This window comes from Cryptomeria japonica, chromosome 5 (genome assembly GCF_030272615.1).
Source record: "Cryptomeria japonica chromosome 5, Sugi_1.0, whole genome shotgun sequence".
In the NCBI taxonomy this organism is placed as follows: domain Eukaryota; kingdom Viridiplantae; phylum Streptophyta; class Pinopsida; order Cupressales; family Cupressaceae; genus Cryptomeria; species Cryptomeria japonica.
Genome location: NC_081409.1, coordinates 154,936,016 through 155,224,373, shown reverse-complemented (window position 1 = coordinate 155,224,373; position 288,358 = coordinate 154,936,016). Strand labels below are relative to the sequence as shown.

The 288,358-nt window shown below is 36.6% G+C and overlaps 1 protein-coding gene across 4 annotated transcripts; it reads left to right on the top strand.

Annotated features, from left to right (window-relative positions):
* Positions 1-129,057: 129,057 nt before the first annotated feature.
* LOC131067632 (uncharacterized) lies at positions 129,058-270,962 on the top strand. Of its 4 annotated transcripts, XM_058002721.2 has the most exons (13): positions 129,062-129,175; positions 129,351-129,546; positions 129,656-129,787; positions 142,007-142,122; positions 142,275-142,290; positions 142,471-142,628; positions 181,221-181,327; positions 201,704-201,799; positions 201,916-202,012; positions 212,936-212,984; positions 243,303-243,434; positions 269,938-270,014; positions 270,107-270,962. In XM_058002721.2, the coding sequence occupies exons 2-13, from the start codon at positions 129,411-129,413 to the stop codon at positions 270,224-270,226; spliced, it is 1,236 nt and encodes a 411-aa protein (XP_057858704.1). In that variant the 5' UTR covers positions 129,062-129,175; positions 129,351-129,410; the 3' UTR covers positions 270,227-270,962. The 4 variants fall into 4 exon arrangements, with proteins under 4 accessions (XP_057858705.1, XP_057858704.1, XP_057858706.1 ...); XM_058002723.2 differs by lacking the exon at positions 129,062-129,175 and having other exon boundaries at positions 129,528-129,546; positions 129,656-129,717; XM_058002722.1 differs by lacking the exon at positions 243,303-243,434 and having other exon boundaries at positions 129,058-129,546.
* The last annotated feature ends 17,396 nt before the right edge of the window (positions 270,963-288,358 follow it).

Sequence of the window (288,358 nt, the reverse complement as noted above, 5' to 3'; positions counted from 1 at the left end):
TAGTGATGTTGTTAAATATTGTTTAATATCAGTTAGATCAGATTTAAAGTCTTTTGGATTGATTCACCCAACCCCACTCTTAGCGCTACTATGAATTTAACAATAATAGGATGAAAAAGAAATACCCAAAGGATAAATGATATCAAATGTTTTAGCTACAATAAAATAGGGCACCATGTACTCGAATGTTTGGAACTAGAATAGAAGAAGAAATGTCCCTTCTAGGGAGATGAAAATAACAAATTGTTCAAATGTGACAAAGCTTTGTGTAGAGACCCTCCCCGATCAAGCTTTGGATAACTTAGTTGACCAAGGTTGACCCTATTAATAAATACAAAAAAAAAAATCAATAGGATGGGCTATGTTAGATGGATAGATTAGAGAGAGAAGTAATTAAACCAGGTTATGAAGCATTTTACCTTGCGGTGCACATTTTGATGTGTTATGGATTTAGATCTTATAGGATCCACTAATTTGATAATCTCGATATGACATATGCCAGCTATATCTAAATTTGCAGGACTTTATTATGATGTTAGAAATTATGACACATGCCTTATGAATGGCTGGAATGTAAGTGGATTATGATAATTGCTTTATATGGATAGCATTGTTTTATGGTATATTGATTTATATGATGTCCATTGTATGCAAAGTGATTGATTTGTATTCTTATTTATGTGTTTAATATTATATGAGGCTATTTGGGAATTACTAATGTGTAATTGAGATGCACAGAAAAGTTATCCATGTGACCATGGAAACATTATGGAGAATCAAACCTAGACCTATGTACATTCGTAAAACCAGGGGTTGTCTATTTGGAGAGACAACACCCCGTATGTATCGTATTTTATTCGTAAACGTAAATGTTTGCATGTGTGTAAATTGTATTTATTAATTGGTTTAAATCATACAAGAGACAATTGCCACGTGTATATTAGTGATGTGAAATTCTTTTGTAGTGTCACTTGACACATATGTTGTATGTTGTGTTGGCAATTGTCATGTCACCTTTTTGAGAGATTTATTTTTTGTTTTATTGTTATATTTCCAAATTATCCTTGAAGGTTCCAATAAATCTAGGATAGTGAGCCATTAGGAGGGTCAACTCAGAGTTGACCCGTAGGTAAACTTTAGGTGGACTTTCAAAGGGTTAAACCTAATCCTAGAGTCTGTTTTGGAGCATTTTTATTGGGCCTCATGGGGTACCTATGGGTGAAGGCCAAATTTGGCCATGTGACCTTCCCCTAGGACTTGTTTAACCTCCCAAAAAAGTGGGTTTTCCTAGATGGCCGAATTTCATCTTTAGGAGTGTCATCCTTGAGTAGATAACCTTCTTGGTATGTGTCATTCCTCTTCTCCATTACATTCCTCTTCATGAGGTGCCTTGGTTAGGGAGTGTGTAAGACCTAGGGAAGACCAACCAATGGGAGCCTCTCGCTCTATCCAAGAAGTTGGAAAGAGTGGGAGAAGCCTTCTTAGGCAAGAGATTGAGACTTAGTGAGTTAATCACCCACTCTCCATCTTTGGACATGAGTTCTTGCAATTTTGAAACCAGATAGAATAGAGTTTTGGCTAAGTGTTGCAGAAAAGAATGGAGGAATTGGGTTGCTCTTCTCCAAGCTATCCCTAGTGAACCCTTGGGTAGATTCAAGGTTGGGTCATTTCTTACTTCGCATGTTAAAAATGGTCTTGGGGGTGGAAGGTGGAAGGTGGAAGGTGGAGGGCAAAATGGTCTTGGGGGTGGAAGGTGTTTGACAACCTTGAGTGAGAGGCTCTCTTCAAGAGAGTGATCTCAAGGGTTTGTTTATGTGACCCTTGTTGTATAGTTTTGTTTATGTATTCGGGGGTCATAAGGGGAGAAAGTATGGCATGTATGTCTTGGGGGTCATAAGGATGTTGGGTTAAGATGGACTTATGTTGTGTTCTTGGTTTCCATGAGTTGGTTGTGATCTACTATCTTGTAGTTCTCCTCAAGATACTTGGTCCACTTCCACCCATGTAAACATCACATTATGTGATGAAGTTCAACCTTGGGATGGGAATGTGTTTGTTGAGTTTTTCTCATGCTTGTTTGTGTTTGCTTGAATGTAACCCATCTAGGACTTGGTTCTCCAAGCTCGGGGGTGGCTTCTAGTAAGCCTAGGCTGGGAGGTGAGCACTCCATGGTCACAACCTTAAGATTTTGTATGCAGATTTGCTTGGAAAAGAAGAAAAAGGAAAGCTGGGAGTTGCTGATTCTATTTTAGTTGCAAAAAAAGAATAGGGATTAAAGTATTGTACTTCAGTTGCAAAAATGAAAGAGAATAGCTTTATGTTGTATTTACATTAAAAAGGAAATGTGCTATTCAAGAAGGCTTACCATGTAATGTAGTGTATTTACTAAAGATGTTGATTTTTTTTGTAAGGAGAAAGCATTTGAATAAATTCTGCAAAGTTAAGGCTGTTGTCTTTTATATGAAATCTGTCATTTATTCAAAATCTGTTAATTATCTTAAATATGTCATTTACTTGAAATATGTCATATATTGAAATCTGTCATATATTTATCTCTGTGATTTATACCAAAAAAAAATACAGAAAGTAAAATGGAAATATTAGGAAATAGAAAAGTAGAAATGTTAGGAAGATAAAAATAAACTGTTAATCCTATTTATTTAGTTCCAAATGCAAATATAGATAAATAGATTTTAGTATGAACAATAAATGTTGCATTCAGCTTGATGATATAGTTTTAAATGAAGTTTAGGCTATTATGTTGATGTTATAATTTATTTAATTCTATTATTTTTCTTTTCTTTATTATTGCAGAAAATAAATCTAGATTTAATAGTCTATCTCTAAAGTTAACTATTAGAAATTTAATATGGAAAGGAATACATTTATTTAAAACTGTTAGTTTTAGTATAGGGGAGAGATCTAAGTATTTTTCTTTAGATTTAACAAAGGAAAATGTAGATGGTTTTAGATGCTTGCATTAAAAAAAAAAAAAATTAATGTAAACACCTATTTGTCTTAATGCCTTATACTCAAGAAAAGAAATATATATCAACTTTAGGTTGCTGTTTTATTTCCATGACAGTCAATATTATAGTATTATATTTTGCATATTAGAAAAGAAAAGAAAGAGACTAAATAAGATAAATCCAATATTTGCTAAATAGATTGATGTTCATTTGTATTGAAGAAATAAGCTATTTGGAATATGTAACATGCTATTTTATTTATTGTAATTATTTTAATGTTGTATATTAAAATGAAAAAAAGAGAGAATGCAGTCCTTTTATCATATATATATATATGTACGTGTGTGTGTGTGTGTGTGTGTGTGTGCATACATATATATGTATATGTATATGTACATACATATATATATATGTGTATATGTACATACATATATATATATATGTATGTACATATGTATATGTATATATGTATGTACACGTGTGTGTGTGTGTAAGATGTGCATTAAAAAAAATTTTAAAAATAATAATGAAAGAAAAATATATTACCATAGCAGACTCGGCCCCACCGTGGATAGCCACAGTGGGCGGCACCGAGTCCGCCACTGTGGGTATCCATAATGGGTGGTGCCGGAGTCCGCCACTGTGGGTATTCATAATGGGCGGCACCGGAGTCTGCCACTGTGGGTATCCATAGTGGTGCGCGTCGTCCTCCACCATGTTGCAAGCCAACTTCGCCCTACCCCCCTCGCCATGGCTGCCTCCATCGGCCTCCTCCGTCGTATACCATACATACACACTCATCATAAAATATAAAAAAAAACCCTAACCCAATTTCGGGTTAGGGTAAAGGCAATGGATAGAAAGGAGATTTTGATGAGAGTTTATAGTTTTAACAATAAAAGAATAAAGCAAACCCTAGTTAGGGTTTTAAAAATGTATTATTATAAAATAATGTGAGGAGAGGAGGGAAAATGCTCCTCAAAAATTTGAATGAAAATATCCATTTAGTTTAAGTTATTATTTAGTTTAATAGGTTAGTTTGGAGATTTAATGGAAGATGTAATGAATTATTTTATAGCATTATTATTATCATATATGGGTAAATATATATATATTTTTTAAATGTTATTGAAAAGTCTAAATAAGTATGGTGATTAGAATTTAGTTTAAGCTTTATTTTTAGTTGTCTTTCATTGAATATTAATAATTATTAAATTTGGGAAATTGTTAGTTATACAGAAGTAATATACTCTTTTCGAGTAATTTTATTCAAAGGGTTTATTGATGGAAATGTTATAAAGTTTATTGATTTAATTTTAAACCTAGAGGTAACGCATATGTTGAATATTAAATATTTATATTAATATTTGTAGGATTAACATATTACGACTTGATTTAAGTTGAATAGATATTTTTAGAAAGTCTATTGATTTTTATAATTAAATAGAATAATGTAATATAGTTTCTTAAATATTTAATTTAAGAGGATATTGTAGTGGCGTAATATATTTTCTCTAAAATAAATTAATGGACTAAATCCTGCGAACCTTGTTAACCCAAGTGGAGCCTTTTATCAGATAATTTAATTATCATAATAATGCTCGACACTTTAATTTTATTCAATTAGATAATATTAATACATTGAATTTGTATTAATGTTGAATTAATAAAAGCAAGGTTTAATTAAGTTTTAAATGAAGAATATAATATCAATGATGGAGGGAACTTGATATTAGATAAATAAATGACATTGATTTAAGTAATTGTATTAATGTCATTTTAGTAGGGGTAGGGCTATTTTAAGTATTATAAGACGCATCTTAAATGAACGGGACATTTGAGTGGATTTATTATTGTCCTTATAAAATTAATTTGTCTCGCTTAATGATAGGAGTCGTCGTAATTGTTACGTAAGTAATATTCTAATTCTATTGTCAAGGAGTTTTATCAAAACCTAAGGCCTCTAGTTAAATTATTATTCATTGCTCACTTTAGAAACCCATTTTAATATCACTTAAGATTACATTTGGAACAACTTGTTTAGTTGTCACAACCATTTAAGCATGGGTTGCATGTAAGTAAGTATTCAAAAAAAAAATTGTAGTTGTGTTTTTTGCCCAAAAGTTTGGGCATGTCATTTTGGTATCAAAGCCCTAGGTTCATACACTGGTGAACATGGGCTACATTCATAACTTAGTTGAACCGAACTATGGCTTCGAAGAATAACACCTAGATGGAAACTTGAGAAATAACAAAGTGAAACATAAGTGAAAATTATTTAAAAGCAACGGATCAATATATATCAATTCAAGGGGTTCCAAGGGTCACTAAAGCCCTGGAATTTGAAACTTATTAGTCATAATGTTTATGGCATAATAAGACCCCAAAGGCTACGAAAATTTCAAATTATTTGTTTATATGAAAATATATTTGGGTGTTTTATAACGGAAACTAGATCCTTAGTGCTTATGAGGTTACCATTCAATTGGAACCTAAACGCACTAATTGCCCTAATCAAATCAAGTATGAGGAGTTAATTCTTCAATAAAATACCTCTGATGGTAACTAAGAGAATGTCATCCATCGAGGTATGTTATTGACATAACAAGTCAAGCAAGCTAGTTAGACATGAGATGAAGGCACAATAAATAAGATCGAGACAGTTCAAATTAACTTTTTAAGCTATGTGAAATTATGGTGGTTTGAGAACCGGGGCCACCGTTTGAGGCACCAATGAAGAAGAGTTAATAGGTACTCTTGCAAATATCAGAATGAAACATTAACCTATCCTAATGAATGGGTACCTTAAGCATGGGGTCATGCTTAGACAATTCTCATATCAATGCAAGAAGCTAGTATGGATAACCCTGAAGATAAGGACCAAAATGATGAATGCATGTCTCCTTGACAAGAGAACCCTAGTGAAACTATAGAAGAAGTAAGTAAGAAGAAAGGAGACATGAAACTCTTGGGTTAAAGCATGTAATTGCAATAAACCCTAAGGTCCTTCCATGGATATATAATTGGGGAAACAAGCAAGGTAAAGCCACAACTAGTTCCCTTATGGGAAGATAGTCTTGAAAGGACTAAGTAAATGGTGAAAAGAGTAGAGAGAATTTGGGAATCATGAAAAATCCATATTGAAGTACAAGGAGTGTAGAAGAATCATGGTCCTATAATCTAGGAATGATTAACTTATATCCGTACAGAACCTAAGGAAAAAAGTGCAACCCAATCATGGCTAGTCACTAGGTACAAGACAGTTTGGAACACAATTTAACTGCTTGGGGCAACCGAAGTAGGTTTGTAGATATGGCACTCAAGTGTCAAAGTATGTAGCATCATTCAATTGGAAAGAGCTTATGGAAAGATAGTATAGCAATATTATAATACCAAAGTTTTAATGAAAATTAATTGGCAGTATAAAATGTGTGGTTAGCTAAGGGAGAACTTGGGAATTATGGGAGCCTTAATACATTGGTAATTATTGGACACCTTTATGTTATGTCGTAATTGGGTAACTTGATATTATGATGATAAGGTGGTGTATGTGGATTGAAGAAAATCGTAAGATGTGATATGTCAGAGTCGGCTAGTAAGTAAATATAAACAAGTAATATGAAAAGAGATAACTTCTTTTTACCAAATTTCAATTAATAGGGTGAGTATTGGTCACTTCTCGAGTGCACACCCCCTTGTTTTCATAAGTTGCATAAGTGAAGTAGGAGAGAATAAGTCAACTCCCCGCATTGTTTGAAATATATCATGAAATATGTGGGTAGGAATTAGTTGTTAACCGTTATTGATTTTACTTGACAATTATTCCATCCTAAATGGTTCTTAACCATAAGTGTTAGTAATTTGGCAACAAGCTCCTACTTAATGAAGTCAAGTGAATGTTAGAGGTGAAAATACAAGGAGCTAGCATAAAGTGCTAAGAAAACAAATGATGTCCCTAGTAAAATTATAAGATTACATTTTACAAACCCTAAGTGGTTCTAAGTATACAAGTGACAATTTTGTACTGAATTAGCAACCGTGTGTGTAAGTAAGACATGAAAGTGTTGGTGCATGAGTTACCACGTAACATTGAACCAAGGTTTAACATATTAAGATATTTAATGAAAGTCTAAGAAGAATGGACGGAGAATGGTTAAGTTAGTGCAATTACCTGTTAGAATATAACTATGGAGGTTAATAACCCCAAATGGATAACAGATTATATCGGAAAGTGTTGCTTGTGATAGCAACCACATGAAGGTTAAAATGGATCATGATCTTTAAAACAAATGCAAACTTTTGTGTATAAGATATTTCATTAATAATAAAGGAATATAGATAATATAAGAACATTAAGAGTCTAATAATCACTTCCTAACACACTCAGGACGTATGATCTTGGGTGATGTGTTGTGGTTACTCCCTATAGTATGACTAGTGTGGTCACCTTGTTTCAAGTTATGATTCGTCAGTGTTTTCAACTTTCTTTGAAAAGTATATTGTGACCTAGGGGCTAGTACTTTCTTTTATAAAAATTTTTTTATGATGAAACCACTAAATTTATGTTTCTCTTTATTGGACCTATGGCACTGTGTGGGGGAAAAAGTGAGACTAGGTTAACATGCCCTAATCCTACCTTTTGACACACATTACGGAATACGAAAGAGCCTAGAGATATCGCACAATTGGCTACTTCTTTTGGTGAAAGAGAGAGCCACGAGATATCTATTAGGATTTCTATTCCCTTGTTGAAATTGTAAGATCAAGTAATGCAAGTTCAAACCCTAATCCCAAAATGCAAGTATGAACTAATAACAAGATTGCAGAATTGAGATTAAACAATGAACAGCTGTAAATACAAGGATGAAATAAGAATGCAGATGTGTACCCGGAGTCAAAATCGGACTGAAAATGTTCGGGACGGGGGCACGGGCGCCACTATCCTGAAAACTGCACCGGAAACTGTTGTTCTGCACTCTGGAACACTGTCGGAAAGCTGTCTGAAAGCTGTCTGTCTGGAGGACCAGGGCGCCCAGCGCCTCTGTCCCAGGGACCAGGGCGCCCAGCGCCCCTGTCCCAGTCTTCTGCTCTGCAATTTGATACAGAGTGTTGTCTCGACCTTCTCTCTATGGATCTGTATCCCGCGGCGTCGTCTGAATCCCGAAACCTGCAATGATATCTGAAAAAGGGTGTATGGGCGGCTATATAGGGTTTTGCCTTAGTCAAACCCCCGCTTCGGTGATTTCCACCTCCATGAATAGCCAAGTTGTTTTGTAAAATGTATTGTGTGTGCAGACCTAGTGTGTGTGCAAGGTCCTAAAATGCAAGAAAGCAAACTAGAGCAACCTAGAAAGTAAACCCTAATTGCTTGTAAATGATAACGTAAATGCTCTAAATTAAGATGCAAAGTGATCTAAAGCATGAATAAATGATGTATTGAAGCTTATGTAAAGACATGAAAACAACATGAAATCATACCCAACCCTCAAGGGAGGAGTACAAGCCAATCTTCAGTCGGTAATCTCCTATTGTTCTTCAATGTCTTCCAAGCCCTAAATGGATGAATGGAATTGATAAATGCTTGATAGAGGGATGTTGTAAGATATTGAAGTCTTCAAAGATCTTCTCTTTCACTACATATGAAGTTCCTGAAAACAAAAATCGGATCCTTTCAAATGAAGAAAGAGAGCTCTTATGTATGAAACCCTAGGTCGCAATTTCGTCTTTTGGCCGACCTAGAGATTGAATATCCCGCCAATTTCTTGGGGTTAATCTTTATTTTATGATTGGATCGCGCTCCTAAAATTTTGGGAAAAATGTCCGGGACCGTGTGCACTCCGGGCGCCACGGTCCCGACAACTTTTCACCAAATTTTCAGGGCCGTCAGATATGATGATTTTAGAGAGAATCCTAAAGTTACAGGTGATTTCGAGATGTTTTGACCCCCGAAATTAAGCCCCCAAGCTCAGAATAGGGCCTAATTAGGGTTTTTGATTAAGTGATGTATTGGAGGAATAAAATGAAAGGGGCACACTTTAATGAAAGGGCCCAAATTGTGATGTGGAAAATGGTGAAATAGAACCTTTAGACCTAATTAATTCGATTAATTAAGTGCTAAAGGGGAAATGCCATGCAAAGTGCAACTGCGCCAAGGCGGGTGCTAAACTAGGTGTTAAATTGTACTACTTTAGCAAGTGCGTACAATTTATGACGTTACATTTAGCCCCCACTTTAGCGGTCATATGAGTACTACGTGCATATGCAAGCTAAAGTACAGAAAGTAAACATTATTTGAAAAAGGATATATCCATAAGTTGTCGGACGGAGCCCCCAGCGGCATCTGCAGTACACAGTTAGGAACCGCACCCTACAAAACAAACGTTAGATCACAAAAATCACCTAATGCTTACTAAGGAAAGTGATGGAATTTGTGAGTAGCTGTATGCCCCCCCCTATTTTGACTTGCTTATTAGGGAGGTGAAACAGGGTAGCATGTTTACTTACGACAAATTGTGTAAGAGAGTATTGATGAGGGATGTTCACTGAAAAGGCTTCATCAGAGCACTTTTTGGAACATCCCGAGAGTAGGGGACTGAAAATACGATTCCTACGCAACAAACGGTTCAAAAATCGCATCTCCCAAACTCAAGTTGTGATGAAATGAGTGAAAGAGGAAAATTAGGGTTTCAAAAAGTGAAGATAAACAAATGAGAGTATATACCTTGAAAGTGACACTTGCATTTGTCACTTTGTTGATTTCAGAATACTATTCAGTGCAGCGGAGCCCACATAGCCATCATCATGCCTTCACGATGACCGGAGCGTCCCACAAGGGTTGAGATCCTGCGCCAGGCCATGATTGACGATGAGCCACTGGACGAGGTGAGTTGACTGAACTTTGACTTTTGATTTTCTGCATTTTGACTTTTTTGTGATCGTATGCGGGCCCTGAAGGCTGACCCGGGGCCCACCCAGGGCGCCATGGTCCCTGTGGGGCACCCTGGTCCCCCCAGGGCGCCATGGTCGCTGACAAGGGCGCCATGGTCCCTTCAGGGCGCCATGGTCCCTGACAGGGCGCCATGGTCCCCAATCAGGGCTTGGCGAGGGGTTTCAGGACTAGCACACGATGTTCGACAGTTTGCATTAGCGATTTTGATGATTGAGTACTGATTACGGTTATGTTTTGGTGTTGTAGGGTCTCCCGTACATGAGAGAGCATACAGCGGGACATATTCTTTGCAGTTTGCGAGATCAGATTCCGCGGCTGACTCAGTCAAAGAGAGAGACACTATCGATTGTGGGATTGTGGTATGTGATCCTCATGCTAGCTATTCGGTTCCATCCTGTGATGCTGATGGCATTGATGGAGCGATGGGATCCTGACACATGCACTTTTCACCTTCCAGTAGGAGAGTTGACAGTCACACTCGAGGATGTGTACCGTATACTTCGTCTTCCTATCAGAGGAGCGACTGTTGCATATGCGACCGATCGGTCAGCGGAGGATCATCAGAGAGAGCAGGTGTATTGCATAGGGAGAGTCATGCCGAGTGAGACGAGAGGTCGCATCATGGTCAGCTGGCTCTTACATCCTACAGGGGAGGTACCCCTTCTGAGACGCCTTATGATAGCCATCATAGCACTAGCCGTCTGCCCTAATGGGCGAGGGACGCACATGCATGGGGGTCTCACATGGTGTATCAGAGCGATGGAGAGACACAGGAGAGTGTATGCTTGGGGTCGGAGTATGCTTGCACATCTCTATCACGACCTTGAGGAGTATGTATTCAGACAGGGTTGCAGTTTGATGACATGCACACTTCTGCAAGTGTGGATTCTAGAGCACTTCACATGCACCACGCCCGTCGGCTTTCCGCTAAGTACAGCGAGCGAGCGACCTAGGGTGTTCGCTTATCCACTTACCAGCGAGTGGAGATTTGGAGATTTATTATATTGGAGAGTGATTTTTGACAGACTGACAGCCGAGGTGACAGTGTGGAGACCTTACCTACGGATGCACAGATGGGATGGGATGGAGAGACAGTTAGCATGCCTACAGAGGAACCGCCTACTGCGGGGACGATATGCACACATCATAGTCCCTTTCTACTTCGACCGAGTACGGAGGCAGTTCGGGCTAGAGCAGTGTGTTTCAGCCGATGTGCCCATCTATACTCGACACTCACGGGTCCTTCCCAGACCTAGAGCAGTAGTGAGATCGACGATAGATGACATCGAGACTACAGACTTAGAGGGATCTGATCAGGATGTAGTCACTGATTATTCTGCAGAGCCTGGAGCACAGAGGAGGTACGTCTCATGGTTTATGAGATCGTATCCAGGTCCTATCTTTCCACCAGATCATCCGACAGGCTATCCAGGCCCATGGAGACATGGAGACCAAGACGAGGACCAGGGATCCAGGTCAGAGGAGCCAGAGGAGGGAGAGGGTCATGAGGAGGTGGGAGATCCTGATCCACCTACAGGTGATCAGCCCAGTGACGAGGAGGAGGAGGAGGAGGATACAGATAGAGAGGAGGACGAGGAGGATGCAGGTGATGATGCGGATGAGGACGAGGATGAGGATGACAAGGAGGACGATGAGGAGGAGGATAGAGATGATGAGGAGGAGTCGGATGCAGCTCCCCACCATTCAGGAGACGATACCATAGCACTAGATCCACCTCTTATTCCCCAACAGGGGGAACATGAGGCAATACGGAGACCTGTCCCTAGTACCGTCCAGCCTACACCCATCGCAGATAGATTATTCGAGCGAGGGGAGCCTAGTGGTGCCCAGGCACAGATGCTACCATATCATGATCCCTACTGGCATGAGGGAGATCCAGGTATAGTAGTTTTATATTGATTGATTAATGTTTTGATGATATAGAATGGTACTAACAAAAAATCTGTTCTACTGCCACAGCTAATGTGCAGGAATGGCGTTCCCTGATTCAGCAGGCAATGACAGATATTTCCATGATAGCACAAATCCCCAGTTCCTCACAGATTGCCTATAGGCCTCAGGGGAACGCGGGTCGGCATGAGGATTTGTTTTTCCCATTCCGAGTACAGGTAGATATATGGAGGGAGAGAGAGAGAGTCCTATCAGAGGACCTCCAGCAGGCGCGACAGAGAGAGAGAGTCTTATCAGAGGACCTCTAGCAGTTGCGGCAAGATCTAGCAGTGGCTCAGACCGAGGCTACCACCTATCGCGCGATCCTTATGGATAGGGATCGCAGGAGTTCCTCTCGGAGTCACTCACGGTCTGTATCGCACTACACACCCATGGGTCCACCTTCATGGCCAGATCAGGAGGGAGCGTCCAGTCGACACTCTCCAGCCACTAGCCCTAGGGATAGGAGATGATTTTATGATGTAAAAGAGAGGTCACATTTTGGATATACAGTGACCTATATTTGTATACGATCCACACACACACACACACACACACACACACAAATATATATATATATATATATATATATATATATATATATATATATATATATATATATATATATATATATATATATATATATATATGTATATATACATGCTTCTCTTTTGTCTCAAATGTGTTATCTTTAATGCTTAAAACAATGTATATTTTGTTTTGATTAAATCTAATACATCTGGTAAATGTACATGTATGTTCAGAATTTAATTTCCATGTGATTGATTTCTCAATGCTCCATGATTAAATTGATACATGTGTGACTTAATTAAATATTTAATCAAGTACTACATTGATGATAAGGAAGACATATGCATTAAGTCTAAGAATCATATAACTAATGTGATTTAATTCCGAACTTAAACACAACATGATACGATTCTACTTAACACATAAAGACACTGTATAATATGCTAGCATAATGGAATGTAAATCTTTCACAATTTACATAAATGAATTCAAGACAAACTATAAAGTAAGAAGACACGCTTGTCAGGAACGAAGCAATATAGATTAAACAATATAATATTTAATTCTATTTTGCTTTAATCAAGAAACATTAACATATTATCCAATGTTGAAGAATTGAAAAGAAGATAGATGAGGAACGAAGAATTAAGCATAATATCTACGCAAGTGCATAGCATTTATAGGTTCTTTAAGAGGCGTACCGTCTACATCCGCTATTTTGTAAGCACCTGATCCATAATCCTCAATAACAATGTATGGTCCAAGCCAATTAGGACTGAATTTTCCCTTTTCTGCAGGTAAGGCATTCACATTGCGCTGATTCTCATAGAGGACTAAGTCACCTATTGAGAAGGAACGTTGAATAACCTTATCATTATAGCTTCATTGTAGAGTTTTTTGATACGCTTGAATATGCTCAAGAGCGTTTATACGCTGTTCATCAAGCATCTCAAGTTGTTGAAGTCGTTGTTCTCTATAAGAGTCATCATCTACTATACCTTTGAGAGAAACCCTAAGTGATGGAATCTCTAGCTCTAAAGGCATAATAGCATCAGCACCATAAACAAGATTATAAGGATTAGTTCCCATAGCAATTCGTACACTCGTTCGGTAGGCCCAAAGAGCATAGATGAGCTAGTTACTCCAATCCTTACCATGCTTATTCACGGTTTTACAAAGAATTTGTTCAATTATCTTATTGGATGATTCGGCTTGACCATTTGACTGAGGATAATATGGTGTAGAAAATCGATGTTTGATATGATACTTCTCAAGGAATTTCTTCACGTCCTTGTTCTTAAATGATGTCCCATTATCTGAGATTATAGTGGAAGGTATCCCAAATCGAGAAATAATGTTTTCTAGAAGAAATTGACAAATCACTTCAGCAGTAGTAGAGCGAAGGGGAATAGCTTCTACCCATTTCGTAAAGTAATCTGTTGTGGTTATAATGAAGGTGTGTCCTTGAGATGAAGGAGGAGAGATTTTTCCAATGAGATCCAAACCCCATGCGGAGAAAGGCCAAGAAGCTACTTGAGAACGAAGTTCTTGGGCAGGAGCATGAATCAGATTATTGTGTTGTTGACATTGATGACATTTTTTAACAAATGAAAAGGAATCCTTCTGCATAGTTTGCCAATAGCATCCCATACGAAGCAATCTATGAACCAAGGATTTGCCCCCAAAATGCCCCCCACAGGCACCTGAATGTGCCTCTTCAAGAGCAATAGGGATTTCTGACTTGTTAAGACAACAAAGGAGAAGACCATCATAACCCCTTCGGTAAAGGACATTAGAAAGAATGATATACCTAGCAGACAGCTTGCGGATTCTTGCCCTAGTGTTCCTATTAGCGGAATCAGGAAAGATACCATCGGTCAAATATCTTACGATATGCAAGTACCATTCATCTGAGTCTATAAAATCACAACATGTTACCAAGCTAGAATCGTCTACAATAGCTGGAGAAATAAGGTCGTGAATAACAAATTTAAGATCAACCACAGGGTCCTCTAAAGATACAAGAGAAGCCACACATGCCATTGCATCCGCATGTCGATTATCTTTTCAAGGAACAGGTTCCATGGTATAAGAATCAAATTTCTGTAATAAAGAGATGGCAAGATCTTTATATTGTGATAATTTGTCTTGTTTTGCTTGATATATTCCTGTTACTTGTCTTATAATCAATTGCAAATCTCCATAGATATGTATGTGTTTTATGTTCAGAGCTAAGGCTGCTTTTATTCCCGCTATAAGAGCCTCATACTCAGCAATGTTATTGGTACACAGGAAATTTAGACGATAGGATAAGGGAACGGGTTTCTTTGTAGGAGAAATCAGAACAACACCTGCCCCCGATCCCGTATGACACTTAGAGCCATCAAAGTATAACTCCCAAGTTTCATCTTTCTCTATAGAAAGAATGAAGTCGTCAGGAAAGGACTCAGGGTTAGGGAAGGAGAAAGGTGAAGGGGCCTCAACTAAGTGATCGGTCAACGCTTGTCCTTTAATTGCTCTTTGTGAAACAAATTTAAGGTCAAATTCAGTTAACATCATAATCCACTTAGCTAGACGTCTTGATAAATCAGTTTTAGAGAAAAGATGCTTCAAAGGATCAAACTTTACCATGACGTGGACTTCTGAATTTAAAAGATAATGTCTCAATTTTTGAGTCACAAACACCACGGCCAAGCATTGTCTTTCTATCACAGAATATCGGGTCTCATAATCGAGTAAGGTATGACTTATGTAATAAACTAGACATTCCTTACCATCTTTATCATGTTGTGCCAACAATGCTGTGAGAGCATGAGAGGAAGCAACTATATACAGAAGGAAGGGTTTAGAAGGTTCGGCAGGTTGAAGAATAGGAGGACTAGCCAAATACATTTTTAAATCTTCAAATGCTTGCTGACAATCCTTATTCCATTGAAAGGTGATATCCTTTTTAAGAAGTTGAGTAAAAGGAAAGGTACGATCCGCAAGCTGAGACACAAACCTACGAATAGCTTGAATCTTTCCTTGTAAGCTTTTAAGTTGAGACACATTTCTAGGAGGTGGCATGTTGACAATAGCATCTATTTTCTTAGTATCCACCTCAATCCCACGATGCGAAACTATGAACCCTAATAGTTTTCCACTATCCACACCAAAAACACATTTGCGGGGATTCAAGCGCATGTGATATTTACGAATTCTTTCAAAGATTTGACGAAGGATTTTAACATGATCCATGCGAAGAAAGGATTTGGCCAAAATATCATCAACATAATCCTCTAAAATCTTATGCATATAATCATGAAAGATAAGGGTCATCGCTCGTTGATAAGTTGCACCGGCGTTTTTAAGTCCAAAAGGCATCATTATCCAACAAAATGTACCCCAAGGAGTGGTGAAAGCAGTTTTGAATTGATCTTGAGGGTTAATAAAAATTTGATTGTAGCCTAAAAAACCATCCATGAAGGATAACAAGGCATGTCCTGCCGTAGAATCAACTATCATGTCAATGTTTGGAAGAGGGAAATCATCTTTTAAAGAAGCCTTATTTAGATCCTGAAAGTCGGTACATATTCTTATTTTGTTGTCTGGTTTAGCCACAGCGACAATATTTGAAATCCATGGGGAATAGTCAATAGGGCGGATAAATCCAGCCTCCAATAATTTTTCAATCTCAGCCTTAACAAGCAGAGCCACCTTAGGATTCATTTTTCGAATCTTTTGTTTCACGGGCTTAGCATCAGGAACTAAGACAATATTATGAGTAACGATCTTAGGATCTATACCAGGCATGTCAGAATATGCCCAAGCAAAGATCTCAGGGAATTCATGCAATAGTTCTTCATATTGTTTCTGTTCCTCTTCATCCAAACATTTCCCAATTTTAATGACTTTCTCTTTATTGCAAGGATCCATCTTAACATCAGTGGTGTCACTTATGAGAAGATTACTTTGTTGAGGAGTATCCTTTAACTGAGGGAATTCTTTCACAATCTCGTCATTATCAATCTCTTTTCCAAAATAGGCTTCAGTGTTCAAACAATAAGGGAGTCCCCTATTGTGATGATAACGAGGAAGAGTGTCATAGGCTCCCAAGAACTCAGCTAAAGCATCGTCGGTAGGGAAGACATCCAAAGCACAGGCACACGAAGGATCCCCATCAATATACTCAGGATGTTGTATTAATAAAGATGTAGAGATAGCATTAACACTAATGCATGGTCTTTTAGAAGCTTTAGTACGTTTGCAGGGATTAAAGCCAAGTCCAAAGGCATAATTGTGAAAATTAGTCTCTAGAGGAACTCTTATCCCTTGTTCATGAGCACCACAACCTTTTCCATGATACCCATGCTTAGCAAAAATGCGAAAACCACGACCATAACGATCAGCCATTTCAGGAAGAGAAGGTGGTTTTTCATAAGACAAAGAATCAAACTCTTCATAATTAGAGATGTGAGGAGAAGAAGTTTGAGAGGTGGCCACAAAATTATTACTCATAGATTCAGGTAAGGTTGATTGATTTTTAGTTTCTTCTTTCTTTTCAACTTTAATTTCTCTAGAAGGAACCTTATATTCACCCACAAAGGTAGGATTAAAATCAAGGGATCCCCAATCGTCGTCTTCGAGGATCTTCCCAGGATCAAAATCCTTCTTATGTGTAGTTTCAAGTCGAGAAGAATCTTCTCCAAGAGCTCCAGACTCATCCAAAGAATTTTGATCATCAGAGAGTGAGGATTCACTGATAGGTATCTTATTTAAAGATTCATCACTAGATGAGGACGGCTTAGAAGAACCCCCCTTAGAAGTGGATGTTTGCAAACAAGCTTGAAAATTAGTATCACCTATCAAGGTATATGTCTTATTGTTATAAATAAATTTAACTTGTCTATGCAATGTAGAAGGGACAGCTTGCATACTGTGAATCCAAGGTCTCCCCAGTAGCAAGTTGTACGTTAGATTTCCCGACATAACATGGATAGGTGTAGGCAAAGTAACAGGCCCCACTGTGATGGGTAAGGTGATAGTACCTAATGAAGTTTTAGCCACATTATCAAAGCCTCGAATAGGACGAGAGTCCGGTTCAATTAAGGATGTATCCACATTCATCTTATGCAAAAGATTAATGCTACACACATTAAGACCAAAACCATTATCTACTAGTGTTCACCTTATAGCAATGTCTTTCATGATAACCACAATCATCAAGGGATCATATTGATGTTGGATTTCACTAGTAGGAAACTCATCTTGGGTAAACACAATTTGAGCTTTAGGATTCATCACAGAGTTAACCAAAGATGCTATATTACTAGATGTATTTGGTGGAGGAACATTCAAATCTTTCAAGGCATCTTGTAACATTCCATGATGAGCGGAAGAAGTTTGAATCAAATCCCAAAGGGATATCTTAGCAGGGGTAGCTTTAAGTTGTTCTATGAGATCATATTCCTTTCCAAGAACTTGTGAAATACGTGGAGCTTGTGGAAGAACCGGTTGAGGATTCGGAAGGGAAACTAGGATAATAGGAGGAGGACTAGGCTGCCTATTATTTCTGGTATGATAAGTATGGGCAACCGCATGATAACTCTCTCTAGTTATTTGCTTGGCATAATTATAAGGACTTATAGGTTTTCGTCCTTGCACAGTGATAATTGGTTTATTCAGAGTACGAAAGGAATCATGATCATACCCTCCTTGGATAGTAAGGAGAGGTGACTTAGAAACTTGAAAGGTGGGAGAAGGATAAGCTCCTTGGACTTCAAAGAGAGGCTTTTTATGCTCATTCAAGTTTATCATGTTAACTAATTTAGAAGTTTTGTTCTTGTTTAAAGATTTCGATAAAGCCACAAAGTCATCAAGAGCATCATCCAACAAAGCATGATCATATCTATTGAAAGGTTTATCTTTTGATTCAAAAGGAGACATCTCCTCATAGAGGGGATTGGTGAAAACAACCATGTTACTAGATTTAGTGGAAGAGTTGATAGGAATGTACCCTTGAGAGGACTCATTCAACTTATCTTTCTCATCACAACGAAATGGCATAGTAACAAGGTTTATGAGTTTTTGGTAAAATGAAGGTTTGGCATCTTTAGGGTTTAAAAACTCATCTAAAGCTTCATCTAATTCGTCTTGGCTATACTCATAATAATCATCGAAAGCATGAACATTTTGCAAATAAAAATCTGACATTTTGAAAAGATTACACAAAACTTAAACACCCAATGCAAAGAAACACACTTTTTTTTTTTTTTTCTTTTAATGAAAATGAAATGAAAACACACTAAATCTAGATCTAGATCTAAAAAATGCAATGCAAGAGGAAGCAATGATAGATTCACGTCGGGTTCACCAAAATGTGTGGGGGAAAAAGTGAGACTAGGTTAACATGCCCTAATCCTACCTTTTGACACATATTACGGAATACGAAAGAGCCTAGAGATATCGCACAATTGGCTACTTCTTTTGGTGAAAGAGAGAGCCACGGGATATCTATTAGGATTTCTATTCCCTTGTTGAAATTGTAAGATCAAGTAATGCAAGTTCAAACCCTAATCCCAAAATGCAAGTATGAACTAATAACAAGATTGCAGAATTGAGATTAAACAATGAACAACTGTAAATACAAGGATGAAATAAGAATGCAGATGTGTACCCAGAGTCAAAATCGGACTGAAAATGTTCAGGACGGGGGCGCGGGCACCACTGTCCTGAAAACTGCACCGGAAACTGTTGTTCTGCACTCTGGAACACTGTCGGAAAGCTGTCTGAAAGCTGTCTGTCCGGAGGACCAGGGCGCCCAGCGCCTCTGTCCCAGGGACCAGGGCGCACAGCACCCCTGTCCTAGCAGGACCAGGGCGCCCAGCGCCCCTGTCCCAGTCTTCTACTCTGCAATTTGATACAGAGTGTTGTCTCGACCTTCTCTCTCCGGATCTGTATCCCGCGACGTCGTCTGAATCCCGAAACCTGCAATGATATCTAAAAAAGGGTGTATGGGCGGCTATATAGGGTTTTGCCTTAGTCAAACCCCCGCTTCAGTGATTTCCACCTCCACGAATAGCCAAGTTGTTTTGTAAAATGTATTGTGTGTGCAGACCTAGTGTGTGTGCAAGGTCCTAAAATGCAAGAAAGCAAACTAGAGCAACCTAGAAAGTAAACCCTAATTGCTTGTAAATGATAACGTAAATGCTCTAAATCAAGATGTAAAGTGATCTAAAGCATGAATAAATGATGTATTGAAGCTTATGTAAAGACATGAAAACAACATGAAATCATACCCAACCCTCAAGGGAGGAGTACAAGCCAATCTTTAGTCAGTAATCTCCTATTGTTCTTCAATGTCTTCCAAGCCCTAAATGGATGAATGGAATTGATAAATGCTTGATAGAGGGATGTTGTAAGATATTGAAGTCTTCAAAGATCTGCTATTTCGCTGCATATGAAGTTCCTGAAAACAAAAATCAGATCCTTTCAAATGAAGAAAGAGAGCTCTTATGTATGAAACCCTAGGTCGCAATTTTGTCTTTTGGCCGACCTAGAGATTGAATATCCCGCCAATTTCTTAGGGTTAAGCTTTATTTTATGGTTTGATCGCGCTCCTAAAATTTTGAGAAAAATGTCCGGGACCGTGTGCACTCCGGGCGCCACGGTCCTGACAACTTTTCACCAAATTTTCAGGGCCGTCAGATATGATGATTTTAGAGAGAATCCCGAAGTTACAGGTGATTTCGAGATGTTTTGACCCCCAAAATTAAGCCCCCAAGCTCAGAATAGGGCCTAATTAGGGTTTTTGATTAAGTGATGTATTGGAGGAATAAAATGAAAGGGGCACGCTTTAATGAAAGGGCCCAACTTTGTGATGTGGAAAATGGTGAAATAGAACCTTTAGACCTAATTAATTCGATTAATTAAGTGCTAAAGGGGAAATGCCATGCAAAGTGCAACTGCGCCAAGGCGGGTGCTAAACTAGGTGTTAAATTGTACTGCTTTAGCAAGTGCGTACAATTTATGACGTTACAGGCACTTGCCATGTTGCTAGTTTTAATATCTTTCAATTGTCGGCATTTTTCTTCTTTTGATTGGACTTGGCAAAAAGTATCTTTTATTTTGATCTTTTAAAAGTGTCAAGTGGTCATTTTGATGGTTGATATAGCTATCCCTAGTGATGTGATATGTGTAATGTCTATCATGTTCGTTGAACCACTGATAGTGTGTCAAGGGAGAATACCACAAGGAGTGAAATTAGGCACAAAGAATTAACAAAGAATGTTATATCAAATTAAGATAAAGGAAGGAATATCCTCCTAAATAAAATTATTTGCAAGTAATCTAAGAGAGAAAATTCATAACAAACAAAAAAAGTGTGATCTAGACCTAATGAATTGCGAAAGTGATGATAATGACAGACTAGTAAATTTGGCATGTGTATGGAGATGATTGCGTGGATGATATCTAAAACAAGTAGTATTAAATTTCATCACTCCCTTAGAATGGGATTGTTATGTACCTTAATGTTTGGGTTTTGTGAATGATGTACCCTAATATAACATTGTAAGCCCTAGTGGTAGAAAACTACCCTATATAGGGGCGGATTTGAAGAACTTAAACTTGATTATCCCTCATTGCCTTTTGATGTGGGAAGAAATCATGCACCTAGGATGGTTTATCAATATTTTATTAACACCCTAATGAGGCACCTTGTTGTAGAATAAGTAGATTCATTCTGGTTTAAGTATGATGTCAATCTTCTTAAGTAACATGCATGGACGAGAATTGTCATGGGGTAACCATATTTTAAAATGAATCCTAAGCAAAGTATGACTCCTAGAAGTTTAATAAGTAAACTATTATGTGTAACCTTGATTTTGGGAGGTGATGTGCGTTAATGATATGATTTGGATGGTGCATTAATGTAAATTGTTGAAAGATAGAATTTTGTAAACACCTACCTGAGATGGAAGTGAAATGTAATAAAAATACTAGGTAAGTACCTTATGAAGGAAATAAGCTATTACGAAAGAAGGATGATTTTAATATTGCCTCTTTTAAGTAGGCAAGATAAGAGTTAGAGTAACCTAGTGATATTGTGGGAAATGATACGTCCCTATTTTGTATCCTAGTCATGCGACTTCTAGGAGTAAGTCAAACCTTAGGGGGGGAGGATGTAGAGCCCCTCCTCGATCAAGCTCTGGATAGCTTAGTTGACCAAGGTTGACCCTATTAATAAATGCAAAAAAAAAATTCAATAGGATGAGCTATGTTAGATGGATAGATTAGAGAGAGAAGTAATTAAACCAGGATATGAAGCATTTTACCTTGCGGTGCACATTTTGATGTGTTATGGATTTAGATCTTATAGGATCCACTAATTTGATAATCTTGATATGACGTATGCCAGTTATATCTGAATTTGTAGGACTTTATTATGATGTTAGAAAATATGATGCATGCCTTATGAATGGTTGGAATTTAAGTGGATTATGATATTTGCTTTATTTGGATAGCATTGTTTTATGTTAAATTGATTTATATGATGTCCATTGTATGCAAAGTGATTGATTTGTATTCTTATTTGTGTTTAATATTATATGAGGCTATTTGGGAATTACTAATGTGTAATTGAGATGCGCAGAAAAGTTATCCATGTGACCATGGAAACATTATGGAGAATCAAACCTAGACCTATGTACGTTCATAAAACCAGGGGTTGTCTATTTGGAGAGACAACAACCCGTATGTATCGTATTTTATTTGTAAACATAAATGTTTGCATGTGTGTAAATTGTATTTATTAATTGGTTTAAATCATACAAGAGACAATTGCCATGTGTGTATTAGTGATGTGGAATTCTTTTGTAGTGTCACTTGACACATATGTTGTATGTTGTGTTGGCAATTGTCATGTCACCTTTTTGAGAGATTTAATTTTTGTTTTATTGTTATATTTCCAAATTATCCTTCAAGATTCCAAGAAATCTAGGATAGTAAGCCATTAGGAGGGTCAACTCAGAGTTGACCCGTAGGTAAACTTTAGGTGGACTTTCAAAAGGTTAAACTAGCTCCTAGAGTCACTTTTGGAGCATTTTTATTGGGCCTCATGGGGTACCTATGGGTGAAGGCCAAATTTGGCCATATTCCCTTCCCCTAGGACTTGTTTAACCTCCCAAAAAAGTGGGTTTTCCTACATGGCCGAATTTCATCTTTAGGAGTGTCATCCTTGGGTAGATAACCTTCTTGGTATGTATCATTCCTCTTCTCCATTACATTCCTCTTCTTGAGGTGCCTTGGTTAGGGAGTGTGTAAGACCTAGGGAAGACCAACCAATGAGAGCCTCTCACTCTATCCAAGAAGTTGGAAAGAGTGGGAGAAGCCTTCTTAGGCAAGAGATTGAGACTTGGTGAGTTAATCACCCACTCTCCATCTTTGGAGATGAGATCTTGCAGTTTTGAAACCAGTTAGAATAGAATTTTGGCTAAGTGTTGCAGAAAATAATGGAGGAATTAGGTTGCTCTTCTCCAAGCTATCCCTAATGAACCCTTGGGCAGATTCAAGGTTGGGTCATTTCTTACTTCGCATGTTGAAAATTTATTTTTAAAAGATTGCTTGAATGAAGATGTTCTTTCCCTTGTATTTTATTTGTGAAAATTTTTATGTGATTCTTCTCCCATTTTGTTATGCATTTTTTGTGTTTTGGGAGTATCCAAGGCCATCTTACCCTTGGGAGGGCAAAATGGTCTTGGGGGTGGAAGTTGTTTGACAGCCTTGAGTGAGACACTCTCTTCAAGAGAGTGATCTCAAGGGTTTGTTTATGTGACCCTTGTTGCATAGTTTTGTTTATGCATTAGGGGGTCATAAGGGGAGAAAGTATGGCATGTATGCCTTGGGGGTCATAAGGATGTTGGGTTAAGATGGACTTATGTTGTGTTCTTGGTTGCTATGAGTTGGTTGTGATCTACTATCTTGAAGTTCTCCTCAAGATACTTGGTCCACTTTCACCCATGTAAACATCACATTATGTGATGAAGTTCAGCCTTGGGATGGGAATGTGTTTGTTGAGTTTTTCTCATGCTTGTTTGTGTTTGCTTGAATGTAACCCATCTAGGACTTGGTTCTCCAAGCTCGAGGGTGGCTTCTAGTAAGCCTAGGCTGGGAGGTGAGCACTCCATGGTCACAACCTTAAGATTTTGTATGCAGATTTGCTTGGAAAAGAAGAAAAAGGAAAGCTAGGAGTTGTTGATTCTATTTTAGTTGCAGAAAAAGAATAGGGATTAAAGTATTGTACTTCAATTGCAGAAATGAAAGAGGATAGCTTTATGTTGTATTTACTTTAAAAAGGAAATGTGTTATTCAAGAAGGCTTACCATGTAATGTAGCGTATTTACTAAAGATGTTGATTTTTTTGTAAGGAGAAAGCATTTGAATAAATTATGCAAAGTTAAGGTTGTTGTCTTTTATCTGAAATCTATCATTTATTCGAAATCTGTTAATTATCTGAAATCTGTCATTTACTTGAAATCTGTCATATATTGAAATTTGTCATCTATTTATCTCTGTGAATTATACAAAAAAAAAAATGCAGAAAGTAAAATGGAAATATTAGGAAATAGAAAAGTAGAAATGTTAGGAAGATAAAAATAAACTGTTAGTCCTATTTATTTAGTTCCAAATGCAAATATAGATAAATAGATTTTAGTATGAACATTAAATGTTGCATTCAGCTTGATGATATAGTTTTAAATGAAGTTTAGGCTATTATGTTGCTGTTGTAATTTATTTAATTCTGTCATTTTTCTTTTCTTTATTATTGCAGAAAATAAATCTAGATTTAATAGTCTATCTCTAAAGTTAACTATTAGAAATTTAATATGGAAAGGAATACATTTATTTAAAACTGTTAGTTTTAAATAATCTATTTTTATATGATTTAAAAAATTAGATTTAGTATAGGGGGGAGATCTAAGTATTTTTCTTTAGATTTAACAAAGGAAAATGTAGATGGTTTTAGATGCTTGTTTTAAAAAAAAAAAAAAAAAACTAATCTAAACACCTATTTGTCTTAATGCCTTATACTCAAAAAAAGAAATATATATCAACTTTAGGTTGCTGTTTTATTTCCATGACAGTCAATATTATAGTATTATATTCTGCATATTAGAAAAGAAAAGAAAGAGACTAAATAAGATAAATCCAATATTTGCTAAATAGATTGATGTTCATTTGTATTGAAGAAATAAGTTATTTGGAATATGTAACATGCTATTTTATTTACTGTAATTATTTTAATCTTGCATATTAAAATGATAAAAAAAAGAGAGAATATAGTCCTTTTATCATAAATATAAATATAAATGTTTATATGTGTGTGTGTACGTGTCAAAATGTATATATATATATATATATATATATATATATGTTTAAGATGTGCATTAAAAAATAATAATAATGAAAAAAATATATATTACCATAGCAGACTCGGCCCCACTGTGGGTAGCCACAGTGGGCGGCGCCGAGTTTGCCATTGTGGGTATCCACAGTGGGCGGCGCCAGAGTCTACCACTGTGGGTATCCACAGTGGGTAGCGCGACGTCTGCCACAATGGGCGACGCGGCGCCCACCACTGTGGGTATCCACAGTGGTGCACGTCAGCCTCCACCATGTTGCAAGCTAACTTCGCCCAGCCCTAATATGTTTAAGATATGCATTAAAAAAAATAAAATGAAAAAAATATATATTAACATAGCAAACTCGGCCCCACTGTGGATAGCCATAGTGGGCGGTTGTCGCCACTATGGATAGCTACAGTGGGCAGCATCGAGTCCGCCATTATGGGTATCCACAGTGGGCGGTGCCAGAGTCTGCCACTGTGGGTATCCACAGTGGGTAGCGCGATGTCTGCCACAGTGGGCAGCGCGGCGCCCACCACTATGGGTATCCACAGTGGTGCACGTCGGCCTCCACCGTGCTGCAAGCTAACTTCGCCCAAGACCCCCCCGCCCCCCCCACCCCCCCACCATGGCTGCCTCCATCGGCCTCCTCCGTCGCTGTATACCCTACATACACACTCATCATAAAAAAAATAAAAAAAAATCCTAACCCAATTTCGGGTTAGGGTAAAGGCAATGGATAGAAAGGAGATTTTGATGAGAGTTTATAGTTTTAACAATAAAAGAATAAAGCAAACCCTAGTTAGGGTTTAAAAATGTATTATTATAAAATAATGTGAGGAGAGGAGGGAAAATGCACCTCAAAAATTTGAATGGAAATATCCATTTAGTTTAAGTTGTTATTTAGTTTAATAGGTTAGTTTGGAGATTTAATGGAAGATGTAATGAATTATTTTATAGCATTATTATTATCATATATGGGTAAATATTATTTTTTTAAAAATTGTTATTGAAAAGTCTAAATAAGTATGGTGATTAGAATTTAGTTTAAGATGTATTTTTAGTTGTCTTTCATTGAATATTAATAATTATTAAATTTGGGAAATTGTTAGTTATATAGAAGTAATATACTATTTTCGAGTAATTTTATTAAAAGGGTTTATTGATGGAAATGTTATAAAGTTTATTGATTTAATTTTAAACCTATAGGTAACGCATATGTTGAATATTAAATATTTATATTAATATTTGTAGGATTAACATATTACGACTTGATTTAAGTTGAATAGATATTTTTAGAAATTCTACTGATTTTTATAATTAAACAGAATAATGTAATATAGTTTCTTAAATATTTAATTTAAGAGGATATTGTAGTGGTGTAATATATTTTCTCTAGAATAAATTAATGGACTAAATCCTGTGAACCTCGTTAACCCAAGTGGAGCCTTTTATCAGATAATTTAATTATCATAATAATGCTCGACACTTTAATTTTATTCAATTAGATAATATTAATACATTGAATTTGTATTAATGTTGAATTAATAAAAGCAAGGCTTAATTAAGTTTTAAATGAAGAATATAATATCAATGATGGAGGGAACTTGATATTAGATAAATAAATGACATTGATTTAAGTAATTGTATTAATGTCATTTTAGTAACAGTTGGGTTATTTTAAGTATTATAAGACGCATCTTAAATGAAAGGGACATTTGAGTGGATTTATTATTGTCCTTATAAAATTAATTTGTCTCGCTTGATGATAGGAGTCGTCGTAATTGTTACGTAAGTAATATTCTAATTCTATTGTCAAGGAGTTTTATCGAAACCTAAGGCCTCTAGTTAAATTATCATTCATCGCTCACTTTAGAAACCCATTTTAATATCACTTAAGATTACGTTTGGAACAACTTGTTTAGTTGTCACAACCATTTAAGCATGGGTTGCATGTAAGTAAGTATTCAAAAAAAAAATTGTGGTGTTTTTTGCCCAAAAGTCTAGGCACGACACTTTGCAATTCTTTCAAAACACTATGACATTATCAAAAAAGGATGACCCCCAAAAATGAGCCTAAGTCGTTTAAAAAATACAACCACAAGGAGTAGCACATTGCAAATGGATGTGGTGAACACATTATAAGACCAACAATGAGGTTGAATCAGTTTGGATCTTTAACACAACTTTATTTATGATCTATCAAACTTCAAACCACTGCTAACATATTGCTTTAATAAAATCATGAATGATTAAAACACAATCAACTCATGCACACCAAGTTTACATGGAAAACTCAAGAAGGTAAAAACCATAGTGAGAATCACACTCACAATATAGACATAAGTGAGATCAATAATTTTGCCACAAGCTAGGGAGCTCACTAATCTGGACTTACAAGCTAAGACACACAACCATGGGGCAAGATACAAAGGACTTTCTCAACTAAAACTCACTACTTCAAGGCAAGATACAAAGAGCTCTCAAGAGAAACAAACTGTCTTTCGACAGGTTTAGCTAAACTAAAAATGAATTGGATCTCATGATCAAGAAATTGGCTTTGAATCTTTATGTAAAGTGTTTTTAAATATCATGGCAAATATACCTGACCTCAAACTCTGTTACCAAACTATAACAAAGCTCTTCTCAACTAATTATTGTACACCTTTTCAATCAAATCTATCTGCATATCATTCACACCCACATCACGTACTTCTGTATCACTCAATACACATAGTTACTCATCTTTATATACAAAGATATTTATTAAAAATCTCAAAAAGGTCACCCCAAAATAGAATATACAAAATTACATAAACAAGGTCATTGGAACCAATAATATCCAATACACTCTAATCTAGGGGAATGGGGGGACCCAAAAATAGTGTCATGCATCCTTATGAGTTGATTCCAATTAGTCGCACACCCTAACACATCTTCCAAAGACAGTTCCAAATGAAATGCATAGATAAACAATAAATTTCATCAACGAGTCAACCCAAAATTATCTTCCAATGCAAATTACCTAATGCAGATCTTCACACACCATGGTGAGACCCAAAAAAATATTCCAACTTAGCCTCCAATGTATATCTAAACTGAAAAGGCATGATCCAAACAAGATAATCCATCTAGGTGCATTGAGACCAACACAACTGATCATTCCAAGCACAGACTAGCATTACTTACATGCAAAATATAATCAACACCATAGATTCAAACTCCAACACTGCACGAACCGAATAAGCATATCCTCCAAAATGCGACACTTGAGTTCACATATCTAGAAGCCACCAAGCAGATTTCAAACCAATCTGATAGACACTCATTTTCATAGAACAACAAGAACCACTCTCATTGTGTGAACAACTAGAGGACTTGCAAACTTTATAGTACATCATTCACAAAACATTAATATTATATCGAAGTTTGCACACCATACTCTTCATAATCCGGGTCAAAACATTCTTCCACTAGGATATTAAATACTCTTTCCTACATATTGAAACTTGTGTGACATTGATCTTCCCAAAACTTCCTCATTTAAGTGCAAAATCTTCACCAAACAATGTGACAATATCTAAACACTTAATACCAAACCAAATATACCATTGAACATATGTTACCAACTCATTCTAACATCAATGATAGCACAACCTCAATTCAAACTCAATAGCAATATCAGGCAACACATATTGATATCATACATCTATAATCATCTTCCACAATAAACTTTAACTGAAGGAGCCAATCAAACTCAACAACAACACAAAGCAACACATATTGGCATCATACATCTCTAATAATCTTTCATAAGAAAACTTCATTAACTGAGGCACCAATCAAAAACAACAACACAAATTTCTAATACTCTTAATCAATAGTACAAAATAGAGAAACCTTCATATACTTGCATGACAACATAATAACAACTCACTTGTCACCAATAATAACCAATAGTAGTTTGTACAACACAAGACTTCATCTGACCAGACCACATCTAGAACAACAAGCTATACAAGACTATATCTACATCAAAGTCAAACCACATTTGGATCAACAAGGTTGACATCAATGACAATATAGCTCAAACTTTCAACAATATTTGTCATTGATGGAAACACTTGTACCATATTTTAATAAAATCTCTCCCCTTTTGACATCAAATACAAAGGGCACACATCTAAAAATAGTCACCTTCCTTCAGAGCTATCTCCCCCTTTGTAATGTTCCTCTAAACTCATTTATCTTAGCACATTTTTTTTCTCTGATACATGCAATACTTCACCTGATAGGGACAACTCTCATCTGCAACCACTTTCCTGAAACCAAGGAAACATATACTGCACTACTCCCCGTGAGAGCAACCACCGCACCAAAATAGGAGATAGAAGAAAATCTTTGAGTCTCATACATAATACTTCATCTCATGATCTATGTACCACATACAACTATTGCAAATTATTTTGCTTTAGTAGTAGATAATGGAATTGAATTCTACATCATCTAAACTTCTTCTGAAATATGCATTTCAAATAGATTTCATATTTAGATTACCTCTTCAACATATTCATCTAAGATTCACATTGGGAGCATAGACTTCCTATGCACTCTCTATCAGTCAACAATTTTGAAGACAATTAAACATTCAAATCTCCGAGGGGGGTTCATAAGGTTTTCAAGTAGATCCCCCCCAGACATAATGTTGAGTTGAGTTGCTAGAAGAATCAACACAAACTAAGGGTGCAAATCCAATCATAAATGCATCTTCATCTGAATTCTTCATGCACAGTATCTTCAACTTCTCTTTAAGATCAATCTTCTTTTTCAGATCAATAGACTTTTCATTCCTTTCTCTGTAATACTTAGAAATATGCCTAATATTGTTACATTCATAGCATACCAAACCTTGTTGTAGTCCACTTCCATTCATTTTAGCATCACCAATCCTTTTGAATCTTCTATTAGACTTGTACTTAATGGCCTTGTGCCCATAAATAATGCAAGTATAACAATATCACTTAAAAGATTGAATATTCCTACCATACCTTGCATTCATGTTTCCATTCCATATTATTCTAATTCTAGACACATTAGCTTTATGAAAAAACTTATTACAAGCATAACATTGTTTATTGAATGAATGTGATAGCTCTTGATTTCTACACTCACTTATTTTAGGTGCAAATTTATTACATGCAAAATAATTACGATTGAAAGATGATGAGTACCTGGTTTGAGAAGAAGACTTCCTAAAATTTCTTTTGTTCCAAACCACAGTAAGTTAATCTCAATTTAATTCATTTTTTATCTTTTCTTTTTCTTTATCATCTTTACTTAGCCTACTTGTGAATGTCCTCTTTATTTTTGTCTCTCTCTTATTTACTATTGCAAGTACTTGTTCAAATGTCTAACTTTCCTCTATCTGATTCAAATCCTCATTGAATATTTTATCCAACTTTCAACTTTTGGAACTTTCTCTTCTTTTGCATCAACGGGAACAACCTTATTCTCAAGTTCAGGTGAAGTCTTAGTCTGATTCCATTCTTCTCAATCTTGCGCCAGCAAATGGTTGGTTCCAATGTTATCATTCACATAGTAGACATTTCCATTTGTTCTCATACATTCTGGAACTAATTTCTCAATACCTCCTTTTTTTATTTCACACTCGGACTCTTTAAATATGACCTCATATCCTCTACTACACATCTAAATTACACTCAACAAATTATGCCGCGGACCTTTGACATAGTAAACATCATCAGTCTTATGCTTACCATCAATTATAATGCATTCTTTTCCAAAAATAGGTGCAGCTTCCTCTCCTCCAAGTTTCACTAATCCACCATCATACTTCTCAAGATTAATTAGCTTCCCTTTATCACCTGTCATATGGTTTGAGCAATCAAAGTCAATGATCCAAGCCTTCAATTCAACTTTAGCTTGCAAAGTAGTCTTTTCTTTTACAAGGTTTCCATTGTCCTTCATAGTTGATGGTCTTTCAGACCTTCCTTTATCCTTTTCCCTTATAGCCAAGAACAAGAATTTTTCATTTGAATCATCACTATCTTCATATTTAGATATGTGTGTCTATATTGATGAAAACCCTCTTTTTCCTTTATCTTTTTTCATATGTCTTCTTATTTCTATCACTACTTTTTCTAATGGTGGAAAAATTAGTGGTTCAGTATTTTCCAAAATTGACCCTGAAATTGTGTCTCGAGTGCTTAAGCTTCTCGAACAAGAGAAAGAATGGTGTCTGAGTCAAATTGCAATTCACTAGCTAATAGTTAAGAGGAAGAGAAAGACTTGACTCTCTTCATTGCTAACAAGGGACTATTTCAAAGATGAAATCTTTGATGCAATTACCCTTTTGCACTGTATTGTGGGAAGTGTTGAATTAGAAGAGTTTCCTTTCTAGATGTGTCAATTTATGATAGTCATTTGCGGTGATAATAAATACATTGACTAGGTGAGGTTAATAAGCCAACATTTGCATAAACAACTAGCTAGTTATAGTCAAAGGGATTCTTTCCATATGCTCTTGTTATTGATATACATCCTTGCAAGCAAAGAAATGACCTGGACTGGCTTGCAAACCCTACAATCTCCAATTATAAATGCACCTTTGTATGATTACTTCCCCCAGTTACAAAAGAAGGTAGGGATGAAATATAATCTTTGTGTCATTGACACCTTTTATGTGTAGTAGTTAAGAGGATTGAAGGGTCATCAAAGTAGAGGTTTTCTTCATAAGTTGTAGCCTTGGTGACTAAGTATGACAATTATTTCATTCAATTCTAGAATTTCTCTTACTTGAGGATTGGGGGTTCTGAAGATGCCCCATGTAAATTTCCTAAACATGTTTCTAATTATTTTGTGTTTCAAGAAGTGTGCTACCAGATGGCAAAGGTAAATGTCAGATATATAAAATACATGAAGAAAAATGGGTACTCAGATCCCATTTCCCTAATGGATTTTGCTTGCAATAGCAATGTGGCTACCAAGACAACAAGAAAAGTTTTATTGAAATTTAATTTACATTTTCTATTGCAAAGGCTTTACTATGACATTAAAGGATATGTTTGAGCTCATTTTCATGCAGGAAAGATGTATCTACATCACCCATAGCTAGAAGAGTACTAGGAAGATTGCCTAGATGCCAGGGAGATACATAAAAGAGATTACATGTGGTTGACCCTAGATCAAATTAGAGTATTTAAGCTACCTATTTCTATTCCTAAAAAATTTGGTTGATGGTGGTTTGTAAATGGTTGATGAAATTTATCAAAATATTGCTCTTATACCCTTCCCACAACTCTCCTAGTTAGATAAGAATGCCACAGATATAAAGAATAGAACCTCACAAGTGATGGAAAGAACAAGGACGTAGGTTGAGAAGAAGACAAAGGAATGCACTGGTTCCTCTGCATCAAAGGTAACACCAAACCAAGAATAGAGTGCATCTCAAAATCCCACCACCTCCAAAGCTCCAACCATCTCAACTCTCACTCCCTAAAGAAGTAATTACCAGTGTGGAGGAGATGGAGAGCAACTGGAAAATATTGTGAAACTAAAATCCGTATGCGAGGATGATCCACAGACCCCCTCCAAGGGAAAGGAAAACAAATATGTTTATGTTCCTATTTTTTCCACACCTAACAACCTACCAACTATTGTGGGCATTGCCTAAGAAAATGATTCTTTTATCTTCCACCAAATTGGTGTAGATAATATTGCCAACACATTCTTTGATAGTTATGATCTCTCCATACTTGTTAATTTTGCTCCTACAGATTCTACACCTCCACCACCCGCTAATGCATTAGCCAATGTCCCTACTTCATCTATTGTTACCCCACTCTCATAATTAAATAAATTTGTAGAGAAGAAAAAGAGGTATACACTCATGCCAGATACAGAAGTGGACACAATAAATAAAATGTTACAGGAAGTCCCAAGCCTAAGAAGGCTAGAAGAATGTTTATGATTAATTGTTGACCCCATCTCATGTCACGGACTCTTGGAAATCACAAACCCTGTTAGAGATAAAAATGAACATGAAGTCACAGAGCTAGACTTTATCTTAAATAGAGTGGATATGGTTCTGGCTACTATTAAAGGGGGCATCTATCATGCAAAGTTCTATGTGGGTGCATTGTCGAGAAGAGTCAAACTTGAGGTGGAAAAAAATTAGTACTACAAAAATAGGTCAACACTTTAACTTCCTATATTCAATCTATTTAGAAAATAAGTGACTAGTCCACGAACCAAATTGTGGGTGTGGGTGTTCCTATTGAGGGGTTGGACCCTAATAAATTGAAACAAATCAAAGGGAGACAATTTGTCACCTCAATAATGGATAATTGAGCTAGTAAATTATATTGGATGGAATAATATGCATTGAGGAATCTATGGAGTATATGCTTTGATATATCAGAGAAGATGAAGGTCTGGAACAATGATCTACAAAATGTGAAAAGAGAAAGAATAATCTGTCAATGATCATGAATTGCAAGAAGTTTCGAAGTTACCCCTGCCCCTTTTAATTTATGAAGGAATAATTAGAAATCAGAGTGAGAAGGAGTCTGCCACATGGGTAGATATGTTGGAGTGGAAACTCTCCATAATTGATGAACTAGACACCCAAATAAGATCAGCCTCAACATAGTCTCGGTTAGACATCAAATATTTAAAGAATCACATGTATACTTTGGAGGTAAACGTATTTGAAGCAGATGGAGATAAGATATGCAAGAGCACTGATGTAGCCTAGAGCTTCAAGACAAGAATAAATGAAGAGCTATTTGTCGAAAGGGTGAGTAAAAATTCAACGGAGACCCTAAGAACGTGGCATCTTATCTCCCAACTTTTAAAAATGAAGTCAATGATGTACACCTCAAAATAATAGAAGTGAATTAGAAGCTAAGTAAATACATGTTAAGGGTAAATATCATAAGAAACCCTAATTCTAGATCAATTACACCGATCATTCCAAGGACAAGCCATATAGAGCAAAAATGCTTGCATTAGCGATGCAAGAAGCACCTATGAACGACACTGTGGAGGAGGCACCACATGGAGGAGAAGGAGATGAAGATAGAGGGGCTACCATCATTACTTTAATTCTTGTTTTATTGTTGTTTATATATTTATTCCTTGTTTGGGTACCCAAAAACTATTGGTTCTAGAGGGTCAATATCTTGTTTCAATTTATGTTAATACTTTTTTAGTTTCTTTAAAAACAGTCATCTTTATGATGTCATTAGTTTCAAGATAATTATGCAAGGATATCTATATATGTTAGATAGATTCTTATGAAGAGGATATTTTGGTTGTTTTTCCATATACTTAACTATTTTTTAATAGATGTTTACGAAAGAAATCTAAATGCAGATTCATGGATCGTAAACTTTGAGTTATGGTTAATGGATTGGTTATTCTTCCTATGTTGAATACTCTGTTGTTTGGATTATATTTTATGTTAGATGATTTATGAAAATAGTATATGTACATTGTTATGAATTTTTTGGATTTGAACAAATAGAATGATGATGCTTTGGATGTTATAAATTTTAGTATTTTGAGGTAGAATCTTTGTATCATACTCAGTTATAATTCTATCGTGGTTTTCACCTTTTAAATCTTTCTAGTTAAAATCTCTGACTTATTTTCTTTCTAGTTAAAAGAATACATGTAATTTATTCTTTTTATATCATTAGAAGGTAGTTGCGCCTTGTAAAATAAGCAGAGACCATGAGTAAAATATCATTACATCTAGCTCAACTGTCAGTTTCAAGTGTCACCTTCATGGGCAAGAGAATATAGAGTTAGGTGACAAAATCCATTAACCAACAAGATCCATGAACTACTTGTGGTAAAATTGTCTAATATCTTCAATTTGGGAGGTAGTATGATTGGCAAGCCAGTTTGTTAATACATTGCCTTCTAGCCCCACCATCCTCATGTGGAAATATGACACAATACAAAATTCAACCAATTTTTTTAATAATTAAATATTACAAGATCCCTCAATTAGTTAATTGATAATTAAATAAAAAATATGTTACATAACATGGGATGTAAATTTAAGGAACTACTAACGTAATAAGGTTAAAGTAATTAATCCTTTTAAAAACTTTAATTGATATTCCATAAGCTAGTGTAGAGTTCTCTAGTTTTGGGTGATTCAAGAGATCCCTTGTGGTAAGGGTGGAAGATAAAAAGAGTTTCTATGTGTATTAGATGTCTTAATATGACACTAAACTCTTGGTGCTTATTATAGCAAATAAATTAAATTTCCACATAGGATACAAGTATTTAACAAACTAATTATGCTAGAGGTATAGTTTTATATGATCTTAAAGTGCTAGGATAGAAAATTCAAAAAATTTGATTTGAGTGTAATATTTAAGAGTGAATAAATGTAAGTTGAAATAATATTTTGTTTAGATCTAAGTGTTAACATGAACAAATTGAGTAGTGTGGAAAAGAAGGATGCATATGATGAATCCTTGGTGATAAAATTTATGTCCCCTTATAAATTGTGTGTGCCCATTTAACTAAAATAATGTGAATAACATAAAATTCATTCTTAAAATAGATTGAGAATCTTGAGACAACTTAGTCCTTGTTTGGATAAAGGAATAGCTAACCCTCCCTTATTTTTTCTTAACATGGGATAAATGGCATAATAATTGTATATGTTGAAATTGGGAATTCAAACTATTGTAAAACCAAATAAAGATCCAACCACATAAAAACCATAGTTATACAATGAAAGCCACCATACACCAATGAAGAATCTAAAACCATGCAAAATAAAAAATATGAAAGATTATACCATTCACATGCTCGTTAGGGTTTGATCTCTATTGTTTCTTATCTCCATTGATCTTTCTTTCGATATTGTTGCTCTCAAATTTTATGTGTTCACAAGAGATCAACAAAGAACAGATTGTGTTTATGTAGATGCTTGAGTGATTGATCACTATTAGGATGTGTTCACGTGCATTAGGGATTTATAAGGATGAAAGGATCCTCTTATATAGAGAGTACCCTAGAAATGGAGGGATAAGATTAGGAGGTGAAGGGATAAATGGTTGACTCAGATAAGAGGATAGGTATAGAAAATAGGTAAATATTAGAGAGGTGGCCGTTAAAGGTAAATTAAGAGATGGAGGACAATTGTCATGGAGGGAAAAAGCTATTCAATTAATTAAATAAATAAATATGTATTTAATTAATAGAAGTGGAGGAAATTGAATAAATAAAATATTTATTTAATTTAGGGAAAAGATAATTTAAATAAATAAATAATTTATTTAATTAGGCTAAGACAATTTTAGGTGTCTACATTTTGCCCCTCTTTGAGACAATGCAGCCTGTTGCATTGGGTGTTGGCTCAAAGAAAATAAGAATAACTGATAAAACATGTGCCCCAGTACGAGAGTGGCACTAGTACATTTGGGGTTGATTTATGATGGCTTATCGTCAGAATTTTGACTATTTTTCGTCAGACTATCGACAAGCGAAGCCATCAAAAACTCGTCGTCGATCATTCAAACGGTGCCAGCTAACGTCGGAATTTCGACGACATCCTGAACTCTTTCGATGGCGGCCATGACCGCTCATCTGGTGAGAGAATGTCATCGGTCGTAAAGCATCCTCGTCGGATGGACGTCGGAATTCTGACACCTACCAGGAACTTGCAACGACGAGGATTACAATGAATGTCTGACAATAGAGTGTTGTCAGATGTTTCATCGATTGGCATCAGAATTCTGACGTCTACTAGGAACTATGCACTTATGAGGATGCTATTTGTCCAACGGTTTGGTCGTCGGTGTAAAGTTGGGAGGATGTTGAAATTCTGACGGTGATTTATTTTTATTTTTTTAAAATAATACGCATGCCAATTATAATGGTGCTTGTTGGTTCCCTTTTAGCATGTCCTACTAGATGGACCCAAGTAGTTCAATTTCAAGTATACTGGGGTGAATTTCAAAGCCATTTGGAATCCCACATGAAGCCACATTGATATTTTATCCATTAATAGTATTCATAATGCCAAGGGTGGTAGGTTGAGAGAGGTAATAAAAAATGACAGGAATGCGTTTTGAAGGTAGGGGTTGGCAAAAGGGATCGATGATGGCATGTACAACTCTAAAGTACTAATGAAGAGATGAGTGAAAAAGAAAGTAATGGTTGGGAGGTGTGGTAGGGGAAGGTTAAATATCTTGATGGGGATAGAGAGAGAAGTAAAATTGAGAAGGGAGTCATTTTGGGAAGGTTAACTTTGTCACTCTGATTTCTTACACAAACTCATGAGATTTACTATTCTTTCATACTTTGACCTTTAGGGGACTTAGACAAACACTTGGAAGATAAAGGGGGAGGATCTACATGAAAAGTGATATCAAGGAAAGTTTCAAAGAAAATAAATGTGCATTTCAATCCAAGACATGAGTTACATGAAAAGGGGACATGACAAGTCTAACCTAACCAATTTATCTTTCCCTCGAGCAATTCAAAGCTTGGATATTCAAGAAAGTGTGGGCCTTCCCATGTTGCATCCTTAGTAAGAATATTATTCCATCTAATCAAGTGCTTGGTTATGGATTTTCTCTTGAATTTCCTTTTTTTGGTCTCTATGATTGTCTTAGAGACCAAGATGAGGAGGTATCTTCGAGGAAGGTTCAATATGTTTTCCTAGTGCCCTCTTCAATTAGAATATATAAAACATATTATGCATTTTAATTTCATCTAGTAATTACAACTCATACGCTACCTCAACTACCTACTTTTGGACCTTATATGGCCTCTAAAAGTGAGGACTGAGTTTTTCATATTTGCTTGCAAGACTACAATGAAAAAAATACCAACTCTCCTATTTCAAATGTTATATCCATATGATGGCAATCAACACACATATTTTTGTTGATTTTATGGTTGTCGGAGATTATTTTTGAGTGACTTCGGAATGTATTAGCCTTGTAGGATCAAGTCACTTGCTCCTTGGAACCTATTAACAAAATAAATAGGGTCAACAAAAATTTAATCTTCATACCCATATAATATCATTAAAGAGTTCAACTCAATGACAATATCATGAGTTGTATTATAATGGTACTTCCCCAAGGAGAGCCATTTTATCCATGAATTTTTCTAGTCCATTGCATAGTTTTTTATTGCATTGCACCCATTTATTTACTAACCTATGGTGCCTTTTAATTCAAACAAATGATAAATAGGTGTACATAATAAATGTGTTTTCCACAACCATGTATAGATAATCCTTGACTTGGACCTTGAGGAGTCCTACAATGAATTCCTCGAGGCCCTCACCCATTTTTCTTAATAATTGGGAAGGTATGAAACAATCTTATTGGAAATGACTACTTTATTTTGTTTCATTTGCAAATAAAAAAACCTTGACCTATTAGAGGATGTCACCTTGGAGTCCCTTCCAAGTGCAGCTATCTTTCATTTTCTTATCAGATTTAAAATACTACTAGTGGCTCACAAAAAGCAAGCAATGGATTACCCTTAGAAATTTTGTCTTAATCTTAGATTCCTATAATCTTGTCCTTTAGATAATGAGGTCATTGTATATGAAGTACTTTTAATTTGTTATTTCACTTCTAAAACACCAATATTTAATGTATTATGTGTGTATTATGTGTCATGCTAGTCTTCCAATTTACGGAGATGATGGACATTAAGTTCAAGGTTGCTCTCATAGATAAATAATTAACAACACTATTTATTTTTTCCTTCACATACTTGAGATCAAAATCAAATGCTTGAAGTTTAGTTTACCATTTTTTGTTGTTTCTCATTCAAATATTTTTGGTTGAGGAAATATTTCAAGATTTAATGGTCCATCTTGATCTTGAAATTTGACAATATTTGCATGAGGGCCAAAATATCTTTATCATAGATTGAGAATCTCCTTTTTAACTACTTGGATTTATAACTTTGAAAGGCAATGGAGTAATTTTGCATGAGTGTGACTTTGATTTCGTCTCCAAAATAATTAAAATCCAAAATAAATGGAAGAAAAAATTTAGTAATAGCTAATAGAGGACATGAACTCATTACCACCTTTAGCTTGTCAAAATTATATTGTTTCACTTTCATCCACTCGAAGGTTGTTGCCTTTGTTAAGCTGGTTAAGGGAGTGGTTATCTATGATAAACCATTATTAAATATTTTGTAGTAACTCTATAGGCCAAGGGGTAGAGGTAACCCACAACCACCTTGATGTTTTCCTAGTCTACTTGCACTCCCTTTACACTGACAATGTGCTCTAAATATGTAATTTATGCTATAGAAACTCCATATTTAGACTCTTTATAAAAAACAGTCTAGGAATCCAAAAACCCCAACACTTCATATATGTACGTTAGGTGCACTTCCAATGTCTCGCTATAAATGAGAATTCCATCAAAGAAAATGTGGACAAATTTCCTCAAATATTTTACAATCCATACAAGAGTAGAATGTTGTAGGCACATTTTTAAAGCAAAATAAATTGATAAATATTCATAGTGCATATAGTTGCATCTAAAGTTGTCTTATATATCCCCTCCTCTCAGATATGGGTTTGATGGTGACCCAATTCAAGGACTATTTTTTAGGAATAGATTACTCCGTGGAATTTGTTTATTAGCTTATCAATCCTAGGGATTAGGTACTAATTTATTATTGTAGATACCTATTTAGTATTTTGTATTTAATGCACACTCTCATTGTGTCATGTTTCTTTCTTACCAAGACCACCAAGGAAGAAAAAGGGCTAAATCTAGGTTGAACGTACCCTATTTCTAATAACTCCTTTATTGTGTTTTTCATTGTATTCCTTTTGTTATTTGAGATGGAGATAAGAGGTAGTGATAATACTCACAAAGTACAATACATCCAAAACCACACTCATTCTTATTAGCCCTCTTTCACTCATTGGAATATGCTCACATAGACCTGTCCAACATGTATGAATCCAAACCCCATGTCCTCTAACACTCCAACACCATAAGATCTTCCACTAGTCACTCACCCTAGGACATGCTCAATTAGGAATTCCAATCCACATTCAAAGCATACAATGAATAACCCAACACATATACTTCACAGGAATCCCAATAAGGATTCTCAACATACACAAAAGGGGTCTCTACTCCACCAACCAACCAAAGTACAAAGGAAGTATTACTGTTACACCAATGTCCTTTTGTGCTAGTCATGTAGGCTTGGGACAATAATTAACATGGCCTTCCTCCCCTCTCCTCAGTGCCTCCAAAAGGCTTCTAGGACTTTATAGGGTCCACTTACTAACCTTCCCAAAACTCCAACCACTGAACTTCCCATCACACCCTATTTGGAAAACAATAAATTGTTGTCTCACTGGTTTTGCAAAGACAGTCACAATCACTGTTAACTTGGGAAAGCCAAAGGTTTGCTTAGTTATTGGTTCTTCAACTTGGTGACCCTTTCCCTTGTCAATGGAGCCCTCACACATTCTTCTTTCCCTTCACTAGACTCCCCAAGAACCATTGATGCATTCACACCACTTCAAACTCCATGAAATCACTGTGTTTCAGACTGTGACTCAGAAATCAGTCCCTTGCATTCAACTAGCACATGCCAAAATTACTCATGAGCCCCTACAAATACCAAAATATGAAAAGGTGTGATATTTTACAAGTTCCCACCAGTTTTGGTGGTTTTCATATGGCTACAAATGATGCATTACATTATTTATGGTCATTGTTAACCCTAGGAAGGGTTTTGACAGTGCTTTACAAAAATTGGAATATCTTTTTCAAAACAAAATCAAATTGGATGAAACCAAAGCCAAAATAGAGAGGATGTCTTTGAGTACCCTTGGGTTGATGTGTGCCTACTTGGCATTAGGAGTCCTAATTGGAGAAGGGCTTGAGGGAGTAATATTTTGTGAGTTGGTGTGATTCAAGGGTTGGAAGACCTCAAGATAGATTTGGGTGAGGTGAGAATGCCTTATGTGATGTATGTCAATGGTTGTATGGGACTAGGGAGTAGGAGTGAGTCTTTGGGGTGTTGAAGCAACTTGAGGGGCTAGTAGCCTAGTGAGGGCTTGGGGTTTGTTCCCTATTGAATAGGTGAGTTGGGAGAAAGATCTCCCTAATTGATTGAGATTGGTGGATGCTTTGCATAACAATGCTCCAATGTTGACCTTACCTAATTATTTGTTTCTAATTGAAGCTTATACAAATGCTACTAAGGATGTCATGGGAGCCATCTTGTTATAAGATGGTAAAATAGTATGCTACTATTCAAAGGTTTTATTTTCAACAATGAGGGACTATCTAGCTTATGATAGAACTTTATGCATTAGTCTAGGCAATGAGAAAGCATATAAAAAATGTTATGAGAAAGACTCAAATTATGGGGAATACAAATAGCAAGAAATTAGAACTATATAGGCGAACAAAATTGAATGTGTCCAAGGCATGGTTTCTACTTTGGAGGCACATAACTCCAATGTGGCAATTCATTTTGGTGGCAGAAAAATAGTGATTCATTTGCAAAGTTGCATGCACTTTCAAGGATGCAAGTAGTAGTAAAATTCATTAGAGGATGTGAGTTATGATGCACTTGCAAATCCAAGATGCATAAAAAAAGTATATAGAACTAAAGAAAAAGACAATAAGTTGTTGAATGAATAGTTCAAAACATGAAGCAAAAAAGAACAAATGAATAGTTTAAACCATGAAGCAAAAAAGAAAGACAGAAGCAGTATTAATATTATATCACTTGGTACCAATTTGAATACTTGGTTCCTCCCCCTATTACTTAAAAGTTAATACTATACTCTAGATGTCAAAAGAAATTTGTTCATGTGCATTGACCGCTACAATTTGGAATGCAAAAGAGGGAATGTACCTAATAGTCCACTACAAATTTAAGAACAAAGAAATTCTATGGCACCGAGAGGTTGCAATCGTAGCCTATGTTGGCCATAATCCCTATTGTAGCAATAATGAGATATGAGGTAACAGTTATAAAATTGCAGTCCTGTAAGAGCCTCCACGAGAGAAAATACATGATCATCAAGGGAAAATCTAATATTGGTTGACAAATATAAGATAGCAACCATGCAGATCATATAGCAGTGATAAGGAGAATTCCTAAATAATTGTCCATATGAATCACCAAGTAATAGCAGCATATAGTCATAATAATCCTCACACATAGCAACCATGGAGTCAAAGAACATTGTCCAATGTACAGTTATAGTAGGATAAGAACTTTATATCCATCTATTCTATTGATGCATTATTACAAGAGATAAATAGCTATAACAGTCCCAATGATGCTATAGGGTAGTCATGCTGGATTAAGAGTATGCAATAGTGAATTTACCAGTATCAGCATAGTGCCAATGAAAAGATCATACATGAGGAGAATTCATAGCAATCAATGGCACAAAGGATAGTATAAGCCCAAACACAAAGGAAGATCATCGCATAGTGTATATTTGTCACAAGCAAAATACAGTGTTATGAGTCACAAAAAGTGCCTTGAAGAGTGAGAAAACACCAAAAATAAGGTCATCCAGATTCTAGAGCAGCACAAAAGCCATAGATTGGAGGTAGAATACAATCATGAAGGCATTTTTTAAAAAAGACAGGGTTAGAGCCTAGTTATGGCAGTATCACAAGAATAATGTTGTCTAGATCATTTGACAGTCAATGATGAAAATAAAGTCCCAAACTTAATAGTTAAAGGACAGTCCCAAATTCAGGTCCATCAAAATCATAAAAGCAGCAGTTACAGTGGCTAAGGGTCCCAAAACTAGGAGATCAGTAATGTATAGAGGATCAGGTGCAAACACCATTATCATGATCATTGTCTAGAGAGATTGTAGTCTTTATGACTATTATAACTTTATCAAATAACAATGACAATACACAAAAGGTCACAGTCCATTCACTGGAAAATAACAAAGAGAGAAACAGTGACTTAAGATACAAAGCACAGTCTTCCATTCATCAAGACAGTGGCATCAAAGTAAATACAATGAAAAATACAGTCTTAGAAAGGAATCTTGATATTAATGAGGAAATTGGAAATTATAGCATTATAACTGATCAAAAGTCACCATCATGGAGGTATCCTTCACAGTCATATGATATAACAAGAATGAATAATGTATTGATATCCATCAAAGAGTTTGTCACAATGTTTTATTACAGTAGAACAATGATCATGATTATAATTTCAATCCAACTACCTTCAAAGGAGAAGCTTCAACATAGGATTAGCAGTCTAAGGATAGTTTTCAACCATGGAATTTATAAATAGTTCAAAGCCCAACACAGTGAATAATGAACTACTACTACAACAATACTTCATGGATAGTCCATAGCCTTTTAACAAATACACTGATAAGGGCAAAAAAGATCACTATTATCATGGGTCTGAGACAATATAAAATGATCAAAATATATAGTTATTAGTAGTTATAAACTATCTTAGAGGATTGGAAAAGAAAAACATAGGTGTTCTCCTCATAGAACATAGAGATATGAAGCAATAACGAGATGTGAGGTAACAATTATAAAATTTGGATGAACTCAAAGAGACATTTAGAAATACAACCTACCCTTTATAATACCTAATTGAAAAAATGGATGCAATGCAAGTCCTTGTATCAATAATGTCTGGCAGATAGCAAAAAACTAGAACAATAAATTCCATATAAAAGTGGTTAGACTTAAAATGATAAGGAAAATTTAAAAATGCTAAAGAAAATGTCAACTAATAAAAAAACTTACAAGGATGAGGCATATTCATAACTTTTGCAGTCCTGCCATGGATATCAACACTAGAAGCAACTCATATTGTTAGTGTACATACAAGACAATATGAGAGTTCATTATACCCAGCAACTTGTGGTGGTGTTGTTCATGTTGGCTCTGTTGGACCCTGCAATTAAGATTCAATATATATTATTCAATAAGATTAGTTGTGCAACATAATGAAATATTGAAAAGTGTGTTCTCTTATTGAGCTTCGCTTGGTTTTGAGAATAGTTTAATATTCTCGACTTAACAGGGCCATCCACATGAAGGTGGAAGCTCATTTGGCCCCTCGGCCCCCCCTAACATCACTCTAAATTCCTCGTTAACATCTAACATTCATTCTTTCTTTCTATCATTAATAAAATATAACATTCATTCATTAAGATCACATAATGTTCCTTAACACATAATATTGATTAACATTAATTAACACACAACATTCATCAATATTAATTAACACATATCATTCATAACCATTCATTAGCACATAATTACACTCATTAACACATAAAAATCAGTCATTATCAAATAAGGTAGATTACAATCATTTCTTTTTTTTGGTTTTTTCTTTGAAGCTATGAAAAGAATAAGTGGAGCATCATTTTCTTCATCATTTCCCCCCTCTTCAGTTGTTCTGCTCTTTGATCATGATCTCAATGTATGCCTAGTCCTATACTAAGGATGAGGACACTGAAGCGAAGGGGGGTCCTCTGCAATAACAAAGAAATGGGTTAAATTCAAAACATTTTTTATTATTGTTACAAGTATTTCATTAATTTAGAGAACATAACCATGGCGCTCTTTACCTGATGGGGCCACATAATTTTGTCTAGCCTCAACCTCAACATGTTGAACACCCTCTAGATCCTCTAGAGTTGAAATACTAAAGGTTCCATTAATGCTCAACACCAATTGCAATTAAATTTGTTTAAAGGAATAATAGTGGTCCTCTTTCCCTGATTGGGGAACATCACGTTCCTGATGTCATTTACCCGGATCATGCTTCACTTGGTCACCACCAACTACATGCTCTACAATATTAACAAAAAAGGTTACATTAATTAATACACTAATTACAATTTAAGATGTTTAATTATATTAATAATTACATAATTAAATTTGAATAGCAAATGAATACCTCCACTACTGGGATGCACATCCAGACCTTCATGTGCAGGTCGTGTTTCATGATTAGCAGGCTGCATTCCAACATCATGTGCATTGTTATCATTGCTTGCTTATTTAAAACAAATATAGTCACTTTATGTTGGAACTCAACATCAATTGGATTATTGGTAAAGTATTGAATTTGAAATAATTTTCATTTAGCTTATTTACTAGTGTGACGGATGCACCAGAATCTTGTGTTTGCCCACTCAATTCTCGTAGCCATTCAGCCATGGTTGTATAGCCTTGCTGGTAGGAAATTTTCTTATCATCTTTTGTGGGCACTCTATTGAATTCAGAGCCCTACATTTTTGCTTGGTATCATAAATTTTGCTTGCATTTTTTGATATAAAAAAATTGTTTGCAATTTATAAATTTTTTGATGTGATATTTCATTCACTGATACTTACAATTCGTGCGGAAAGTTTCATATAACCACTAGAGCTGAGTTTGTGTTGCCCATGCTTTTCTTGTCTTGCCTTGGTTTCCTTTGATGTGTCACTCAGTCTATGAAAAGTTTGAAATATGTTAGATTATATAGATGTAAAGTGTAATTAATTAGTACATAATTACATTCTTAATAGTATCTCATACCTTCTTTTGGCATCTGCTGGTGTATTTCCTTTTTTCCTTTCAATTCTCTCCTTGGCATCCAAAATCGGGTCCTTCCACTCCCTCTCTAGAATCATGCGGGGACGCTCGCAATTTATGTTCTTCTCTAAATGAGTCATGTATTGGTCCCTCACATACTTTAGATATGTGCCAGCTTTTTCAAGGAGTTTGGTTTTGTCAAATGTGTCATTTCCAAACAACTCAACCATACGGTTTGTCAATTTATCTTTTAACCTTTTTTCTTGGTCATTCCACCTTTTAAAGAAAAAACGAACTTGTTAGATTCAGAAATGAACTGAAGCTACCTTTATTATAGTTCAAGAAATGGATCAAAGGAAAACTATTCTAGCAATGATATGAAATAAAAATAGTGGATTAGGGTTAGTTCACATATGATGTTCCACCTTTTACGTATGGTGGGCCCAAATATTTGCAATGCAATGTCATTAAGATTTTTATAAAAAAATATCATTTCCTGCAAAACAATCATGGGATCAATAGTCCAAAATGAGTATTCATAAAGTAAATTACAATTATAATTGTAAAGTACCTGGAACCTTCTGTATCTTTAAGGGAATCAATTCTTCATCACTCACCACCAATGTGGCCTGCAACATTCCCATACTAGCAATACGAGAAGATCCAAGAAATGATGGTATGTTATTAGCAGTAGTCGCCTCTGGCGCATCCTCATGTGCATCTCCTACTACAGAAAATGAATCCACTATGAAATGCCCCCAAGAAAGAACGCTTCAAGGGAAATAAACACATAACAGAAGATAGAGCAAAAGAGGGATCTACCAATAGTGGGCGAGCCAACATGACGTGTAGTAGAGGATATTTGCATGTTGTGTGTTGCTGACATTGCAGTCGGCAATATGGGTGGGGATAACCTCTGATGAGGAGAAATTTTCACAGGAACATTGACAACACCTAAAGAATAATACATTAAATATATGAAAAACTGCAAGAATTGTAAACAAGGATGAACTTTTTTTATGAACATTGACAGTATCAACTATGATGTATTTTGGGTACTCAAGATGATAAGCCAAGCAAGTGATAAGCCAAGAAAATCTTTATCACCTAAACTACCAGCAATACCCTGATCATGGCCACCAAGTTGATGAGGATGCATAAATTTCTATAAAACCAACACATACATATTTTAGTTAATGACATAAAAGAGTATAAAATATAAACCATTATTGAACTTTTGTTATAATTAAAGATTTCATTACTACTTACTTGCAAGTGTTTTGTTGTCCGCATCAATTTTTGCACCCTCTCTTGTATCTCATCAATCTGAGGCTCCATGGATCCCAAAGCAACAATCTCTCTACTAATTTTTCTAATAGACTTTTTTATCAATTATATAGGGTTTGTGGAATTTGCGATGTCATCATCGCTTAATCCTATTGAGTCCACATCCCTAGAGAGGTGCTCAGGTACTGTATCTCCCTTTCCCTTTCCCCGAACATCTGTTTGTGACAAGAATATCATTAACACTATCAAAAATACTCCAAAACACTCAAGAAAAAAATATAATAATGTAATAGTTTGCTTCTATCTAATTTGTACAATTACAATGAGGTTTACCTACTCAGTAGAAGTATCGTGACCTACATCCCTGTCTGTGCTATGTGATGGATTCATGTCGCCCTATGACAAAGAAAAAATATAAAAACGTTAGCAAAATGAAACCAATAGACTTAGCAAAAAAACTTCATAATAAAATGGTATATTGGAGTTATTAATTGGAGGTTGGTTAATTTAAATGGTATATAGTACGTACCACCCCCATGATATTAAATTTGTTTGTATCCATATGATTCAAATTGTAATCAATTAACAGCTCTTCCCTTGCACTTATTGATTTTATTGCACATACGAATACATGATTTCCCTCGTGCACCTCAAATATGCAAGTGGGTTGTTTATTAGTTGACCCAAGTCATGTACTATTTATAAAACCTGCAATATTCCCTGTTGCTTTTGGCCTTCCATCAATGTATGCAGCCACTCATTTACTTTGATCATTATCTTTCTATTGTATCTAATTTGTTGGCAGTGCATACCTATGCATACTTTTTTATATCGAACAATCTGCATCCAATTATTGTAATTGTAACAAGATCCGACAAACTCCATCAATTCAGCAACTTTGTTGTAACAAACCTTTATGTCATCCATGGAAAATAGGCCCAAACCATGTAATGACGAAGGTGCTATGCGATATATCCTATCGTTAACACAAAAATTGGTGTTTATTGAAGGAAGTTCCTTGGGTACCCATTGTTTCTATAGATGTTTGTACCTCAAGATCACCTCAATGTCACCTTTGGTCACATCATCATAATAACATGACCCCCCTTGAGAAAGGAAAAATTCCATGCGTTTATTGAATTTTCTTCTAATCTTTTTACCTCTAGTTGATCTCCCTATTGTAGACCTACTACATGTTTCACTTTTGTTTTCTATTCTTGCATGTCCCTCTCTTGAGGAAGACACGTCTGACAAATACCTATTTGGTGGTACCTACACTCCATCAAATGAGAGAGTTAGTTGGTAATGAGAGAGATATTTTGTAAATGAGGGTAATGTTGATGAAGAAGTTGGCCCTAAAGTTGATGTTGAGATTAAAATTTGAATAAGTCCAACTGGGGCCTCAAGTGTTGATAACTGTATTAGATTTGATTCTAATGTCGAGGTTTGAAAAACTGAGGAACTTTATTTTTCAAGTAATTTTGAAAAAATAAACTGTTTCTATAGGGTGTATTGACTTATACTTGTTGATCCATGAGACTGTGCAGGATCCTCGTCAAAGGGGTTCAGGTTCCTACACATGTAATTCAATTATCTTATGTTAGCTAAAAATTATATAGTACACAACATGAACAACATGAAGTTTGTAGACAAAAGGAGTATTAAAAAAAAAATGTTGTCATCATAATCATTGTAAATTTTTTAATTCCTTACCTTTACTTTATGTAGACTATGTAGGATCCTCAACTAAAGGGTTGACGATGTTTGTAGTCAATTACTTGTTTTCACCAAGGGTGACAGCATCACACAAAATATATACATGAAATCAACACCATCAATTGAGCATCATAAGCATTACATTTGTAAGTTGATAAACAATAAATACATATGTATCATAAGCATCATAAGAATCACATATGTATCATCATATATGTAATTGAGCATCATAAGCATCACATATGTGTCATCATAAACATGTAATCCATCACATAGGTAATAAACAATCTATATTCTATAAATAAACACAAAGTTCAAAAAATGTCACATGTATCATCATAAACATTTAATCCATCACATATGTATTATAAATCAACATCCATCACATAGCTAATAAACAATCCAAATTCCATAAATAAACACAAAGTTTTAAAAATGTCACATAAATAGTCACTCTCCCTATCTCCATCTCCTCGGGGTGGCATAGCTCTACTATTAGGACCTGCTAGAGGTGGAACATGAATTAAAAACATTAAAATGTGCATCATGAATTAATTATGTAATGGCATCAGAATTCAAAACATAATGAATTAATTATGTAACCATATAAGTCAAATAAATTTCTATCAATAAATCAATATTAAATAGATAATATACTAACCGCATACCTCATACATTTCATTCATGTCATTGATCTTCTTCTTCATCCAACTCATCATCATGATCATCATTTCCATAATCATCATCATCATCATCACCACCACCACCACCACCACCACCATCACCATCACCATCACCATCACCATCACCATCAATCATTATCATCATCATCATAATCATCGGCTTCTTCTTCTTCATCATCATCAAGTAACTGTTGATCATGATCATCATCTACATCATCTTCTACTTCTTCGGTATCTTCTTCTTCTATCCTATTATACTTTATCAGCCTTCCTCTTGGATCATGTCTAACAACAAATGACCAACTCGGTTTATGTGGAAACTCTGAGTAAAATAGCTACCACATTGTCTTGGAAGAACATAGGGCTCATCTCCAACTGGTTGAAACGACCTTGTATTAACCATTGTAAAACCATTATCATGTTCAATAACAGTTCTATCAGGATCATTTTTATTCAGTCGTAGCCTATACCATTTGACGAAGAACAAAAATAATTTGAAGGAATAAGTCACACTTAAGTATATCAGCCAAAATGCCATAGTATCGATTTCAAGACTCTTGAGGATGTATGTCGTTTATCGATGAAATATTTGTCACCTCAAAGAGTGCAGTTATCCCAGAATCACAAGTTTTCTTCGTATCATCCAACTTTTTGATGCAAAATTTATGACCATTGTAGCACATAATGTTGTGGTGTTTGACCTGCAATATGTCAAACATGTAAAAATTATTGCATCGTGAGTTGATAAACATATGGGTGATTAATAAATCTATGTGTACTTGTTTATCTCTTAAACCATATGCTAAATCAATTTCCCTTTGTGTAACATTGGAATCTCCATTATGATGAGCTTCTTGAACCAATGAAGCCACACCTTCCCATGTTAATGTGCAACCAGAATGTTGACAACGTTCAATCCATACCATCATCCAATCCAGATTGTTTGCAATATACAAATGTAGTGCATCCCACTCTCGGCCAACTGTACAAAAAATAAATAGACGTCTTACAACCAATTTATTTTGAAGATTAAGAATTAATTAACTACAATAACATCTTATAATTACCTCTCACTGTCCTCAATCTACCTTTCCCCATCAAGTACTCCCCATCGAATTTGTTAATGGGGTTGGGATCCCAAATGCAATCCACGTGGATCTTTGCTGCAAACTTAGGAAGATATTCAGAAATGTACACCATAGTCTAGTATACCATATATCCCTCCACCATAGAACCCTCGGGATGTGCTCTTTGTCAAACCAAAGCCTTCAAAAATTTCAAGTGTCTCTCAACCATCCACATTGACCTAGTGTGTATAGGTCCACACAATTCAATCTCCTCAACTTGGTGTATGAGGTAGTGTTCTTGTGCATTGAAAAAAACTGAAGGTAGACACTATTGTATTTCACACATTAGATGAGGAATTTTTCTCTTCCAATATTTTATATCTTCTTTATGGATTTCTTTACATGACAACCACCTACAAGATATTCAAGACACAAAAATATATATTACATAACAAGTAAAACAAATCGCAAATATAATATCTATACAACGAATTGAACAAATATCACTACTTATCTGATGTATTTTCCAAGATCATATATGACTTGCTTGACATTATTGTCGAAGTGGTCTGGGAGAGATAGAGGTAGAACGTACTGCAACAATTATAAAATTATCTTTTCATTTTTTTCTAACATAATACAATGAAAAGTACATGCGCAGTATACAATTATATAGTAAATACACAAGAACATGAATTACCTTAATGAAGGTATGCCAATCATGTGTTTTATAGCATTTCTTTGTTGGTTCATTAATAACCAAGGAAGGTCACTTATATTAATCTGGTCTCCATGGCTATTTGATTGAATGACATTTTTCATTGCATGATTGGATTCCTGAATGTCACTACAAATTTTGATATTTTTTTCTTTGTCACGCCTTCCATCCAATATTTTCTATAATGTCTCTGTTATATTCTTTCTAATATGCATAGTATCAAACAAATGCACAATTTGTAACTTCTCATAGTAGGGCAACCTACTAAATTGTCGAGGATAACTTTTTAGTCCCTTAGGAAGGTGGTCATTAATACCTTGACAACCTTCACGATCATCAATCACATAATCAGTAAACAAAACACAATAGAAAAGATGTTTTATGACATAAACCATTTGATGGAATGACATTACCTTGACAGTTAATTCTATTATATTCCAACTTTTATAGGTGAGGTGTCATTCTTTGTGGCTTTGATGTATTCTCTTCTTTCCCATTGAAAAGATGTTTTTTAGTATTTTGATACTTATGATTTTTGTGGAGAAAGTGCCTATACTCATCAAGCACCTTCTTTCCTAAACTTTTTGAATGACAAGATTTCATCTTTGGACCACAAACTGGACATGCAAATTTTATCTTTGTTTGAAGACTTACAAGATAATGTATAATTGAATTAAATATGTTAATTTTTTTAATTATAATTATCATGTGCAACTTGAACACTATAACATACCACAAAAATGTGTTAGCCCTAGGGCATCGTGTATTGTCCTTACAAGCATTGCATGGAATTGAAATTGTCTTTGTCCTATTGGTCTAAAGACATCATACATAGTGACACCATTCCATAACTCCAACAACTCATCGATAAGAGGCTCAATATATACATTCATATCTTTAACTTGGTACTTACCTAATCGAATAAACAAAAACATTACATAATTATTATGACCATTTTACTGCAATATTTATAATTAAATGTAGATGACTATTAAATGATAAAATACCTGGAACAATCATTGCCAGCATTATGTACTCCCTCTTTATTGACATCCATGGAGGAATGTTATTGTTGATAACAAAAATAGGCCACACTCAGTAAATAGATCTCAGCTCTCCAAATGGATTGACACCGTCCGCTGCCAATGAAAGCCTGAGATTATGAGGTTCTTCTTTAAAGTGTGACCACATTTCCTCTATTTCCATAAATGTTGAACCATATCCAAGCATTCAAATAATGTCATCTTGACTTCTATTGTGTGCATGATAATCCATAAATTTTGCCAAGCTAGTGCACTTGAATAATCATTGCATATGTGGAATAATGGGAATATAACGAAGAACCTTGTGAGGCACCTTTTTTGTTATTTGATCTTTTCAATATCTACTGATATGACATTCAGGGCATTCAATTCGAAATTCATGTTGTTTGTGATATATAATATGATCATTGGGACAAGCATCTATTGCTTGATACTCCATTCCAATATCTTTCATAATGGCAGATAATTCTTGGTATGAGCAAGGTAGAATATTTGATGGTGGTAACAAAAACTCACCTATCAATCTACAACACAAAAATATAATTTGTTAATATAAGGAATATTAATGGTACATGATTCACCATTTATTAACTATAATGACATATATGACATACCTTAACATACGTGAGATTGTTATGTTGGATAAATCATTCATAACCTTCAAGTTCACCAACAAAAATGCAGCGGAGAGAACAATTGTCTAGGAGCCTTCGTAAAGGGCCTCATATGCCTTCTTAAGTAGAGGTAAATCATGAACAACATCAAGGTCATCTTCATCATCATGATCAACTGCGCCAGTACTAAATTTGTCATGGATCAATGTATTTGTACCATCATCTTCAATTGTGTTTTGTGGCTCATGATCATCATCTTCCATGGGATCATTATCTTCAGCTTTGATATTCACACCTCCATGTTCTCCACTTTGAAAACCATTTTCTACGGGTTGTGTTGATCCATATCATGTGCTCTGGGGTGCTCAACCTATATAAAAATGATAAACATAAATAAAGCATGATCATGATCTCATCATCAAGTAATTTCTTATGTATATAAATTGTTAAAATGATATAATGAAAAACTTTCCAATGGATGATAATCATGTCCCCCTTCAATGTGACCATGCAGCCTACAATGTTTCTTAGTTGTTTTGATTAGAAGTCTTCTAGTCTTTAACCCCTTACAAATTTTTCAGGGACAATAACATTTTCCATCACCTTTTCTTTTCAAGTTAGACCACAATCTACCAATTGTCTCCTTATTTTGTTGTTCGTTGATATTGTCCGACATGTTCTTTCTTCACAGGCAAAAAAATTAGGCTATAGAACTAGTTATATAAAAGTAGAAATGTTAGTTATGAAATCATGTTTTAGTATAATATACCAAATTAAATTACTTGAACATAGAAATAATGAAAATTGAACCAAAACCATTTAACTCTTCTTTTTCATCTCAAAACATATTTAATGGCTTTGTGGTGATTTAGAGTAGGTGATATGCTAATGGCTTTGTGGTATGCAATCCTTGTATCATATCTTAAGTTGACTAATGTCTAATTGGGGTAATCCATGAGTGTCTAATATGAATTCATTATCAATGTTGTGAAGTCATAAAGAGTATGGTGATAGTCATCCTTATAGGATCCTCTCAATACTGTCCAAATCAGTGACAAGTAAGACAAAATTCTCAGTCACACCTTGGGTGCAAGTGAATGATATTACATATACTTTTGGGATGAACACCATTGAGATTCATAGACACAAGTTAGTCTAAAAGTAAAGTAACTATCCATTCCTATGCTCATGCATAATTACATGACTAATGTTGCCCTTGTGTATCCTAAACATTGGAGAGACCTTATTTCACTTGCCTAATCAATGTGGTTGTTGTCCTAATAAGAAATATTGAGTTCTACCCTTGCCTCTGCATCAAACTTCTCACATCATGTTTCTTCACCAAAACACACTATTCGCAATCTTCCTCAATACCCTCAATGGAGGGGCATGTATAATGGTTTCAACATACAAAGTCAATGATCATACACTTCATTCTTCTAGACACCCTTGGATACATTATTTGGCTTCTAGGCTTGGGAAAACTAATATGAATTGAGCCAACACCATGAGAATAGGGTCAAGTATCATGGCAACTAATCATAATTTGTGAAGACAGGGTTCACACCTAAGTGTTAGCTCTCAAAAATGCCACACTTCCAAAATTGTCAATCTCAAGACATCTCATATTGGGTCAACACTCATTGATGGCTACAAGGCCAAATCAATGTATCTAGGCTTCAAACTCCTTACTCTAGGCTTGGAGGACCCTACACAAGGTCTATGAATTTTACCATTATAAATTTTACCATTATAATTATTTATTAATGGATGAGGATCTATAATTATTAATGGATGAGTATCTATAATATCATTTTCAAAATAGTGGTATACATATTCACAAAAAGAAAGGTAAGTGGAAAGAGTCACATCCAAAAGTCCAAACAAGACAATAGCTTAAAACAAAAAATAATTATAACAAGAGAACTAAGAGGGGGAGGTTAGCCCTAGTCATTTGTTTTGCTCTTTATCTACAATTGCTTGTTTTGCATATATCACTTGAAAATACACTTCTATGACCCTATTGCAGACAATAGGAATAATTTTGTAAAATTAGCAATAGCACTATCTTTTCACCCAACTATAGTGAAAGTCCCAAATCATATTTGGTGGTTCCTTAGTGGGAATACAAATGTGTCTCATGTAGCATAGGAGCTCATTTTCTATGTGAAAATCAAGAACCTACCACCTAACTGTGAATTTTTGGTATATGTCAAGAATTAAAGATCTCTAATGTTAAGTTAAGGTCATTCTAATATTTCATGCTTGCAAGAACCAAGTGTTGTTATCAAATTTGTAGATGAAAGATAAGTCAATCAATCAACAACCTTATCAATACTCTTTTTCTTGTGTCAAATGTTCAATTGAAAAAAATATTGTAGGTACATGGAGCACCTTTGATGATGATAATTTTAAAACTCACCTCAAGTCTACATGAACTACAGAGGCTTGTAATAAGTATGCATGACTATCTCCTTACCCTCAATGCAATCCTTTCATTGCATGCAAACCTAAATGATAGCATATATCTCTTTATTATATTCCAAGTACTTACCCACTATGTTATAAAACATCTTGTTATGGTAAATAGAAAAAGTCTTAGGTGATAATATGTTGGAAATGGCTCACCATCGTAGGTACATGGAGCACCTTTGATGGTCATTTTGCAACTCACCTTGAGTCTGCATGAGCTGCAAAAGCTTGTGATAAGTATGGATGATTGTATCCTTCCAATATGTAGACCTTTCATTGTATGCATACCTAAACAATAGCACAAATCTCTGTCATATTTTAGGTGCCTACACACTATGTTAGAAATCACCATTGTTCAAAAATGGTCATTTATATGGTGGCCAATTTAGTAGTGTTGTGTCAAGGACATTGTCAATGGAAAGCTTTACCTAACAATGCAAAGGTTCACCCATCAACAAAATCAACACGCCTTTGTACCTTGAGAGCATATGTTCCATCTGCTTCTATTGTGTAGTTATTGTTGGTGTTTGAGCACATGTATCTATTGCAACTTTTCATTCTTCTTCAGGTCTAATAATTCACCCAAACTGAAATTCACCTCCATCACTAAATCAAGTGGAGTTCCTTCAACTCCTCCTTGGCTAGCAAGCTAGTAATCCAACGTTGTTGAACTGGAATTCTAATTTAAGTAAGTCTCTACTAATTTTCTCTAATCTAAGAAATTACAAAGAAATACATCTCCAATTTAGAAATATAATCATCAACAACATCTACATCAATTTTCTCATCAAACTTAGGGATGTCACAACTTACCTAGGCTCTAAAGGGAGTCCAATTGCCAAATGACCTTTCCAATGGGGCTCACTACTTATTCTGGTTACTTTGGAGCATCAGCACAAATTGGTTCATCAATGAATCATCCTTGATCTTTGTTTTCCTCAAGCCACCTAGATCAACAACTTGAAGGAATTCGAGGAGTTAGTAGCTAGTTCTTCAATATCATTGAATCTCGTCTTTAATTTAAATATCCAATATCTACCTGCATTTGATGGTACATGGAAGAGCAACTAGGTTGTGATAGCACTTATCTAAATTAGGCTAGTAATTTGGGGAGCAATACACTAGTTAAGAAATTTATTGTACCAAAGGTAAAAAATGAACAAAATAAAACACAAAATTGATAATTACAATATAGCTGAACAAAATGATCTTTATTTTAATCGAGTGTGTTTACAAAATGGGTAAACTTTGTAGTAGAGATGAATTCCTTCTATTCTTGTTACATGATTCAAATTCAGCCACTATATAGCTTTCAAAAAAAGGAAAACTTACTAAAATTAGTATATTAGGGATCTTGGTGGAACCAAAGAATCATCACACCTAGTACTAACTAGTGTCCTTGGAAGTTGAAATGAGCATTCAAATAAGGACAAACCTAATGGAAAACTGAAAATGTTTGTTGGAAAATTATTTCTTTGGCACCCCCATTTGTCAAGGCCATAACTCTTGTCTATAACTACCATTAAGATGATATTCTCAGCAATTGATTGAATCTCTTGAGCTTGGTGACTAAGACACAAGTGGTCCAAAAGCGAGAATAGGATCAAGTGAATTCCTTCTCCAATGGATAATTTAATTTTAACGTTTGATGGCACATCTAAGAGGGTTGTTAATTGCATTTTAAGCTCAACGTCTCAAGGGAAGGAGCACATATGTAACCTAGAATTGCTCTTTTGTCCAATTCTTTTACGTAGTTGTAACCTTGAATGATGCTTTTGCACTATTTTTCTACACTTTTGTACAATCTAGTTGTGCTTTTGTTCAATATTATTCTTTTTTAGAAAACTTCCAAGTCAAACACATAATCATGACTTCACACCTATAAAATAGGAAACTTTTGGACAAACTAGACTTGAAAAGACACTTGGAAACAAACTTCAAACTTGCAAACTTGAAATTTATACTTGACAACCACACAATTAAAACATAAAAAAAACTTGGAGTTAAGTCAAGAGGAATTTAAGTGTGGAATTCCTTCACATTTACTATCTCTAGAGGAATCTCAAAATATTTTGTCTTCATCTTCAAAGGTGCTGATAAAAGATCTTCATCAAGTTGCTTTATTGGAAGACATATATAAATTTGTACAATATACTAAAGGGATGCAAGTAATTAAAATGGTCCTTGATTCAAATCCTAATTATTATCTTCAGTCTCTACTTACCAAGGGTGACAAGTTACCTCTAGTTTTACTCTCCCTATCCACAAGGAACAAGATCTCATATATTTTAGTACATCTAGCCAAACAAATTCAGTTAGTGTGTCCATCCCAAGCATACCATTGTTTGACATATTGACTCTGCAATATAACACCACATTTCAATGACAATCATATAGAGAAACACATGATCAATTTTATGAGCCTATTTTAATGACTCTTTTATTTGGCTTGATAAAATTTTATACTCTAGTTACTGTATTGAATTGTTCCGGAGACTACAGTTAGGAGATAGCCATTGGGGGTTATATTTCTCCTAAGTCCGCACCCTGTTGTTCATTGAGAATTGGCTACGAAAGGTAGAGATTGATCTGAAGCACAAAAAATCTGCATATCAATCTCTGACATTCTGCTGCAGATCGATCTGAAGCACAAAAGTTATGCAGATCAATCTCTTGCTGCTCTAGATCGATCTCTTGCTATTGCAGATCGATCTCTTGCTGCTGCAAATTGATCTCTCCATAGTCTTAATTGGGTAGACATGATACGCTCTAAAACCATGATACTTTCTAACCGATAAGACTATTTTATAAGTACTAAAGTATGCTATCTTATGAATTATAGATAGTATACATTTGCATTTGAATTATAGATAGTACTTTCTAATCTCTTATACCATTTGATGCAAGCACATAAATATTCATCTACCTAACTTAGAAAGTAAATAATAGTTAGCACAAATGTATAGATTCTTTGCACACAAATTGAATTGACATAAAGATTACAACAAAATATTTATTCAAATATGCAATTAACAATCTCCAATCAATCCTCTCTACAATACCTCTATCTCTCTTGGCCAATCTTGGCCGATTCCCACACACCTCCACATCCTTGGTCGATACTTCTTATATTGTATCTTCTCCAGTTTGATATCCTTTCATGTTTTGAATTACAATAATTCCTCTAGTGGTTCAATTCACCTTCAATGCCTTTTGAGTTGCTTTTTGTCTTCACATTTAATGTCTCTCCCTAGCGTTTTATTTTTTTAGATAGTTATTAATTTGATCAAACACATGGCAATTATATTTATGGTAGAGTTTCAAAAGTCTTTACGCTTTGATGGATATCATACCCTACTCTATGGCTCAACCTTGCATCTTTTCTATTCTTGTTTCTTGCATAGTCTGTCTCTATATTGTGCCATGCACCATCTCTGCAACCTTCCAAAGTAGTGTTATGTTTGTTCATTGCCCCTTTTAATTTTACCATTATAAACTACAATCTTTTATTTATTTTTAATCGATGCTTTTCTATATTGTTTAATATGCCATCTTGTTAGAATGACCGCTCTATTATGCTTTGATGGATTTCGCATCGTGTTACAAACCTCACATTTTGGTACGGGTAGAAAGGGTATTAGAAAGGATATTGGCCTCCATGGTCAAAACTTAGTTGGGACACTTGTCAACCTCCTCCATCAAGTGTGCCCTCTTATCCTCTTCCCTCTTTCATTAAATGATCATGCATAGCCCGATCTCCTCCAGCAATATCTCTATCCACTCTTCCCCTCTTTCATTGATTTCAATCCACTATATTGGTGGAGGCATCTATTAAGGTGGGTGTATTAGAGGAAGCCATGGTAGGTGGATGTAGCTAGATCGAGGAGAAATTAGGCACCAGGTATATTCAAGATAGAAACCTTAAGACTTAAGAAGATTAAATTTAAAATGAAAATTCATATGCAAAAGACCCTAACCTTTTAGGAGATTTCATGTAGGGTTGTCAAGGTCGACGAAGCTTGCACGCAGGGTTGCCAGAGGTCGACGAAGCTTGCACACAGGGTTGCTAGAGGTTCATGAAGCTTGCACGGGATTGATTGAGCAAATGACTTACGCTCTTTTGTTTTTATTTTTTAAGTAATTCTCGTGGTCGTAGAAATTTCGACGAACTTGGGAACTTTTTTTCAAAAAAAATCAAAATTCATTACTAATGCCTTCTCCATCGAAACCAAATATGAAATTATCATTAGAATTCTGACAAATTCGAGCATTTTTTCAAAAAAAGTCAAATTTGGTCACAATATACCTTCTCTGTCAGAAACCTCTGTCAAAATTTTAGGCCAAATGTACTAGTGTGGTATGCCCCCTTAAGAGATTGGGTGAGTTTTCTTGAAAAAATGTAGATAATCTCTCAATAGGAAAGAAAGGTTAGAAGGGATAAGGATGAGGCAACAAGTTTATGCAGGTGAAAATAGGGCTCATCTGGTAGTGAAAAGGCATCGGGAGGTGAGCATAACCAATTAGGGTTCCACAACCTATAGATAAGAGCCACGAGGAAAAACATCCTCATTTGCATCCTTGTCTATTGAGAGATCAGAGCATAGAGCATCCTAGGACCTTGAGCAAAGCATACAACAGTTCCAGAGCTATGGCGGTTAGATTGTACAGGTTCGATCGAGTTTGATGGTTCTAGTAGCCAACAAAAATGGGCGAGCTAGTATGTACCTCAAACTTTCTTGTCAATTTTTCATTTATGACGCATTTATTACGCTTGAAAGTCGTACAAATTAGAAACGTGTTCAGACACAATTTTTAGGGTTTTAGTGTGTATAGGATGCAACAGCGCGTATGTGCAAGCTAAATTTGCATATGTGAATGTAATGTCATATGTCCCTACAAAATGTATGAATAGGTTATTAGGTCTTGTATGGGTAATAATGTTGCATCTGTGTCAAAGAGTATTGTGTATAGGTCAAAAAATGTGTGTATGCAAGCTAGAAGTGTGTATATGTAGTCTCAATGTGTATGGAATAATTTTGGACGCGTATATGTGTGGAAAGTAAAATTTAGGGGAAAAAGTAGCTGCAATGTGATAAACATGTATGGCGGATAGGATTAACTATCAAAGTGATAGACTCTGACAAATGCCCTAGTAAGGTAAAGCTAAATGTGATGTCACAATCACGAGGAAAGCAAAGGTAGGATTTAGTGCAATGTGGTAAACATATACACTGATAGCAATATTGCCATGTGATAAACATAAGCACTACAAAGATAGGGCTAGATAAGAAGCACCATGTGATAAACATAAGTACTACTAAGATAGGGCTAACCAAGCAGCACCATGTGATAAACATAAGTACTACTCAAATAGGGTAATGTCATGAGCTAAGATGATGAGATTGATGCGATTTGCTTGGTATGATTGGAAGAGTACTTGCCTCTCTTGGAGTCTCGGGAGAAATATCCCATTACACAAAGATTTCAACCATAGTTGACAGAGGACAACCACAAATCTCTAAAGGTGATGGGTTTGAGACACATTATGTTTATTCTTGAGATTCGGGTGAACATTGGATTGTTGACTATTCTATCTAAGTGGTGGCATTCGAAGAGTTGATCGTTTCATTTTCCAACCAACGACATGTCGGTTAATATAGAGGATGTCTATAAGATACTTTGCATTCTCATTATTGGGGAGATGGTAGTGTATGATCACGATGAGGATGAGGATTATTTGCACCAAGTGTTCAATGATATGGACCTAGAGATCTAAGGTTTACATGTGAGATGGGAGACCATGTATGCCAGTTGGGAGGTCTTAGCAGCAGTTTTGGGTGGGGTCATCAATGGATATTTATGCCCAGACAATATGAGACATGGTTTAGCGACTAGATGGGGATGGGCCATGGAGATGATGATGACTTAGACTACCTAGTTTGCATGGGACCCATGTATGTTGGCCCACTTATATCATGATCTACACTAGTTTGTATATCTTAGTGGATGTGGCTTCAGATGTGGAGTGACACTGCTATAGGTATGGTCATATGAGAACATTGTAGTGAACATACCAGTTTCTTTTAAATTCATAGGACACGACCAGTAAAATGTACATTACTATTATATGATCACTTCCCAACCTCGGTTGAGGAAGTTGGAGTACTGGAGGGTCATAGAGGATATAGATATTGTTATATAGAGACCCTACCTCAATTGTGAGGACAGGCAGAAGGATACAACTAAGCTTCCATTTTGTTACATGACTATATGCTTGATTAGGTGAATTCCCTATATATTAGACAAGCATTTACTAGACAGGGTATCCAAGAAGTTTGGTAGGATAGAGAGCATGCCTCGGGGATCAAGTGAGTTCACACAAACAGTGCGAGAGTAGGTACATCGCGGGCCAGTTTTGTCATTTGATACTACAGTGGTCGAGTTCTAGGCTCTTGTCCTGATGCCTTGGGACCTTCATAAGGATATAGAAGATCCAAGGATGATGCCCAATTATGAGGCATATTTCAAAGCACGTCCATTTTCATGACTGACAATGTTAGGAGAGCCATTGCCTAAACTAGAGGATGATAATAATGATGAGGATGGGAGGCCATGTTGGAGGAGATGGCGAAGAGGAGCTAGGAGGGTGGTGTAGGGGAGGGGAGGAGGAAATGGGGGAGGTAGAGGTCGGGATGGGAGAGGAGATGGGGGATATGGAGGCTAAGATGGGAGAGGTAGAGGCTAGGATGGAGGCCGAGATGGGGGAGATGGAGGTCGGGATGGTAGGCCACCTAGGCCACCATGAGGGAGAAGAGGATAGCCAATTAAAGTTTCCCCATAGATACAAGTAGAGAAGAGGGAGGAGGCACAGGTTGAGGGAGAGTGAGAGGAGCTAGCTATGCTCCGAGAGCAGGTTTAGACATAGGATAATTATTAAGAGGCCTTGTAGGCACAGGTGGCTAGGTTGAGGCGAAAGCTATAGGAGACTCAGGATGAGAGGGATAGGGTCATCGAGCGTTATACCAGAGCAAAGGAGACCATATAGATCATAGGAAACACCCAATAGGGGGATAAAGCTACAAGATATGCATTTTGCATGAGAACAGGAGCCAAGATCAATTATTGGAGGTGTCTCTAAGAGGCAGCAATGCCACCTCACAAGAGGGCAAGCAGGGTTAGAGGGTATCTAACGGTGGGGTCATGGGACCACCGCCACCAGTAGGATTAGCAAGGGGGGCACGATGAGGAGATCTAGGGGTTGGACCATCAGGGGCTTAGATTCCACTAAGGCCTACCAACTTTGAGGGAGGCAATTCATCATAGCCCTCTCGAGTCCATACTGTATCATTTTTTTATATGATGATGACACCTGAGACATTTGTAGTCATATAAAAAAATTTACATCATTGTATCATGACAGTGATTATATATATATATGAGAGATGATCTATTTTGGTGATGACTATATTGTTATTATCATATTTGATACATTTATGATTATGCTTATGATATGATGTTATTATATGCTTTATGATGTCTATGTGATGTTGATGAGTTGCATTTCATTTATGATGATCCTATGATGGGATATAATGTTTAGGAGATGTATTTATGTTTCTATATGCTTATGTTATGCATGATGATGTAATGCTCCTATTTATGATGATGTGATGTATGTTATCATACTTATGTGTTTACTAATGACATGTGGTGGAATATCCTATGATTCTTATGTCTTACGATGAGATGCTATCTATGACGAATGATGCGATGTACTGATAGGTGGTGTGTGCAAGATGTGATGCTTATGATATGATTATATGCAAATTAATCTATTTATATGCAGGAAAGGTGTAGTATGACTTCTATCTATGTGATATGTATGATGGAGACCAACATATGATGATACAGATGGAAACTACATGAAATCTAGATGTTTTTGGTGATTCATTACACTCAATCATGTGAATCCAGACTACACGGTCTCAGGAAATAACAATAGAGGACACATGGGAAAGGGAGATGGAAGATAGAAGATGTTGGGGCAAAATGAGCATCTTGTGTATTTATCATCATTGAGCTTATTATGGAAAATTTATTGCGACCATCCAAATATAAGTTCAACCTAGATAGTCATTGCATCATTTGAATGGAGACCAGACAGTCACAAACAAGGAATGCCCTTGTTCACACTAGACCCATAGTGTCCTCATATCCTCGATTCAGCCATAATATTACTAAGAGATGAAACACAAACAGTAAATAGGTGATCATGCCCCATCTTGGCCGCTCCATTCATAGACATACTTGAGAAGCATAGAAAACATGACACCACAAAAGATCAAATCAAAAGAAAATTAAAGAGTTGACACTAATAGATACCAAAATCTTCAAGTCACAAATTTTTCTTGCCACATGTGTTAACATGTTTGATATGGTCACAATGTTATTATCTTGATAAAGGACAGATAGTATTGAAAAATCCTATTGTAGTCAAAGTTTGCCAAAAGATTGATTTGTTGAAAGCTCATTGATGCTTGTGTCATATCTAAAATTGACTTTCTCCATGAAACAGATACTTTATTGCGGAGAAGAGCGAAAAATTTATTATCGATTGATGATTCAAGTGATATTTTAATACAAATTGCATGCCGAAAGAAGGAAGGAAAAAGACGATGCTCCTCAAAACATGTGATACCAAGGATCTACTTCCATCACTAGGTTTAGGATATGCCCCCGGTTATAGATAGGAGTTAATTTATTATGGGTGAAAGGAAAGGGTGGAAGGGTTTATAATGGATGGTGAACCAATCTTAAGTAAATCAATGACAAGCCATGACGGCAATGGACAACTTTATTATGAAATGATAGGTTGTGAGTGTGTGCAAAGTGAAAGGGTGAAACTAATTCCAGAAGGAGGGAGGAGAAAAAGTCTCTACACATGGTGCTGATAATTTGGTTTTCACCATGGTACTTGCCCAAGGTGCTACTAAAGTGGTTTTCACAGTTGGATGAATTTATTTCTCTTTACTTTTTTTAATTATTTTTTTAATATATTTTTATTTTTTTTGCATTTTTTATTAGGATTCTCTAGAAAGCTATGTGTAAAATTTGTAAAGGTCCATGTTATTGATAGGATCATCTAATGGTTCTCCTTATACTGTTGATAAATGATATGCACCTTAGCCATAAACTACTATGATGACATAAGGACCAAGACAATTTGGTTCAAACTTGGCTTGTTTTTCTTTATGTTGTTGATTTTTGGGGTTTTCTCTTAGGACCAAGTCACCCATCTCAAATGTGTGAGCTTTTACTTTGTGATTGTAACTGTGACTCATACATTGTTGATATCCTTTTAGGTGATTAAATGCAGTTTGTTGACGCTCATCTAACGATTCCAAATCTTGCAAGTGGGAGACCTTATAGTCTTCATCACTGATCAAATCACATAAGGAGACCCGTAAAGATGGTAACTCAACCTAAATGGATAAGATGGCTTTTAGCACTATATACAAGTGAATAAGGAATAGCTTCAATATGTATGCAAATACTTGTGCAATAGGCCTATAGTGCAAGATTAAGTTGGATGTGCCAGTTGTGGCTAACATCATTGACTATCTTTTTAAGGATTTTGAGAATAGTTTTATTTGATGCCTTAGCTTGACCGTTACCTTGGGGTAGTATGGAGTGGAAAAGCGATGATGTATGTGGAATCAGTCATAAAGCTCATGAACATCCTGTTTTTTGAAGGGACGTCCATTATCTTTGATGATGGAAATGGGAACATCATTTATGCAAATGATGTAGTTAAGGATGAAAGTTGCAATCTGCTTACCGATAATTTGGATGAGAGGGATGACCTTAATCCACTTTGTGAAATACTCAATGGATGTGATAATGAATTTATGGCTATTGGATTATGGAGGGTGAATCTTTCCCACGAGATCAAATCCCCACTAACAAAAAGACCATGGAGTAGCGATCAATTGAAGTTCCTATGCTCCAGTGCATTAAATAGGTCTCCATAAATCTAAAATTGTTTGCATTTCTTGAAAAACTTGTATGAATCCCTTTCCATTGTAGGCCAGTAGTAACCATTCCTCATAAATTTCTTGGCTAAGGTGATACCACTAGAGTGAGCCCCACATATACCTTTGTGGACTTCACGCAATGAGATTTGAGCTTCATCACTCCCTAAACATTTAAGAAGAATACCATCAAAACCCTATTGCTAAAGCACATCAGCTATGATGATGTAGTGGGAGGTTTGGCATATGAAGGTATGATGTTGGTTATTGGAAAGGTCAAGTGGAAGGGTGTTATCACATAGGTAGGTGAAAATATCATCATACCAAGGGGAATTGGGACCGATAACAAATTAATTATGATAGAGTGATCTCATATGCAAGGACTAAAATATTATCCACCAAGAAAGTTCATAGTGGGTCATGTTTTGTGGCATGTTGATCAAGGAGGCAATGGTAGCCATGGCATCTATAGCTCGATTATTCCTTCTTGGTATTTACTCAAAGACTGTCTCTATGAAATATTTCTTGAAGTCATCTACCATTTTCTTGTAAGGCATTATTTTTTATCTTTGGTTTTATAATCATCATTTGTTTGATGAATTACAAGTTGAGAGTCCCCAAAAACGTGAAGTTCTTGGATCTTCCAATAAACTACAATTTGTAGACCTGTTGTCAATTCCTCGTATCCTGCAATATTGTTTGTGCAAGGGAACGATAGTTGATATGATTTAGGAATAGAATCCCCTTGAGGTGTGATGAATAGTATGCATGCTCCTGCTCCATGTTGTGTAAATGATCCATCAAAGTATAGTGGCCATGATCTTGATTTTGTCACTGTGTAGATGGATTCATCGAAAATTTCTTATGCAAGAGGAGAATTGTTGGTCATTGGTGCATCTATGAGTTGGTCTACAATGACTTGTCCTTTGATAGATTTTATGTCAACTTACTCAATGTCAAATTCACTTAACATCGTGACTCACTTAGCCAACCTGCCTACGAGAGTTGCTTTATTGAGTACATACTTTAGTGGATCAATTCTTGCTATGAGCTTTGTTTTATGAGTTAGCATGTAATGATGCAACTTCTATGAAGAAAAATTTATGGCAAGACATGCACACTCGATTGGAGTGAAATTAAGCTCATATCCAACCAATGTGTGAGTAATGTAGTAGATAGCTTTTTATTTTTCTTCATGGTCGTGTTGTTCCAAGAGTGCCCACAGTGTTTTTGTTGTTGTTGACATGTAAAGTAACAATGGCTTGATCCTTGGATCGGTGGAATAAGAACTAGTGGAATCAAGAGATAGTTCTTAAGAAGTTGAAAAGCCTATTGGCATTTGACGTCCCACTTAAACTTGATGTTCTTGTGAAGCAAATATTGAAACAGATGACACTTATCTATGAGTTGCGCTATGAATCTATGAATTCACTGAATCTTTCCTTGCAATGATCTAAGTTGGTTGATATTCTTAGGAGGAGGCATCTCTAAAATTGCTATGACTTTTGTTGGATCTACCTCAATACCTCACTATGAGACTATGTACCCTAGGAGTTTCCCAGAGCTCACTCCAAAGATACATTTCTTAGGATTGAGTCTGACTTTTTATTTCTCCAAGAAATCAAAAATTACTACTAGGACATCCAAATGTTCTTCCCCTATGACTGATTTTCCTAAAAGATCATCTACAAAGTCCTCCATAGTAGCATGCATGATATCATTAAAGATTGTTGGCATGGCCCTTTGATATGTGGCACCTGTGTTCTTCAATCTAGAAGGCATGACGTTCCAAAAAAGGTACCCCATGGACATGTGAATGTTGTCTTCTAATGATCTTTTGGTGCTATCTTAATCTGATTATATCTATAGAATCTATCCATAAGTGATAACATGGCATGACCTAGTGTAAGATCAAATCAATATTTGGTAATGGGAAGTCATCCTTGGGACAGGCCTTGTTGAAGTCTCTGAAATTTGAACATATCCTTATGTTTCCATATGGTTTACTAATAGGTACCATATTGGAAATCTGTTTAGGATAGCCAATGGATCTAATGAAACTAACCTCCAATAACTTTTCAATCTCAACCTTGACTAGTAATGCCACCTGCGGATGTATCTTACATAATTTTTGTTTGACTCGTTTGGTGCCTGGAGTAACTGTTAAGTGATACATAACCAAATCAGGATCTAATCTAGGTATATCAACGTATGACAATACAAAATTTATCTATCTCTTTGTAAAGAACTTTGTGAACTTTGGTTGCTCAATTTATGTCAATGATTGTGCAAGAAAAATATGATGTGGTACTTCTTTTGTCCCAATGTTTGCTTTGATAGTCTCTTCAATCAAACATAGATGACTTTTCCTGATATGATTTCATGGGGAGAGTATCAAACCTTCCATCCTTTGGCGCCTCAAAGAGGTTTTCACCATCAGATGCATCCTTTCTTTTTATTTTTTTGGGGTTAGAAAGCGTCGTGGTCCAGTTTTCACTAAAAGACCCTTATTTATTTTTATTTCAATATTTTTGTGACTGGAAGGTTGGGCACCTTCTCCAAAGTATGCCACATTGTTGACTACAATAGTGTATCCTACTTTATGGTCTCCAAGAGGGAGATCATCAATTATTCCAAGCTAGTCAATGAAGGCCTCATTATTTTGGAATGTGTCAAGTTGTGGAGGTCCTTGGTGCTTCCAATCAATTATTTGAGGGTGAATGAAGAGAAAGCTATTGGTATGTTCAAAGTAAATAAGTGTAAAGGTAAAGACACAAGAATATTTAGGTATGTCAATGAATTCATCAGGGTCATCATCAGTACTCTCCCCATCAGTCTTGATCATAAAATAATCTAAATCAACATCACTAGAAAGACACTCAGTAACGGGAGTCCTCATTTTTCATAGTCTTTGCCTAGAGCCTCAAGATGTAGAAGTTTTTGGGATCCCAAAAAGTCTTTATCCATGCTTCATCACTATCTTTCTTATCTTGGGGTGTGGTATTTGACGGTGTTACTTGACCAACTTTGAATAGTTCTCTAAATTTTTCTTCCTTGGTGGGTTCATCAAGTTCTCTAAAAGTTTTTACAGTCTCATAATCACTGGATGATTTGTCAAAACCCCATTCATTTGAATCTATATAATAATGTCTTTCTTTTTGTTGTTCATTGGTGGAAGTGGGATAAGTAATTTGCAATGTTGGTTGGGAATCAACACATTATCTCAATGGTGTGAAACCAAGTCCTTTTGTCCATTGTTTCTTTGGTACTGATTCAGGTTGTAATGGTTCCACAATACCTTTATTTTGTAGGACAAGAGGAACTTTTCCATCATATCCCATCTTTTTTATAAACTTGAAAGCTTTGCCAAAGTTTTCAACTCGTATTGTGATGTGGTCTTGATTAGGTTTTTCTTCTAGTTCTTTGTAAAGCATCTTGTAGATATATTCTTTCTCCATTTCATCCCATCTTTTGAAAGTTGTGGGATCCCTTTTTATGATGACTTTTGATATTTGTATTGAAGGATGTGGTCTACCATAAGTCTTGGGAGAGTCCGTGAATTGTCTTAGATACATGGTTTTATTTAGGTTGTATTCTCCCATGCCTTTGTCCTTGAATTACCCTTTGAGTTTCACTTGCTTTGAAATGGAATATATTAGTGATTCGGGATAAATATATGTTGAAGATGGAGTAGTTTCTTGATTTATTGGGACTATTGTTTCTAGTCTTGGTCAAAGATTATTTCAATACATGTATAGAATTGGATCATCTTTAAATGTGACTTTGATTCCATCTCCCAAAATTATATTGTACATAAGATCAAGATCAAGAACCTTACAAACCACATCCTTTGTTATTGGACCAACTCTTAGAGGTAGAGTGACTATTCCTCTTGAGGAGCATTCTTCATCATCATAGACCTTTATAGTGATCATTTTCCTAGAGTCCACAATATTTTCAAATAATCCCAATTCTACGATAGTTTTCAATGTACAAATATTGAGACTCGCTCCTCCATCTATCAAGGCTCATTTTATGTGATATTTATGGAGGAGAGCTTCAATGTGAAGTGGTGCATTATGTAGTTGTTGTGGAGATGCTTCATCTGCTTCTATGAATGTAAGGCAATGAGGGGTAGAAAGGTGTCCCACATAGCTTTTGTTCCACGTTTAGATCAGTAGGGATGGATGTTTCTCTCAAGGTTTTATCCAAAATAGCTTTGTGAGAGGATGAAATGTGCAAAATTTCAAGGATCAAAATAAGATCAAGTGTCTTTCCTAATTGGCCTACAAGGTCATATTGTCTATTGGATGATGGTGTCATTTTGGATGTAGCATCTTGTAAAGTAACTTTACCCCTTCGATTAGTGGCATTGCATTTAGGGGTTTTGCCTTTTATGGTTATGGTAGACACATGGTTATTCAATTCAATAATATAGTTGCTGGTATAATCATAGGCCGCATGACTGTAATTGGCATTATTATTTGTCTTAGGGGAATTTCCCTTATCATGTTTTGCAAAAGTTTCCTTGAACATCACATTCTCTTCATTGGAAGTATGACCATCAACTTCTATTGTGCCATTGTCAATAAGATCTTGGATGAGATTCTTTAATTTGTGACAATTACTTGTCTTATGGCCCTTGCTCTTGTGATATTCACAAAATTCATTCATTCCATCATGAAGGCTTTACCCTTGGTTCAAATGGTTGATTATCTATTAATGTGATGATATTTCTAGAAACCAACTTCTTAAATATGCTTTCAATTACTTCTCCCAAAGGTGTGTACTTCCTTGGGGATGTTGGTGCTCTTTGTGTATTCACCTGATTGTTGAACGAGCTAGCACTAGGAAAATTTATCTTCGGCATAACCATATTAGCATCCACAACCCCATCATTGATGATATTCTTGTTTTTGTTCCAAAATCAGAGTTTCTCTTTCCCATTAAGATCATCTTTATTTTCATTGAACAACTTTATGGTGCCTTGATCAATGAGAACTTTCTCAACTTATAGACCATTTTCTATGACATCTTTGAACGTAGACAAACATGATTTTCGAAGTTCATATCCAATGTATTTGTTCACATTTTGGGTAAACATCTCAACTATTTTCTTTTGTGGAATTTGATAAGGGCATCGACTAGCCAAACTTCTCCATCATTATAAAAATGATGTGAAGGACTCTCCATTTTTTTGCTTTGTGTTGCATAAATTGGTCATTGATATCTCACATTCAATGTTTTATGAAAAATGTTATATAAAGGCCTCTACCAATTCAACCTATGACTTGATCCCATGCGAAATTTGTGAAAACCATTCCATGGCTTGTCCACTGAAACTTTGTGGAAATAATCTCATCAATTAGGAACCTTCTCTTGCCAACTCTAGATGAAAGCCATAAAAAATTCTCTAATGTGTGCCTTGGGATCTCCTTTTCCTCTATAATTGTCAAACTTAGGTACCAAAAACTGCAGAGGAAAAGGGGGTACTACTATGCTTCTATCAAACATATAAACACATATGTCATGAATCCTATAATCCTTTGTTGGTGTTTGCATACTTGCAATTTTTGTTTTAATTCCTTAATTTGTTGTTGCAAATCACTACTAGGTGGTACTTTGTCTCCTATTCCTATGCTTGAACCACTAGGCATAGGAGGAGGAAGGTATTGCATGTAAGGATGATATTGATCATATATATGCTCTGGTGGAGAACGATTATATGTATCATGACCATGGCCATAATTAGTGTTGTAAGGATGATCTTGATTATGGCCATAAAATATAACACATGGTCTTCTTGTATAAGTATTACCATGATCTTGGGCATTCTCTTGTTGAGAATATGCATTGGTATTCCTTTGGCCATGAAAAGTGTGAGAATGGGGTGTCTCATGAGTTTGTCTAGCATCATTGGTATAAGCATGAGTATAAACAATTTTGAATTTTTGAAACAAGGATGAAGGTGACTCAGACACAGTACACTTACGTTTATTTCCACCATCATTACTACTAGCTTGATTGGGATTCTCTTCCAAAATTTGTGTCACATAAAAGTAATGGGGTAGTCTTGTACCACTTTGAATTAACATGTGTCAAAAGTGTTGGTGGTCTCATCTCATAATTGTTTCAACCAATCTATTAAATCATTCATCAGACATAGTATCTTGATTATTTGTGGTAGTAAAGGACTCATTGTCAAATTCTTGAGTATTAATGCAATCCTCAAGGGATCGTGTGTTGTAAAACTCTTATTCATAAAACCTGTGCATATCCATGTTTATAGATCTTTGAGCTTCTTCAACTTGTCTTCTAGACTTTTGGGATCAGGTTTCAACCATGAAATAACCTTGGCTAAAATAGAGTATGGAGGAATATGAAGACTATGGAAGATAAAGGGGATTGTGAAATGGAAAATGAATCTAGGGTTGTCTTGTAATGTCCCAAAATGTTCCAAGATAAATGTAATGATCTAAGCAAGGTGTGGCTTCTTACGAGATGATAAACTCCAATGGGGTAAGTTGACCTCAACTAGAGATACCCAAATGGTACCCAAGATGATAAATTTGATGTGAGAAACACCTAGAAATGTATATGATGTCTTTGCAAGATAAGATAGGGACTACTAAACAATCTTCTTAGTCTAGTTGAAAAAGTGCGAATGAGGGATTGAAAATGATGGTGTCTTGGAATGTCTGAAGGTGGATGAAAAGCTGTGAAAATATGATGGTTGAATAAAATGGAATCCTATCAGATCAGCCTTAGAAGCTCTTAGATTCTTAGAACCACAAACGCAATATGAATTCATAGACGTATCTTAGTTTGTCAAAGTACACAATATGATGTTCCAAAAATGTGCCAGAAAGTGGCACAGATGCAATAAGATAAATTATAGATGTTTTTTCTTAGTTGATAATGTTTTCTCAGTTCTATCTACAAACACACCAGAAAGTGACATAGATGTGATAGTATGAGTTAAAAATGTGTTGGATATGAACATTGATGCGGCCAGAGTGATCATATACTCATTGGAAGTGAACACAAATGTGTTTTTGGCAAAATCTCAATTATGTCTGAATTTTGAAGTTCTTGATAAGTGACCAGATCTCAATGTTGATGTTTTTTTGTGGTAAGAAAACACAACAAACAAGAAGACACAATGTCTAAAGGTGTTGTTGTCCAAATATGAGCATAATGTGTATGTTTTGTAGGTTAAAACAACCTAATTTCCATATATTTTAACACAATCAAGAACACTTGAAAGCATGCACAACCTAGGCTTGAAAAGATGATACTACTTGCTAAGTCCCCACTCAAATTTCTGAAAATTCTTAAGCAAAGTAGACAAAAAGAGATTGGGTGGCACTGGCTTCCTCTTACATGGCATACACTTCTCAGGCATACCAAAATCTCATACCTCAAAGATCTGAAGATCTTATGAATAGAGGAACATCTATCTCGGCAATGAGTAGTAGCAATGTGGGGCAGCTTTAGAGGTCTGACCTCCTGCACCAACAAGAAAAAAAGGGTTTTTGGGCCACTAAAAATAATGGTGTTTAATCATGTTTCAAGGTATATTGGTTGCTATACATGTGGTGGTTCACTCAATTAAAAATTCTTCTATCCCTTCCAGTTTTTTGTGCACAACATGGATACCGGAGGAGACAACCGTCAATATAACACATCCACACCAGATGATAAGATGACTTTCATCACAAACTGCAATTATTTATATAGCGAACCGAAACAAAAGTACTTCTTGGTTCATTCCCTCTCACAAGACGAGAGGTAAGCCCTCTAAAGACAATAACAATTTCTCTTACACCCAAGATCCAATGGAAGGCAAGGGGAGAGGATACTTTTGTTATTATCTTAGGGTTCTAAACACAAAGTGTGTCAAAAGCATGAGACACTTAAAGAAAAATCTATTTACCCTTCAACAAACAAACAAAAAAGATCAATGAAACTAATGTGAGCCTATTTAAACTAGAAAAGACAAATGCACATCTAAATTACCCTTGCAAGCCAATGATTAGTAGTTTCAATTATTACCCCAACCTGCAAGTAAACTTGTTAGGTTGATTTTAAAAATCCCAAAATGAAATATGAAAGGAGCCTTTGACAAAATGATAGAAACAGCTACACCACTTTGTTAGGTTACAAGGGTTAGGACAAACATAAATCAAATATAAAACAAACCTAATTTGAAAGACCAAAAGAAAAATGCAAAAAACACAGATGTTGTTATACCTGACACAGATGCAAAAAAATCTAAACTATAACTTGTCAAAAACTTGCAACCTACAAAATCATAGAAAATGTATACGCAACAACATAGACCAAATACGTAATAGAAAATATCATATATGCGACTCTACACAACACAAACATGACAATATAAAATAGAAATGCACTAAAAATAACATTATTAAATTGTCTAATTTGAAACCACAAACATACCAAAAGATGCAGATATGTGCCTATAATGAACACAAACACGTCGATGTGATGCACAGACGCGGTGATATGATGCACAAACGTGACAACAAATCATAGATGTGATTTTGGTGAGAACCTACAAAATAGAAAGTAGAACAAAATGCAGACACGATGATATGATGCATAGACACAACTTCGGCCTAGAATCATTGCTAATCCAATTTATAGCTTGTCAAAAAGGCTTAAAAATGCAAAATAATATTTTTTAAAAAAGGGACTAAGGTTCCATCAGGTGTGCCAAAATGTATACGATGAAATTGGGAATTTAAAATATTGTAAAACCAAAATAAAGATCCAACCACATAAAAACCCTAGTTCTATAGTGAAATCCACCATGCACCAACGAAGAACCTAAAAATATGCAAAACACAATATATGAAAGATTATACCTTCATGTGTTCAATAGGGTTTGATATCCATTGTTTCCTATCTCTATTGATCTTTCTTTTGATATTGTTGCTCTCAGATTTTATGTGTGCACAAGACCTCAACAAAAAACAAATTGTGGTTGTGTAGATGCTTGAGTGATTGATTGCTATTAGGAATTGTTCGCATTCATTAGAGATTGATAAAGTTGAAAGGATCCTCTTATATAGAGATTGTTGGCATTACATGAAGATTGCATTGATGAAGTATAGTGTTGTCATTGATGTCAATAGCAACTGGTAACGGAGTTGTATTGCAACCGGCAGTAAAGCAGTGAAGGAAACGGGTATTGTTATTCAAGCAGAGTGATCAACCGATAACCCTAACCAGTTGATATTTCAAACCCTACCCGAAGGAGCTTGGTGAATTGGTTGTAATGATCTATGATCGAATGATGATCGGAGATGGAGATGCCACGTAAGCATGATGCACGTGATGAGGTTCAAAGTGGTTTTGGCACGTGAAGATAACTGTTTATCTTGGGAATGAGCAAATGCATAGCATGAAGTGGAAAATGTGTGATGAGCTACAGGATCCAATGTGCGGTGATCCAGGAGTGGTTGTAGTTGTCTAGAACAATGTGTAGTTGATTGCTATGTAATCCAACAGTTATGATTAAACCGATATGTTTCTTATCTCTATGAGATTTGTAGGTTTTGTGTTGTGTTACCAACCTATTGTATTTGCTTTTAAGGTCAATGAGTTGTTTGTAATTGTGTTGGAAATTTGGTTTAAGTGTGGTAGTGTGATTGTTGTCGAACCAGAAGGAGTGTCTACAGAATGTTGTGAAGGAAGATAGGACCATAAAAGGATCTAATTAAGAAGAGCAGTGCTATCACCAAATCAGCAAAGAACCTGTTGTTCTCTAACCATTACAACAGTTAAATCCCTTAACCAAGTAAGATTTAATAGGCATGGTGTTGCTTAAATCCTCTAACCAGGTGATCCATTAGCTTGGATTTGAAATCCTCTACCGAGGTTACTCCTAACAAGGTATTGCCTTTAACAAGGTATTGTAGTCAATCCCTTAACTGGGTGGTCCCTAACCGGATCTGTTCTTAATAGGACATTATTGTATAAGCTTCTAACAAGGCTTGGCTCCTAACAGGGCAAACTTCATAAGAGTTCAAAATACTTATAGGTATTCATCCCCACCGTGGTTTTTCCCATTTGGGTTTTCACGTGAAAAATCATTGTGTCAAGTGGTGAATGATTTTGTGGATATGTTTTGATATGGTTGATATGATTAATTTGTAAATCCACTTAGATATGTTTAGATGACCAGAAGTGATCTGAAATGAGCTATTATTGATGTTAGTAAAGTTGTTTAATATTTTGGTTAAATGGTATGTGAGTTTCAGATCTGTTACATTGTATCATTGATGTTTTGGTCAACCGGTAAAGTTTGATAGTGCAGTTGTAGTTTTTGATATAGTGTCTAAACTGGTTAGTTTAGCAAGTTGTTTCTGAGTTGGGATTAAGCTTGGTGAAAGTTTTGTTTATTTTCTATCTACTGATTCACACCCCCCCCCTTCTCAGTAGTTGACCAGATCCTTATTGTTTCATCATATTATCAATTGGTATAAGAGCATTTCAGGTCCTTCTGTGTTTAAGCCTAATAGCTTGAGGAAAAGATCTAGAGGAACATGATGAGGAAAGAAGGTCTGAAGTTCAATAAGGAAAACTACAAAATCTGGAGTGATAGGATGAAGATCTATATCAAAATCTTAGGAAGTCAATATTGGGAACATGTTGTTACTAAATATAACTTGCCTAGTGGGATTTTGTCTGATGATCAAAAGAAGGAGCAACAAGAGAACAATCAAGCATTGGAGGCCATTATCAGTTCCTTGTCTGATTCAGAGTATGTTTATGTTCATGGATTGGAAACTGCCTATGAAGTATGGAATAAACTAGAAGATATCTATAGTAGTGATGAGCATGTTAAGATTACCAAAGAAGAGAGTCTGAGAGGTAAATTTGATGATATGTGGATGGTTGAAGGAGAAAACGTTCAACAGTATGGTCAAAGGATCAAGGAGATAGTCAGAGAGATCAAAAGTGTTAGAGGTATTATGGAGGATACCATAGTGGTTAGCAAGGTGTTGAGAACCCTTCTACCAGTCTATGCTATCCAAGTTACAACCATTCAGGAACTCAAGTCTATTTATAAAACAAAGGTAACTATTGACTCCATCATTGGTAAATTAACTGCATTTAAATTAAATGATTTTGATGGAAGTGTTCAGAGATCAAAATCTGCATTTAGAGCCTAAGTTTTAACCCCACCGGTAAGGAAAAGCAGAGAAGTCAGCTACATTCATGAGTCCAAATCCAGCAGAGAGGTTGATGATGAAGATAGTCTGATTGAGCTTGAAGCATTGTTGGTCAAGCAATTACCCAAAGGTACTGGTAAGTACAGAGGTAAATAACCTTTGAAGTGTTTTTCATGTAACTGGATTGGACATATTGCTGCTAACTGTCCTAATGGAGATAATGAGCAAAAACGAGAGAAGTATAAGAATTATAAAGGCAAAGGTAAAAGAGATTGTCTCATTGCAATGGATGGAGGAATTACATATGAGGAATCTAGGGAAGATGCAAATGAGGACATTGTCTTTGTTTCTATTAAAGAAGATACATAAGATCATAAGGCATTAGTCTCTCGCATGGATAGTTCTGATGACTAGATTATAGACAGTGGTTGTTCACACCACATGACCGATGACCGGAGTAAGTTTCTTACTTTGAGAGAGTTTAATGGAGGTGTTGTGAGATTTGGGAATGACTCACCCTGCATGGTGAAAGGAAAATGATCCATCTCTCTAAATGGTAAAAGTAGTGCAGATGATGTCTACTGGGTTGAAGGACTGAAACGCAATCTTTTGAGTGTTTCTCAACTCAATGATAAAGGTTACCCACTAGAATTCAAGAATGGGGTTTGCAAGATTTATGGAAGCAAAGGTGAACTAATTGCAATCAAAAAATAGACCAGAGGTAACTTGTTTCATTTAAATTCTAAAGTCAACAATTGTTTAATTGCAAGAGTAGAAGATGGTTGGTTTTGGCATCAGAGATTTTGTCATGTAATTTTTGATATTATTGTAAAAGTCAGTAAGTCCAAATCAATAAGAGGTTTTCCACAGTTGGACAAACCGGGGAATGCTTTGTGCAAGGAATGTTAGTTAGGGAATATGACATCCTCAACCTTCAAGAGAAAATCTTTCTTAGCAAAAAAATTGCTAGATTTGGTTCATACCGACCTTTGTGGACCAATGAGGACTAGGAGTATTCAAGATGATCGGTATTTCATGATAGTTATCGATGAATACTCAAGGATGATGTGGATCACATTCTTGAAAGACAAGACATGATCATTTAGAAATTTTAAGGCATTCAGAGCCTTAGTTGAAAATGAAAGTGGAAAGAAGATAAAGTGCTTAAGAACTGATCAAGGTGTGAATTTACTTCAGAGGAATTCACTAGATACTGCGAAGACAATGGCATTAAGAGGCAACTTTCTACACCTAGGACACCACATCAGAATAGTATTGCAAAAAGGAACAATCGGTCAGTTGTTGAAGTTGATAGGACTATGCTAATTCAAGGAGGTGTAGCTAAGACATTCTAGAGATAAGGTGTGAGCACAACCATTTACACAATGAACTGGATACTAGTTAAAATAGGTAAGGATAAAAATCTCTATGAGTACTGGCATGATAGATCACCTAATGTCAGTTACTTTAGAAATTTTGGTAGCAGATGTTTTATCAAAAGAGGTGATTGTGTTGGTAAGTTTGATGTCAAGAGTGATGAAGGCATATTTCTTGGTTACTCCACCAAGAGAAAAGCTTGCAAGTGTTACAACAATCAAACCAAGAAGATCATTGAAAGTGTTAATGTCTGAGTTGATGAGTTTTTTGAGAAATTAGGAGAACCCAATAAGGAGAAGGAGGAAGAAGAACCTTACACACTATTTTTGGAATCGGAACCGGTGAAGCTAGAAGTTGGTGAATAGATCAGAGAAGCCCCAATTCAATCGGGGACTAGTAGAAGAAGAAGAAAGTGAAGAAGAAGAAGAACCTGGAAATCAAGATCATGTTATTCCAAGGTATGTTAGACTCAATCATAGCCCCAATCAGATTATTGGAGGAATGAATGCAGGTGTGCTAACTAGAGCAAGGCTTAGAGAGAACTCTTGTATGATTTCCACCTTTGAGCCTAGAACTGCAAAAGAAGCATTTGCAGATGAAGACTGGATCAAGGCAATGGAAGAAGAACTTGACCAGATAGAGAAGAACAATACTTGGTCATTGATACCCAGACCAGAGAACAAGAATGTAATAGGTACAAAATGGGTATTTAGGAATAAACTAAGTGAAGATGGAGTAGTGGTAAAAAATAAAGCCAGATTGGTATGCAAGGGATATGCACAAGAAGAAGGTGAAGACTATGGTGAGATATTTGCACCAGTTGCAAGATTGGAAGGAGTAAGGACTCTACTTGCATTTGTAGCATACAGAGGATTCAAAGTATATTAGATGGATGTGAAGTCAACATTCCTAAATGGAATATTGGAAGAGGAAGTCTACATTGAACAGACAAATGGATATGCTTTAACTGTAGAAAAGGATATGGTGTGCAAATTATATAAGGCATTATATGGACTGAAGCAAGCAACTAGAGCATGGTATGAAAGATTGCACTCTCACTTGGTGAAGATAGGTTTTCAGAGAACTAGTGAGGACAGTAACATATATATCAAGTCAGAAGAAGATAAGATACTGATAAGTGAGGTATTTGTTGATGATATCATTTTTGGAGGAAATGATAATATGTGTCATGACTTTGTTGATGAGATGAAGAATGAGTTTGAGATGTCACTGGTAGGTGAGATAAAAAAATTCATAAGTCTAAAAATCCAACAGATGAAGGATGGTATTTTCATCACACAGTCCAAGTATGTGAAAGAAGTTTTGAAGACTTTTGGAATGGGAGACTGTAAACCAGTTGGAACTCCAATGGTTATAGGATGTAAACTATCCAAGGAGGATGATTAATCATCAGTGGATGAAAAGGAGTACAGGTCAATGATAGGTAAACTACATTATGTTGTCCACAGCAAACCTTGCATTGCTCATGCAGTAGGATTGGTTGCCATATTTCAGAAGAGCCCGAAGGAGACACACATGGTAGCAACTAAAAGAATTTTTAGATATTTGAAAGGCACAATTGATTATGGATTATGGTATCCATATGCAAGAGACTTTGATTTAAAAGTCTATACATATGCAGACTGGGCAGGTAATGTTGATGACAAGAAGAGTACAAGTGGAGGAGCATTCTTTCTTGGAGGAAGACTCATGTCTTGGAGCAGCAAGAAACAAAGTTGTATATCTCAATCAACTGCAGAAGCTAAATATGTTGCAGCATATATGAGTTGTACTCAAGCAATCTAGATGAAACACATTTTGGAAGGTTTCAAGTTGAAGATTTCAGAACTGGTAAGGATTTTCTTTGATAACACCAGTGCGATAAACATTTCTAAGAACCCGGTGTCGCATGCTAGGATAAAGCATATTGAGTTGAAGTATCCTTTCTTGAGAGAGAAAGTGCAAAGTAAAGATGTGTCACTGGAGCATGTATCTACTAAGGAACAACTAGCGGATATCTTTACTAAACCTCTACCTAAGGCTGCTTTTGAGTATCTTACAGGTAAGTTAGGGGTTGTACCCCTACATGAAGTCAATTAAGCAGAAGTGGAAGACATCAGTCCCAAAGCTTATTGAAAATATTGAAGCAGGATTGGTGTAGAGTGGAGCTACTCTATAGGGGGAACAACTAGTTGCAGATCGGTGAAGCATGGAATGGTTAACCTTCACTTTGGCATTGTTTTCAAAGGGGAAGAAGAACTATATATGATTGATAGCCAGTTACCAATAGAAGACATGGAGATACAGTTGAAGGAGAGTATATGAAAAAATGTAAACTAGGATTCCTATACCTGTGTATGTGCATTACTCTCAATCATCACAATGAAATGGTATTGATATTTGTATTGCCATCAATGCCAAAGGGGGAGATTATTGGAATTGCATGAAGATTGCATTGATGAAGTATAGTGTTGTCATTGATGTCAATAGCAACTGGTAATGGAGTTGTATTGCAACTGGTAGTGATGCAGTAATGCAACCGGTAGTAAAGCAGTGAAGGAAACAGTATTATTATTCAAGCAGAGTGATCAGTCGGTAACCCTAACTAGTTGATATGCCAAACCCTAGCCGATGGAGCTTGGTGAATCGGTTGTAATGATCTATGATTGAATGATGATCGGAGATAGAGATGCCATGTAATCATGATGCATGTGATGAGGTTCAAAGTGGTTTTGGTGCGTGAAGATAACCATTTATCTTGGGAATGAGCAAATGCATAGCATGAAGTGGAAAACGTGTGATGAGATATAGGATCCAATGTGTGGTGATCCCGAAGCAGTTGTAGTTGTCTAGAACAATGTGTAGTTGATTGATATGTAATCCAATGGTTATGATTGAACCAATATCTTCGTAATCTCTATGAGATTTGTAGGTTTTGTGTTGTGTTATCGACCTATTGTATTTGTTTTTAAAGTTGATGAGTTGTTTGTAATTGTGTTGGCAATTTGGTTAAGTATGGTAGTGTGATTGTTTCTGAACTAGAAGGAGTGTCTGCAGAATATTGTGAAGGCAGATAGGAGCAGAAAAGGATCCAATTAAGAAGAGCAGTGCTATTATTAGATCAGCAAAGAACCTATTGTTCTTTAACCATTACAACAGTTAAATCCCTTAACCAAGTAAGCTTTAACAGGCTTGGTGTTTCTTAAATCCTCTAACCAGGTGATCCATTAGCTTGGATTTGAAATCCTCTACCGAGGTTACTCCTAATAGGGTATTTCTTTTAATAGGGTATTGTAGTCAATCCCTTAACCGGGTGATCCCTAACCAGATCTATTCTTAACATGACGTTATTGTATAAGCTTCTAACAAGGCTTGGCTCCTAATAGGGAGAACTTCAGAAGAGTTCAAAATACTTGTGGGTATTCATCCCCATTGTGGCTTTTCCCATTTGGGTTTCCACGTGAAAAATCATTCTATCAAGTGGTGAATGATTTTGTGGATATGTTTTGATATGATTAGCTGGTAAAGCCACTTAGATATATTTAGATGACCGGAAGTGATCTGAAATGAGCTATTACTGATGTTAGTAAAGTGGTTTAATGTTTTGGTTATATGGTATGGGAGTTTCAGATCTGTAACAATGTATCATTGATGTTTTGGTCAACCTGTAAAATTTGACAGTGTAGTTGCAGTTTTTGATACAGTGTCTAAACAGGTTAGTTTAGCAAGTTGTTTCTGAGTTGGGATTAAGTTTGGTGAAATTTTAGTTTTTTTCTATCTACTGATTCACACCCCCTCCCCTCTCAGTGGTTGATCGAATCCTTATTGTTTCATCATATTATCAGAGATTACCTTAGAAATGGAGGGATAGGATTAAGAGGTGGAGGAATAAATGGTCGGCTCAAATTAGAAGGTGGGTATAGAAAATAGGAAAATATTAGAGAGGTGGTTAAAGGTAAATTGAGAGATGATTGACAATTGTCATGGAGGGAAAAAGTTGTCGAATTAATTAAATAAATAAAGATTTATTTAATTAATAGAAGTGGGGTCAATTAAATAAATAAAATATTTATTTAATTTAGAGAAAGGATAATTTAAATAAATAAAAAAATTTATTTAAATAGGTAAAGGCTAGAAGAGGATTAGTGAATTAATTAAATAAATAAAAATCTATTTAATTAATAGAAGGCTTATGACAAAATAAATAAAAATATTTATTTAATTTTAGGCTAGGACAATTTTAGGTGGCTAGAGTATTAATCCTCATGTCGATTATTTATCCTTGTTAAAAGAAGAACTGAAATGGTATGTTAATGTAATAACCATAGTTAGGCATGCATATCGTAGGTGGTGTGCTTAAGGTAGATGAGTCCTATCGAAATGTAAAATAACATGCTCATAAGATGATGTCTCCTAAAACCTTGTTTAAGTAATGGGGATTACATTTAACCCGTGTTTTGGGTGGTGACTTGCACCAAGTAATATTTATGTTACAATAAATAGTCATAGTTATCATTTAGTAGTTGGATTATCATATTTATGAAATGAGTCAGTTATAAGGAGGTAATGTAAGAAGGGCAGTTTGGATAAATTGCAAGTATGGTGAAACGCATAAATTCCTCTTCTCCCCTTTGGTGGCTTAGGAGAAGTCACACAATTGTTGACGTGTGTGAACTTTTTGTAGTTTAAATTCATGTTGTTTTATCTATTTAAATTTTACACTACTGACAGTATTTTAAATTTTATAGTTTGGGAAATTGTCATATATTTTGAGAAGGGTCCTTTGCCTCAAGGATCTTATCTTTTATTTTGATTGAATAAAATTGTTGCTTTACTTCGTTGATCTTGAAAATTTATGGTTATCTATGAATTTTGGTTATTTTGAATTACACTTTTTGAGTTTGAGGCATAAGAGGTTGTGTCATGTGAATTTTGATTGCATTGTAAAGATCAGTTCAACTAAGGCAATTAGAGATATACCTAAGATTGTGAAGCCTCATAATCTGATATGTAAGGAATGTCAAATGGGTAAGAAAGTCAGAACTTCATTTAAGAGTGTATAAGACAAAACTAATGATGTTGTTGATCTTATTCATATTGATTTGTGTGGTCTTGCTAGAATAAGAAGCTTTCAAGGTGATAGATATTTCATGCTAATCATTGATGATTATTCTAGAATGATGTGGGTTACTTTTCTAAGGGAGAAATCTGAAGCCTTTGAAAATTTTCAAAATCTTTAAAGCTATGGTTGAGATAGAGACAAGGTTGAAGATCAAATGCTTAAGATCTGATTAGGGTGGTGAATTTACATCCAGTGAATTTAACAGTTATTGTGAGAAACATGGGCTAAGGAGACAATTGTCTACACCTCGGACACCTCAGTAGAATGGTGTTGTGGAAAGAAAGAACAGAACAATCCTAGATGCAGCTAGAACTATGATGATGGAAGCTAATCTGCCTCATATCTATTGGAGAGAAGTTGTGAGCACGATGGTATACACATTCAACAGAGTTCATATCAAAGGAGACACTGGTAAGACACCTTATGAGTTATGGTTTGGTCATACACTTACAGTTAAATACTTCAGAATATTTGGTAGTAAATGTTATATCAAAAGAGATGATTCCATTGGAAAGTTTGATACTAGATGTGATGAAGGGATATTTCTTAGTTATTCAAATGAAAGAAAAACATATAGATGTTATAACAAAAGATTGCAGAGAATTATGGAGAGCGCTAATGTCAAGGTGGATGAGCAATACAAAGGTCAAATCAGAATTTATGAGAGAACCGAAAGTGGAAATGATCATAACTGAACTGGTAACACCTGTATCAGAACAAAATGTTGAACTAGTTACCCCGATAGTATCAAAAAATTCAACAGTAACTGAAGATCAGAGCAGAGAAACAGAAAGTCAGAAAACTCCCAGGTATGTAAGGTTGAATCATTCAGAAGATCAAAACATTGGAGACAAGAGCAAAGGAGTGATGACAAGGAGAAGGTTGGCAACTGAAGAGGTATGCTTAATTTATCAAATTGAACCGACATCAATAGATGAAGCATGCAAGGATGAGTGTTGGATGAAAGTAATGAAAGAGGAATTCGATCAGATAGAAAAGAACAACACATGGACTTTAGTTCCCCAGCCTAAAAATAAGAATGTTATTGGAACTAAATGGGTTTTTAGGAATAAATTGAATGAAGATGGACAAGTTGTGAGGAACAAGGATATATTGGTTTGTAAAGGATATTCTCATAAGGAAGGAATTGATTATGATGAAACTTTTGCTCCGGTAGCTAGGATTGAAGTTGTGAGATTATTTCTTGCCTATGTTGCCCATAAGAAATACAAGGTTTATCAGATGGATCTTAAGTGTGCATTTCTAAATGGAGATCTTGAAGAGGAAGTCTACATTGAGCAACTTGATGGATTTTTACTTTTCGATGACAAAAACATGGTTTGAAATTTGAGGAAAGCTTTATATGGAGTGAAGCAAGCCCCTAGAGCTTGGTATGCTAGATTGGATAAATATATTTTGAAGCTTGGTTTCACTAAGGTAATGCTGACAGTAACTTATATTACAAGATCACTAATGATGGCATATTGATTGTTGAGGTCTTTTTAATGATATAATTTTTGGAGGTGAAGAAAAGTTATGCATGGAATTCTCCGATAATATGAAGAATGAATTTGAGATGTCTATGATTGGAGAAATGATATTTTTCTTAGGTTTGCAAATTACTCAGACTGATAAAAGTATTTTCATCTGTCAAACTAAGTATGCTAGAGAGTTGTTGAAGAAATTTGGTATGAAAAATTCTAAACCGGTTGGTACTCCTATGGTTACGAATGAGAAATTGACAAAGAAAGATTTATCAACTCTGGTAAATCCTACAAGGTATAAGTCAATGATTGGAGGTTTGTTATATTTGACTCAGACTAGACCAAATATAATGAATGCAGTTTGTATTGTAGCAAGATATCAGAGTGATCCTAGAGAGAATCATGAGAGTGTGCAGTGAAAAGGATTTTCAGATATTTATAAGGAGCAACTGAATATGGTTTGTGGTATCCTAAAGATGATGACTTTACACTATGTGCATATACGCATGCAAATTGGGTTGGAGACATAGATGACCGGAAAAGCACATCTGGTGGAGCTTTCTTTCTTGGAAAGAAACTTGTTTCATGGATCAACAAGAAACAGTCATGTACTTCTTTATCTACTATTGAAGCTAAGTATCTTGTTGTTGCTACTAGTTGTACACAAGTTCTGTGGATGATGTTGAAAGACATAAGGGTAGATTATGATGAACCGGTAGTTATTCACTGTGATAACTCTACTTCTATTGACATATCAAATAATCTGGTATTTCATTCTAAGACAAAGCACATATCAATCAAGTATAACTTTTTGAAGGAAAAGGTGGAAGAAAATGAAGTCAGATTGGTTTATGTGAATACTAAAGAACATATTGCAGACATCTTCACTAAACCTTTGCCCAAGGAATCATTTGAGTACTTTAGAGACAAATTGGGGGTCTCTGCCCCTCTGGTAGAGACTTAAGTGATGATCATTAGCATCGGTCTGGTATGCATTATGAGAACTATCATTCATTCCAGATTGATGAGATCGTGCTACTAATCAGGGGGAGTAATCAGCTGTGTGGTTCAGAGGATCTATTATTTTTCTTTGATGTTTATGTCAGATTTCTGGCATTGAATGTCAAAGAGAGAGAGATATACATATGAAAAATAGAGCTTAACAAAGATATCAATCACATGGGGATTTTGGTCTATGGTTTGGTTATTTGGTTCAAAGCTTCATTATTATATCATTTGTTGGATGTCTTCCATTGGGGGGGACTTGTTTGGTATTTCTTGGCACTTTGATGTTTTTCACATCTAGTGTTGCCATCAATACCAAAGGGGGAGATTGTTGGCAATTTGGAGGAATTGATTATATGTTGCATTGATGTTTTTCATTGATGTCAACACTAGCTTCTTTGGTTGTCTACCAGATTCCGGTAGAGTGGTTAGACTTTGATGATGACTAGGAGATTTGTCTCTGGTATATTCTGATTGGTGGAATTGGTTTGGTTCGATCATTCATGTCATTCAGATATGTGTCACACTCAGTTGGATCAAGATTTGGTGATCCAGAAGCTATCATTCTATTAAGCTTTTTGGTTACTGGTAAGGGTTTTACCGGCAAAGTTTCAATGAAGATCTTTTGATGGATTTGATAAGTGGCATTGGTGCAACTTCTAGAAGGTTTTTGAGTTGCTGATGGCTATCATGATCATGTTCCAGTTGTTTGGTGGTGTTGCATTTAGCTTATGGTAGCCTATTTTAGGTCTGGTGTTATTCTGTTAGGTTATGGACCGGTTTATATAACATGTTGTTGGATGCTCTCGATGTGTTATCGGTTGGATTTATTGTTTGGTTAATGTTGTTTCGATCTTAGGCCGACTTGGGTTATCATTGGTTTGTGGGTTTTTGTAATGGATGTATTATATTATCTTTTAGGTGGCCAACCTAATTGTTTAGGTCCTGGGTTGGTACAAATATGATGTAGGATCTCTTTGTAGATCACGGTCGTGGGTTATGGGATTATCTGTGTGTGCATAAAGTTGTAATCGTATGAAGAGGTTTTTGGTCGATCATAGGTGATCGAATTAGGTTTGTGTAAGAGGTCTAAGACCTCCGATATTGAGCTTAACCGAAACTATACTCAGGCATAGGAAATGTTATTCTTATAGTTCATTCTTATTTTCGAATTGTAGTTTGGATATTTTTTGTAGTCAGTGAGGCTTCTTTGTGACTATCAGTGCGCTCTACGTTGTTGGCCTTCCTGCATGTGCAGGCCCCTTATTGTAATCACATACTTGTTGCAAAAGTATCATCTCACTGTGGGTAGGCTTCCTATTGTGGTTTTTCCCTTTACCGGGTTTTTCACGTACAAATCTTGGTGTTATGTGTTGTGGATGCATGGTATTTGGTTTATGATTTATGTTTGTGCTTAATTGATCTATATACTATCCTGGTAAAAGGTTTTGTGTGCTTAAAACTTCATAATATGTTAACAGCTGATTCACCCCCCCACCCCCCCTCTTCTCAGTTGTTCACTGCTTATCCTAACACCCCTCCTTTTAGTTTTTCTTGAAACATGCTTTCAAAAGACACCAATGGGATTTTATTTTTATTATCTATATTTCCTTTCCATATAAAAGTTCTAATTATTTTTTTCAATCTCTTGGAGAACTATTTTTGGAGCTTTTAGGATTGTTAGGTAATTGTTTGGAATTGCTGCAAGTATAAACCTGATTAATTGTAATCTCCCTACAAAAGATAGCCATCTACTCTTCCAAGAAGAAATTTGGGAAGTAATTTATGATAAGAATTTTTGCCAAAACGAGGTTCTATTAGGGCCAAGAAGCAAGGGATTCCCAAGTACTTATTTGGCAAATCTACTAACTGAAACCGCAAACGCTAAACAAATCTAGCTTTTACCTTGGTAGAAGTGTTGAAGATAAAAAAATCATGATTTCCCTAATTAATTTTATTTCTAAAAACTATCATGTAATTGTAACGGAGGGCTTTGATTATTTTTTTATTTTTTTATAGATGCAACACCACAAATGAGGGTGTCATCAGCAAAAAGAAAATGAGTAGTTGATAAAGAAGTATTAGGAATTGTTATTCCTTGTTAGTCCACCCGTAATTTTTCCCTTTTAAAATATTCAAATCCGCAAGTTGCTTTTTGTGATTTTACTTAAGTTGGGTCATTTGTTTTCCTTCGTACTTGAACCATTGAACTCTTCTTAAAAAGTTTAGAAGGTTCAAGGTTCAAAACGCATTTTAAAAGAGAGTCATTTTCGGTCTTTGTCGCCGAGTGAACAAGTGCACTTTTGTTTGTGGTCTTTGAAGTTTTGAACCCGTTGAACCAAATCTCAAGTGGTTCAAAAGGTTCAAGGTTCAAAATGCCTTTTGTGAGTCATGGTAATGTATTGTTATTTGACAAGCGTGAGTCCTTATGTTTCGGATTGATATGTGGTCTTGAACCTTGAACCAAACCTCAAGTGGTTCAAAAGGTTTAAGGTTCATGTTTAATAGTCCTTTTCCTTTGTCCCTCGTTCCTGGTGTTGTTGTGTATGTCGCCCACTCACTGTTATATTTATTAAGTGAACTTGAACCGATGAACCTTTTTATCAAACAGTTCAAGGTTCATGGGTTCATTTCAAAACTATCTCTAAAGCTTTTTGGTGAAAATAAAAGCAGCACGATAAGAAGGAATATTCTCCTATTCGGCAATTTAAAATTCTAAAAGTGGAAAGTAATCATGAGAAAATCAAATTACTTGTGTGGAAGTGATGGATAATTAAGAAAGTGTCAGTTTGCGTCATTTCACCGTTACTTCGCACGCTTGGGAAAATCATGTTGAAGCGTGTGTAGCTCTACAGATATTTATCCATCTGATTGAAGGAAATGTGTATGAATTTATTTCCATATTTAAGAAGGTCAAAACTGCCATACTTCAGTAAATTGAAGTCGCCGAAGGTAAAACCAACTCTGTTCTCTGGGAGAATTTCTAGTTTTCATGGTGTTAACGGGTAAGTTCAGTTGATTTCTCCTAAGCTGTGTTTCTTTGAGTTCTGAGGTTCTTATCAGTATAGAAAAGGGAAATCTCTAAATTATTGGGGTAGGATACTATCTTCTTGTTAAAATTTCTTGGTTAAGGGGGTAGATAGTTAACATGAGGCCTGTGCTGTCGAAGCTTGGCCGGACCTCATGTCTAGTAAGTATTTTGCCAGAATTGGAAGACACCTTCTTAGTTCATGTAGATTTAGGGGATTTTCTAGAAAGAACCAAGAACCCTCAAACTAGTTCATTAATGGAAAATATAATTAAGAGTGGTCTTGTGGAAGCTGTTGTGTTCCCGCTCGTCGCACCGTGCCCAGATTTAGTGTTGCCATGCATGAACAGATATGACTTTGAAAACAAATGTATCAGAACTTGCGATGGTGAGGAGCTGGTCAGAATTAATAGAGACATGGTGATGGAAGCAACAGGTATTCCGCATAAGGATGAGTATGAGGATTGGACTATTGGGAGTTCATATGCCTGTTTCTCCGAAAAAAAGAGCAAGTACAGGAGTGTAATTGCTAGAAAATGGCTCTGGAAGATTCAGAAAGGAGGATCGCGATTACCCAAGCCCCTGACCAGAGAACACTTCATCCCAGAGGTGCGGGACATTGTTATACTTTTGAATAGAGTGAAGGGGAATTCACATTCCTTCTACTGGGACGATTGGATGTACTTTTTCATCCAAGTGGTTTTATCCGGTGACAGATTTCAGGATTGGTCTCAAGTAATTGCAAAGAGACTTCACAAAGGATTGAGCAATTTTATGGGGATGACAGGGTTTTACATGTCTTCCTATCTTTTCTACATTTTTGCTTGCACAAGGGATTGCCCTAGACTACCTAATGAACCCTGGATTGATGGAATGAGGGTTTATAATTTTTACCCTCTGTTACAACAATGGAGACATGTTGAGCAGATTGACAGGTGGAATGGAGTCTTCGCGGGGAGACTTGCCTTTGAGCTTCAGGGGAATGCAAACAAGAGAATGTCAGTTGAAGCTATGGAATTTGTGAGCATATATAGAAGTTTCTTTATCCAATTTCCTTAGTTTACTTACATACGGGTAGGTGGCTTTGAAGCCCAACCACTCAAGTTACGTGCTTATAGAAGTGAGTAGGCAGTTGGCCTACATAGACAAAAGATTAGGAGCAAAGGGCGAGTCTGGTGTGGTATTTCCCGTTGAACTCGGATATTACAGTTGTCAGTCTGTATCAACTGCCTTGAACCTGGAATTGGAGTTCAAAAGGATGAACCTGCAACCATATGTAACAAGGCAAAAATTTGACAGTGAGGGTTATGCAAGGGAGAACCTTAAGGTAGACAGTCATTTTTGCCATGAACCTCAGATAGAGGATTATTGGGAGAACTGTAAGGATGAGTATGAAGTGAGAAAGAGACTGTGGTCCAGATTCACTTTGTAGCGAATTAATTACCATGAGGCTCCCAATTAATATATCCGACATATCAGTAGATACAAAGAGGAATGTTTTGGATCCTGAGTTTGATACTGAGATTGAAGGAAAACTGATTCCAGAAATTGACTGGAACAAAAAGGAAGATGATAGTATCCAAACAAGAACCTTCAATGTTTTTAGGAGAATAGAGAGATGGTTGAGGAATCAAAAGTTCAAGGACGAACCCCACATGTCCTCACACGAATCAAGAATTGATTCACACATTGTGGTTCAATTTCCTATTTCTGCCACTAATGAAATTGCTGATGTTGTAGGTGTCTCAAAGCCCGTTGTAGAGAAAATTCAACCAAGAAGGCCAAAAAGGTCATCACCCAGTCTCACAGCTGCTCGAGTAACTTGGTCCAGAAGTAAAAAGAGGGGTAAGGCACCTATCCTACAATAGGTCATTATAGAATTGGACCCCAGTGAAGAGCTTGAACAAACAATGGATTCACAGGATCATGGCGAGACCGGGATGCAAGGAATGTGCACAAATGAAGAAGTAGAAATTCAAAAGGATCCCATGAATACATTAGTAATTGTTACTTCACCAGATGCACAGACCACTCCACCACCTAAGGAACCTGTAATTGCACCAAGATGGTTGGAAGCTACCATTGGGAAAAAGAGGAGTGTGGTACCAGTCACAATTCCGATAGAGATATGGTTAGCAAATGTTTGGGAAAGACATCAAAGCCCAAAAAGCTTAAAACTTAGGCAATGCTTGATGTGGATGATACATCAGGTCACTGGACAATAGAAGTTGCCAAACCCATTCCTGGAAGAGACGTAGACAAGGCTACATAGGAGGATTTCACTATGGAGAAGATAGATTTGGGGGTTGCTTCAAGGGTTGTGGATGTTAAACATCTAGAATCCTCCACGAAGAGGATAATTTCAAGGAATTGGAAAGATGAAAAGGATACGAGAGAACTGAAGCAAGTTGTCACATAGATGGCTCAGTACATCAATGTTATCCATGACCCAGACCCCCAACCATTATCACAGATACCAGTGTCATTTGACCCTAAATCACCAGCAAACCAGAAGATGCTAGATCAAGTTCAAAGGAACAAGGTAGTGATGGAGGTGTTTAATAAATGGTTGGGCCTGATAATACAACATGGGTCAAATTATATTTGTAACCTTGTTAAATTTTATAAGGATGTTGAAACCATGAGTAAAGAGCTTGAACTGGAAACAACCACCTGGAAAAAAGAAAGGATTAAGTGGGTAGCAATCCTCGCGCAAATGAATGATGTTCAAAAGTATGGAGTGATGAAATTCCTGGCTGAGAAACCGATGGAGAACTTGGATGACAATATGCTATACGTGTCAAAGAAAAATGTGGAATGGTGCAATTCTATCATCAAGCAATGCCATGAAGAATCCACCAAGCTGCTCAAAGGATTGACTGACTTGATTGACACGATGCAGAAGGACCTCAAGTGTATTGATATTCAACTCATGAAGGAAGGCGCCAAGGTAATCAAAGAAGCTGTAGACATGACTAAGGTATTTCAATAAAGGATCCAGTTCATTCAAACAACAAAATCCTTGACCACTGATGACTTTTCAAAAGCGGCAAGGATTGAATCAATGCTCTTTGCCTGTTCGGACCATTTAGAGGTTCACAAGGCAAAAGTTACACAGGTAAATATGGACAAAGAAGTGTGGAAGCAGAGGATCCTACACATTGGTCTACCCTATTTTGAATTCATCTTAAACTTCTTGGTAGCGCACCTTGAATGGCAGGGTTCTGCGGCAAAGCAGGACAAGCCCGTAACCTCCTCTGCCACAGTGGAAGCCTAGTTGATCTAAAAATGAAATGTCAGCCTTTTAGTGGTTGTTAGTTTAGTTTTATTTTATGTTGCTTTAAATGGTTTCTTTCACCTAGGTGAAAGTAAATATTATTTGATCATGTAAAAACTATGGCTTGGTGGCTATTTAAGCAGAAGAGCTTGTTTTGGTAAGGATTCCGAAAACTGTGATTTTAAGGAGCAGCAAATAATAATTAGGTTCGCATATGAATTGTTTGGAAATACAATAGTTGATTATCAATCAAATGCAATGTTATGCCATCTTTGAATTTGTGTGTTTGAATACTTATGATGGTTCCTGTGAAAGTTGTTATTGGCATGATATAATTTTGTATTCAGTTATCTCTGTATTTTTCTTCAGTTCATGGTTATCATTGGTTGTTAGAAGACTTGCATTGTATTGATTTGCTTGATCCCCCTTGCCCTGTGAGGCATGAGAGAGTATCGGTCAGCCATCATTATTTGTTGAGCCTTTGTTTTGCTTTGAATTTATATTGTGAACATGTTTGTGAATCAAAGTTTGTGAACTCACTTTAAAATTCTTTCAGAAAATTTTCTATGTTTACCATTTTGAAGGCATTTATTTGTGTTGATGGATAAATGTTGAAGCCTTTCGATGCTTTCTGGTTAAAAGTGTTAGCATATCAACTGTATAACAAATTCATTGTAAATCATAAGAGGAGCTGCCCTCTAATGCAGAGGTTGAATTTTCATTAATTCTTCCAACTGTTGGTATATTTGTTTCTTTCTAAAGGGTAAAACGGAGTCATATTTTGCTTTGAGAAGATAATAGTTAAAATTTCAAGAAGGAGACAAATCTGTTAACCAACATTCCCAACCACTTCTGAGAAGCATGAATGTTTTGAATAGATTTGTTGGGAGCTTCTGCAAGAATTATAAACAAAAATGGTAAAAGAGGATCCCCCCATTGAACACCTTGTGAAGAGGAAATAAATCCTATTGCAGATCCATTAACAAAGAGAATTTTGCTCCTAAAAGACAAGAGTAAATTCACATACACCATTTAGTAGAGAAACGAGACTTTTTCTAGATTTGTGTTAAGAAATCCTAGTCCACTCTATCATATGCCTTCATCATATCTAGTTTTATCATGAAAGCCAAAACTTTATTTGAATGGATATATTGCAAAATTTCATGTGCAATCAAAGCTCCCTCTAGTTTTTCTCTTCCCAGAACAAAACTGCCATGTTTTGAAGAGATGATCCAAGGGATCAATGAACTCAATCTATTGTGGATGACCTTAGTGAAAAATTTGTATACTATGTTGCTATAAATAGTTAAAAATTAGGGTTTCCACCATATGAAGAAACTGCTAATTTTATGACTTAATACCGTTACATTCAAAACAGGATTCCAATCCAATACATCTAGTCACAAACCAGCAAGTATTAGGATTAAGAATTCGAATTGGATTGGATTATTTTATGGATATCCCTTTTTGTGAGTTGAATTGTTGAAATTAGGGTAAAAGTGCTGAAAAATGAAGGCAAAAGTGTGAAAACAGTAACTAACAGTTACAGGATTGAACCACGAACTTTCATCTAAGCAATATAAACCAATTCGGACCTGTTCCTTGAAAGACCTCCTCAAATTCCAGGACCATTTTGCACACGCCTTAGTCCTCCAAACTTTTTGCACTCTAAAGGGAGATAGATTCATCACTATAAATAATGCTTATTCTAAAGATCATAGCTTTGTACATGTTTCTTACACACATACGAAGGGGAAATAGGTTGGGAATAGGGGTTTTCCTAAGTCAAACCTCAGTTTTCAAATTAACCATGAAATAGAAATGGAAGATAATTGAATTGTAGTAATGAAAATGTTCTCCATTTGAGGGAGATGTTGAAAAATGACTAAAAACATAAATGATATACCTCCTTGTGAAGTTTTGTTTGTCTCCACACCAAATTAGGGTTTTATGAAGTCTTCAACAACATGGAATGTGAATGTCAACTCCAATGGTTGAATCTTGACCTTATTATTGCTCCTATGCTTGAAGGAAGGCCGATTGCTTGCTCACTTGATTTTGAATTCTTAATTTCTTGATGTTGAATGTGTCTTGTGCATGTGTCAATAGATGGATCCTCTAATGAGTGGGGAAAGCCTCCTTTTATACTTTCCAGTCAAAAAATGCATTGATTTTCTGACATGGACCAACACAAGGTTGGGTTTCTCGCTCAAATTTTGAAATGGCCAAGGGGCCCAAAGCAAGGCCGTAATTGGGAGGACCAAGACATGACGCTCTAGTCCTACCCAATTTAGGGGCCATGAAAAAGGGTTTGGATGATGCACAAGGTCAAAATGAAGTCAAGTTTGCATGATATGAGCAAAATTGGGTCCTCATCAGGCCTAGGGGTACAAACACTAAAGAGAGGACCCAAATGCAATAAAAAATGTAAGGGAGTACAATTTAGGACACTAAATTTAGCCCCCACTTTAGTGGGAGTATGAGGTTAGGCATACTCTCAGTAAAGTACAAAGGTTTGCATTTAAAGGCTTTCATCAAGATACTAAGGAGACAGGACACACCAAACCCCCAATAGACTTTATGTATCTTGCGACTTCTAGATCAAGATAAAAGTGACATCATTAGAAAGAGAAAGAGAACCATGACTCCAAGACCAATAAGGTTCACTTATCATGAATCATGAAAATAAAAAATACCAAAATTAAGTAACACAAATGGATCACTGAGAGGGGGGTGAATCAATGATAACAAAAAACTTGAACAATCTAGATGATTAAAACATTAACAGTCAAGATAGTAAACCTACAAGAAAATATGTTCAACCACATTAACACACACATATAACATGCAAGCCCATAACACAAGATGTATGAGGAAAACCCAATGTGGGAAAAACCTTGGCGATAAATATTGTTGGAGTCTACTGCTCCAATCCAGCCTCATAATGACATCTGATTACAACATATTTAGGGCACCAACCGAAGGAGCACCAACCCCTAATGATTTTGAGCACTCACTCAATGAGAACCAACCCCTTCTTTAAGCACCCACTCAAAGAAATACAATAAATAAATATTCAATAACAATTAAACACCTTGTTATAAATAAAATTTTGTAGCTCGCAATTTGTTCCTTGCAAATGATATTGAATCGACTCCCCTCTATTCTCAATCTCTGCGATCTACTCTCTAATCTCTGTTGTCAATTCCACCACTCTGATCTCTTTTCTGAAAAATCCTCTTTTTTGTTCCACTTTGTATGCAACCTTTTCTGTGAGGTTATTGACTGCTCAGACATCGTGTTATATGCACCTACGGGAGCAACTTCTCTATTAGTCCTCTATTTTTCTTCACTTCTCTGTAATCTACCTTTTTCACTTATTCTTTCTACATGCCATCAAAAACTCATACAACATCATCTCAAAACACACACCAACTATACTCGCAGATTCCATACATTTTACTTGGCAGTAGTCTCAATTCTTTAAGGGCGTTTCCCTCCAAAACATAACAGGTTGTTCCAACTAGACTTTCCCTTTAGAAACTACATTCCCTGAAGGATTTCATTCCAAAACAAGATTTGAACAAAAAACTCGCTAATAACTCTTTCCCTCTTTTATTTTTTTGAAGAAACTGGAAATATTCTATGATACGAATGTGTCCAACCAAAAGAGATTTTAATTTATCCACTAGAATTCACATGTCATTAGCCACATGGCAGATGGTGAGACTCATCAACAACTCCCTCTCATTACAAAAATTTCATGTGTAGAAGAATCTACGATGAATTTGTGGGTTGTGCAAACCTGTTTCGCATATCAATTAACACGTGTGTTATACGCGTCGTGAAACAACCAACATTCCTTCAAGTAGGCTAGCAGAATAACGTGCCATCAACCTCTTAACTTGCCCCGCAAGATCATTTCTCATTCATCTTCTTAGTTACGGGCTGGCAAGGAGCTTCACTCTTTACTTTCCCTTGTTAACCCCCGAACCATAAAACTTTGGTCTTCCATAGTGCGGGATAGTGAGATTCACCCTTTTCTTCGATTTTGTATTACCCCGCAAGACTATTGTGCATCCATCTTACATGGTGTAGGATAGTGGGGTGTTCCATCCTCCCTTCATTTTATTATCCCGCATGACCACCACCTTTCTCTTTTCCACACCACGAGGTGGGGGGGGAGAATAACCATCATGTCATTGACTTCCTCGTCACCAACACAAGCCTTTAGTCACATAGAAGAGGAACACATATCGCTAAGACATAGACTCCATCATATCAAAAAGCCATTTCAGTGAATCTTTCACGGCCCGTCACAAGGCATTTTGGGTTATGTTGAAACCCAAAGTCACACTGAAATCAAGATACGTCGGTCAAGCATCCACTCCATCTCACTGAAAAGGGAACCCTATCGGTATAGCATATAAATAATTGCATAGCCCAAAAAAATTCACAGTGATAGACCAAGTCACACTGACAAAGACTTTTGTTGCCACATGATCATGGGCCCCACACAAACATGACATGGAAAGGGATGGACCAAAAATATATTGCCAACTAGATACCCGTTGGCACATGGGAAATATGGGCCCTACAATCCAATATGAAACAAGAGGTTTTGTTGAATTCAAAACCATATTGCCAAGATGAGACAAAAGTCACAATGAAACTAAAACCCATGTCGGCTAGACACAACTCTTGTCATATAGAAAAAGAAGTTGTTGGTATAACCTATATAAACCGATGGGAGAAGAAAATTGTCACAATGATAGAGAAAGTCATAGCGACACGAGAGCAATATCGGTAAGACCAAAATAGGGTCTTGCTGAAAATATGCCAAACTATGGATTTTTAACATTTTACAATCTGTAGCTTGCATAAAACAAAAACGAGGGATCCATCACACTGGTCTGCTTTGCCCTAGTACATTGCAACTCATCTACAATTCCTTATGCTTCTCATCTGCAACATTTTGACATTTTTATAGTAAAACCAATACAACTAACTCGTTGTGGTATTGACATCTCATACCACACAACCATCATGTTATTGATAATCCAGTTGCATAACTGTCGTGTTATTGACATCCCTTGTCTCCTTTTGTAGTTACATAGATAACAATGACCTGCGTGTTATGCACTACTGCAACTTTACTTTTTTTGAGTCAAATCAACTCTCCTAATGGATTCACCACACCAAAACCTATGTCATCCTTGTCCAAATGCAAGTCTAGGCAACCTTCCATGCTTTCTTTTTGTCTATAACTATGTACAACTAACATGATGTGCTATGCATTTTTGCATCTGCACTTTCTCTATGTGTTGCTTTTAGTGGAACTTATCAGATCTGCACCTTTGTCCAATCTAATCTTCATCTTCTTGTGAGGCACATGTCATAATGCAACTTCAGTAGTATATCTAACCAATTTATTCTTTGTTGCATCATCAATCTCCCCCTTTGACAACAATTCCGTAAGGGTTGGCTCACTCAAACATGTTCTTCTCCCCTTTGATTCATTTGTTATACTTGAGTAGAACTAATTCATCAGTCTCCCCCTGTGACTAATGCACCAATATGATTGTGTTGCCTTTGCTATCTATATGCTAGATGAACCATTATTACAATATAAAAAGCAATGCCAGTACCGCTTATATAAAATTTCTTATCTCATGTTGAGACCAAAATGAATATACTCCCTTTGCTCAATTTTCTTCCATCTATCTTGATGTTAAACTCTCCTCTAGACTACACATTGCACACCATCATATGCATGCACTTTCAACACTACCTTTTTGTCCTTCATGCCTGCTACAACATTCAATCCTCTCGCAGTCTTTGTCCTTACATTTTCAACTCCACTCATTCCATTATAATCAAGAAAAGTGTTATCACTAATGTCTATGAGACAAATTGCATGCTGAATAAACTTTGACTCATATTAATCCTTCATGTGCCACTTCTGTTGCAACATTTTTGCTTGCAATAGTTGTATATAACCTCTTGTGTGCTGGAAAAGTGGTGTGATGAAATGGAAAATATAAATTTAGGACTAGTCTACACACCAATGGGACTCTTGGTGCAGGTTATGGAGTTATATGGAATAACTCAACTTCCCAAGGGATGTTCCATTGTTCTCTATCTCACAAGACCCCTCAAGTCAATGCCTTTGCTCTCAGATCACTGAGCAAAGTGACTTAGGGATGACAATCATGAGAATGAGGGATACTTGATCAATCTAACATGAATGCAATCCTAAATGTGCATGATATTAACCAATATGATTCAAACTAGCATGTGTATGATGATAAGATGAAAGGATTAGTAAAAGAACTATCCTAACATGATATGCTAGCCTATTATGATTATTATGATAATATAAATACTTCTAAAATGTTTATTAGGTTATTTCTATTCAAATAGAGACTAAATGCTTTATAAAAATGAGTATAGATTAGATGCATGAAACTTGGATCATGAGTAAAATGTCTATAAGTTTGATACTGAAGACTTGGATATTAAAATGGAGGAATGAGAGCTCTATTTATAAGAAAAATAGGGCAATGAAGGGTGGTTAGAGAGGCAAGTGGGAGATGTAGGAGAATGCAAGTGGATGGAGGGTAATTTTCATTAAAATAAATTGCTTTATTTCAACAAAATAGATGCAAGTGGGGGATTTAAATAAATTAGATTTATTTATTTTCCATGAGCAATTTAGTTAAATGTAAATTTAATTAAAAGGGGAGAAAGGGAAATTAATTAAATAAAGTGATTTATTTAATTAAATAAATTGAATAACTTATTTAATCAAATAGATGAATGTGAATAATTTAATTAAACAAAATTTAATTAAATAGAGGAATGAGTTTAAAATGAATATTAAATATTCACTTAGGAAAGTGGCCATTTTTATACGTCTACACCTCTTAATATAGACCTTCATCACATTAAGAGTTGCCTTCTAACTAGCTTCAATACTTACAGTCATGCTCAACCTCATATATGTGAGTGTGCAACTAAAAACATATGCCATTCTAGAGAGATATAAATGCCACCAATGCATATTTGTAACTTAAACTATGTACAATAGATATACAACATCTTGACTAACTCAACATCAACTATAAAATCTGCCATCTCATCTTCTTCCTCCATGTCTTCTTCTTAGAGCTATTCTTTCTCATATCTGCAGTATCATGTCCTTACATTTATCTTTTTTCAATATTTGGGGGTAGAGGATGTGATCAGAATGTAGCTCCCCCTAAGGTCCTACATCTCCTTAAGCTTCAAGAGATGTCACTTGTGCATGAAATGCACTATGCTAGCTCATGAAGGCATTCTTGCCTATCTCATCTTCTTGGTTCTACTTTCTCTTTTAGATTCGCTTAATCTCCCTATGTTTCTCAGTTGCAAATTTTAGAGAAGCATTCATCATCCTCCTTTGGTTAACTATCCTTTATCTAGAAAACTTTGCGGTGTGGCCACAGTTGTTGCAGTAGTTTGACACTCTATTCTTACCAGCCGAAGAAGTAGAGGGGTGTCTATCAAATTAGCTTGATCCCCCTTTCCAAACGATACCATTGTGACCAGTTGATGGAACCAATTGATTTCTTGACATTCTAGGAGAACTTCTGACTTTATTCCATGTAGAAATGCGTCTTACATAATGACCATTATAGTTATTCATTATACTTTTGGTGTATGAGCTGACATTAGACTGCTATGTATTTCTTCTACATTCATGACTTTTATGACCAATTTTATTACAACAGTAACAAATTACATTCATATTTATTAAGACAAAAAATGGACTCTTTCTATCATAGATGGGAGCAGATCTATGCATGTGTCTATAATTTGACATACTATGTCCATATGCATTGCATCCATTACACACTATGCAGCGTCATGAAATTGTGACCCTTTCAATTTTGACCTTGTTTTAGGTCCTCACCCTAGCGATTGCATCTCCCTACTCAATTGGGACCCCTCTCTGCATCATTCTTCTAAATCTCCTCCTGTTTCAACCCTTGTGTCACCTTGTGAGCCTATCCAAGCCCCAAAATAGGGTAGGATAGGGGAGTGGCGCCCCTGTCCTCCCTATTTAGGTGGCCCTAAAATGGGCCCATCCGACCCTTGGACCTAGTTTTCTATTCGGGATTCAATTTCCCCTATGTTGGCCTTTGGTGAAATGAAAATTAACTCTCCAAGGCAAGTATAAAAGGGGATCTAGTCCTCTCATTTTCATAAGCAAAAATTAGGTAAACAAGCGTAAGGTCTCCATTATCGTCATTAAGTGTTCAAGTCTTCAAGTATTCAAGCATCCATCAAGTCTTCTTCTTCATTCATCCATTGGAGCAACATTACAACATTCATTTGTAAGCATGTGTGTGTGTTAGGATTTTTTCATGTTACATGTCATTTCATGCAACAATTGTGATTACATTCAAGAAGCAAAGCAACCATCATCAACAAATTGCAGATCTATAAGGTATACATTTCTATTATTCACATTTAAGTATTTGCAATTACTTTCTTTCAAGGTTGATTCCTCAACCTTAGTCAAACCCCTTTCCACAACCCTCCTTCCCTTCTTTTTGGTGTTTAGATTGCAGTTGCGCGATTGTAATTACGGATTTAGGCTTCATTTGCAGAGACGGAAAAACCCTTTTCAACTCACAGATTTTTTGGAGGACCGTGCATAACTTACACATGGTCCTGATGACTTTTCTCCAAATTTGCAAGGTAGATCTGTATCGGCCCAAATATCTCAGATCCGAAATTACAGCATGATTCTAAATCGGTAGCTCCTTATTTCATCCATTTTGCCTTCCTTTTCTACATAGTCGTCATATCTATTTACAAAAGAGGGCAAAGTACATTCCAACACTTGCAATCCAATTAGCATTCACATCCTTATTTCCCTTGGATTTGGATCTAGTGGATTCAACCCCTCTTTTGAATGTAAAGTGCATTTATGCATCAAGTGAAAATCATCCTAGTGGTTTCCTTTCTCTCTCCTAGGTGGGGAGCCACTAGGGTCCAATTTTCCACTTTACATTTTGGTGAACCCGATGTCTTACATCTTAATTATGATTTCTTATTGTTAGATCTGAATAATTGAAATTTTAATTTCCATGTTTTATCTTTTTGCAAATTTTAGAGGTTAATTGCATAAAACCCTAATTTTTCATTTTGAAGAAATTAAGCTCGTGAAGTGTAGCATTTTAGTTGCTTGTTCCAGACCTGATTTCTATTTCAGAATTGCAATTCAAATATGTCTTTTCATTATGAAAATTTATTGGTTAAACAACACAACCCTAGTTTTTAAGAATCTCCTATTTCGACCTTTGACTGCTAATTTGACCTATCTAGACATCTCTGAATTAGCTATTTTTTTATTTTGTAATAGAATCATAATTTTTATCATCATTGAAAATTTTGAAAAAATTTGGTCGGACCATGCATAACTTACACACGGTCCCTAGCTTTTTTCCCGAAATTTTGGGAGTTGGAATTGGCTATATTTTTCTGCTTAAATCCAGGAAATTGGCGTACTTTATCTATTTTTACACCTCTTAAGGTCGAAAACAAATTCAAATTTCAACTCTCTCAACTTTTAAATTAATTTTCATAAAAGGGTCATAATTTTAGATCTTCTTTTTCAGAAAATTGAAGTTTTAATTAAGAGACTTTCAACGACAATCAATGGATTAGATTTATTTTCTATTTCACATATGATTATGTTGTTTTTAATGTATATTTATTACAATCATGTGATGGATAATGGTTTCTTTCATTTCATGTTGCTTCTTTTCATTCATAGCACTGGGTCATATTGTGTTGTTAGGATTTCAAAGTTATTTCCTTCTCAATTTGATCTCAAAGCTTTCATGTATCATTTATGTTGTATTATGGTGATGTTATTAACAAAATGTATATCATATGTTAATCACCTTAAGGCTTTTGTAGATCCCAATCTTAGAGATCATGTTCTTTGTAACTCTCCTAGGGTATCTTGTGTGAATGATATGAGAACTAATGCTCCCACCAATGATCTTTTTAAAGGAGAGCAAGCATTGGAAATCAATATGGGCCCATCTTCTTCTCATACGCATACCCTTGAGCAAGGGGGGCAAAATCAAAATATTAACATTCTTACATCTTTAGACCCTCCTTATTCTCCCAGGACCTATCTTCAACATCAAAATACATGTAGAGAGGATGATGTTATGCATTTTATTAATGATCTTTCTCCTCACATAGAAATAAAAGAAAATGAGCCTTTAGATGATGAAGATATTCATTCCCAATCTCCCAAAAAGGATAAGAATGATGATATTCCTTCTTCATCTACAAATCCTTTTATTCCCCCTTACACATCATATTTCAAAGAAATTCATGATCCTATTCCACCACCTAGTCATTTGCAACATTCTTATAGTCATGGCTTTCATATAATAACAAAACAAGGTTTTAGAGGACAGGTACTTGGGAAGTTTGAACAAGGAATTCGTGTCCCTATAAACCCTCCCACACAACCTTCTACAGAAGACCTAGGAAATGAGACTCCTCTCCCTATGGATGAACTCCTTAGGCTCCAAAACTTTCAAAATCATCTCCAAAGACAACAAACCATAAGAGCTCGCAAGAATGCTTCTTCTTCAAAACATCCTTTTTGATCATTTCATCAAACCCATGATCACAATGTCAATGATTGCCCCGATTTTCAAAAATCTATTCAAGAAGGCATAGACAATAGAACAATTAGAATCGTGGATAATAATCCTTCTTCTTGTAACATTTTTTCTCCTCCATGTCAAGAAGATGAATTAAAACATATTTATCATCCCGAAAGACTAGCTACAAGAATCTATTAGAGATTGAAATATGATAAGAACATTTCCTTTCCTCCTAAAAAGAAGAACAACAATCTTGAGCAAGTGAAAGGTGATGAATATCGAATTTTTCATGATTCAAATTCATATTCTCTTGGAAAATGTCATGCATTTACTAAATTTTTTCAAAAGCAATATGATCTTGCACGAGTTTGTCTTACAATAGATCTAGTTGTATTTCTTGGCAAAAACATAGTGCCTTAGCACTTCTTCTCTCTTTGTGTTTCTCTTCACCCTACGACATAAGTATCCAACTTAATTGGGGGCTCTTTATCATCTACGGTGGTGTTATTTCAATTTAAATAGCTTGGGGTAGCAACATGAAGCTCACTTTCCTTCTTCTTTCTATGGATTTATCTCTATCTTTATGCATTATTCATTATTAGATCTCCTTTCATGCATAGAGTTATTCTTATGTGAGCATATAATTGTTCTTTGGTTTTCCTCTTTGCTTGGAGAGGAGCATCTTTAATGAGTAATCCAATTCTTCTCCTGCCTTCATTGTCTTCGAAAACTTACATCTTCTATGTTTTTGGTTATTCACAAGTATGATATGCCCCCTAGCATGGAATGATTTCTCATGAAGTGTATGTCCCTTCTTTGAGAGGATTTGTTCCATTAAGGAAGGCATATCGCTTAAAAATAATCACCATTCAAAGACGTGCAATACTTCTTGTGGGGCATGGATTTCGCTCCTTTTTCTTTCTATCTATCTTATTTATCATTATTTCCTTTAGGGGCTGTATTTTTCATATGAGATTATCATTTCTTACAATGGTATGTTCTTATGAATAATCCCCCTTGGGGAATATATGATGCTCTTTCTCTCTTCTCTTAGAAGATTACCACTTCTTGAGATGTGTATTTTACATATAGTAATGTCTTTTCTTGCATGCATTCAAGTACGTATATTGTGCATTTGCTTATGTTTAATCTCTCTCTAGAAGATTGTGTAAGCTCTTCTCATTGTCCCTACACTTGGGGGGCAATGACATCTCTCTCTCTTTCTCTAAGGATCCACTCTTTCCTATGTTGTGGATGATGTAATTTTTATTACTTGATGTCATTCCTTGTATGAAATTGTTGTTGTTTTCTCAAGAGTTCTCTCTTATACAAGAGGCATAAATCCCTGACTATAACCTCTTTTACACTTGGTAATGTACATCTATAATAAATTCACCCATCCCCATTGGGATAAAATTGAGCCATCCTTCATCAAGAATCCCTTTCACCTAGCAATGGGAGGAATGATTGAATTATTGATCTCTTATGTGCTTTGTTATAGAAGATGTTATATCTGTCTTAGAGAACTCCTCTTGGAGGTAGATGTCTTTTGAGAAAAGATCTCTTCTCCTCCAAGGATCTCCTTTACACTTATATCAAGATATCTCTTTTTAACTATCTTATCCTTCCTTGAAGAGTATTCCCTCTCTTGGTTGGATTTATGACATCGTTGCATTTGGATATCTTCTTGGTGTCGAAGGTAGGTATCCTTGTTCTACTTTCCTTATGATATCAACATTAAACTGCATTGACATCTTAAGGTGGGGGGGAGGGGGGGGGCACCCACACTGCTCCTTTTGTATTATATTTCTCTCACACATTGTATTTCTTATATAGTGGGTCATTCTTGGAACTAGAGGGAAGCCTCTTAGAGCAAGATGTGGCCACTTTTCTCTTATATAGTGGGTCATTCTCATAAATAGAGGGCAACCTCTTAGAGCGACATGTCACCACTTTTCTCTTATACAATGGGTCATTCTCGAAACCAGAGGGCAGCCTTTTAGAGCGAGATGTAGCCACTTTTCTCTTATGCAGGGTGATTATTCTCGAAACGAGAGCATAGTCTCTTAGAGCGAGATGTCACACCTTTCTTGACATTTGTACTATACATCTTATACAATTTGTAGCATACTCGAGCATAGACTCCTATGAGGTGCTTTGAACCTCACTTGCACATACATGCATGAGGTTGAGTGGAACTAACGATGTTCTCACTCTCCTCCCTTGCATGGATCACCTAGATAGAATCTAGGGGCTAGTTTTCCATGTCCTTTTTTCTCCATAGATCACCTAGTTATAGGGGTGAGATGTCCATGGTTCCTTTTGTTAGCCTTTCTTCTCATGGATCACCAAAGTGTGTATTCACATTCTCTCTCTTCTTCCTCTCATGAACTCATAGTTTTACTATTGATGGTTCATGGATGATGTCAAATTTGCTCTTTTATGTAGTTATTGGTGTTTATGTGATGGCATTTGTCTTTTTGTTTCAGTTAGTTGTTGAGACATTTGAGTATCAAGGTCTCTTGGACTATTTTATTTGTGGTCTTGTATTTTGTTTTTATCGTGTTTCTTTTGTGCTTTGTCTTTTTGTCTTGTGTGCTCTTGCATATGTTTGACTGAGTTAAGATCCTAAGAGTGGGGGCTTTGTTCTTCAAAATTAGTGATGTCTTATACTCCTTGTGGTATTGCTTTGCATATCTCATCTTCATCTCTCTCTTTCTTCTACTTTACCGACAATATTGGTGTAGCCCATACTCCCGCTAAAGTGGGGGTTAAATGTAGCATCATAAAATTGTGACCCTTGTAATTTTGATTGTGTTTTAGGTCCTCACCCTAGTGACTGCATCTCCCTACTCAATTCAAACCCCTCTTTGCATCATTCTTCCAAATCTCCTCCTATTTCAGCCCTTGTGTCAGCTTGTGACCCTATCCAAGCACCAAAATAGGGCACGACAGGGGCATGGTGCCCCTGTCCTCCCTCTTTGGGTGGCCCTAAAATGGGTCCATTTGACCCTTGGACCTAGTTTGCTATTAAAGATTCAATTTTCCCTATGTTGGCCTTTGGTGAGACGAAAATTAACTCTCCAAGGCAAGTATAAAAGGGGATATAGTCCTCTCATTTGCATAAGCAAAAATTAGGTAAACAAGCAGAAGATCTCCATTATCGTCATCAAGCGTTCAAGTGTTCAATTCTTCAAGCATCCATCAAGTCTTCATCTTCGTGTGTCTTCTTCATTCATCCATTGGAGCAACATTACAAAATTTATTTGCAATCATGTGTGTGTTAGGGTTTTGTCATGTTACATGTTATTTCATGCACAACTTGTGATTACATTCAAGAAGCAAAGCAACCATCATCAACAAATTCCAGATCTACAAGGTATACATTTTCATTATTCACATTTAAGTATTTGCAATTTCTTTCTTTTAAGGTTGAGTCCTTAACCGGGGTTTGACTAAGGCAAACCCCTATCCACAACCCTCTTTCCCTTCTTTTTTGTGTGCAGGTTGCAGGGGTGTGGCTGTAATTGCAGATTTAGGCTTCATTCATAGAGATGGAAAAACCCTTTTCAACTCACAAATTTTTCGGAGGACCGTGCATAACTTGCACATGGTCCTGATGACTTTTATCCAAATTTGCAAGGTAGATCTATATCAGTCCACATATCTCGGATCCAAAATTACAACGTGATCTTGAATCGGTAGCTCCTTATTTCATCCATTCTGCCTTCCTTTTCTGCATAATCAACAAGTCAACTTATCTATTTACAAAAAAGGGCAAAGTACATTCCAACACTAGCAATCCACTTAGCATTCACATCCTTGTTTCCCTTGGATTTGGATCTAGTATATTCAACCCCTCTTTTGAATGTAAAGTGCATTTTTGCATCAAGTGAAAATCATCCTAGTGGTTTCCTTTCTCTCTCCTAGGTGGGGAACCACTAGGGTCCAATTTTCCACTTTACACACTACATTTCTATTCTCAAAAGAAGTAACTTGACTTTTCCTAGACCCCTTTCTACAATCATTAGCTCTATGCCCATAACCTTTGCATTCAAAACAATAACCATAGAAGAGAAGGATTGTAACTTACATATTAATTTTACCAAGTGTGCGGAGATATTGTAGGCATGTTTTCTCCATTTCTTCTTCTTCTATTGTTGGAATTGGGTTGTACATTTATATCAATCCTTTCATCTGATCCTTTTGGTCCCCAAACTTGTTTGTGAGCAACATATTTTGATCTTCTTCTAGTAGGAGGTCTCCTAAATGTTTTTCTTGAGTTCCTATCTCTGATGAGACCATCTTCATTCATCTTACCTTTTCCTTTTGGATCAGCATCATTCTTCCTTGCAGTAGCAACCTATGTCTTCAAACTTTCAATAGTAGTGGCCAGATCTATCTTTTTCCTTGGGGCATTCCTGACTATGAAAGTTTGTCTATTACCACTATAATTTGAAGAGGCAAAGTGTATTTCCTTCTTAGACGAGTCCTTTCTAGTGGAACATTTACTTGCATCATATCCAAAGCCTTTGGTATCCCTGGAGTGCTTTTGCTAGCTCAACATCCTATCCAAAGCCTCAGTGCTGCCTCCATATTTGATTCTCATCTTGAGCTCATCTTGGCACTTCTCCAACTCTATTGTTAGCTTTGATATTTCATCCTTTATATTTTGACGCTCTTCCTTTAGTCTCCACTTCCAGCTCTAACTCCTCACGCCTACACTTCTTGGTATCAAAATCTGATTTTGATTCTTCATTTATCCTTTTAGCATCATCCAATTGTGCTTTCAGATTAGCAATAGTTTTCTCTGACTCTTGGAGACATTTATTCAGCCAGTCTTGTTCTTCAATAGCAACATTCTTAATATTTTTGCATTCTTTCCTTACTATCCTGAGTTCCTCAAGTGCACTCACAAGTTCTCCTTCAAGATCTTCTTCAATTTCAATTTCTTCTTCCTCTTCATCACTGCCAAATAAGTCCTTCTTGTTGGAATGAGATTCACTATCACTCTTTGATGTTCCCTTCTCACTTTGGGTCTTTTGAGCCATGAATAGATGAGTTTCCTCTTCATTTATGCTACAACAACTAACAAATCTGCTTTGATCATCTTTACATTTATCTACTCCATTAATCTTCTTCCTCTCACAATCTGATCCAGCAATGGTAGGCTCTTCACCATATAATCTCTTCAGTTTATCCCATACACTTTGCACATTTGCATTTCTTGATTTTCTGGGATACCAAATCAAACCAAAATCCACTACGAATAACTTTCTTAGCTTCAACATTGTATTCATATTTCCTTTTTGCTTTAGGATTAGTAGGAGGACTGGCAGATGTGGAGTATCCATTCACAACTAAAATTCAAAGATCAAAACCTAACACAAACAAATAGACTTGCATTATAGAACTCCAAATGAAATAATTTGTACAATCAAACTTTGGTACACAAAATGGAGGATGAATCATACATCACCATTGTGTTCACACACCAGAATCTACCCAAGCTAGAGGAATCTTATCTAACCATGAACCTAGGGCTCTGATACCAATTGAAGAACACAAATGGATCACTGAGAGGGGGGTGAATCAGTGATAACAAAAAACTTGAACAATATAGATGATTAAAACATTAACAGTCAAGATAGTAAATCTATGAGCAGAGATGTTCAACCACATATATATAACATGCAATCCCATAACATAAGATGTACAAGGAAAACCCAATGTGGGAAAAACATCGGTGAGAAATGTTGTTGGAGTCTATTTCTCCAATCCAACCTCACAATGAAATCTGATTATAATATGTTTAGGGAACCAACCCAAGGAGCACCAACCCCTACTCTAAGCACCCACTTAGAGAAATATAATAAATAAATATTCAATAACAATTAAGCACCTTGTTATAAATGAATTTTTGTAACTCACAATTGAATCCGTACAAATGATATTGACTTGACTCCCCTTTGTTCTCAATCTCTATTATCCGCTCTCTAATCTCTACTATCAATTCCACCACTCTGATCTCTTTTATGAAAATCCCTCTTTTTTGTCTTACTTTGTATGCAACTTTTTATGTGAGCTTATTGGCTGCTCAGACGTCATGTTATACGCACCTGCGGGAGCAGCTTCTTTATTAATCCTCTATTTTTCTTCACTTCTTTGTAATCTACCTTTTTCACTTACTCGTGATTTCTGCATGCCATCAAAAAATCATACAACATCATCTCAAAACACACACCAACTACACTCGCACATTCAATACATTTTACTTGTCAATAGTCTCCATTCTTTAAGGATTTTTCCCTCCAAAATGTAACAAGTTGTTCCAACTGGACTTTTCCTCTGTAAATTGCATTCATCAAAGGATTTCCCTCCAAAATAATATTTAAACAAAAGTCCCACTAATAAATCTTTCCCTCTTTTATTTTTTTGAATAGACTGGAAATCTTCTTTGATGCAAATACATCTTGCAGATTCAATGTCCAACCAAAAAGGAATGATTTTAATTTGTCCACTCAGCATTCACATGTCATTAGCCACATGGTAGATGGTGAGATTCATCAACAACTCCCTCTACTTACAAAAATTCCACATGTAGAAGAAATCCATGATGAATTTGCGGGCTGTGCAAACATGTTTTGCAGATCGACTAATATGCATGTTATACGCGTTGTGAAATAGCCAAACATTCCTTCATGCAGGTTGGCAGGATAACGCATCAACCTCTTAACTTGCCCCGCAAGATTATTTCTCATTTATCTTCTTGGTTATGGGTTGGTAGGGAGCTTCATTCTTTACTTTCCCTTGTTACCCTGTGGGACCATAAAACTTTGGTCTTGCACATTGCGGGATAGCAGGATTCACCCTTTTCTTTATTTTGTATTACCCTGCAAGACTATCATACATCCATCTTATATGGTGTGGGATAGCGGGGCGTTCCATCCTCCCTTCATTTTCTTATCCCGCATGACCACCACCTTTCTCTTTTGCACATCACGGGATGGTGAGGGGGCATAACCATCGTGTTATTGACTTCCCTATCACCAACACAAGCCTTCATTCACCAAGACACAAACTCCATCATATCCAAAATCCATTTCGATTAATTTCTCACAGCTTGACACAAGGAATTTTGGGTTATGCTAAAACCCAAAGTCACACCAAAATCAAAATACATTGGCCAAACATCCACTCTATCTCACTGAAAAGGGAACGTTGTCGATATAAGATATAAATGATCGAATAGCCCAAAAAGAGTCATAGTGACAAAGACTTTTGCCTCCACATGATCACGGGCCCCACACAAACATGACATGGCAAGGGATGGACCAAAGAGATATCATTGATTGGATACCTGCTGACACATGGGCAATGTGGTCCCTACAATCCAATATGAAACAAGAGGTCTTGCTTAACTCAAAACCATATCACCCAAATGAGACAAAAGTCACAACGAAACAGGAACCCATGTCGGCTAGACACAACTCCTATCATACCGAAAAAGAAGTTGTCGGTATAACCTATAAAAGCCGATGGAAGAAGAAAACTGTCACAGCGATAGATAAAGTCATAGTGACATGAGAGCCATATCGGTAAGACCAAAACAAGGTCTTCTCGAAAATCTGCCAAACTATGGATTTTTAACATTTTACAATTCATAGCTTGCATAAAGCAAAAACGAGGGATCCATCACACTAGTCGGCTCTGCCCTAGTACACTGCAACTCGTCTGCAATCCCTTATGCTTCTCGTATGTAGCCTTTTGACATTTTTATCATGAAACCAATACAACTAACTCATCATGTTATTAACATCTCAGACCACACAACCATCATGTTATTGATAACCCAGTTGCATAATTGTCGTGTTATTGACATCCCTTGTCTCCTTTTGCAGTTACATAGATAACGATAACCTGCGTGGTATACACAGTTGCAACTATACTTTTGGAGTCAAATCAATTCACCTAATGGATTCACTACATAAAGACCTATGTCATCCTTGTCCAAATACAAGTCGAGGAAACTTTACATGCTTGCCTTTTGTTTGTAATTGTGTACGACTAACATGATGTGTTATGCATTTCTGCATTTGCACTCGCTCTCTATGCTGCTTTCAGTGGTACTTATCAGATCTGCACCTTTGTCTAATTTGATCCTCATCTTCTTGTGAGGCACATGTCATGATGAAAATTCACCAGTATATTTGACCAATATGTTCTTTGCTACATCAATTCAACTATTGACATCAATGACAACTTCAATGCCAATAAAAATTACAAAGCAAAAGGCTAAGTTTGCTAAGTAACTTGAGTATTGAGATGTACAAAGAGAGAAATATTGAGCAGAGTGTATGCCCCATGTTAAAGCAATTGCATACACCAAGACAAGAGTAATTTCTTTAAAGTATAATACATTTATCAAAAAGAGAAGCACTTTATCACAACGATATTCCCATAAGAAGGACAAATCAAGGGATAATTATCACAAAACATAAAATACATAAGGGTTATAATTAACTCCAGGCCAGTATGCTCTTTTATCATGTATATACATCCATTGCATTGTCCTCATCCACTTGTAATGATGAAAAAGTGATCCTACGAAGGGAAGAACTATGTTATCTTAAGAGCCAATTTCACAACATACATTCAAATATCTCTAACAAGTGAAACTAGTGAAGATATCTAATTAGAAAAATTGAAAGAGCAGACATAGAGAGTATTTGGTCTAAATCTAAGCATCTCAATCAAGGACACCAATGTGGCGCGCAGACATCCACATGGCACATTGTAGTCTCGTACAGATTGCGAACAAAAAAGACTTTGAAACACAAAAACTCGACTCTGTGTTCTTTAGATAACTTGTGAAACCCAAAAGTTAGAAACGTGATAGTGAATAGAAGATAATAAATATAAATAGAAATGAATATGGATGAAATAAACAAAACACAAGCAAACCCTCATGTCGAATATTTCTAATAAACCTGCACACATGAAAAAGAGGAAAAACTTTGGGGGTTGTGTTTAGAGGCCTGCCTTAGTCAGACCCTCATTTTGGTGTTTCCACCTCCATGGACAACCAAAATAGATAGATATATCAAAAGATAAATAGCTAGAACGATAAAATGACTAAATACATAGGGGATGTGATAAATCCCAAGATGCTCAAAGATGAGATAGATAGAATGATAGAAAGATATTACCAAAGAGGTTTGAGAAAGCTAAGAGAGTTGCAAAAGATTATTGTGAGATCTTAAGAGTGTTGTAGAAAACTATAGACTTTTGTAATGAGAGAGAGAGAGAGAGAGAGAGAGCCAGGAGAATCTGAGAGATTATATGGAGGAACTAGAGAGGTTCAAAGAATTGAAAAGATGGATTTAAAATGAGAGAATAAGAGGGAAAGAAGAGGTCGACGAGCCATTTACGGGATTCTAAGCTGTTCCACCGACCAAGGTAAGTGACAAGTGTCAAATACACAAAACTGACATTTTAATGTCAATATGTCGTAGGATAAATGCGTGACACACAAACGTCCGCATGGCACTCTAGTTTCTATACAAATCACACCCAAAAAATGACAAGTGGTAAGAGAAACACACAAGTAACATGAAACAAAAGTTGAAGGATAGCTGCTGAAAAGGTGTCTTGAGAATCTTGATAGGGAAAAAGGTTGATGAAAGAGCTGAAATGAGCCTAATCAAATGCTAGGGGAATGGACAATAAAGTGGCTACAAAAGTGTAGGTGGAATTGCAAAGGGGTATGGAATTTTTTACTCTACATTTTGCCCCCACTTTAGTGGGCTTATAAATTAACATGAATATGCATGCTAAAGGAAATCTATTGAACATAAAACAACATCATGATGCCAAAAGGATATTGTAGAGGAAGTAGACAAATCTTCAAGCCAAGGAAGCATGCCCCCAAGCTAAAGACCTACAAAACAAATGCATTAGACAAATAAATCTGCACAAGACAAGGTTAGAAAGTGAAAACTCCCAATATGATGGGGTTATATCATGATAAACATATAGATATATAGATAAGAACATGGATAGCACACACATGAAAGCGCTTAATAAGAAAATTAAATGATTTGAGTCAGCAAAGTGAAAGAGACCTCAATATAAAAAGTTATCTTAATATTATGCATCATCTCGAAAATACAAGAAACCACACAAAATAATTATAAAAAGGAGAGAAGAATGCAACGATCAATTGCCTCGGAGAAGAATGCACCCAAAAGCTAGAGAAGCAATCGATGTCGAAGAGATAGTACATGACCCAGACACTACCTTGCTTTGTAGCTAGCGATCATATAAATGGCAATTAATAAAAATGATAGATCACAATCTAGCAAGTTGTGTTATGTGAGGTGATCAAAGATTAGTAGCACCAACCTTGTTATGAAGGAAAGCCAGTACCAAAAGATAAGTAGAACCAACCTTGTTATGAGGGAAAGTCACTACTGATAGAGATAAATAGATGTTATATAGGACCAACCTTGTTGTGGAGGGAGGTCGCTATAGATAAGATCAATTTTGGTAAGAGCCACAAAGGGTACAAATAGATACTTGCCACATTGGGCGACAAAAAGATAGTCACTAAGTGGGTGAGAGATAGACATGTACCTCTATGGATGAAAAATAGATACAATAAGAATACATAAATAAATAGAATGTATAAAAGAACAAGATAGAGGTAAACCTTGACTTGTTGTAAAAAGAAGAAGAACAAGGTGCATCAATAGATGAAGAATTAATGACACCCAATTGATGAAGTTGTTGTATCATATTAATCAAGGCCTTACATTCACTTGTGGAATGGCCAAGCACTTGATTGTATGCATAAATATAAAGTTCTTCTTTATTATCCTTATGAAACTTCTTATGTGTAGGAGGAGGAATAACAATCAAGAGGGCTTTAAGAAACTGCAACAAAATAAGCTCTTGATCAAATAAAGGATGAGCAGCAGGAAGCGACCCTTTCTCTTGGAGAGAAGAGTTTGACTGCTCACAAGAAGAAGAAGACATAGGAACATTAGAAAATGATTGGGATCAAGACAAAGGAGAAGCTTTGTAACCTAAACCCACTATAAAAGAGTGTAATTTCAATTCCAAAGGGACCTTAACTCCTCAACACATGCACCCAAGGCCATCTCCTTTGTATCCATACTTGGAAGCAATATTGAATCATGGACCATAACGTGATTGCAACTCCTCCAAAGGGGGAGGATCACCTTTAATGGTATAGCCAATGGTGTTCACATGATCATGTGATACACAAGAATAATCATCTTTAATAGCAGGTGTGGATGATACTTTTGGAAAGTTAAGGTGGCTAGGGTTGACTTTGTATTCTCTAATGAAGAATCTTGTAAAATCTAAGGAACCCTAATCATCACCAAGAAATGCATTTGATTGAGAAAGAGTAGACTTAGGACTTTCTATTTTAGGAGGATATTCTTTAGGGACAACCTTCTCATGGGTTCTCCCTTTAGGAGGGTCCATGCGAAAAGTTATCGGCATATTAGAAGATAAAGATGGAATATAGTTCTTAAAAGTAGGTGTAACTGAGGCATGACTAGGTGCTACAATTTGACATAAATGCATAGCTTCAAGACCAACCTTGATTGTAACTACCTGATTATTAGCAACAAACTTAATAGAACCATAAAGGGTAGAACTAACCTCTCCTAAAGAATGGATCCAAGGTCTACCCAAGAGAAGATTATATGATAAAGGTATTGACATAACATGCATCGGGGTTAGAATAGTAACTGGTCCAGTATTTATAGAAAGAGTAACGGTGCCCAAAGTGGTTTTACTAGTATTATCAAAACCACAGATGAACATAGAAGATGTTGAAAGAGAATTTGAATCCACTTTGATTTTGGGCAATAGGTCTAGGCCACAAACATTAAGTGCTGAGACAGTATCAATGAGAGTCAGTCTAATGTCGACACCATTAACATAAATGATTATCATTAATGGATCTGCTTGATTTCTAACTTCGAGAAGTGGGAGTCATGTGGATAGAATGTAATATTTGATGAATCTGCATGAATATGATCCATCAATGCATTTACATCCAGAGGCCTAGTAGAAGAAGGCAATAAGATCTTCTAAAGAGCTTCCTAAATCATACCTTGATAAACTGGAGCAGTCTGAAGTGAATCCTAAAGTGAGATCTTAGCGAGAGTAACATGAAGTTGCTCAATAAGATCATAATCACTAGGATTCTTAACTGAAGGCTCGGGTGCTTAAGGAAGATCTGGTTAAGAAGGCGTTAGAGAAGTATTCGATTGATCAACATTTCACTTATTTCTACGAGTGTTATAAGTACGGGCTACCATTATATGAGAAGGAGCCTTAGACTATTTGTATGTTGTAAAAAGATCTGATGAGTCACTTTTAAAAGGAACACCACAAATAGAAATTACCTTCTTTGGAGAAGTCACACAAATAATTGGTCTCTTGGGTCTGTTAGGAGCAATAGAGACAACAATAACATTTATAGACTCACTACAACTTGTAGAAGATTAGTTGAAGGAACTTGCTTGACATCAACCTCTGGGAGATCAAATGTAACATGAGATTCATCATCCACTAATGGATCGACTCTTAAAGAGAGTGCATTGGAATGAAGAGAAGGTAGAGTAACATTAAGAAAGGTATCGATGATTTCATCCTCTTGCAACAAAATATCTTCAAAGACAGAAGAATTTTTACAAGAGGGATCAAAGACATAGAGTGACATAGGCAAACCTAAGTCACCATCGCATGCATGAAAAGGAACATCATTAGTACTTTGAATAAAATTAGAAATAGAACTAATAAAAGAAGATAACAAATGCATTTCAAAAATAATAAACCATATTAAACAAATAATGGATAAATGCATCGATCGAAGACTGACGTATCATTTAAAAATTGACAGCAGGGAATGCTTTAAAAATAATAAGACAAAAGAAGTGTTCACGTCGGGTTTACCAAAATGTAATGGTACAAAAGTGACCCTGTAAAGGGAAGAACTATGCTCCCTTGAGAGATAATTTCACAACATACATTCAATTATCTCCGACTAGTGAAACTAGTGAAGATGTCTAATTAGAGAAATTGAAAGAGTGGACATGGAGAGTATTTGGTCTAAGTATGAGCGTCTCAATCAAGGACACCAGCACAATGTGCATGCATTTGTGCAACATGTTGTAGTCTTGTACAAACTGTGAACATAAAAGATTTAGAAACACAAAATACTCGAATCTGTGTACTTTAGATAACCTGCAAAACCCAGAAGTTAGAAACGTGTCAGTAATAGAAGATAATAAAAATGGATATGGATGAAAAAAAAAAAAACATAAGCAAACCCTCATGTGTTATAATATTACTAATAAACCTGAACACATGAAGATGAGGAAAAATGTTGGGGGTTGTGTTTAGAGGCCTTCCTTGGTCAGACCCTCGTTTTGGTGTTTCCACCTCCACGAACAACCTAGTTATATAGATAGATCAAAAGATAAATAGCTAGAATGATAAAATTATTAAATAGACAGGGGATGTGATAAATCCCAAGATACTCAAATATGAGATGGATAGAATGATAGAAATATATTACCACAGAGACTTGAGAAAGCCAAGAGAGTTGCAAAAGATTATTGTGAGAGCTTAAGAGTGTTGGGCAAACTAGAGATTGTTGTAGCAAGTGAGAGAGAGAGAGACCAAGAGAAATATGTGAGAGTCAAGAGAACCAGATTGTATGGAGGAAATAGAGAGGTTGAAAGAAGAGAAAATATGGATTTAAAATGAGAGAATAAGAAGGAAAGAAGAGGTCGACAAGTGGTTTAAGAGATTCTGAGTCGTTTTCACTGACCAAGGTAAGTGACAAGTGTCAAATGCACAGAACTGACATTTGAGCATTAAGATGTCATAGGATGAATGCATGAAATGAGGACATCCACGTGGTGTGCTAGTGTCTAGACAAATCACGCTAAAAAATGACAAGTGGCAAGAGAAACACGCGGCTAACATGAAACAAAAACTTAAGGATAGCTGCTGAAAAGGTGTCTTGAGCATCCTGAGAGGGAAAAAGGTTGATGCAAGGGCTGAAATGAACCTACTCAAATGCTAGGAGAATGGACACTAAGGTGGCTACAAAAGTGTAGGTAGAATTGCAAAGGGGTATGCAATTTTCTACTCTACGCCCCCAAAGAAAGTAGAACCACTATGGAAGAAGGGCACATGTGTCTTTTGAGTCAACATGGGAGAGACCAAAAGAGATCTCAATGCTTTGCATCATCCTCATTTTGAGAACACTAGGGACAACAAATAGAAGAATTAGGAAACAAATAGAAGAAGGTTACTAACAAGCAAGAGAGAGGGAAAGAGGATCTACAACACGAATGAAGCTGTTTAAGTAAGTCATCTGCCTCCCAATCTTGCTCAACATTATTTTGGGAAGGTGGAAAATATGCAAGATGAGCAACTTTGATCATAGTAGATGGAGCTACCACAAGTTCCAAACAAGCACCATACTCTAATGATGGATCACTTTGTCTGTTAATAGGAGCTAAGATTAATGCTTGCGAAAATTGTCTAGATAAATCATTGTCAACATCAACATATTCGTATTCATCACCTGAATCAGCATTATTAGCATGAACATCATTTTAATCCATATTTTCATCAAGATTAATAAAAATAGGATCTTTAATTGTAATAGAACATGAACCATCATTTTTCTTAAGCATTTTGAATCTTGGAGATTTAGGTTGAACTTTCTCCCTAGGGTTAGGCGAAGGATGGACAAGTGGGATCATGTCAACATTTGGAGTCTTCAGGGAGGAAACAGGTTGAGAAGAAAGTTCACAAGCTCTAACACAACGTATCCATTGATGTTCTCTCACGCAACAATTTATTTTAGTTTTAGATTAAGGTTGTGAAGGTGTGGGATTAACAAGCATAGGCTTGTTTTCTTCTTTTAAAGGAGGATGCAAAGGAGAAGGTTTTTTAGGTTGAAAGATGGGAGATTTCAGGTGATTTCCTTTGTAAGATGAATGAGGTGGAACCACAAAATATAAAGTAGGAGTAGAAGTTGTAGGAAGAAGACCAGGTCCATCATGAGGAGGCAGAATAGGTCTATAATGAAGAAGAGGAATGGGATTATAATATCTAGGCTTGCTCAAGGATAGGATCATCTCATTCTTCCACCTTTAATAAGATTAAAAAAGAGAATCGCTTTGAGGCTTAAGAGATTCAAATTGATTAGACCAAAAGTAATCAAGATTAACATTTCCTTTCCTAATTATGGGTTGGTACATGCTACGATTAATTGTAATAATGGAATGGATCAATTTCATGGAAGAGAGCCAAGGATGTCCCATCTTCACATGAAATTGTTTTGATGTAGAAATAATAGCAAAATTAACATCTAAAGATTCAGTACCAACCTCAACGGGAAGGGTAATGGAGCCAATAGTGGGACAAGAGAAACTATCAAAGATCTTAATCACCACATCAAATTTATCATATGTTATTTGATGCAATTGTAAGGTATAAATATTTCTTCAGTTATCACATTTACCATGTGTGTGGGATCAATGAGCACACCTCATGAAAGCATGTTTTTGATCCTTGCAATGATGTATAGTGGTCTATCTAGTGCTTCAATAGTCTCACTAGGATCAAAGGTAATGCATCGGTCCTTAGGAGGTGTAGGTTTATCAATAAGATTCACCACATTATAAGACTCAAGGCCAAGATCATTAGGAGAAAAGGCAAGATGCTCAAACTCAATCACCTTTGTATAATGGGAAGGCAAAGGATTGGTCAATATTTGGAGATTTTGATTAGGAGGGGCTACAAATTTGTTTCCTTTGTCATCCACACCAGCTACATATATGGTATTATTATCAATAAGGTCTTGGATCTTGGTTTTTAGAGAATAACGCTTTTCAATGTCATGACTGTGTTGATGGTGATATTTGCAAAAGGCTTTAGCATCATAATGAGGTGGAAAAGGTTTGGTTGTGTCAATTGGTTTGATGAGAGGAAGTTTCAACAAATTCTTGTTCAACAACTATTTCACAATGCTATGCAAAAATTCAAAAAGAGGAGTAAATTCTTTTCTAAAATACTTGGATAAAGGAGGCACACCTATTATTGTGGCTGCTACCTGGGTATCGTTGTTGTCATTGAACTTGATGAATCCCTTGTTTGGTTTAAATTTCATAAAAGGTTGTTGAGCACTTTAATTCTTATCAACCAGAGCCATTGAAGGAGATGATTTAAATTGATTCACTTGAAGTTGATAATTATGAAGTACCGCACACAACTTCATAAAGGAAGTAAACTCAAAAAATAAGAGCTTATCCCTAATGTCTTTTTGCAAATTAAAAATGAAAATTCTTTGAACATCTAGATCAGGCATAGGATAAGAAATTCTAGAATATAAAAGCTTATCTCTACCAATAAAATCAGTCACTTTTTATTTAACATCTTTTTTTACAATGCATTAAATCAATCAAAGTAATCTTAGGATCAATATTATTGTGAAATTGTTGAATGAAATCATTAGCCAATTGTTGAAATGATGTAACAGAACAAGGAGATAGAGAACAATACCATTGCAAAGCTTTATCTCTAAATATTCTAGTAAACAATTTAGCCAAAAGTCTTTGATCATAGACAAAATCACAACACAAAGTTTAAAATGTTTTCACACGAGTCATAGGAACACCTTTTCCACTATAAAGCTCCAATTGATGAACTTCCACATGTCAAGAACAAAGTATTCCTTCAACTCCAATATCCTAAAAGAACAAAAAGACATTAGAATGTATTTAGCTCAATATTCTATAAGGACCAAAAATATCAGAATGTATTACCCACTAAATAAATAGATTAAAATACACTTGTAGAGAAAGACTTCATAGGAGTATCACTAACACACAAATCTAAAATGCTTTCAATAGCATAATTGTACCTATAGATTAACACCCCAAAGTACAACTCCAAGAACCAATTTATAGGTCAAAATTCAACATAGAATACATAAATAATTTATGAAAACCATTAGCAAAGCTATGGGAAGTATGAAACCCCATATTAGGTCCAAATTCTAACACCACCTTCTTAGTCTTGGTCCTTTTGGCTATTTTTAGCATATTCCCAACACATATTACAACAATTATATTTTTCATATTTGACCACCCAATCTTGGGCACCCCAATTTGTCATTGATGGCAAATAGAGTCAAATATCCAATCCGCAATTCATGATTTATTCATACCAAAAGAGAGACTAAGGTCTGGTGAGATAGAACAATGTATCCAATAGTGTACAATATTTTGGTTGGCAGATCATTTTTTTTCAATATTTTATGTTACGGATCTCGGAGAAGCATGGTGGATGTGTAATATGCCTTATTCTACGTTTATGGCCTCTAGTGTTGAGTTTTGAGTGAGTTGGAAGGTTTGGTATATAGGTTTTGGGTTAGAACAATGTTCATCAATAGTAACATGTGGAGATTCATTGTGTGGATCATGCAGAGTAATTTTGGTGATTATTTGTGTGTTTGAGGATGTTAAGCCAACATGTGGGAAGCATGTTGACAATTTGTTTTGGATTGGATTAAGCTGACTTGGGTAACACGTTGCATTTGTGCGTTGTGCCTTTTTGGCCGGCAGGAAGAAGACTTAAATTGATGTTATAGATATATATGACCAATTGATTTTGATCATTTTGGAAATTGGAAGTTCAGTGTGAAGTGTGTATGAGCTATTGTGCACAGTTTCAAGTTCGCAATTGAAATATTTGAGCTCTGAAATACAACAAAATATCATAATAGAGTAGTACAATAAAACATAGTAGATTATGTTATTTGTACTTAATTAGAACTATTTTTGGCATTTGTAGATGTTGTTTATTAGTTTAGACATTCCAATTATTATCTGTAATCATTTGTGAGGCAGTGAGCCTTTCGAGGTTGTAGCCCTTATTGTAATTTGAGCAATGAGCTCTAGGTAGTGTGCCTGAATGCATGTGCATTCCCCTCATGTAATATTATTATACTTCTAACAAGGTATATTAATATTGTGAGTCTTAATCCCACCTTGGCTTTTCCCTTAACCAGGTTTCCATGTAAAAATCTCAGTGTTATGGTGTTGTGGTTATTTGCTTTGTGTTTTTGCACTCTGCTTTTATTCATTTGCATTAAGTGGTTTTAAGGACATATTAAGAATGTTAAAAATTGTAAAACATTGATTCACCCCCCTCTCAATGTTCCTTGATTTCAACAATTGGTATCAGAGCCTAGTTCCTCAGAAGAAGCCTAACAACTTGAGGAGGATCCGAGAAAGTGAATCAATGGATTGCGGTAGTCTTAGATGACAACTTCTTGTTGCACTTGAAGATCTTGATTAATCACAAGCCGAGGTCCGTCAAGTGAAAGCAAGCCTTAGGGATGTTGAGAACTTCATTGAAACACTGAAAAATCAGTTGAACGAGTTAAGGGAAAAGAGAAAGGAACTTGTTGATAAGCTGAAGGAGAAAGAAAGTCAAAGCATTGATGAAGAAGCCCTGAAGGAAAAGACAAAAGAATGTGAGAGACTTGCTAGAGCTAATACAGTCCAGAAGAATGAGATAGAATCTATTGTGATGAGTTTGACAAAGGAGATTGAGGAAAGGAAGAAGAATGGGGATAAGCTTACTTAGTCCTTGAAAGACACATTTGATGAATGTTGCAGACTTGAGAATGAGAATGGACAATTGAAGATTGAATTGCAAGAAGTCAGAGAATACGAGGAAGATATTGGAAAGTAGGTACTTCTTCTTAAATTTGATCTGGATGCAACAAATGAGTATAAGGAGAAGTTTAGAATTAGTTCAGCCAAGCTTGATGAGATGCTTGAAAGTCAGAAGAATGATAATGACACAAGAGGTCTTGGATTTGAGAAAGGTGAAAGCTCTAAATCAACACAAAAAAAGAATAATTCAAGAAGGTCTCCAGTAAGGCAACCTAATGCTCATAACTTCAATGGTAACTATTTTGTTTGCAATAAATTTGCTCATATGGCTAGTCAATGCAAAAATAGGAAGATCAATAATGGTCTATCTTTCTCCGGTCAATGTTTCAAATGCAACAAGTATGGTCACAAGTCAAATGAATGCAAAAGTGTGATGAGCTACTTTCAAAATAGGAGAAATGTCAGATGTTATGCATGTGGTAGATTTGGACATGTTGCTAATCAATGTAGCTCAAGAGGAAATCAGATGAACTTCAAGCCTATGCAAGGAAATGTTGTTTGCTATGCTTGAAACAAATCTAGTCACATTTCTAAGTACTGCAGAAGAAGAATTGTGAACAAAAGAGGTCTAGAAGACAAAAATAAGAATGCGAAGCTAGATGAGAAGGGAAAATAAAAGGTTGATGAGATCAGAGATTATATGAAGAAGACTTGGGTTAAAAAGAGCAATGATGATGTAGGAAGTGGGTCCGCACCTGATTCTGGTGCTGGAACCTCATCCGATAACTAAACTTAAGGCATCCAGCTCTAGGGGGGAGCAATCATGAAAATCATCTAAACCCCCTATTTGAGAACTGTGCCTGATTCTGATAGGTTGCAGAGGTGTATGTGATGATCACAAATATTTATGATGGATTTTCAGAAGAGTTCAAGCATATTTGAAGGTTTGCAGAAGATTTTTGTGAATGCAGAGAATTCGAAAGTATTAGGGCAAAGTGCATTTATTACAATGAAAAGTTAGGTTTTTGGATGTAATGTCCCCTTCTCAGTAATGACTAGTTCAGTTGGTTGTTAGCCTATCTTGGAGGCCTATAGTTTAGTCGGGAGCAGTAATTAGGGTTTCCTATTTTCTAGGAGGATGTTTTGGCAATTTTAGTGGCTTGCATGTTGGAGTTTTACGGTTTTGACTCTGGATTCCTTCTAGATTTTTAGAAAGCTTCGCAATGATGGTACATGCGTAGCAATTTGTGGAGTTTGGTAAACTTACTATTTTTAGTAAGTGGGGGCCAAGACATATTATTTCTTTGGGTTTTCAGAGAGCTTCATGATGGTGTAACATGAAAATGAATTTGAAGACTTTTTTGGACTTACTACTTTTAGTAAGTTGTGATAATTGTTCAGAATGTGGTAAAAAAACACTTTGGAAACACTTACTATTTTTAGTAGTATGCTATTTTTAGTAAGCACCATTTTTAGTAGTACTATTTTCAGAAGGGGTTCAACTAGTCAGTTCAAATGGCTATTTCCGTCAGGTCAGTTTGAGCAATTTGTCTTCCAACATTTTTGGAGCTTGTTTTGGCAAGTTAAGTATTTGACGAAAAATGGTATTTTAAATTAAATTTTAACTTAAGGCAAAAGTTAGATGATTTATTTAAGGGGGATTGCTTAAGTTATATTGATATCTAAAGTCATTTCCTTAATCATATGTGGGCGATTCTTGGTTGAGGAAAATATTTTATAAGTGAATTATTGTTAAGGCAAGATGGATGCCTTAGGAGGAAAATAAGACAATTTTATGATATAATTCAGTTTATTCTTTGGACGCCATATTACAATTATTGATGTATTTTTTATAATGTGTATTTGCCATCATGTGATGAGCGATTTTGGGAAAAACGAAATGAAATGCAAATTAAGGAAATTGGAATGCCATTGTTTAATCCCACATTGGAGGGAAAAGAAGCTCAATTTGAGGAGGGAGTTATAAATATGTGCCTTGGCTTTCATTTGAGACTATCCATGTTATTTGCAATTAAATGCTACCAAAATTCAAAGAGATTGCTTTGAGGAATGCATACCTCCTAACCGGTTCTTGGCTTCTTGCTTGAAAGATAGCAACTAGTTGAGATTGAGAGATTGTTCTTTACACTGAAGAACATATGGATTTCATTGGTGTAATAACATTTGATGTTTTCTAATGTGTTTTTGGGGTGTTTGTGAGATTTTCAGGTTGCTGGTCGATTGTAGAGCTGAAGTGATGTTGTCATCATAAGTCTAAGGGCAAATTTTTGTGGCTTCTGGGTATTCTCTCTTTATTTTCCCTAGCATTAGGCGATACTATATGCCAGTTTTCAGAGTCCAATTTGGAGTTTTGAATTTATTGTAGTAAATCTCCCCCTTCCAAGTAGTTCAATGTGTGGGTTTGTCTAGAAATACGTGCATTAATGTTTTAAGTTGTTTGTTGGTCCTTTCTAGATCGCCTCCTTCCTAGAATTCATTTGTAATTAGTCTCAAGTCTTTCTGTGGAGTTTTGAAGTTGTGTACTTTTTAGTGTGGTATGTAACCGTTGGTCTGCATTATTTAGCTTGTTGAATAAGTATATCAAACTTAGAATTTTGGAGTGTGAGGTTGCTTTGGGGTAGTTGGTCTTTTGTAGCTTGTGGAGTGCTTTAAATATTATTTGCAGCTTTGCACAATGATATCTAATCTAAAAAATCCATGATATGTATTGTAAATTTGATCAATAGTACTAACAACTATCTTATTTCTGGATTGTATCACATCACCCACTGAATAAGTGAAAGAGGCTAGCTTTTCCACCTATTTTATTTCATTGTACTTTGTCCTCCCATTGAATAAATAGTTGAGTGGATTGTTATTATCATTTTTAGTCCTCCCACAAAATAAGTGGTTGAGTGATTCTCTCTTTACTTCAGTTATTTTTAGGATTTTGTAATTGATTGGTTACACCACCAAATTGTGGTTTAGTTCCAATTTTCTCTATCCCGCTAGAAAGTGGAAGTGACTAGTTCAACTACCAATTTGTATTGCTCTCTTCATTTTATTATGCTAACGCTAATGGGTGAATGTATTGTGTGAAAAATTAAAAAATAATTAAGGGAGACATTTCAGTGGAAGATAAAAAGTGATTTCAACACTTCATTTCTCACTTTATGTTTGAAGAGAAGAGGTTTGGAGAGCTCTGAAAGCAAAATTTTCAACGACCGAAGCGTGAAAGAAGATCTCTCAGGCGATTTGGAAAGAAACCCTAATCTAGTGATCAAGGTATTTATTGATAGAGCTTGTTAAGCTTGAAGTCTTAAATTTCAGAAATGGTTGCATTTGGTACTGCTACCCCTCTTGTTGTCAATATCACTAAGCATGCATGACCAAATTTCAAACATCATCCGTTTATCTCCATGGAAGATGATCTAAAGAGCACATTTTTATTCGTGCGCTATGATGTCCTGCGTATTGAAGATGTTAGGGTTTACACGCATTGTTCCATTGAAGAATTGAGAAGCTCACACAAGTTGAATCTATACAATAATCAACTATCTGATAAGAGTTCAATGCTAAAACTAGAATTTCAAGGGTTAGAAGACAAGCGTTTTGTGCAATTTGTTAGATTTTCGATGCTCTTATAAACTCAAATGGATTTGATACATATTGAGCAAACAAGCCCCATGAGATCACAAAGATTGCTATTCAAGCTGTGACAGGTTGATGTGTATCTAGAGAGCTACCATATTTGAAGGCTGTAAAATGATATTGTGACAAATGCAATAGGATCAAAATTTGACAAACGGGCGATGACTATCAACGACATCCTGGAGCTTGACATCAGATTTGCTTCCATGGCAATGAGATATAAGATCTATTACTCCAACAGAGAGAATTCTATCTCTGGTACTGCAATATATGTCGCTTATGAGATGATGAAAGAAAACAAGAAGTATGATCTTTGTCAACTTCTATGGAGTTAGCTTATAAGGATTTTGAAGAATATCTAAGAGAATAATAAATAACCTTTCAAGTATGGAACTCTACTTCCATGTTTGTTTTTCTACTTTATGAATGAGATTTTTGGGTGTTGAGCAAGTGTAGTGGGTCTTTGATAGACCGGTAGGAGTTCAAATTAGAGAATATTTGTACAACTCCAATGATTCTAAGGTCTGAAATAAAAATTTATAGGGTTATTTCAAGAAATTCCAGTAGGAAATGCATGAGAGGGAAAGAATCCCTAAGTCCATAGTGGAAAAAGTATCAACACAATTTGATAGCGGATACTTAGTGCTCAATGGAAGCCATGGAGCCCCAGATGGTATGGATTATGCCTATGGGATATAAGGTGAAAGAACAAATATTGGATATTTATGCACAACATATGTTGAGCAAACCGGTTGATCCCAAGGAGGAAAGATTTGGGACTTATGCAAAAAAGAGTTTAAAGTTACATCAACAATTCAAGAAACTGGTGAAAAAGAGTTTAAAGTTACATCAACAATTCAAGAAACTGGTGATACAAAAGAAAGTTTGGAAAGAAGTTGAGGCTCTTGCAAAGTGCATGGGAATAAATAAGGAAGCAATCCAGAAAGAAAGAGAGAAGAATACCCTTTTTGAGGAGCAAATTGTTAAGGTGGAGAAGAAGGCTAAATCAGAAGCATCTACACCTAAGCCAAGGCAATCAAGAAGTGTTGCTCCCTCCTTCAATCCATGGAAGCCTTCAAGCAAGTCTGCAAGCAAACCAAAGCCATCAGTCATGCCATCCAGTGTTAATGAGAAGAAAAGTAAGTCAGTCAGGTATGTGATTGTAGATGATGAGGAAATTGAATCTAATGAAGCAGTCAAGGAGGTTAAAGCCAAAGAAGCTAAGGTCATCAAAGTTGCAAAGGAGAAGCCTTCGATGAAGTTAAATTTGGTAAGAAAACCAAATCATCCCAAATTGATGATATTATTAAGCAAGGAAAATTTACTGTTGAACTTCCTATGACATTAGATCAGATTGTGAATGAGACTGTGAAGAATGGTAACTTGAAGCCATTATCTAAATGGTATGAAATTTTTGATGAGAATGGTAAAAGAACTTTAGAGGAAGCAATTGTAGATTATTTTAATGTATATAGTAAAGCTCTAATTGAACTAATGTCAGTCATACCCAAGAGCTTGTATGGAATTTTGGATGCTAGGAGACAAACGACAAATAAAGAAGATGAGAGATTGAGAGAATATGTATTAGTTAATTTATGCTCTATGATTTCTAAGGAAGAGATAGGAAGATTACTTTAGCTAGCAAAAAATGAGTTTTAGAGTAAGACCAGAGTGAACAAAATCATGTTCGTGAAAATTGATGAGGTTGCAAAAGAAACAAAGAAAATTTTGACAAAACAATTATTTGAGAATCTGCTGACAAGATGATACTCATCCAGAAGCACAAAACATGCCATCTCAGGAAATTGAGAAGACAAAGGATGATACTTCTATTCCAGAAGTATTGATTGATGATAAGGGTGGATTAAATGTGCCAAAAGATGTTAGAGTCGAGGATGCAAAAGATAAGGGTAAAGCTGATGCAGGTGAAGCAATCAAAGTAGATGAGGTTGAGAATCCTTTGGTAGACACTACAGAGAAGGGTGCAAAGAAAGTGCAGGTTGAGGTAAAGAAAGAAACCATTCCGGGAGCAAGAGACACTGCAGAGCCAGTGAAGGGAAAGCAAATAATTGATGATCTAGAATTTGTGCAAGGTTTTATTAATCTCGCCTCTTTGTCCCCCATTCAAAAGCTTCAGTTAACATCATTTGCTCAAGCAAAGGCCAGTGAGGATCTTCTAAAGTCACACATTGAGGACAATATGTTGCTAACCTTGGCATCCGATATTTTGAAGAAATTAATACCTTCATTTCAGAAGGATACTTCAGACACTCCATCCGGGCAGTTGAAGAGTCTAATCAACTCTGTGGACAATCATTTTGAATCTTTTCAAAAATCTGCTGAGGAGAAAGTGTGGAATGAATTTGATATTAAGAGGCTTCAAACATTTAAGAAAACGATTGCAAAGGACATAGTCACATTAGATCCCTATGTGAAGAGCATGAAGGATGCACTATCCGAAGGTGACAATATGTACAAATCATGCCTATCTTTGAAAAGGTTCATTGAAGACATTGAGAAGAAGTCTAAGGGGCATGAGGATGAGCTACCATGCATATCTCAATTGGTTGACCCTCTGTCAATTTCCTTGAGTAGTCATGAAAATCCAGTGATATCATTTCTTGAGAAAATCAGAAGCTTGAATCATGACAGGGAGAGAATAATTGGAAGAGTTGGAGAACTTTGGAGTTGCATTACTCCTAAGTTGGATATTATGCTCAATGCCTTGAAGGATACTCAAGATACTTTGACTAACAGTGATTCGGAAGAGCTAAAGATTGAAGAGGCGCAAGCCTACCTTTTTAGTGGCCCTATAATGATGTTGGAGAGTTTGAAGAAGGGCTGGGATAGCCACTTGGGAACATTGAAAAATTCTTATACAAACATCTTCAATTTTTTGTTGAGTATGTAAGGACTATTTGTAAATATGTAAATAGCATTTTTGGCTTGATTTTTTTTATTTTCGTGACCCTACCTTTGCCATTGATATCAAAGGGGGAATGTAGAGGAGTGAAAAATGTTGATCTTAGGGGGAGTTGTTGATTTTTGGAGCCTGGTAGTCAGATTCTTGTTGCAGCATATATTATTTTGGTTTTGGTCCGACACTTAGTCATAGTTCACCAAGTGTTGCCATCAATGTCAAAGGGGGAGACTGTTGCCAAGAGAAACTGCATTGTTGTTCATATGTTGTCATTGATGACAACTAGAGTCAAATATCCAATCCGTAGTTCATGATTCATTCATACCAGAAGAGAGACTAATGTCCGGTGAGATGGAACAATGTATCCAACAATGTACAATATTTTGGTTGGCAGATCGTTTGTGTTGAATGTTTTATGTTGCAGATCTCAAAGAAGCATTATGGACGTGTAATATGCCTTATTCGAGGTTTATGGCCTTCGGTGTTGAGTTTTGAGTGAGTTGGAAGGTCTAGTATACATGTTTTTAGTTAGAACAGTGTTCATCAGTGGTAACACATGGAGATTCATTGTGCGGATAGTGCAGAGTAATTTTAGTGATTATTTGTGTATTCGAGGATGCTAAGCCAACATGTGGAAAGTGTGTGGACAATTTGTTTTGGATCGGATTGAGCTGACTTGGGTGACACGTTTCATTTGCGTGTTATGCATTTTTGGGCCAACAAGAAGAAGACCTAAATCGATGTTGTGGATATACAAGACCAATTGATTTGATCATTTTGGAAATCAGAAGTTAAGTGTGAAGTGTGTATGAGTGATTGTGCACAGTTTCAAGTGCGCAATTGAAAGATTTGAGCTCCAGAATACAACAAAATATTATAACAGAGCTATACAATAGAGCAGAGTAGATTATGTGATTTGTGCTTAATCAGAACTATTTTTGGCATTTGTAGATACCGTTTATTAGTTCAGACATTCCAATTATTATTTGTAATCATTTGTACGGTAGTGAACCTTCCAAGGTTGTAACCCTTATTGTAATTTGAGCAGTGAGCTCTAGGCAGTGTGCCCGAATGCATGTGCATTCCCTCATGTAATATTATTATACTTCTAACAAGGTATATTAATATTGTGGGTCTCAATCCCACCGTGGTTTTTCTCTTAATCGGATTTCCACGTAAAAATTCTGGTATTATGATGTTGTGGTTATTTGCTTTGTTTTTCTATACTTTACTTTTATTCATTTGCATTAAGTGTTAAAAGACAGATTAAGAATGTTAAAAATTGCAGGACACAGATTCACCCCTCTCCATGTTCCTTGATTCCAATTGATTACTAAAATAAATACAATATCATTGTATACATAAATTGATTACTAAAATAAATACAATATCATTGTATACATAAATTGATTACTAAAATAAATACAATATCATTGTATACATAAATTGATTACTAAAATTATAAAAAAAAGACTCAAAAAAAAGGAAAAAAAAAATCTAGGAAGACAAAGATATCCGTTGGACTGCTTGGTCTCCTCAAACGGCATTAAAATGTTTCATTCCATTTCGCTTCACAATTTCGCAAGAGAGCGTCGAAGGCTGAAGAACGAATAGGCTTAAACCCCATTTCCGAAACCCTTGGAGTATTTTAAAAAAACCAGTAGGCTTCTTACCATTTTCAAAACCCTTGAATTCTTTAAGAACGAGTACACTTAATACCCATTTCCAAATATCCTTTGAATACTTAAACCTGAAACTTTTGATGTTGCACGGGAATCTGTCATAGTTTTCTGATATCTTTTGAATAAAATTCTTTTCATTCCTTATCCATGCAGCATTTTGCACTTGCAAGACTTATTCTGCAACGCTTTGTTGGGTAGAAATCTCAACACAAAATGAGAGCTGTTCGTTTTGCTTCATACTTTTTTCCATTGAAAAATCGGTGGGTCTCAGCAAGAAATATTGCAGAAGTATCAACTGAACTAGAACACAAGAACCCGACTCCAAAAAGACAGGCCCGAGTGCACAAAGGTACCATATGCTTTGCATATATTGAATTGTTCACACTTCTTTGTCATTTTTATTCTCGAGCTCGAAAGGAGACAATTGAAGATGTTTTCAATTTTTTTGTTCTGAACAGTTGAACCCCAGTCACATGTATATGCGACTTCTGATTTCCACGATCATCGTGCGATGCAACTGGTATTCCTTGGCACCTCATCATCTGTGCCCACATGCAATAGAAACAATTCATGTATTGCTCTCAGATTAGGTACTACACATTTTAAGGTTTCTTGAATTTTTTTATGTGTTGAATGCATTTCTAAAGGTTTTGTAAAATGTTTTGAACCCTATTCACTGAAATGTATATATGACTTATAGCTGAAAAGTTCATTTGTTGTCAAAATTTATTGGCAGTGATAGATTAAATCGTAATGTTGACAAGGACAGTTAAGGTGTGTTTAGCTCCTTCCAAAACACGCAACCACGTATCTTCTAGCTCAATATATCTCACCTTTGAATAACTAACAAGCATATTCACTGGGAACTTGTGTTCAGCTGATGGTTACCATAGCTAAAGAGAAATGTAATACAGACCTTCCCTTATTCTGTACTCCCGTGCCCTATTTTTTAAATCATGTCCCTGCGTCTCTACCCATAGCCACATTTTCAGGTTACCATGATAATAAGTAGAACTAAACAAAAGACTTTGAGTTTACTCACAACGAATATGAATATTTGACTTGTACACAACTTCTTTTTTGACTAATGCACAAACCCATTTTTTTCTTAGGAGAATTGCCATCTTTCATACCTTAAATAAAATCGAAAAACTTGTTGATTGACATGTATAAACTTAAATTCTTTTTCCTTAAACTGTAGAATTTGAACTATTTGATCCCTCCTCTTGGCAGGCATGTTGGTGAAACGACCCCAAATTTATGGTGGTCTATTTATCTGCCCGGAGGTTGTTGGTATGTAATGCCCCATATTTGGGTATACCTGATTTTTGCCCAAAAGTAACAATTCTAACAATATAGTTTTTAAAAATAGTATTCTATAACCAAATCATATAATAGCTATCGAACCTTTTAAAGTAAATAAACAATTAACATCATCAATTTGGATCCATTCTATATTTTTACTTCTAATAAACCAACCAAAGTAGGAATTGGAGGGGAAAGCACGACAGGGTGCCTAGCAACTGTTTGCCACAACTAAGCCCAAGGGCGTGATACATCCAACCAAGACAATTCCACCTGTTGGCCCACAAGTGGCAGGAACTCCAGTCCATCCAACTTGGGGTGGTCTACTTACGTTATGGGAAAAAGTCTACTGCCTCTCCCTAACATGTTTCCTTGCTAATCCATATATGATTGCTTGTAGGGAAATAAATAGATTAATTTACTAATTATAAGAATCAAAATAGATTGGCGATTCCAATTCATAACTAGAACAAAGATACATAAGAGATTACATATTAAACAATATACTCAATCATATTGCATACTGATTACTTGCTAGATCAAATGGCTGCTGTTTCCTGAATGCAGATTATACATATAAAATCTGATTCGATTCGATTCTCTGAATTAGTGATCTTGTTCGATCAGATTACTTATTTCTTTCTTTTTTTTTTAGATCAGAACTGGCTTTTATTCCAGGTCAGAACTTATTCCAATTCATCCCCTTGTATATTTCAGCAAGTTATCAATATTACATTCATAGACTCATATCAAATTTCCGCACATAAACTACAATTTCAGGCTGATGGTATTAGATCGGGTTCTGCTCTTATTTTCCTTATTTTCTGGTTATAGATTAAATGCCTATTTTCTTTTATTCCATTGATCCTTTCTGGATGCCTTTATTGGATTAATGGTCCTTCCTCTTATAACCTTTCATAACACCCCTCTTCAAGAGTCACACCTCTTGAGCACTGTTCTAACAAATCTGAGTCGGCCCCTTCAATTATTATTTAGTTTTGGTCGGCCCTCTTCTAAATGGTCATAGCTGATTTTAATTATATTACTATTTGGATTGGCCCCCTTTAAATAATTTTTGCCAATATTTATTACTAATGCTGGGTCAGCCTGGCATTAATTAATTGCCTATGTGTTTATTATTTAAGGCTGCGATCATGAACTCAGGTGGGGATATGACAGTCTGCCCTTCCCAAGATTGCTTGTCCACAATTCAAATTGGAATGAACAAGGAGGGAGTGCTTGGGATGATCATAAATTGGAAATGGTTCGGTCTTTGTGGTTTCTACTCAAATTCTATCTCACAATTTACTTGCGCTGCGCTACTATGATATTATCTCAAGTTGCAAATTTGAACCCAAGAGATGTTATTGTCAACAACTAACAACAAGGTGTTTGGAAATTTGCAATGATTTTAAGACAAGTTTTTTCTCATCTTTTTGAGAGAAGGAACGAGGCTATCTTGTAATAGCATTAATAGTATTTGCAGAAACTGATTTGGTAGGTCCTATGGATATCCCTTCGAGTTGAAGAAAGGGTGAGCTTTCCACATATTAAGATGATGATTAGAAGCATGACACACTTCTATGGTCTTTAATGAAATGAATTTATATCTTTTTGGTTAGGAACATTATCTTATTCATCATTGTAGTTTAAATTTTACATAATGTGCATGTGGAATTCCCTTAAGATTTTTGCCAACAACCTATCCACATAATGAAGCACCATGGGAGATCATACAAGGTGCCTCAAGCCTATCCATCAAGCCCAGGAGCACGGACCGACACTCGCCATTTGGCCTCTCAGCCCCACTCGGCTGTCCCTTTGAAACGTGGCTGGTTTATTAATGATTTGCTTAGGATTATAATTTCTTCTGTTTCTAACTATTAATTAATAGAATGATATAAATATCTATTCTGTCTTTTTCAGATTAGTTAATCTGATTACTGATTATCTTTCTGATGTAGATCTGCTCTTAGAATAAGAATAGTGCATGTGGAATTCCCTTCAGATTTTTCCCAACAACCTATCCACATAATGAAGCACCATGGGAGATCATACAAGGCGCCTCAAGCCTATCCATCAAGCCCAGGAGCACGGACTGACACTCGCCATTTGGCCTCCCAGCCCCACTTGGCTGTCCCTTTGAAACGGGGCTGGTTTATTAATGATTTGCTTAGGATTATAATTTCTTTTGTTTCTAACTATTAATTAATAGAATGATTTAAATATCTATTCTGTCTTTTTCAGATTAGTTAATCTGATTACTGATTATCTTTCTGATGTAGATCTGCTCTTAGAATAAGAATATTATGCCTTGAATGGATCCATTGATATCTTTTCAGATCTGGATCCATTGATATCTTTTACTCTATGGCACACTTCCCGAGGCAGAATTTTGACTAATCCTTGGACTGGCTTAATCCTCAGTCTATCCTCGAACTACATTTCGATTTTCGTCAAATTCTGGGTTCGTTTGCTATGTCTTTCCTTCAATTTCGGGTTTTAAAATCCCGACTGTAGGTGGAGAATTTTCTTCAAACTGCAAGTTTTAAGATATTCATTGTTTTGGTTGTTGTAGGGGAATTTTTAGCTTATTACATGTGCATTTTTATTAAAAGATGTTACTTGCAATTTGTTTTAAATTTCCCTTCCTTATTTTTTTTTTTTAATTGTTTTTTGGTCTTGTTTAGTTAAAAAAGGGATTTTTTTGGCTCAATTACAAGTAAACTTGCAGTTTGGTCAAAAAACCCCTACTTTAATGGTTTTTGCATGTAATAGGGATTTTAAATCCCCATTACATGTGTGCAAGCTTTTCTAACTTGTTGTAGGGATTTTATTTCCCTTTTACAAGTAATTAAAACTTGCATTTCTCTCCAAAAAACCCAATTTTATGCATAAAGTGCATTTTTGACAATTTTAAACTTTTAGTTTGCTCCAAAGAACTCGATTTTGGCCTAGTAAGTGAAAAAGTGGAAAATAAAACTTGCTATTTGTCCAAAAAAACTCGATTTTGGCTTTGTAAGGTAAAAGTGAAAATTAGAACTTGTCATTTGCTCCAAAAAACCGGATTTTCACTTGTTATGCAAAATCGAACTTGCACTTGTCTTCCAAAAACCCGAATTGCAAAAAAAAAAAATGGTTTTTGAAGAATTCAAAGCAATTTTTTGTGGAGATTTTCTAGGAAGGAAAGGCGTTTTTGTTTCTACCCTATTTTCATGCATTCATGGACATCTTTCATGCCAAATGGAGGTTACATTGACTGGTTTTTTGCCCCAAATCAGCAAAAACGTGTTTCCAAAATGCCACATTTTGGGGGATTAGAACTTATTGAAGCTGCATTCTTCTAAATCGTTTTGAACTATCCTACCTAGGCGTGGAGTTTGGGATAAGATTTAAGCTATTTAATGATCCATCAAAGATGCATTGAATACCACGCTTTTCCTCCACGTGATTCCTTTGGCTGCAAATTGGAAGCATTTAATGCCACGAATCTTTAACAAGATGAATCGTTTTTGCTTTCCATGCTAAGGCATTGGGATTTGAGGAAGATTTGACCCCTTCTTGTGCCTCCAAGTTTGCATTTTGTGCCACGATTTTCTGCTAAAGACGTTTTTCAAAAACGTGGCAAGGGTTTGTGCATTGCGGTTTGGGTTTATTTATCAGTTTTCCTTCTTCTTTCCAAAGATTGTTGCATTTTTGGAGAAGCATTTGCATTTTCAAGAAAGGTATGGCTTCTTTCCTTTCTTTCTTTTATTTTATTATTTTCTTGTTTTCTTAATTTTCTTTCTTAGTTGTATTTTTAGCATGTATTGTTCTTCCCCCAAAAATCGGTTTTAGTGAGAGAAATCTTCCCCTTGGTATGCAATTTTTGAATTGCATTGTTCTTTCAAAAAAATTCCCTCTTTACTTGTATTCGGGATTTTTAATCTCAATTACAACTTCACTGGAAATTCTTGTTCTTCACCTATGGTTAAAGAATTTAACCATTTTTGGTTGAAATTCCAAGTTGAAAAGTGTGAAATACCCCTCCCTTGCAAATTCGGGGTTTTAAAACCGGATTACATGTTGAAGAGTTCTTCCCATTTTCATGCAAATGACTTCCCCGGATTTTCCCATTTCTATCCATTCATGTTCCCCATATCCATACTTCCCATTTCCATCATTTTCCGCAAGTCAAAATCTCATTTTCGTCCATTTTTCCATTTTCGAATCTACAAGTGTACTTGTATTCGGGTTTTAAAACCCCGATTGCATGTATGTCCTTTCCAACTTGTATACTTGCGAAAATTCTCCCAAGATCCGAAATTGGTCAAAGTCAAGATTTTTCCCTTTCTACATATTTTCCCTCTTCCTCTCACAAAATCGTGAAATTCAAGAAATGAAATTTTTCCCATTTGGAGAAGGAAGAATGATATTTGTAGTTGACTATGATGTTGCCTTAACTCTTTTAAGTCTTCATCACAGTATTCTAGGTTCACAATCAATGTCAGATTTGCCGGCATCTCCAACTCCAAAGAAGATGAAATACAAATACGACAAATATCAGAACGAGGTTGCACCTTCTTAGACTTCTTCTCCTTTGGATTGCATCAGAGACAGAGAAATAGGGCACGTTGATATGTTAGAATTCATCAAAAGGGTAGAAGATCCGCAGGATAATAACTTGCAGCGACTGTTGGACAGCCATATTCATCATGCATCTTCTTTCCCGGTGGCTGCCCTAGAACCTGAGTTCGTTCTTGCATGCACCCATCATTTTGACAAAGAGTCAAGAGTCATCAAAAATGATGATGGCGAAGCCATAATCCGTCTTGATGCAGATATGATCGAGAAAGTTTTCAGAATACCTCCTGCACCTGTCTATATGGAAATCTCCAAAGAAAGTGTAGCGGAGTATTACGTGAAGAGGGAAAAAGATTGCAAACGACACATCAATAGGTGGATCCAAGAGCCACGAGCCTCCTTCTTGAGGTGGGCGAAGTTGTACCGCTGCAATTTTAAATGGGAGATAGGAGACACCATCACTCTTCTCAGCAGGATGATGGGCCTTGAGCACTCTAACGTCTTTGAACCATGGATGTACCAGTTCATCATGTTCATACGGCAGTCTCATCACATTTCATGGGGAGAAGTCATTAGCGATGCCTTGTGCGAACAACTTGCATCAGTTCCTACCACCATGACCTTCTTCATGAATTCTTATTTGGTATATTTAGTAGCATCACTTAGACACTTTCCAGGTCTTTCTACCAAGGGCGATCGCTCACTTATGCCAGTTTGGGAATATTATGACCAGTTGCCATTGAGACCCAACAGACTGCATTTCAGAAGAGTCCAAGATGCATTCTTCGGATATTTCATGTGTTAGTTTGATAGAAATCTCAGGAACAAGAGAGTATTAGATGAGGCGTGGGATAAGGTGTGCGAGTATGGATGTTTGTTTCTGTAGTTTCCCACCTTCACCTATATGAGGATCGGATGCTATGATGGTTAGCCATACATGCTTCCCAGATTCCCAACTGATAAGATCATTCTTATGGAGTTGGGAAGACAGATCGTGGCTGTCCACACTTTTCAGTCTACTAAGCACAAGGTTGGAATGGGGATCTCTACCACAAACCCATTGAAAATTGGCCGGTACTCCCTTGTCACATCTGTGAAGGCTAAGGCCATGGAGACTGAATTGCAGGAAATCAAGCTTAAAAGGTTTAAACCTAGAGCTGATTTTGATTATAGGGGTATGAAGGAGAAGATCAAGAAATCCTTTGTGCATGTTCATTGCATTGAAGACATTTGGGTAGATCTCTGCATAGAAGCCGAAGTTCTGAAGATGGATTATTGCAGGCTCACTGTTGAGCAAATTGTTGATTTGAACTTGGCGGATATCCCACAAGGGATGATTGATGACGGGCATATACTTGATCCTAAATACATTTCACGGAGGGTTGAGGAAGCTCCACTTCCTTTGATCCAATGGTCACATAAGGAGTGCATATCCATCCTTGACGAATTTCAGCCTATCTTGGCCAACACCAACGCATGGCTGAAAAGTAATGCTGTAAGACTTATTAAAATCAAGGTTGGTAAAGAAGATGATTCTACGAGGCCTCTTGGACGTAAGTCTGAGATTCAGATTGACAACAAGGAGGGTGCTTCATCTTCGGGCACAAGTATCAAGTTGCGAGTCAGTCGTGCAGTAGTGCTTCCTCCTGAGGAGACGTCTGTTCGTGGGAAAGAAAAATCACGTTTCCATGTTCAGGTAATTGATCTGGATAATCCAGAAGAGGGGCAGCAATCTGATGATGCTCCCAAATCTCCAGTTTCAAACTCGCCTCATGAGATCATTCCACCAGTTTCCGTTGAGACGCCTCTTTCTCCTCCTGTTTGCTTGTGGATGAGTCTCCTCAGAATGCTATTCCCATTTCAACATACGAGCCATCTCCTGATCATCAACAATAGAGTGTGTCGAAAGTTCTTGAGAATATTCCTACTTGCATCCAGTTATCAGAAATTGATACTTCCACTTCTGGTTTTGAAGAATTCATGAGGCAGTCTTCATGCCCATTGGAAACTGAGCAAATCGTGGTCGTTGTCCAAACAGATATTCCTCCCAGGATGACCATGGCGATTCAAACAGAAACTGCTTCTCCTTTGCCTACGGTTGTGATTGGAGGGGAGTTGATGACTTTGCCTCCATGGCTTAGTTCTTTCACCCCGAAAAAGAAGAAGCAAGAAATCTCACCTGATGCCTTTGACTATCAGCAACTGAAATAGTCCAGATCTAAAGTTGCTAAGAAGGCCAAGACTATCTCCAGAGTAACTGTTGATAGTAACAAGATGAAAGTAGCTGAAATTGTGGAACCTATTGTAGATAAGCCACTTGATGAAATGTCAGCTGCTGATTATAAGGTTACAAGGATAGAGTTGGGCAAACAAACGCATGAGGTCATTAAACATGATGCTCAGTTTTCTGTTGCTTCATTGGTTCAAAGGTGTGATGAGCTTTTAGCAAAAAAAGACAAGCTAGAAGAGGAAAACCGACAGCTTATGATAGCCATTCATAAAATCACAAAACCTGCTGTTGAAGGGAGTAACTCCATAGGTTCTTCTGGCTCCCAAGAATCGATTCGTGGAGTGGAAAGGGCTGCCCAAAAGGTACAAGCACTGGATTCCTGGGTTGATCAGCTTCACGATCTATGTGCACAGGTAATGAAAGACATTTTCCAGATAATGTCTAAGTTGGAGACCATTGAGGAGAAACTGGATCGGACTTCTAATACTTTCAAAAAGAATCTGGAAAGTGTTGAAGAAAGTTTGACAATTTGGCGTACCATGCCCCAACAACAGCTGAGTGTTCTACAGGAGCACACCATCATCTCTTCGAGGGTCATGTACTTGGAATTTGAAGAACTCCTGGAAAACAAGACTCTTGTTCTTAAATCCCTCATTGAGGAGATCGGTGATGCAAAGAGATTTCGAGGCGAAGTTTACCGAGATATTATCTCACATTGTGAAAGGGCCTCTTGCAACATAGTAAGTCAAGATGGAGAGCTGATTCCAGAAGAAGAAGTTCTTGTTGATTTACAGATGAGGATTCATAATGAATGGAGGAGCGAACAATTCTCGGCAGCTTCAATTCAAGCATTGATGAAACACCAAGCTTTTTTGCATGAAATCCAGTCTATCCTGGATAAAAACAAGTCTGCACTCCTTCGGTGTCACGACACTATTGTGAAGACCATGGTTGTTGCTAAGAACACCCACGAACCAAATCTCGATGAACTACAAGCGAGCATCCAGAAATTTCAAGGATTTGTGTCTTCACAAAATGCAATTTAAGTGTTTTTTAACACTTGGTTAAAATTTTCCCTCTTTTGTAATCTTTAGTTGTAATTTAGTTTTGGCAAGTTACATGTAAAAATATTTTTTGTAAAATGCAAGTTACACATTACTTGCACTTTTGTAATTACATGTAAGACAACTACAAGTTGTGTCCGATTAGGACTGTAGTTGGAATAAGTCTTAGTTAGTTGGAATAACTCTTAGTTAGTTAATGAAGTCTCAGTTAGTTATTGATTGAATCTTGGTATTTGAGAGAATCTCTCAAGTTAGTTAGGATCCTCCCACCTTTTTCTCAAGGGGTCTATTGTAATTTTTATCTTTTGGAAAGCAAGCAAAAACTCTGCCAAATTTACAGCAAGAAGTCTTTGAGCTTATGTATGTGAATTGAAGGTTTTGAAGAATAATAAAGAAGGATTACTCAAGTTTTGAATCTTTGAGCTACATGTTTGAGTTTGAATCTTTTTATTTCTTCCATGCAAAATGTTTCTAAAGGAGCTTAGTCCAATCTGATTTGAAGTCTTTGAGTTGCAAGTAGAGAAGATTAATTAAAATAGGAAAATCTCTAGAATGAGCAGCAAGTCTTTGAGCTTGCGTCTATTCTTGAGGAAAAATTACTGTTTGATAAGAAATAGCAGCAAGTCTTTGAGCTTGCATTAGTTCTTGTCTTTGTGTTGAAAGAATAGATTATTCCAGTCTTTGAGCTGTTATCTTTTATTCGTTGTAAAATTTAGTATAGCAAAGGGTAGATAGGACTTCCAATAGTCAAGTCTTTGAGCTTGATATTGCTGTCCCGTCCCGAAGGAAGTGACGGAAGTCTTTGCGCTTTCAGGAAACTTCATTTCCTTTCTCTTATTTCACTTGAAAGTGGTTATTGCTGTTCATATTCAATCGCTATCCTTTTCTGTGAAGAGAAAATGATATTTTCTTTCTTGAAAAAAGAAGAAAGATTGCTGTCCCATCCTATTTTATTTTCCAAGTTGTAGTTAGATAGGGGGAGCCTTCCCTTAATTAGGAGAGTTTTTACTCGTGTGCTGTGGTTGAAACCACAATTTTGTATATTTCCCCAAGTGTACAAAATTTTCAACCAACAATTTGTTCCTGTTCATTTGGTTGCTTGGTTTAAGTATTTATTTCCGTATTGTTTGTTTCTTATTGGATTTAGTGCAGATTGTATTTAATGAGTTCTGATCCCTGTTTTTCCCCTTTTAGATCTGTGTATAACATGTTTATGCATCTGCAGTAATACTCAGAATTCTGCCTTAAGGACGGATTTGTATATCTTTACAAATCTGCCTCCTTATCTGTTCTCTACCTCTGCTCTAAGTTTGCTGTAGATGGAAGAGATATATCCTGCATTCCGCTAAATGACCTTTAAATATCTTGTATTTATATGCTTATAAGCCAAGGGTTATGCTTCTTCAAATAAGTCAGCTAGCAAGTATTTTATATAAATTTTATTATTTTATTCCTTCTTAAAAATTGTACTTGCCATGGGAAGTTGGCTCTCTTGGAAATTGTATTTTAGTTTAAAAGTCCCTTATACTGGGTCGATCCTCATACTATCATTATATTAAATTCTTTAATAACAACAATTCCTAATGAAGTCATCTTAATTTCTTCAACTTCAGCGCTGCTTTTTGTGATTTATACATATCTCTCTTGTTATGGCTGTTTAACATCTCTAATCGCTGTCTTATGAGGACATTAATATAAATCGCAGCCCCTTTAAGTGATCATCTTTGCTCATTGCTATCCTTGCTATCTGATCGCTCATTCTTAGAATAGAAAATCGTGAAGTCTTAGGATTAAGATGATGTTCTAGGGCATTGATATCTTTCTTATTGCGAGGCATGACATGTCAGAGTCATAAAATTTATTACACAGTTTTTACCCAAAATTTTCATTTGAATGGTTTGATAATAGGATTATATTGTCATTTTTAATGCATTTAAAGTGATATATAAGATTAAGTGTTCTGAGAAGGTATAGATGCCATTTTATGTTTCTTAGTGATAATTTTTTCTTAGATAGTGCACATGTAGCTAACATATATGGCATACTCTAGGCACCTAATTTTTCTAGGAGACTTATTTATATTTTTCCTCAATTGAGAAATGTTAAACGTGTCTGTATGCTTGTAGTTGTGCATTCTTCTAGTTCTATTTTGCTTGCATTGTGGAATCTTTTACTTGTGCTTTGCATGCTCTGCAGAATTTTTCACTTGTATCTGTTGGAACTTAGGTGTGCTATTTACCTGTAGAGAGTCTTGGGAGAGAGTTTTTCTGTAGATTGGTAGAATAGCATTGATTGTATGTGGCAGGATGTGCCGAGTTTCAGGTGTCGCAGTTTAGTATGGAGTTTGTTTACATTTGGCGATGCTATGGTAGCAACCATAGGTCATTTGGAGAACTCATAACCACATATTGAATTGAGCATTGTTGCAAGCATGTATGGTTATGCAGGTGCACATGCAATAGAGCTGGAGTACATGTGATAATAGCTAAGAGCATTATTATGTTCTGGAAATGGCATGAAATACCACAAAATAAACTAGAGCAATCAGGAAGATGTCCTTGCTACTGCAAGCTTAGTGCTGGTTGTAGTGGCTGTACAGGAAGACATTTTCATATTGGGAGTGTTTGGCAAACGGCTATATTTTCCCTAGTGTGCAGCAGTGGCTTATCATCTATGGTGATTATCCATTTGGAGATGTCGTGTTTGGTAATATGTCTGGCATGCTGACATCATTATATGATAATGGTATAGTTGTGTAATGGTTGGTATTCTATGGGATAGTTAGACAACTAAGACAGTCAGTGCTCCATGAGATAGTCTTAGTAGCCATATCTAGCTACTTTTATTGAAGTACTAAGGTTGGCTGGCATGTGTATGTAATGGTAGATGCTGAATACTCTGGAGGGTGCTTGAGGCCGATGTAATCTGTTTACAATTGCAAAAGAAGGTATGCTGTAAGCCTATAGATTGAGAGAGACTTTGTAAAGGGACTTGTTGTATTGAAGTTTTGTATTCTGAATAATGTACCTGTGATGGTCCTTTGATGGTAGGTTTTCTTCTCATGAGGGTTTCCCACATAAATTGGTGTTATATGTGTCTCTTTTGTTGCATACTGTTGCATGTGTTTCTTAAATATTGTTGAAGAGATTCATTAAATGTTGTTACTTGCCATTTGATCACATAATCTTAGGTGGTTCCTCTGGCTGGTTAACAAGGATCTTCTTCCAAACAATATGCTTATATATCTTATGTCCAAGACAATATAATGAGAGCACTTCCTCCTTATGTGTTCTAGCATATTCTTGTGAGAATTATTTGAGTATTCAAATGCTGTTGGTATCCTCCTTATTTCACATGTAGTACTTCTGTGTATGCCCTTATATTAATTTTTACCTCATTTTGAAATAGCCTGAAATGATAAATCTCTATATAGCACTGGATCCATCTATCTGCTTTGTAAAACTAATGATTATTTAATGATCAACCACAAAGTGCTGTTTTGAGTTTTACTGGCTATTACTTTTTTGAATTGAATGCAATATAATTTATAATGCTGCAAGACTAGACCTAATTGTGGCTGTCCTGCCCAATGATTTTATTCATATATTGCAGACCAATTCATATCATGAGTTTTTTTCTGTTTGCAGTTGGGACAGTCTACCTTTTTGACTGTGGTGAAGGTGCCCAGAAGCAGATCATAAAAACTCCTTTTCAACAGCGTGGGGTTGACAAGATATTTATCACTCATATGCATGGTGACCATGTATCCTTTTTTCTTTTATGTCTTGTAAATGGTGACCTAAGATTTACATCATGTAAATAATTTCTGCAATGCAACGCCACAAACATGCCATGCCCAGAGTTATCTTTTCAAAATATTGCTTACCTTGATTGAGGTTTACTTTGAAATATCAGATATTTGGGCTTCCAGGTATTATAATAATAAACCATTGAGACAGACTCAAAAAAATTATGTTAGCCTGCTTACTTATATATAGTAAAAATACACGATATGATCTAAATTTGCCTTTCATATTCTTCTATTAATTAGTCTTTTAAATGCTAGTTAAAAATATAGTTACAGATGTTTTCTGATGTTCACTGTGAACAGGTGTTTTGATTGGATTAACACTTTGTCCATCAAAGGGGAAGGATCCCATTGAAATTTATGGTCCACAAGGCCTACGGAATTGGCTTCGGGTCACTCTGAATGCATCATATGTGAGGGTGCCCACTAAATATGTAGTGCATGAGTTAATCTTGAAAAAGGTGAAGTTGTTTTATTTTGATTCTTTGTTCTCAGAAATATCTCTTCCAGACAAAGGTGCCGAATTAGTTTAGTTTGATTTAAAAATGGCATGTTAAACAAAAAGCAAAGTTCAATATAAATATATAGATCACACCCTTTTGAAAGCTAATTTTAAAATATAGTAGCAATCTTCTTCATACTTTTATATGTACTTGTGATGCTGTCAATGCTATAGCCTCTAGATTTGCATTTAATTACTAGGCAAGTTGGTTTTGTAGCTCAGTATTGTAAGTGGCACATATCAGCATGCATAAAATTAAAAAGCCACCTAGTAGTGTGGAAATCCCTTCAATGGAATACAGAGCCCGCAAAACCCCAATTCAGCCAAGTCTTTATCAATATTATGAGATAATACTGCCTAAGAAGGGGGCCAGGACCAAATAATGAAAGAGAACAGCTTGTAAAGGCTTCCAACTCTCTCATGTTTGGGAAAATTAATGTGATTGGTCAAAACTGAATAGAAAGAAGTACACAAAGACTTTATTTTGCAATCATTTATCTCTTCACTAATCATCTTTTCATTGACATAGCCTGTTTCTGCAGTTATAATAGACTTAATGTTTTGTTTCATAGTGAGAATTACTAGTGTCAAGTGTATATACTTTTGGAAAGGTGCCTTTGAGCTCAATGACTTGGGAAGGAAGATGGGAACTTGAATTTGTTTATTTTTTGCAAGAATAGCACACCATGAATTTGAAAAACTTCCATAGCTTTCTCCTGGACTAGGATCAGATGCCTATTCACATTGTAACATTTATATCCTTGACATATTTTCAAATTCTTTGACTCTTGTTATCTGTGTCATATCAAATGCCTGATAAATATCATTAATAACTCCATTAATCAAAATGTCTTTGCTTCCTTTGATAGCCAGATCTCTAGATAAACAGCTAACATTTGGAATATATCTCATCTTTGTTTTTGAGAATGCAAGACATCTGTTGAATCTGGTAGCTGTTATATTCATCTATCTTTGATACTATATTACTATAAATGGCCAATTGTTTCAAAACATAAAATGATTTATCAACTCACAAACAGGATATATCTCATCTTTGGTTACCAAAACACGTAGCTGTTCCATGTATGCTTTTAAATCAACATCAATGAAAGTGCTTCTCATATCTATTTAATGCACTTTACAACTGAACTGAGCATGTTCCAACACCAATCTACTGGTGACAATTTTTGCTGCTGGAATAAATGAAAATTTATACTCAATATTTTCCTCTGGGGGAGGAATCTTTTCAACTAACTCTTGAATTGATCATGTAAGCCATCTGCTTTGAGCTTGGTTTTACAAATTGATTTACATCTTTCTTCAGACTATACAGATAGCATCAAAGAGCTATTATTCATCAGCGTCATATTTATATTTTGTGTAGCTTTGTCAAATTTCTTGTGCATTTCAAGAGAATCTAGTTTATGAGATTTGAAAAGTAGTCATAAAAACAATGTTTGCCTGTGAAGTTGGATTTGGAATGCACTCTGGTTTCCTATATATATCTTCTTCTTCTATCTCATTCCATGGCAATTCTTCCATTCTTGTGTCTTTTAATTTGATGTAACACTTATTTGGCCACATCTTAGGAGTGCAACTATTTACCTTGAATTTACTTCCAAGTTCTGATACTTCATTGCCATCAAAGATTGCATCTCAACTGATAGCAACTCAATGCAGTCAGTGGTCTCTTGAATTTCCTTCACGAAAGTCATATAAATCAGCAGTTTTTAATATTGGTGATATATGAAGATCTTCTGGCAGTTCCACTTCATCAAAGAGTACATCTCAACTGATAGCAACTCAATGCAGTCAGTGGTCTCTTGAATTTCCTTCACGAAAGTCATATAAATCAGCAGTTTTTAATATTGGTGATATATGAAGATCTTCTGGCAGTTCCACTTCATCAAAGAGTACATCTCAACCTAAGTTGCCGGTACGGGTACGGGCACGGGTACGGGTACGTGGGTACGGTACGCCGGTACGGCAATTTTTTTGGGGGGGTTTGGGTACGTCTGGGTACGTCCGTACAAAAAGATATAAAAATCATAAATATATACACATATGGGTGAATTTGGATTGGTTTTGAAAATCCGTTGAGGAATAGAGCTAGCAGTGGTTGCCATTATGCTATCTACATCAAATTAAAAAATAATTATTAACATTTAATATTAAACAATAAATTATAGATGTTAAATATTTATATTTAATTTAAAGTGAAAGTGAAATTATTATAATTATGAAAGTAACCTATAACAATATTTAAATATTTACAAACTTTAATAATGAAAGTAACCTATAATTAAAATTTAATTATGAAAGTAACTTATAATTAAATATTTAACTTTTATTTAATGTGAAAATAAAATATTAGTTACACAATAAAAAAATATTCATATTTAAAATAATAGTACTATAGATTAAAATTAAATATTATATTTAATTTTGATTTGTATTATTAATAATTATTATTTTAACTATTTTGTAATTAATATTTTATTTTCACATAAATAAAAAATAAATATTTAACATTTATTATTTGTATAAAATTATAAATTAATATATAAATCATAAATTAATAAATTTATATGAAGGCTCCATTTATTTTGTTTAAAATACAAAATAAAAATAAAAATACAACATATAAATAAAAAATACAAAGAATACATAAACAAAACTACAGAAAATAAATATAAACAAAATAAATCGACGAAATAAAAATACAAACAAGACATCACCAATACTATAGAAACAAATTAAAAAAAAATTATTTCAGTTGGCCGTGTGCGTGTGCCGTCGCACCCTCGCTAGTCTACCTCTATGCCGTCTACCTCTGTGCTGGTCTACCTCTGTTCCGTCTACCTCTGTGCTGGTCTACCTCTGTGTCCTCACTGGTTTTCTCTGCTGAAGACAAGTGCGTCGTGCCATTTTCTCCGCCGAAGACAAGCGAAATGCGTTAAGTCAATGAATAACCCCTCGTGCGTGACACAGATTCATCAAAAAAACTCCATGGAATCGCCATGTCGACCTCAGATTCGTCGGGATTCGTGGGTCAAAATGGGGATACGTTTCAGGAGCAAAAAAGAGGAACCCTGTCTGATTCCACAGGGATTCCAAGTCGAATCCGAATCCGAAACGTACCGTACCCGGATTTGGGGGAAAACTTGGAGGTACCGGTAACTTAGATCTCAACTGATAGCAACTCAATGCAGTCAGTGGTCTCTTGAATTTCCTTCACAACACGCGTACAAATCAGCAAGGTTAAATATTGGTGATATATGAAGATCTTCTGGCAGTTCCACTTCATAGGCATTTCATGAAGCAAACTTCCTAATAATCCTATAAGGTCCAAATTTACTCATTTTTATTTTGTTGTATGTTTCCTACAAAAAGCTTTCCTTCCTCAAGTAAACCATCATTTCATCACCAATTTCATATTCCTTATGTTTTCGCTTCTGATTAGCATGGTCTTTATTATGGTGGTTAGTCTTCTCCAACTATTTTCCACTTCTTGATACTTCTTTAGCTATGGTACTCCTATGGTTTGCAGTAAAATCTCTAAATTTTAAAAAATTAACTGGATTTTGTCTATATACAATTTCAAATGGTGTTCTACCTGCACTTTTGTTTATTGAGTTATTATTAGAAAATTCAGCTTGTGGTAAGGTTAAATCCCAATTTTCTGTTTTCTTTCTTGATAAACACCTCAATAATTTTCTATTTTTCCATCTGTTTGTGGGTGTATGGGGAAGTAAATTTTAGATCTATATTCATTTCCTTCCATAAGGTTATCCAAAAATGCCCAAATTTCACATCCTTGTTTGATATAATGCTTTCATGTAACACATGTAATCTCATAATTTAAAAAATAAATAAATTAGTCATATGTATCACATTAATTTTCTTACAAGCAACGAAATGTGCCATCTTGGAAAATCTATTGAAGAACACAAATGGACACTGAGAGGGAGGTGAATCGGTGTATTTTAAAATTTTAACTATGTGTGCAAATACTGAAACTGCAAACTAATTAAAGATATACACACACAAATCAAACCACAACACCAGATTTACGGGGAAAACCCAATGTGGGAAAAACCTCAGTGAGAATAGTTGCTAGAGACTACTGCTCCAATACAGCCTCACAGTGAATAACAAATTACAAAGTTTAGGGCACCAACCCAAGGAGCACCAACCCCTGAAACTGCAGGACACCAACCCAAGGAGCACCAACCCCTGAAACTTTAGGGCACCTATCCAAGGAGCACCAACCCCTGATTTTATGTGAACACCTACTCAAAGGAGCACCTACCCTTGCTTTGAGCACCCACTCAGAGATTTACAATGATTATCAAAATTTACAATGCAGTGATGAAACCTTGCTACAAATGAGTTTTGTAACACTTACAAATTTCTCATATTTTGAGAATGAATTTCTCGGCCTACTGAGGTTCTTCCTCTATCTGGTTGTCTTCTTCTCTCTGCTACAACTTCACTTTCCAGAATACTCTGTTCTTGCTCTGTTCTTAGTTTCTCCACTTCTGTAGATTTCTCTGTTTTCTCTTGGCAACAACACCACACTCTTCTAGGCACACACTCTACATGGTCGACTTATTGAGATATTTCTATGCCCACCTCTATCTCTATATCTCAACAACTCTACTTCTGTCAAATTATATTAACAACCCTGCGCAATTAGCTCTGCATCGAGGAATATTTTTCCCTCCAAATCTACAATTTAAAATTAATTCATTTGTCTCTCTAGGATTCGGTCTGTAGCAGATTTGATTTTCTTTCTTGGAACGACCATCTGCATTAAATTGCTCTTCTTTGATTTTCTAAAAGTTCTCTATATCGGGTTACTATATTTAGCAAACTCAATTTGTCCAACCGATTTTATTCTGCCTTTGTCGATCATCTCGAGCCCTTCAACCTTTTGCAATTCGATTGCCATTAATGCGTTTTCCATCCTCTGTCGACCTACCTTGAAAAGATCGACAACTACCACACTTGAATACATCGTCGCTGACTTCTGCATATCAGATGTTCTCATCATCCACGAGGGAGCCTCATGTCTTCATATTCTTTGTATATATCACACGTTCAAAATTGGTCAGCCTCCACGTAAAACCCTTGTGCCTATCGGCATGCACAAATGTCGTCACAAGTCTTCTTAATCGACATCCAAGTCATCGGGTCAACCTCGGTCAACCGCCACATGGACTATTAGATCCAATCGAGCTACCACATTCTTTCCCTTCATTGTCCCGCATCATCATTTACGAGCTCTCATTGCCCATGCGGGCTGGCAAGATGCACAATTATTCAATTTATCTTGCCCCGTAAGAGTTCTAACTTATGGTCTTTGACATCGCGGGATGGTGGGGGACATATCTCCCTTCACTTTAGTTAGACTGCATGACTTTCAACGTGACCTCTCAACCCATGCAGGATAAAAGACTTCCTTGTTCTCTTTTTCTTCATTTACCCCGCAGGGTCCTTTCATCCCTCTGCATGTTGCGGGAGAGTGGGATCCTTCTCTCGCTTCACTAACTTATCCCGCATGACCATCACCTTATGCTTCTTAGCACTACTGGATAGCGGGAAGTATCTCTCGCTTCTTGTGTTACCCCGCTCGACCTTTGCTTCTCTTAGTTTGATGACGCGGGATAGCGGGGACCACTTGTTATCTTCATGATGACCCGCACGACCATCATCTCATCCTTTCTTATTATTGCGGGATAGCGGGAAGCCTTTGATGAATAATGATGAACAGTAAATACTCAATAGATACTGAGAGGGGGGGGTTTGAATCAGTATAGACTGAAACTTTCTCTAACAACTTAAACTGCAAAGACTACACTAACTGGTAAGCAGCATCACCGATCTAAATTAGGGCATTACCGGTAAAACACAGTGAGACTGTGAAAGACATAAACCGGTAACACTTAGATCTTCACAAAACCTAATATCTCATTTCCACTTCACCCATATGTAATACATCAGAAATATAATGACCACTGGATCAGCATGCTTTACCACTTAACAGAAAACACTAAGACATCACATGAAAAAGCATCACACATAGCACACTAATTTTTCACATGGAAACCTAATTGGGAAAAACCATGGTGGGGATGAATACCCACAAGTTGTTCTTTAACTCTTCTGAAGTCCACTCTGTTAGGAGCCTAGTCCGGTTAAAGACTTTACAACAGGTTTTGCTAGGAACTGATCCTGCTAGGGATCACTCGGCTAAGGGATGGCTAAATACTCGGTTAGAGGTTAAAACCTTGTTAGAGGATTTAAAGAACTCAATGATTTTGAGTCACCCTGTTAAAGGATTTACAAGAAGCCTGTTAAAGCTACCCGGTAAAGGGATTTTCCAATCTGCTAAATGGTTAGAACTTAGAAGTCAACAGGTAATACATTGATCTGATAACAACACTCAATGCCAAGGAAGATCCACTTTAATTCCTGTACATCTGTAATCACACTCTGCAGATCTCTACTTACTACACCGGTTTGGCAAGAATCAAGTATCTCTTCACTTGGATACACACATAACATTTGGCAACAAAATCAAATGAGAATCATCATCGACCTTATAGACAACAATTAGGTTGGTAGCCAAAACCTAAAACCCTAAGCAATTAGGTTAACAATACAGTTGGTTCAATCCTGACCGTTCAATCACATTGCATAGGGTAAAACAATCTTGAACAAATCTCAAGACGTTCTCCATCGTTCGTTCTTTGCCACTTCTGGAAGCTGATAACCCATCACGCGCTCTCCATCGTTTACTGAGACTTCACACATTCCCGAGGTAGATAGAATCAATCTTCTTCATGCAAGATACTCAAGGAAATCCTTCATGTGCACAAGGCTGATGTGGCAACACGATCTGATCTTCATTTCAATACTAACCCATCACAGGATTTCGTTGGTCGAATCATAGACTTGGAATGCATCAACCGGAAACCCTGAAGCCAAGACTACCAACCGGTTCACATCATCACCGGTTCACTTGCCAGTTTGCTTTCTTCAATATACAGGTTCATACTTCAGCATATTGATATCAATGACAACATACAATATCATCATGTCATCAAACTCTACACATATGCCAACAGCCTCTATCCTTCCATTACTTTCTCATCTCGCAAGACCAACTTTCTTTGGTCATCAGCGGTGCGGGATGGTGGGGGATACATTTCCCTTGTCTTTTTCTTGTCCTGCACGTTCACAAAACTCTTGTCCATTACACTGCAAGATAGCGGGGGGGGGGGGTGGGGGTCTTCGACCTCAATGAATCTCTTATCTTGTACGACTAGTGCATCTTTCTTTTCAACGTTGCGGGGTAGTTGTGGATGGCCTTCTCTTTGTTCAAGTGTTATCCCGTACAGTCTCTTTCCTGCATTCGAACACACCGTGGGACCCACTGACAAACGTGAACCAAACAACTGCTGCCACATGGAAATCACGACACACCACCCCCAACTCGGGACTCGGTCAAATACTGAAGACATCCCTGCCGAGTGCTAAGTGCGACAACCAACTCACCAAAGAGGCCCCACATGTACAACTCACAAACACATAACTCTAGACCGCCTTTGACAAGTGGAGTTAATGAGCTCGAATGAGGCTCCTATAGCATGACACAATTGCATGGATGATTTCATAACCTGCATGTTATGTGCATCATTCTCCTGTCTTCGTGTTATGCATGACTGCTGCCTGCTTCTCAGCAACCTCTAGACATCCTTGACATCAATGACAATAATGCCAACTTCTATCAACAACAACAGAAATAGAATCATGTCATCTTTGAGCAATCCTAACACAAAATCCGTTTTAATACTCTCCTATGGTCTTTCTAGAATTGGTAGTGACTTTTATAAACCAACATTCTGACTACCTCCTTTTTCTACTTGACAAATTCTACAATTTTGCACATACCTTTTGATATGCTTTTACATTACAACTCACTTTCTTAAAAGCAATGAAATGTGCCATCTTGAAAAAGCTATCAACAACAATAGAATCATGTCCTCTTTGAGTTTTGAGCAATCCTAACACAAAATCTGTTTTAATACTCTCCTATGGTCTTTCTAGAATTGGTAGTGACTTTTACAAACCAACATTCTGACTACCTCCTTTTTCTACTTGACAAATTCTACAATTTTGCACATACCTTTTGATATGCTTTTACATTACAACTCACTTTCTTACAAGCAATGAAATGTGCCATCTTGAAAAAGCTATCAACAACAATAGAAATAGAATCCTGTCCTCTTTGAGTTTTGAGCAATCCTAACACGAAATCCATATTAATACTCTCCTATGGTCTTTCTAGAATTGATACTGACTTTTACAAACCAACATTCTGACTATCTCCTTTTTCTACTTGACAAATTCTACAATTTTGCACATACCTTTTGATATCCTTTTACATTACTGCTCATGCTTGAAAAATATCAGTCTCATACAAATACTTCAATTAATCAAACCAACAACTTAAGTACTCATTTCCATTAACAGATTATATTTTTTGTTTAATACTTTCGCTAATTTATAGGACTTTCAACTTTTATGTCTTAGCACAAATGAATAACTTTGTAGAAATTCAACCCATTTAACATGTCTAACACTCAATTTACTTTAATTGTTTGGGTATTGCACTGCTTTATGGTCAGTATACAAAATATTATGTTCCATGGTGTTTTGAGGATGAGGATATGGGGAAAAATGTCCAAGGGCCATTTTTAGGGACAACAATACATATATATACACACATGCACACAGAGAGAGAGAGAGAGAGAGAGAGAGAGAGAGAGAGAGAGAGAGAGAGAGTGTCATGTCCCCTCTTTTGGGCGACTTTGATAAAAATATTTTGGGCCCTCCAAAAGTAGAAGTGTTTATCAATAATAATAAAATTCAAAATTCAAAATAAAATATAATAATAAGAAAAACAATGTATATAATAAATGATATAAAATTTTAAATTTAGACTTTAAGTTAATGAAAACTCTAGTTTGTAGTGCATTTGAGGTGGGGCGAAAACCCTATTCTCAGTCTTCAGTATTATTATTTATTCTTTGGAGTTCGCTAGACTAAGTCTCGAAAATTGCATCATTTTAGGTCTGTGTCTTGCTTGAGAACAATGTCATGTCGTCTTTTATTTAAAATTTAATTTTGGCATTTTATTCTTCCATGGATTAATTGGACAAGCTTAGGGAGAATAATTAATTTAATATTCAGAAATGTCCAAATGTTCCTAAAAATCAGGACATTTAAATATTAAATTATTTTTTAGAAACACTTAGTGGGCGTTGGAATTTGTGCCATTTTGGAAAAGTGTCCGTCATTACAATCTTTGATAACTCAATGACAAGTTTTGGCAACTATTACAATTAAATTAGTAGGAATTCCAAAGGAGTGAATTTGAATTTGAATTTGTGCCATTTTGGGAAAGTTGCTGCAGGATGAATTTTAGAAAGTTTCTACTGTTACAAGTTTATGGAGGAATCTTTGACAATTGAATGACAACTTTTGGCAACTATCATAATTAAATTAGCAAGAATTCCAAAGGAGGGAGTTTGAATTTGGGCGCACAAATCTTGTATACATGATGGATACAAATATTGGGAATTTGGTAATTTTGAGTGTTGTTGATTATCATTTTCTTCTCTACATTTGCAGATTTGTAGGAAGCATCTTCAATGGACGGAATCCCGTTGAAGTAGAGAGCTTGTGGATGGAAACCTATGAGCATTGTATGAGCAAAGGACAAAAACCCTTGTTCATAGAGGGATTCTCACTATGAGATTGTATTTGGGCTGAAGGAAATTTGGTGGATTTTTTGTTGCTTCTTCTCTAGTTTCCAAGCTTACTTTGGGTGTTGTTTGGAGTGCTTTTGATTTTGTTGTGTGAGTTTATGAACATGTTACAGCAGTATGCTGCTGTTATTGAGTCTGTAATCAGTCCTGTTATTGCTATTTTCAGTTGGTGAACAAACTATTACCATTGGAGAAGTTTGGAGTAGATCGGTAGCATTGTTTGGTATAGTTTGATGTGTTAAGACATAGTTTGGTTTGCTGTGATAAATATAATTTTAAGACCTGAATTATATTTTTGACTTTTGAGGATAAGGACATTACAAACAACATTCTACTCATTAGTAGTCATCCATTGCAAATTTGAAGGAATTTTATGGATGGGGTATTAGCTAGAATAGATTAGGTGCATCTGAATCAACAAACCGCACCAGATTTGCACCAGGATAGTGATCTTGTAGATATTCTATAGATTTAGGATTCCCACACTAGTCGCAACCCTAGATTTCCCTTGTCTTGAGGCACCTATAGTAGTAAGATAACTCAATAGAGCCTCATTTTGTTGCTTTGCCTTGTCTTGAGGCACATTTCTCTAATCATGGAGTGGCTTTCAAAATTCACACCTCCTATCAGGTCATTTGATGAGTTAGTGAACAAATTCATTTCACAATACTCTTATAATATCCAACACGAGGTCACCATGCTTGACCTATGCAATACAAAACAAAAGAACAATGAAACTTTGATGGTGTTCTTACAAAGATGGAGGCACATGGTCTCAAGTTACACACGTGATGTGCCTGAAAAGGAGAAAATGGAAATTTTTATAGACGATTTGAATGACGAAATGAGTTATCAACTCAAATTACAATGTCTACCTAGTTTTCAAAAGTTAAATCGAGAATGGCATTCAAGTAGAAGAAGCCGCAATAAAAAAGGGAACCCTGAAGTTCTCTAGGGAAGGTGCTAGTTCATCAAACAACACCTATAACAATCAATACAACAACAACTGGGACAAGTCCAAGTTTTGGACTAGGAACAAGAATGTTGTTAATGATGGTGTGGTTGATGCCAACAACGTAAAATCCAAGCAACCAGTGCTAAATTTATCAGGTGGTACACCACCCAACAACAATCAAAGAAATATCAATAAAGGCACTAACAACTATCAACGCACTACCTATCAAGGAAACAACAACAATCGAGGGAACAACAACAATCAAGGGAGTAACACCAACACACCATTGGGACAAACCCTAGAATCCACATTTCGAGAGCTCTTGGCAAACAAACTCACCACATTGCCAAACATAGGCAATTTTGAACCCCAAGTCAAACGACCATGGTGGAATGACTCACACTATTGCGACTATCATCGAAACAAGGGCCTAAGGTTGAAAAACCTAGTTCAAGACATGTTAGACAAGGGTGATATAACAGTTGATAGTCATAAGACCAATGGTGATCACGAGGCACTGAAAAATCCCCTTCCTAATTATGACAAGGGAGGAGCAACAACATCCAACAACAACAAAGGAGCCCGCATAAACCACATCTATGACAACGTCATTAATCACATATCGACATATGACAACCAAGTGAATGTCATAAAAATCAAGGATAAACTAGAACACGCGCCGATGAATGCAACAACAAGGGCACAAAAAAAAATGTCTTGAAGGGGAGCACATCCAAAGCAACAACTCTTCCTAAAACTCAATACACCTTGGTAGACCAATTGCAAAAGACACCTGCTCAAATATCGATATTAGAGTTGCTCAAAATCTCACCAACACATAAGGACATTTTGGAACAAGCTCTTGCAAATACAACTTGGACATCAATCGATTCCAAGCCATGGTGGCACATATGACAGTGCCTCATAACCTATCTTTTTCAGAGCATGATGATGTCTCTTTAAGTCATCCACACAACACCCCACTCCATATTGAAGTTCTTGTCTACAAACACCGGGTAAAACGTGTGCTAATAGATGGAGGAGCTGGCCTAAATATATGTACCTTAAAACTTATCCGTGCATTGGGCTTCTCAGAGAAAGCTATTGATCCCAAACAGAAAATCACTATCAAGGCATCTGATGATTAAGAAAGGTTATCAGAAGGAATAGTGGTGCTACCCATTTAGGTAGGACCTGTGCAGAAGGACACAATTTGCCAAGTCTTAGACATAGACATGACATATAACATACTCTTGGGTTGTCCTTGGATCCATGAAATGCAAGCGGTACCTTCTACATATCATCAATGTCTCAAGTTCCCTTACAATGGACAAGAGATCTGAATATCAGCGGACAACAACCCCTTTCAGTATTGCAACACTATGAGGCAAACTCAAAATGTTATAGTACCACATAATAGGGAGGCCCAAGCTTCCTCATCATCCAATAATTAGGAAAAACTCAAGTCTTTGTCCATAGACTTTGAAAAGAAGATGAAGATAAAAGACCAAGGGATGGGGGAGTATTCTTTTGAATCACTATGTCTGTCACAATTACCCATATCTCCAAGGTCTCACGGACAACCTTCAACATCAAGGCACAAAGCAGCACAACCCATCAAAAGTTTGATGGCAAATTTATCCAAGTAGGCACACTCGCAGAAGAATCAGAAGACAAGGATATCCTCAACTGGCTATACAAATATGAGGAAGAAACAAGAGCAGCTGCTCTAGAAGTTGCCATCCCCACACAACAATATGGTAATGGATTGAGAATCATGCAGAGAACGGGATAAAAAGGAAAGGGACTTATTGGCAACCGTCAAGAAGGCATCGCAGAACCAATTCAACCCCATTCACAACTTACCAAAGATAAATCTGGACTTGGGTATGGCCAACATATTCAACCTATACAAAAACGAGATCATCATCAAAATACCCGATGGAAAAAAAATGTAACACATAACGAGGAATCATGGCAGGAAGTGATACATCAAGTAGCTGAAAAGACAAACAAAGAACAAAAAGATCAAGAATATAAGAAACAATAAGAGGAACTCGCTATTCAAAGAGAGGAGGCTTCCTATAAACAGATACATCAGGTGCAAGCAATAACAGAACCTGATCAAGCCAATACCGAATTATTAATAGAAGGACCAGTCAGAGCAAAGAGAGATGGCGAATACAAGCAACAACAAGAAGAACTTGCCATTCAAAGGGAGGAGATTGTTTATGAACAAATCCAAAGAATACAAGCAGGCATAGAACCTAAATCAACACAAGCGACAAAACTTGTATCAATTATTAGCGAACTCTTCTCACCATACAATACTCTTGTCAGATACAGTGGTGTAGCCTTAGAAAGTGATTTCGAGACAGACTCAAATGAATATGAATGGGATACTTGCTCTGATGTCACTGAAGACATTGAGGTAGATACAATCCACACATATACACCCATACCCCATGATAGACAAGGTTCGAGGTCTAGATCATTTGAATTTGGACCACTACATATCTATGAGGCTAGTGAGAACGAGTAGCATCAATACGAAACATGCAACATCGAATAGAGTACTATTGAAGACCTTGACACAGTCATAGAATTTGATACATCCCATGACAACTATGACAACGTCTCCATCATGACTCTTACAACGGCAGACCTTGACCCATCGAACGATCCCCTACCTCTCATCCATCCTGAGCTTATAAGACTGGGAACAACCTGAACACATTGATATACCAACCTTTCAAAACGATGATGCCATTGTCCAATACTTATGTAGGTATTTGTGTAGGATAGAACGTATCCCAACACCAATTTCCAAAAGCCTATCTACATGTGCTAGAGGTAGCAAATCTCCATTGTTGCCAAGGAAAACCTGAAACTCATCCAAATTCTTCTTCTTTTTACTCCAGACTTGAACAGTCTCCAAGCCATTTGCATTCCATGACGACGTCCACATTAGCTGGGGAAACCAAATGCCTCGCAAAATGAATGCTCCCTAAATTATCTTTTAGCAGCTGAACGACAGTGGAGAGAAGAGCTCAAATTAGACCATCATGTACCTAGGTGGCTACTCCCATCACTTTGATTATTGCCTCGTGAGCCAAATCCTCCCATTGTCCAAAAAGAAAGGAAATCTGTTGTTCGTAAGACTCCTTTACACACCTACAATGTACACCAAAATAAACCATTGTGAGAAGCTGGTAAAAAACGCCCTTTGTAGAGCTCTTAACAACATCTGACTGCAAATGCCTGAACTCCCAACACCCATAAATAACCAGCTTGCAATCTTGGTTGGGACTAATGAGAAGCTCGAGAAAATAAAAGTGCCATTTCAAATCATATCAAGATCCCCCTCCACTGTAAAGAGATCCCAAGTATCTCAAATATGCCACTCGGAGTCCCTCACATCGTTCATCAATAAAGCCTTAGAGCCCTGTTTTAGCAGAACACGTCAAATCAATAAAGCAATGTCTCAAAAAAAGAAATGGTGATGACACTAGAAATCATTATCCTACTCTTGTGTAATCGAAAATTATTTCACTCAAGCCATTCCATTTTTCAGAGAGCACATCCACCATCTCCTAGGCTCCCACCTTTGCACCAACATTTGCTAACAAGTTCTCTACCTCATTAGCTTCTCAATAGATATAGTAAATGGAAAAGTCCTAATTTTCCTAGAAATTCCCAAGCCCTACATGTTTCTCATTAACTTTTAGTTTAGAGAAGATCACTTCTGGACAACTTTAATGCAAATCAGTGATTCTCCTTCAATATCAACTGCTGTGGTACCCCTATTCCACACTACAACCCACAAATTAAAGCAGCCACCACCTTGACTTCATTATTCGTGTTGTTGATGGTGTTTTTATGCACTATTCAACACAAAATAAAATACTAAGTATTCTATCCTTGCTTGAACAAAATCCTCCCAAGTGCTAATCTACATGATCAAATGGGATGACTCCAAGGTTCCAAGTGTCATGTCTAGATGTGCTCTTGGATAGACTCAGTGTGTATGATGTGACATTGCTGGAATCACAAGGTGGACTTATGTTGAATCTTGAATGCTTGAATGCTTGAAAAAAAGGAAAAAAGATGAGGCTTGAGAGACCTACTCTAATCCTAGGAATGTAAGAGCAATGGACAATCTTTGATGAAACTTAACTAAGCTTTACTTTGACATGCAATGAACATCTCCAGAAGTCTAGTGCGATCTTTAGGGATAGCTTTATGATTTTCACATCACCACTACAAGCATAAGTACTGTTAAGGTGAAGCATATCAATGAAGGAGTGATAATTGAAGTTAAGCTTGGCTAAGATGGATCTAGTTGACAATGCGAGATACTTTACAATCAGCAAGGTGTTAGTAGTATGGATATACAAATTTGACCATTGATCATACACAAAGTTCTTCCATTCATCTAAACAACTTGAAAATCAGACTAGAAGTAGAGACTATGCACAAGTTTAATAGCTAAAGACACAACAATTGATGTAGAAAGCAAAAAAAAGTGCATGTCCCCATTTGCAATGGGGTGATGTGTGAAGCACAAGGTTAATACCTAAAGACACGTCAACTAACCTAGAAAGCAAAAAAAAGTGCATGTTCCCATTTGCAATGGGGCAATGTGTGAAATGGTCACAACACGTGGCAACTCTAATATCTCCAAAGATAGTCCAAACCATCTTTGCTTGTTCATTTCTTGATATGCACTTGCAACTAGCCCGACCAGGGTTGCCTTTCGCAGCCCTAGCAAAATTTAGTTTTAATGTACCACTTGAGGTGGCTGTCCACTTATTATGGCTTCTAGCCACCTTCTTAACCTTTGACTCAAACCCATCATTCCAAAATTTATTTAACCTCATCATCTCACAACGTTAATTGCAAGCTACCTTTGATTGTAATTTTACTGTTGAGCAAGTCAATGAGACCTCTCTCCATCTTCTTTATCACCTCTTATAACTTAGTTTCTGTATCATTGAAAATCCTATTGTTGCGCTCTTGCCACAAATGCCATAGGGTCATAGATGGCATCACAACCCAAATTCCATGCTAGATGCTTTTCCATCTCAACTTTTGCTAGTCCAGTAGGTAATCAACAATATTTTCGTTCTTTGGACTAGACCAATTCAGTCACTCCAAAAATTAGTTCCAAAACTTCTCCACAAACACGCAGTTAAGCAATAAGTGATCCAAGGTCTCTTATGCTTGTTTGCAAAGTACACAACTCAGCCCATTAATACCAATCTTTTTCAATTGTTTCCCTTTAAGCAAACTTTGATGAAACACAATCAATGTGAATACCCCTGCATTTGAAAGTACTTGCTTGGTCCAACATAGAGCCTTAGGCCCACATTGAGTCCCCTTGTGCCAATCAAATAGGCTTGGAGACAAGATAGCCTAAACGAGCAGAGTATTGCTCATATTTGGCTCCGCACCATATTATCTCATCACCTCTTGAATTAAGTGCTGGCCGACTTTTCCTTAGTTCTTCCCTAAGCTTCTCCCTAATCCTTTCATTTGCTTGGCCTTTTCCTTGGTTCTTCCCTAAACTTCTCTTTAATCCTTTCATTTGCTTGGATATCATTGATATAATCCAATCCACTCCACCCTTATCATTCACACCTTGAAATGTAATGGTTTACTTTCAGACCACAAGTTTGAGACAGTATTTGCTTTAGCACCACAAACTTTGGGACCTTGGGTCCACTTCCAATGGATGGAAACTGTCCTGCAAATCAGGCCAAATGTCCACATGTTTTCTATTATTGATGCACCAAGTAAGGTGGTGCGTGATCACAAGGTGATAATCCCACATAAATCTCTAGATAGCTGATCCGCCATTATTGAATGCTAAAGTGAGAATTCTAATTGGGTCCATGTTATCTAGATATATGCTTTAAATTATTCTACACCATAGCTTGTTGGTGTATTTGAACATTTTCCATACCAGTTTGGCATCAAGAGCTTTATTTTGCAATCTGAATTCCTTAATTCCCACCCCCCCACAATCAACCAACTTGGTCATTTTATCCCAATGAACTAATGGGATTCTCTTATTTTCATCGGCTCCCTTCCACAAAAATTTCTTCCAAGGAGTCGAGGATAGAAGATGCTGCCTTCAAACCCACAATCAACCAGCTTGGTCACTTTATCTGAATGAACTAATGGGATTCTCTTATTTTCATCAACTCCCTTCCATAAAAATTTCTTCCAAGGAGTCGTCTAGGATAGAAGATGCTTTCTTGGACAAAGGTAAACATGACAACAAAAAGTGGAACTGTGCCCAACACGACTTTCAACATGGTAATCTGGCCGGTGAGCATCAACTACCTGCCTTTCCATAACTCAACTTTGCCCTGATTTTGTTCAATGACGTTATTCCAAAGTTTTTTTTTCGATCGACTCGCTGAAAATGGGGGCCACCAAATATTTTGCTAGGATGGAATCAACCGGGCACACAAGGACTTGCTTGATATGGAGCTGCCACCTATAGTTGGTTTTGAATAAATACACCTTTGATTTTTCCTTGTTTATTGTCTGTCTTAAGCACTTGCTATACAACTTAAGCATACTTTTGATAACCTTGGCATCCTTAATGCTAACCTCCCAGAAGACCATCGTATCATCAATAAACTGAGTGTGGGTGATTGGATCCACCCCTTTTGCCATTGGAACCCCCATGCACCTTCCAATCCTTTGGCGTTGCCTTATCAGACCACCAAGAGCTTCTGCCATGAGAACAAATAAGAATGGGGACAATGGGTCCCCTTGATGTAAACCTTGGGAGGAGCTGAAAAAACCACTGATAGAACCATTGATTGCAATAAAAATTCGCATTGGTTTTCTGATATAATTTTACCCAATATATTTTGAAGCTTGTTTGTAATAACTTTCAAAATGTTTTTATAGATTGTATTGTAGAGGGAGATTGGCCTAAAGTCAGAAAGCAATTTGCAATTTGTTTTCGTTGGAATCATAGTGGTCACAGTATTGTTAATGTACAAACTTGTTTTTCTTCCAGAATTCTTTTGCCAGAGACCAAACATCGTGTCCAATTGTATGTCAGCATTTTCGATAAAAAGGGGTCAAGAAATTTGTTCTTGACACCTTATTGGGGTGCAGTTGAAAAGCAACGGATATGATTTCTTCTACATTGAAAGGGATGCACAACAAGTCATTGGCGTCTTCCCCAACCAGTGGCTTGATGGCAAGATGATCCTGAAAGAAAGAATTTGATTGCACCCTCCTCAATATCCTTCCCATCACAGAGTGTGACCTTCAGAGGTGGAAATCTCATTGATCCTATTTCTATCCTTCTGGTTTTGACCGAATTGTGAGAAAATTTGGTGTCTTGATAGTTATAGGTAGTTGAGAAAGTGGTTGGGAGGACAATTGAGGATTAACTAGGCCTGGGTTAGAGCTGCCAAGTTTCTAGAGGGTAGATCAAGGCCCTTTGATGCAGTCAATCCTGACCCTTGATTTGAATTGAAAAATCTATAAAAGGCAGGATGCCTCTCCTTGTAAAGGGTTAGATTTTAAGACTCTTAGAGGTTAGAATTGGTTAGATTTTTAGGAGTTAGAATAGTTAGATGCAGTTTGTAGATTTAAAATAGAGTAGGACTGTTGCAAAAATTGTTGTAATAGCAACTAAAATCAATATATGAACAGTGGTTTGGTATTTGTTATTTTGGTTTTATTCAATTTGCATGGTTTCCTTCCAGCTAGTTAGAAGTAGAGTTCAATGATTTCAATGGCAAAATGTGGGGGGTATTTGATGCATTTCAGGTTCATACCATTGGGGGCCTATTGATGGTTAGTCTGGACCCAAAACTGTGCTTGGTTCAACTATAGGTATTCATTTTAGGTTGCGCCAGAATTGGGTGCCTAGATGAGTATCTTCGGTTTGAAAATCCTTCATCCCCTTGGAGATTGCACTGTTCTTATCGAGCTGTGAGGGTGTCTTTGGCGAAACAAGAATTGGTTGTGGAAATCTATCTACCCGCAACACTAGTCATTCCTATCATTGCTCTTAGGATTCCTAAACCCTTCCCTTTTGATTTTATTTACTAGTCCGAGAATCGCAATATAGCTTGTTGTAAACGTAAGGCCCCTTATGTTATCAGCAAAACACATGAAACCGTCGTTGAGCTATTCCACAGTCATGACCCGACATTTGGAACCTTGAGGTTGTCCCCTTTGATCAACTAAAATAGCATTAGGGTTTCCTTACGCAAGAGAGGATAGGATACTCAACAACATTCTATTCTGCGTTGACCGGATGGAGTTGGTAATCTGACTTTGGCCACATTAACACCTCGCCTTGGCTTTCAAAAATTCTATCTCTCGAGCCATCAACTCATGCTCCACCATCAACTTCTTCTCTCTTACATAATCCTCCTGATACGGTCCGAACTTTTCTCATTTAAGGCTATGTGTTCCTCCTCCACAAAATCCTTTTCCTTGAAGATGTTTTTGAAGGAGTGCATTTTCCATTCCTTTTATCTTTTTCTTTGCATGACCAGGCCTAGTGCTGCCTGATTGTGGAATTTCCTCCCACCACTTTTCTATCTGTTCGATTAGATTAGCCACATCCTTCAAAATTTAAAACAAGTCCTATTTGGTCGAGCAAAGGACTTGATTTCCAAAAAAATAGGGAAGGGATCAGACATAGAAATAGGCAATATGCTTGACTGTAAGCCAATATGCTCGTCAAACCACTCCCTCATACATAGAAATCTATCTAACCTTTCCCTAATATTTGTAAAATCATCTCTTCTATTGGTCCATGTGAAGGACCCGTTCTTCGGGAGGATATCAAAAAGATTATTCCTATCCACGAAATATAAAAAATCTACCATGGTAAATACTCTTTGATCTAAGCCCACCACTTTTTTCTAATAGTTTAATGATGGCGTTGAAATAAACCCCAAAACAATTTTGCAGTTGGCAAGTAAAGGCAATTTGCCAAAAAGCTCGCCCAACAACATACACTTGTCTTTAAACTAGTGGGCCCATAAATATTGAATAAAAAGAAAACCATATCAGACAACAAAAGGTGAAACTTAATTGCTATCCAAAATTGATGGATCTTGATGTTAGTGATTGTCACCTTGGAGTAGGCCCACAACATCCATAGACTGCCCTTAGACCCAATGGGCTCACTAAAAGCCCCTTGCCACATCTTGCAATGTCGCAAAAACTTGCTTGACTTTGCACTACTCAACTTAGTTTTTTTGCAATAATGCCATATCTTCATTTCTCTCCAAGGGAGGTGCTTCCTCCCTTGGATCTCAACATATGCTCTTTGATACCAGTTATAACCCTTTCTCAATAAGGATATCCTCTATTTTTTGCTTCTTAATATTCCTGCCTTGACTTTTACCCACCATCTTTTTGTGATTGAGGGCTTGTTGTGACCTATTTCACACATTGCCCCATTGCAAATGGGGACCCCCTATTTTTTGCTTTTTAGGGTTCTGCTTTGGCGTCGCATTTGCTAATCACCAGTCTCAGAATTTACGCTCAGAATTGAATTTGAATGCTGCCAAGTTGAGAATTTATGCTCAGAATTGAATTTGAACACTGCCAAAGTGTTAAGAAGGACGAAAATCGCAATTGCTTTGGGTCACTTTTGACAACCTGCTATTTTTAGAAATTTTTGCTTTTTCTGCTTTTTTGAAACTGGCATCTAGGTTTTGTTCTTTGAGCGAATTTGGGTTTTGTTCTTTGAGCTATTTTATTACTACCCATTTTGTCGGAATTTGAAAACCTCGCCTCTAATAAAAAGCAGGGCTTTGAAAATTTTGCTTTTTTCTGAGATTAGGGTTTTGTTCTTTAGGTCATTCTGATCTTACCCATGTCTTCAGATTCAAATTTTTTTCCTTCTAAGTGTAAAAAGCAAGGGTTTGAATTTTTTTTTTTGAGATTAGAGTTTTGATCCCCATGCCGAATTATTCCTACCCATGTTCTCAGATTTCAAAAATGAGGTCTCTAAGTGCAAAAAGCAAAATGGAAATCCAGATTAGGGTTTTTGTCCAGATGAACCCGCAAGGTATGAACATGGCATGAACATTGTTGACCAAGTCAAAAGAAGGCAAGTGGAATGACACATTGAAAATTTCGTCCAGGTTGAAGAAATAAAAATGGCAGACAAGTTCAACAAGGTTCAAGGGTAGAATGGCAGATGATCAGTTAAAATGTGGAAGAAGTTTGAGCAGGATCAATTTAAAAATTGTCCGACAAGTGTTAAACTCCTATCGAGGATTAACTAACTGATGGCAAGAGTTACTTAACTCCTGCCTAAGGTTAAGCTTATTCATGCACCAAAAATGTCTGACAATTTTCAAAGTGCACCTCATGTCCAAGCTAGAAATTCTTTCCAAGTCCATTTTAAAAACATGGCACAAGCAAGAAATTCTTTCCAAGTCCACTTTAAAAACATGGCATAAGGAAGATGTGCAAAATTCGCCAAAGCTTGAGAAAGAATGTATGGCCCCACTTAGGCGAAATTGAAGATGGCATGGAATAAAAATGATATAAATTTCCTAGTTGGCAATAAAAGATGACATGGCATTCCAAGAGAATTAAAGATGGCAAGTATGATGACATGGCATTTAAGGAAAAAAAATAAAAAATAAAAATAAAAATAAAAATTTGTGGCATGCCTTCCTCAAATTCGGATTTCTAGAGGGTGATTCAAAACAAATAAAACTTTCTAAAACATGATGGAAGGTTGTAAGGATAAAATTCTAAATTCTTAGAGGGGGGATACAACAATAAAACTTTCTAATTTTTGAGAATCTTCCAAGCTTCCTTCTAGAAGAAGGCAAAGGGTTTCAATTTTCTAAAGATAGAATAAAACACAAAGCTTCTAGAAATTGCTAAGAAGGTACAAAGTCATGATGCCCATTCATTAATACTTTGTTTGCCAAGAAGAAGTTTGTATAGCAAAGAAGGAAGCATTAAAACTCTGTCAAAATTCGCTAAAGTTGAGAGAAGCTAGTAGCTTCAATGCATGATCAGATTATCCAACTTCGAAATCTGCCATGTCTACAGGTTTGGAGATCAAAGTGAACAGCTCTCAGACATAAAGATTATTAGATTCATGCCAAAATCTGATCATATTTTGCAGAAGTAAAATAAATTCAAAGGTTTGAAGAAAAAAAAATTCGAATTTTTCAAAGGAAGCAGCTCCAAAATCCAACTAGATTATCAAATTTTCAGAAGAATTTGGATGAGAAATAAAGCAAAATCAAGGGTTTGGAGAAAATAAGTTCAAGATTCTCCTTAAATTCACCATTGATAACAGGACAAGGTTTGCTGATAAAATTCTGAGTTCACCTTTGATCATCCTTGAATCTACCTTGGGAAAAGAATTCAAATCTGCACATAGATTTTTCAAAAATCTTTAAAATCTGCCAAAAAAAAATTCATCCAATATCGTCCAAGACAGCAAATTGAAAGTGGACTTGCCTAAGGAATAATAAAGTTTGCCCTGTCAAAAAAAAAAAGTAATCTAAATTCACATTGTCCAGCTGCTGCTATCATGATCAGCAAGGAAATTTTAATCATCTCCAAACCCGCCTTGGAAGAGAAAGATTGTTTATATTTGATATACATGTGATAACCTTCCAAGTTTGAAATGAAGCATGAACCAAAATCTGTCCAAAGATGTGGAAAGTCCGTCCTTTCATAGCCAAGGAAGAAAGTTATCCAAAATTCGCTGAGGAATAAGACACACATCCAAAGATCTTGTCCAATTAAATCAAGAGCAAATTAAAAATTGTCCAAGGATGTGTGATCTTCGCCTTGCCAAGAGGAAAACCTTTGAGCATGCCAAACAATCCAAAGCATGAAATTTGTCCTTCCAAGAATAAGATGGCTTGACAAATTGGAAGACAATTTGTCCGATCATACTTCCGGAGCCTGCCAAGATGACATGACAAAGAGCAACACAAACTGTTTGATTATTTTTCTGAGATGTGCCAAAGACGAGGACATTTGACTGTCCGAATTTTTCCGATCCATCAAACATGAAGGATGATTGTCCAAAAATATTCCAAGTCCGAGGACAAGCCAATTGACATGAATATTGACACAAATTTGTTCCAAGACACAAACCTTAATATGCCAGACACATTCAAGTTCTTGGTTTAAGACAGCCTAAGAGGGAGAAAACATAAATTGGCACATTCACAGTCAAGACATAAGACATGACTGAAAATTGTCCAAGCCTTTGTCCAAGCAAGTTGATCAAAGTCAGACACGAATTTGTCCAAGGCATAAATGAAATATGTGAAGATGCCGGATCAAGGACCTCAAATTTGACCCATTAGACAAGAAGACAGTTAAGCTGGCACGCTATGAAGAAAGACAAATTTTGACAAATTCACATGAAATCAGACCAACAATGAAGTGGGAAAATAAATTTGACAAGCACATGAAATCAAGGGTCAATCATATGAACGGGTTGATAAAAGTTTGATACATGAAAAATGGCTAAGTGTGGAATTTTCCACAACCAAAAGAATCAAATTTTGACTAAATGTTGGAGAGGAAACATGAAGAAAGAAGAAGAACAAAGAGGAGATGAATCAAATTCTTCTCCAAATTCAAGGCACTTGAAAGAGTCTCCAAGCATCAAGAAATAAAAGTCTTTAGACTCGGTGAAAGTATGGAAAGAAATTCCAAATTTCTTGAAGGATTTCATTTCTGAAGAGTCAAAGACTCCCATGTGCAACATAAATTGGCAGCAAGAAGAGTATTCCAGACAAATTTCCATACTTAGGCAAATTTTTCGACACAAATTGGTCAATTCAAGTCAACATGTCCAGGTTCACTGAACACACTACCTCTCAGTAGAAGAAGGGGGTGCAATCCTAAAAGATAGCATCTTGTGCCACTTGTCTCTCATCCAACGGAGGAAACCCTAATTAGGGTTAGGTTATTTTAATCTCGGTCGTTGATTAGAAATCAATCCTACCCATTGAATTGTAATTGGGGAGCCTATAAATTGAGCTCACCCCTCATTTGTAAATTATGGGAGCATATTACAAAACATGTTGAGATAAGCAATTGTTACATACAATTGCCAAGGTAATAAGTAATGCATTGTTCGAATCGATGGTGATTACCTCTTTTATTTTGGAGTTGGCATGGTTCTTATCCCTCATCATAGTTTAGATTTTATTTCATGTATGTTAGATGAATGAAGGATTTGATAGTTTAGATTGGTGAAACTTTTTGCTAATACATTTGTTGGATGGATGATTTTCATTCAATGTGTAAAGTTAGCTTGATCTTTTGATGTGGATGCTTAACTTATACTTTTGAGTAATATTGTTCAATTGTTGGTATTATTCGTAAGTGTGAAAATCTTGAGCTCAACCCTATAAGATTGCGCATGCTTTGCGTAGTTGTCCTAAGTGTGGCGAAACAAAGTGCTGTTATTAGTTTCACCCAGTCTTTACTGTCTCTTGAATTCTTAGGAATAGATTAGAATTTCTAAACCTTATCTCCATCTCCTTTTTAATTTTCTTGAAGTCCATGATCCAGAACCCAAACGAAAAATCTCCATTGTGAATTGAACGGGCCAAGCATAAGTCCCTTTGTGTATTACCAACATATCACAACGCCCATTGAGCTTATCCACACATCAAGACCTGACCAAAGAAACCTTGGAATTGCCATATAGTCTTCTTGCAATCTTAGCATAAGTGGTGGTTGTTTCAAGAGAGGATAGAGTATCCTTGGGTATTTTATTCTAATGTTCGGTATATGATAAAATGTACACCAACAAGACCTTGGTAGCCGATTATCTGATGCAACATTGATCCACAATCCACAATCCCGAATTCATTATGCTTGCCTTCCTCTTCATCCAACCATTGTACCTCCTCCAAACCCTCCCCTTCCAACTCACTTGGGCACACCTCATTCTCCCTGGGGATGTTATTAGAAACCTGGGCCCTGGGATCCGTCATAGTTGGAGACCATCCTAGGGAATGCTCCACCTCCGGTAACACCACTGAGGGAGCTGCATTAAACTTCGTATCCAATTTGTCAAGAGCCAATCCATTAGCACCTTCGACACCATTGCCCTGAACATTATCTTCCCCGCTTGGTCCATCCTTATGGGTTTCTGTTCTCAATTCTGGAACCCACTCCTCTAAGGTAGTTTTAGGGATTCGATTTTGAGGGCAATCCCTGTGCCTGTGTTTTCTACTTTTACACCCAAGGCAATAAAATTTCTGCCTGTCAATCATGGTTGATTTTGTCCATTTCCCAAAGGGAGTATCAATGTAAATATCCAACATAATTGGTTTGATATGCGCAACTCTCATTCATATTAACAAGAATTAATTGGTGGTTTTATAACCATTGTTAATCTACATCGTCTTCCCCATTCCTACCCCTATGGCTTTTAACCATTTAGCGCGTGGAATTCCAATAGAAGGTTTTGCAAGCGAATCCATGTTGGTTGCCACCCATTTTTGGATGTACATGATTGAGCCCTCCATACTCTATGGGCCACTCTCATTGCCCAATTCCTCTTCTCGCATGAGAATTCAACGAAGAACAAAATTTTTGGAGAGGAGCCCAAAGGTCATGCCGATTTGACCCAACCTTCACTAGAGATTTGGGGAAACTTTTTGGCAAACTTGGCTAAGACATCCCTCATCATATCTGTAGTTACCATTTCCTCCAAAAATTTAACTATCATCTTGCTCTCTCTCCCCTTAAGTTTGCCTCTGCTACCTTCAGACGTTGTACCTTGCTCTACTATGGACATTGTACTCCTTTAAAATTATAGTACGTTGTACCTTGCTCTACTATGGACATTGTACTCCTTTAAAATTATATATATATATATATATATATATGGATATATATTGTTCGAAACCTATATATGCTTGTAAATTGGTTTATTATTGCATATTGGTTTGTTAACACTTGAACTAAGTGCAAGATAACTGAATTCACTGTAAATATAATAGTTAGGTTGATAAGGGAACTTTACATTGGTGTTAGAGTAGACAATCCTGCTAGCTTGCAAGAATAATTTGGATTATGTAGTCAAAGAGATCATAGGGCCTTAGAGAGAGAAAGAAGAGGAGGTTAGCATCAAAATTGGAGGTAGAGTTAAGAGGAAGATGACAGATCAGGAGGATGAATGGAAGACTTTCACACATAGACAAGAACAAGTGGCACGAAGATAGGAACAAATGACACAAATGCTCATCCAAATGGTGTAGAACATGACCAACACTAAAAACCCTACTAGGCTTGCAAAAAACAATGTAGGAGAAGATGGTTATTTAGATTAGAATGAGATTGAAAATCACACAATTAACAAGAGTCCAATTGGATCAGCATCCAAACCCTTCTAGACTACAACTTTACCTAGAGTGGAGTTGCCACAGGAAGAGGAGGAACCAAACCTAGTTGCAAATTACTTTAATACTTGGACACTTGAGTACACGAGGCTTGATTAGGATATTAGAAGTCAGATCCCATTTGCACAATACAATTTTTGCTAGATTGAGGAATGGGCCAAGGGTAGAGAAAAGACAACATATGCAATAATTCAATAGATCTCTATAGGAAAGGGTGAGTATGTTGATGCCTCCAACTTTTGATGATTTCAGGAAGGTTAATGCATGTGCTTGGTTTCAAAAACTGGATATATATCTTTATGATAGTTAATAAAGCAATCAAGTTTGCTATTCTTCATTTGGAAGGTACAATGCATGAGTGGTGGCATCATGGGTTGATCACACAAGGACATCATCACATTGTGACATTAGCTGATTTTACATAGAAACTCATAGATAGATTTGATAGGAGGAACCGAGAGATGCATTTGAGGGAGCTGGCATGTTTGAGAGAGCATGGGTTCAGTAGACGATTTTGTGGTAGAAATAGTGGGTTTTAGTCATGGTGCAAGATGTTACAAAGAGGAAACTTATGTTTTTATTTATTGAGGGATTATTGAAGTCACTCCGAGATTTGGTGAGAGCTTTTGAGCCAACATCTTTGCAAATGCTATCCAAAGGCCATTGAATTTGGAGAATTCCATGACCAGGACCAAGTTTTATCCCAAGAGTGTACCATCAGGACAACATAAGAGGCCATTCCACAAAGGCTTTCCACAACCCAAGGCATTGCATCCAAAACCTAGCAAGGTGAACAAGACTAAGATTGAGCTTCAAAAGAAAAAAACTATGTTTCCTGTTGTCATTTTATGACACCCTTGGTCCATTAGTGAGAACCAATTAGAGATATGTTCCATGGACCAGCGCTGCCCAGTTGATCAAGGAGAAAAGCAATGGAATTATGAAGTGTGAAGTGTTGTCTTGTCAGAAGGAAGTTCCTTGTCCTTCAACTTCGGAACCCCTAGGTTCCCGAGTTCCTTGTTCTTCAACCCCGGAACTCTGGAACCCCCAGGTTCCCAAGTTCCTTGTGCTTCAATCCTGGAACTCCGGAACCCCTAGGTTCCCAAGTTCCTTGTGCTTCAATCCTGGAACTCCGGAACCCATAGGTTCCCAAGTTCCTTGTCCTTCAACCCTGGAACTCTAGAACCCCCAGGTTCCCAAGTTCTTTGTCCTTCAACCCCGTAACTCCAGAACCCCCAGGTTCCCAAGTTCCTTGTCCTTCAACTCCGGAACCCCCAGGTTCCCAATTTCCTTGTCTTTCAACCTCGGAACTCTGGAACCCCCAGGTTCCCAAGTTCCTTGTCCTTCAACTCCGGAACTCCGGAACCCCCAGGTTCTCAAGTTCCTTGTCCTTCAACCCCGGAACTCCGAAACCTCCAGGTTCCCAAGTTCCTTGTCCTTCAACCGTGACCTTGGTCCCCGAAGTTCCCCAACTACGGTGACCCCAGTCCACGAAGTTCCCCAACTACGGTGACCCCGGTCTCCGAAGTCTTCTAAACTACTTCTGACTTGCAACACTTCCGGATGGCGTGATCGACACTCAAGGCTTTAAATGCTCCGATAGTTTTGGTGACTTCACTTTTTTGTGGGGCCACAGGGGTGCATTTAATGTTTTTGGCAAGATTTCCATCAAGAGAGGTACGGGGCCATGCTTGGTGACTTTTGTCATGATTGCCATGCCTGACTTTGGAAGGTTAGTCAATCCACCTTCTCAGGATTGCCCTTTTGTGGGTATGGCTAGGTTGCTTGCATGTACAAGTCAAGTGCATGCACTTACCTGCACTTCCAGATTGATATGCAGGGGTCATGATCACCCTTGTGACCATTTTCTATATAATGGATTTTAAGCCTCATTGTAAGGGGTTCTCTCCTTGCTGCCTGGAGTTTTCTTATGCTCTCCTCTTCTCTTGAAGATTTGTAATCTTTGCATTTCTGCAACTGTAAGATTGGCGTTTGGCCTTATGATTAATTGAAGAACACTATTCTTGCCTTCATTCAACCTATGTATGTTGTGTATGCTTTCTTACCTTCATCATAGGTGCATGTTGTGGCTCTTTCTCTTCATATATGCTGTGTTAACTGGTTTTCTGAGTGTGACTTGTGGGAATCCTTCTCCCCTCTTGGCATTTAGTGGATTCTAACCTTCATCTATGCATTGGGGTTACTCATATAACTAAAAGTTGTGCTTCTTCAGGGTGTTTCAGTTAATTACTTGTGTCATTTAGGTAGGGAGAGGAACTATCTCTTCTTGGTGCATCACCTCCCTTGTTTCAAGCAATTTCTCTCTTCTCTTTTCCTCTGCAAGTTGTTAGGGTAGGCTTAGGAGTTAGTTTTAAAGTGTTGAGTTGGTTCAACACCTGCACCTATTTGAGGAAGGAAGCCGACCTTCTCCGGAGATTCAACTCCCATGCGCAAGGTCCTACACTTCAGGGTTGTTTCCATGTTTCACAAGGTTGCTGAGTTGATAGCTTAGCAAGGGTGCAAGCTTTTGTGATAACATTTCCCTTGTAGAGAGCTATGGGAGGCAGGTCACAAGTGCTTGTGAAAGGAAAGGTACATTGTAGAGCGGTAGTTGAATGAGGATTTTGAGGCAGTTTGAACCTTAGGTTGTTGTGGATAAGGTTGAGCATGAGGATTAGCGAGGAGAAGAATTACTAAAGGGCACACTTGCTGCACTTTTGGGTACACCTAGGTATCATCCTCGAGTAAAAGGAGTCTTATACAGATATAGAGTGGGACTTTTGATTAATAGTGGGGCCATTCACATCTTCATTGATGAAGAATTGGTGGTTATTAGGACTCCTAGGTATCATTCTCCTTGAGTTAAAGGAGTTTTATAGAGACAGTGAGATTCTTGATTGATAGTGGGGCCACTCACATCTTCATTCTTGAGGAATTGATGGCTAAGATGGCATAGAGGACAAGTGGTTTTGAAGGATTTAATGTTACAGTGGTTGATGGGTTTACTATATTCTGAGCAACAAAAAGATTTAGCAGCAAGATGATTTTTATGGTTGCACTCACTTGGCGAACTCATACAAAATTATTAGACTATGGAGTTGAGATTCAAATCCGATGGGAAGGAGGTGACTCTTCAAGGCCCATCTAAACGGGGTCCCAAGATTGTTTTAACAAAAAGGATGGAGAGGGCGTTTTGTAGAGACCAAGTAGCTTGGGCAATAGAGTGTTAGATTATAGATAAAAGTTCATTCAAGGATGGGTGATTTTATAATGTTTTGACACTTAATCCATCTTGGATAAACCTAAGAAGCTATTCAATGACATTCCTTCATGATTGGCATTGGAAATGGGTCTTTAGCATGTGATTGAGTTTGAGTAAGGAGCAAAATCAGTGATCACTACATCTTATTGTCACCCCAAAAGGCACAAGGAGGAGATTAAGAAGGCAATTAAGGAGTTTTTGGATATTGGACACATACAACCTTACTCTAGGCCATTTGTTTCTTCTATGGTGTTGGTTACGAAAAATGATGGTACTATGAGGATGTGCTTTGATTATATAGTCATTAACATGAAGACAATGAAGAATTGCTACCCCATTCGTAGGATCACGAGTGGATAGATGAGCTTCATGATGGAGTGTACTTCTCCAAGATTGATGTACGGTCAATAAATCATCAAATAAGGGTTAGAGACGAGGTTGTGCACAAAACAACTTTTAGGTGTCATTATGGGTGTTATGAGTTCTTGGTCATGCCATTTGGGTTGACTAACATACTTAACACATTTTAGTCATGCATGAACTAGGTATTTATTTTACAATTGAGGAAATTTGTGCTAGTTTTTGTTGATGACATATTGATTTATAGAAAGACACGGGCGGATCATTTCAGGCGCGTATGACATGTTTGGTTTGTTAGAGAAGCAATCACTAGTTTGATCAAGGTATTGTATCTAGGGCATAAGATTAGTGCTCAAGGGATTAGCGTGGATGAGGAGAAGATCAAGGCAATGAGGAATTGGCTTCGATCTAGGACTTTATCACACTTGAGAGAGAGTTTGTTGGACTTTGCAGCTATTTCAAGAGGTTTATGAAAGGGTTTACATGTAATGTCCCCTTTTGGGATGATCTTGGATCGTGCCCTAAAATCACAAATTCAATTAAAGTAAGGAGTGTATTATAATTATATCTTTATCAATAGAATGCCGTTATCAAAATAAATCTTGCTTTAGTCCCTACAACAATGTTAGTTAATATTTGAAATATAATTCATAAGACTATTCATTTCTATTAGGGTTAGGGATGGAACAACAAATATAAATGCATATATATCAATAATCATCTTAATCTATTTAGATAAACGATGCTTCTTGATCTTTAGAATCAAGCATCAATAGTTCCATTTCCCATAATCAACCATAGTAGGGTTTGGGAAGGGAGAATCACAAAGGGAACTTGACGACATGTTCAACCCAACTAAGCCCAAGACCATGACACATCCAACTATAATAGCCCACCCCTTGGTCCACAAGTGGTAGGAATATCCCACTATGACAATTCCATCACTTAGGGTGGCCTACTTAGTTCGAGGGAACCTGGGTTATTGAGGAAGACTGTTCAGCCCAGTTAAGCCCAAGAGCATGGATCATTTAACTAAGGCAACTCGCCCCTTGGCCCACAAATGGTAGAAACGTCCAACTATAACAATTCCATCCGTTAGGATGGCCTACTTAATTTGGGGGAAACCATCTACTACCTCTCCCTAACATATCTCCCTCCATTCCCTCAATGAATGCTTGGAGGAATAAAGAATAGACAAACTTATTAATTAAAGAAACATACTAAATTTACAAAGTTTATTAATAACTTGGTAAAGATATATATTAGAGATTATAGATGCATGATAACATTGCCTCTATTGTGTACAACCTGAGTTGGCCTAGTGGTGGAGAACTTGTGCTCTTGAATTAGAAGTCACAAGTTCAAATCTCACAAAGGGGGTAGGGTACGTACACCTCATCGGCTTCGGCCCATTACCTATCAAAAAAAAACAAACATTGCCTCTATTGCATACGAAATACTTGCTAATGCACAAGTTTGTTATTTGCCTTATATTAACCTGATTGGCGTCTTATATTCAGGTATATCTGCCTCTGAGAAATCCTCCTTCTTCGATGCCTGCACATAAACTTAATAATTTTGGGCTGATTATATAAGATCAGACTCTGTCCCTTTTTTTAACTCAATCTCTAATTTTAGATCAGATGCTATTTTCTATTACCTTTTTGGTCCTTCCTACTTGCCTCTTCTAGTGAATGGATCTCCCATTTATATCTCCCAGTGGGAGGGTGTCATAAGTCTTCGTAGGGATGCCTCCTTCCATAATTAAATTGCTATCTTTATAATACCCTTAGTCTGGTATTTTATTTGCCTTGTCTCAAGTTGGTACTTGCACTAGATTTAATTGGCCTTAATTTATTAGTTTATTCTGAGTTGGCTCTAAAAATTCCAAATAAGTAGTCTTAATTAGGTCGGCCCTATTGTTGCTATTTATTGCCTAGATCCTACTTATTAAAGCTGGGATTTGCCTTATATTACTGCTCTGGGTTGGTCCTAATTATGCAAAGCATTGCCCAGATTTAGTTATTAATATTGCTGGGATTATTTTGTTTAAGTCTCAACGGCAGGGGCATGATATTACACAACTAGTAACCTTATTGATAGATTTGATGAAGAAAGGGGTTTTCTCTTGGGGTGCTTCAACACAGAGGTTTTGACAAGCTCAGGGAGGTAATGAGTTTATTTCCTATTTTAGATATTCTTGAGTTTTCATTTCCTTTTTCTTTTAGAGTGTGATACTTCAGGAGAGAGGAGTGGAGTGGTTTTGATGCAAAACAGACACCCCATGGTATTTGAGAGTAGGAAGGTCGAGTCAGAAAGGAGAAGAATGTGGTGGCTGAAGCACTATCTTGGAAGCCTTATTTTTGTTCTATGATTGATGTATCTTCTGATTGGAAGGTTTCTATAATAGGTGAATATGCAAAGAACACATTTTCTGTTGATGTTTTGGATGTCAAGCTACTAGGTGACATGTACAAGGTGGTTGATGAGCTCATTCTTAATATGGACTGAGTGTATCTTGTTTCCAAATAAAAGATGAAGGTGAAAATCTTGAGGGCATGTCATGACACACCGCTTGCTAGTCATTCGATGTAATCTCCTTTTTGGGTCCATTCCAATATTCTTAGGAAGTTCCAAGAATCTTAGAGATGTCAACATTTAAAAAAAAGGAATTCTACCTACCAGCCCCAGTGAATTCGAGATATCGAGATGAGTCCAAAGGTACTTTCCAAATGTAGTTTTGACATTCTGGGAGCACTTAACACTTCTTGGAGAATTTTGCTATTTTTGGGAAGCACTGATTTTCATTACGTTTGATATCTTAAGAGGTTGTTTGGGCATGGTCAAAATTCATATTTGGACCATTTATATATTTTTTCTAACTTGGGTGAACGTGCAGAAAATAATTAAATAATTAAATAGTTAAATATTAAGTTGTTGAAAAGTAAAATTAAAAGACAATTTATATTTAATTATTTAAAAAGGAGACATAAATGAGTTAAGGGTTTAGAAAGTAAATTATAGAATAAAAGTCACTCCATGAGAATTTCTAGAAATATTTAGAGGGGCTATAAAAAGAGGTTGTGAGGAGGCATTTCCTCATTCTTGGATTTCATTTATGAAATCTAGTCCAGAGATGTTGAACTTGGTTTATTCCTCAGGCAAAGGACAAAAGCCCTTTGAGCAATCAATTCCATGGACAAAATCCCACCTAGTTGATTGAGTGATATCACCTAGAGATAACCATTGAGTTGAATGATTTGTGCCCTATGTTGTTTGTGTGAAGATTCATTGAATGTTAAAAGATTTGTGGAGATAATGATAAACAAGTTCAAGGAGTTGTCGGTAAAAAAATTCTTGAAGTTTGTAGGTAATAATAAATTTGTAAGAAGAGTTATTCTACTGAGCACCTCCTTCCATTTTATTGTTTGCAATTCTTTGATCTGGGCTTGGACGAGTCTCTACTTACCTGCAACCAAATTTGGGTACTATACCAAGTTTATCAACAAAAAGTTTCCATCATGGGGCGTAGCAGGTCAAAATTGTGAGTGAACTATATCATTCATTGTGTAGAGTTTCTGTTTGAGTGTATTTCAGACGTTGGTGCATACAAATTTGGCATCAACCCTAAGAAATTGTAATGTCCCCACTTTGAAATGGAATTTAATAATAGATAATAATAATAAAATTAAATATTAAAAATTAAATTATAATATAAAGAATATAATTAAATATAATTAATTAAAATTTAATTAAGTTCATGAATGGTTAAAAGACATGGAAGGAAAAGTTGTGACTCCCTCAACAATAAGATATAAAAAGGAGAAGAGAACCTCATTTGGGAGGGGGATAACTTGGAAATCAGAAGTGCAGATCTGATTTAAATAAGAAGTGCAGGTCTGATTGTGAAAGGTTGTGTCCCTTTCAAAGGGCAGAAATAATGAAGAGTTGCACACTTTCAAAGGGTGTTAATGGTGAAAGGGCGTGTCTCTTACCAAAGGGCATACATGATGAAGAGGTATGACCTCTCCCTCACATTGAGAGATATAAAGAAAAAGGAATAAAAGCATCTAGTAACATCACCATGGATCAGATCAAATCAGAACTGTTATTAAGTTACAGGCAGTAACATGAAGCCCAATAATGTTCTTATGCAGAATTGATAGTAATATTAATATGGACTGCAATATATATGACACAGTCATACGTAATTTCATATATATATTCATAATACCTAAGAAATATTTATACTTATAGTCTAAATAATGTTATTACTGTTGTAGCGTCCTAAAATTGCGACACTTGCAATTTTGACTGCATTTCGGTCTTCATGATGGCGACGCAACACGCAACCTGAATGGAGACCCCGAAGCTTGCTCACGACACTGAAAACTGCATTTTTCAAGCACCCTGGCCTGAACCTCCTTGCACCCTGCTGTCCCGGGAGGTGGGACCAGAGCGCCCAGCGCCCTGGTCCCCAGGACCATGGCGCCCAGCGCCCTGGTCCCTTGGTCCTATTTTGGGCCCGGTCTCCTAAGGGGTCTCGGGTCTTTTTGTTTGCAATTTGGAAATTAACTTTCCTGGTCGGCCTAAGGTCGGGAAAATCAGTCTATCAGCCCTAAATGACAAGTATATAAACTACATTTTCCTCTCTCATTTGAAAAAGAGACACAGATGATAGGAAAAAGCGTGGAAATTATACTCAAGCATTCAAGCATTCAAGCATTCAAGCATTCCTTCAAGCAATTGATCCTTTCAAGTCTCCATTCAAGGCTAAGTGTTGCATTCAAGTCAAGGATTCAACCATTGAAGAGGAGATCACATACTACATGCTACAACATACAACATACAACATCTATACCTTCGCACATAAGGATACAAACATCCTTAGAACAAGGTATTAGTACTTGTTTTACAGTCATTTACATTTACAGCTCTTGCTCATTTCTTGGTTAATTCCAAAACCGGGGTTTGACCTAAAGGCAAACCCCTAATCCCTAACCCCGCAATCGTCTTCGCTTTTCTGTGTGTAGGTTGCAGGTACGCGGCTGAAATTGAAGATCTGGAATCCTTGTGCAGAGACGAACAAATCCCCCTTCGTTTCGCGAATTTTTCGGAGGACCGTGGCGCCGGGCGCCATCGTCCCGACAACTTTTGCTCAAATTTGCAGGACAGCGCCGCATCGACATTTTACTGCTAATTCCAGGTCCGCAGCTTCATACTGTATTCCTATCTCAGTTTATAAGCGAATCTTTATCACTTTCTATGCATGCTTAGCTTAATTCTTCTATCAACATTCTTTACAAAAGAGGTAGCCTTGCTGTCTTAACCCTTGAAACACATTTAGCACCCAATCTTGCATTGCGTGGGATTGGATCTTGTGGGTTTCAACCCCTCTTTTGAATGTAAAGTCTCTCCCCTAAGTGAAAACCATCGAATCCTAGCAAACCTCCCTTCTCTCTCCTCGAAGTTGGAAGAGGGGAGAACAATTAGGGTTCGATCGCGATTTTCCGCTTTACAACTGTCAGTGTTTAAGAAGATGGGAATGAGATGTTCCAAAGAGGGGCAGTCTAAATCCAAGCAATAGGTTAAGTCCCAAGATAGGGTGGGGATCAGCGACCCATAATCCTCGAGGGTATAGACCCAAGATAAGTAAGGGCTTGGATCTGTAAAATTTGAGGGAACCTATTGTAGTTGGTCTCTAAGTGCTTTATTAACATATGTAAACCCTTCTCCCTTAAAACTGAAGTAGTAGCAAGGTTTGGTATCTATATTAAGAACTACGAATAATGAAATTAATGATCTAATGAGGAAAATAGATAAACACTTGATAATAACTAATTGAAGAATATCAATCAATTTTAATATATTGAAATAGATCAGGTAGGGGACATTACAGAAATACCCAGATCTGTAGATTTGAAATTGTAAAATGATTGTTAAGTGTTTTGAAATTGCATAAATATAACCACACAACAGTTTGTTCCAAATCTGTTTAAGCTTGTAAATTGGTTATCAGTGCATATTGGTTTGCTAACAGCCTAACTGAGTGCAAGATAACTGAAGTTAATTCAGTAGTGTTAATATAACAGTCAGGTTAATAAGGGAACTTTGCAGAGAGAGAGAGAGAGTCAAATTTCTACAAGTTAATAGACAAGAATAAATATTAACACTAGTATAATTGTAAATTGATCACGACGGTAGTATAGTAGCAATATGATTTAATCATGGCAGTAGTTTGATAGCAATAAAATTTAATCATGATGGTAGCATAGGAGTAGTATTTCAGCAGTATAACAATAGTTTATTCATTACAATATTATAACAGTAGCTTAATCATGACAATAGTATAACTATAGTATTTGACTGTTCAATTTCAAAGTTTAAAGTTTAGAAATTAAAATTTTAGTTAAAAATATAGTTTTAAGCTTCTAAATACAACTACGCCTCATATAGGCTATCCATATCAAAACCTCATCTAGGCTATCAATATCAAAAGATCTATCTATGTCACTCTTTGGCTGAAGTTGTGGCTCGTCCAATGGAATCTTGACCAATTTTGATTGCACCTTCTCGTCAATCTGCCTGACATCTTCAAGATTAACATTCCGATGTGTTGCTGGAGTTTGTTAGTACTAAATAGTTTGCTGATCTTGAAGTCTTAAGGCACTATGAACTATAACTAGATTTTTTGTTCATTTAGAGGTGAGCTTTTTCCTTTTGATAGAGTGGATGAAGCCACAGGTGTTTTTCTTTATGTAGTACAGGAACTAGCAATTTGTGAGAGTAGATAAATAGCAAATTGTTTCAACTCTGATGTGTCCTTCCCATGAAATTTTCACCTATCCATGCTAGCCTTTGGTTTGCTGAATGTAGGATCTTGAAGGTTGGAAAACTGTAGCCATTGCTCTAGAAATATGGTTGCCTCATTGCTACACATATTACGAAGGGCCTTCATAAATCATCTTCAGAAGGAAGAATTCAACTAGGTCTAGGTGTGTACCTTTTGGGATTAATGGTGTTGGAATTGTTTGTCATTGATGTCAAGATGTCGAGATGGGGGAGTGATATTATTAAAGATGGTCATTGATGTCAAAGTTGAGAAACATGAATACTTGATCATATTCAAGACATTGTATGTTGGATGACAGTGGAGTTGATAAAGTGTGGTCATGCTTATAGTATGATAATTGACAAGCAAGTATTGCAGTAATATAAATGGGTTTGTGACAAGTGTTGGAGAAGAAGAACAATTGATTAATAATGAAAAATACTATAGATGATACTCCTTTCTTAATGAAAAATACTATTGAGGAAATCATAGTTGTTAAATATATATCATCGTGTAGAGGCAGCGTCACATTTCTTAACAAGAGTAAAACATAACTTGTTGGCTGACTTCTGTAACAATTGAAGACTCATATAAGGTCAAGATCATTGTGGAAAGGCAAGCGAATTCTTTATGAAGATCATTGATAAGTAATGTGAGCAATGGAATTAATAGAAGAGATTTCTATTAGTGAAGGATCAGTGATAAATAATGTGAGCACTGGAATTAGTTTATAAAGCCAACCTCTCTTAAAGCATCTTTGAGGAAGAAATGTCATCCTTGGAAAAGTGGTTTAAAAATAAATAAGTCTCATCAACCTCATTGGTTTTCCACCCTTGGCCTCCACTAGTTATTGGGATCTCTTGTCACATAAGAAACTTGATTACAATGAGGGGATTTGGGTGTGGAGACCAATACTAACAACCTAGACAATTATCTTTGACTATCATGATATCATTGATCAATGATGAATTATCATACTATCAAACAATTGTCATTACTATTATAAATATATTTAATAATATGATATATCCAATGTATTTGCAAGTTTTTACAGACACACACACACATATATACAGCACGCACATATATACAGCACACACATATATACAGCCATACCTAAATGTGTTGCACGCAAGATTTTTTTTTGCCATACCATTGTACCAGAACCCTATACCCATGGCCAACCCGTGCCAAAATTGACAACTTAATCTTTAAGAATACATATCCAGCATATCACAATCAGATTATGAATTAAAGATTAACACACAACCATAAGTACATAAATCCAAGATAAATAAAGCTGTTTTATAGACTTGTATAGATCGGCAATTAATGATATGCAGTATTAGTCTATGCGTTTGTAAAGGTCCGCTCCCATGAATAATGCTAGATGTGTGTTGTCTATGTTTACCATGGTTAGAAATTGTCTTAATATAAATCACTATGTATAATAACAATTGATATTAGGTTCAATCAATGATTCTCTCTAATACCCCTTAAGAAGTGTTTCACAATGTTAGAGAAAGAAATATGTTAGAACGATAACTTTCTCTAAACATATTTGAAATATGGATCATTAATTATTGTATGCATGTACAATTGATATTAGGTTCAATCAATGATTCTCTCTAATACCCCTTAAGAAGTGTTTCACATTGTTAAAGAAAGAAATATGTTAGAATGACGAATTTCTCTAAACTTATTTGAAATATGGATCATTAATTATTGTATGCATGTGGGTGTGTAGTTAGAGTTTCAAAAGATCTCTTTTTCTCAAATTCTATGTTGGGCCTAAATTGAAGCATACTTGTAAATGTTTTATTGCTTTATGTTTCAATTTGCTTACCTCTTACCAGCATCTAAAATGGAATATTAATGGGTGTTATTCAGGATAGCAGTACCAAGTTTTCTCTAGAAAGCCACAAGAAAGAGGTCCTGCATGAAGATGAACTCCAAGGAAGGGATATTTATCAGTCTAAAGATGGTTTATGGGATTTGTAAGCCTTTATTTTAGCATTATAAGTCGCTCATTTACTAAAAGAAAGTTATTTTATGTATAACGAGGGTGAAGTTTTACATTTTAATAAGGAAATTTTATCATAGGATTTCTTGGAGTGCACATCAACAATTGTTATCAAAGAAATCATCCAAGCAAAAGATAAAATATTTGTTCTAACTCTTTTCTGCCATGGTTTTTCCAAATTTTTTGTGCTAGAGAACAACCTTTACCATTGGCAATTGATATCTGTAAGTAGCTTGTTTTTTCTTTGAAATATTTTGAGGTTGATGATTTGTTTTCTTTTTGATAGCTTTATTGGTCAAACATGTTAATCATATATATACTACAGCTTGAATGGAATTTTAGATGCAGGTAGGAAATGCATAAAAAAATAAAAAAATGTAAACAACAATCTATTCAACAAAGAACTATCTACAATAATGTATGCCATTGTGATCATCACATTGTAAGAAGACATGACAAAACATGATGTAATAATCGATCTGAACATGATGTACGTTGTTTCTAAGTGTAGATTTGACTCATATAAGTTGAAAACTAAAAAAAAATGCTTACTTTGCAATCTCTGCCTTCTGTTTTTGTACTTATTCTAGTGATCACTCCCCTAGGTGAGTTCTAGGATCCTTTGCCTTGATTTTAAGCCTTATCAGGCACCTAAAACCAATTCCAAAAGTTTCTGGGCAAATTTTAAAATCAGGACAATCTGTATTTGGGGGCTAGAGAGGACAAATTGCACCTTCATGCTAGAGTCTAAATAAATTCTGATTGATTTGAACTTTTGGGTTCCAAAAATTCTAGCCTACTGTTGCCCTAATCCAGACTCAAATGGTCATTTTGAATTGAAACCAAAATTAAAGATCAGTATTCTTCATTTTGAATATAATAGGTAATAACAAGAGATAGCAAGAATTTTCTTCTGCATCAGCAAACTAATAGTTATTGAAGCCAAAATCTGAAGCATATTATGAAGATCTTCCCCTTTATTAGCATTCTTTCATTCTTTGCTATTAATGTCCTGTTGATCGTCCCCATTCGCTAGCTATTGCAATAGAACCTTCCCAATTTCATTTACTTTCTTTCCCAAATTTCCCTTTTCTGTCCCCATACACTCATCATCACATCTGATCTCAAATTTACCTACGTTACCGATTCGGGTATGGGAATGAGTACGGATTGGGTATGGTGTAATGTCCCTTATTAGGAGGCTGTCAATTCCTTAAGAGAAACATGTATTTACTACCTATTATATTACAATAATCCGGATTAAATAGTTAGAGGTGCTCATAATACAACTTAATATTGTCATTTCTCTAGTCCTAATCTTAAACCCTTCTAATTCTCACTCCCAAAAGAGGGCATTGGCTTGTCTAGGGCGCTTGAACAACCCAGATGTCAGGAACATTAGTCCATTCACCCTTGGGGCTCTTTCCTTGGAATGGATTTACTCTGCCCCTCTCTAACAGCACCTATCTCCCTTGGGGAATAGAAGGATTAGAATAGATATGACTCAGGACAAAGTTATGGCAATATCACTTTGTACTATTGATGTATATTATGACTATCATACATATTGCAGTCTATATAATATTACTATTAAATTCTGCATAAGAACACTATCAGGATTCATATATCAAACATACATATTAAGCACATCCCCATGCATACCACCAAGAACAAGGATGTTACTGCCTGTAACTTAATAACAATTACGATCTGATCTGATCAAGGGTGGTGTCAGTGGATGCTTTAGATTCCTTTCCTTTATATCTCTCAATGTGAGGGAGAGGTCATACCTCCTCATCATGTATGCCATTTGGCAAGAGGCAGACCCTCTGAAAGAGTGCAACTCTTCATTATTTCTATCCTTTGAAAGGGACATAACCCTTCACAATCAGATCTGTACTTCTGATTGCCAATTATCCGTCCTTCAAATAAGTTCTCTTCTCCCTTTTATATCTCATATTTGGGGGAGTTACAACTTATCATTTCATACCTTTTGACCATTCATTAACTTTAATCAAATTTTAATTATATTTAATTATTTCTTTTATATTTTAATTTTATTTATATTTTTGTTCTTTTGTATTTTGATTTTATTAATATTATTATTATTTATTATTAAATTATACTTCAAAATGGGGACATTACAGTCCGCCCCACTTAAGATTGCTTGTCCTCAAGCAATGATCATAGAGTGTTCAAAATGTTCTCCATCACCTTATTCTTCTCTTGAAATACCTTCTATAAAATCTTCAGTTTACTTCAGATTTCCTTGTATTCTTTATCTTCTTTAATGTTTGCACATAAATTATATTTCATATGCTCTTGATGAATCTTCTTTTATATCTCCATTACACTATTTCAATAAAGCTGCAGTGTTCTGCTTATCGAAGGCTTTTGGTATATAAGCCTTTTATCTTTTAACTCATATCATATTGTTAGGTCCAATATGGAAAGCTAATGTACTGAGAGGGGAGGGGTGAATCAGTACTTCAAAACTTTTCTTTAGCAATATCTTTACTGTTATGCATAAACCACAAACTGCTGTAACATAACATAAAGCTGAAACAAATAAATAACAATCATACATGATTCACTCCATAACACATATATTTTGGTTACGCAGAAACTCTTGGTTAGAGAGAAAAACTGCGGTGGGGATGGCACCCACAACTTCATTACTGCAATAATAAAGAGTGCTCGGTTAGCGCTACATGTTCAGCTATTTCTGATAGCTTACTCTGTTAGGAGTATCAAGATCGTTAGATCTACCTTCCTAAAAGATTTTACAACACTTATTCTAAATGCTGCACCTGGTTAAAAACTTTACAATTTATAGACTTTGTCAGAGTCTTTTACCTTGTTAAAGGTTTCTCTTACAACTTCAAAATATTACAATAAAATCTTTACAAATATTTGCAACTTTACATTTGAAATGTTATAGCAGATTCTATGTGCTCAAAATGAGATTACCTTGCTTATAGCATACCTCGGTAACCCATAAAGTAACTCGGTAAACCCTTCTGTTTACTCTGTTCTTTGACTGTTCTCTGAAATCCTTCTCGGTGACTTCTGTGTCTCTGACAGTCTCAATACTCAGTGCTTTCCCATGATTTTACTTTTCACATATGTCTGTCTTCACACTCATACACACATACCTCAATATATCTATTTGATCCCAATCCATGCTGTATAAATAGATCTCTTATGTCGGTGATCTGGTTCATTGCTTCGATCTTACAAACATGATTAATTGAATGAATAACCATACAAAATATTTCATTGGTTAGATGACCTCAAAAGCATACACAATCCTTAAGTGCAATTTCCAATGTGATAACGGTTCTTTTGCTCCTCGATATTGTAACACGTTTCCACACAAGTGTCTCGGTTCAATGAATTTGGTAAAACGTTTCACTCGGTGTATCATTATTGCGACTCGGTAGACATAGAATGTTACTCGGTAGACAGCTTGGTGTATACTAGGCTCTGTGACTACTTTCTTCTATAACCGGCTGCTCTGTGCATACCGACTGAATATTTCGGTAGTAGTAACTGACTAGAGTATATAGAATGACTTTGGATATAAAACTAATGGCAACTTAATAAGTAGTAACACATACTACTCATTTACTTTTTCACAAGTCTTATAGAATTCTCTCTGTTATGCTTGTGTATCTCAAACTCATATAATGTTTATCTAAAACCCTTCCAAGATGGATGATACGCTTAGAGACATCTCCTTTCATGAGTGAACATAACTTTCTAATAGATTGCACCTCTTCATTAACACAAATAAACCCCTTAATGCATGTATCTCGTAAATCATCTTCCAAAGCAAATCACTCTTAACTATTGTTTCTTTATTGATGGAATAGTCAGCATAATAGCCAAATCGCACCTTTTCATTTTATTTAGATTTGCACCTTGAAATTGTACCCTTTCATGTATTAAACAAAATGCTGACTTTAAACTAACTTGCCTTGCTGTTTGTTGTCATCAAACCAATCACTGTCTTGTCATAATCGCTGATGTGTATTAGGAGATCACTGCATTAAACACTTTGGCTTGAGCACTTAATAAGTTGGGTGGATTTCTATTCCCATTTTATAGGCTTTAAAACATATTTGGATTTCTTGACTTTGTGTGATTTATCCTATGCTTTCGATATCAAGTTCATTAGGATTTATAGCAACATACAATCACCTTATGCCATCCATTAATTTATTGTAATATTAATCAATGACAATATATTGTTAACACTTTTGATTTTATGTATTCCTTGTGCCCTTTGGTGAAATGATGCATTTTCAGGGACATGTTTCTTGGTTTATATTCACAATAGTGAACTTATGAATTGCATCTCTTGAAAACTAACTACAAATCTTTATAAACATTTTGAAACCTTTATAAACTGATATCATAAAGTAATTTGCTGCCTATGAGTAATTAACAAATCGATTACCCTCTAATATAGATGGGCTTGCTTTCGTTATAAATCTGCTCTTTGTTCAGATGTTGCTCTTAGTCACTCACAAATCGCTCCCCTTCTTTCAATGTCAATTGCTGTCTAATCTACAGAAAGTCGCCCATATTTTTATTATATTGATTGCTGTTTATTCTTAGTGCTGCTTTAATCTTTAATGAAGTCACTGCTATAATAGTTAAGGAAGTCGCTGTTCATCTTTTTTTTTTTCTTATTGTTGATCATTGTATATTTGCTACTTGTCACCGTTTCCTGCTTGCCTGACTTATCATCTACTGCCTTTGTCTCAACTTTATGTCTTAATGATCATTGGTGTGCATTCTTGCTGCTCCAGTCTTATATTAAATCGCTGCATATAAACCTATATCTCTCCTTTGTTCATTATGGAGTCACTGCTCTAAACAAACAAAAATTGCTGCCATCTTTAACATGATAATTGTTGTTATTTAATAACATTCTTAATTCTCAGAAATAAACTCTCCACTCTTCATAACATAGACTCCTCAAGTTAGTAATATCATTCACTGCAAACTTCTCATCCAGCTGTTCCATATCATTTGAACTTGTTGCCTTTGGTTTAATCATAGCACATATTAGTTACTATTTTATTTCAAACAAATATTCATTAAATGCTATCCTTTATTAACAGAATCATTGCTTTCAAACATGTCTTTTGTATCAATATAATCTCCAATTAGATTAATATGGATTTCTTTGTTGCACTAAGGTAGTCATTTACTTTATAGAACAAGTTGGCCATACTGGTTGCTTTAATTAATACTGTCCATCGATTAGTGGCCTACGGCCTTCTATGATTTTCTTGACATAGATCACGTTTGACATCATGATAACTTCCCTCGACATCAATGACCACATTCAATTGTCTATTAATCTTATTCATTCATCTAAGATAATGAATATCTTCTTGACCTTAATGTCAACAATTCCAACATAAAATGATTCAAAATGAAATGGCTTGGAAATACACATGGAATAAACATGCTGGAAACATATCGGGCATGAACCAAACACAGAGCATACACATAGATACATGGGAACACAGAGCATATATGCAAATACATGTATTGTTAGATTCCTTCTTATTGTCTAGAATGATTCATGGATTCATCTTTACTCTACAAGATGGGAGGATCAAGGCTTTGATACCATTTGTAATGTCCCCCTATTAGGAGGCTGTCAATTCCCAAAGAGCAACATATATTACTAGCTATTATATTACATTAATTCAGATTAAGTAGTTAAAGTTGCTCATAATACAACTTAATATTGTCATTTCTCTAGGTCTAATCCTAAACCCTTCTAATTCTCACTCCCAGAAGAGGGCATTGGCTTGTCTAGGGCGCTTGACACCACCTCCCTAATACAACCCAGATGTCAGGAACATCAGTCCATTCACCCTTGGGGCTCTTTCCTTGGAGTGGATTTACTTTGCCCCTCCCTAACATCACCCATCTCCCTTGGGGAATAGAAGGATTAGAATAGATTTATGACTTAGGACAAAGTTATGGCAATATTACTTTGTACTATGGATGTATATTATGATTGTCATACATATTGCAGTCTATATTAATATTACTATAAAATTCTGCTTAAGAACATTAATGCCTAATGCCGCTCCAACTGATGCAAGAGCTCTCCCTCCAGCCCAAGCTGCTATTTCTTTTTCACCTTCCATTTGCCCATAAGGGAGCCCGGCTATGGAACCATAGAACTATAGTTTTGGGGGGGTAGGGGGGGCTCGTTTACTGACAGACAGATATAGATCTCTACCTCGAATCCCTAAACAATCCACACACATACAAGATCATATGGTTGAAGGAGATCCAGTGTGGGGCAAGGGTGAGGCTCCTGCTCCGGCCAAGGGCCATGCATCAATAGCTCACCCGGACCAATCACTCACACTGTTGGGCGAATCATATACCACTTGTGGAGGTGACGGAGGCGGGCCTCTAGAACTCTATGGCGGGGTATAGGTGGATTCAGAGGGGCCCCTTCTTTTATCTAATTGCGACGGTGTATGGGAACAGGCAATGAATCAGTGGACAAATCATAAGCACCCAGTAAATGGCATCAGCCCGCTAGCCCTTTAGAATAGTAGGGGCTGTTCTTTTGTGAAGGACCTGGACCGTTTAAGTTATATCTACCGGGAGCACAGCTAGCGCGCCTACCTCCTCCCACCCACCCCTGGCACCCACAAAGTAGCTGCCGATGAGTATGTATCATACCTGATTTGAGGCGTGCTCGGTCCTGAATTGAAGAGTGATATCATGAGGAAGTAGTCAAAATTGATCAACCTTGGGAGGGGGATAGTCAGGTAACATTATCAGGATTCATATATTAAACATACATATTAAGCACATCCCCTTGCATACTGTTGATGGCGAAAAATGCACCGCTGTTGCTTAAAATAGAATGCTGAGTGTATCCTATTCTCACTTGGATAAGGAAATCCTTAGTGCTATCGGACTGATCACGAGAGATAACCTCAAGGCTCATTTTGTCAGGTCTTGACTGACTATGGATAACTCAACATTGATGTGTTTCGCTGGTAAACACAAGAATATTTACACCTGCTGTGAGGATAAACTTTTAGATTAGATTCTACAGGCAACTTTAAGACTTTATAACCCTTTCATTCAAAAGATATCCTGTATTCATGATGTTGTCCTAGATATTTGGTGATAGATTTTAAAATAAATAGCAAAAAGGAAGGATAGTTAAAATAAATAAATAACTAGAACAATTTTTGAGTTAGTAGACGGTGCTTTCAAAAAACAGGCCTTGCTTTGCCAGTTTTTGACACAACTAAGCAAAGGCCGGTGCAATCTTCAAAGGTTAACATAGATTTTCAAATTGCTAACTGCATACATTGAACACTAAATATATATTAGCATTTCAACATAACATTTAACAATCGAACTAAGATTTATATATGTTCAGTCTAACCATACACGAAAATTAACACTCAATTAACTCGCAATGGTATGAACAAAAAACTCATATACTGACTCAAAGAAACCATTCCATACTAAAAATGCATAAACAAAAATAAATATTAGGAAGAAGGAGAACCATGCACTCACATGAAATTCACATATAGACTATCCTTCAATAGTTTTTGTTTTAAATTTGGTAGAGTTTCAGCAACAATTCATAATCTTTTGACAAAAAATGGAGAGAGAAGGCTCCCTTATATAGATTTTCAAAAATTGGATTAATGGCCTAGATTTAATCCAGCAAATGACCCAAATTCATCCATAAAACATGCCCCCCCATACCAAGTAAATGATGTATTTCACATCCCAACTAATTTTACAACTACCTGCCATTAAGTCCCTTCAAAGAGCAAATTGTGCGGAGCTCAAGACAGAAAAAGATAACTTTTTCTTGTTGAGGAAATAACTAACTTTGGGCACTGTGTTTTATCTTTTATTTTAGCCCAAAATAGATATCTCCGTTTTACATAAAGTAATCTTTTTCACCATCTAAGTACTATTTCCAAATATCCGTTTTACATACTCTTGGAACTTCATCATGACATACCTTATCTCCTATCCGAAAGGCATGGGTGTGTTATCCATTCAATAGCTGGTATCCATGACATGATTCTCGACCCTTTTTAGTTGCTGCTTCCAATCAGCCTTGTTGGCTTCATACTCACGTATTGCTGCACACAACTTGCTAGCGGTCACCATGTCATCTTTGGTATATGGGTTCCCATCATTCTTCTACTGGCTTTTCCAAGAAGCCTCAGCTTGTCAAATTCCATCTTGGTATTTTTATCACCAATCAAACTCTCTAGAAGCAGTGAGCAACTATCTCCAATGAATGCTAGGGATCTTCAGAAGTCTCCCATCCTACATCAATGATGTTCAGGATGTCACTCTTCAAGATTAGGGCCCGATGCCAATCAGTGAATTCATGTGGTTCAATAATTTGTAGGCCCATGGGGATCTCGGGGAAAGTCCACAATAAGGCATTCATGAGGGGAATTGGATTATTAATCACTTTTTTCAATTCCTCTAGGCTGTTTTTGATGGTCTACATTGATTGAAGATCCTGATCTATTTCATGCTGTAGGGAAATTATTTCCTTGAGCACCTGATTTCCTTGAGCACCTGATTTCCTTTCTTGGTTACGTCTTCCAACCATTCCTGTGTTACTCTGGCCATGGTCCTTATCTTTTCGAACTCAACCATTGTCTTCTGTGCCATCGCGGCGGGAGGGACATAAGACTCTTCGGCTTGCTGCAATGGTCTAAGCATGTGATCAGCATACTTTTCAGCTTGTTATGCCCGAGCCTTTTACATTTCCTTTTCCTCCGTCTCTTCAATCGGCAATTCAAAACCTTGTTGGGTTACAGTTTTATAGACGTAGATGGTACAATAGAGTTGCAGACTCCTGTGAACCAGGTCCCTCAGACTAGCAACTTGCAGTCCAAGCAAATACTGTCCAGACAACACTAGCTCCACTGGTTCAGCCAACTATGGCACATATTCAAAACCCACTTGCTCCGAATGGTGCAACCTAGTTGGTTGACAACCTGTCTCCACCCATTTTTACCGATTATCATGACATGTCAAAAAATCTTGATAAGTTCTACTCAAAGTTTCAAGTTAACCACCCAAACTGAACAACCAAGGAGCAGGTCAAATTTTTTGAGGACGCGTTGTGCAACAGATAGATTGAGTATGCAGACGTAGCATGTAGGTTCTTTCCCTATTCTTTGGGGGAAGAAGCATTTTATTGGTTCATCCATTTGCCAGCTTCATCCATTGACTCTTGGGAGTTGCTTAAAACGTCTTTCATAGGCAAGTATGGTATTCTGTTCATGCCCTTAGAGTTTGAGCCAATCAACTCTTTTACTAACAGATTTCATAAGGCCTACACTAGATTGTAGGATCCATATGTGATTAGTGATGCTTTAGCTAGGGAAATATATTACTCATCTCTAGACTATCTCATAGTCATGTTTGTCAGACAGTCTCATCCTGCACCAACTAACTTAATAAAAGCATATGCCAAGGCTGTTGAGATAAGTAAAGGCTTAGGCCAGAATGTAGCAGGACCCTTGATTCACATGGGACCGCTCACAATGCCTAACCAAATTTATGGGATAGGCCAGGCCTTGGTGCATAATACACCTGTAATGAATCAAATTCCTCAACTAGTGTATCAACTCCCAACTCTTGCCAATCAACTAGTGCTCCACCCTAGAGGACCCTTGTCTCAAGCACCTCCTAGCCAACTTGTGTATTTGGCATTTGCAAAACACAGTGCCATCCACCAGGATGCAGGAGGAGAAAGATGAGATCAAAGAGTTGACAGACTAGATGAAGAAGCTCTCAGCTGAAGTAATGTACCAACGTAATTAGTATAATCAACATCAGAACTAGTACCAGAACCAAAATTACCAAAGGCATAACAAAATGTTGAACACTCGCCCCAACAATAGTGGAGTTCCAACGCCGCTTTGACAACTTGCCAGTTGCTGAAAACAGACTAGCTGATAAGGTATTTCTGGCAGAGGTTGCTTTGTCTAATTGGTTTAGGCTACACAACACAATTCAGCACTCAGAGCTGCAGTGCAACTAATTCCAAGTTGTAACCAACATATTCTAGCGAGGGGTTGAGAACATCAATGTCCACTCAACACCTCCCACTGGATATGAGATTGTCCCCGCACCTAGGTATGACACAATTATGGTCCTAGAGAGTTATATTCCTCCCTTCTTTTTCCCAAATCAGGAGGAGTCTGAAGTAGCTGATGACCAGCCTGTGGATGTAAATGCATTCCAGCAGTATCAATGAGCAAACCGGGGATCCTACAACAACAACAACAACAACAATAACAATAATAGTGGCCCATACACCACGTCCACCCCTCCAAAGGACCTTCAAGTTCCCCCTGATTACAATGCAAGTAACACCTTGGGATACCCAAAGGTACCACAACAGTATGTAAAGCAAGGCTCAACCCATAAGGCGATGACTGCCCCTAGAGCAACTGCTGTCCAAAACCAAGCAACAGTTGCCAAGCCAACACAAGTAAAATAATCATTGGATAAATCAGAAATAAATAAAGTGAGTCAACTTGTGGTGGAAGAATTCAGAAAGATCAAGGTCAGCATGTCTTTGGCCGAATTGATGAGGGTCACAGAGGTTCAAGAGGCAGTATTATTAAGCAACCTCAAGGAAGCCCCCAAGGTCCAGGAAAAGGATGAAGTCCCCAAAGCCCAAGAAAAGGATGAACACCTATTTGAAAAAGTTCCATCGGACGACCTTGTAAGGATGAATAATGAGATAAGAGATAAAGGAAAGGCTTAGACTAAAGGTGCATCAAAAAGCAATGTGGCACAAGTGGAGTCCACATTCAATGTATTTACACACTTCTTGTTGACCCTGAGAATATTTAGCAAGAATCTACACAACTGTTTGATAGATTCAGGAGTCTCTGCCAACATCATTCCATTGTCCACATGCACTGTTCTAGGCTTGATCCCCACCAAAACAAATAAGAAAGTAACACAACTGGGCAAGATTGAAGTGACCGTGGTGGGAGAACTGAATAACATTCATATGTAGCTAGTAGTGGATGCACGGGTGCATATGTACATTGACATCCAAGTGTTGGATATTTTGGGTGCATGTGGCATGTTGTTGAGCAGGGATTGGACTCGGGTTCTCAATGGATGGCTGCACTCAAGTTTCACCCACATGTGGCTTCCTTGGAGAGTTGTATCGAACCAGATCAGAATTGAGTCAAAACCTAGACTCAAGCTAATGATTACATGATTAAATCAGACAAATGAGACTCTGTTCTTAAGAGTCTGATCTAGGGACCTACAAGTCTGATATGGGTCCGATGTATGAAGTTTTGTTGGTTCAATGTTCGAAACTAGTTGCCAATTTGGAGAGATTAACAAAGAGCATCGAAGTGTGCAAAAAGGAGGATGATGGCTTGTCATCCAGAGAAGAAAATGGGCTGTTTAACAACTTCAAAAATTTTGTTTGCAAGTGTGTGAGCAAGCACGATAGCTAAGAAGTAGCGCCCTTATGGAAGTCGTCCTGCTACCTAATTGGTGCAGAGGTCATAATGTTGTGCATTCTGAATTAACATGCTCGTTGTGCAAGATAGCATTGGATCAAGTTCAGAAGAGGCACCCAAATACATCAAGGTCCTTCTTACAACAAAGAGTACCTGCTGGTGAACTGACATGTCAAGAGAGAAGTTCTCTAGCCTAAAAGTATAGAAAATTAGAAGCTTGAGGCTCAACCTCACATGTTTGGAAACCAGAATCAGACTTGGACCCTGAGGTTTGATGGCTCTAAATCCAAGAGAGTAGCCAGGGCTGGCTTGGAGTTGTTAAGCCCCAATGGTGAGACATACTTGGCTGCCCATCGGCTGCAATTTCACTGCACAAATAATGTAGCAGAGTACGAATCTCTTTTCCATGGTTTGCTGTTGGCTATTCAGAAGGGAGTTTGAAAAATGTAGAAGAGTGCGAATCTCTTTTCCATGGTTTGCTGTTGGCTATTCAGAAGGGAGTTTGAGTTATGTACAGCTTCGGAGATTCAGAAGTAGTGGTCAAGTAGATCAGAAAACAGTACACATGCCACAACAAAAGACTAAACTCCTACCGTAATTGAGTGTGGGACTTGATTGAAAGCTTTGATGCTTTCAATATCAACACTATATACAGGTCACATAATTAGTTAGCCGATTCCCTAGCTCTAGCTACAAGTTCGTTGGAGCCATTAGCCATTCAAAGCTTGAAGAGATTTACTGTTGAGTTGATATCAGTCTTGTCCATTCCTGATAATATCACCAACTTTCAGGTATTTGAAGATGACACATTTTGGATTTCATCACTAGTTCAGATGTGTTTGCTGCACATTTTATTGATGAAGAAGAACCTAAAGATGCTGAGATTGATATCGAAGGTATTCTCAATTTGAAGATGAACACTATTCCCAGAGGGATGGTACAGATGGAAAGAATATTTGACGATGATTAGCTAAAGTCACGCAAGGGCGGTGAATTTGAAGGAGGCATGTGCAACAAGGTCAATCTAGGCACCAAGGAGAATGAGAAGAACATCCTGATAAGGAAAGTGGGCACAATGCAGGAAAAGGATGGAATTCTCAGAAATATGAGAGAGTTCCCAGATGTGATAGCATGGGGGTACGAGGATTTGAAAACCTATGACACCTCAATCATCACACATTCTATACTGCTCAAGCCTCGAGCCAAGCCATTCGGGTAGAGTTAGAGACCGGTCAATGCTTTACTGGAATTATTGATTTAACAAGAAGTAAAGAAGTTGCTGGCTGCCCGCATTATATTCATTGTCAGACACTTCACATGGGTCGCCAACCTTGTCTAGGTGTAGAAAAAGAATGGTGAATTCAGGCGGTGCGTGGATTTTCATAATTTGAACAAAGCTTTGGATAAAGATAACTATCCTTTTCAAGGAGAATGAGAAGAACATCCTGATAAGGAAAGTGGGCACAATGCAGGAAAAGGATGGAATTCTCAGAAATATGAGAGAGTTCCCAGATGTGATAGCATGGGGGTACGAGGATTTGAAAACCTATGACACCTCAATCATCACACATTCTATACTGCTCAAGCCTCGAGCCAAGCCATTCGGGTAGAGTTAGAGACCGGTCAATGCTTTACTGGAATTATTGATTTAACAAGAAGTAAAGAAGTTGCTGGCTGCCCGCATTATATTCATTGTCAGACACTTCACATGGGTCGCCAACCTTGTCTAGGTGTAGAAAAAGAATGGTGAATTCAGGCGGTGCGTGGATTTTCATAATTTGAACAAAGCTTTGGATAAAGATAACTATCCTTTGCCTTCGCTGTATGAGGTATTGCAGATTGTTAATGGGTCCTAGATGATGTCCTTCCTTGATGGATACTTTGGGTACAACAAGGTGATGGTCAAATATGAGGATAGGTTGAAAACAACCTTCATTACCAAGTGGGGTGTGTTCGTATACAGAAGGATGCCCATTGGGCTAATTAATGCAGTTACCACATTTCAGCATGCCATAGACATTGCCTTCAAGGAATTGGTAGGCAAGTGTTTCATCACTAACTTTCATCATTTACATGGATGACCTGACAGTGTTTTCCAAGAAAAGGGAAGACCATGTGAGTGATTTGAGGAAAGTATTTCAATGTTGTAGACAATTCAAGGTTTCTCTAAACCCAAATAAATGCATGTTCGGGGTAATCGAAGGAAAATTGCTTAGACATGTTATCTCAGATAATTGGATTTCAATTGACCCCGATAGAATCGAAGCTATTCCGAAGATTAATCTTCTAGCTAGTAGGAAGGAGCTGAAGTCATATTTTGGAAGGATGAATTTTGTCAGAAAGTTTATCATAGGGCTTGCCGAAATAGATTGACCCTTAAATGATATTCTAAAGAAGGATGCTAAGATCGAGTGGACCCCATCGGCCAAGGGAGCCTTTGAAGAAATTAAACAAGCCATCTTAACTTAGAGAAAAGATGAAGAAGGGAAGCACCCCATCACATTAATGAGTACCCCACTGAAAAATGCTGAGTTAAGATACCCTAGTGTAGAGACGCAGGTGTAAGTCCCCTTGTGTTTACCAGCGAAACACATCAATGCTGAGTTATCTATAGCCAGTCAAGACTTGACAAAATGAGCCTTGAGGTTATCTCTCATGATCAACCTTGACAGTACTAGGGATTTCCTTATCCAAGAGAGAATAGGATACACTCAGCATTCTATTATGTGTTTTCTGAAAGCTGCAACAACGCATTTGTCACCATCAACACATACCACCAAGAATGAGAATGTTACTGCCTGTAACTTGATAACAATTCTGATCTGATCTGATCAAGGGTGGTGTCATTGGATGCTTTAGAATCCTTTCCTTTATATCTCTCAATGTGAGGGAGAGGTCACACCTCTTCATCATGTATGCCCTTTGGCAAGAGGCACACCCTTTTGTTAATTTTAAGCAATCAGATGTTAATCTTAAATAATCAGGTTATAACACAGCAGTAACAGCAATAAAAAACACAAAACAAGACACACAAATACCCTGGGAAAACCTCTCGCTTGGAGGTGAAAAACCCAGCCACAAAGTACAATGTGTATTATCTCAAATGTAGGCAATTACAAGGCAAGTGTGCTTATCTCAGATTGCTGTTCAACCAGCAAGATAGCAGATCTGAATTCCTCTTTATATGATAATGGAGATTGCAGCCCTTATCATCAGCATCAAATTCGCTCAAGGCAAGTCTTCATTAGCTTCACAAGATCTTGATAGCATCACCTAACAGCCAGCCTTCACACAATGGATGAGGACTAAGTTCGCACAAGAGAGAGAGAGAGATCGCCAAATGTTGGAGAGCAGATTACATGTGTTGAAAGCCTTAAGAATGATTTGCCTTGTATGTGAATTGATTCATTATGCTATGCAAATGACTTGCTTATATGCTTGACTTGTGGTGTCAAGTCTCAAGTCGGCCTGCCTTGTTAATTTAATAATAATATTATGTATATCGTCCAAATAGGTCTTGACCTATTAAGACGTTATTGCTTGATTGCCTTTACCACACGCTACATGAGTTTGGGCCCAACCCAATTACATAATCGCTCAAAATACATATTGGGCCTACCCTATCTACAAGTTACATTCAATATAGGACCACAAGTTACATCGCCCAATTAGGGTCAGACCAAATTACAAGTTACATTTATAGGGCCCGTCCTATCCACAAGTTACATTATATATAGGTCTTGCCCAAGCAAGACATAATTACAAGTTACATGTATTTGGGCCCAGCCCTAAGTTCAATTTACATAATAGATAATACATGTGTATTTTAATTTGTCATTGACAACATTAAAATACAATAGATAGGTATCCGAGATAGCTACTATTTCAACACCTTTCACCATTAGTTCCCTTTGAAAGAGTGCAATTCTTCATTATTTCTTTCCTTTGAAAGGGACACAACCTTTCACTATCAGATCTGTACTTCTTATTTAAATCAGATCCGCACTTCTGAGTCCCTATTATCCCTCCTTCAAATAAGTTCTCTTCTCCCTGTTATACCTCATATTTGGGGGAGTCACAACTTATCATTTCATGTCTTTTGACCATTCATTAACTTTAATAAAATTTTAATTATATTTAATTATATTCTTTTATATTTTATTTTGATTTTGATTTTTATTCTTTTGTATTTTAATTTTTTTATATTATTTATTATTAAATTATATTTCAGAGTGGGGACATTACATACAGATTCGTAGGTATGACAAATTTTCTCCCTTAGGTTCAGGTACAGGTATGGCCGTACACACACACACACGCACACACACACACACATATATAAAAACATATACATACATATATACATATATATACATACATACATACATACATACATACACACACACACATATATGTATGTATGTATATGCATATATATATATGTAACATACATATATATATGTATACATACATATATATGTATGTATGTACGTATATACATACACATATATGTGTGTATATACATACATACATACATATATGTATGTACATATGCATGCATACATATGTGTGTGTGTGTGCATGTACATACATACATACATACATACATACAAACACACACACACACATATATATATATACATTAAAATTCTAAAATATGCAACAAATTATCACAATGTATCTAGTAGTAAAATATTTCAAATTATATATGTGAGTGTGAAAGAGAGATGCATTCTTTCTATAATTCTGTTACAATAACTTGTTAAGATTTTTAATAAATAATAATATAAGTTTAAAGTTATCACAAAATGTCTAGTAGTAAAATTAACATTTTAAATATATATAATAAAACTATTAAAATTAACTAGAGAGCATCCAAGGTGGGTGCCACAATTTTATGATGGGAATAGCAATTGTGTTTGAAAAAGAGAAACAAAAAAAGGAGAAAAAAATAATTACATCAATTGTTAAAAACTAGGTAACGAGTGTACCCAATCTTTTTTCCCGACAACATTTGGGAGATCACGGGGAATCATCCACAATTTGGGGCATTTGCAGTGGCGGTCACAATTCTCATCTTTTCTTTGCAAGCAATGGAAGCGGCAGCCATGTTGAAAGAAAGAAAGGCGAAAATAAGCAATTTAAAGTTCTCTTTCCATGATAGAGTTTCAGGACTAAGCGTGACGGCCGTGGAAATCCCCAGGTTCATCCAGGTTTGCACCGATGTACACCATAATAATCAATGAAATATGTAGTGAATTAGATATTTATTTGTAAAGATACACAAACATAAACAACTGGTGGTAATTATTTAATAGTCAAATAAATTCCATTGACATAACTTTCCATGGTGGATATAATAAGTTCCAAATTGCATCAACTATTGAAGGAACTTCTGATAGAAGTAACCCAGAATGAAATCAGCAACCAATCCACTATGATGCCTACTATGAAGTTTTCACACATTGCCCCATTGCAAATGGGAACCCCCACTTTTTGCTTAGGTTTAGGTGTTCTAGTCATCTCTGCTTGGCAATAGTTTCTTAGTTTTAACCTTTACTTATGAAAGGGTTTGAGTTTGCCAGTAAATGGTGAAGGAGTCTTAGGAGTCATAGGTACTCTAGCATCAATTCGATCTTTCTTGAGGATAGTTTTGTGCTTAAGTGTTTGATGAGAGTCAAGATCTTCATAGGAGGTGATTCACAGTGCAACCAATAGGCTAAGTCATGAGATAAGTTTTTTGAATTGTGAACAACTCTCAAGCAAATAGAGTGCTCAAAGACTCAACCAGACCTTAGGTGGATGAAGGATTAATATCAAAAAAATTGCAAGTATGAATGAAAATGAATTTTTTCTTGAAGTCAAGAAATTCATGACTTGAGTGCTCAAATTCCTTGACCTCATATTGTAGTTGGGCTTCACTGTGGTGGACAGTTAAGGATTCAAGGCCGAGTGGTGAAGGATTTGTGGGTTGCTCGCATAGGACCTAGTTGTGAATTTGTTGTTGATCTGGGCGATCATTTTATTGTTATAATTTCTTATTACTAGCAGCTATCTTAGTGCCATTCCTTGTATTTGATGGGCGGCTTGTTGAGGGCTGTATATATTAAATCGATTTCTGATTTGCTGTGATAACTGATTTGGATCTGCAACTTTACAAATATTTGTAATTCTTGAATTGGAAATATCAAATATATAATAGATTATGAGTTGGCTGCTGTGTTGATAGTTAGGAGAGTTGTATTTAGTTGTTGCAATTATATCCGATTTTTGTGGTAATCTAATCCTAATTTGTGACGGAAGGAATTCAGTTACTAAGTATTGAAATCTGTGAGGTGAGCAATTTAATCGGATATTACTTAAAATATATTACACTTTTGCTCTAAATTGATATAGGATATAGACTTTAAAATAAAAGTTCTTTCTGTGAGCCTTGGACCGACATGAGTATGAGGCTTCTTTATATGATGGGCCTCCTATTTCACACCAAATCTGCTTTTGCCATTTGATTTGATGAGAGCTATTTGGTGTTTGATGCCTGCAGCTTCTCCGAGCTGCACTGCTTTTAGGGAAAATTATATTTGTACACCTCTGTTGTCGTTCACAAGTTTTTAAATTTAAATTGCAAATCACTCTTTCCTGTAAGAAAGTCCACACTTTCCAGTGTCGTGTCCTCACAGGAAGCAAAATATGTGTGTAATTTTGAAGCATGCATGGGGAAAGAAAAAAACTCTTTGAGAGTGCTCTCCTCTGTATTCCTCCTTTTCCAAACTCTTCCTGATTGTGCTGATATTTATTTTAACAGCAAAAGCATTACACTTTCATCTTAGCATTGGGAGTGATATGGATTTCCTCTCAAGAAACCTTGTGCTCCCAGATGTTCTCTAGCACTTATATCAAAAGATTAGCTCAAGAGTAGTTTGTGAGCCTAAATTTCCAATATATCATAGGCTCATTTATACAACTTCAATTACTAACTAATCCCCCAAATTCTAGGATATTAAAAACTATTGTAATACAATAAAAACACTAACAATTTCTCATCTATGAGCGAGATTCTAAGTTTGTAGCCTAAGTTGCCGATTTGGGTAAGGGTACAGTCTTACAGATATGGGTTCCGATACGTGGGTATGGAATTTGTTTTTCCTTGGGTATGGGTATGGGTCCATCTGTACACACACAGACACACACACTTTCAAAATGATTAATAAAATAATATTAATATGTTAAAATAATAAAATAAATATATAACAATAAATAAAAATGTACTCAATAATTATAATAAAATATGTATAAATAATAAATAATAAAATATGTTAAAAATATAATTTAAATTATTATAAAAATATAATAATATAAGTAATAATATATAATAGATATATTATACTGTAAGTTTAATTTAAATTTTAAATATTTTAAAATATTAAATTTTAACATATTAATTTAAATTGTTCTAATTTTTGTTTATATGGTTGGTGCCAGTGCGAGCTTATTCGTGGATATTCGTGAATGGGTGAATGGGAGCCAGATGGGGTTTATTCCTCTACCTGATGCAAATTCTAAAGGGAGCCCTGAACACCCAATAAGAGTCTCAGATCAGACCATGGGGTTTCATGGATCTTCACGCAGACACTTATCAGATTCAGGCACCAGGACAAACCTGACTCAAACTCGAATCCAGTTTGCACCCATACCTGATTCCACCCTTTCCTTCATGAACCCGGTAACAGAGTTTGTAACCATCAATCAAGCTCATAAAAATAGACGAAGCTATTAAAAACCAACTTCTACATACTTATCTCACCAAGTAACAAATTAGTATGGTGTAATAAGTCTTATTTCTTAACAAAAATATGAACCTTTATTAGATCTTTTCTTTGCACAAATGATTATTTTGTGCAGTCAATATATGAACATTGGTTAATGCTTTTAGAAGGTATGAAATTTTCGGTGATTGTCAAGAGTGGAGTGAACTAAACATTTCAGGTGGAATTATTATTAAATGTTTTCATCAATTTCTTGAACATTTCTTTGAAACAACATGAACACTTGATTTATCTGTAGTCTTTTATTTGAAATTTTAATTTTGGACTTTAGTGCTGCTTTAACAATCCTTAACTAACCTGTAAGAAAACATTACCTCTGCTATACCTTCTTCCTATATTTGGACTTTGACTTTTTTATTTTATTTTATTTTATAATGTAGTAATATTTGAGGATGCTGATGTAGGAGTTCATTTTAAATTTGTGGAAGTTTTTGTTGTTAACACATTTATGGTTTTCCATGTTTATTTTCTTTGTTTATAACATCCTTCTTTTTCTATATGTGGATTTCACATTAGACACTATATTCTATACAGTGTATACACATCGTCACCTTATTGTGAGTCATAGTCAGGTCTAAAAGTGTATCCAGTGAAAACATAAAGGGATATAATAAATTAAAGATAGTTAGGCTTATGTTAGATTTATTGCTGTAAGTTTGAATGGAGCAAAATAACCAATCAAATAATGTAATTTATAAAGCAGGCCTGGATAGTGGAATGTGGTCAATGTCTAAATGTTGTCTAATAGGCTGTAAGACATGTAGAAAGTCCATGCAATTGGAAGCTATGAGTTAAGTTCCAGATAAATGCCTCATCATTAACATTTTATGTTCAGTGAATTTTATATAGATAATTTATAAAGCTTCTATGTGAGAAATATAACATAAAAAGTATCTGTTTATTTTCTAATCGCAGTGTTCTTTTAGCTCTAGGAAAAAGATTGATGGTTGCTAGTTTATTCATGATGTTCAGGTTTTCAGATGGCAACTATAGAGTGCAAGCAGGTCTAGTGAAACACAGTATACCATGCTGGGGTTTTGTTTTGGAAGAGCATACACGTATTGGAAGGTTTTGTGCACCATTCTGTTGTTTAATCTTTCAAGCAGGGTGCCATTTGTTATCCATGTAGCAAGTTGTTAAAAAGTGCATTTTGATAGTTAAAAATTGTGTGTTCAGCTGAACAGATTCATGGTGGAACATGCTGAGCGATTGGGTGTAGAACCGGGTGAAAAGCGTGCTTTACTCCAACAGGGTCAATCTGTTTTTGTGGATGGAAAACAGGTTAGTAGTGTATTCTTTCCAAGTCCTTCTTAAAGATTATGTTCTGTTTCCAGATCTAAGCTTTCAAATTCAATCTGGGTAATTGAAATCTAGGAAAACACACAACAGAATATAAATTGTGGACTAAGTTACTGCAAATTCAAAATAGTGGTCAGTGACTGGTGATTATAAAAGGCTTTTTTGAAAGAGTGCAGGCCCTGTTGCAGAGGTCTCTAGTTCTAGGACTGACTGTCTACATGAGCATCTAAAATTCTATTCTTTACATTGTTTCTAAGATGCTTGTATATACATCTCTAAGACACTTGTAAAACTATTATATATCTGACAAGCACGACCACAGATTTGCCAATAAATTTTCATATGCCTGATCACTAGAAGAACCCTATTTACAAAAAAGAGTTTTCTTTTTTTTCAAAATGGAAGGGCATGTAATTGGCATAAAGGTTTGGGTCCTGTGAGGTATGTGCCAGGATAAATTTAAGGCCACTTAACAGGGTATTTCTGCTTTGAGTTCAAGGCCCCTCAACAGGATGCTTCTGCTTTAAGTTGATATCATTGCTTTCTGGCTTTAGGATGGCATCATTCAAGTCTGCAGGCATAACATGCCTTTTTGTGGGGTGGAAGTCAAGGAGTCTTTAGTCATTGGCCTAAGCTAGAGGTGAACTGCAACTTCAGACATTGCTATTATGTCATTTAGCAGAATTAATGTCCTCCAGGATCTCCTGCATGGCTTCTTTAATTTCTTTTTATTAGGTCATACATAATTTTGTTTTCTGTAGACTGAAGCCTCTGATGCTGGTATTTGTTGTTATTTATCAGCTCCTGAATGCCTTCGTTCTGCAAGTATTACTCTAAGAGAGGGAATTGAGTATCATGGGTTGCTTATTAGGCCTTCAATCTGCTTAAAGATACTCTTTAGGCTATTCATGGCTGGGACTAATGCTAAGTAAACTCTGAGCAAATCAGGCATAGAGGAAAAACAGAGCTACTAGGAGCACTTTGATAGAAACTTTGTGTATATATCTTAGTATTAGCAGGTTGTGTATTACTATTGAGATGCATTGTACAGAGTTGTTGGTTGGCAACTGAATACACTCTTGTGGGTCTTTGGGATACAAAAGGGGATGCGACACCCTCTACTTGCTAAGTATAATGTGTTGGGATTGATAGCATGAAGCATATGAATAGAAAAATGTACCTGAGTACTGCCATTTGAAATGGTAATTGTAATTTCTCAAATTATAAATTCCTGAATTCTGCCCTAGGTCACAAATTCTAATTAAACAGAACAGGGTTAGAGATATATTTTTTCTTCAACGAAGATCCTGCAAACAAGTTAGAGACTGTTTCATAATCATAACTCATCAAAATAGATAACTTCTTTTAGGAAGTAACAGTCTATACATATTAAATGTATACATCCAACCACAGATTGCTTTAACATTATCTTGAGAAGGTTCAACCATTGCAAAGCTCGGATAGGATGACTCGATAGGGTGCCTAGAGACCCTCTGTCTCAGGCCCAAGGGCAGACCTTGTACCCCTTGGCCTTATGTGGTCCATGCCATTCATATGAGGTGGCATACCTGGTGAGGCATCCTATCACCGTTCACCTTGATCTTGTCACTTATATCCTACTTCCTATGATTGAATATCGTTAAGACAGACATTCACCATGATAGAGATTGTGAGGGCGGTTTACCACAGGGTGCTCAGAAAGTCCACTTTTCACAGACTTAAAGGCGGCACACTTCATACTCCTTTGGCCTCATGGGACTCCCCAGTCATATACCATGAGGTGGTGTGCCTGGAAGGTGACCCCAACACCGTTCCCCTACTGGTAACCTCCTCATCCTCTATCATGGCCCAGAAGCACTAAGACTATAAAAAGATACACACAAGTCTCGACTATAAAAAGATACACACAAGTCTCAGATAAGCCAATTAAATACAGAATATCCATAATTGGGTAAATTTTCAGAATATATAGATATATAGACAATTTTATCAGCAGCATATAGTTTGTCATAAATATGCAGGAGTAGATATATATTAATACTATGCTATGTTGGAGAATCGTAAACAGCAATATATATATATATATATATATATATATATATATATATATATATATATATATATATATATATATATATATATATATATATACACATATCTATATATATGTCTATGTATATAGATGTGTATATATATGTCTATGTATATATATGTATATCTATATATATGTCTGTATATATATATATATGTCTATCTATATATGTCTATGTATATATATATATATGTATATATGTATGTGTATATATATATGTATATCTGTATATGTGTATATATATATATATTATATATATATATATGTGTATATATATGTCTATGTATATGTATGTATATCTATATATATGTCTATGTATATATATATATATATATGTCTATCTATATATATATATATATATGTATATATGTATGTGTATATATATATGTATATCTGTATATGTATATATATATATATATATATGTATATGTATGTGTGTATATATATATATCTGTATATGTATGTATATGTATATGTATATGTATATATATATATATATATATATATATATATATATATATATCTGAAGAATGCAGATATAAGCATAGTTGCTATGTATGTTGATCATACCACAAACAGAATGTATAATTGCACAGCTATGTGTTAATCGCAGAAGCAATCCAGTCTGTCTCTTCCGATGCCGATGCCTTCCTTGATGCTAGCACTTTCCCCTTTATACCCCTTCATGGGATAGGTAGGGTGGCGTCTTCTCACCAGGGGTGTGATCGTTTGGACTGATGCACCCTTTCAATACCTGATCACTCCTTTTAATTACCTTAGTTAGGATTGGTTATCCTTGATCGCTGTGAGGAAGACTTATAGAATCTTTCCAAGAGGTGCTAATGATTATATGTTGGATGAAATGGAACGATCTATACATGATGCACTGTCCATCAAGAAGGGATCCGTGATCTACATGGTACATTGTCTGCTTTGAAGAAAGTCGACGATATTCATGAGGCGCCTAACCACTGTGAAGAGAATCCATGATCTGCCCCTGGTGATGATCCTGATCTATCTGGTCGTGAGTTGTTAATTTGGGGGCATGACAGTAATGATTGGAGCAGTGATATTACTTGCTTGCCTAATTGTGCATTGTCAACAACTTTGTCTTTATCCAAATGTATGGGATGCTAGTGATTCCTCACTCAATGATTAACTCTAAAGAGAATGATCGTGGATTGAATGCCATTATTTGCATCATGGATCTCCTCCTCTTATAGACTTTGAGGTGCTTGGTTCCCTGAAAACTCTGTTATCTGGCAACGCATCCCCAGCCAAAATAGGGACTCCTCCAGCAGGGGATGTTTCAGGGACGGTTTGGAAACATCCCCTCGCCACCCCCAATTTTTTTCGAAATTGGAAACGTCCCTGGGATTTGTTTTCATTTCATTTTTTTTAAGAACACAGAAGTAAAAAAAAAGTTACAATATATCATTTTGCTAGAGAATGCAGTCATGTCCATAAATGATTCAATTAGAGCAAAGGTCCACAAAATTACAATTGTTTACAATAGCAAGAGGGTATCAAGAATGAATTCATGCATAGAAGAGCCTGTAGACAAGCTGAAAGCACCAACGGATTTCATTTTACTAGCCCGTTGCTCATAAGCACACTATTGTTTGAAGGAGAATAGTGCTTGTTACTTATGATAAAACCCTGAAAGTAAATGCTAAATTTAGTTAAACCATTTATGACATGATTCTTGGTGTGAAACTCTTAACGTCCACCATTTATAGATTTATTTCAACTGTTCAAAAACAATCTAATGTTAGAGATATTGATGGGATTAGATTTATGATTTAAACAGCTTGCAAGTCCTCTGGACCCTCTTAAGTTTTAAGTCTCTTGCTGTAATTGAGAATTTGATGTAGTCCAATTACACTTTATTGACATCGCATGAGTGTTTATCATGATTCTTGGTGCTATGCTGGAAAGCTCTTTGCTGAGTTGATTTCTGTCATGTAGGCTTTTGAAAGCTCAAATAAATATATCATTCTCCTTCCAGCCGTTTTTGCTTTGGGATAGTTGTGGTTTCTAGCCACCGTTTGAGTTGATTTAGTTAGGACCATGGCATGATAAATGAAACGCTTATTCTTTTCTCTTCTTTCAGAAAAGAATCACAACTCAAAGCACAAATGATTAATGAAGTTAACTAACTAAAGAAGCAAAGTTTCCATAAAGGCACAAAGTCCTCCATTGCTTCTCCGGAATGGGAAAACAGAAAGGAATCTCAAAGTCTTCAACTAGCTCAAAGTCTTCAACTATTTACTCTCCTATCAACCTTTTTAGATGATTTTATGGTAACTAAGCACAATATGTAGCAGCTCAAAGTCTAACTACATGATGCACCTCTTATGCACAAACATAAAAAATAAAAGTAGCACAAAGTCTGCAAGTTACCTCTTTGCTTGGGCGTCCTACAATAGTTTCAAACGTGACAAGTAGCTCAAAGTTTGCAGTATCAAATCTTAAAACCAATCTAAAACTCCAAACACAATAACCAGCTCAAAGTCTGCAAGATTGAGTTTGAATCCCTCTTGTATAACACTTCAAAACTCACAATCATTCTCTTGAAAATGTCGTCACATAACACCTTGAATCAACACAAAGTTTGAAAGCAATTTGCCTCTTTTAATTGGTTGCAATCTGATTTACAACTAAGCTCAAAGTCTTAGAGTGTACATACAAACTGACAGAGTTTTGTTGCATTGCCAAAAAGATCTAGAATACAATAGACCCCCTCAAGTTTTTATAGGAGAGGAGCCTTGAGAAAAAAATGAGAGGATCCCAACTAACTTGAGAAATTCTCTCAACCACCATGACTTATTCCAACTACAGTCCTAATCTAATCGACTTGTAGTTGCTTTCCATGTAATTACATTTTACAAAAGTGCAAGTGCAAGTGACACTTGCAATTACAAAACTTGTATTTACATGTAGTTTGTCAAAACAAAATTATAAATACACAATTGAAACTTTTCTTTGTGTCCGAAGACATGACTCTAATTACATCATCCTCTGTTTTGAAAATCTTCGTGCTGCTACAAGACACTCTGTGATTGAGGTAAATGACATCTTGAACTGGAATAGTCTTTGTGTCTTTAATGAGTGAACTTCAACCTTTCACATGCTTGGGGTAGTACCATTTCTTCAAGATGGAAAGAGTTGCATTCCTCTTTTCATGTTATGACCATCTTTGTCTTGAAAGCATTCTATAATTTGCATCCATGAATTGCTGTTGTATCTCTTCTTCTTTTGTTCACTGATGAAGAACCCACAACACCTTATTCAAGATGATATTGCTATAATCAATGCCCATGCCTTGATTTGTTGGTTTGATAGATCGTGTGTGCAAACAAGATTGACAAGGGAAGGGATAATTTGATGCGAAAATGGGCTCACAAGCGAATTTCGGATTTTGAGGACTGCATTACATGTGTAGAAAAAGAAGAAAATTAACTTGCAATTGTGGAGAACAAACATGCAACTTCATATTTGTAATGGGTAACTACAATTTTGCGCTTGTAATTGGACTTTTATTTTCAAGTGTTTTTGAGTGCGTTTTGTACCAATTTCGGGTTTTGGAAGGCTGACTACAAGTAAGAGAACATTACAACTTGCACTTGTAATCGGGTTTCAAGCACACCACAAGCAATATAGACTCCCACCACGTCACATTTCTTGTTACAGAAAAAAAAATGGCTTAGCATTCAACTCAAAGCACAAAAATCGGTGAGAATCCCACAAGGCATCAAACACATATCATTGAATGTCGAATGCAAAACGTGTCACAATATGGCGGAATTCGTGGCGGAATTTGAGGGTAAAGCGCCACAAAATGTAGAGCCAAGACAGCATTCAAAGCCCCACTCCCATAAGAATTGGATTTCAGGTTGAATGCCAAGAAGTTTGCTAACCTTGGGTAGAAAAACGTGGTCAGGTTTCTTGAATCCAACAGCAAGCAATTAGCATAAGTTAAAACTTGGAGCAAAAAAGATGCAATTGGGTTATAAACACCCTATTACAAGTTTAAAAATAAAGAAAGGAGGAACATTTAAGAGAACTTACAAGTTCTCATAAACTTGTATTTTTAAATTCACTTGTAGTTTGACTAAAAAGTTCCTACAAAACAACTTAGAAGGCAAAAAGGGAAATGGAAAAGAAAAAACAAGTTACAAGTTACACATCTATTATAAACTTTCACTTGTAAATGTTTGAAAAAGCTCCTATAACTTTGAAAACAAAAGTCTCTTTACTTGCAAAAGAAGGAAAATTTCCCACTCGCAGTTCAGAGAACAAAACCCTAATGCAATGAAATTCGAAACGTGGATCAAGGATGAACCGAAGATTAGTCCAACTTAGAAAGAAGCAATAATTTTGCCTCGAAAAGCATGCCTTAGAGTAGAATCTCCAACTTGCTGTGACTTTTTGAAACCCGAAATTACACAGAAAGCTAGGAAAATGATGGCCAAAACTCACCAAAACTTGGACAACGATGGCAAAGACAACCCCTGATGATTTGACACTGACAAATGTGAGTTTTGCACTTTGTAAAACGTGCCTTGGAAACAAAAAATGACACATTTTGAGCAAAAATTTGTAGGGGTTGTCACATTTTTGAAAATTCAGAAATGAGTACAACACATGTGACTGCTTCATTGAAAACAACATTGGCAATTCATTTTCTTTTCTAGCTCTCTAGTTTTGTTTTCTACCTAGAGAAACTAGTCTCCTTTGAGCTTTATCCACTCTATTAAAGAGGAACAAGCGTACTGCTAGGAGGGTGGAGAAATTTGTAGTTGGACATATCTTCTTGCATCCCATTAACTATAATATTTTTATGTACAAAGAAATTCCATCAATCTAATAAATGTAGAGCTAGAAGGGCCAGTTGAAGTAGATGATAATGTTATTGTTAACTTGTTCAGTGGGTTCCATAGGCTAATGAGCTAGGGTTAGGGGACTCATGATGATAGTTTGATCCAAGTTTTGGCAGTAATAGGTGTTTTATTAAGCTTAGGTAGTTGAGATGTGCATAACACCCTTTTCTAGAGTGGTTTTGGACAGTTTTCCCATACTTGCTATTTTTGGTAAGTGATAGGTTGGACACTAACTTGGTCAGTTGACAATGTTTCTATTTTGGGAATGTTGGTGGATGCATTTGATGTTGTTATTTTGGGTTTTAATGCAGTCCAGTGTATTTATTTTAAATACCATTTAATTATAAAGTTAAATTATATATTCAACTTTATTGTTGTTTAATTTATTTAATATTTGACTACATGAGCGCCGAAAGTTAAATTAAAAGTGCAAAGTGCCAAATATTAAATAAAGCAACTTTATTGGGGTGGGTACTAGCATTGGGGAGGCATAAGGATTTTTTAATAAAATTACAAAATAAAAAGTAACCTCTTGGCTGTGTGTGGAGTTTTGGGAGCTTATAAAAGAGTTTTGAGCTCATTTGTGTATGCTTGGTTTTGATATTTTACAAACAGATTTGGCTAGTTGAACTTGTTTTTCTTGTGGCTTTGTGAGGATGAAAACCCTTGCAAGGAATATCTTCTACATCTACATTGGTGAAAGATCCAATCTGGAAGATTTATATGGTGATTTCATCTAGGAACCACAGTTGGGCTTCATTGTTGGTTGATATCTTCAGTTTGAACTTTGAACACAGAATAAACAGAGCAAATTTGAGGGAGTTTGTTTTGGAGAATATTGAAGAGTTTTGTTTGCTGTTTACACTCTTTGTTGGCTGCCAATCTTAGCCTAGCTGGGTCGTACAGGTTGAGGATATACATGGGAGACTGGGAGGAAGGCTAGGCATCCAGGGTTTGTATGCTGAGTGGTATCCATTCTGAGGAAGATATTTCAGTTCTGGAAGATTGGCGTCCATATTTGGGTCTCCAGTTTGCTGGTTTTATTATGATAACGTCAATATTATTTGTAAACAGCAAATGGGTATCTCTTATTTTGATGAAACATTGTATTTACAGTTCTAGATACAAGTCTGAAATATCATTGGCAGTGGGGTTTTCTGAGTATTCAATATTGTGATTTTGAAGTTATTACATTCTCTATATCAGTGCAAGTGTGATTGTTGCAAAATAAACCCTTTCTGCGTCTTCATGTATTGCTCTATAAGCAACTCAAATAGAAAATCAAACCAAAAATAAAAGCAAGGGAGTATGCTACAGTTACACAGATAGGGTTGGTTGGTATTGGCTTGGAGGAGCCTGACCTCAAGGAGAGTAGTAGTTTGAGTGATGAGTTTAGCCTAGACTTTTTTGATGATTAGAGGCATCATGACCAACTATATTTTAATTTAGAATGTAATCATCGTTTTGAATATAATATAAATGTACCAATCTTCAAGATTTCATAGTTCAATGCAATGTGTTTAGTATTTCAAAGATTCATTTGTTATTCCTTATACGTTTTTTTATAACTAACATTTCAAGTACCATATTTGCAGTATGGTCCCCTTGCTATCTCCTTTACATCCTGAAATCTAGGCCCTTTGTCCCACCCCATTCCCAGTACCTATTCTACCATCCCCTTGTTCCAAGATCCCATGGAACTGTGAACTACACCCACATTTCATGTCATCACCTATGCATATTATCCACCACTTGAACTTCCAATCTACCCATGGTTGGATTTTCAAATGTATGCTAGGACTTCTTTGCTGCTGCCTAGATTCTCTTTGCCTTCCATATGAAGACTTTCTCTCATGTTCTCTATATGAATATTCTTTCATGTTCACCACACTTCTTTGTGTAATGTTTCCACTTCGAAATAGGATTTAATAAGATAATTAAAATACAAAAGAATTAGAAAAAAAATTAAATTAAAATACAAAAGAATAAAATTAAATATATTTAAAATTTGATTAAGTTAATGAATGGTCAAAAGGCCTGAAATGAAAAGTTGTGACTTAAACGTGAGATATAAAAGGGAGAAGAGAACCTCATTTGTAAGGGAGGAGGAGAAGAAAGATGGAGCATGTGAATCAAGGAAGAATCAATGGAAGAAGGAAGGAGTGGGAAATAAGGAAGTGTCTCTTCCAAAAAAGGGCAGAAATAATGAAAGGTTGTGACTCTTTCAAAGGGTATAAAATGATGAAGGGTTGTGACTGTTTTGAAAGGGTGGTAATTATGAAAAGTTGTGACTCTTTCAAAGGGCATAATTATGGAAGGTTGTTACTCTTTCAGTGGGCATAAATGATGAAGGGTCATGACTCTTTCAAAGTGTGGTGACTGTGAAAGGTTGTGACCATTACAAATGGCAGACACGATGAAGAGGTGCGACCGTCCCTCACATTGGAAGATATAAGTGGAGAAGGTTTCATTTGATGAGTACATGGAAGCATAGCACGAGTTCTCATTAAGCAGTCAGACCAGACGTGAACTGTGATACTCTAATCTCTTGTGGGCAAAATATAAGGTGATTCAAATAGGGGATATTCACCCTGAATGTTTTTATCAATAATCTTGTTTTTCCGCTTGTGGGTTCCCAATTCTTTCTTGGCTACCACTTAGATTTTGACTATGCAGTATCACTTCTTGGTCATCGTTTGCTCAGACTTCCTTTGGTGACAACAACTATCACTGCTATCTACTTTTTCAACAATGATTCAAAACTTTGATCCTTAAGGTACTGAAAAGGTCTTTGCTTATAAATTTGTTTGCACTGGTCCAAACCTGCAGCCAATTTAGTTAAATCCTAGAAAGGCTGTGCCAAGGAGGAGTTGCTTGAATGCACCAAGATCTGAATGAGAGGCTGTGCCAAGGAGGGGTTGCTTGAATGTACCAAGATCTGAATGATTTCTTGTTTAATCAAAATTTATAACTATTCTTTAAAACATGCAACCATGTACGTATATCTATGTGCCACTTTCTTGTTCATTCATTCATGAGTTTGAAGCCACATTGGAGCTGAGGGAAGAGGGAAAAATGGGTTGGAGGTTTAAGTAACTTGTTCAAGAATAATATTTGATAGCTGTATGACTGTATTTAGGCTTTAGCAGATTCTTGAGGACTGAATTAGATGAATGGTTAAATTTTGGATCAACCATCAAAGATGCAAAGTATTATAGTAAAATTAAAGATATATATTTGATTTCTGGTGTTTTCTATTTTAAATACAAACTATTTGAGCATGTGAATGTCGAAGTTAGAAGAATAATTGTCATTAAAAAATTATCTAATGGGTGGGGCCAAATGTCAAACTTATTTAATAATTTGATTATTGCTTGGGTCTATTATGGGTAAATGAAAATTTGACTGTAACGCCTACTAAATACCTTTATAAAATTGACCCTTTTTGGACATAATTGCTCTCCTTAGCAGATGCAGGTAGAACAGCTGTCATGAAGAGGGGTGGATCCATTGATAATCTTTTGCTTAGGACAAATTGAGGGCATAAAATTGGGCAAAGTACACAAGGTCTCAGTGGTGCTCTCATCCTCAACTTACCTGAGCTCCCCTTAATATTACCATTGAAGATGCTGTTCACATTTTTATTTTTATTGGAAAATCCTCTAGAATAATATAGGAATTATATCAAATTAAGCTGAGTCGTACAAAATCTTATAGTATGTTAAAGAGGCAGGATAGAAGAGTGTCTGTGATTTTGATCATTAGCTGTGCCAATCTCTATATAGCCATTAAATTGGAGTGCTACAATTAAACTTCATCTTTGTTCTTTTAACAATCTTAAATATAATTGGGTTGAAACATATCCATTTTTACATGCTTAAAACAGGAAGTAATCTTATGATCACTGAAGCAATTTTTTATTTTTTGCAGATAAAGCCCTCTGATGTTCTTGGTCCTCCTCGTAGGGGTCGAAAAGTTGGTAAGTTATCTACACAGCAGTCCACTTATGCTTGTTATGAAAGCTAAATATGTTTACAAACAATTGATATATGTTTTCCACAAATCTAATACATTTTGAATAAATCGTTTACCCAAAATTAGAAATTAATTCCTGTATGACTATTGATAATTATATTGATAAGTCTCTATGTTATTTATGATTAGTATATTGACACTGTTAATCATTCTAGGGTGGCGCTAGGAATGGTTTACCTTTGATTCACATTGGATTGTTTTGTAATGAGTTGTATGAAGGTGTAATGATACTTTTGAGATTTTTCTATGCTATGGTAAGTCTTAGAGATGAGTTATATGTAGGATAAAATCTGCACCATTGAATTTGCAATAGGCTTGCTCACACCCAGAATTGTCTTGAGATCAAACTTAAACAGAAAGGAGTATGGTTATGAGGGAAGTCATGATTGAATCCGTTCTTGAAGGAAAATTGATTTGATTCTTCTTAAGAAGATGCTTCAAATCATCAAGCTGTTTTGAATATCATTGATGTTCTTCATGCCTTGATTTTTCGCAATATGCACACTTGAGCTTTTCCTTCTCATATGATTCCGCCTGAGGAGAGGATTCATAATCGTTGTATAGCTTGTTCTTTTTCTTGTTTCTTTTCAAGGTTCTCTGATTCTTTTTGTACCTTAGGCTTGCTAGCCACCGATGCTCGTGGTTTTGAAGACTTGATGATACCGATTTGAATTAATTTCATTTCCTCTTGGATTAGAAGATTTGAAAAGTCATTAAAACTAGTATCAACATGCACAACTCCAATAGAAATCCATTGGGTATGAAAACCATAAATAAATAGTAAATAATCAAGGCCAAGCTTGGATAACACATTTAGAATCAATTGTAAATCCTCCGTAATGATATTGCAATCCTTGACTAGTGTTTGTGGTTGATTAATCTTGGAGATGTAGTCTTGGATGCATTGAAAATCTTTAATATCAAGATTCATCAAATCATTGTCAATTTGGTATTTACTAATCTTGTTAGTTTTATTATATAGTCTTTAAAAAATTTTCCAAGCCTCTTTTAGTGTTTTTTATGATTAAACATGAAATTATAAATCAGAAGAGACCAAGAAACATATGCATACAAATGTTTTTTCATGATTGATCTCCTATATTGCCTTTGAATTAGCATCAGAAGGTTCAATTTTTTTTTTAGATATCTTCGATAACCTTTTTCCATGATAGTTGCATATTAATATTTTCCCTGAAGCACAACTATATGGATTTAGGAGTTCAATTTGAGTTTTCCTCATTGCAAAAACACACAAGAAAGAATAGATAACAATCAACCACTACGAGATTACCGTCCCCCCCCACCTCCCCATCCTGCTGCCCAAATTACTCAAACAATGATTGCTCCTAGCATTATATGATCTTGGCACTTTTTATGCTTAGTGCGATTACACGTGCCTCTTGTGAAAAAGAACGAAATGGACTTGATCTTATTGTATGCAAATGCCAAATTTGGCCTCAGAATTGAAGTACATTTTTTTAATAGAATGAGACCAATCTGGTCACACCACTGCAAAGTGCACAAAGTATTATGCAGTTTTAATAAAAACTGCACCAAAAAATGTTAATATGAGTTCAAATGGATCCTTAGAAGTTCCCAAAACAATAATTGCTTGGCAAACCTGTGAGAATTTGCAATCTCTTAAAAAACCATCTGCACCATTGTAGAGCTTGTGAAACTTTGCCCCAAATAAAATTTGCTTGCAAAAAGGCCTTGGATTATTGAGAATAGAGCTTGCAAATTTTGAGTGCAAAATCCAAATCGCCAATGAAGAGGGAGGGTTGGTTGGGGTAAGGTCGTTGATGTCATTTTGATGCAATGTTGACATTAGTAGTGACCCACGATAGAATATTCTCTCTGTAATATCCCCTGTAATTGTATGACTGAAAAATACAAGGAATATTTACAAATGATTGACCTTTCAACCTGCTGTTATGAGTTTATGTCTTGCTGGTATGTTGTCTCAGAGATTTCAGTTTGGTTTGGAGACTGAACAATCACATATTCCTCACAGTGGACAACTACGAATGGCTGCAATGAAGGTATGATATCCCAATATGCAACACACAACTGATTTATGATGATCTATACCAATTTAGACTCATTAATGTGCACTTTCAGCTAACTGACATTATGTCAAACAATTGCCATACAACCTCAGAAAAGAACATGTATATAGATGCAACCAAAACTCACTCCTTATTTCATATGATGAACAATAAGACATTACATTAACAGCATTGAGACCAAACACATTTACTAATACTAATGTCTACTTTCAGATTTTCTGAAGACACCTTTAGATCTATGCACATAAACTGAGGTTACAATGAATGTTCAATGTCTAATGAACCTGGAGTTTGGAGCCTTGAAGAAGCAAGCAATAACCATCAACAAGGTGTCTTCCTTGTTGCCAAATCGAATGTCTACCAAATAGCCCTGATGCTGGTCTGCAGAATGGTAACTATTAACTGACAGCAGATTGGTCACCTTTCAATCACCAAACATCATTGTTGACTCTTCCCAAAAAGAGTGCTGTAGTCATATGATGGATACGATGCCTAAGCAATGAGGTAGAAGTAAAATCGTGGGTAATAGGGGTCTGGTACAAACTGGTTCTCAGACCTGATTTGACTGATATCTCCTCCAAATTATCTCCAACATGCTTCTAAGTGAATTGTTTTGCTTCACTAAAAATATCGTTGTCCTCAAAACCTTGTAGTGATGCATTCCCAATGGCCTATGAGCAAAATTGTGGTGGAGGAGGGTCTGACGTAATATGTCTCAGATCTGATATACCACCTGCAAACAACATAAAACTCCTCCATTATGCTTCAAGGAAATTTGCCTAGCCTCTCCAAATGTGTAGACACATTTATCACCATTCATTCACCCCAATAGCTAAAGTCTTCAACAAAATTGTACTCCATAAACTGATATAAAACCTCAATTAGCTCAATTAGAAAGACTGAAATGTCTTCCTCTCTCAGCTGCAAATTTGGTGCTGATGTAGATTCCATCACGAATCCACTCCCAAGAAGAAGAACTAGGGTTTCATCTTGCCCTTTTATCAATCTGCTGAAGGTTTGCGTCCTCAGAGATTCAGCTAATGCAAAGCATCAGACAGTTCATTGAATCCATAATCCAAATCTATTCGCCCATGATCATACAATGAGGCTCAACCTCTATTTATCCTTTTCCTCCATACGGCTTATAAATTTCTAGAGGATTCTAGAAATAATATTATTTTATTTTAGTTACTTTATAATTAATTATTTTATTTTAAGTCACTAATTAATTAATTAATTAAATATAAAGTCACCCCTTTTAATTTTTAATTTATTTCATTATTTTATAAGAAATTAATTAATTAATTTCTCCTTATTTCTCCACTTAGCCAAAAGGATAAAACTTCATAAAAAGGCTAGAAAAATGGGGACATTACACTCTCATATATTAAATAGATGAGAGAATTTTGTAGGCGTTGTGCGATAGATGGTAGCCCATGGTTGGTTGGGAAGATGTGGTGGTCTGAGAATTTGTCACGTGGCAGATTTCATTTACAAGTGGGTACTTGTTTACCCAACAACGTATAGTGTACCTTACAAACTATGCAAATTACAACTACCATTTATTTTATTTTTAAAATTTTGAGGAAAATAACTAAAAAAAAGAATTTGTTATTTTTAGCCTTACCAAATTGTGTTGCACTTGGGTAGGATAACACCATCAAAATATTGCACCTACATAGGGAATATTTTTTTTTTGTTTCGTATGGTTGAGTTTTTTTTTGATAGGTTTGGGAAAAGTGCTCCAAATTTGATGAATTGGTAGTCGATTGTTAGGTTCTTGGGCCTTTTGGACAGGATGACAAGGTTGGATTTGATCCAAATGCTTCAAAATTATAGCTACCTTTCTGGATTTAGCAAGCACCTTTCAACTTCAAATCTTTGTAGATCTGGCTTGGCCTCATACGTCTAATTTGGACAAGTCAAAATGCTAATTTTACTTGAACAGCTTTAACTCAATGGTAATCTTAGATTTGCACCAACAATCTCCAAAATGAACCTACAATACAAAGCCACAAAGAGGAAGCCCTCCAAAATCTTGTAGTTCTATTAATTTTTTTTGATCCTTCAAGTCATGATATGGTGCAAGAAAAGAGCGTACTCAAATTTTATGATCCATCAAGATTTGCAACTTAGACTATTCAAAAAAGAGAAAGAAGAAGAAATCCCACAAGTTTTGATACCATGTCAGAGTTGGTATAGAATGTTCTATACCATGTAAGATTTATTAGAATATTTAATTATTATTTAATTAGTATTTTAATGGTCATTAGTGTAATTTTTGCTTTATTTAGTTTTCTATTTTTGGCTTCTATTTTTATAAGCAGTTGTTTCTTTTTAGAAACATCACCATTGGTAATCACCTATTTAAACGGCTCTATAGTGAATAAAGTAATCCAATTATTTGAGCAATCAATTTTTCATGGTATCAGAGTAGGTCGATGGGCTTTTTCAAAGTTTGGCAAATTTTTTAATAAAAAATTTGTAGCCCCTTTACTTGGATATTCTTCCAGAATTTTTTTCGATTTTTTTATGAAAAAAATCTTGGCTCGAAAATCGATGGGTTTTTTGTCTGCAAGTTTGAGGGTTTTGTGTTGACCGTGGGTTTCTGAAAGTGATATTCTAGGCGTTTTTTTTTTGATATTTGGTTGATCCCACGACTTTTTTGCAAGTAAGATATTTTTTGGAAATTCGTGCGGCTAGGGCATGCAATTTTTTTTAGGTTACTGATTTTACCGACGGCGGTTTTCGCATTCTTTCTTGCACATGGTTCGTTTTTGTGCCATTGCACCTGTTCTAAAATCGCATTTTTTTTTGCTCGCGATTTTCGTGGTTTTTTTGCAACGGCAGCGGGTCATGTCTTTTCCACGCGATTTTTCATTTTGGTGGTGTCTAATCTTTGGTTTTTGGTGGCTGCACGATTTTTGTTGGTCATGTTTTTTTTGGTGCCTTGTTCTATGCGATTTTTAGCTTTTCCTTGTTTGATGGGTGCTGTCTATTTTCGGTGCAATTTATTTCACGATTTTCGGCTAAGGCAATAGTGGTTTATGTATTTTTTGCGTCCTATGTTTGGCTTATTGGCAGGCAGATTCATTTTTTTTGGCGGCCAAACTTTAGTCTAAGGGCTTTTTATAATTTTTTTTGTCCTTAAAATAATTATCTAGGTTTTCAATATTCTGGGTTTGTAATGTTTTTTTCCTAAAAACAATATTTTGGCTTTTTTAATATTTTTTTCCTAAAAATAAAATATTCTAGGCTTTATTAAATTTGGCTCTTAAAAAATTATTTCTAGGTTTTGATAATTTTCTCCTAAAAAAAAATATTTATGAGTTTTGTTATTTTTTTCGACAATTTTTTTTTTTTTTTTGGTTTTACCGTTTTTTACAAAAACGATGATTCGTAAATCCAACTTTTAGGGTTTTCATGATTTTTTCCAGAAAAATTGTCTATTGGTTTTCTGATTTGTCTCCCAAAAAAATCATGGGAGGGTTTTGCTTGATTTTTTCTCAAAATCAGGGAGTGTTGTTTTACCACGTGATGTCTTCTGTTTTGCCGCTGAGGTTTGTTGTTTTACCACATGATGTCAGCTGTTTTGCCATGTGATGTGTGGTGTCTTATCGTGTGATGATTGGTGTTTTACCATGTGATGTTTGGGGTTTTACCGCACGACGTTTCAGGGTTTTTACCATTTTTTTCCACAAAAAATGATGATTTGTATCTTCAGTTTTGGAGGGTTTGCCGATTTTTCCTTAAAATCGTGGTTTCAGGTTTCAGTTTGGTTACCCAACATCAGGTTGGATGGATTTTGGTATTCTTGGTCATTACCACTTTGCAGATCCTGGGAGGGTCTCTGTTGTAGCAAAGTGTTCTTTGCGTTTGTGATCAAAAGACCTGCAGTGTTCTGTAGGGTAGTTAGTAGATAGAATGACCATTAAGGGAGGGTATCAAAATGTTTAATTATTATTTAATTAGTATTTTAATGTCCATTGTTGTAATTTTTTCTTTATTTATTTTTCTATTTTTAGAAGCAGTTGTTTCTTTTTAGAAACATCACCGCTTGTAATCACCTATTTAAACGGCTCTATAGTTGAATAAAGTAATCGAATTATTTGAGCAATTGATTTTTCAAGATTTGGATATGGAGGTAGCCACCCAAGATTTAAGACTTTCAATGAAAATACAAGAGAGACCAAACATGAAACAATAATGATGATTATTATTGAGATTACAAAGGGAACCCTTGGTTATATAGGCTAAGGTCAGACATAGGACAACATAAGATTATGACAAGTGTGTAATCATGAAATTTGAGATACAATGAAAATATAGTGATAACTATTCTATATGAACCCTAAGTAAACTTAAGTAACTAGTGTGAATAGGACCTAGGTGATGAACCAGTTAGGTAAAATACCTTGTTCACATCAATAGAGGTACATTTAGATCCCTTGAGCCATAGATGGACTACTCGTCCAGTGGCAAAAAACTCGCCAAAAAACTTCCGCGAGTTTTAGTGAAAAATTTTGAGTACTTGGTAAAAGCTCGGCGAGTCCGTGTTGAAAAGTTGGCCGTGTAGGTGTAAAAGGGTAGTGATGTAAAAAAGCATGTTTTATTTTCATTTTTAGTGATCTTTTTTGCTGCTCAAGAGGAAAAACAACCTCCCAAGCTTCTCCAAGGTGATTTGTATCAATTTTAGCCAATTAGAAGCAGATTTGAAGTGGATTTCGAAGCAAAATTGGATTCCCAAGTATGTTTTCAGATTATTTTTCTATGATTTTTTGAAACATTTAATTTCTTATTTGTTGCATCTAGGTTAATAGAAAATCAACAATGGCCTTTCCTAAGTACTCTAAATTTTTTAAAGTCCAATGAACAAGATTTAACACCATTTTTGGACAATTTTTACTGATTTTTTCCAACTTTTTTTAAGAATCTCTATGTTTTAAAAAATTTGAAAACCTGACAATTTTTTTTTCAAGTTTCAACTATGTCTAAATTTATTTACACTAGCCAACTCTTGTATTTATTAAATAAATTAATAATTTTCAAATAATTATTTGTTGATAAATATTATATTAGTTAATAATAATAATTGTTTCATTTATGCTATATATAACTATCAAGGAGGAGACATGACATGTAATTAATTACATTAGGTATGAATCGGCCTATGCGGGTTTTGTGGTTTACCTTTTCATTATGTTATTATGAGGTCTTTATAGAAAAGATGAACATTATTGTAAAAATACGTGAAGATCATGTCATCGTATTTGGGATCTCTTAGAGATATAGCATGGAGTGGCTTCTTCTTTAAAGAGCATTGTATCGTGTGGCCTTCTCTTAAGAGTTTATTCTATTTCTATATATATTGGATATTAGGGCATCTTGACCCACAAACATCTCTTGTATTCTTTGTGATCTATCTTATATATTATTTTATTGCCATTATTATAAGCATGGATTTTATCCATATTATCTCTCCAAAATAAGAAAATGGCAAAATGTCATACTCAAGGTCAAAAACTATGCAAACAAACCAACATAATTTTCTTAAACTCAATGCATCAACAATGGCCTTTCCTAAGTACTCTAAATTTTTTAAAGTCCAATGAACAAGATTTAACACCATTTTTGGACAAATTTTACTGATTTTTTCCACTTTTTTATAAGAATCTCTATTTTAAAAAAAATTTGAAACCCTGGCAATTTTTTTTTCAAGCTTCAACCATGTCTAAATTTATTTACACTAGCCAACTCTTGTATTTATTAAATAAATTAATAATTTTCAAATAATTATTTGTTGATAAATATTATATTAGTTAATAATAATAATTGTTTCATTTATGCTATATATAACTATCAAGGAGGAGACATGACATGTAATTAATTACATTAGGTATGAATCGGCCTACGCGGGTTTTGTGGTTTACCTTTTCATTATGTTATTATGAGGTCTTTATAGAAAAGATGAACATTATTGTAAAAATACGTGAAGATCATGTCATCGTATTTGGGATCTCTTAGAGATATAGCATGGAGTGGCTTCTTCTTTAAAGAGCATTGTATTGTGTGACCTTCTCTTAAGAGTTTATTCTATTTCTATATATATTGGATGTTAGGGCATCTTGATGCACAAACATCTCTTGTATTCTTTGTGATCTATCTTATGTATTATTTTATTGCCATTATTATAAGCATGGATTTTATCCATATTATCTCTCCAAAATAAGAAAATGGCAAAATGTCATACTCAAGGTCAAAAACTATGCAAACAAACCAACATAATTTTCTTAAGATGTGGGACTAGAAGCAATTTAGTTGCTTGTGTGTGGTGTTTTTAATGTTTTTTAATTAAAATATTAATTGTGTTTTCACTTTGTATATGTAGGTTAATCGTTAATTTATATTGGCAAATAGAGAAGGTTCTACAACTAGTTCAACTTCAAGGTCTGCCCCATCAGTAGATGCATGCCTATCTAGATATGTAGGAACCTAGGTTGGTAATATGCATTAAATGTGAAAGACTATTTCATGGAGTCATAAATTGCCTGAAATACCACCTTGCAGACATTAGTAAGCATGATGCTAAGGTTATCTTGGAGCCATAGAGGAAATGAAAAGAGAAATTAATGCCTTATTGCAGCTGTGGAAGAGAAAATGTTGCAAAGGGAGAGGGAAAACAAGCCATGAGAGTACCATAGCTAAATCTCAAGGTGCTCCAATGAACCTTGAAGAAGCAATACTTAAGGGCATAGTGGACTCTCTTCATGGCCCATTTATCCGCAAATCCACCAACACCTCATTGGCCACCACTTCAGCTACTTCTAGTAGAGCACCCACTACACCACCATTAGTGCTGCAGTGTATAGGTGATTATTTTGTTCATAGGGACACACTTGGAGCACAACCATCATGAGAGGCAACTGAGGTGGAATAAGGGGGTGCATGAGCAAACAGACATTGGATGTGCCGATTTTTGGTACTTTAACAACATCTCTTTCAATGTGGTAGACAATCCTTATTGGGTTAATTTGGTTGCTGCATTGATAGTTTTAGGAAAAGGATACAAGGCCCCTTCTCGCAAGGACTTGGGTGGGAGGTTGGTAACTTAGTCCACTTGTTTTAATTTTAAAATGTTTTATTTGAGTTTTAAAAATTAGATTAAATTTATGTTGTTGAATTTAAGCTATTTTTTTTATCGAAATTGTGTACTAAGACTTAATTTCACTTCGTATTTGTAGGTTGCTGACGAATGAATTTGATAGGGCAAGACAAGTGGTGGAAGACCAAAGAAAGGAATGGAAAAAATATGGCTGCACTATTTTTTTTGATGGGTGGACGGATGGCGAAAATCGCACCATCATTAATTTTTTGGTTGCTTGCAAGAATAACGTGATTTTCTTAGAATCGGTGCATGCCTCCATCAAGGTGAAAATTGTTGAAACTTTGGCTCTAATGTTGGAGCAAGTTGTCATGGAGGTGGGAGTTGAAAATTTGGTGCAAATAATAACCGATAATACAACATATGTGGCAGCTAGTAGAATCCTCCAAGAGAAACACCCCACACTTTTTTAAACACCTTGTGCAACACATGTCCTCGACCTTCTTTTGGAGGACATAGGAAAACTTGTTTGGGTGACACACCAATTGTAGAGGATGCAAGGAGTATCACAAAAAATACGTCTACAACCACTCTTGGGTTCTTCACTTCATGAGACAACACACCCAAGGGAAAAAGTGGGTGTCACAAGGTTTGCAATGGTTTTCTTAATGTTGCAAAGCATTCTTGATTGATTGATGACTTTGAAACAAATGTTTGTAAGCCAAAGATGGCTAGACTCAATTTATTCAATGAAGCTTGAAGGAGAGGGTGTTTCATGCATAGTCTTCGCAAACCTATTTGCACAAAGAGGAGTAGGGATTGGTAACTTCAAATTTTCAATATTTAATTTGTTTTGATTCAAGTCTCTCATTATTATTTTGTAATTTTAATGTTTAATCTTTTTGTAATTTGTATTTTTCAATTGTAGGTGTTAGAGCCCTTGGTTAGAGTTAGGGAACCTCAAGGGATATGGTCAAGGAGTCTATCAAAAATTACTAGGAGGTGTATAGCCTCAAATTTGATCCCATATGAGAAATTGTTGATAGGAGGTGGAACAATCAGCTCCACCAACCCATTCATGCAACATGATGCTTCCTCAACCCTCATTTTAAGTTCGGGGATTCCTACTTAGATCCCAGTGGAGAGGTAATGGAGGGCCTCACTACATGCATTCAAAGGATGATACTTGAGCTTGAGGTGAGAGCTGACCAAGAGATGAAGGACCACTCAAACCTAGGTATAATATTTGGAGTCTTCTATGTGTATCTTACAAGCTACAAAGTTCAAATTTACATGTTTTCAAGTTACAACTATTGATAATTTGATAAAATATGTTTTCAATTTGCTTTCTATCTCTTCAATATTTTATTTTGCAGATGCTTGGTGGTGAAGTAGGGGTGGAAATACCCCAAATATCCAAAATTTTGCCCTTAAGAGTTGTTGATTGTAACTAGGTGGGATGCGGATTCCATTTACCTTAAGGCAACATTGGAATCCGCCAAGGGCTGGGCCCTTCTCTCCCCTCTCACACGCCACTCTAAGGGAAACGTGTTCCCTTTAATAGGGCCGACCCTATAACTCAAAAGACACACGCCACTCTAAGGGAAACGTGCTCCCTCTAATAGGGCTGACCCTATAAACCAAAAGTCATATCGCACAAAAGGGATAAAATAAATAAAAGGAATTAGAGCCAAGCCGACCTCAAATAGGGCCCCTTGCCACATATAAATGAACAACTACTTGACCTCATTAACAGATCATATCTTTTCCTCACATCATGCGAATTAGCTCTCAAGTTGAAGTGAAAATAGCTAGTTATCTGTTGTGTATAAATGCGAACTACATCTGCTGCCAAGGTGTAAACTTTCGGTGTGAATATGTCCAGTGAAAGGTGCGAATTACTGTCAAGAATAAGGCATCAAAGATTCAAAAGTGCAGACCAGGTTACTGGTTGATGAAGACAAAAGTGCAGATCTGAGGTGCAAACCTGATACTGATTAGTCATCAACATTAGCCCTAAAGTGTGGCCATATCAGACCTCCTAAAGAGATAAGTGTCGTAATTAGAATATTGCATAATTCATAATCAGATCTGAGGATCTCTTCTTGCTGGGTTTTTCCTCCCAGGGGGTTTTCCCACGGTAATGTTGTCTTGTCTCATTTTCATCTATTTTGTTTGCTTTCTGTCATTCACTAAGTTGAAAACTCTAACAGAAAAATCTATTTTCTGAGTTTATTGTTAATCTAAAAGTAAAACTAACATGGTATCAGAGCCCTAGGTTATATATATATATATTAACTTTCAGATTTCAGTAGTCTTTTATTTCCAGTTTGCTATTTCATTTTCAGTCAGGACAATGACATGGCTGAAAGTTGAAGATAGGCTCAAAGGGGCACTTAACTTTGTTGCCTGGAAGGTTCGCATCCTACTTGCTCTTGAGGAAGATGATCTCCTTCAGTTTGTGCAAGACAAAGAGCTGACTATGCCTACAAATCAAGAAGAACTAAAGCAGTTTAAAAGGAATGCCCTCAAAGCCAGAAAGCTCATCATTGACTCAGTCAGAGATCACCTTGTCACCTCTATCTCCAAATTCACTACAGCCAGAGAGATATTCAAACATCTAGAAGGTATGTATGAGATCAATAACCTCAGTAGAGCAATTGCATTAAGGCAACAATTACTTCACATTAAAATGGCAAAAGAAGATTCAATTATGTCTTACTTCATGAAGATCTCTGAACTAAAGGATCAACTAGGCTCAATTGGTCATAACATAGAAGACAAGGATATTGTCATGATCTCATTGAATGGTCTCCCAGATTCATGGGATTCCTTCATTCAATCCATAAGTGGGAGATCTGAATTCCCAACCTTTGATCGTCTTCAGAACGATTCCCATCATGAGGAATCTCGCCTTGCCACAAGAGGAAAACTCAAGAGTCCTCAAGTGGATGATCAACATATGTTTGCAACCCAATGCAAGAAAGGTGATAATTGGAAGAAGAATAATCCTAAGAGGAATAGAGAATTCAGACCACCTAGCTCTCAAAATTCTTGGAAGAAGCCAAGAGATGTCTCTCGTGTTCGATGTTTTAGATGTGACAAATATGGTCACTATGCTAAAGAATGTCAGAATGAACCCTCGATAAGGGAAGCCAACCTAAATGAGGTCTCGGAACAAAATGAAGACGACTTAGTCATTTTTGCCTTGTCAAGCAGCATACCCTCAGATAGTAACACATGGCTGATTGACAGTGGTGCTTCCAGACACATCACAGGCTATCGTGAGCATCTTTTAGACTTAGTAGAAAATGATACCAGTCTACATGTGGTAATTGGTGATTATGCTCGATATTTGGTAAGAGGTTTTGGCACTACCTCTTTAAATTTAAATTCTGGCATTTCACTTCACCTTAGTGATATCTTATTTGTTCCTGGAATTAAAAGAAACTTAATTTCTATTTTCGCTCTAGAAGATAAAGGCTATCAAGTAGCATTTTCTGAGGGTAAAGTACTTGCTTCGCCTAATAAATCCAGTTTTAAATCTGCTCGTGTTATTGGAAATAGATATGATAGTTTGTATAAGCTCTCCACTAACCCTGTTCAAGCCTTCATTAATGAGGCTATGGCATCGAAGGCTTGGACACTTACACTTTCAAGCTCTTTCTTCCCTCAGAAGGATAGTTAAAGGTATGCCTAAACTCAGTCAATTTCATGATGATACTTGTAAAGGTTGTGCTATGGGTAAAAATGTTAAAAGTTCTTTTCATAGAAGTGAAACTAGAGCTAAAGAAAAATTAGAACTTGTTCATTTTGATTTATGTGGACCTATGTTTGTAGCTTCTCCTAGTGGATGTCTCTACTATGTAATCTTTATAGATGATTTCTCTAGGAAAACTTGGATTTATTTCTTAAAGACTAAAGAATCTAATGAAGTCTTAAGTAGATTTAAAGAATTTAAGGCATTGTTTGAAAACATTTCTGATAAAATAATTAAATGTTTTAAGGTCTGACAATGGAGGTGAGTATACCTCTGACAGTTTTTATGACTTCTATATTTCTGTGTTCCCTACAATCCTCAGCAAAATGGAGTTGCTGAAAGAAAGAATAGGACTATTGTTGAGGCTGCAAAGGCTATGATCCATGATCAAGACTTGCAGACTTTTCTTTGGGCTGAGGCTTCTAGAACAACAGTCTATATTCAGAATAGATGTCCCCACCGTGTTCTAAAGAATATGATTCCTGAAGAAGCTTTCTCAGGATCCAAACCGGACATCAGCCACTCTAGAATTTTTGGAAGTCCTGTATATGTTCATGTGCGTAAAGAAAAGCGAACTAAGTTGGAGCCTTCCAGAAAGAAGGGGATGCTAGATGGATACAGTGAATCTTTCAAAGCCTTCAGGATTTACATTCCAGGTTAAAGGTATGTTGAGGTAAGTAGGGATGTTACGTTTGAAGAAGATATTGCTTTTAAGAAATCAAAAGGTTCACTACTTGTTGATGAGGTTAATAATAATCAAGATATGAATATTGATACTAACCTTGAGATTCAGAGGGAGTCTGTTGAGCCTCCACCTCAAGAAGAGCATAATGAATCACCTAAGCCCATGAATCCCATTGATATACCTAGTGACATTGTTGTTAGCAAAAAGAGGCCACTTTGGGTGAGAAACACCATTCAAGAAGCTGAAAGATTTGCAGCTCCCAGTGGCACCTTCAGAGAAAGCAAGAGACCTCAAGTATTCTCCAACTATGTCGCATTGATGAGCAATCTCATTGAGTCTGAGCTATGCAGTGTTGAAGAAGCCTTGAACCATCATGCCTGGAAGCTTGCTATGGATGAAGAATATCAGTTAGTCATCAAGAATGATGTTTGGGACATAGTGCATAGACCCAAAGGTAAATCTTTTGTTTCCTCTAAATGGTTATTTAAAATTAAACATAATGTTGATGGTAGCATTGAAAAATATAAAGCTAGATTTGTAGCTTGTGGTTTTTCTCAAAAGGAAGGCATAGATAATGGAGAAACATTTGCTCCTGTTGCTAGATATACCTCTATTAGAACTATAATAGCTATTGCTGCAGCTAGAGGATGGAAGCTACATCAAATGGATGTCAAGACTGCCTTCCTTAATGGTGTCATTGAGGAAGAAGTTTATATTGAACAACCTGAGGGTTATGAGATTCATGAAAGAGATACTCATGTGTGCAGATTGAAGAAAGCTCTATATGGCCTCAAACAGGCCCCTCATGCTTGGTATGAAAGAATTGATAAATACTTGTTAAGTTTAAGATTTTGTAAAAATGATGCTGATTCTAACATTTACTTCAAAATATCCAATGATGAAATGTTAATTCAGGTTCTATATGTGGATGATTTATTTCTTATTGGTAAAGATGAGCTTATCATTAGATGTAAAAAAGAATTAGCTTCAGAATTTGAAATGAAAGATTTAGGTCTAATGCATTATTTTCTAGGATTAGAAGTATGGCAAAGATCTAACGAAATTTTCTAAGTCAAGGAAAGTATTCTATTGATCTCTTGAAAGGATTAAGAATGATGGATTGTAAACCCATGTCTACTCCTATGGAATCTAACTTAAAGAAGTTGAGTGTTTCTGTAGTTAACTCTGGTTTTGCAGATCCATCTGAGTACAGACAATTGATTGGATCCTTGATGTATCTAGTTAACACTAGACCAGATATATGCTATGCAGTGAATGCTCTCAGCCAGTTCATGAGCATGCCTAAACATGTTCATCTTGTTGCAGCCAAGCACGTCCTAAGATACTTGCGAGACACAATTGGTTATGGGCTGAAGTATCCACTTAACACTTCAATAACCTTGGAAGGTTACTCAGATGTAGATTGGGCAAGAAGTGTCAAGGAAAGGAAAAACACTTCTGGCATTTGTTTCAGCTTAGGATTCGCAGTGATCTCTTGGGCTTGCAGAAAATAGTCCTCGGTAGCAGTAAGTACAACTGAAGCTGAGTAGATTGCAGCAAGTGTTGCTTCTAGAGAAGCAGTGTGGCTTCGTAAGCTCCTTGCTAGGTTGTTTGGACAACCTTGGGAATCTACAGTTATTCATTGTGATAATCAGAGTTGTACAAAGATGTCTGTCAATCCGGTGTTTCATGATAGGTCAAAACATGTGGAGACTCATTATCACTTCGTTCGAGATATGGTGCAAAGAGGCGCCATTCAGTTGAAGTATGTCAGTACTGATGATTAGATAGCAGATATTCTTACCAAGCCCCCGTCGAGAGTGAAGTTTGTGTACTTCAGAGACAGACTTGGTGTTGTGGAAAATGAAACATTGGTTGAAAAGGAGTCTCAACCTCAGTGATACATTGTGTTGTATCAACCACCCTCTGCGGGCAATGCAAGGTGGTATTCTTCTCAGGGAGAAAAGCAAATGTAACCATCCTCTGCGAGTAATGTAAGATGGTAGAAAAGATCCTCTCCACCCTTTGCAGACAATGTAAGGTGGATCCATTCTATGCTTGTGTGCACGATGGAAGACTATGTTATGTAATTCCAATCTATGCTTGTGTGCAAGATGGAAGATTATGATATTCTGATTATGTAATGATTTCCTCCCTAGTTAAGAGGGATCCGCCAAGGGCTGGGCCCTTCTCTCCCCTCTCACATGCCACTCTAAGGGAAATGTGTTCCCTCTAATAGGGCTGAACCTATAAACCAAAAGTCATATCGCACAAAAGGGATAAAATAAATAAAAGGAATTAGCACCAAGCCGACCTCAAATAGGTCCCCTTGGCACATATAAATGAACAACTACTTGACCTCATTAACAGATCATATCTTTTCCTCACATCATGCGAATTAGCTCTCAAGTTGAAGCGAAAATAGTCAGTTATCTGTTGTACATAAATGCAAACTACATTTGCTGCCAAGGTGTAAAATTTAGGTGTGAATATCTCCAGTGAAATGTGCGAACTGCTGTCAAGAATAAGGCATCAAAGTGCAAACCAGGTTACTGGTTGATGAAGACAAAAGTGCAGATCTGAGGTGCAGACCTGATATTGATTAGTCATCTACATCAGCCCTAAAGTGTGGCCATATCAGACCTCCTAAAGAGATAAGTGTTGTAATCAGAATATTGCATAATTCATAATCAGATTTGAGGATCTCTTGTTGCTGGGTTTTTCCTCCTAGGAGGTTTTCCTTGGTTAATGTTGTCTTGTCTCAGTTTCATCTATTTTGTTTGCTCTCCATCATTCACTAAGTTGAAAACTCTAACAGAAAAATCTATTTCTTGAGTTTATTGTTAATCTGAAAGTAAAACTAACAAGAGTCTTATGCCATCCTTGTAGTTCATCTAGTTGTAAGCACAATTGAAGCTTGTTCGAGGCCATGCACACAAAGAAGAGGAATAAGTTAGCTCAGAAATGCTTCAATAACCTTGTGTTTGTGCAATATAATCTTCGGTTGCACACAAGGAAGGTAGAGAAAACATTGGCTAGCTCAATTGATTCGGATGATATAGAAAAAATCATAGGAGTAGCCTCCATTGTTTATCGAGGATGACATCTATGAATTGGAGAGGTAGGCTATGGAGGAGGGGATTAGATTTGGATTCACACTGGATGACATTGAAGAGGTTGATGATGATGAGTCATTGCCGGTGCGAGCAACAACTAGTGCAACAACTAGGATGGAGGTCGAGCCATAACCATTTGTGTTGAGCGAGGATGACATCTATGATTTGGAGAGGTAGGCTATGGAAGAGGGGATTAGATTTGGATTCACACTGGATGACATTGAGGAGGACAAGGATGATGATGATGATGAGACATTGCTAGTGCGAGCAGCAACTAGTGTTACAACTAGGATGGAGGTCGAGCCGCAACCATTTGTGTTGAGCGAGGATGACATCCATGATTTGGATGATATAGAAATCATCGTAGGAGTAGCCTCCAATTTTTACCGAGGATGACATCTATGATTTGGAGAGGCAGGCTATGGAGGAGGGGTTTAGATTTGGATTCAGATTGGATAACATTGAGGAGGATGATGATGATGATGAGTCATTGCCAGTGCAACCACTAGCTAGTGCTACAACTAGGATGGAGGTCGAGTCACAACCATTTGTGCTGAGCGAGGATGACATCTATGATTTGGATGATATAGAAAACATCATAGGAGTAGCTTCCATTGTTTACCGAGGATGACATCTATGATTTGGAGAGGTAGGCTATGAAGGAGGAGGGGACTAGATTTGGATTCACACTGGATGACATTGAGGATGATGATGATGATGATGAGTCATTGCCAGTGCGAGCAACAACTAGTGCTACAACTAGGATGGAGGTCGAGCCACAACCATTTTTGCTGAGCGAGGATGACATCTATGATTTGGATGATATAGAAAACATTGTAGGAGTAGCTTCTATTGTTTACCGAGGATGACATCTATGATTTGGAGAGGTAGGCTATGGAGGAGGGGACTAGATTTGGATTCATACTAGATGACATTGAGGATGATGATGATGATGATGATGATGATGATGATGATGAGTCATTGCCAGTGCGAGCAACAACTAGTGCCAGTGCGAGCAACAACTAGTGCTACAACTAGGATGGAGGTCGAGCCACAACCATTTGTGCTGAGCGAGGATGACATCTATGATTTGGGGAGGCAGGCTATGGAGGAGGGGATTAGATTTGGATTCACACTGGATGACATTGAGGAGGATGATGATGATGACGATCATTGCTAGTGTGAGCAACAACTAGTGCTACAACTAGGATGGAGGTTGAGCCACAACCATTTGTGTTGAGTGAGGACGCATAGCTACATTGGCCTCCTAGGACTAGATCCTTGAGTTTGTAGAGTCCGATGTGGTTGCGCCTTCTCGCTCAGCACGAATGGTTGTGGCTCGACCTCCATCTTGGTTGTAGCACTAGCTGCTGTTGGCACTGACAATAATTCCTCATAATCCTCATCCTCCTCAATGTGATACAATGTGAATCCAAATCCAGCCCCTCCTCCTAGCTTGGCTCTCCAGATCATTGATGTTATCCTCGGTAAACACTGGTGGCTGCTCTTGCGATGTCAAATCGCTGTAAGGATCTATATCATCCAAATCAATTGAACCAGTTGGTGTTTCCTCTACCTTCCCTGTGCGCAACCGAAGATTATATTGCACAAAGACAAGGTCATTGAGGCGTTTTTGAGCTAGCTTGTTCCTCTTCTTTGTATGGATGGCCTTGAACAAGCTCCAATTGCGCTCACAACTGGATGAACTGAAAGGTTGGCATAAGATTCCGAGGGCAAATATTTGGAGATTTGAGGTAGTTTCACCCCTACTTCACCACCAAACATCTGCAAAATAAAATAATCAAGAGTAAGAAAGCAAAGTGAAAACATATTTTATCAAACTATCGATACTTGTAACTTGTAAACTTGAAATTTGTAGCTTATAAGATAAATGTAAAAGACTCCAAATATTATGCTTGGGGTTTGAGTGGTTCTTCCTATCTTGGCCAGCTCTTAAGAGAATAACTTTCTCGCTTGCTTCTGTTGGAGATTGTTGGTCATTGCTGCTGCTAGGATATGTTGTTATCATTGATGTGAACATATTCCTGTGATTCGCTCCGGTGTGTTTGGAAAGATCTTATGATCCGGTTTTGCAGTTTTGGTTTGCTGATCACTGTTGTGCAGAGTTTAGTGTTTCTTCCGGTATATTCCGGTGTGATCAGATCTTGTGCTGAGAGTTTGGGATATTGTTTGAGATGGTCTTGTGTTTCAGATGGATTGTGATTTGGTGCTCCACAAATTATCTTTCTTCTGACAGTTGCTGATCGGTTGTGTTCTTGAGCTTTCAGACGTTGACAAATGAAGATTTGATAAGTGGTGTTGTCGCAGCTGTTCCTAATGATTCTAACATGCTTGTTGGTGTTTCCTAGTCATGTCCTATTTGTTTTGGTGATCCGCATTGATCATTGTGTGAGTTTTTGGTGGTGTAGCGTGTTGTGGTTGATCTTGGGTGATTTCCGATGGAGTTGAGCGTTTGGGAATTTGAATTAGGTCCATGTTATGTCATGTAAATCATTGTTTTGGTTTGGTGGTCGATCTTTGTATCGTGTGATGTAATTTTGTAATTGAGGGTTGAGGGTTTAGCCGACCTTGTTATCAAGGTTGATGATTTGTATATATAGGAGATATATTCATGTAATTTAGGTATAAAGAGAGTGTGCATTATTGGAGAGAGGTATATGTGCGAACAAGTGTTTTATCCTTAGGTGTTGTGATTGTGGAGAGATTGGTGTTGCAGAGCAGACAACTCTGCTTAACTGGAACTGTAATTAGGCATTTAGAGATGCTATTCCTTCAGTTCACTTCTTCTGGATTGTAGTCCGAATCTTATTGTAAGTCAGTGAGACTTCCCTGAGGATTGTAGCCTTCCGGGCAATTATCTTTTGAGCAGTGAGCTCTACGGAATGTGCCTGAATGCATGTGCATTCCCCATTGTAATATTTTCACATACTTCTACAGAGTATCATCTTACTATGGGTAGGTTACCACCGTGTTTTTTCCCTTAACCGAATTTTCCACATCAAAATCTTGGTGTTGTGTGTTGTGCTTCAATTTTCTTATCTGTGTTGTTTCTACAGATTTGATTTTGTGATTAAGTTTGTTAATTCGGTGAAGACTGACTCACCCCCCCTCCTCTCAGTTCTTTGCTGCTGCTAACAACTTCTTCTTAAAATTGGAATTTGGCCACAACGAGGTCTCTCACCTCAAGCTCGAGTATTATCCTCTGAATGCATGTATTGAGGCCCTCCATGACCTCACAATTGGGATTTGTGTAGGATTCCTCGAACTTAAAACAAGAGTTGAGGAAGTATCTTGCTGCATGAATGTGTTGGTGGAGCTGATTGTTCCACCTCCTATCAATAATTTTCCATATGGTATCAAATTTGAGGCTATCCCCTTGTAGTAATTTTTGAATGACTCCTTGACCCTTTCCATGGCCTCATAAACATACCCCGTTGGGGTTTGATCACCATCTACCAAGTGGAGAACTCTAACAAAGGGCCTCGACACCTACAGTTGAAAAATACAAATTAGAAAAAGATTAATCATTAAAGTTACAAATTAATAATGAGAGACTTGAATCATAACAAATTAAATATTCAAGTTTCGAAGTTACCTTCAGAATCTTTGCAACTCTTTGTGCAACTAGGTTATTGAAGACTATGCATGCAACACCCTCTCCTTTAGGCTTCTTTGAATAAGTCAAGTCTAGCCATGCTTGACTCACAAACATTTGCTTCAAGGCCGTTGATGAACCAAGAATGCTTCGCAATGTTAAAGAAAATTGTTGCAAACCTCGTGGCACTCACTCTTACCAATTCTTTCCCTTGGGTGTGTTATCTCTGAAGTGAAGAACTCAAGGGTGATTATAGATGGATTTTGTGATCCTCGCATCCTCTACAACTAGTGTCACCCAATCAAGTTTTCCTATCCCCTCCAAAAGAAGGAGAATGACTTGTGGTCCACAAGGTATCCAAAAAAGTGTGGGGTGGTTCTCTTGGAGGATTCTACCAGCTGCCACATATGTTGCTGCTTTATTGGTTATTATTTGCACGTCATTTTCAACTCTGACCTCAATGACAATTTGCTCCAACATTAGAACCAAAGTTTTAGCATTTTTCGCCTTGATGGAGGCATCCACCAATTTCAGGAAAAACCACATTAAGCTTGCTAGCAATAAAAAAATTGACGACGGTGTAGTATTTGCCATTCGTCCACCCATTAGAAAGAATAGTGCAGCCATATTTTTCCCATTCCTTTCTTTGGTCTTCCACCACTTGTCTTTTCTAATCAATTGCATTCGTGAAAAACTTACAAGTACGAAGTGAAAATTTTTGTCTTAGTACACAATTTTGATAAAAAAAATAGTTTAAATTCAACAACATAAATTTAGTCTGAATTTTAAAACTCAACATAAGTTATCAATACTAAAAGTAAAATATTTTAAAAGTAAAACAAGCGGACTAAGTTACTAACGTCCCACCCAAGTTCTTGCAATAAAGGGCTTTGTATCCTTTTCTCGAAATTGTCAACGCGACAACCAAATTAAATCAACAAGAATTGTTTGCCACATTGAATGGGATGTTGTTAAAGTACCAAAAATCAGCAAATGCAATGTCTGTTTGCTCATGCACCTCTCTATTCCACCCAGTTTCCTCCAATGATGGTTGTTCTCCATGTGTGTTCATGTGCACAAAATTATCACCTATAGAGTGTGGCATTGATGGTGGTGTAGTTGGTGCTCTATGATAAGTAGCTGAAGTGGTGGCCAAGGTGGTGGTGGATACGCTGATATGTGGGCCACAAAGAGAGCCCACTATGCCCTGAAGTGCTGCTTCTTTTGAAAAGCACCTTGAGATTTAGCTATGGATGCTCTCATTACTAGTTTTGTACTCTCCCTTTGCAACTTTTTCTCTTTCCCGACTGCAAGTGAGGCATTAATTTCTCTTTTTTATTTCCTCTGTGGCCCTAGGACAACCCATAGCATCATGGTTACTGATGACTGCAAGGTGGTATTTGACGTGGTTGATGCATCTGTGAAATATTTTTTCACATTTAATGCATATTATTGACCTAGATTCCAGTCTTTAAAAGCCATACTTCCAAGCATTGTCTCTAGCACCTTTAGGATGAGTGCCTACTAATCCAGATGGCCATGCATCTACTTATGGGGCCAACCTTGAAGTTGAAACAACTATAGATTCTTCTCTATTTGCCCTTATAAATTAATGGTTGACCTACACATACAAATTGAAAACACCTAGTTAATATTTTATTAAAAAAAACAAACAAACAAAATTATTTTAAAGAAATTTTAAACATATTTGGAACTTGAAAAACAAAGTGTTAGGGATTGAATTTTTTTTGATAAGTAGATATTTTTGAGAAAAAAGTCAAAAAATCAATAAATATTGTCAAAAAATGGTGTTAGATCTTGTTCATTGGACTGCAAATCAATTTAGAGTACTTAGGAAAGGCCATTGTTGATTTTCTATTAACCTAGATACAACAAAACAAAATAAAAGTTGGTATTTGAAGTGGTTTATGCTTCTGTGAAATATTTTTTCACATTTAATGTATATTATTGACCTAGATTCCAGTCTTTCAAAGGCATACTTCCAAGCATTGTCTCTAGCACCTTTAGGATGAGTGCCTACTAATCCAAATTGGCATGCATCTACTTATGGGGCAGACCTTGAAGTTGAACCAACTGTAGAATCTTCTCTATTTGCCATTATAATTAACGGTTAACCTACACATACAAATTGAAAACACCTAGCTAATATTTTAATAAAAAAACAAACAAACAAAATTAGTTTAAAGAAATTTAGACATATTTGAAACTTGAAAAACAAAGTGTTAGGGATTCATTTTTTTTGATAAGTAGATATTTTTCAGAAAAAGTCAAAAAATCAATAAATATTGTCAGAAATTGGTGTTAGATCTTGTTCATTGGACTGCAAATCAATTTAGAGTACTTAAGAAAGGCCATTGTTGATTTTCTATTAACTTAGATGCAACCAAAAAAAAAAACATTTAAAAAAAAATTCAGAAAACCTACCTGGGAATTCAATTTTGCTTGGAAATCCATTTCAAATTCGCTTCTAATCAACTAAAATTGATGCAAATCTCCCTGGAGAAGCTTGGGAGGCTGTTTTTCTTCTTGAATAGCAAAAGAGATCACGTCCCCCGCCCTTTTACACCTGTGTGGCCGAGTTTTCAGCACAGACTCGCCTAGTTAATGGTGAGTTTACTGCCTAGGCCAAAAAACTTGCAAGTTTTTGGCCTCTTGGCGAGTAGTCCATCTATGATATATATATATGTATGTATGTATGTATGTATGTACATATGTGTGTACATATGTATATATATACACCTGTGTATGCATATGCCATAGTTCAAAAACTTGTGGACTCGCCATGGACTCACGAGTTCGTGGGCGCCACGAGTCGACTCGCCATGGACTTGCGAGTCCGTGGGAGCCACGAGTCGACTCGCCAAGGACTCGCGAGGTGAGTCCCGATGAGTCCATTTGAAAGACTCACAAGTCTTTTGCAAGGACTCGTGTGAGTCTTTTGCATGGACTCGCAAGTCTTTCACATGGACTCGTTCGACCCAAAAAAACCATCAGGCAAGCTTTAAAAATGAGTTTTTTTTCGTTTTTTTGGCCTTCATTTGGTGTAACTCCCCCCGTTTTTGACTTTTTTGGGGGTTAAGGGGTAACCCTAATTGGACGTGGCCAATAGAAAAATAACACCCGACACCTTTATAAAATAATAAAAATATTTTTGGCCTCATGGGGCGCTGCCCCTCGACCTTGCCCTTTTACACCTGTGTGGCCGCATTTTTAGCACAGACTTGCCTAGTTAATGGCGAGTTTACTGCCTAGGCCAAAAAACTTGCAAGTTTTTGGCCTCTTGGCGAGTAGTCCATCCATGATATATATATATGTATGTATGTATGTATGTATGTACATATGTGTGTACATATGTATATATATACACCTGTGTATGTATCCGCCATAGTTTAAAAACTCGTGGACTCGCCACGGACTCGCAAGTCTGTGGGAGCCACGAGTCGACTCGCCAAGGACTCACGAGGCGAGCACTGGCGAGTCCATTTGAAAGACTCGCGAGTCTTTTGCAAGGACTCACGCGAGTATATCAGATGAACTCGCGCGACCCAGAAAAACCATCAGGCAAGCTTTAAAAATGAGTTTTTTTTCGTTTTTTGGCCTTCATTTGGCGTAACTCCCCCCCTTTATGACTTTTTTGGGGGTTAAGGGGTAACCCTAATTGGACGTAGGCCAATAGAAATATAACACCCGATGCCTTTATAAAATAATAAAAGTATTTTTAGCCTTGCAGGGCGCTGCCCCTCGACCCCGCCCTTTTATACTTGTGTGGCTGAGTTTTTAGCACAGACTCGCCTAGTTAATGGCGAGTTTACTGCCTAGGCCAAAAAACTTGCAAGTTTTTGGCCTCTTGGCGAGCAGTCCATCTATGATATATATATGTATGTATGTATGTATGTACATATGTGTGTACATATGTATATATATACACCTGTGTATGTATACGCCATAGTTTAAAAACTCGTGGACTTGGGAGCCATGAGTCGACTCGCCAAGGACTCGCAAGGCGAGGTCGCGCGAGTCCATTTGAAAGACTCGTGAGTCTTTTGCAAGGACTCGCGTGAGTCTTTTGCATGGACTCGCGAGTCTTTCAGATGGACTCGCGCGACCAAGAAAAACCATCAGGCAAGCTTTAAAAATGAGGTTTTTTTCGTTTTTTTGGCCTTCCTTTGGCGTAACTCCCCACCTTTTTGACTTTTTTGGGGGTTAAGGGGTAACCCTAATTGGACGTGGGCCAATAGAAAAATAACACCCGATGCCTTTATAAAATAATAAAAATACTTTTGGCCTCGCGGGGCGTTGCCCCTTGACCCCGCCCTTTTACACCCGTGTGGCCGAGTTTTTAGCATAGACTCACCTAGTTAATGGCGAGTTTTTTGGCCTCTTGGCGAGTAGTCCATCTATGATATATATATGTATGTATGTACATATGTGTGTACGTATGTATATATATACACCTGTGTATGTATACGCCATAGTTTAAAAACTCGTGGACTTGCAACGGATTTGCCACGGACTCGCGAGTCGACTCTCCAAGGACTCGCAAGGCGAGGCGAGTCGTTGCGAGTCCATTTGAAAGACTCGCGAGTCTTTTGCAAGGACTTGCGCAAGTCTTTTGCGTGGACTCGTGAGTCTTTGAGATGGACTCGCGCGATCCAGAAAAACCATCAGGCAAGCTTTAGAAATGAGTTTTTTTTCCTTTTTTGGCCTTCATTTGGCATAAATCCCCCCTTTTTTGACTTTTTTGGGGGTTAAAGGGTAACCCTAATTGGTCGTGGGCCAATAGAAAAATAATGCCCGACGCCTTTATAAAATAATAAAAGTATTTTTGGCCTCGCGTGGCGCTGCCCGTCGACCCCGCACTTTTACACCTGTGTGGCCGAGTTTTTAGCATAGACTCGCCTAGATAATGGCAAGTTTACTGCCTAGGCCAAAAATCTTGCTAGTTTTTGGTCTCCTGGCAAGTAGTCCATCTATGATATATATATATATATATGTATGTATGTATGTATGTATGTATGTACATATGTGTGTACATATGTATATATATACACCTGTGCATGTATACGCCATAGTTTAAAAACTCGTGGACTCGCCACGGATTCGCGAGTCCGTGGGAGCCACGAGTCGACTCACCAAGGACTCCCGAGGCGAGTCCATTTGAAAGACTCGGGAGTCTTTTGCAAGGACTCGCGCGAGTCTTTTGCATAGACTCGCGAGTCTTTTGCATGGACTCGCGCGACCCAGAAAAACCATCAGGCAAGCTTTAAAAATGAGTTTTTTTTGGTTTTTTTGGCCTTCATTTAGCATGACTCCCCCCCTTTTTGACTTTTTGGGGGGTTAAGGGGTAACCCTAATTGGACGTGGGCCAATAGAAATATAACACCCGACGCCTTTATAAAATAATATAAGTATTTTTGGCCTCGCGGAGCGCTGCCCCTCGACCCCGCCCTTTTACACCTGTGTGATCGAGTTTTTAGCACAAACTCGCCTAGTTAATGGCGAGTTTATTGCCTAGGCCAAAAAACTTGCAAGTTTTTGCCCTCTTGGCAAGTAGTCCATCTATGATATATATATATATATATATATATATATATATATATATATATATATATATATATATATATATATATATGTGTGTGTGTGTGTGTGTGTGTGTGTGTGTGTGTGTGTGTACATATGTATATATATACACCTGTGCATGTATACGCCATAGTTTAAAAACTCGTGGACTTTCCACATACTCGCAAGTCCGTTGGAGCCACGAGTCGACCCGAGTCGACTCGCCAAGGACTTGCAAGGTGAGTCCTAGCGAGTCCATTTGAAAGACTCGCGAGTCTTTTGCATGGACTCGCGCGACCCAGAAAAACCATTAGGTAAGCTTTAAAAACGAGTTTTTTTTCGTTTTTTTGGCCTTCATTTGGCATAACTTCCCCCCTTTTTGACTTTTTTGGGGGTTAAGGGGTAACCCTAATTGGATGTGGGCCAATAGAAAAATAACACCCGACGTGTTTATAAAATAATAAAAGTATTTTTGGCCTCGCGGGGTGCTGCCCCTCGACCCTACTCTTTTACACCTTTGTGGCCGAGTTTTTAGCACAGACTCGCCTAGTTAATGGCGAGTTTACTGCCTAGGCCAAAAAACTTGCAAGTTTTTGGCCTCTTGGCGAGTAGTCCATCTATGATATATATATCTATGTATGTATATATGTATGTATGTACATATGTGTGTACATATGTATATATATACACCTGTGTATGTATACGCCATAGTTTAAAAACTCGTGGACTTGCCACAGACTCGCGAGTCCGTGGGAGCCACGAGTCGACTTGCCAAGGACTCGCGAGGCGAGTCCATTAATGGACTCGACTCGCGAGTCTTTTGCATGGACTCGCGAGTGTTTCAGATGGACTCGCGTGACCCAAAAAAACCATCAGGCAAGCTTTACAAATGAGTTTTTTTTCGTTTTTTTGGCCTTCATTTGGCATAACTCCCCCCCTTTTTGACTTTTTGGGGGTTAAGGGGTAACCCTAATTACGTGGGCCAATAGAAAGATAACACTCGACGCCTTTATAAATAATAAAAGTATTTTTAGCCTCGTGGGGCGCTGCCCCTCGACCCCGCCCTTTTACACCTGTGTGGCCGAGTTTTTAGCAAAGACTTGCCTAGTTAATGGCGAGTTTACTGCCTAGGCCAAAAAAATTGCAAGTTTTTGGCCTCTTGGCGAGTAGTCCATCTATGATATATATATATGTATGTATGTATGTACATATGTGTGTACATATGTATATATATACACTTGTGTATGTATACGCCATAGTTTAAAAACTCGTGGATTCGCCACGGACTCGTCCGTGGGTGCCATGAGTCGACTCGCCAAGGACTCGCGAGGCGAGTCTTGGTGAGTCCATTTGAAAGACTCGCGAGTCTTTTGCAAGGACTCGCGCGAGAAAAGACTCGCGAGTCTTTCAGATGGACTCGCGCGACCCAGAAAAACCGTTAGGCAAGCTTTAAAAATGAGGTTTTTTTCGTTTTTTTGGCCTTCATTTGGTGTAACTCCCTCCCTTTTTGACTTTTTTGGGGGTTAAGGGGTAACCCTAATTGGACGTGGGCCAATATAAAAATAACACCTGACGCCTTTATAAAATAATAAAAGTACTTTTTGCCTCACGGGGCGTTGCCCCTTGACCCCACCCTTTTATACCTGTGTGGTCGAGTTTTTAGCACAGACTCGCCTAGTTAATAGCGAGTTTACTGCCTAGGCCAAAAAACTGGCAAATTTAGTTTTTTGGCCTCTTGGCGAGTAGTCCATCTATGATATATATATATATATATATATATATATATATATACACACCTGTGTATGTATATGCCATAGTTTAAAAACTCGTGGACTCGCCATGGACTCGCGAGTCCGTGGGAGCCACGAGTCGACTTGCCAAGGACTCGCGAGGCGAGTCGATTTGAAGGACTCCCGAGTCTTTTGCAAGGACTCGCGCGAGTCTTTTGCATGGACTTGCGAGTCTTTCAGATGGACTCGTGTGACCCAAAAAATCCATCAGGCAAGCTTTAAAAATGAGTTTTTTTTTCGTTTTTTTGGCCTTCATTTGGCGTAACTGCCCCCCTTTTTGACTTTTTTGGGGGTTAAGGGGTAACCCTAATTTTACGTGGGCCAATAGAAAAATAACACCCGAGGCCTTTATAAAATAATAAAAGTATTTTTAGCCTCGCGAGCGCTGCCCCTCAACCCCACCCTTTTACACCTGTGTGGCCGAGTTTTTAGCACAGACTCGCCTAGTTAACTGCCTAGGCAAAAAAACTTGCAAGTTTTTGGCCTCTTGGCGAGTAGTCCATCTATGATATATATATATTTATGTATGTATGTATGTACATATGTGTGTACATATGTATATATATACACCTGTGTATGTATACGCCATAGTTTAAAAACTTTTGGACTCGCCACGGACACGCGAGTCTATGGGAGCCACGAGTCGACTCGTTAGGCGAGTCTTGGTGAGTCCATTTGAAAGACTTGTGAGTCTTTTGCAAGGACTCGCGCGAGTCTTTTCCATGGACTCGCGAGTCTTTCAGATGGACTCGTGCGACCCAGAAAAACCATCAGGCAAGCTTTAAAAATGAGTTTTTTTGCGGTTTTTTGGCCTTCATTTGGCGTAACTCCCCCCCCTTTTTGACATTTTTGGGGTTTAAGGGGTAGTAACCCTAATTGGACGTGGGCCAATAGAAAAAGAACACCCGACGCCTTTATAAAATAATAAAAGTATTTTTGGCCTCGAGGGGCGCTGCCCCTCGACCACGCCCTTTTACACTTGTGTGGCCGAGTTTTTAGCACAAACTCACCTAGTTAATGGCGAGTTTACTACCTAGGCCAAAAAACTTGCAAGTTTTTGGCCTCTTGGCGAGTAGTCCATCTATGATATATATATATATATATGTATGTATGTATGTATGTATGTACATATGTGTGTACATGTATATATATACACTTGTGTATGTATACGCCATAGTTTAAAACTCGTGGACTCGCCACGGACTCATACGCCATAGTTTAAAACTTGTGGACTCGCCACGGACTCGCGAGTGCGTGGGAGCCACGGGTCGACTCGCCAAGGACTCGTGAGGCGAGTCCATTTGAAAGACTCGCCAGTCTTTTGCAAGGACTCACGCGAGTCTTTTGCATGGACTCGCGTGACCTAGAAAAACTATCAGGCGATTGCCCTTGACCCCAACTTGGGGGCGCTGCCCCCAAACCCCTGTCAAAAAATATAGGGGGAAATTGCGCTGATGGAAGTAGGGAAAATTTAACCTCCGAGTCTGATGAGGCTCCATTTAACAACATAATTAGCATTGAAGAAATCTTGGTATTATAAATTTTAGAGTTGAACGTTTGAAACTATGAGTATGAATGATGAAATTCCAAATATTGCGCGTTTGTTGATCATATGACATTTGTAATGTTTCAATTATGGCTCTTATGTTTTCTAAATGCATTAATTTCTTTATGTTTTTTTGTAAAACTACGGTTTTTTTTTTTGCTGAGTCCTTGCCGAGTCTTTGCGAGTCTTTCACGAGTCCGAGTCCAAATTTTTGGTTTGCCGAGACCGTGGTGAGTCCGAGTTTATCAACTATGGTATACGCTAAGGCACTAGGTTCGAATTCGAATTCGAAGTTCGACAATTTTGAAATTCGAATGAAGTTCGACAAGGAAAAAATTCGAAATGTATAAAATTCGAATTAAATTCGCCATATGTAGTTTCAAATTTTTTTTAATAAATATATGTAACGGCTGCAGAGGCGAATTCACTCCGTCGAACACTACTGCAGACTACTGTGACTTCCTTCGACTTCCACACTTCTCCAGCGACAACTCGACGGACTGAAAACTGTGGGTTTTTGGCACTCATTTATTAAAAAAAACTGAAAAAAACCCTAAAATCGTGATTAAAAAATATTAACTTTTTTCAATGTACGAATTTGCAAGATTTTAAATGAATTTTATACTCTGTTTTAAAGTTCGGCGAATTTCGAACTTCAAGGAAGAAATTCAGCCGAACCTGGTGACTTAGTGTATATGTATATATATGGATCCATGTTGTATGGTCTTTTTTTTGATTCGATGTATATGTTTTAAAATAATTTAAACCTGTTAAATTATAAAAATTTAACTTCTGAATTTGTTCACTGCAATTGAATGTATTACATTCTCATGCATTTTCTCGAACACCATTTATTGGAATGGTCTTGCTGTGGGTGTAAGAAACTAGATTTTATGATTTGGTTTTGAATGTAAATAGAGATCACTTTGGATGTTTTGTGATTGTCTTTTTAGTTATTTAACCCTATGATTTTAATGGCTAACCTTGTGCATTTGCAGTTATTCTAGGGGATACATATAATCCCAGTTCATTGCAAACAGCAGCTTTTGGAGCAGATGCCTTAGTTCATGAGTGCACTCTTCTAGAGGAAGATGGTCGTGAAGCTTTTAAAAAGGCTCACTCAACTGCAAGTATGTACCTGACAAAACTTTCCTATTTTTTTGGCTGCTTTGTAGTCATACCATAAATGGCTTTATTTTGGAGAAGTGAGCACTTAATCAACCAAGGAATTTGAGAGAGCTGAAGAGCTCACAAAAATAATATATTTGGATAGTTGTTTTTCTAGGTTCAGCAATGTGTGTAGCTATACCATGGTTGAATACAAGCTTCAGTAGTGCTCTCAGAATATTATTCCTTAGCTTCAGTTTATTTTTTAGATGGTCGATTCTGCATAATTTTTTATTTGTGCGCTGATTAAAGGGCACCATGTTAATAGAGTTAAAAAGCAGTTTAAAAAATGTCTAGCATTTAGGTGGTGTTACCACAGCTGCAAGGAGAACTAAAAGAAATTTATCCTTTAATATTAATTGAAAACTCTAGTAAAACATCAAAGCAGGGGCCTAGGCCAGGAGCTAGACAAACTTATCATGCAAACTGCTCTAAAGAAATAACAATCTCTCATTTAACAAATTGAGCTTTTAAAAACTAGAGATGATAGTATTTATGAAAGTAGCTTATTAGGCTTATTCAGTTGGGTTAGTCTTTAACACCAAATCTTGGGCCTTCTCTGCAGCAGGATTGCATTATCTTTTGTGCTATAATCCATTGTATGATGGAGCTAGAAGTAACTCCTGTGCAAGTTGTTTTCCTTTGGCCTTGAATGTACTGGTGTATGTTTCGGCAGGTGAGATTCCCTGTCCCATTGGAAGCTCCATCATGAGAGTGTGTGTATTGTCACTTGCGGAACTGACTCCTGGTGTTTTTGGATGGATCTACAAACATTTTATCCAAGAGAAGACTAATACAAGAGTCATGTTTGGCTTGAGTGATCCCATAAAAGGTGAGATGATGATACAAGTGGGTCAGCTGTCCCCAAAATAATGTTATTTGTGGTCTCAATTTGTTGATTGGAAAAGAAGACCCCTTGCTGAAGATGGATTGGTCATGGATTGGCTGCTAAGCTTCATTTTCATGGACAGCATCTCTTCTTGATATTAATAATGTATAAAACACTAGACTAGAATTGTGCCTCATCGGTTGCATTGTGAAGTTACCTAAGGGTCCTATTGTCACATTAAGTTGATGAAGTTTATTTAGAGAAGTCTTATCATGCATTTTGTGTCAGTAAAAGGGTTCACCTTAAGTTATTTTTCTCTTAACACATTATTAAATTTACTTAATTCTTGTTTTATTTGTTTTATTCATGACTTTGGGCATTAACCAGGCCAGCTAGTGGGGCCACAGAAAAGGAACCCCATCCCCTGCATTAGTACATATGGTCCAAATTCTTGGAGGCTTGAATTTGAGTGACAACAACAACACTAACTTTCATCCAAAACACCATGCTCTTAATGACATTCTTTGTTAGAATTAATAAATTACAAAAGTTTGTAAAGTTAGTTAATTTATGTACCAAAGCCATGCTAAAAATTGTAATTTATATTTAATTAGAGAAGGTGGAAAAAGTCATGTAACATTATCAACAGTAATTGAGAAACAAAGGTAAGTTATTAGGTTGATATTGGAAAGTGTATATATTTTTTGCCAGATATTGCCATACAAGGTTTTGGAATTGTTTTTGGGAATCTAATTAATAAGTGCCATGCACATTGTAAGAGGGGTTTTTATTATTGAATTTAGCCCAGACGTCTCTTGATCTTCTCGGGGATAGTTGGAAGTATAATGTCCTATGATGTGAGAAAAAGAAAATAAAAAAAATGGTGATAATGGAATCCTTGTCTTTAAGTTAGTCTCATTCTCTTCATCAGAATATAATACATGAAATATAACATTCAAGTATAAGTCACATTTTTGCTTTCTTATATTTTGTTATATTTCATGTATATATTGGCATGATGTTTGAGAGTGGTTTCAGATCTCTAGGAGTTATAATGTAGCTTTTAGGTTTTAGAAGATTTATAAATTTTTCAGATAGTCAAATTTCAATAATCAGCAAGCTCCTATAAGCATTCTCTCGCTTTCTATCTCACTCTCTTTATCTCCCATGAACTCTAGACCTATCTCTCTCCCTAACACTCTTCCTCTATTCTCTTTGTCTACCTCTCTCTATCTCATTGTCCTCTCTCTCTCTCTCTCTCTCTCTCTCTCTCTCTCTCTCTCTCTCTCTCTCAGCCCTTAACTCCCCCACAAGGGGTGCTATCCTTAACCTCGTTTTGGTGTTCCCTGCGTCCCCTTGTCCCGAATTTTTGTGGAACACTGGTTTGTTACCAAGTCATGTGACAATGTGTTCTCCAAGGGACCAATATTATTTCTCTCAAAGCCTAGCAGCGAAGTTTGACTTGCATTATGACTCAATCACTAAGTTCTTTTTACAATGATCCCAAATCATCAAATGTGTTTCTTCATTGAGTCTAATGGAATATGTGCTCATCGAACCATCACTCCTCGTTCCCCCCTTGTTGCACACATCTTTAATACTTTTGCAATCTCACATACAACCTCCCCTAGGAAAATAGTGCTAAATTTCAATTTGTGGCATGCCACACAAACATGGACCACAAAATTATAAAATGCAAAATATTACTATATGCAAGGTGTACAACACCTTCCCAACATTATCTCACTTGTTTACATTGTATAAAGTACCAAACCTATGAAGGGCCAATGACAAACCATCGTTGCAAAGGGAAAGCATCCTTATAACCATCCTACAACCAAATGTCTTTATATTGACAAGCTTCACCAAAGTAAGTATGACGTTAAAATTAAGCTTCTTTGTCCGTGATGGCATGAGTGCTACACTAAATCTGACTTCTAATCAGATTTTGAATATGCTCCCCAAATGCAAATATCCTATTAGTAAACCTGAGTAGCTAATCTATACTCTATCTGAAAGTGTAGTCGAAAGAACAACCATAACTCACTCATCCAACCAACCACAACACTAAGTAGGATAGACACCATATGAGTAGACCTTTCACTTATTAGCATTTGATGCCCACAAAGTCCACTAATTCCTTTATATCCAATACCCTATGCAAGGTTCTCCCTAGGAGCAATTTGAACATTTAGATGTGTTTTGAAGATACTTGAAGGCCCTCTATACTATAGTTGGAAACTCCTTACCTAATGTGGACACGTCTACCTCCATGGGGCTCCTCTTGCTTGAACAATTTCGATTTGGTGCAAACCATATAAAACTACTAACTTCACTCCCATAAAGAATGTGGTTCACATCCTTTATGTCACTTGTAAAAGAACATTGCAAACCATGTTCTAACACCAACAAAGTGCTCTAGTTGTGTAGCATAGATCACCAAATCGATATCTTGAAAAGTTCTATCCACATCTAAACTATCAACCACAAGGTCAAAGGGTTCTCTGGCGTGTGCAGGAGAATATTAATCTAGGAAGATGGGAAGTGACCGGGTTTAACAAGAGTACACATGCAAGAAACTAGGCCATAACTTGACAAGGCAATCTCAATAAGAAAAGTATTTCCAGAAGGTGGATTGCCTAACAATCCAAGGTCAGAGCATACAAAATTGACATGAAGAGCATCAAGTAACTATAAATAAGCATGGCCTTGGATTCCGCTTGATAGCAATCTTGCAAAAACATTAAATGCACCCTTGCAGCTCCATGAATGAAAGTAGACAAGTTGCAGGAGTTGGTGGAGCATTAAGAGCATTGAGTGTTGATCACGCTATCTGGAAGCGTTGTAGTCATCGGAGGTTGGATGTTGGACCTTCAGGGAAATGCTGCTAAGGAATTCCGAATTTTGGGGTTAGTGGAAACAATTTGACTCTTACCAAAGAAATAAGGGTCAGATTGGTTCCTTGAATCTTGAAACCCAACAAGAAAGGGAATTGTGAATTTTAGGGTTTGGGGAAATGGTCTGACTCTTACTAAAAGGGTAAGGGTTAGAGTGGTTCCCCGAATCTCAAATTCCATCCCCGAATCTCGAAATCCGACAAGGGAATTCCATAATTCAGGGTTCAGGGAAATGGTTTGACTTGTACCAAAAGGGTAAGGGTTAGATGGGCTCCCCAAATCCCGGAATTTGACAAGGAAGGGAAATCCAGATTTTAAGGTTTGGGGAAACGGTCGGACTTTTACCAAAAGGGTAAGGGTTAGACTTGTTACTCGAATCTTGGAATCCAACAAAGAAGGGAAATTTGAATTTTAGGGTTTGGGGAAATGGTTTGACTCTTACTAAAAGGGTAAGGGTTAGACTAGTCCCTCGAATCTCGAAATTTGACAAAGAAGGGAAATCCGAGTTTTGGGGTTTAGGGAAACGGTTCGGCTCTTATCAAAAGGGTAAGGGTTATATTGGTTCCCCAAATCCCGAAATCCGACATCCTTTAAGGGAATGAGAGTTGGTTAGTGGACCTTGAGGTATTGAAGGCAAGATGCAAGGATAAAGGGAAGGCTCAAAGTTTGTGTCATGACAAAAGAACACTCGAGCATTTTCTTGATTCCCTGACTTGGAGCTTGATCAATTGGGGCAGAACTGGTCCATAGAACATATCTCTGATTGTTTCTCACTGATGGACCAAGGGTGTCATAAAATGACAACAACTTCTTAATATCCCTACTGAAGATTCATAAACACAAGTAAGTCATGGCAAAATTGTAGCCATTCACTTAGGAGCTTCTCATGGCATCATGGTCACCATCTTCAACCTAGAAAAGAATCCATCATGATCATGTACTTCCACAAAAGCTCCCATTGAACCCTAATTTGATCTAGAATGTCTTACAATAACATATCCATTTCCTCAAAACCAAAAGGGAGTTCCCTTTATCTTGCAAGGTCTTCAAAAATATTACCTCAACTATCCATATCTTTGCTACTTAACATGCTAAGGCCCTATGATTACCAAAGGCCAACAAATCAAAATTTTCAAATCTATGGTAGGACAAACAACTCATCCATTCACTATTATGGTAGGTCTGCTTTCTATACACACATGATAGCATCAACAGTCTGTAGATCAGCTCTTGAGTTGTTGGTGAACCATGTAGTTACACAAACATGGCACCCATACCCACGCCACATATTGCACACATTTGTCCTCCAATAAAGGTGATAGAAGGCATGCCCGATGCATCTAGTAAAACAAAAATGAGATGCAAAACTCATAGATATTAATAACAATGTAACTTGGTCCACCAAACCATATAGACCCAAAAATCATGCAGATCCAAACCTCCACAAGTGACAACAAAACATGTCTAAGCATGTATACTTTGCTACTATAGAAGATTATTGCTCCATAGAGTGAAATTCAATCAACGTTTGATGTCTATGTTGAGATTTCAACTATTTTCGCTTGAATTGTGTATCAAATTTATCCCAAGAAACATGTGAAATTGCATAATTCTTCATGGTTTTCAACTAGTCCCACCATAATGATGCTTCACCCTCCAAGTGAGGGATAGCGATTGTAGCTTTTGCATTGAAACTCATATCCACTAAACCAAAGTGTTTATCGATGCCTATAAGCCAAGCCCATACAACACCACAATCTCTTGTACCATAAAATGCAGCTGAGTTCATTAACTTAAGTTCATTGAATAGTAGTTTTACTCTCTTACTATGAGGCAGTTGTAATGCCCCCATCTTTGTCTTAGGTGTGGGGGAAGTGTCATTAGCCTATTTCATTCCCATAGGCTAGTTTAGAGAATCAAATAAGATAATATTTTTATATAATTAAATTAAGTTACCTTGAGTTATTGCTGGTGACTTAATTAATTAATTTTATAAAGTGACTAAGTTGAAAAGTAGAAATAAAATAAGTCACGTTATGGGGCGAAAAGATGGTTATTTTAGTAAAGGTGACTTTTAAATCATAACTTCTCAAAAGTCCCAGCGAAGCTTACAAGAGGAATGAAAAGCTCATTCGCACATCTTGGATAGTTTATTTCTCTTATTGCAAAGTTTGGACTACGAGTTCAACTTCAAACCCTAGCATGAAAACCGTAGTGGTATTTGGTTGTGGAGATGAAAGATTTCTTCTTAGTCAGATTCAAGGTCGATTCACACGGGATTCACATTTGAGCTTGATGTGAGGAACAAGGGTTTTATTTGTAGTTGTCAGCTTTATTTTCGTAGTTACAAATTTATTTAGATTTGTAGGCAAATAATAAATTAATGGTGGAGTGATTGAATGGGTTAGTGAATTAGATTCAAACATCCGAAATACACTATGTACCAGTAAAAGGGTGATTTGAGAATTAAAAGTGCTAGCCATATCAACATGATAGTATTGGTGGCTATCCCAAAGAGTTGTATATCTTCAGGAAGGGGTCAATTTTCTTATTTGGTGTCTTTTTAAGCCTTATTCTATTTTGTTGTTGTCTTTTTTTTTTTTCCTAAAGCCCAATGGAAACTTATAGAGAGGAATCTTTGCTCATTGGAGGAGACCATACTCAGTCGTACCTCATATTGGAGTTGAAAAAAAAAGGTAACCTGGCAGTTAAAGAAGTGGGGCCTGGTCAATGTTGTTGCTGCCACCTTGGGAAAAATCTCAGCCTATTTGAGGGTGTTGCACTTGTTGATGTGTTTTTTATGCACATGCAAACACAGAATAAAATACCCAAAAGTATCTTATCCTCTCTTGAACAAAGCTTCTCAAATGCTGAAGATTGGCTTAAGGATCACTTGAGACAACTCCAAAGTTCTGGTATGTCGGGTCATGACTTGTGGATAAGCTCTATTGTTTGATGTGATTGTTGGTATCACAAAGGGACTTACATGAATTGTCGATCGCTTGAATTGCTGGAACTTGATCATCTGATATTGCAATCTTGTGATGCTTTTCTATCCTAAACTATCTTGAATTCAAAAAAGGGCAAAAGAAAAGGGTTGAGAGAGTCTATTCTAAGACCTAGAATGTAAGAAGATAGTTGAATGATTAGATGGAATTCTACTGGGCGAGGTCTCACCATCAACTTTAACAATTTGCCACAAGCTCAATGGAATCTTCTAAGGATATTTCAAAGAAGATGTTCAAATTATTACCATCGAACACTACTCACCATTCAAGTTAATGCATAAACAAATGATGTGTAGTGATTTGAAGTTAAGCGCATAGTATTCCAGTTGACCACACAAGGCACACTTACAATCAGCAAGAGGCTAGTGGTATGGACTAAATGGATTCCACATAAATGCATTCAACAAATTCCTCCATTCAATCTAATTAACATGAAAACAAAATGAGAAGTAGAAACCATGAGACTTGTTGAAATAATACATTTCACCATAACTTAAATGAAAAGAGTATCTCATTTACAAGTCTTCAACAACAATTTCTTCTCCTCCTATTCTATTCTAACTTCTATTCTATCTTCTATTCTATTCTCCTCCTGCTACTAACTATTCACTATCAACCTTTTCAAAATGAGGAGCTTGAGCTTTATATTGAGAGCTCATTACAATGAATGGCTTAGATCAATTTGAGATCAATGGCCAAGATTTTACAATGAAAACCCTAATTAGGGTTTGTTACAACAAACTCAGTTCTGGGCAATCAAATAATTACAACACCTTGGCATGACCGATAGATAATGAGGGTAGGTGCCTCAGAGTTTGTGCCCTCAGGAATGAGCTTGGTGTATTGAATCTAGACATGCTGAGGTGGAATTCCTTTGATTGGTGGGATGATGACTAGGACACCATCTTTATCTTGCACTTTTTTAGGTTTGTTAGATCATCATGAAGGAATATTTCTTGATACTCAACATTATCTAGCTTCGGCGGTGATGATGATGATTTTCTAACTTTGATCAACTCTTCTGAAACTATCTTCTGGTAGGCTTCATCTTGAGCTAGAGAGCTCTGATTTTTGCACCGTCGATGGCGTTGGAATCATGAATTCGCTCTCTCGCTCCTAATTGGTTCTATAAAGCACTTAGATATACAACCGATCCTTTTTGTGAACATTTTCATCAATATTTTATCACAATTCGCTATGGTAAAGATGATACCTTGTTTCACCTCACTCATCAGCAAGCCGAAATAGGTGGGGGGGGGGGCATATAGCTACCCGCAAATTTCATCACCTCCCTTAGTAAGCAATAGTTGATTTTGTGATCTAACATGTGGTTTTGTAGGGTGTGGTTATTAATTGTGTACTACAGATACTGTTGGGGCTTCGTCCGATGACACATGGATATATCCTTTTTCAAATGATCTTTGCCTTTTCTGTACTTTAGCTTGCATATGCACATAGTGTCATATGACCGCTAAAGTGAGGGCTAAATTTACTGTCATAAATTGCACACCCTTGTTAGGGTGGTACAATTTCACACTTGGTTAGCACCTGCCTTAATGTGTTTTGCATCTTGCATTTCTAATCTCTTTTAAGTATTTAATTAATCAATTTAATTAAATCTAAACTCATAATTCATCACTTCACATGTTATAAAGATGGGCCCTTTATCTTAAGTGTGCCCCTTGTCATTTCATTCCTTCAATAAATCATTTAATCCTAAACCCTAATTATGTCCTATTTTGACCTTTGAGGCCCGATTTTGCATATCAAAAAACCTTGAAATCAGCTGTAACTTTGGGATTTTCTCTAATATCATTATTTCTAACAACCTTGAAAATTTGGTGAAAAGTTGGTCAGACCATGTTGAAAGTGCACATGGTCCTTGTCTTTTTTCCCAAAATTTTGGGACCATAATCCTATGATATAATAATGCTTAACCCCAAAAGATTGGTGGGAAATTCAAATCCTAGGGTGGCCTAAACATGAAATTAAGATCTAGGGTTTCATACTTAAGAGCTCTCTTTCTTCATTTGAAGGGGTCTTCTTCTAAGAATTTGAGGGCAGGTTTTTGGAGCATAAAGATACTTCTTTGCAGTGAAAGAGTAGATCTTTGAAGTCTTCAACAACATTCAACATTCATCCATCAAAGATTCATCAAGCTGAAGATTGGCTTGTACCTCTCCCTTGGTTGGGTATGGTTTCATGTTGTTTCCATGTCTTTGTGTGAGCTTCATTTTAATTCATATTCATGCTTTAGATCACTTTGCATCATGGATTTAGAGCATTTACTTTGTCAATTATAAGCAATTAGGGCTTACTCTTTAGGGTTGCTCTAGATTGTTTGCTTTCATTTTAGGATATTGCACACACACGAGTTTCTAGCACACACATTTTTAGTACATTATCGGTTATTTGTTGAGGTGGAAATCACCAAAACCAGGGTTTGACTAAGGCAAAACCCTATATAGCCACCTGAAACCCTATTTTTTAGCTACAGTTACAGGTTTGGATCCGAGCGTCGCTGGAAGTTTCAGGACCGACAAAGCACGCAGAGGCTGTCCTAGGGCTCAGATCTTCGCAAAAACCCCTAGGATAGGGGCGTGGCACCTTGGTCCTACCTAGGACAGGGGTGTAGCACCCTGGTCTTGCCTGTTTTCAGTTGGATTTGGCAGTGTAGCAGTTTGCAGTGTATAGATCTCATCTTGTCAGTTTGCAGTTTGCAGTGTATAGATCTCATCTTGTCAGTTTGCAGTGGATAGATCGCATCCTGTCAGTTTGCAGTGTATAGATCTCATCCTGTCAGTTGCAGCTTCAACTTGCAAAATCAGGTCAGTGGCGTGGCACCCTGGTCTTGAACATTTCAGCTTAGATTTCAATACATGTTTACTATCTATAGCAAACATGGGCTCTGCATTTGTCAATCACATTAAATGGTCTAGCAATTTCCTTCTCCTGGTTGACAAGATGTCAAGGAATCAGATCTTCGTCCTTTGATTAGCTTCGAGCTGCAATCCTCTACTGACCTGTGAATTTCGTCGACTGCCTTAAACACAGACTTCGTCGACAACCACCTCATCGACGCACTCTTCACCACAACACATTTGCCACCTGGAGACCACATGTCATCTCTGTCGGCATCCACCTCAGTTCACTATGTCGGTTCAGGCTTAGGCACCGACCAAAAACACTCTACCGGTATTCCCCCTATACTACCGGTTCATCTTGCCTTACCGGTTACATTAACCGGTTAACCTTAAAGCCAACTCTTCACTATTTTGTCGGTTAGGTCATGATGACCTAGACTGCACCCGCTTCAGAGTTCATCACTTCACTATGCACATCTTCATCTGATAAGAGTCCTTCACTTTGTCTCTTTGTTAGCTTACCGGTTGCCTTACCTACATGCATGCTGGACTGATATTCATTCTTCTTCACAGAGCACATATTAGTCAATTATAAATGTGCTCTCCGATTCACCTAACTTGATGCGATTTCAATCACAAACACATGCCAAAGTTATGAGCATATATTCTGAACCGCAACATCTGAATCCCCTCCAATCGTCCGTACCGATTTCTTGATTACGTCTCTATTCTTGTTTACCAATTGACAATACACCTGCCTGCATACCAGTATCACCCATGAGAATACCCTACCAACATTCTTCATTTGTCACCAACTGTGGTAACACCAATCTCCATCTGCATCCTAGTATAACTCCATGTTTGCAACTGCTAGGCCTTTCCTTCTCCTTCATTAGCCTGGACATCATTACAACTGGTTTGCCAAAGAGGCAAACTCATCACTACTTATCCTTCGTTTTCCGTCCCGATAGCTCATCATGCCTTCTCTTGTTGATCCGGTGCATATCTCTCTTTTCACACCTGAGGCATTTTTATGTTTCACTTAGGTCATCTGGTATGAGCCTTCAACCACTTGCCTTTAACTTCTTTGACTGTCTTATCTCGGAGGGTTATGATGCATTCCATGCATGTTGTGAGATAAGCTAAGTGTTGCACTCATATGACTTTCCTGGAATAGAGCAGATACATCATCAACTAGACATGACCCGATAACCTTCCACCTTGTCTTCCTTGCTATCTTGAGGCAACACACCTTCTGTCATTCTTCTCTTCATCTTGTGACAACATCTTCATCCGGTGGGAGTCCTGTTGAATGTCATCAATCAAATGGCATACCGGTTGCTTGCACTTCTTCATTAGTTCAACCTTGCTTTCTTACCGGTCACATGCTTACCGGTTGGCAACAACACACTGCCAACACATCACTCACCGGTTGACATTCATTACTTACCAGTTGACAATCTATACCGGTAACATGCTATACCGGTTGACATCAATGACAACAATACTGGTTGACGTCAATGGCAACACAATGCCAACAATCTCCCCCTTTGGCATTGTGTCAACACATGTAGTATCCAGTATACTACAGATTTCCTCTCCCCCTTTGACAACAATGGCAAAGGCGACTCACATAAGTTTCTACCGGTTGCTTCTCCCCCTTTGACCATTATACTTTGCATCCTCTCATTAAACAACACTTGAGATATAGGGCTCAGACACCAACCTAATACCAATTGTATGTACCAATCTGATACCAACTGTATATTCTCCCCCAGTGCAAGTAACTCTTCCTCTTTGGCCAGCATATGGTTCAAAAATCAAGGGATGTAAAGTTGTGAACTCCCCCTGAACCATAGATCTTAGGTCTTCTTTCCCTGTCAGGTTGTAAACCAGGGCTCCAATCTGCACCTTGTACCGGTAGAGCTGAGCAAGTATGATCTACAAATGATCATCCACTACCATGATGTACATCACAACCTGTGATATAATCTGTCATGACCACAATGCCATAGTCATTCATGTTAACTATCAAACCGGTTGGCCCATAACGATGCATGCCCATGAGGTTGACTACCGAACCAACACATTTTTAATTCAGGACCTTTCAATGTCACTTAAGACATAATTTGATTAGTTCAAGCCACAAGAGTCACTGCAAAGATCCCATAATTCATTGACTCACATAATTTGCAGTACCGTTGATATTCATACTGGTAACATACTATACATATCGGTTTGCTATACCGGACCAATATCTCTACCGGGACATCTTATCCACTCAACTGCATCTTCCTGAATCAAAAGCCTCTATTACCATTTTTTGTCCATTTACACTAGTAGCAGTAATCCATCTCACATATGTAGATGTGTAGCCAAGGCACCAACTACACACACACTGCCATCTCATCTTTTCCCTTATACCGGTAGCAACCCATTCTTTCATTTGTCCTTTTCAAAGTTGGGGGTGAATGATGTGATCTATATGTAGCTCCCCCTAAAGTCCTGCATCTCCTTTAAGCCTTAGGAGATATCACCTGTGCATTGAACGCAGAGTGCCTGCCCATGGTTGTATTCTCTTGCTTCTTTCTCCATACCTGCTTGATCTCCCTCCTTTTCTCATTTGCAGCCTTGGGAGTAGTGTTAATTTGCCTCTGCTGATTGGTCCTTGCTCCAAAAACATTGCTGTAGTAGCATATTGTGTTCATGCCAACTAGGTGATCATGGGATCTTTTATCAAACCGGTTTGATCTTCTTCTCCTGATCATGCTATTGTAGCCAACTACCGGAACCGGTAGATTTCTTGATCTTGCAGGAACACTCCTCCTTTTGTTCCATGCAGGTCTTTGATTCTCATACATTCTATTATCTCTTCCATGCCGACCATAGTTGCTATACCTTGCAATTTTGTTGGAAGAGAAAGTGGAAGGGCTGCCATATGTCTGAGGCTTCTTTCTGCATTCATGACTTCTATGGCCAAATCCATTGCATCTTTGACAAACTTAATTGTTATTCCTAGGAAAAGCATTTTGTCTATTCCTAGACCTCATTTTACATTCATCTGCTCTATGGCCATATTCTTTACATGAAAAACAGGAATTGAAGAAAGAGGGCTTATAACTTATAAATTTATTCTGCCAAGCATGAGCTTGCCTTGCAGGCTCGTTTCCTCCATTCCTTCTTCCTTTGTTGTTGATCCTGGAATGCTCATGTACAACAAACATATGTCTTGGCCTTCTCCTATTCTCAGTTTTGTGTGCAGCAACATTTCTTTGTCTTTTACCGACAGGAGGTCTTCTAGGCTATCTTCTTATGTTCTTATTTCTGATGAAACCACCTTCATTCAGCTTGCTTTTTCCTTTTGGATCAGCATTGTTCCTCCTTGCAGCACCGGTCTTCATCCTCATGTCTTCACCTGTTGTAGTTAGGTCTATCTTCCTTCTTGGAACAATTCTGACAGTGAAGGTCCGTCCTTTGTTATTTCCACTTCAGGACACAAACTGAATTTCTTTGTTGGAGGTATCCTTGCTTGTAGAGCATTTGTCGGCATCACATCCAATTCCTTCGGTATCCTTGGAGTGTTTTTGTTTGCTCAACATTTTATCTAGAGCTTCAGAGCTGCTATCATACCGAATCCTCACCTTGAGCTCATCCTGGCACTTCTCAAGGTCTTTTCTGAGATTCTCCATTTCATCTTTTTGCTTCTGACATTCTTTGTCCTTGGCCTCTAGCTCTGATGCTAAATCTTTACACCTGCATTTCTTGTTGCCCAGATCTAATTTTGATTCTACATTCATCCTTTTAGCATCATCCATTTGTGCTTTCAGATTGGCAATGGTTGACTCTAACTCTTGAAGACTTTTGAACTACTGGTCTTGTTCCACAATAGCAGCGTTCATGAACATCTTGTATTCTTTTCTTACTCAACTAAGCTCCTTGAGAGCACTTACAAGTTCTCCTTCAAGATCAACGTGAGCCTCAACTTCTTCTTCATCTTCTTCATCACTACCAAACACATCTCGCTGGTAGGATTGATCTGTGTTATCCCTTTTTGATGTGTGCGTCTCACTTTCTATCTCTTGAGCCATGAAGAGATGGGTTTCTTCTTCATCATTGCTGCAACTGCTAACCGAACTAGATTTATCATCGGTATACTCATGTGTTCCATTTCTCTTCTTGCTCTCACAATCCGGTTCAGCAGGGGTAGGTTCATTACCATACAACTTCTTCAATTAGTCCCACAAACTCTTTGCAGACTTGCTCTTATCCACCTGTGAAGAAACATCACTGGAAAGTCCACTGAGTATAGCTTTCATGGAATCAACATTGTACTTAGATCTTCTTTCAGCTTCAGGAGCGGTGGGAGGACTAACAGGACTAGAGAGACCATTAACAACTGACATCCAGACATCATAGCCTAAAGAGGATAGGTAGACTTCCATTCTACAACTCCAAATAAAATAGTCTGACCCATTAAACACCGGAGTAGGGATTGACTCAAATTTAACCATTGTGTTCTAAAAACTAGAATTTACCCAAGCTGGAAAAAGCTTATCTAACTGAGAACCTAGGCTCTGATACCAATTGTAGAACACAAGATGCCACTGATAGGGGGGGCTGAATATACCAAGACTAAGTGAATATACCAGTGAGACAAGGAAGAGATTAAGATGCAAGCACACACAAATGCAAATCACATTACATCGAATATACGAGGAAAACCTAATATGGGAAAAACCTCGGTGAGAAATGTTGTTGGAGTCTAATGCTCCAATCCAGCCTCACAATGAACAATTGTATTACAATGTTTAGGGCACCAACCCAAGGAGCACCAACCCCTACTGATTGAGGGCACCAACCCAAGGAGCACAAACCCGTGCTGATCTAGGGTACCAACCCCTGCACTAAGCACCAACTCAGTGATATACAATGAATGTAATCAATACGATAGTAATAACCTAGTTACAAATGAGTTTTTTAACCCTGCAATTAATTCTCTCTGTTAGTTTTACTCCTCTTCCAGTTCAATCCTTCTCTGCTCTCTACTAGTTCTTTACTCACCCTCTTTCTAATTCCCCTCCTGCTTTGCTTTTGCCTTGCCGGATTTCCTCTTACACTATTTCTTTACCAGTTGACATCAATGACAACAATACTGGTTGACATCAATGGCAGCACAATGCCAACAATCTCCCCCTTTGGCATTGTGTCAACACATGTAGTATTTGGTATACTTCAAATTTCCTCTCCCCCTTTGACAACAATGGCAAAGGCGACTCACAGAACTTTCTACCGGTTGCTTCTCCCCCTTTGACCATTATACTCTGCATCCTCTCATTAAACAACACTTCAGATATAGGGCTCAGACACCAACCTGATACCAATTGTATGTACCAATCTGATACCAACTGTATATTCTCCCCCTGTGTAGGTAACTCTTCCTCTTTGGCCAACATATGGTTCAAAAATCAAGGGATGTAAAGTTGTGAACTCCCCCTGAACCATAGATCTTAGGTCTTCTTTCCCTGTCAGGTCGTAAACCAGGGCTCCAATCTGCACCTTGTACCGGTAGAGCTGAGCAAGTATGATCTACAGATGATCATCCACTACCATGATGTACATCACAACCTGTGATATAATCTGTCATGACCACAATGCCATAGTCTTTCATGTTAACTATCAAACCGGTTGGCCCATAAAACACTCTACTGGTATTCATGCTATACTCTACCGGTATTCATGCTATTCATGTTAACTGTGTCGGTTCAGGCTTAGGCACTGACCAAAAACACTCTACCGGTATTCATGCTATACTACCAGTTCATCTTGCCTTGCCGGTTAACCTTCAAGCCAACTCTTCACTATTCTGTTGGTTAGGTCATGATGACCTAGACTGCACCCAATTCAAAGTTCATCACTTCACTATGCACATCTCCATTTGGTAAGAGTCCTTTACTTTGTCTCTTTGTTAGCTTACCGGTTGCCTTACCTACCTGCATGTTGGACCGGTATTCATTCTTCTTCACAGAGCACATATTAGTCATTTATAAATGTTCTCTTCGGTTCACCTAACTTGATGCGATTTCAATCACAAACACATGCCAAAGGTATGAGCATATACTCTGAACCACAACATGTGAATCCTCTCCAATCGTCCGTACCAGTTGCTTGATTACCTTTTTGTTCTTGTTTACCGGTTGACAATACTCCTGCCTGCATGCTATTATCACCCATGAGAATACCTTCCCAATATTCTTCAATTGTCACCAACTGTGGTAACACCAATCTCCATTTGCATCTTGGTATAACTCCATGTTTGCAACTGCTAGACCTTTCCTTCTCCTTCATTAGCCCGGACATCATCTCAACTGGTTTGCCAAAGAGGCAAACTCATCACTACTTATCCTTCTTTTTATGTCCCGGTAGCTCATCATGCCTTCTCTTGTTGATCAGGTGCGTAGCTCTCTTTTCACACGCTTGAGGCATCTTTATGTTTCACTTAGGTCATCCGGTATAAGCCTTCAACCACCTGCCTTTAACTTCTTTGACCGTCTTATCCCAGAGGGTTATGATGCATTCCATGCATGTTGTGAGATAAGCTAAGTATTACCACTAACAGGTGGGAGTAGATGGACAGTTGCACTCAATCTGCCAAACACCTAGTGGTTGTGGATCCTTGTCACTTGCTTGCCAATAACTGGTTGGAACTGGTTGTCATTACATTGCGCTCTCTGCTTCCGGTATTGCACTCATATGACTTTCCTAGAATAGAGCAGATACATCATCAACTAGACATATGACCCTGTAACCTTCCACCTTGTCTTCCTTGCTATCTTGAGGCAGCACACTTTTTGTCATTCTTCTCTTCATCCTTTGACAGGATCTTCATCCGGTGGGATTCCTGATGAATGTGAGTAGAGAACCGACAAAAAATAAAAGCAGTAAGATGGAGAAGAGTGAAACCAGTAAAGAGATAGTGTGAGTAAGAGGAAATCTGGCAAGGCAAAAGCAGAGCAGGAGGGGAATCAAAAAGAGAGGGTGAATAGAGAACCAGTAGAGAATAGAGAAGGATTGAACCGGAAGAGAAGAGTAAAATGGGCAGAGAGAAATAATTGCAAGGGTTAGAGAACTCATTTGTGACCGGGTTATTACTATTGTGTTGATTACATTCATTGTATATCACTGAGTTGGTGCTCCTTGGGTTGGTGCCCCAAACATTGTAATACAATTGTTCATTGTGAGGTTAGATTGAAGCAGTAGACTCCATCAAATTTTCTCACCGAGGTTTTTCCCACAACAACTTTTCTCATAGAGGTTTTTCCCACATTGGGTTTTTCTCGTATATCTGGTGTTATGTGATGTGCCTGTGTGTGCTTGCATCTTAATCTCTTCCTTGTCTCACCGGTATATTCACTTAGCCTTGGAATTGCTAACCGGTACACAGTCAGATTTAAAAGATTGAAAATATTGATAACCACCGATTCACCCCCCCCTCTCAGTGGCATCTTATGTTCTACATGCTCCTTGCCTTGTGTGTGAGCATTGTCCATATTCATTGTTGTCTCCCTATGTACCCTATCAAAGCTTAAATTGCCATAACAGAGTCCTCGCTGAGTTGTCCGTGAAAGGGTTTCACAAAACTGTGAAATAAACAAACAAATCAAACAACATCTTTTGTCATAATTTATTTTCTCTTACGTCCATCACTAACTCTCGTGAGTTAGGTATTGAGTACATATTGCCAAAGTTAAGTGTCAACCCGAAGTCAAATTTGTCACGACAACCTTATGAACTTAAACACACGTGGCTTTACTGATTTGTCATCAAGGACAAAAATGAATCAACAAACTCCCCCTTTGTCTTTGATGGCAAAAAAACTAACCATCAAAACAAATGGAAAAACAATCTTTCTTGTTCAAAATTTTCAATTCAACAAAGATATCAATTGCAATGTCCAGTGTAAAAAAAAACTGATGAAGTGTGCCAATGAGACCAACCAATGAATCTGCCAATTGAAAATATATCAAAGAATATTGATGGCAAATATAGAACCAACGTCAATAGCCAAGTGTGCTGAAACACAAAATACCAATGTATGCCAATATCAACTGTTAGAACCAAATGCCAATTGTCAACTGTCAGATCAACTGCCAGATCAGAACCAATTCAAATGATGAATGCCAACACAAAATACCAATGTATGCCAATATCAACTGTCAGAACCATATGCCAATATCAACTGTCAGAACCAAATGCCATTTGTCAACTATCAGATCAATTGCCAGATCAGAACCAATTCAAATGATGAATGCCAACACAAAATACCAATGTATGCCAATATGAACTGTCAGAAGAACTGCCAGATCAGAACCAATTCAAATGATGAATGCCATAATACCTACCAACATCATGTTGTTTTCTCCCCCTTTTTGTCATCAAGGACAAAGAGGATTGAACCTGGAGCTAGCATGAAAGCTCCCCCATACGTCAGAAGGATCAGTCATTAATAAAAGATTGAGAGTAGACTCCCAACCTATCATGTAACCGAGCAAATTGCTCTTTGGGAAGAGCTTTAGTAAATATATCTGCAACCTGTGCTTGTGACGAAACATGAATGAGCTTGACCTCATTTGAGGAAACTTGGTCCCTTAAATATTGCAATTTTAAAGCAATATGCTTCGTACGAGCATGCATGACAAGATTCTTTGAAATCTGAATGGCACTAGTATTATCACAAAATATAGACATTGGTTTAGATACAGTAATGCCTAAATCAGATAACTGGTAGGACATCCACAACAACTGTGTACAGCAAGCAGTAGCTGCAATATATTCAGATTCAGCAGTGGACAAAGTTATGCAGTCCTGCTTTTTGCTATGCCACACAACTAACCTGTCTCCAAGGAAAAATGCTACACCACTGGTGCTATGTTGATCATCAACACATCCACCCCAGTTAGCATCAGTATAAGTAAAATCATCATGTTTTGGATACCACAAACCATAATCAAGAGTTCCTTGTATATACTTGAATACACGTTTGACAGCGTTAAGATGAGATTCTCTAGGAGCCGACTGATACCTAGAAACCAAACGCTTGCATCAAATCTGGTCTAGATGCAGTAAGATACAATAGGCTACCTATCATGGATCTATACTCCCTTTGGTCAACAAGGGGCGAGTCATCCACTTTGACCAACTTGCATCCTGTTTCCAAAGGTGTGCCAACAGGGTTACATTGATCCATTTGAAACCGCTTCAACATTTCTTTAGCATATTTTACTTGAGATATAAAGAGCCCATGATCAAGTTGAGACACTTGTATTCCCAAGAAAAATTTGAGAGGTCCTAACATAGACATTTCAAATTCGGATTCCATAATAGTTGAAAAACTTTTAGATCATTATTAACATCTTTTGTATACTGTGTGCTATCAACACTTCCTTTAGTAAAGCCTTTTGAAATTAAGTAGGAGTCAAGTCTAGCATACCAAGCACAAGGTGCTTGTTTAAGACCATATAATGCTTTTCGTAACCTGTACACATGACCTGGAAATTCAGAAGATTCAAAACCTTCTGGTTGCTCCATATAAACCTCTTCTTCAAGATAACCATTTAAGAATGCAGTTTTAACATCTATTTGGTAAACTGTGAACGTTTTATGCGAGGCATATGCAAGAAACATTCGAATAGATTCTAAACGAGCCACAGGAGCAAAAGTTTCACCAAAATCTATACCCTCTTGCTGAGCATATCCCTTACACACAAACCTTGCCTTATTTCTTATCACTTTTCTTGACTCATCTAGTTTGTTCCTGAAAATCCATTTCTGCCAATCACATTTTTGTCAACAGGACGAGGAACAAGTTCCCAAGTTTTGTTTTTCTCGATTTGATTGATTTCTTCTTTCATGGCATTTAACCAAGATTGATTATTTAGAGCTTCAGAGACATTTTGTGGTTCAAAATCAGTTATGAGACAGAAGTGTTCGGCCATTTGAGCCTGTTCTGCATGTTTTGCCTTTCCACGAGTCAGTATGCCAGCATTTTTGTCACCAATGACAAGTGTGTCAGGATGCCTTTTAGAAATAATTCTGGAAGGTGTTTTTGAAGGTACATCTGTGCTAATATCAGTAAGTTCCTCATCTTTGTTCGGACTAGGTTCAACTTGTTTAGGATCAACAGTTTCAACAGAAGTTGAAGTATTTCCAAAATCTAGATCTGATTCTTCTTCAATATTCAAACCATTTATTATCATATTTAGATTTTCATCAAAAATAACATTTACAGAGTCGACCACTTTATTCAGCCGTTTATTAAAGCATTTGTAAGCCTTACTATTTGAGGAATAGCCAAGAAAAATGCCTTCATCAGATTTTGACTGAAAACTATCCAAATTATCAGTGTCATTTTTAACATAGCACTTACAACCAAAAATTCCAAAGTGTTTAACAGAAGCAGTTTTTCCATGCCATAATTCATAAGGGGTACATGCAGTTCTAACTCTGATTTGAACTCTGTTAAGAATATAAACAGCAGTATGTACTGCCTCTTTCCAGAACTTATCAGGTAAGCTTGACTCATTTAACATAGTCCTAGCCATTTCTTTTACTGTTCTATTTTTCCTTTCGACCACTCCATTCTGTTGTGGTGTACGTGCTGCAGAATATTGCCTTTTGATACCATGTTTTTCAAATATTCGACAAAGTCTTGAGAGGTAAATTCACCTCCTCTATCCGATCTTAAACATTTTAATTTTAGATCAGTCTCTCTTTCAACCATTTTTCTGAAAACTTTGAACCTATTAAATGCTTCTGATTTGTTTTTGAGAAAGGTAACCCAAACCATCCTGGTATAGTCATCTACAAACAACATGAAGTATTTTTCTCCATTTAAGGATTGAGTCTTAGTTGGACCACACAAATCTGTATGAATCAACTCTAAAGGTCTTGATGACAAGAATTCTTTTGTCTTGAATGATGATTTGGTTTGTTTGCCTTTAATGCACTCACTACAAACTGTATTTGCAGGTTTACTAATTAGAGGTAAACCTCTAACATTTTCATGCTTACTAATTCTGACTATATTGCCAAAGTTCACATGCCCAAATCTTTTATGCCATAGCCAGTTTTCATCTACATGGCTCATAAGACACATGCCTGTAGATTGCTCTTGACTTGTGGAGTCTGAAAGATTATACACATTTCCAGGTGTTCTAAAACCATTTGCTACTGTTTTCCCAGATTTCTTCTTAATAGTACATCCATAAGCATTAAACATGACCTAATACCCGCTATCACATATCTGACTGATGCTTAGTAAGCTATATTTCAAACCTTCCACATAATAAACATCATTTATCGGAGTATTGTTGTTTATCATCATAGTACCAGTTCCAGTTATATAAAGTCCAGTGTTGTCTCCAAATTTAACAAAGCCTCCTGGATGATCCCTTAAGTTTAAGAACTTGCTTTTGTCCCCTGTCATATGATGGGAACACCCACTATCTAACACCTAGATAGCAGATTTTGTAGAAATGAATGCTGTTTGAACAAGCATAGTCTGTTCTAGCTTTGGTCTCCAAACCTGTTTAGGTTGTTTAAACTTCTTACAATGATTAGAGGTGTGTCCATATTGATAGCATGCAAAACACCTTGTGTTTCTTAAGAAACCAAAACCCTGTTTGTATCCATAAGCGGAATTTTTTGCAAATCTGCAGGTATTCACTTTGTGTCCAAACAAATGACAAAAGTGACAACAACCATGAAAGAATCTATTATTCAAAAACTGATTACTGTTTGCTATGATAGTGTTTTGATATGATGTTTCACCGTTTTCAGCAGTATTTTCAGATTGTTTTTGACTGTCAAGAACATACACTTGTTCCTTTAGTTTTCTGATCTCTACATCTTTCTCATCAATAAGACATTTTTGAGTTTCAATGACCTTATTTGTATTTGCTAGATCCAGTTGCAGAATTTGACTAGAATTTTCATAGGCATTAACAAGTTTTTTGAGTCGTTTCACTTCTTGAGGAGCACAAGGCAATTCCTCTTCAAAATTAACTTTATTTAATTCAATATCAAAATCTGTTTCTGGTTTTTCAGAACAGATCTTAATGGGTTCAATATCAAAAGCGTTTCACAATTATCACCATTTAACTCATCAGAGTCATCATCAAACTCTTCTTTTGTCATGAGACTTTTCTTTTTAATAAATTTTTTACTAGGATTCCAAGGTTTTTTGAAAGACTTTTCTAACTTCTCATCATCTTTGCTTAGATCTAGATACGGACATTTTGCGGCAAAATGTCCAGTTTTGCCACAACCAAAACACTTAAACTTCCTTGAAACTTTTTCTTAAGTTTTCTGACAAGTAATGCTTCAAAGACATCAGAGAGTTCAGACTCACTATCCTCATGTTTCTCAACTTTGAAAGCCGTTTCAGTAGAGGTTGAAGGAACATTTCCAATCCTCATTTCATATGCTGTAAGTATGCTTTGAAGTTTGTGAACAGTCATTTTAGAAAAGTGTTTCTTTCAAGAGCAAAAATTTTAGTTTCAAATTTAGGCAATAATGTTCTAATGACCTTAGCAACTACATCATGTTCATCAATTTCTTCTCCAAGGCCCTTTCGAGCATTAACAATTTCATCAATTCGTAGAAAATAAGCTGCTATTGATTCATCATTATTCATTTTTAAAGAATCAAACTGTGTTTTCAAAGCAATCAATTTAGATTCTCTCACTTTCTCATCACCTTGGTAAATGGATTCAAGATTTGTCCATACCTCATTCGCTGATTTAAAGTACATAACTTTAACAAAGACCTCCTTTGATAACCCGCAAAGTAGTGCAAAGCGAGCACGTTTATCCAACTCAAATTTTGCCTTTTCATCTGCATCAGTAGGCACAGCAGAAGGTATAGTGTATTTGCTAGCCACTACCTCCCACATTTTAATATCAAGAGAATCAATGAAAGCTTCCATTTTAACTTTCCAAGGAGGGTAATCAGTGCCATCAAACAGAGGCGCTCTGGTGAGCGAAGCACCCTCATTTTGAGCCATCTCTTTCAAGTACCAGAATCAGTCCTAGGGCAAACCTAAAAGACTCCTATGCTTTGATACCAATTGTTGAAAGCAGATGTACTCTGAGAGGGGGAGGGGGTGAATCAGAGTACTTTGAACTTTGAAATACACCAAATTAATATGCTTTTTAAGATTTGAATAAGCTTTACAAAACAGAGACAGAGAGCAGAATTGTACAAATGTAGCAATATGTTTGAGAGTGATTTGCCAAGATAAGAAAACTGAAACAGAAATAGGACTAAGATAAATATCAGAGCATTAACACAAAAGTAATAAACTTGACACGATTTTGTGCTGAGTGGAAACCCTCAAGATCCAACCAGATCTTGTCACAGGGAGAAAACCACTCAGTTATTGTATTAACCAGTCCAAAAATCCAAGATTACATCCAGTTTAGCAGCCCTGCTGCAAGGAGTCCAACTCCTAACCTTCCAATGAAAATCAACAAGATCTATGATAGTATATTTGCAATTTTGCAGGCTATACAATCACAGATTTTTATTAGAGTCTATAAGATATTCAACTTTATTTTCACAACAAAAATCCCATCTAACAATGCCATTTCATATCCATTTATAAACACTATGCATGTATAGATGTATGTGCAGTCACAACAAAAAACTGTTTCCAATAACATCCTGGTATACCTGTTAGGGTTTAAAATAAATTTCATTTTACAACTTTGTTTAACTTCAACAAACTACCATGAAAAAATCTGTTTCTTCCCGTAGATAAACTTTCCTCCTTAAAGTCAAGGAGATACTCAAAACTGTCAACTGTCAACAACAAATCATAAACTTTTTGCAATAACAAATCACAAGGATTTACCAGTAGTTACCGAAAGTCACGGTTAAGCACCCTTTCAAAGCTTAAACTGCCGTAACAGAGTCCTCGCTGAGTTGCCCGTGAAAGGGTTTCACAAAAATGTGAAATAAACAAACAAATCAAACAACATCCTTTGTCATAATTTATTTTCTCTTACGTCCATCACTAACTCTCGTGAGTTAGGTATTGAGTATATATTACCAAAGTTAAGTGTCAACCCGAAGTCAAATTTGTCACGACAACCTTATGAACTTAAACACACGTGGCTTTACTGATTTGTCATCAAGGAAAAAAATGAATCAACAATATTTTCTCTGGATAATCAAATGAGGAGCCAAACCCCTGTATATATAGCTTTTCAAGTCTAGAATTCAAATGAAATTGCCTCCAAATTTACCTCTTTCATATTGCATTTTGTTTCAAGTGGTGGACCCAAGTATGGCGCCCACTTCCTAAGTCAAAAATCGCGCCTAAGAGAGGACCACGATTTTGGCATAAAATAAACTTTGATGTATAAAATAAAGTCTCCTTTCAATTATCCAATAATTCGCCTAGGCAGACTTAGGAAGAAAATCACATTATGCACAATTCCCCATATCATCAATCAGTAATAAAATAATTAAATTTTAAACCTTAGGATAAGGAAATAATATTAAATTAAATCGCTTATAACTCCAATTCTGATTATCAGCAAAATCCAGGATGAGGCCGAGCAATGAGGATCACTAAACTGTGTTGGATCAGGACCATATCCAGGACTGCCAAAAATAGAATCGCCCAAACTGCCACTTACTAAAAGTAGTAAGTCAAGAAATACTGCTCCGAAAATTGTGATCTTCACACCTAGAGAAAGAGCTTGGTGAGTTTAGTAACACCACACCATCCAGACAGCCAAACCCTAACTTACTTATAATAGTAAGTCCACATTCCACCCCTGACAAGCTTGATTAGAACTCCACAGAAGATGGAAACCCTAATTTCTCCTTTCCACATAGCCTATGGGTCTCTGGAATAGGCCAATGGACCACTGAATGCATCATCACAAGGAAGGGGACATTACAAGGAGGCCTTCGAGGTCATTGAGGATGATGAGGATTTGCTGTTGGACCTCCTGCTTGAGGTCAGATTGTTGGGCATTTGTCTTGGTGTTCCTACGATGCTTAGGCATGTTCTTGCATTGGTTGAGCTTTTTCTCACTAGGGGTCCTGGTCTAGATAAGGGGTTCCTTCCCTTGGTGTTGACCTTTGCTCCCCTCCCCACATTGTCGTTTCCTTTGCGGATTGTTGAGTTCTAGTTTTTTATGCGCTTTGTTGGGGTTAGAGAGAATCCCCCACTGTGCTTTGTAAGGAATCCCTTTCCCAAGTGATGGCACCATTCCTCTTTCTGCTGATCAGATTGCTATGGATGGTGTCCTCATGTGCCTCCTCCCTTGATGCAGGAGTGCATGGTTGGAGTGGTCACCCTTTAGTGGATTTTCAAATTCTCATTTTGGCGCTTCTCTTATTGGACTCTTCTTTCTATTCTTGATGTATCGGTGGACAAATCTTTTGTAGGTTTGCATATTACTCTTATTGGGAGGTTCCTTGGTTTTAGACCAAACATTGATTTTATTTGCAGCTAGTTGTTCAAATGTTGGCTTGCTCGTGGTCTAGTTCAGGTGATAGCTTTGATGAATGAATTCCTTCCATTCTTATTCCAATCCATTGAGGCATTTCTTCATTAAAAAAGATAGTCTGCTGGTTTCAATACTTCCATGATTAATACGGTTCCTATTTGGGTTCGTCTCCTCGAGCTCATTTTGGAGTTCTAGGATGAGAGCATCTTTCATGGTATTGCTGATGGTATTGGTTAGTTCATTACCATTGACAATGTCATAAATCTAGAACAAGGTTTCTTGTTGCTAGATTTTGTCTATGTTGAAATTGATTTTTTCTTTGTATTAAGCTATGTACCAAGTTTGGTGTTTGCGAACAGGAACTTCATTATGAAACTTCTTGACTATATTCCTGCCCTGCCTTTCAAGGCCTTCGGTGATGTTTGGTTTCAAACCGCTTGATTGTCTGCTAGGTTTTGTTGTTGGTTTTGGATTATTTTCCAGCATGATTCTTTCCTCTGGTCAAAAGTATTTTCTGGTCCTTGCTGTGCCCTTTGCTTTTGTTGGTTTCAGTCTCCTTTTTGTGAGACTAGTTTCGTTCACCTTTTTGGTTGGTTTGTATTGGGTCTGGGCCTTGTTCCATTTCCTTGTTGATCTTGTTGTAAAATGTTTTGGGGTCATTTCAAAACCTATCTTTGGTTAATAGTTCCAGTCAAAAGTGTTTACCATAATTAAAACAATCAATTGACCTTATAATTCAAATAGGTCTACAAATAAAAATATTACATCCTTTATAGAGTGAATTTAAAAATAAATAAAAATCTTTCACTTCTACCTGTTATTTCCCGTGCTTGTATTATTACGAATCTGTTTGCTTACAGAACTGTATTCGTAATTTAATACATCTCATAGTAGTGGGATTGAAATGCTGGATTGATTTGTTTTGCAAACAAGCTATTCTTGAAGAATGTATACGTGAACAATGCACAATATACTGTACTTATTTGGGCAGTAGATTTAGACATATGATTAGCGAGTTTATGTCACCTTATGAACTTAAGACCCCATTTTGAAAGGCAGCTGAAGTTTTGGATGTGCCATTTAACTCCAAACTCATGATCCTAATGATAGTTTACAATAATTTCAATGATGCAATTTGTTTGCTGGTCCTTTGTGTACACTCCCAAAGCCATTTGATGACACAATGAATTTAAAAATCAATTTTATCACCAATCTCATTAATTTCATTGATGAATTTTGTTTCTTGATCCTTTGTATGTACTTCGCATTTTGAAACCCTTATATACAATAATCTCATTATGGTAATTTGTGATTTGATGTGTATTTCTTTTTTCTAAAATTTTGCAGCAATGGCTGGAAAATTTGCCAGAATAATCAATGCCGAGAGTCTAATCTTAACCCACTTTGGTGGAAAATTCACTACTGTAAGCTTTTTATTTCTCAAGATAGATCTCTAGGATATTATTATTGATCCGTTTGCATGGCATATAATCTGTCTTTGATTTTATGTAAACAGGCCAATTGTATAAATAATTCGGTGAATGCTGCAAGAAAGGCTTTTGGAAAAACTAATGTGTTGGCTGCAAGTGATTTACTTGCGGTGACAATTCGGTTCCCAGATGATGATCATGTCTAATATTCTGTTCCTACCAAAAGCTACAGGATGCATTGATCTTTGATGAAGTTTTTATTATCATCACAAGATCTTGGACCGTATATAGAGAAATTTGTTGCGAATGGGGGCTAATTGTTGCAATCAAAATAATCAAGGGGTTTTTCGACTGCAAGTTTCTGAATTATAAAGTGCTCTCAGCTTGATGTCGAAACAGAGGCATGGAAGGATTTGCTTGACAGAGATTTTTTATATTTACTTGAATCGATATATATTCTTTAAGAGGGATCTTTAAGAAGGGGTTATATGGAACCATGAGACGAACTATTTTTCTGAAATAGGGGTCCCATGAGAAGAAGAAAATTATGCTACAGGACAAAATTGAATCTGATGCAAGAAAATAAGAGCTGTTACTTTTTACAATTTAGATTTAAGCGGGCATCTTTAGGGTGGCAATCAAAAGATCATGTATGATATACAGTCTTGGGTATTATTTAAATTTGTGGGCAAAGATACAGACAGCATGCTAGGAATGCATGGAATGCTTCCATCTACCGTGCATTTCAGAGCTCAAGCTAGTTACACTGCATCTTCTCTTGTTTTTGCACTGTATCTTCCCTTGTTTTTATTTTTATTTTGAAGAATTCTTCATATAAAAGGTCCCTTTTAACCTTACATTATCCACAATTACTGTAGCAACCTTGAACGCAAAGAGTTAACCCTATATTATATGATAAGCAATCTTGCCAGAATTTAATTATATCCCAGTGTTCTTTTTTTTGTCTTATAAATTATTATAAATTCATGGGTGGCCCTTTTTAATATCAATATTTGCCGTGTGAGTTGAAATATTTTGCTTTCTTCGTTCAAAAAGCCTAATAAAACAAAACAATGTACAAAGCATAATGCAAGATGAACAATGTTGCCTCTCGTAAAATGTGTTATAAATGAAGTCACTAATGAAAACCACTTAAATTTGTTTTGTGAGGTGGATGGAAAGAATCACTAGAACCCCTAATGTTTTCGAAGTGAAATTGTTATCTTTCTTTAAGTTAAATGACATAAAAGCTTGACCTAACGATATAAGAGATGAGAAGGCTAACAGCTTACTAGTTAACTAAATTTTTTCCACAAAGTGAATAGTTCACATATATTTTCATCTGTCATGGAAGCAATTGACAGTTATGATTTTTAAAACCCATAGTCCGTAGGTCCAAGGATTATCTTTGCCTCCTAAACTTGAGATAATATGAATGCTTTGTTGGAATGAGTTGGTTGTTACAAAGCAATGCTTTTATAAGATGCGAAGTTAAATAGTTTTTTTTTATGCTACATGGAAATATGTTAGATTTTACAAGGATGGAGACAATGTTTAAAACTTAAAATGATTTCTTTTCTTTCTCTCTTCCTTTTTTTTTCCTTTTTTTAAAATTTTGTTATTTATAAATAAAGGAGTAAAAATCTATTCAAAACAAAAAGGGAGATACAACAAAAGAAGGCGAACTGCTTAGCAAAGAGAACTACAAAAGAGTTATCGAGATCAACAAGTTGATCCAACATATGAGACAACTCTGGAGATAATTGAGCCCTATTTTCAATATACCATCCCTCCATAAATTCAGAGGCCCATTTGACAAGACAATTAGCTACCCTATTCCATTCTCCAGGAACATGAAGGAAGTGAATGACTCAAAAGAATCACAAAACAAAAGAATTTGCTGAATAACCAACTGCAATTGCCAACTAACACCATCAAAGTGTTGCCGATTCAACAAAGACCCCACTATTTGGGAGTAAGATTCAACAACAATCTGTTGCTAGGGAAGAGAACAATGATGCTCCAACGGAACCAAAATAGCAAGGGCACCCCTATAGTTATTTGTATGGGAACCTTTGTAGATAGAAAAAAGAAACTGGACTTGCCTAGAACTATCAGTCCCCACTCTAATACTAGCATGCCAAGGATTGCCCCTATAAGACCCATCCATATTAATTTTCAGAACACCAAGAGGGGGGTTCTAATGACCTGTTTTAGAAATCCTTCGTAAAGGATGGTGACATCTATTCCTCATAAGCTGTCGAGCCATCTGTATACCAGGACCAAGAGCATCCCTGTGAAGAGAAAAAATAAATCGGTTACATATATCAATCTCTCCAAGAGCCACACCCCCAACAAGGTCACACTTAGCCGTAATAGTCTTTCGAAGAGTGCAAAATTTTCGACCACACGTGTTGAACATTAAACTTGACATCTTTGAAAATCCTACGATCTTGTTCCAACCAAATGTGCCAAAATAAGTGTCTTAAAGACCAGGTAACTTGAAGAAAAGGAGTGTGCATAGGAGCCTGGCTCCAACGGTCACAAAACTCAACAAGAGAAGAAACATGCCAATAGGTACGGTTAGAACAATCCCACCATGAGTGCCAAATACACCTAGCAAAGGAACACTGCAAGAAAATATGGGAGGCAGTCTCCTCAGTATTATTGCACAAAACACACCTAGAAGGTCCAAAAAAACCTCACTTACACCAATTATCCCAATTGAGACACTGGTTTTGAACCACCAACCTTAGAAAGAAGTTACATTTTGGCCAAGAAAATCTGTTCCAGATATGTTTACACAAAGGCACCTCTTCACCACCATGAATTTGACGAACAAGCTTCATGAAGTCTGCAACAATTGAACATTTCGCAGAAGAATCACTACCCCAAGCCAAAATATCCTGACCCTCCAAGGAGTTACACTCTCGGGAAACAAGAATATGACCCAACTCTTGTCGAGGGTCCTTCGAACCCCCATGTGGCCACTTAGCAGAACCCTTCCATCTATAACCAACAACCAACCCAAAGTTTTGAGTATCCTTGTAATCACCAACCATAGTCTACCCAACAACCAGAAGATATCATAAAGAGCTTGTAAATGAGGATACATAGAAAGAATAGGGGGATTACCATCCCAAGAGTCCAACTAGAAAAGAGCCTTCAAACTTTTATTATAAATCTAAAAGAGCCCATCCTTAATAAGCTACGCTCCAATTTTCAAAGTATGCTAGATCCTTGAGCCCTTGCCCTCCAGCTGGCATTGAGGAACATTCCAACTACTAATGGAACCCAAATATTTGAGTGAGAATACGAGCCCACACTTGGTGTTGGTTGGTACACCATTGCTAGTATAACTTTGCCGCAAGAACCTGGCTATTCAACATCACAGATCGAAGGCCAAGCCTACCCTCAACTTTAGGCCGACAAATTCAATCCCATTTAACCAAAATCCACTTAGAAGAATGCAAGTTACCAATCAAGAGAAATTGGCGAGACAAAGCATCAAATTCCTTAAGGAAATACATTGGAGTAGCATGAACAAAACCCTTGTAAATAGGAAGAGCCCGAATCACAGATTGAAGGAGAGTAACTAGAGCAGCGGTGGAAAGCCACCTATGAGTCCAATGGTTGACCTTCTGACACAACTTATCCAGTAGGTCCTGCCAGAAAGGCCTAAGCTGCCGACTAACATCGAGAGGAATACCCAAATGGATGAAAGGGAGAGAACTTATTTGAAACGTCAAAATATTGGCAATTCTTCTCTGAATGGCTTCAGAGGTATTAAAGAAATAGATAGAGGACTCGTGCTCATTCGCTCGTTGTCTTGATGCTAGACATCCAACAAACTGAAGATGTGAAAGGTTAGGTAGTCCAACACCCTAATTCCACCTGCAAATCACACCTTGAGAAATCTGGGACTTAATGAATTGGCCTAGGCCCTCAACCATAATAATAAACAAGGAGAAAGAGGGTCTCCTTGCCGCAGACCTCTAGAAGCTCCAAATAGTTGAGAAGGCTTGCCATTGATAAGAAAAGAGGTCACACAACTCATTAACCAACTGATCCACTCCAAGTTGAATCCAAAGGCCATAAGCTTTAGCCATGTCCAATTTGATAAACATAGATGTCTCCTTAGACACGACTATGGAATAAATAGCTTCAGAAGCAATAACAACCCCATCCAAAATTTGCTTGCCAGCCACAAAACCCACTTGCTCATTAGAGATCAATGAATAGAGCCAAATTTTAAGTCTTTCTGCAATCAATTTAGTGACAATTTTACATACAAGATTGCACAAGGCAAAGGGTCTAAAGAAATCCAGTTGAGGTGCACCCTCCTTTTTGGGGATAAGAACCGGGAAGGTAGAGTTCAAGGCCTGAAGCATCTGCTTGCTAATATGAGATTCTTGAACTATTGCAAGCAAATCCAACTTGATAATATCCCAAAATTCTTGAAAGAATTCAATTGGAAAACCATCTAGGCCAGGAGCTTTCCCTTTGACCATCCCGAGAACAACCTCTTCAAGTTCAGACAAAGTCATCGAACGAAGGAGAAATTCATTCATCAAATAAGTGACTGAAGAAGGGATGCATGCCAGAATTTCGTTCTCCTCCACATGAACAAGGGGCACGTCATCAGAAAAAATGGTGGAATAAAACTGTATCGCCTCATGTGTCATGGCCTGAAGAGAGGTTAGTTGAATGCCTTGAGAATTAACCAGAGAAGAAATAACACTTTTCTGCCGATGAGCTTGAACATACTTATGGAAAAAAGCTGTATTACAATACCTCGCTTGAAGCCAATCTATTTGAGCTTTCTGCTTCCAAAAGATCTCTTACCTAAGCTCCCACTCCTCCAAATCCTTCAAGGTCTGAGACTCAGCTCTGCCTAACCCATCAGTGAAGCCAAAGTCTCGAAATTGACGAGTAATAATATCCAGGCACTCTTGAGCTCTTTGTTTTCTTTGAGAAAAATTGCCAAAACATAATAACCTATTCCATTTTTTAAGTTGGAATTTCACAAACTGCAACTTCTTAACAAAAGTATACATAGTTGTACCATAGGCAAGGCCCCCACCATGCCACCACTGAGCCATGAGGTCGTGAAGAGATTCATCGCGAAGCCACATGAGCTGAAATTTAAAAGGAGGATCCTTAGGACTTTAACCAACCCATCAGTAAACTTGATTGGCCAATGATTAGAGCCTCGCCAGTCAAGGATCTTAGAAGAGGAAAGCATCCTATCCCCAACCTAATAGCTTGAGACCAAAAATTTGTTCAATCTCTTTGAAATAACATCCTCACCACACCACCATTAGACGACTTGCCATCAACAAGGCCAAAAAAATCTGCATTATCCTGAAAGAGAACAAAAGAAGGACCCAATCTAGCTAACCCTTCCCTCTTCTTAGCCAAGCTCAGGACATAATTAAAGTCACCGGCAAGAACCCAAGGAAAGTAAGGAGCACATGATTGAACATGTTTGAGATTTGATCAAAGTTGGGTTTTACCTCGAATATCAATGAGATCATAGACATTTTTAACTAAAATAATCTCACCAGATTCCAGACTAGAGGCAACCAAAGAGAGAGAAGACTGACTAGAGAGCCACCAAAGAGGAAAATTTTTGGTAGGATCCCAAAAAAGAGCCAATCCACCTGAGCAACCCAAGGAACCAATACACTGACACTAGCCAGAGTGCCACACCACTGGAGCATGTTGAAGCATAAGATTGACCGAAAGCTTAATCTCCTGAATACAAAATATATCTAGAGAATGAACACCAACCAACTCATGAATAGCTTTCAAGACGTTCCATGAAAGAATGATCAATTGAGAGATTGTGAAAAGTGAGAGTCAATTGGTTTCACCAACCTCGACTCCACCAACAAATCCCTAGCTAACTGTAGCTTCACCTGATTTGTTTTATGACCACCTTTGGAAGTATCCAATAAAATTTTCTTATGAGGTTGTTGGCTTAAACCCAAAAATTGAGAAGAACCCCTACCCTTGCTAGATTTCAAAACCTATTTGGCCAAATCTGCCAAAAGCACATTATCTTGCATGATAGTAGAAACATATGGATTTTGCACTATCTTACTTGTGGAATTATCTTGGGGGATCTAAGGGCCCTGAGAGATTGGGATATCATGACCAACCCCCTTCGACAAAGCCATCTCCAAATCCCCAAAAGATACCTCAAGTGGAATCCCTTCCTCCAAAGCCAAAACCTCAAAACGATTAAAATCCTTCTCATTGTGTCGATCCATAAAGGACCTCTTTTGTCCTTGTCCCTTAGTGTGAGGTTTAGCTGGCTCAAAACCATCCGCTGCAGAACCCCCATCCAACACAAGAGCTTTACCTTTGTCTTTTTTATCACTCGCCACATGTAGGCGAATAAAGGAATTATTACCAGCAACAGGTCTAGAAACTTGAGGGCACTGATGTTGAAGACAAACATATTCATGACAAATTCTACATCTAAAAGGGAGAGACTCATAGTCCAACCGTTGAACCCAAGACGAAGACCCTAAACAAATCTCCAGTAAATCTGGTAAAGGGTTATTCAAATCAACCTCAACTTAGATATGAGCGAATGAAATTACCTTTCTATCTAGGGTTTGTTGAGAAATTGCAGTCGACTTTCCAAGTAATGCAACAATTTGTCGCAAGATATCCTCTCTCCGTAATTCCAAAGGCAAACACAAATGGCAAACCCTAACAAGAACCCTCGAGGGCAAATCCTCTGCAAAATCAAAACTCATGTGCCATGGTTTAATGAGCAAACCAACACGATTGTAAAAGTATGGTCCTCCCTAAAAAACATGGTTCCTATCATATTGGAAGAAACAACCATAAATTAACTATTAGCCACCAACATGAGCTCCATTTTCCCATCAATCTATCAAGTGCTACGAATCCATGAATCCAAAGCGGAAAGAGATGTGAATTCCAAGGAATTTGTAGATCAAAGCATGGTTGGTCAAATATGAAACATCCTCCCCAATAGATTATGGAGGAATCACCAACACCAATGATCCTGACAGTGTGACAAACAACCATTCACTTTCTTGAGCTTGGAACCCTCCCCAACATAAAAGGACTCCTATGGACTCACATGCACACTCAAAGATGAGCCATTGTGCCTCCCAACATCAACAATCACCAAACTGGAAGGCAAAGCTTGTCCAACCATAATAATCTGCACCAAACACAACCTGCACAAGCCCCACACCACAACGAACCACAACAAAATCTGAACTCAAACTTCCCCCAATTGCTAAAATAGAAATGAAGAACACAATCACCTAAAATGCATGCCCTTGCATGCACAAACAAACACTACCAAAGAAAGCAGTAGACCACACGACCCCTAAAACCCCCCTTCAATTGCACAAAAAACAAAGTAAATCGTAGTCTAGGTTAAACCCTAGCTTGCATACATAGATGTTCCATCCATCCTTGCTTGCTGTATAAAATAGTGTATTTCTTGATTGCAAATTTATATCATTTTTTTTCTATACATGCAAGTCTAACAATATTGAATAACAATAGATGTTCAGATATCCTACTAATTTAATGGCACATGCACATTGACAAAGTTTTTATTGATTTATAATATAGTAGTTCCTGTGGATACATTTATGATATGAGCCATAAGATTTCCTCTCCTTGTATACCTCTATTGTTTTATTTTATGGGATCTCAAACAATAACTATTATGACCCACTATATTTTTTCAGGTTTTTAACATGATCTATTGTGAGGGTAGCTTCATTGGCTAGCCAAATTAAATTTAATTGAACAAATCCTCCTCTTTTAATCTAAATTGGAGTTAAATTAACGTCATTACTTAAAATAAGGGAATGTTAGACATATAATTTCTCCATGAAGTGTTTTATGGGTTATAATTGTTTGGTATTGTTGCCTAAACTTTCTTTTAGAATTCATTATACTATTTTTTTGTTTTGTTTTTGATTAAAAAGAAGCAGAGTTAGCTAGGGCACCGACCCTTAACATAGTCAGATACTATGAAAAAGACAAAACAAACCAAACCCCTTTACAACAAAACAAAGCAAGCCCCTTTACAACAAACATATCAAAAACCAAACTAGACCCAACTCAAGGAGGGGAAGAGACACCCAAGTCTTGAGAGGGAGAGGTTAGGACAAGGGGGGAAGACCTCCCCTTTCACCTTCGACGAACCACAGTCCAGGCGATACAATCATTAGGACCAAGAGAGAGATCATGTGGAAGTGATTCAATAGAGTTGTGATCAGAAGTAGTTGTAGAGTGTTGTTGTAGAAACACAGCAGGAAGTTGAGAAACAACGGTAGATTGTTGCAAGGTAGGCTGTCGAAGTAGAGCATCACCAGAAGTAGGCTCAACAGTAGTAGAAGAAGGCTGCTGAACCTATTTTGCTATTGGATTTAATAAACCCAATAATCTTTTACATGTATATTTTGAAATATTGTATTGGACTAAGATCCTTGAAATGTTATATTATTGTTGTGAGTATATGAGAATGTGATATTTGAAAGAATGATGTGGAATCATGAAGGATAGGAGAAAAGTCCCTACACATGGTGTCAGTTGTCCGGTTTTCACCAATGTACTTGCCTAGGGCACCACGGAAATGGTTTTCAATATTTTTTTTGTTTTGTTGTACTTTGCTATTGGATTTAATAAACCGTATAATCTTTTACATGTATATTTTGAAATATTGTATTGGACTAAGATACTTGAAATGTTATATTATTGTTGTGAGTATATGAGAATGTGATATTTGAAAGAATGATGTGGAATCATGAAGGATAGGAGAAAAGTCCCTACACATGGTGTCGGTTGTCCGGTTTTCACCATGGTACTTGCCCAGGGCACCACAAAAATGGTTTTCACCATTGGACGAATTTATGATAGAAGAAATACTTAGGGGTTCATGTTAAGTTCTATTTTCTTCCATGACATGTGCAAGGAAGTGAAGGTAACATAATAACTTCCTACACTAACTTTGAGAGGAGGGTTATGCAAAAAAAATAGATCTTTACATTAGTTACACAAATTATAAGAGAATATATTGTGATTCAAATTATCCTTTTGATAGAAGCATATTTTTATAAGTTATAGTTAAGACTCAATGTTTACACAAAGATTTATGGGTTTAAAGATTACAAATGTTTAAAAATATTTTAGTCAAATCTAAAAGAAGAAAAAAATGGCGATTGAAATAGAATGGAATCTTAGCTAATCTACACAATGTTCCAATCTATATAATGTTCCTTTTCATTTAACTTGATTTTTTTCTTAAGGATTAGAGAAAAAAATGTAATCAACATTTGAAGATGATAGTCATGTAGTCTAGAATGTATTTTGAGTATGTAGTCAATGTTGAGTGACTACATAGTATAGGATATGTATGCCATTCACTAAAGAAACACTATAAAAGGGTACATGAATGATTATATTGAGAAAGTTTAACACAAGATAGTTGAACATATAAACTTGTGTTACTTTAGGATTGCAAAAGAGAATGCATTTTTATGTGAATTTCTTGTAAAGCACATTTATAGTTTTAATCATGATATTCAATACCAAATTGATATTGTTGATATGGATTTCATTCATTAAGCAAACAATATGTAATTAATGTTTTGTAAAATTAATATCGAAAAGAATAAAAGCATCTATATTAAAGATAAAAGGATACTTGAGTGACCAAATTAATAGAGTTAAATGATAGTCAACTCAACATATATAAATTTGCATTATCTTCATAATTGCAAAACACTGTTTCCAATAAGAGCTTTATTAAAAAGTAATTAGCAAATTATTTTTGTTGAGTCTAATTGTGAATAAAATTAAACTAAAAATAATTATTGAAAAATATCTAAAATTTGAGAAATATTTTTTTTAATAAAATTAAAGTGAAATGGATCTACACCTATTTGATTAATGTTGAACATGCACCTTTTCAATCAAATGAGAGAAATTAAAAGTGATGCAAACATCCTTAAGTTTAAAAGAGGCAAGAAAGGAAATTGTGGTAGTGATGTAAATAGAGGGATTCTGATAGTGCCTCACCCTTTTACAAAGACTAAGAAGAATACATCATGGATACCCATACATCAACATAGAACAAATAGCATAAAGATTGTAAGACACCAACAAACCATCAACATCCCAATACTAGGGACAAGGAACACAAAGAAATCAAATCACTCGAAAACAACAATAAATCCATCAACTCAAGGTGGCTTGAAGTTGAATCTCTTTAGGGAACTTTCTATCTTACCAATGGTCTCATCATTTGACATATGAGTTGCTTTCCTACCTACAGCTAATTCTCTTTTTGGGAGTCAAGCTTGATTTCTAGTTAAGGGGTCACTAGTATGTTTCTTAACTTAAAACAACTTAAAGACATGAATTTTCTACAATCCATTAAGCTAGTTTTTTATTTTTTGACTAGGCTATCTGATGATTTTTTAATTAATGTTTCAAATCACAATCCATGATCCCTAATTAGGATGGGTAAGAGAATAGAATTACACAACTTCTCGTTTAACATATTAGAGGACTTTAGAGTGGGTGAATGCCAAGACCAAAGTTAAGGGTTGAGGGCATTTAAATCATAGAGATCCTCATCCAAGCCTTCTCTAACATAGACCTCCTTATAATTCTCCTTCAATTTTCTCACATTAGAATGAGACCTGCTCTTAAAAATAAGATAAATGTTATTCTAACTAGTCTTGTGTGAAGGAGGGTTAATCACCTATCTATTACACCCAGTGGGACCCTCAACTATAGTCTAAGGTTTTGATTAAGTAAATCGAGCAATAACTCAAACCAATGTACATAACATCCAACTAGGTAGAGAGAAGGGATCTCACAAGGTGTGAGACTACCAAAGAAACCAAAGAGAAATCAAAGACAACTTTTGCCTGAAGCTTCAAACTAGTACGAAACAAAGATCTCGACCTTAAACAAAAAACTACTCTTTCTCAACACGAGGAAGAGGAAGAGAAGAGAACATGGGACCTTTCTTTTGTTTACCAACCACAATCTATGCAATGGAATCATCCAGATTCACAAAAGGAGTGGAAAAGAGAGGAATCCTCACCTCATGAGGGAAAACAACAGATGGAGGAGGAACAACACCAAGGCGAGGGAAATACAACCAACATTTGTTAAGGAAGACAAAATTAGAGCAAAAGTTGTTAGAGGAGCAGGAGGAGAACATGGAGAAGGGGGAATCATCACAAGGTCCATAGGATAGGACAAGGCCACCACCAAAACATGCCCATCAATAGCGACAAAAAAAAAGAGAAAATGTAGAATGATCCATGAAGCAATTTTCAACCTTAAAAAAATGGCCAATTGAGTTTCTAATAACTTCAAAATGAGAAGGGAAAGATTCAAAATGTGCACCTGCACCAGACATACATTAAGTGGTTCAGTAAAAGGGTTGAAAGAACAAGTCCAGGCTTAAGGGAGAGAAAATCCTCTCCCCAAGACCATAACTTCCATAAGATTATATCCCTATCCTCCATAGAAAAAGGAAGGGAAGGCCAAATATTGGAAATTCTACAAAGAAAATTTGTTCAATGGTAGGAATATTCAATCTCTATCATATCATCACAATAGACCACTATAGGGGCTTGGCGCAAGGGAGAGGACGAGAAGCCCTACAGAGAGGATGATGAACATATGGCCCACTAACCTCAACAAAACTTGCACTCCCAACCACCACTCCAAATGAAGTAATCGCTCCAAAACAAGGCACCAAAGGAGGCTCATTAGAAACATGAAATTTTAGCTAACAACAACAAAGTTTACTTTTTCAAACTTAATACCATATTTAAAACTTGATCAATAACAATAAGATCATTTATTCAACATAAATAATCATGCACATGAGAAGAATACAATAACATACAATATTTATATGAATTCTTCTTTTCACAATTTTTGTAGGCACCAAACCCTCATTCAATTTGTGAGAAACAACCCACTAGAGGCACCGACCCCTCATTCAATTTGAGAGAAACAACCCATTGGAAGAACCAACTCCCACAATTGAATTCATACACACCAAACTACTAGAGAGGCACTAATATCTCCTTTAAGAAGCACCAAGTTCTAAAGAAAAGTACCACACTCTAAGTTGCTTCTCCAATGGATGATGGTCATTTATATATCATGCTTATCACTCAACATATATGTCTTCTTCTTGAAGGATCTTCATATAGATTCTATTCATTCCATTACCTTCTTGTAAATGCTCCCGTCAATGGATAGTGAACATTCAAAACTGCAAGTTCTTCTTTCCAAACTTTCTTCTACTCTTCTCTATAGATTTGCCATATATCTCTCCTTTATATCTACACAATCTCCTCTCACAAAAGTAATCACATATATATAGTATCTTCACATAATTTTTTGCCTTAAGTTATGTTTCAACTTTGTTTATAAATTTGCACTATTGAACTCTTTGATTGTTCTCTATAGATATGTTCTATTAATTTCATTGTTCCATGTATAATATTCTCTTTCAAATATGCATCTTATATTCTTTTCATACAAATATGCTCATAAAATTTCTTAAAATTATTTTATAAAATTTCTTAAAATCTATATTAAATTTTCTTTTAACTGCTCTTGAAATCTGATTTTATTTGCTTTAGATCTATACAAAAAATTTCTCTTAAAATTTGATTTTACTTGTTTTGGATATGCTGATAAGCTTCCTTAAATTATGCTCAGATTCCCTAATAAACTTTTCTTATTCTATTTTGACATTTCTCACATTATAATATTCCAAAATTTGCTCAAATAATATTACATTTATTCCTAAGCACATTTATATTTTTTCTTTTTCTTTACTCCTTTCTCACTTCTTTATTTCATTTTATATTTTAGTTTTCTACATTAATTCTCCACACCACAAACTTAATTTGTATCTTATCCAAAAAGGTTGATTTCACCAAAATACATATCTTTTATTGAGGCAACCTTTTATTTATATGCAACCCTTCATAAACTAATCGTTGACTTTAATTTTTTGTTTTATTATTAATAAACTATTGTCTTTTATAAGTGTTGCCTTTGTTGCCTTATTGCCTTCTTTTTTACTCACTACTTTAGACTTATGAATTGTAACTTTTGAATTGTTAAATCCTTTTTTGTCTTATGTGATATGTTGTCTTTTGTGCTATTTTGTCTTATGTGGGATTTTTTTAATTTTTTTTTTCCTATTTTGAAGATTAATTTGATGCCTTTCAATAATTAAGTTGATTTATTCATAATAATCTTGGAAATGTTGCACTCGAACATATATTTATTATCATTGCCCAATTACATTATCATATCTCCTTCATATATTATTGATTGCTGCCTAATAGGTAATTGTTGTCTCATTCCTTAAACTTAGACTATTGTCTTTGGCTTCCCATAGCTATCCATTTCTTTTATTCTGTCTTAATGATGGTGGTAGCATTACTCATGACATTTTCTTAATTGTTATACAATATTTTGTTTTTGTCTTCTTGTCTTAGTTCATGATTAATTCTCTCAGATATGTACCACATATTAGGACTTCTTACTTCACATATACTAGGGTAACTATGAATTGAAAGGATTATCACATATGTCATCATCTCCATAACTAGAATGTCCTATGCTTGCAATGAAATGCCATCTACAAGTGTGTACAATGCCTACCCTCTCATAGAACCTATTGAATCCTATTTTTTCACTTTAGCCTTTCATGGATTGTCAATTTAAAAATGTCATTCTTCAACTACACAATCAACAGCTCTATCACGTGGATGAAGCACTTGGCCATAACAGTTTTGTCCAACCTTTGGCATGAAATACATTATCAATGACAATATTCTAACAATCTCTCATATACTTTCTTGACATCAATGACAAAATTACTGACAATCTCTCCTTTGTTAATATGATGGCAACATAATTTTCTTTCTTTTCTCTAACTCTCCCCCATTCATCTATCTATCCCCCTTTGACATCCATGGCAAAGGGATGTTCATTAAATTTCTAAACACAAGTGGATCAGGGAAAGCATCCAATAATATTATCTAATATTCACATCCAATGTAATAGGAATATGCTTCTCCCCTATCAGATATTCTCCAATGCTCCCCCTTTCTCTAATTCTCATCTTTCTCTAATTATCAATGCTTTTTTTCCTAAATTTATTGGGTGACTTTCTCCCTCTTTAGTTGTCAAAGAGAACTTGGATCATCTTCTTGAATCTAACAAGTTAGAAACTTGTTTAGCTATCTCATCTTTCTTTGTGCATCTTTGATTCTTCCTTCTCTATCCATGGATACTAAATGATGATCATCCTTTTTGATATCTTTGTGAGTATCTTCTTGCCTTCTCTCTCCTCAAGATTTTTGATTGCCATAATTTAATGATTTTCTTCTTGCTCTTTACTATCTTCTTACATGATAAATTCTTCATTTTGATATCACTAGGATCATTTTCCTTTGTCCAATAATTCTCCCTCTCCCGTAAAGTCAATGAGAGTGAGATACCCATTCCTTTGATGTGACATTGGACATAAATACAACCATATCTTTACTTTCTTTAATGGTCTTTCTTTTCTAAAATCAATGGTAATGGGATGCTCTAAACTATCATAAGGAACGTGCAACAAATGATCTATATTTGAATTGTCTTCTCCATGGAGATTTAAAAGTTGTTGCAATGGTTATCTCACCCTAAATTCATGCTTCTCTTGATATTTCTACATGAGGTGCATTTTGAACAAACATGGATTCTTCATTCTCGTTATTTTGTTCGCAAAAGGTAATTCCTCTTATAGACTACAAATGATCTATCCCTTGATACTAAATGTTGTTCACATTGAAGATTTTCTCTTTTATTACGTTCAAGGCAATATACTCTTCTCTATTGTTAGAATGAATTTGAATGAGAATTTCTTTCCATTCTCTCAAATCTTCAATCTCATGGAGACACTTGTAAATGCCATTTTCTTGTGCATGGGTTATAGATATGCCATACTTAGCTCCCCCTGAAATTGTTCTTCTCCTTATGGACTAGGAGATATCTCTTGTGCACGCAATGAATTTTACACTATCATAGATATATGCTTCTCATTTTCTTTTTCTTGTTTTCTTCTCCAAAATTTTATCGAGTTTTCTTTTTGTTTGGTCATGGTATACTCCATCTTGTGTTTTGTAGGTGATTTCACAAAGATACTTCTATAATATCACGCACTATGTCCATAGTTATTGCATTTTAAATACATAACACTATAGTTCACTAGAGGAACATATAAATTATTGTCTCTACCTATCCACCCATAAGAATTTATATTTTTGTTCCATCCATCATTACATCTCATATGTGTTCTATAATATTTTACCTTGTGACAAAAATGATTGCATGAATAACAATAACCATAGAAAGAATGTCGGAACTTGGATGTATGTGTTTGTCTTAGAGGAAAGGAATTCTTCAAATTGTCCTTGTTAGCTTTAGGAGGAGTCTTTGTCTTCTTGTTACCTTCATTTATGATAGGTGTTTTGAAAGTATCTTTAAGGATTTTTTTCTTTCCTTCATTTGTCTTCTTAGGAGTCTCTTTGGAATCTTCTTTGAATGTTTGATTTTATTCATAGACAAGTCTTGTTTTATTTGAAGGCGACCTTTTCCTATTAATTATTTTATCTAGGATTTTGGTGCACTTTTCAAAATCCAGGCTTGTGTTCAACTTGGCAGTTGTCTTCTCTAATTATTTCCTTACATCATTTCACACTCTAACCTTTCACAAATTTCTTCCTTTGTTCTCAATTGGATTTTTACATATACTCGAATTCTTTTCTCTTCTTCAATTTGGATTTTTAAATTGATAATTATTTTCTCTATTTCATGTATTTGATCTTTTAAATCAATGATCACCTTTTCAAATTATTAAAATAAATCAATGATCACCTTTTCAAATTATTAAAATAAATCAATGATCACCTTTTCAAATTATTCTTATATTTTGGCCTTTGATTCACACTATTCTTGAAATAGCAAGTTTCCCTTTTAATTCCTCTTCATAAGTTTCTTAATCTTGTTTATAGTCTAATAGAGGCCTTCCTCAAAACTTTGTTCATCATCCTCTTCACTATTCATATCAAGATTCTCATCACATTCTTTTGACTTCTCTTTTGAATTCCTCTCTTCTTTCCGTTTACTCACAAGATGCTTTTCCCTTTTGAAGAAATCCTCTTTTGTTTCTATTTATTTTGTGTTTCATTTATCATCTTATCACTTGCATTTGATGCTTGTTGATTAGCACTCTTCTTGACACTTCCTTTTCCCTTATTTAATTTTCTCTTTATCATATGTGCTTTCCTCATCTAACTTCAAGTGGTTAGACATTTTCAAAGGAACCAACTTTGATATCAATTGATGAGAATACTATTCTACTGAGAGGGGGGGTGGTGAATTGGTACAACAATAATCTTTACTTAACCTTAATACCATATTTAAAACTTGATCAATATCAATAACATCATTTAATAAACATAAATAATCATGCACATGAGGATAACACATGAATATCAAACGATGGGTGTGGAGCAACAAGGAGTGGGAATCCCAAATTTCAAATCTAGGAATGGCGGACTTCGTGGGGAAGGCGGATTTCCTGGGGAAGGCAGTTTGTCTGGGGTTGGAAGTGGCAATCAGTCAAGATGCCAGGAATCTCAAGGTACAGAAGAGGACAAGATAACAGTCAAATTGGTGGAGGATAAAGATTCCAAAACTGGGGACCCACATGATAGAGGTAAAGGTAAAAAATGGTCTTCGCTCTTTGGAGTGAAGCCGCTGGATAAATTAGGGCTTCTAGAAGTTACAAATATCTTTGATCCAGTTTTAGGGTTGGTTTCTATTTCTGTTCCGGATAAACTGGTAGATCTAACTGTTGTTGGTTTAACCATGACTTTAGTTGGACGATTTACTGGCTTTAGGCCTAACATTGATGTTGTCAGGAATTTCATAAGGAGGAAATGGGTTTTAAAAGGTCAAGTGGATGTGGCAGCGCTGTCTAGGGGGTTTTTTTCCTTTGCTTTTAACTCTGAAGAAGATATGAATAAAGCTCTATGTGAAGGTCCATGGATGTTCGACAAGTCAACTTTGACTCTTCAGAAATGGGTCCCGAACCTCACCCTTGATGAATCCTTCTTTGTTTCGGCACCAGTCTGGACTCGCCTCCCGGGTCTCCCGCTGGAATTATAGAATGAGGAAGTCTTTAAGGGTGTTGCAAATTCTTTTGGAGAACTTCTTTTGATTGATCCAATGACGGTGGCTAGATCAAGGTTAGTCTTTGCTCGCATCTGTGTAAATGTCAATCAAATGACGAATATGCCCCAATCCATAGAGATTATTTCTAAACTAGGGAAATGGACCCAAGCTATTGAATATGAATCACTCCCATTTGCCTGTTTCCTTTGCAAGAAATCGGGGCATTGGGCAAAATCATGTCTGCTTAAGAAGAGTAAGGAAAGTAAGACTGATAGCAATGTGAAGTATAAAAAGATTTGGCAAATGATTGAAAAAAAAGGAGACTCATCAGCTGAGTGTGATCAAAATAAGGAAGTAATGGAGTCAGTAAATGAGGTTAATAAGGGTGAGAATAGTAATAATGAAAAACAGTATTGTGTCTTCTCTAATATCCAAACAGAGAGTACTAAAGAGGGAGAACAAGGTAGAGAGTTGAACAACAAAAATAACCCAGAGGACCAGGAGGTTGGATTTGTCAGTCAGGAGAAGGAAGAGGTAAGTCCCAATGAAGTTGTTCCTGTTTCTTCTTTCTCAAAGTCAATTGAGGAAAATTTTAATGAAGCTCAAGAATTTAACCCTTCTGATATAGAGCCCTTATTGCTTTTAACTAATGGAATCCCAAAGCCTCCTCAATGTAAAACCCCATCACATAGTGGGGTAATGGATATCCTGGAAGGAAATCTCAGGATTCTTGGTTCGAAAGAGGGAAAATTGAATAAGGAGGAACTCAATGGAGGTATCTCAACTAGAAGTAGGAATAAGAAAAAGGCAGATGTTGGAAGCCAGAACAAAAAGTAGGGGAGGCCATCTCTAAAACATCAAAGGGAACAGGAAAGCTGGAAGAATTGTGCTGATGGAACACAGTGTTCCATCGAGTCAACCCTATCTCCGGTTAAAGTATGAAGATAATATCCTGGAATATTAGAGGGCTGAATGCCCCCCATAAGTAGGATGTGTTACGGAACATCATAAGAGATCATAAACCAGATGTGGTCCTTGTTCAGGAAACCAAG

What these genes read in the sequence shown, in the direction of transcription:
- LOC131067632 (XM_058002721.2), top strand. Translation starts at nt 129,411, where the DNA reads ATGAGAGCTGTTCGTTTTGCTTCATACTTTTTTCCATTGAAAAATCGG. An exon ending in ATGTATTGCTCTCAGATTAG is followed by an intron (nt 129,788 to 142,006) that starts GTACTACACATT and finishes TTCTGTTTGCAG; the next exon opens with TTGGGACAGTCTACCTTTTT. An exon ending in AAAGATGGTTTATGGGATTT is followed by an intron (nt 181,328 to 201,703) that starts GTAAGCCTTTAT and finishes CATGATGTTCAG; the next exon opens with GTTTTCAGATGGCAACTATA.